The sequence below is a fragment of the Pomacea canaliculata genome, linkage group LG3 (assembly GCF_003073045.1).
Source record: "Pomacea canaliculata isolate SZHN2017 linkage group LG3, ASM307304v1, whole genome shotgun sequence".
Taxonomy (NCBI): domain Eukaryota; kingdom Metazoa; phylum Mollusca; class Gastropoda; order Architaenioglossa; family Ampullariidae; genus Pomacea; species Pomacea canaliculata.
The window spans coordinates 35,052,106-35,340,463 of record NC_037592.1 but is presented as its reverse complement, the minus strand read 5'-3'; the positions used below and the strand labels follow the sequence as shown (position 1 = coordinate 35,340,463).

General features: G+C 40.8%; 11 protein-coding genes and 1 long non-coding RNA gene across 30 annotated transcripts in view; 5 read left to right on the top strand and 7 right to left on the bottom strand.

The window, feature by feature from the left end:
• LOC112560084 (60S ribosomal protein L31-like) overlaps positions 1-1,155 on the bottom strand; it is a 2,659-nt gene extending 1,504 nt beyond the window's left edge. The window contains exons 1-3 of the mRNA XM_025231657.1: positions 1,098-1,155; positions 728-825; positions 55-180 (exon numbers count right to left, since the gene is read on the bottom strand). Of these exons, the coding sequence (XP_025087442.1) occupies positions 55-180; positions 728-825 (224 nt within the window). The 5' untranslated portion in view covers positions 1,098-1,155. The remainder of the gene's footprint in view (positions 1-54; positions 181-727; positions 826-1,097) is intronic.
• A 2,015-nt stretch (positions 1,156-3,170) lies between these two features.
• On the bottom strand, positions 3,171-4,999 carry LOC112560083 (CREB-binding protein-like). Its single transcript, XM_025231656.1, has 2 exons — positions 4,978-4,999; positions 3,171-4,708 (listed from the first exon to the last, which is right to left on the bottom strand). Exon 2 carries the CDS (start codon positions 4,654-4,656, stop codon positions 4,183-4,185), a length of 474 nt encoding a protein of 157 aa, XP_025087441.1. The 5' UTR covers positions 4,657-4,708; positions 4,978-4,999; the 3' UTR covers positions 3,171-4,182.
• An 8,956-nt stretch (positions 5,000-13,955) lies between these two features.
• Positions 13,956-16,673, top strand: LOC112559181. The gene is made up of 2 exons (XR_003098297.1): positions 13,956-14,244; positions 14,909-16,673. It is a non-coding gene; the product is annotated as an uncharacterized LOC112559181 (long non-coding RNA).
• Positions 16,304-26,617, bottom strand: LOC112559179 (sorting nexin-5-like). The gene is made up of 13 exons (XM_025230190.1): positions 26,519-26,617; positions 24,672-24,938; positions 24,402-24,532; positions 23,696-23,771; positions 23,111-23,194; positions 22,676-22,750; positions 21,942-21,972; positions 21,668-21,752; positions 21,156-21,195; positions 20,552-20,638; positions 19,858-19,947; positions 19,501-19,566; positions 16,304-19,250 (listed from the first exon to the last, which is right to left on the bottom strand). Exons 1-13 carry the CDS (start codon positions 26,525-26,527, stop codon positions 19,113-19,115), a joined length of 1,179 nt encoding a protein of 392 aa, XP_025085975.1. The 5' UTR covers positions 26,528-26,617; the 3' UTR covers positions 16,304-19,112.
• Positions 26,618-26,685: 68 nt separating this feature from the next.
• LOC112559178 (nuclear pore complex protein Nup98-Nup96-like) lies at positions 26,686-55,359 on the top strand. Of its 3 annotated transcripts, none has more exons than XM_025230187.1 (41): positions 26,686-26,930; positions 27,712-27,763; positions 29,814-29,876; positions 30,192-30,230; positions 30,410-30,559; positions 31,827-31,949; positions 32,343-32,441; positions 32,870-33,021; positions 33,176-33,320; positions 34,140-34,312; positions 34,539-34,661; positions 34,960-35,107; positions 35,783-35,818; positions 36,047-36,223; positions 36,392-36,455; positions 36,944-37,049; positions 37,227-37,373; positions 38,796-38,992; positions 39,379-39,483; positions 39,882-40,041; positions 40,321-40,531; positions 41,684-41,823; positions 42,072-42,185; positions 42,370-42,480; positions 42,607-42,772; positions 45,875-46,003; positions 46,551-46,718; positions 47,324-47,623; positions 47,967-48,112; positions 48,667-48,808; positions 49,026-49,124; positions 49,432-49,541; positions 49,965-50,147; positions 50,667-50,800; positions 51,100-51,396; positions 51,591-51,746; positions 52,205-52,334; positions 52,645-52,769; positions 52,935-53,074; positions 53,337-53,578; positions 53,868-55,359. In XM_025230187.1, exons 3-38 carry the CDS (start codon positions 29,837-29,839, stop codon positions 52,753-52,755), a joined length of 5,031 nt encoding a protein of 1,676 aa, XP_025085972.1. In that variant the 5' UTR covers positions 26,686-26,930; positions 27,712-27,763; positions 29,814-29,836; the 3' UTR covers positions 52,756-52,769; positions 52,935-53,074; positions 53,337-53,578; positions 53,868-55,359. The 3 variants fall into 3 exon arrangements, with proteins under 3 accessions (XP_025085972.1, XP_025085973.1, XP_025085974.1); XM_025230188.1 differs by lacking the exon at positions 26,686-26,930 and adding an exon at positions 26,953-27,125; XM_025230189.1 differs by lacking the exon at positions 26,686-26,930 and adding an exon at positions 27,168-27,226.
• An 11,314-nt stretch (positions 55,360-66,673) lies between these two features.
• Positions 66,674-160,481, top strand: LOC112560247 (cGMP-dependent 3',5'-cyclic phosphodiesterase-like). Of its 8 annotated transcripts, XM_025231944.1 has the most exons (34): positions 66,674-66,927; positions 68,839-70,375; positions 115,346-115,435; positions 119,142-119,227; positions 119,667-119,767; positions 122,358-122,413; positions 123,470-123,535; positions 126,090-126,177; positions 126,880-126,932; positions 129,078-129,152; positions 130,054-130,095; positions 130,567-130,635; positions 130,989-131,119; positions 131,555-131,666; positions 132,539-132,578; positions 135,719-135,782; positions 136,431-136,512; positions 141,242-141,302; positions 142,147-142,228; positions 142,550-142,584; positions 142,794-142,909; positions 144,287-144,364; positions 144,884-144,961; positions 146,440-146,565; positions 146,846-146,916; positions 147,169-147,291; positions 147,844-147,931; positions 148,185-148,232; positions 148,697-148,771; positions 149,260-149,359; positions 150,322-150,434; positions 150,730-150,875; positions 151,766-159,605; positions 159,844-160,481. In XM_025231944.1, exons 2-33 carry the CDS (start codon positions 70,343-70,345, stop codon positions 151,953-151,955), a joined length of 2,718 nt encoding a protein of 905 aa, XP_025087729.1. In that variant the 5' UTR covers positions 66,674-66,927; positions 68,839-70,342; the 3' UTR covers positions 151,956-159,605; positions 159,844-160,481. The 8 variants fall into 8 exon arrangements, with proteins under 8 accessions (XP_025087729.1, XP_025087724.1, XP_025087730.1 ...); XM_025231939.1 differs by lacking the exons at positions 66,674-66,927; positions 68,839-70,375 and adding an exon at positions 94,334-95,058; XM_025231945.1 differs by lacking the exons at positions 66,674-66,927; positions 68,839-70,375 and adding an exon at positions 100,730-102,593.
• A 1,370-nt stretch (positions 160,482-161,851) lies between these two features.
• On the bottom strand, positions 161,852-168,552 carry LOC112560249 (alpha-N-acetylgalactosaminidase-like). The gene is made up of 8 exons (XM_025231946.1): positions 168,437-168,552; positions 167,634-167,790; positions 165,961-166,135; positions 165,321-165,495; positions 164,698-164,792; positions 164,326-164,487; positions 163,661-163,858; positions 161,852-163,042 (listed from the first exon to the last, which is right to left on the bottom strand). Exons 2-8 carry the CDS (start codon positions 167,786-167,788, stop codon positions 162,785-162,787), a joined length of 1,218 nt encoding a protein of 405 aa, XP_025087731.1. The 5' UTR covers positions 167,789-167,790; positions 168,437-168,552; the 3' UTR covers positions 161,852-162,784.
• A 1,439-nt stretch (positions 168,553-169,991) lies between these two features.
• Positions 169,992-192,384, bottom strand: LOC112560250 (alpha-N-acetylgalactosaminidase-like). Its single transcript, XM_025231947.1, is given in 10 exon segments — positions 169,992-170,245; positions 170,811-171,009; positions 171,496-171,646; positions 171,648-171,655; positions 171,916-172,010; positions 172,578-172,631; positions 172,634-172,751; positions 174,133-174,307; positions 174,506-174,684; positions 191,753-192,384. Coding segments are annotated over 9 exon segments (1,068 nt in total). The 5' UTR covers positions 174,667-174,684; positions 191,753-192,384; the 3' UTR covers positions 169,992-170,138.
• Positions 178,104-197,914, bottom strand: LOC112560251 (galactoside 2-alpha-L-fucosyltransferase 2-like). 4 transcript variants are annotated; one of them, XM_025231949.1, is made up of 3 exons: positions 197,432-197,914; positions 181,942-182,040; positions 178,104-181,491 (listed from the first exon to the last, which is right to left on the bottom strand). In XM_025231949.1, the coding sequence occupies exon 3, from the start codon at positions 181,093-181,095 to the stop codon at positions 180,058-180,060; it is 1,038 nt and encodes a 345-aa protein (XP_025087734.1). In that variant the 5' UTR covers positions 181,096-181,491; positions 181,942-182,040; positions 197,432-197,914; the 3' UTR covers positions 178,104-180,057. The 4 variants fall into 4 exon arrangements, with proteins under 4 accessions (XP_025087734.1, XP_025087735.1, XP_025087733.1 ...); XM_025231950.1 differs by lacking the exon at positions 197,432-197,914 and adding an exon at positions 195,639-196,505; XM_025231948.1 differs by lacking the exon at positions 197,432-197,914 and adding an exon at positions 188,621-188,677.
• An 823-nt stretch (positions 197,915-198,737) lies between these two features.
• Positions 198,738-212,893, bottom strand: LOC112560145 (ATP-dependent DNA helicase Q5-like). Of its 4 annotated transcripts, none has more exons than XM_025231755.1 (13): positions 212,689-212,893; positions 211,410-212,062; positions 210,947-211,164; positions 210,151-210,313; positions 209,764-209,846; positions 208,864-209,079; positions 208,332-208,467; positions 206,915-207,025; positions 205,581-206,346; positions 205,228-205,297; positions 204,291-204,523; positions 203,398-203,637; positions 198,738-202,987 (listed from the first exon to the last, which is right to left on the bottom strand). In XM_025231755.1, exons 1-10 carry the CDS (start codon positions 212,804-212,806, stop codon positions 205,290-205,292), a joined length of 2,472 nt encoding a protein of 823 aa, XP_025087540.1. In that variant the 5' UTR covers positions 212,807-212,893; the 3' UTR covers positions 198,738-202,987; positions 203,398-203,637; positions 204,291-204,523; positions 205,228-205,289. The 4 variants fall into 4 exon arrangements, with proteins under 4 accessions (XP_025087540.1, XP_025087538.1, XP_025087539.1 ...); XM_025231753.1 differs by lacking the exon at positions 204,291-204,523 and having other exon boundaries at positions 198,738-201,149; positions 202,909-202,987; XM_025231754.1 differs by lacking the exon at positions 204,291-204,523 and having other exon boundaries at positions 198,738-201,149; positions 202,915-202,987.
• A 3,658-nt stretch (positions 212,894-216,551) lies between these two features.
• Positions 216,552-273,133, top strand: LOC112558841 (ankyrin repeat domain-containing protein 50-like). 3 transcript variants are annotated; one of them, XM_025229544.1, is made up of 7 exons: positions 228,334-228,485; positions 230,868-230,957; positions 231,426-232,219; positions 232,918-234,242; positions 235,131-236,792; positions 261,966-262,135; positions 263,432-273,133. In XM_025229544.1, exons 4-7 carry the CDS (start codon positions 233,436-233,438, stop codon positions 265,224-265,226), a joined length of 4,434 nt encoding a protein of 1,477 aa, XP_025085329.1. In that variant the 5' UTR covers positions 228,334-228,485; positions 230,868-230,957; positions 231,426-232,219; positions 232,918-233,435; the 3' UTR covers positions 265,227-273,133. The 3 variants fall into 3 exon arrangements, with proteins under 3 accessions (XP_025085330.1, XP_025085328.1, XP_025085329.1); XM_025229545.1 differs by lacking the exons at positions 228,334-228,485; positions 230,868-230,957 and adding an exon at positions 216,552-216,660; XM_025229543.1 differs by lacking the exon at positions 230,868-230,957 and having other exon boundaries at positions 228,333-228,485.
• Positions 273,134-276,078: 2,945 nt separating this feature from the next.
• Positions 276,079-281,003, top strand: LOC112558845 (heat shock protein HSP 90-alpha-like). 2 transcript variants are annotated; one of them, XM_025229553.1, is made up of 9 exons: positions 276,079-276,233; positions 276,370-276,892; positions 277,137-277,342; positions 278,407-278,634; positions 278,831-279,187; positions 279,303-279,450; positions 279,653-279,921; positions 280,140-280,472; positions 280,652-281,003. In XM_025229553.1, the coding sequence occupies exons 2-8, from the start codon at positions 276,370-276,372 to the stop codon at positions 280,470-280,472; spliced, it is 2,064 nt and encodes a 687-aa protein (XP_025085338.1). In that variant the 5' UTR covers positions 276,079-276,233; the 3' UTR covers positions 280,652-281,003. The 2 variants fall into 2 exon arrangements, with proteins under 2 accessions (XP_025085338.1, XP_025085337.1); XM_025229552.1 differs by having other exon boundaries at positions 278,404-278,634.
• Positions 281,004-288,358: the final 7,355 nt, after the last annotated feature.

Genomic DNA, 288,358 nt, shown 5'->3' with positions numbered 1-288,358 from the left:
TGTTTCACAATGGACATTAAAAAATATGTAAGTGTGGTAATAAGGACTACTCACCGGATACCTTGAGACCACAGATGTTTATTCAGTCGAATATCTATCCTCACATCTGGTGTACCCATCATCTTTTCTGCAAACTTGCGAATTTCTTTGATAGCACGAGGTGCCCTCTTCTTGAATCCACTGTCAAAAAAATCAAAATACAGTTTAAAAACCCTGAAATTTTTCTATTTGTGATGATGACGTACACTATACATTGTCTACACAACTACAAATGTCCAATTGCTAGGTATATTTTGTTCATTAGCCTTCTGGATTTGCATCAATTGCAATAGTTTAAGGCAATCACGTTTTCTCTGAGGAATATATCTACGCAGTTTCTTACTGATAAAATCTTTTTAATGTACAATACACCATCTAACCTTAAACATTCATTAGCTCTAGTTCTGCAGACCTTTCAAAAAAGTGGGGTAAGGAGCGAAGGGGATACATAAACACCTATGTCACAACCGTAAATTTCAGCAACAAACTATACATCCTAATAACATTCACAACAAAAGCCAACTGAGGAATGGAGTATTTACGTTGGCACTCAGCTGACTTGAGATAATAAATTCGATAATCAATAGCAAGATTAAGTATTTTAGATTGCAAAGCGATGCGTGTTTCGAATTTTAATAGATCTAGTTCTCAATCACCGAGAAGACTATTTGTTCTTGTTTGTACTTACATTCCATGGATGCGTTTGTGCAAATTTATAGTGCACTCTTTTGTTATCACCTCATTGGTGACAGCTTTCTTGTTTTCACGGCGTCTTGGAGGTGCCATCTAGATCAGATAAAATACTTTTTTTTTTCAGTAAATATTACCAACGTCATACGAATGTTACTAGCACCCGATGTTGCTGGTATATGGACACGAACCATAAATTGTCCACATTCGAGCCATCTAATAGTCTTCATCTTAAGTTATTTCTCTCTGATATCCGACCACAATATTAAAAATTGAATTTTGTAAAGAACTATTTTAAGTATTAAGCATTGATGTTTTTAAGTAACATAGATTATACACGATTTTAGTTGTCAAGCATGATACCTAACCCTTTTTAGCGGAAGTGGCTGTAGAGAAAGGAACTGGAAAGGATTGTGGGAGGGGAAGGATAAGTCAAAGGGACGTAACTCAAAAGTGGAATTATTTTTAGAAAATTACTAATCGCGTTCGAGAGGGCATGTCTAACTCATGGTCTTTTAAAAAAAAACTTGTTTGTTCATATTTTGAATGTTTATCTTTAGACTTAAGGCAATACTGTTCGGAAGCCCACTAGAAGTGTGAGAAAGGTAAAGTAAAATAATCGTAGTAGACCCTAAGTGCATGTATGTAAATTCTAGTTGCTCACCCAGGCTCTTATTATTTTATTGTTGTTGTAAATTTAAATACATTATCGGAATGAGAAAAAAAATGGCGAATGAGAGAAAAAGCAACATGCAAGAATACCTTAAATGAAGAAAAATACCGATTATATAACAGTGTTTATTAAACCATCTTGATAACAAGAGGATAAAAAGTTAAAATACATGTAACACATGGTAAAAGCACAATTTATACTAAGACTGCCTAATGTAAAGATAATGTCTAGAAAGTCTGGTTCCCAAATCAGAGAAAAGACTTCTGTTTCAGCACCATTGTAAAAGTAATTTTTCTTCAGATATATAGATTGCATCCAAATTTTTTAAAACTGAATTGTGCATAGGGTAAAATTCAGGGCTTCTGCTTACGCAAAAAAATTGCGTACAGTACGGATTAAAAGTTCGGACGACCCCTTCAATTTTCGTAACCAAGGCAAATGACAGGGGTTCCATTCAGAGTATTATGGGCGAAGAAAACAACAGGATTACTATGCATTGTTTTCTTAATCTAATCTGAAGCAAATAATCTACCATCTCAGACAAACATACAGAAAGTGGAAAGACCAGACTGCAATATTCTTAGTTGCCATTGCAACATAAATCAGCAAGCCAGCTGTAGTATCAACTGTCACTGAGTGTAATGTTTGTTGAAAAATTAATTATTCATGACATTGCATTTCCAAGTAAACAAAGTACAGGGTGGGACATAAGTTGTGCACCAAAGAAATATGTTAAGTGTGATGTGAAACAATGTAAAATCAGCAGGGTAAAATATCTTTTCCTTTCCTTGTGTATCACATTTTTGTGAACAGTGAAGTTAATAAACAAAACTGTCATTATTCACACGAAAACCCGCATTGGATGGATCCTACTAAAGAGCACTCATGTCCAAAAGTGGAAGTTGTGGTGCGGACTTTGGAGACATTGTTTTGGGCCCGTTCTTTTTCAACGAGACAAGGACCAGCGATGTGTACTTGAAAAATGGTACAAAATGATCTCATGCCACAGCTGGAGCGCATCGGTGAAGGAAAACCGCTTTGGTTTATGCATGATGGTGCCCCATTCATTATTTGACGATTGTATGAAATTGGGGTAATGGCAATTTTGAAATTGGATTGGGTGAGGAGGCACCGTAGAATGGGCAACCAAGGGTCCCCTGACTTGACCCCAATGGATTTTTATTTTTGGTGCCACCTCAAATAAATAATCTACTCTATACAAGAATTGCAGATGTCAACCATCTTCACCAGCAGATAATTCGTGGGTGCAATCACATAGATGGAAACAGCGACTTACTTGATAAAGTTTATGGAAATTTTGAACATCGACTGGAATTGTGCATCAACGTCAATGGCGAGCATTTTGAGCATTTTGATTGTACCAGAATGTACAACGTGTTTCTTAGTGCATTACTTAAGCTTGGTTTTAATAAAATAATGTTTATAATCAGAATTGTTTTAAAGGCTTTGGTGCGCAACTTATGGACCACACTGTATATAACAAGCATAGATGTTTCTAATTTACACATGAAAGGTTATTTAATGTTTTATGTGTTCAGTAGTCAAAGATAATGGACCTTTTGAATGTATACCACTTCACCTTCAATCAAGACAAGTGGCTTTCCAATAACAAATAGACTGATATAATATCTGAATAATTTGTTAGCAAAATCTATAACCAAAAACCATCACACCAGACTTCTGCTGCCAGTGTACATAAAATCCCACCATTTCATATTAAGTTGCACATATGATGCAGTTTTTAAAAAAAAAATAGTTCATTGAAAGTGCATTAGGCAGTATTCTAGTAGTAAAGTATGAAGGCAATGTTACTGAACACTTTATACTCTCATGTTTCTTTAAAAAATATATACTTAATATAGATATATGTGTGTGTTTTCTTTACACTTAATATACATACCCATGCAAACTTTTTCTGTTTATGCAAGAGCAGGATTTCTCAGATAATAATACTCAGATGAACTTCACAACCTTTAAAGAGCATCACCACCAACAATCTTCATTTATAGAGCATGCTGCATCTGATTACAAAGTCCCTAATTTTATGTGACACTATGCTGCTTGAGCTTTTACAGCACAAGCTGCTCGAATGTCTTTAATGTGATTACATAGTTCATCAGAAATTAAAAAAAAAAAGCCTTTTCAAACTACCTAAAAACAACAGAAAATAAAAATACAAAAAAAGGAAGACATTCAAAGGACAAAAAAGAGACATGGTAAGAATAACGAAAAAATTGAAAATAAACTATATTTAACGTGTTCGGCACCTCATATTTTCACAGATAATAACCTATCACAATCGTCGCAGACCTTTTCTAAAAAAATCCATGTCTCTCCATTGGTTAAACAGACTTTCCTCGGCAAAAGGCCAACATTGAATTTTATTTTGTTTTTGCATTCCTCTAATTTTCCTATGGTCATGCAGGAAATAGCAGACTACCGCACTGTTCTTTTACATAATCTTTAATTCTCATGGACTATTTTCCTCTTGTTCACAAATGAATGCCACTCGAAGTATATTGTTTGGCGTTGCAATAGATTGCTTCCCTTACTTTGTCGTCGCTGTCAAATATGTCCATCAACAAAATTAGATTCTTTACTTCGCTAGCAGCTGCCATTTCAAAGGAGCCAACAGTGAACGAAGGGTTTCACACGGTCTTACAGGCGAGAGTGAGCACCCATGGTGGGCGCCCGCTTTGTGGAACGCAGGACTGGTGTCACCTTACCTACCACACTTATTGATTGTTGTGTAGTGCAGATCACTGTGGTGAGGGCTGTGAGGTAGCATCAGCCTCTCCTCCCCCAATGCCATTGCTGACTATGTTGCTTGAAGTAACATCCGGCGAGGTCATGACAGCCATGCGACGGCGCAGCATCTGGGCCTGGTGCAAACACTGTTGAAGTTCCGGCTGGCGCAACTTGTGTTTTAGTTGTTGACAGAAGGGGACCATGCATTTATACTCTGTGCAGCGCTTGGCGTGATAGCAGCAAAGGGCTATCAGCTGTTTGCAGATGGGGCATCCACCATTTGCTTTGCGCCTGCAACTCTTTGTATGAGCAAGCACACGCTTCATCTTTGCACAGGAATGCAGATGGCAATTTGCGCCTCTGCACTGGTAAGTATGCTCCAACATCTGAATACACCTCTGGATGCATTTGCGATAATATTCTGAAGGGTTTTCCTGTTTGTCTGCACCTGAGTTATCATTGATGCCAAGTCCCAATTTTTCCATTTTGTGTTGATGGTTTTCTTTTTTTGTTACATGGAACACAAAGGTGGAAGTCCTGAAAAACAACCATAAGGACATATTAATTTATAAAAAAACAAACTTGTAAAATCTTTCTCCTGCATGAATAAAAGTTGATAAAGTTTAACAAAAAATTACACCTTTTAATTTAGAATTTGTAAAACCCTTTTTTAAAAATAAAAAAACATGGTAATAGGGAGGATAAGTAGAAACAAATGTCATACAAACATAACAGGAGCATTGCAAACACAATATGCGCATAGCAAACATAATATGAGCATAACACAACATAATTACGAGACATACCCATACAAGACATTTATCACACATGCACACCCACACCTTCTCTCCCATACATGTGAACCCTCTTATGGAAGAAGCGGTTTCGAAGGACTTGTCAAGCATGAAACTAATCCTTTTAGCGGAAGTGCCGAAGAGAAGAACTAGATAGGATTGTGGGAGGGGTAGATAAGTCAAAGGGACGCAACTCAAAAGTGGAAATATTTTTGCATAAACTGCAAATCGCGTTCTAGATGTGGGCATGTCTTACTCGTGGACTTTTAAAATAGGACTTGTTTGTTCATATTTTGAATGTTTATCTTAAGACTTGAAGGCAATACTGTTCTGAAGCTCACTCGAAGTGTGAGAGAGGGAAAGTAAAATAATCGTAGTAGACCCTAAGTGTATGTAAATTCTAGTTGTTCATCCAGACTCTTATTATTTTTATTGTTGTTGTAAATTTAAATACATTATCGGAATGAAAAAAAGTGGAGAATGAGAGAAAAAGCAACATGCAAGAAGACATTAAAGGAAGAAAAAGTACCGATTATACATCAGTGTTTATTAAACCATCACATGGTAAAAGCACAATTTATACTAAGACTACCTAATGTAAAGATAATGTCTGGAAGGTCTTTCTACATCACTGTCATCTTCACAATAAACTAACTTCTTTTTTTGTGTGCCCTTTTTTGCTGTTGTTGTTTCTGGTTCCCAAATCACAGAAAAGACTTGTGTTTCAGCACCATTGTAAAAGAAATTTTTCTTCAGATATATAGATTGCATCCCAAATTTTTTTTACAAGTGAATTGTGCATAGTAAAATTATAGTAATTGTAATTTTTATTACAATCAAGATGTTTATGAAATTCACATGAAAAGCAGAAAGTCAGATTCCAGTAAGTGAGAAACAAAAAGTAGGTCAACCAGGCATCATCTGTATCTGTACATATTCTGGTAGAGATGTAGGCATAACAGTAATTTTTTTTCTACAAATAGCAGATTATTGACTTCAATCTTTATTTTAAATAACAAAAGCCAAAAGCGACTGTACAACTGAACTTTAGATTGACAAAATTCTTGCATTAATAACTTCAAATTTTTTTCCTCAACTGCTATAACACAACAAATGACTTTGGCCTTTAAAGCTGTGTGGACTTGTAGAAGCTCTGAAAATGACTGCCAGGTTCATCCAAGCTGGTGGTCAAGTGTAAGCAAGGCAAATGACAGCAACAGCCTTTCTGCAGAGTTTAAGAGGGAGATTACTTATGCATGTGTTTTCTTTAATCTAATGTTTTTCTTATTGTTGTGCTGATATTTCAAAAGGATGCAACAAAACAAATACTTTGTGATTGAATATATTGTGCTTTTCACTAAGATAGGATTGTGAGCCATGGCACAACCAGATTGTTATAAAGTTATATTTGAATTAACTCTGCTGTCTTTTGCCCACCCCAACAAAGGTCACAGATGACTTGTGCTCAGATCTCATACATCCGTTGAATGTAGTTCTGTGTTTGGAAGAAGTCAGATAAACAATATTAACACCAGATGTCCGCTATTGTCTGCTGCAACAACAGCCGAACGCTCATCACCACCACACCATCATGTCCAGCTATGATCTATGGTTCTTAACTAGCTGAGCCGACGTCCATCCTTGCTCTGAGGTTCCGGTGCACCAGTTCAGCTATCAGATGCAGCGAAAACAGTTTGTTGTACAATGTGCATGCTGGAGAACTTGTCAGGAAGCGAGTGGACCCACGTTAAACACTTCTCCAGGTTCCTCCTTCTCTCCATTTCCTCCTCCGTGTAGACAGCAGGATCCGAACTGGAGCTGGCGCAGGAGGCGGAGGGGGTTGGGTTGATGGCCGACTGCTCGGAGTCGCACGTCGACGTCTTCTTGTCCGCCGAGTCTCCCGTCGAATGCGTGGTGGTGCTGGTTAAGGACGTGTGCTTCTTGCACGTCACCTCCGGCAGGAAGTAGGAGGGTGACGTCACCGTGGCGGCCTGTCGGTCACGAGCGGCAAAGGAGGTTGAGACACAGTCACCAAGGGTAGCGCGATGCACGTGCCTGCAGCTGCTGCTGACGCTGTCGCGCTGCGTCTTTCTGCGCAGCAAGAGACCTGCAGCCGGCGTGGAGGGTCTGGATGGTCTCTGAGGTATTCTCTTCATCGTCGCCATTTGGTTTCGTTTGTTGGAGCAGCTTTGACACGTTTAACCCCGCACTTATACTAATTACTGTTGAGAACGTAGAACTATCCTTTGGTGGAGTTTAGTTTGTCTCGTTCTTGATATATTCGACTTTTCACAACTTCTCTGAAGTTGCGTATATATTTTTTGTGGTCTGCATTCCACAGTTCACATTGCCAAGATGGAGATGTCTAACCGTTTCCAAAATTAAGCTCGCAGCCTTGATGCATCTGTTTTTCATTAGCTGGTATCAGAAAATACAGGCAGTGCAAAGACTGGGTGATGTGCCAATATCCAGTACACGCACTGATATCATGAACGAAACCAGTTTTTGGCGTCGGCTGATAGGCTCAGAGCAACCGCGAGACCACAAAAAAGTTATGTGCGAAAGATTTTTTTCCCATGCACGTCAGTCTAGGTTGTGACTAGCCTCAAACTCACATGACCACACTCTTGCCACACTCATATGTCAAACCAAACGCTTCTCCAGGGAGTCTGGTTGACAGTTGGGGCGTCACATAAATGGAAAGAACTGCACGCGATGTCCCCATGTGTCACGCGCACTCAAAGGCAGAGAAGAGGTTGATCTTAGACCAGAGGTTGTTCTCTTGGAGGTAAATAACACTTTGTCTATTGACGGATGCTGGTGGTCGTAGGGTGATGAAGTTGTGCACGCAGCTTTTCCAGCATTTTCTTGTTGAATATATGGTGAGGTTCAGGCAAAAAGTCGGACAACCAAAGGTCTGGACGATGTGTTTTGAAGAAGCTACAAAAGAATCTCTGCGGTGGACATGTAGCTTCCTTGAGAGAGAGAGAGAACATTACAGAAACAGTGTTATTCATCACGCAAAGATGCAAAATGTATTTGGATGATCATAATATTCATAAAAGTTCTCATGGATATAAATTTCATTCCGTCTAAAACGATATTGGCAAACAAGATGATTAACTAACAACTAAGGGAAGACGGACGAATCAATCGAGAAAAGGAGAACGCATTCTCTCTCTCAAACACACACACCAGGGAATATATATATATAAGTCCTTATCCCTTATCATAAAATTATAAACAATGTAAATATTTTTTTCTGTCGTGTGTATAGGCTATTGCTGCTAAACTACCGACAGCTTTCTGACATCTTTTACCTGTAAATGATGAATGTTTTAACGACGAGAAGGCGACGAGTTCAGAGAGAGGAGGGGTAGAGAGAAGATTAGCTTGTGTAGTTTAAATGAAAAGAAGGTTTGTGAAAGCACACATGTTGAGCAGATATACGGCCACATCAAACCATGAAACCCTCATTGATTAATAAATAAGAACACGAAGTCGTGTTTGAAGTGTATCGACATCTTGCAAGGCAGGCAATCTAACCTCTGTCCAAGATTAATTCAAAGTCTGAACCCAGGAAGCTGTCTAGCACGGAATGAAACTGTCAGGTCAAATGTAAATAAAGGCTGACACCTCTCGTTGGCTGGGACAGAGAGAGAGAGACAGGGGAAGGTCTATGGACGTGTAAGTGCAGCTTTGGGAGCCACAAAATCAGTTAAACTTTCACAGTTGATAAGCGCCATTATTCTGCTACTGACAGGTATGTGTAGTAAATGCTCAGCGGAAAGTGTATCAGCTGCTGGTAATCTTTATTCTAGTATTGCTAATACAAGGTATTGCGTGTGTGTGTTTTCTCCTTTTGCTTGTTTTCACAATCTATTTGTCAGTGGATGACTGAAAATTATCATTTTTTTCCTGCTTAGTCTCAGGACATATTTAAAAAATTTTGAAAGAGATGTCTGCATAAACGTTAATTTCTATCACCTACAAAAGTTTAGATGATATGCGATGTACAACAAATAAATATCAAACTGAATCTGAAAACACATGTACGAGTCTACAATAATATAGGAAAATTGTACTAACCATGAGGGAAATAAGAGCCTAGTACACCCAGAGCTGATCTTATCAGCGCCTCAATCTGCTCTAGATGCCACCCGGAATGAAATGTGGACACCTTGCTGAAGAAAATCAAGGTTCTCCTTTACGGGTACACCCTTTACCTGTGAATAAATAGATGGTTTTGCGTTCGGCGAAGGCGAATTCGTGCTGTGGGCCGTTCTGAGGCGTCAGTCAGCCCTTTACTTATCTGCTGTCACGAGGTCTACAGGTCTATGTTGAGCTTTGATGTCGCTCTTGCACCAACATTCTTTCAGAGCTTAGTGAGGCAGACAATCACTGGCAATGGTGGGGTGTAATGGTAAGAGTTAAATTAAAAGCACAGTGTTTCTATGTGGTGGCAGCATCTATGTCAAGCTCGGTTACTGAAAAGAATACAGACTTATCACTCGAGACAAAATTTAATTAAAACAAAATCAGAATGGTCACATAATGGACAGAGATTTTTATTTTTATTTTCTGTCAGTGCAAGACACAATGAAAGTGTCTGAGTGAATTTCTGAAGATGATACGCGTCGTAAATAAATAAAAATACCAAGTCACATACCTACAGAATCGCGGCCGTTATAACTATGTATATAAATATCGCGGTGGTGGAAATTCACAGGTGTGTGCGACAAAGACCCACCTGTTGAAGAGAGTAGAGGAAGAAAATGGCATGGTATCAGTCCCGTCTGCTTTGTTGTGGTGACGATCTCTGTAGTTATGTCTACACAAAAAGATGACTGCCAATCAACTCTAGCAAATCGTATTCGTTATCATATCTCAGCGGAAAATAATCAACAGCTTAATTCGGTCCAGATGACACGAGTTGTCTAAAAAGAAAAGGATCTTTAGAAGAAAGAGATTTTTTAAAAAATCAGCATGTGCTTAGAACATTATTATAAGAAAATAAAAATTAGTTATTTTGAAAAGTATATGATGATAAGGAGCAAAAAAAAAAAAAAAAAAAAAAAAAAAACCGACTTTGATGAAGAAAATGACGAAGTCGTCGCCACTAACGACGAATCCAGTCTAATCAGGCTTAGGGTCATAAGGTCACGATATACTGTAGATAAATGAAGGAAGTAGTATGCTACAATACAGCCAATCCTTTGACATAGTGGAAAGTGAGTCGTCAAATACTTTTGTGGGCTCTGTGGCGACACAAGATTACTCCACCACCTTCCAAAATTTAATGAGTTTATCTATCCCCCTTTGGGGACTTCTTGCCCAGGTTGAATTTCACGGCGTGTTACGCAAGGACCGACATAATTAATTTCTTAAAAATTGCTGTCTCACCTGTACAGCTGTTCAGCTGGCGTTACTAAAGTCGACTAATTACTGAGAGAAAGAATGAAACGAACGAAGGAAAGAATAAAACGAACGAAGGAACGAAAGAAAGTACAGCACTCTCCCTCCTACAACTTTGTCTCTCTTGGCGATAAAAGCTGGCATTTCATTATTGTGGACATAATCGCTTATTGATGACTTTACTTCAAGATAAACGAAAAATTGATTCCGACGATGATTAAACATTATTACCAACGGGTTGTTTGTGCCAAGTATTTATAATCACTGATCTTGACAGGACACATTGTCGAATATTTGACAATGTCTCTCAAATTTTTAAATAACGATCAGAGAAAAACTTTTCCAAACATAGGCCTTCCTTCGACAATATGTGTCTGTCAAAGAAGGCCCGTCACAAACAAAGGCCGGTTAATTTGGATTTTTTTGTTTTTTAGTACTGATAGAATTGAATTCATTTTAAAGGGGTTTTTTTTTAGGGAGGGGGGAGGGTAAAAGGATTCGCTTTTGGCAATTCTTCTCACCTTGATTTCTGTATCCTTCTGTGCATGGAACTGATGTTTATCGGGAAAAGGAGTCCAGAGGTTCATGCAGCGTGAGTACAAAACAACTGCGCATCCATTGCGCCACGGCAAGTGACGTCATTATCAACAAACAAACAAACAAACAAAAAAACACGCACACACACAAACTGTTCATGTTTATTTCTATGTATATATCACTTTGCTACAGAAACACACAATTTTGAATGTTTTAGTCTCTAAAACACGCACACACACACATTTCACTAACCCTGGAGAGTGCTTTTATGATACCGCAGTACTTGAACACAAACCTGAGTCTTGAAGGTATCATGACTACCCGGGGGCTGCACCCCACGTACGTACACTTGTGTCTGTAAGTCTACGTACCCGGAAACGGCAGCTCTCCTGACTGAAGGCATTACGGCATTGCACCCATTCGTCATGCTTAGCAGACAGGTCAGCACTCGAGTGCTTGGTTTCGGCTGTTGCTAAAGCCGACCTGGAGAAAAACTATATGACCGAAGGGAAGCTTCATGGCACGGGGAGAAGAAGCTGGTTTCTGGGTGCTGTGTAGTGGGCACTTAACAAAGGACCCTACGTGGGTACAAGGACGTGGAGCGACTGATCATAGGGGCAAGGTGCACGGTATACCCAGTTAGCCTCATGGCACTCTTCTGTATATCCTCTTGGTCCGGCCAAGTAAGTTGTTATATAACCCTCAAGCAAAAATTTTGCCAAACTAACTGGACATCGTAATGGCTTGTTTTTGTGGGAATCCGGGGGAAAAGAGTGGGTTAGGGGTGTTTGACGACAGGTACACGAATAGCTTCAATTGGAGGAAACAAAACAAAACAAAGCAAAACAAAGCAAAGCAAAACAAAAGAAACCTTTACCGAATTTCTGTAGCCCGATATGCTCTTTAGACTTCCAGACCATCTTTCTTTTAACTAACGGACCGTGATGGCCATTATAGTCTAGGAACATGCAGCATGCAGTTAAGAGAGGGTCGCTAGTATCAGAAAAAATAAACAAAAGACACTGGGAAAGTTATAGTAAAGTGTTGCAATTCCCGTTTAACAGATATACTGCTGTTTTCATTATTTTCGCTACGTGTTGATTACCTACATTTTTTCGGTAGTACCAAAAATAGCTATATCTATAGTCGGCTAGGTCAGCATATAACTATGCCGAGGGGTAATTCTTTAAATGAAAAATTTTCAATGACTTGGAGAGAACTTTGAAATAGTTTGTTTCATTAGTGGCACTGATTTATTTGTTTTGGCAGTTTATCGAGACGCGAGAACTGTGTTCTTTACCACCTCTCAAATAGCTAACATCAAAGACATTCCCATATACGCAGCGCCGTTGTATGACCTCGGGTGTAGCTTAAGTGGCATATACTACTTATCCTTGTCTTTATACATTGACTGCGTTTTATCCTGTCCGGAATTCCGTAAACAGGCGTCGACCTGTTTTGACACTCCTTTCTACTTATGTGGGGGTGGGGAAAGGTAAACTTACTGCTGACAGACTACAACATTCCTTTACCGAGACAATAGCCATGCTAGACGACGATGTATATTCGGTTACCTCCAACCTCAACCCCCCTCCGTTCCCACAAACCTCAAATATTATGTTAGTTTTCTCTCAAATATCAATATCCAGGTGGTTCCTAAAATGTGCAGGAACTGATCCCTCAAATGTCAGTATCTGTTCTCGTGTCGTTGCGCATGGTTACTCTCAAACCCTCGTTTCTTCTCATCTTCGTGGTGATAGTGGCTGGTTGGGGGACGGATCAAGGGTATCGGTCGTCTGCGAACAGAAGCACTGGCTGTGGTTAATCCTTCTAGGTAATTTCTTGGGATATCACTTTGTCTAACGTTTGAATTCAGATTGACTGAACAGTAGACTGAAAATGAAAGCTGTCATTAAAATCGTCAGAGTTCGTTTCCTACCATCAAGAGAATGATGAAAAGTGGAATGGACGGATTTTCGAGGTACAGTGAAGAAATACTGAAATACTTTACTGTAAAATGATCACCAGGATGAAGCACTGTACTGAAACTAATTCTACTGAAAGTTTAAAGTAGACTGAACAAAAGCCGCAATCACTTGAGGTTAACAGCGAAAGTGAGCTAGACAGATATTCAATACTTCACGATACTCCCAGTGTAAAGAATACTAGCGGGTAGGTGCACAGCAGGGTGCTAGAGGTTGCTTGACTGGTTGAGGTGTGGGGATTACAAATTGCACTTTGTATGAACACTGCTCTTTTTTTTTTTTTCTTGGTCCATAAGTCTGTTTCGTCTTGGAGTGAACAATACTCTGAGAGAACACTTCAGTTTGTAAGGACGGCACTTGATGTCATCATTGCTTGTGATCTGAGCCATTTAAATCTGACATCTTGAACTGTGAAAAAAGCAACACCAGGCTCCGAGCATTTATTGTCGTTTTACTCCACACGATTGTCATATCTTAATATCTCCCATGTATAGTTTCCTGTGTTGTTCTCTTTTGTAAAGATCGAGCATTGAGCTGATTACCCTGTGAGGGAATGTACTATATAACTGCATGTCTTTATTAGTATTATCTTCCTGCTGTGAACTTCTGAATCCTTTGTTGTCACCTCTGCCCTCATACAACCGAGATCAAGAGTCACATTCCACTGCATATCTATGGTGGCCAGCTACAAAAACATTTGGTCGTGTTTGCACGCATTAAAGTACCCGTGAATACTTAAAAAAAAGTTCAAATTTAGACTCATTTTTAATAGCCCACCCTATGACTTTAAAGCTTGGTATAAATCTCGTCTTTGACTACAGTCGGTAAGATTCTAAATGATCTCTTTAAGCTGGTTCTATTTGTTGACTCTAAAATAAACACACCTTATCCGACGAAAGTTGCTCTCGCCTTGTACGTATATAGGTCCTTCCGCCTGCTGGGCAGTTTTATACTACTGTATGATAATCAGGCGGTATATGACTGTTAGGGTGAAGCTGATTGTTGCTATTGTGAGGGAGGTAATTCATCACAAACCCCTCACCTCTGTTACAGATTTCTTTCCCTTGATGAGATCAGCGACTTTCGTCATGCAGGTAAACAAGTCCTCTCCGCTCGGGAAGTGTTATCACGCAACAGTTTGTACTGTGTTGCTAAGCTTCATGCAACGAATGTATCTCTTTCGTCATAAAGATGCATATAAATGAAACCAGACGACTGTTTCGTCAGTTGATCTTCAGCGAATTCGGCTGACTGACAGAGCTTCACGATCTTTTCACCTGTAGTAGCATCGACTCTCAAGCACCAACCAGCAATTTAATTGTATCATCATTCAAGCGCCAAGGTAAGCAAATGATTATTTTCTCACATTTTTTTTTATAAATAACGTGTGACCCTTGGCTTTGTCATGGCGCATTGACTATTTAAAATAGCGAACGTTCACAATTTTAATCACTCCACTACTCTGTCAATATCAACCTTTACCTTTTCATCTAGTGCCGTTTGAAAAAGTTAGCCTTTGAAAGCTTATTTTTTAAATTGTTTTTGGCTCATGACGTTATCGTTAAAATGAAAGTAAGGATACAACCCTAAACTTTGGGTAACAATAACTCATTTAAATAGAAGCAAAATATTTTAAATTAGCTGTTAAGTTGTATGTTATATGTTTATATGATACATGTTTAATCCTATGTACTTATAATTATATACATTTTAAAATTTATTCACAAAAATTACCTTTAAGTTTCTTTTCATGTTAGAAAAATTTGCATCTATTTGTCATCAACTGCTCCCAAGAACATTGACATAAGCAACCAGCTACATGAATTAGACTTTATATAGTAATGCAACAATGTTTAGCCACATCCAAGCTCTCACTGCCACTTTTCACAATACTTAGCCAATTAATCTTTCACTGTTTCTATATGGTGGGGGGAAATGGGTAAATTAATTGCTGTAATATGATTTATAGAAGGTAATAAGTTTAATCACATTTTTTAATCTTTTAGGTCTAATAACTGAACACATCCTTCACTTCTGTGATAGAAACTGCTGTTCTCACAGATCAGCCAGCCTCTATGGAAGACTCTAAACAAGCTCCACAGAACGAAAACGTTCTTCCTGACCACAGGCACAGCAAATGGATGCATTGGAGATTTTTTCAATATTCTTCAAAGCCTAATTTGGATAATGAGATGTCAATAGGTCAAGATCCTGCCAGTCCAGATTCTCTTGGCAACAGTCAAACCCAAGACAAGAAGCCATCATATGAATGCAGGAGATGGAAGAGAAACCGATGCAATAAAGCAGATTTGAAGCCAACTGAAGGTGAAGCAGCTTTAACTCAGTTGGGTAATGAAGATACCAAGGAAGCATATCCTGAGCTGTGGAAGTACAGGCAAGACTGGCATTGCCAGTGGCAACGGTTTCATCAAAAGATGTGCTCAAAGCAAAGATATCTCTTTGCAGAGTTTGACTTTCTGTAAAAATGTGATTATATCTTTATAACTCAGACATTAGAGATGGACATAACTATCTTGATGCTATCAGCTTGATTTTTTTACTTATTATACCATTAAGAAAGAAGACAATGTTGTAATCATTTTGAGTATCATAGGCAAAAGCAAACAAAGTTTCATAACAGAAATGCATGAAAAGAATGATCTTTGTCATTCAGAAAAAAAAAATTATGATGAAAGGCAAAAACTCCGGTTTCTTGCGTGCAGTTTCTCCGTGCAGCAAACATTTCCCGTTTGACCCAGCTGTTGTTAATATGTACCAAACACCATAGGCAGTTGGAAAGGAGATGACCACCACCATAGCAAAAATCTGACCCCAACTCCCCAGCATGAATTACTCCCCAATTCATGGAAGAATCATTTAAAGTCTTTGAGGCACATTTTTATATCGATAACCTAATTTCGCTGTTTACGTTCGTGTTTACGTGTAGTTTTTGTGATCATGCCAGAAGAAGAGTTGAATTTTTTTTTCATTGTGTTGCATTTATTTAATCCGTCAGTATTAAACAATACTAATGTGTGTCATCCACAATATATTCATGAGTACTATTTTAAAAATAACTAATGGCTTTTAAGACACACTGTAGTGCAGTTTAGTTCAGATGAGGTCTGCCTTAAAGGAACTGCTAACTTTAGTAACAAAAATTTGTCTACATAAATAGAAATTCTTTTAGCTGTAGAAATTCTGGTAAGAACATTAAAACAGATATTAACTATGACTTAAAAAAAGAAATCTTGGTTTTCTTGGCATTACTGTGTGCTTAAAACACCAACTCAGCTAGCAGGCATTTAACTTACAGCTGTTTGTGAGATTGCAAAGTTCAGTATTAAAAGGAAAAAGAGCACTAGACATGCAAACAAACAAATGAATCAGTCACACATGCAAGTGGTTCAAATAGTTTCATTGCAATAGTTACAAACAAAAGGCAGACCATTAATTTCACCATATGGAATGTTACAGCAGGTTATTTTCAATGATTGGCATTTATAATTGTGTAAGATTTATTTTTTTAGAAAGCAACATACCATCTCAAGGAAACATAGCCTTTCCCATTTCCTCATGCCTTTCTCTTCCTGACAGAGAGCAATCTTAAATATGGCAGAGGATGTTTGGAGGGACTTCATTTTGATAAATCTCATGTCTCCTTTTTTCTTATTGTTATTTAAAAAAACTTTTCTGGTGCAAATTTACATCATGGAAATTATTTAAATCTTATTAAATTTCAAATTGAAATAAATGCATTCTTTGATTGTATCATATCTATGATCTTTGGCATCCATGTGGACTTTATACATACTATTGCAATCTGCACCAATAATTAAGCATTAATATCTGTTACATTGATCTGGAAGAAATTGTTAGCTGATTTATACACTTAAGAATGAAAAACATTATAAGGCAAATGAATTTTTTTCTTGCACAAAACCATTTGTGATCAGAAAATGTAGCGTGATCAAGTCTGCAAAAGTTTGCAAAAATTTGTAATACAGCGAATTAAGGGGAAAAATTTGCTTTAGCGTGTAGCAGTTAAACATGACCTATGCTGCAAATAATAAGGCCACTCAATATGCATCAACATGTACACATATAATAAACCTATGCTAATGGTATACAAATATTTATAAAAAAGGCACTGTAACATCCACAAGGATACAGTGATGTCACCATCACTGTGTGCCTTCACATTCAGTATCACCATCACGGTCTTAATTTATTGCCAAAATCACAGCTGCATTACTGCCAGTTTTAAAAGTAACAACAAGAAGCTACAACAGAAACTGCAAAATGTTTGCCAGCTATTGTTTATGCTTCCTTTTAGACATGTTAGACACTTTAACCACTATAATACAGATCATCCTGAGCACCAGGAAACAGAAAAGACATTGACGTGATCATTTTGAGCATCACACTCTAAAATAACAAAAAATTTGTAAGCATTACCCGAAAAGAGCAATGGAATGATATTTCTCATAAAAATGCAAAAACTTGTTATCAAAGGTAAAAATTTGCTCCTCTGAGGCTTTCTTGGAACAGATTAAACAGTGAAAATTCTTAAATTGTCTTACAATAAGTAATTTTTATCGGAACTCTTCTAGCGCCTTGGGAACAGGCAAAAACACCACACAATCTTATATATACAATAAAGTGCACATAAAAGGTAGACATGCTACAATGATTAATATCTAACCAACAGATTGTGTGAGTGTGTGCATGCACATGTGCACACCTAGGTACATGCATTTACTTGGCATGTACAACATGGATTCAACATTTGTGACAAAAGCAAACAAGCTGAAACAGTCGTTGCCCAATGTTTTATGAAATACTGAAAAGATTTTTACCCATTAAAGAAGCAAAATACTTATGCATCTTTACAAGAACCTGAGTATGAACACAATGTATAGACATAACCACTGAGTATTTTGAAAGAGTTTAACTAACAATCATAAGTCTACATTATGAGGGCATCAAACTGCCCATGCACTGTAACAACATTTTTCACTTTTAGCATCGGCAGTCTTTTAGGAATGTCAGCTCTTTGAATCCATTCTATCACAAACTTGTATTACTGGACAGCTTGCAGATGATTTTTTTCCAGTTAACTACTAAAACAAGGCTGGTGTATACAAAGCTACCGGTTTAGTCACATTCATTGTTAACATTGTTAGATTAACAGCAGAGAACTTCGCAAGAGGCTAAGCACTGGTCTCGGCAGACAGACAGCAGTCCATCTATACAGTCCATGATTCTATTGACATTTCTAGCCTTTTAAAGACTAATCCATGTCAAAAACAAAATTAAGCTCAACGTTCCTGATGGCTCAACAAAACAAAACAGCACTGTCTCTAACCTGTAACACAAAAGAAGTGTATTTTTTCAAAAACTTTAGTAGACTGACCTAGATTTTAGTCTCTGGTTTCAAACCAAAAGATGAACTTCTAGCTCATGCTAATGGGGCATTGCATGAATAGTGAACCTACTTTTGAGACATTGTTTAGTTTATTCCTTGTTACTCCTCAAGGAGCATAGGGCCACAACAACACCTTGCCAGCGGACCTGATTTTAGGCAGCCCCTTCAGTTCGGCCTTTTTTGAGACATGGTGGGATTGGAAAATGTCATGATCTTTTTTTTTCAAACAACTAAGAACAGTGGTGTTAAAGGGTTTATGTCTTGTGAAAGTAACAATGTTATTCACTTGAAAAATGAGTACTGTATCTTGTAATGAACAAACTAATCATTTAAAAAATGTGTAGCATTCAGGTCAGTCTTTTAGAAGAGCATTTACAGAGTCAACAGGCTAGAGTGACGTATTATTACAATGTCCTACAGCAGCAGCACAACCTTTGATATAATTTTTTTCAGCTCTGTAAGCAGATCCTTTTACTTGTATGTTGTACTAGTTTTCTTTTTCCATGAAAGTTATTCAAAATAAACAAACAGATTCTTTTCAGAAGACAGTATATACATTCCTATCATTGTATCATCTTCACAATATGAAACATTTTAGGTAACATAAGTTAAGCTTCCGATGTATTTCAGCCGTCGTGACATAATTTATGTTTATGAGACATGCAAACTGTACAAGCTTAATTCTTGCAACCAGTCAAAAGGGTTGAATGATTATGATTAATGGAAATGAACAAAGGCAGAATTGTGGATGAATATAAAAAACTTATTTTATAAATGCTGGTTCACATTTCAATCTGAATAGTTTTCAAAGTTCTAATCAGAAGTGTGTAAGTATCCTGTGATGTCTTCATTTGCGCCTCTGCAAATAATGAAAGTCCATCTTGCATGGCAAGTACTCTCTGATGCATGAAGGTTCTCAACTGAACAGAATCCAAACAAGAACAGTTATGGACTGATGTGTAAATAATATAAACAACAAAGTTACTAATGCAAAATAATAAAGAAAAATTTGCATAAAATTTTTTATATCTGTATCTGCTCCTTTCTCTGTATTCATGCATGTGTGTGTGTGTGCATGCAACTGGTGAATTCAAGCATTTATTATCTATGTATACATATACATTTATTTAGAAAGTTATGGATCTGCATGTTTCATTTTATCTTTCCTACCTCTTTCCTTGCAGTTTCTGTACATTTTGTATACTCTGACTCTGCTGTCATTTTAGCATCTTCAGCCTGCGGAAATGACACAGATGCAATACAAAATAATTAAATATATATTTAAATTGAACAAGATCTTTAAATTAATATTTTATGTTAGGAAATATCCTACTGCAAGGGAGCATAAACAACTAAAGCCAAACTGTGATCTCCCTTGATGGCCAAGTCCCTTACTGTATTAGTCATCACCATCATTGCCTATAAGGCAGCATATCTTGTTAAATCTGTTACATAGCTGAAATATCAAGATATTTATTGCAAGAGGATGCATGCCATTTGAATATAAAGCAAGAGAAGTTCACTCACTGCTTGTCGTTTAAGTGGTTTAGCCTTTTCTAATGCTCGAGTTGCGTCCTCATAGTTTACAAGTAAACAAGTTCTTTGAAACAACATTTCCTGTTGAGAAAAAGAAAGTGTGAATGATAACATTTCCTATTAACAACAAGAAGGTGTTAATAATAAAAACATTTTGTACATGTATCAAAAATCATCATTCAATTTGGAACAGATTGATAGATGAATTTATAGAAAGACACAATAATCTATAGTGGTTATAGTAACTGCAGAGTGGGTTGCTTGGTCAAAGGTGTGAACAGCTGTTCTATCCTGCAGTACATGCACATATTTTCCTATCACATTCAGGCTCACTATTTGATTGCTTTTCTTATGAAAGCAACCACACATACCATCAATTATCTTAAATTTTCAGCATTTTTATTAATTTCCTGCAAAATTTAGTCCAGGCATGTTTTGGTGGATACACCCAAATAGGGAAACAAATGCCCATAGTAGATTATGCTTAGCATCATTTTCCAAGGATATTTATATCTGACTCTAGAGGGATAGAGCAGCTAAAGACAAGCCTTGCTTGCTGATGCCTGTTCTTTCTCTCTCAAAAGAGCTTGAAAGAACTACAAGAAATAAACAAACAATAATGATCTAAATTCAAATACTCCCCCATCCATCAAGATCTGAAATAATTGGTCTGGCACTTTCTTACTCTGACTGACTCCATGCTGCGGGCCAAGAGATCCAGCTCAAAGCCAAGAAGATTCTCATCATTTCTGCTTTGTACCTCCAGTCCCTTCTGTTAAAAAAAAACAAAAACTCATTGTCAAGAAGCAGAAAATGATTGTGAAATAGGAATTATTTTTCCCAAAGTAAATTTAGTTTTAGTAAGATTAGAATAAAGCTACATCAAGATTCTGAGCGACCAGACCAAAAGCGTCCCCTTTGTTACAGGGTAAGAGTTATCTTTCTTGGTAGCATCCTTGGCTACTGCAATGACTATGTCATGTTGACAGGGACAAGTCTGATAAAGGCAATTAATAGAAATTTCTCTGAGATAAAATAGCTTTTCGCTTTAAATATCTATAAACACAACAAAACAAAATCTTACAAAGGTTTACCTACTGACACTGACTAGCACCACCCAAAGTATAACCTCAAGCTTTAACATCATTTTGTACTCTGTCCATACACCAGCAGCCAAAAGTGTACAATAGCAGTCAGGAAAAATTGTCTCTCCTGTGCAAGAGCATAGTGAAATTTTCAAAAACTAACCCCTGTGTGACCTTAAAGATGATAAAATTAAAATTGTCTACCTGTGCACTTTCGATACCCTCAGCAAATCTGGAGAATATTCTGCACACACAAAATTTTATTTTTGAAAAGAACTTTTTTTCTTACAGAAGAAAAAAAGGTAAACAAGCATGATGAAGTTTGGGATATTTACTCACTGTTCAAAGGCATTCATCTTTGATAACTACTCATCCTAATATAAGCTTTAACAAAATGTTCTTAAAGCAAACATAGAATAAACAGTGTGGGAATCAGGATGGGTAAGGGTGGGATTTACAATTTAAAACTTTTTCCTAAATAAACCTTACCAATAATAATTGTGTGCTTCTAACAGATATTAAGAATGAAATAAAATATATGTTAACTTACTGAAAGAAAATTACAACATAGAAAATACAACTACAACAAATCCAACATATGCCCAATAATAATAATATGACTGACATGACATCAACAAATACATCAACTTTTAATTTTTAAAGCCACTTTGTATACTGAAGACCGCAAGCAAGGTTGGCTGTCCTACCAGACTGACCTGTTTACAGTGTTGGTTGATTCATTTTCAGAAGGTGACAAAGTACGAAGAGCATTTGCAAAATTTCGATTTGCTGCAGATAATCCTGCAATAATTTTCAAAAAATGTAATTTAAGTGATCTTTATGTCTGGTACATGTAATTTCATGTCATATACTTTGTGGTTTATTAAAAAAACTGTATTTAGAGCTATCCAAAACATCAAATTTATAATGTTTTCCAATACTTACATAACTCATTTAATTTTCCTACATTACAAAAGCACAGATACTTACGCCATTGGGCCTGTACCATTTTGTTAAAATTCTGGAAAAAAATAAAACGCTTATAAATTGAATGGTATGTAACAAATTTCGCAGTTCAGTGAGCGTACTAAGAAAGTGTCTGGTAGCTGAGAGAGTAGGATGAGAAAAAGAATTCATGTACATGTGCATATAAATATTCTGCACATGTACAATAATCCATATAAATGTATGCACATGTATGCAGTAGTACATGGAGGATTAAAATGAACCAGTTTCATTTCTTATTTAAATGTATGAACATGAACTGCTACCATTAAGCACACTCCAAGTAGTCATTTAACCATCATTTTGTACTTTAGCTCAGTGATGAAAGACTGAACTGTCAACTTCGGTAGGGCTGCTGACCAACAGCTAAACTTGTAGTTATTTTGAAAATTTTCTGCTCATGTCTATGTTTGCAGACAAAGAACTGCTTATCATAAGTGGAAGTTGATGAGTTATATACATTAAAAATGTATTACTTTATATGCTGTCACAATTGAGTAAATGGTGTGGATTTGGTTCTAAAGGCCAAAATATATCATGCTTCTTTTTCAAAAGTAAGACTTTAAAGGGTTTTATGGATTTGTGTCTGCACATATATAAATTTTTGCTTGATCACAGAGAGAATTAAATCACTAAGAAGGAAAACATTTTTTTGTACCAAATATAAAAATCATTTAACTCATGATTTTGCCCTTCAATTACAAGTCACTTAAATGTACCTGCGATGTTTCTTTGGCAGCCTTGTTATATTCTGTGCACCACTCCCTTTGTTTCCCAAAATATTCATCAATATCCTTTAACACACCAGAAAATCATGAAAAATACATTTTTATTAGAATTACTTTATTATTAGTGAAGTCATTAAAGCTATTGCAAAATGAAAAAACACTCCTGCATAAAAAATGTAATCAAAAGTAAATGGTCAATAGTCACAATAAATGACAGGTATTCTGAGCATAAAAGGAAACAATTACAATGCTTTTTTTTCAAAGGATGAAATAATGTTTTCCAAATTAAATTCTTGCTGAGAAGATTTGAGCTATATAGTATATTACAGATGCACACATGTACCAGCATATGCATGAATTAATGAATGCATGTCTACATCTAGAAACATAATCCATATTATATATCATGTCGTGCGTCTCACTTACTTTGTGCTGTCCTTTCCTAGCATTGTCTATTGCCAGTGACAGCTTTCCCACAATCCCTTTTGATATTTTAGTTCTAGTAGGTGCCTGGTTTGGAAAAAAGTCCATTGGTATAGGATAAAAATAAGCTACCAGTAAATCTAGCAACGTTTTCACATTTTAAAAAATCTGGCGAATCACTTATTTTGACCATCTTTGCATCTATTTCATAGACTAATATGGTGGAAGCCAAAAAGGTGGAATTCTTTGATTAGGTAAAGTAAAGTGATTCTCCTTTGCGTTTACAAAACTTCAGCATGCATCAAAGCTCTCCAAGTCAGAATAAGAAGTTAGAATCATGTAGTGGCTTTAGTATAGCTGTCTTGACCTGCTGACCTGATGTAATGGAAGCCTAAAATGTGAGTTTATCACCATACCAAAAAAAAAAAAAATAAATGCATATGAGAAGGAGATACACATAGCTTTTCTAACATTCACAACCAAGCAAACGCCATTTTCATATACCAGCACTATACCAAATACTTAGGGAAGTATTTTTCCCACTGCTACTATTAGTATTAGCCACAATGAAGACAGAAATCGACTTACATCTTTCTCTGACAAAAACCGCTCCAAGTTCACGTCTCTTCCAAGAACACAATGTGATAACATTGAAGAAAGGTACCTGAAAAGCATTAGTTATCAGCTGATAATATTGACAAGGATATAAAAACAATTATGATCACTGCTACTTCCAGTCCCTAGAATATGCTCAGTGTTACTTAAAGGTTTCAGATTAATACATTATATTACACACTATAACTCATTACATTATATACATTATATTGAAAGTTATGGAAAATATACATATCAGATAGCCCTCAACTTTGATTACACACAATTTTTTACTTGATGAATGTATGAAAGTGGTGTACATCTAGTAGAAACCATACTTCAATCTTTTAACTGTAATCTTTTCCTGAACTAGCAATAATGTGAGGTGCAATCTTCTCTTATGATGCTTGAGTTTGTGTTACCTAATTCTTCCCAGCTGTTGGCTAATGTCAGTCTTTTGAGCACAGCTAAGGTAGATCAGGCTAAGCAATGACATTTTGGAAGCTCTTCTGAATCTTGGAGTTGAAATATTTTTAACGTACAATTAGGTTTATCAGGATGTAACCCTATCGTAAGTCCAGGAGATTAAAGAAGCAATTTATACTGTTAGGAACTGAAAGAACATAAAGAACTCTTCACAAAGATCTTGATTACTGTGGGTATTCTGCCAATCATTAGCTATGTTAAGCTTTATACATACTTCTGAATAGCTTTACATTCCAAATCAAAATCATCTGGCTTCAAAATATTGCTGTCAGGACCAAGCTGTTTCTTTGATTTTGATTCTGCACTTTTTGGATCAAATTCTGGTTTGGTCGGAAGTGGAGGCACCTGAAAAGGTTTGTTTTAAATATTTCAAAAGTTACACATTTTTTCCAATTATCTCACATCTCTTACACACATCTTGCTTGCCCAGAAACATGTGCCATTAAAATGTTTAAAGAAAAGGGTTCGATTAAGAACTACTAACAATGAGGCCTTTGGTGTCATTGCCTGTTACAAGTTGATGATGCAGCCACTCTATGTCCTCAAATTGACGAGTCACCACCAAACCACCTTCTCTTTCTGTACGAGAGGACATGATGGTAAACTGTAAACTTGAGCCATCTTTGACAGCCTCTGTGACAGAAACACGAAAAACTGGCACTAAGCCAGTCTTCACTGTGACATTGTCTAAGAATTTCTGATCCAATTCGTCAGATTCACTGTCGTACGCCACTTCACTGGAATCCCCATCCTGTTAACAATGGCAAAAAAAAACAAAAAAACAAACAAAAAATAACAAATTCACTCATACAGCCACTGAGTTATGGTTACATCCTGTTACAAGCATTGTACTACACCACCATATATTATGATGGAGTGACTGCATAGGATAAAAAAAACTCTGCATATAGACTTTAAAAAATATATATAAATTGTACTTGATCATGCAACATACGTACAATTGGCCTGAGGAGAGATTAATGCATGTGGCTTAAAATGTCTTGAACACAGAAAGTTTAATATTCTTCTGTCTTATTTTCGAAAAACATTACTGTCAATCTTCTCTGCCCTTCACTACACTTCGACACCCCTCTTCTTTCTCAGCCTTACAATCTCACTTGTTTGTTCAGAAAGTATTACTTATATTGTCTTTTTGTTTGGTCTCATCTTGTTTGACTGTATGCATCTCAGTGTAGCTTTTCAAGCCTAATTGTTGGGCTGTTTGTCATGTCTTCTGAATGGTGTTTAGTTTATTCCTTGTTACTCTTCGAGAAACATAGGGCCGCAACTTAAGGGAGTGATGTACAATCCTGGATCATGTGGAAGCCAGTTGATTCAACCAAGACATAGCCAATATAGTTGATTTGACCACAGTCCTAAGTTAATTTGACCTGCATGGTGCCTATAGCCAATTTGACCTGAATTATCATCATCTATGTGATAATCTGGCCACAAAAATAAATGAATTTTGATGTACTCTCCATTCTTGTTTACTTAAATTATTTGGGTGTGTATGTGGAGAGAGAGAGAGACAATTGGATCCAAGTCAATATAAATCAGAATTTTCTTTGTATTATAATATTTAGCTTTTTTTTTTTTAATGCTTCACATTTTTAGCTTAAAAAGCATGGCCATATACCAAATGCTTTAATTCCTACTGCATAAATTAAACTATATAAGCAGTAAATATAATTATATTTTCCTTTCCTCATACATATGGGTATCAGTGCGCCACATTACTTCAAACAGGGTCTATTTATTCATTAGTACTGATCAGTACAACGGCTGACCTAGCTATATATATATATACGTACGTGACTAATTTGAAAAATAATTGTCGTTTCGTTTTGTTTACACAAAACAAGCAACAAACGTGTCATTACACTAAATCTAGTAACTGCTGTACTCAGTAGACGAATCGACTTCGGGTTGTGGATGAATCGATTATGGGTACATGTCGATCGTGGTCGAAGCTGTGACTGATTATATGTTCATTCTCAAGAGTGAGTGTTAATTCTTTCTATCTCTCTCTCACACACACACACTCTTTCGAAAGGAACCGAAATGCCAACTTTTTATACAAAACTGCAAGCTGCATAGGTTTGTCACTGGTGCTCCTCAAGATCAAATATCAAGAATAAAGCGGATGAGGGGGCGTGTACAAACGCCAAAAGCGCTAGTTCATTTTTGCCGTATTTAAAATTGCAAAAAATATGCAGGCTAGTGCAGGTTGGATACGATTGCTGCCTAAGACAAATAACAATTTATTAATTGGTTAAAACTTTCGTTTGAAAGAAGGAAATACGTATACAAGTATCAAAGTGTTTTTACCTGTGACATGTTTACAGTGGGATTCTCAAATTGTTTTCTTATCACTGTACAAAATTCTAATATTCTTATATTCTTAAATAGCTTCGAGATAGTGAGTGATTTTGCGAGAGGGAGCAGTTATTATTCAAAATACTGTGTGCCTAAATTAGAGCAACTAGTATTGTTTAAAAGTTGAGTGTTCATTATTTAAGATGCTTAAACTTAAAAATAAGTTTAGATACAGAATATTTATTTAAAAAAACTATTTTTGTTAACATGAAGTGATGATGTTTAATTTCGGGTAGTCTCCTTGAAATCTTCGTATTCAGTCGCCATTGCTGCGGAATAAAGCGGCGCGAAGCAGTTTCGCTCAGTGCGATCTGCCTTGTTTATTTTTGATGACTACGTCATGATACGTTACGATATAAATTCAGTAAGTGTTGTGCACAGCGATTTCCTTTACAAGTCACTTCGGCTTTCTGGATGTAACAGCAAATCAAAACATCATCAACCTCAAAAACTTTCAAGTTTCTGTTCATTGATCATTACCACTCGTGGCTTCTGACTGCAATTGTACCACTAGTTGAGCACGTTTGTCGAAATTTTACTGCACCCATATGATGATTTTGTAAGACATTTACTGTATTTGAAAAAGATTGATCACTTAAATTAGACGAGTTCGCTGCAAATTGAGGAACTTTTTTAAAAGTGTACTACAGATACTATAAGGTATGAAAGGAAACACGTTTTCTTGTGGAAACTTATACTTCAGTTATTGGGAAATTTTGATCAAGCAGATAATTCCTTACTCTTTTTTTCTTCTCTTTTGACGTTTAAAAATATCTCGAAATCTGACTAAATAAGATGCACAACAGTTTTGTACACATGACAAAGTAAATCAGCCAGTTAAGAGAAGCTTTATGAACTGAGTAAAATGTAAAATATCAGTTGTCAGTGTTTGCCACTACACTTTAATGGTTTTTTATCGCTATAATGTATCACACTAAGCATGATGATTAGATCAGATAAATCACATATGGTACAGGCATCAAAGCAGAAGTAGCATCTTTGCCTCTGATTCCTAATTTCTTGTATTACTACTCCTTGTCATGTATGTCTTATAATACTGATACAAGATATTTTCTTATTTTGTAAACATTGGTACTGTGTCAGTGTGTGCTAGTAAACTATTCTTGATACTTGTTACATTTCAGATATTCTTGATATTTGAGTGAAACTGATTGAAGGCAAAGGCAGTTGTAGTTTGTAAGTACAGTGAAACATTTTATTTACATGACTTAAGTATATAATCAGTGTTTATACTGTAACTGATAGGTGTAGAACTTTAAAGTTGCCAGGTCATTATTTAAAGTTTGGTCACTGTTCAGTAAAGAGCTCGAATAACTAAAGTATGTATAAAGCTTAGTCAGTCATCCCATGACCAGTGTGGCAATCCAAAATCATGCTTCACACAGTGTGCACAGGTAACGCATGCGCGTGCACAGCCACACACACACACTGAAAGAAGATATGGCAAGTACCTTTCATGTTTAAGTATATAAAACTTGTCCATTGTTGTTTCTGGAATGAGTTATTGAAGGAATATTACTTTTAATGTGCTTGTATATTTGACTTGACAAAGAAAATAGGTATTGCATTGCATAGCTACAAATACAAACTAAAGCTTATGCAGTGTATGTTAACATAAAATCATAATAGAATGTCTGTGCATGTGTAGCCTGTGATCCCTGCGCATGCGCACTGTGTGAAGCACAATTCCAATCACCACACCAGCACCTGTCATTGGGGGGAGCACGTAGATGTGGTAGCTGACAGAGCCCGCCACTCTTGTCTATCAGGCAAAAGTGCGTAAATCCTGTACAGGACGACCAGTCTCTATGACATTCGTAAGCCAGTTCTTTCTTTGTCCTTGAAGCACCTCCAAGGTGTCGTGCCAGGTAACATGGACAAAGAAGGTCAGCTTACATCGCTTAACTGTTGAAAGTAAAGGTTCCTGGTGTCCTATGAGTGTGGCAGTCTGGTTTCTTGCAAAGTAGTCTTTTATGTTCTTTGTGTGAGATCCAGAGCAGCCTCCTTAGGCACTTATTCTCGAATGCCTGGATTTTCCTTTCTGCTTTGTCAAGAAGAGTCCATGTCACAACCATAGAACAGGATCGGTAATACCATGGATTTGTACAGATTGTAGTTGGTAGTGAACCTTATTTTATGGCTATGCCAGATCCTATCTAGTCTAGCCATTGCCACTGTTGCTGTTGCAATCCTGATATGGATATCTTGTGTGGAGCTGCCATCCTTGGAGAGGGTGGCTCACAAGTACTTAAAGCTGCTTACTTCTTCGAGCTGTACCCTGTTCATATAAATCTCTGCTTTGCCTCTGCCGTTAATGATAACTTTGCTCTTTTCCATGCTAGTCTCCATTCCATATGCATTTGAACTGTCTGTCAGTCTGTTGGTGAGGTCTTGCAGTTCTTAGTACCTGCTAATAGATCTATGTCATCTGCAAAGCATAGGTTGCAGATCGGTCTTCCACCAATGGAAATGGAAGTATGATGGAAGTGGGGAGCTTCGAGCATGATTTTCTTGACGTACGCCTACTGTAGTGCGGAAATAAGCTTGTATTTTTGGTTATTCAGCAATACTTAACTGATTGAGCTATTATACAGCGCTTCGTGACTTGAACAAGGCCTTCTTCGATGTTGAATTTTCGCTTCACATGCCATAGCTCCTCGCACCAGACTCTCTCAAATGCCCTTTTAAAGTAGATGAAGTGGTAAAGGTCCCGCTGATGCTGAAGATGTTTTTCTATGAGAATGTGACAGTTGAAGATCTGCTTAACTGTGCTTCTACATGGTCTGAAGCCAGCCTGTTCTTCTGCTAGCAACTCCTGCGGTGGTTGTGATGTGGTTCTGTATGACCTTCAGCATGACTTTGCTTGGGTGGCTGATAAGGCTTATAGTTCTGTAGTTCTGGCACTGTTTGCTGTTTCCTTTCTTTGGGAGCAGTATGATTAGTGACTGCGACCATTCTTTGGGCCATTCCTTGTGCTCCCAGACTATTCCACCAGGTTCAGTGTGGCAAATTTTCCTCCAACTGTGGCCTTGAAGACTTATGCAACTTTTGGGTCTTGCAGCTTCTCCAAATCAAAGCAAATTCAGGGGTTGTTTGAGAATTGCTTTGCTTTCATGAGAGTATGCATTGTAAATTTCTGTGCATCATTTGTAGCAAGACTTGAAAGTGAAAGAGAGATGCAGTTAGATGTGAGGTGATGCTATAACCTATTATTTTACATTTTCAGCTATCTGTTCTACAGCATTCAAAATGTTTGGCCAAAAACTTGGTGGCTTCGGGACAGGGACATGTAAGTAAAATTGTCCTTATAATCAAATGTGCAAATGTATTACCCACCAACCCCCCCCCCCCCAAAAAAACCCCTAGTCTGCTAAAAGATCAGAATAGCCATAACACATTGTTACACATATTTGTTTCTCCACTAAAATATCAGAATTAGAGCAATAGCCTGATTTTTTGGAGAGAAAAAATGTTGAAAGGCTGCTTCTGTACACATAATCACTTCCTTCACTTCTCTCTCGGTGAAACTTGTTGAGTCAATTTTTGCATAAAATAATTGCTACCTACTAGGCTCTTGAAAGATTTTTCCATTGTTTTATTCCAGCTACATTTGGAACATCCACACCATTTGGAGGTGGACAATGTGAGCATATTTTCTACATTTTTTGTTGTTTTTACTGCACAACTAAAAGAGTCATGGATGAACTTTTCAAATATGCATATTTTGCATGAAAAATTCTTTATTTTCAAAGTATGTCAAGAGAGTGCCTCATATTGGAATACATTCATTCGTCATTTACGGATAAGTTTTTTTCCTTACAGCTTCAACAGGGTTTGGCACCACAGCATTTGGAGCACAAACACCTGCAGGCGGTGGTCTTTTTGGAACTGGTACAGCCAACACAACAGGAGGACTGTTTGGTCAGCAATCTACCAACACATTTGGTCAACAGCAGTCATCAGGAGGATTTAGTGAGCAGTTTTAAATCATTTGTGCCAGAATCTTTTGTAATAAATAGGGATTTTGGCAGATTTACGCTGAACATTTTTTTCACACGATAAAGAGAGGGAGATGTCATAAGGGAGATTTTAAAACGTTTTAAAGTTTTACTAATCAAGCAAAAATGTTCCATGCAAGATCACAATTTATTTGTACATGGTAGCATTCTGGTCTCACAGCTGACATGCTATGTTCATGCTGCTCTTCCGTAAGTCTGGTGGTGGATTAGGTTCGCCAAGACTAATAGCAGAGAACTTAGCAAGAGGCTAAGCATTGGTCTTGGCAGACAGTCATCTGTCCACCTATGCAGCTCCATGATCCCAGTACTTTTGAGTGCTCTTGTCCTTCACTGGTACATTGTTGTGTAAACAGATGAATGAGAAGGACAAACCACTTTCTATAGGGGATGTATAAAATAGCCACTTAAACTTCCAGAAAGGGAAGAGGCACTGTTGAACCTTCTTCACAATAGGTTGAGTGTTGATATCCCAGTGAAGTCTCCTGCCGAATGGTGCCCAGATACTGTAATGTGTCGAAAGTTTCCACCTCCTTGTGGAGGATGATAGTTTTAGGACAAAAACAGTCTCTTTGGATTTTGCTGACATTACGTTCTAAGATATTTGTGTACCAGGTGTGAAATTCATCTAAGGCTATGCTATAGTTGTCTACTGGCTCACTGAAAAGAGAAAGCAGAGTGATATAAAAAATTTTGATAAGATATTGACCTTTGTGGTACTGTGACAGCTTTTGGTATGCATGGTAAACAGAAGCAGATAAAACAGCCTTGGAGTGAGGTGGTCCATGTGAGTCAGAAGAAGTGTCATTGACAAGTACTCTCTGCTGTCTGTTAACCAGAAAGTGAATGATAATCATTACATCATCTGAACCTGATGCCCGATAGTTGCCAGTTGAATTTCTCTCCCCTTTTTTTTTCAGGCTAGACAATTACAAACCTTTTATATAGTGTAATTTTATGGTCGTCTTAAAGTTATGGGTGTGACTGCATGGTTGTGTACAGCTGATACTTTAGACAAATTGTATTTAAAACATATTACTGAACAAATCAGTGGCTAGTGATGCACAGAGATATAAAGACATGAAAGCATAAAAATGCTTTAGCAGGTTAAGTAAAAAAGCGGCCACAGGTTTTGGAGCTGGCATAGCGCTACTGTACATCATAGAGTTGTAATTAGGTGAAGAGTGACTTTTGCATATGTCCCTTTGTCTGTGTCTGGCTAGGTTTTGGAACTACCAGCAGTAACAGCACTACAGGTCTGTTTGGTCAGCAGAGCACGACAGGGGGATTATTTTCCACACCACAGAGTACTTCTGCCTTTGGTACCAAGCCACAGGGCTTTGGAGGTATCTATTTTGATAAGTTTTAGGATTAGTAATAATTTTTAAACATCTCTGCCATCTTTCACACCTTAGGTGTGGCACAAAAATTACATATAAGCCAGACAATTTCCTTGGATACAAAAATGTTCCTTTTTTAAAATAATATATAGTTTTGTCAGAACATTTTAATTTCACCAAAACCAGATAAAATAATGGAAAAGTCTTCCAGCTACATTATCATTCCGATTCTTAATGATTAATTTAAAAATGACTGTAAGATGAATTAAGGACAGAAAAAAAAGTTGTGTAAAAAAATAATGTGAGCATGAAATACAGATTTTGAGTGAGCTGTTCTTTGAATAGATGGAGGTACTGAGGGATGTTTTGATATGGAAGCATTATGTTTGACCTTTTCAGGCTTTGGAACTACACAGACAGCAAGCACAGGAGGCCTGTTTGGAAGTACACAGCCACCAGCTGCCAGCGCATCACTGTTTAGCCAGACTGGCACAGGATGTAAGTATTTTGAGCTCAATAAAGGTAACCAGAAATAATGGTTTTAAAGGCTTAAGATGTGTATCCTTTGATATGCAAGTAGAAAAGCAAGTACTTCATGTGCAAGAAAAAGTTACTATTTTCTTTTTCCATGGGAGTTTTGTCAATAATATATAAGCGTGCCGTGTTCCAATGTATTTATTTTTAGAAATGTTGAAATCTGGTTTTATCAAACTTTCTTTGATAGTTGTAGCATTATTGTTGCCTTTTGTATACCTATAATTATTTTTCTAGCATGCCATAGGATTATCTTAGTAGGAGAGACATTTTAGAATAAAAATGTAGAGCACACCCTACCTTCCTTCCTTGCTATGCTGACATTCTTACATTCTGACTTCTGATATTTCCAGTATTTTTCCAGCTTTTTCTTACTATGCTGACATTTTCAGTGTTTGGGGGAAATGCAGCAGGAGGCACTACCATTAAGTTCAATCCTCCCTCTGGCACCGACACCATGTCTAAGGGTGGTGTCAACACAAACATTAACACCCATCATCAGTGCATCACTGCAATGAAGGAGTATGAAACCAAAAGTCTGGAGGTAAGTTGACAGTCGTCTCTTGTCTGTTGGTGGTTTTGTAAGCCATAAATTTTGTTTTTTTACCTTGCCTTGCATTATTGAGATTGTGTGTTAGTTGAAATGATTATACAATGTACATCCACTTATTTGATTTGTTGATTATTTTATTTTTAAGGAGTTGCGCTTAGAGGACTATGCAGCAAATCGTAAAGGAAAGCAGCAAGGGACAGCCACTGGTTTCTTTGGTCAGAGTGCTCCAGGATCTCAGCCGACATCAACTGGATTCAATTTTGGTCAGCCTGCAGTGTCTGCTGGCTTTAGTAAGTTTGGTCCTGGACATCCCAGACTTGTAAAGAGGCTGATATGACCTGATAAAGAGCATGCTGCATAGGAAGCATGTTATAGGTGTTAAGTTTTATAAAGTCTTTAACAATTGCAAGTATGAACTATGTTCCTTATGAGAAGAAAGTTGTCTTTATGTATGTTTTCCTGTTGTTTGTTTTTAACAGTAAATTTTAGGCTGATGGTTTGCAAAAGTTGTGTGGCTATGGGGGTGTCATAATTAAGGTGACCAGACATCCCGATTTAGGTGGGACAGTCCCGCCTTTGACCGCTTGTTCTGGCAGGACAAAAAATCATCCAAAAAATTGATCAATGACCTGCTTGTATTTAAAAATCTGATTACCGTACATGGATTCACATCTGTGCCTTTAGTTTTGGGTTTTGCCTATCATCATTTGGTTAATAATTTCAAATTAGTTTTTTGCTTTTCAGAGGACAATACCCTCACCCCCACTTTTAGCTTTTTTTTTTCTTCTTCGTTTGCGCTCTTTGTCGGTGACAACATCATGATCAGCATGCGTCCTGCTTTCACTCCCGAAATGTCTTTTCACATTATCATAATAAAATTGTGCGAAGCAACAAATTTGATGCTGTGGAGGAAGAGGGAGGAACTAGAACTTATCTGTCAGTAAGATTTCCAGGAACTGTTTTATCAATAAAAGACTGCATATCATTTGTTATGGTGTGCAGCTTAAAAAGTAAAGAGTGGATTCCTAAAAATTATACTCTTGTTTTTACCATGTAAGGACTTTTGAAAGAGTTTTACTGAGATTTTTAGGAGAGAACTTTTTTTGCAGGTTTTGGGACCAGTACTGCCACTAGTGCAGGAGCGGGACTGTTTGGTACAAGCAGGCCTTTATTTGGGACCACTAACCCCACTACCAACCCCACTACGACCGCTCAGTCAGGATTTGCCTTTCGTCCTCCTTCACAGACATCTGTCTTTGGACAGCAGCCTGGAGGCAACAGGGTATTTTATTTACAGAAATGAAGAAATCGTAGAGAAAATGATGATGAATAATTAAGAAAATAATTTCTTTCATCATTCAAATCAAGTAAATGCTGAGCTGCTTGCTTGCATACTAGATTGTTTAAGCATATGTAACTTGGAAGAGGAAACTAATAAACATAAGCATGTGTAGACTACATTTAGACACAGTTGAACATGTTTTTGTTTTGTTTTTCCCCTATGTTAGCCCCTGTTTGGTTCAACTACAGCCACAACTCAGCCCTCACTATTTGGCAACACACCCTCCACAGGATTCGGTACCAGTACAGGGTTTGGGTCTACTGGCTTTGGCACCACAACCACGGCAGGTGTAAGTTATAGTTTTTTGTTTTTTTTTTTCTGAAGAATATTACTTTCTTTATTCCTCTTGAAGATGATGTAACTTATTTATCAGCCTCTATGAATGACTCATTTTGCTGCTGTGAAATATTTCTGTAGAGTTTTTTTGTGTCCACCCCCAGTTTTTGTGTGTCTTTCCAAAAAAAGAGAAAACTGTCTATTGAAAGAAATTCATAATGCTGCCTTTGGTATGTCCTTGAAAACCCTGCTCATTTTAGCAGAGCAGCAAGCGGGTTTTTTGTTTGCATTTATTTATTTTCAAATTAAAGGGTGGACTCCTTGGGAGCAAACCTCTTACTTTTGGCACAACAACTTCAACAGCGTCACCATTTGGCACAGGCACCAATCTGTTCAACAAGCCTGCTACAACCTCGGCGTTTTCTTTTGGTACCAGCACCAGCGGCACTGGCTTTGGCAGTAAGTTTGGCAGACATAGACTTGTGCACTGATTTATGATTTTCTGATTTAAGCAGTATAATTTTGTGTCCATTTTGTTCCAGATTCCTTGGCACAGATTCATCATAGCTAGGATTTTTTCCCCCCATGGCTAGTTTACATGCTCTGTACATGACATTTTATATCTGCAGTATACCTAAAATATAAGTAAATATCAATAAAGCTTTATTGTTGATGGCAAATTTTTTATAATTATGAGCGCTTGTAACTTGTGTGGTTGCTGTTTCATACTAGTAGGTACTCCACAGTTATTTTTTTGTCATACGCTGGCATTAATACTAAAGTCAACAAAATCATAACAAGTAACAAATTTCAAATAATCCATTTCTGGGCATGGCATAAATTGCATAGTTATGTTTCTAGATTACTTGCAATTCTGATTGGTGGTTATAGGAAAATCGATTACGTTTAAGGCAAGAGCAAGATTTCTTTAATCTAGATTGTACTGTAGTGTTATAGCCATAGGTTTTTGTATACATGTAGATTTTTTAGTACATCGGCATGATTCTTGGTGTCTTGCAGAATATTTTGTTCTAATATATACATATATAAATGGGTTTACAGTGTAAGTTATAAAAATGCCTGACACTAATGTTTTTTGGTTTTTTTTTTTCCTTTGTACTTACTAATCTACAGCCAGCACAGGGGCCTTTGGAACCAGTGGAGGCTTTGGTATGTATGCTATGTAATCTACTTGCATTCACTCTGTCTTTATACCTGGCTGCTATTTTATTTATTACTATATGTATTCCTATCTCTTTGTTATGGCAGATATAGGAGGGAGCAAAATGCCTCGAATTATTAATTTTTGTTTCCGCTTTTTTTTTCAAATAAATTTTTAAACTGGGCTGAGAAAGAGTCCAGAAAATACATTTTTGGAAATGATTATTTCTATTTTAGGCAACACAACAGGCAGTCTTTTTGGAAACAAGACCAGTGGCTTTGGACTAGGGAACACAGGTCTTAGTACTGGGACTGGCTTTACAAGTGGTCTTGGAACAGGGACAACTACTGGCTTGTTTGGCAACACCCAGGCCAAACCAGCTGGCTTCAACTTTAATACTGGTTCCACTGGTGGTAAATAATTCCTTTCAATAAGAATAAAATAAGCAAACAATGGCAACAAGGTCTAGACATTTTTGCCTCTGAGAGTGCAAGACAGGATTTGGGATGGTTAATGTGTGAATATTTCTTGCCTTCATGCTTAGATATTAAAAAAATTGTTTTCTGCTTTTTTGTCTGTAGCATTTTCTTTTGGAGGAAACCCAACAGGAAATCTTCTTGGGGGCAATGCATCAACTCTTGGAACGTAAGTTTTAAATAGAGCAACACCTTGTATTTTTGTGAAACTTCTTTCACCAGTTCTTTTCCCCTGTTCTGCCCTCAGCATAAAGCACCAATCCCCCCACCCCATTTGCCCTCCATCACTAGGTGGTTGTAATGAAATTTTTTCTGTTGAACCAGTGTGATTGTACATTGTATACAAAATACTGTATATCTTAGAGCATATCATTGCATGGTTTACAGGACAAACAATAATGAATCCTCTAGAAGCTATTACTTGCTGGTTAGGGGGGATAGTATCCATTTCAATAACACTTTAGTTGAAAGTTCTAACAATTTAGAATTCATGTGGCTTGCTAGGAAACATTCTAGAGACATATTTAACTTTTGTTTACCAGCAGGATTGATAGAAAAAATGATAGTATGGTCATGTAATCTTCTTACATGAGAAATTAGAAAATTTTTAATTTTCCTTTAGTTTGTACTGTTTTTGCTTATTCAATTTTATTGAAGGACCACTAGCACAACAAGCACTCCTAGCGTAGATTTGCAGCAGCAGTTGCTCACCATGGCCAGCTCTCCTTACGGTGATTCACCACTTTTTTGGAATCTGAAGCAGGTAAAATTTTAGTCCTGATTCATGAATATTCTGTTACTAGTCACAAGCTATATGGATATTCTTTAAACCAGGTAAACCATTCTACTGTGTTTCCTTGTCTACCAGAACAACGATCAAAATCTTTTGAAAGAAATGTAGCTGTCATAACATAGTCTGGCTGCTTTTTGTTGCTGGCAGAATTCTGGAAAGAAGGAAGAAGTTCTGAAACCAACAAATCCAGTTGCCCAAAAGTCTGTGCTTAATGCCAGTACTTACAAGGTCAGCCCACGTCCAGCAGCAAAGATAAAACCAAAATCTCTCCATGGCCTGCTAAGTGGCAACAAGGTAAAGCTCTGCATTAGTCATTTGTGCATGGTTCGATTTCTTTAGAAATCTTGGTTCATAGCTGAACAGTTTTGACAGCATGCAATTGCTCAGAGCATTACTCTGCTGATTTGAATGTTACTATTTGCTCTAGCTTATTGACTAGTTTGCTCATTGACAGTGCCACCAAGAGGTGTATTTTTATCAGCTGTGGCTTACAAAAAATTTAAGGCACTGTTGCCTTAGCTGCAAGTGCAGGATGGCAAAACAAGTTTTAAAGGTACTACTTGCGACAGGAACAAAACTATCAAATATGGATATTGACTCAATGCACATCATGCTGAAAATAAAACCTTATTCAAAAATAGGGCATAGTATAAAATTTCACAGCAAAGCACAAAATTTTAAAAAGCATGCATTTTGACAGTCAGTTGAACTGGTCATTGAAACGACCATGTAGGACAACAATTCATTAGCTTTCTAATCGATCAGCTTTTCTCCTTAAACCAGTTTAAAGTTTTTAGACAGGAAGCCGTTGAAGCATAGCACTTCCTAATGTGATTTTTCATCATCCTTCAAGAACAAAAAAAAAAATATATAAAGGGGATGTCATGAGACTGAGGCTATAAATGCTTTAAAGTTTGGCAGCTGAGCTGGAGGGGGTTGTTTCCTTAAATGTGCTTAAATCAAGAAGAGATCAAAGACTGATGCCTGAAGGAATGAACAGGTAGGTTGGAAGTATAGGTACATTAGAGACAGTCACTATGTCTTGTCAGTTAAAGAAAGGACAAAAGTGTATCATACAGTTATGACAGAAGTCAGTAATGTGAACTTAAAGTAGAATTTGTTAAAGTTGATATATAGCTTGATGTTTTCATAAGACTAATAACTTGTCCTTAGAAAAGTGGTAGAGAACAGACAATTTCTGCAACCCTACAATGTAAAAATATAGATGTGGCAGAATAATGTATCATCTACCCCTCTAGTTCACTAAAAGGTAAAAGCATAGAGTGAGCGGCCTTGGCTTTCAGAGTAGAGTATTTTGGCAAATTTACATTCGGCTATCCATTTTTTTTACCTTAAAACTATCAGTAACGAGCAAAATTTGTCAGGTCACCACAGTTATGTAGGATGAGATGCAGGTCTTTTTTGGAAAACTTCTAGAAGTTCATATAAGGCTGCTAAATCTGAGTGCATGTGTGAATGATCAACAGGTAGAAGCTGTCCTTTGTTGTTCCAGCCATACTTCTAAAAGCTTGCATGTGTCAATAAATTGTAATTGTGTAGAGGGTAATCTGTGTGACAAGTATGAATGTGCAATGTTGTGCTTTGTTGTTATATAACTAAAAGCTTCTTCCTGATTGCCCTCTGGGATAAAGTCAAACTATATTAAAAGCAAAGGAAGTTTTTAGCTAATGCTAATGTTAATGATTTGTTTTTCAGAGCCAACTTTTTGATGGTCTGGATGAGGAGGAAGATCTTGGGTTTGGTGGAGAGACATTTGTGCCACGGCACAACATCAAGAAACTCGTGTTAAAGAAGAATTTGGAAAGTAGTGCTTCCACCAGCCGGTCTTTGTCTCAGGCAAACGACCCATCCAGTCCACAGTTAACTGACCACAACCTGTCACTTGTCTCAAGGTATTCAGCTTATGTGTATCAGCGTAGTTCTAGTGTATGTGTGTCTTCTTGTTGTAGACATGTTAGTTTTGCGTAAGAAAGTGCATTTGACACAGAATTGGACAAGAGATAGTGCAAACGAGAGAGTCTGTGTGAGATTTAATCCTCCTGTTTCAATTGTAAGACATGCTGTTTCGTCATTTTTCCCCCCTGAGGTTTTTATTTTATATTAATATAAAATTCAGAATATAATCAATAGACCGTGAACTCATAGTTTCAGAATTTAATTAGTTGCAAGATTTGCAAGTAATCTGATTCAAGAATTCTACTGACATTTTGACATGTGTAAGTGTAAATCACGCTGCATTAAAAAAAAGCAGGATTGATAGTTTGGGGTCTGTCTACAGACAAATGGAGCGTCGACAGCAAGGTCAGGGAGATGATGTCCGACATAGGCTTCTCACTTCTAATGGTGTTCTGGCTTCAGGTGGAGGTGAAACACCACCACGGAAGTAGGTGGCTAAGTCTTTTTAGAGTAATTCTCATGACGAGGTTATTCATGTTCATCCCTGTCAGATTACTAATGGTTATGCTGCAGTAACAGTAAAACTACTTGGCGCTGCTTACCTGACAGAAAAACAAATCCTATGATTGCTGAAGGCTAGCAGATTCTCTCCTTCCATGTCCCATGCTGAAAGCTGACCTTAGATCTATACAGTCAGATTCATGTGTTCTTACCATATATCAATTTCTTAACTGGGCACATAAGTTGTATGGTGTGATCTTTTAATGGCACAATGAAATAAAAATCAGCAGTTGCATATGTTAAAGACGTCGATTGTTGGTGCTATATTTTGATCCTGGGATAAAATGGCATTAACTTCACATTTGGGGATACTTGGTGTTTCAGTCTAGGCTCCATGGATGATACCATCACTGCGCTCAACATGAGGAGAGAGATCCCTGCTTCACACAGGCAGGGAGACTTCTGTGAGGAGCAGGAAGAAGAGCAAGGAAACATCTCAAATCCCAATCTTACAAACAGTAATCTGGCAGATGAGTCACTAGATGTAAGCAAATAGCATTTTAAAAAAATTATTTGTTCAATTTATTTATATGAGGATCCACCTCCAAATCTTTGAAGTACATTTAAAGATATTTAAGGGTTTTTTTATCATGCTTAGTAATAATAACCATTCTTGCAAATGTGAACTCATTCAGTGCAGGGGAACAGCGACTTAGTGATTTGAAAATCATTCATTACCTGTCATTTTTATCTCTCTTCTCATCTCATCGCACTGTAGATGGAGCCAGGGAAGTTTGCTTTTCATTGCTTTCTGTGTGTTCAGCCACTTCCAGTGGAGAGACCACCTCATCCTGCTGGCATTGTCTTGACCAGGCCTGGCTATTACACAGACCCCTCCATGGACGAGCTGGCTACCATGGTTGATGAGAATGGAGATTGCCTGGTGGAAGATCTGACCATTGGCCGAGAGGGCTATGGCTCAGTCTTCTTTCCTGGGACCATCAATGTGGCTGGGATGAATTTGGATGAAATTGGTAATTTAGTAATTATAAAGTATGTTTATAGGTATATCTAGAGTTGCTGCTTGTTGCATTTCAGTCATATTGCTAAAACTGTAAAGACCAAAGAAAATGAGCTTCCTTGCTTTACTGTATGGAAATCTTAGGTCCCTAGAATATTTACTGAGCAACTGCATGGCAGAGTCTAGCTCAGCTTTGTTCAAGTTGGGGATGCATAAAAACACCTAAAATATTTGGGATTAACTATCTGTTAGCTAGCCAAGGTAAACATCCGTCCCCTTAAACATGTCCATCTTCAGTACAATTGGCAAGTACCTGTGTTTTGGATGTCAAGGAGCAGTTTATAGAAAATGTGGACATACGAAAATAACACGTTGAATTTTGTGCCCATGGTGCTTCACATCTGCAATGCTGTCAAAAATTTGCATGACTTTAGCATAGTTTAAGCTGCCTATCAGACTTTGCAGTTGTCATCTGGATGCTCTTAGCTACTTTTTGAATGTCAGCAGTTTATTGTATAGATCACACAGCTTTCGTTTGTTACGGCTCTATGCTCCTCGAGGAGTAACAAGGACTAAACTACAGCTTTCGTTTGATGAGGGAGAAAGTGCACTACAGCAAGTCTATATCTGTGCCTAGAAAAGTTGACATTTCGGGAAGGACAGACTAGCTTTTCCAAATTTTTTTGGGAACCCCGGATAACTGATAAGGCCTATAAAAAAATGCAGAGCTTCATCACATTTCTCACACAACATAGATGTTAGGGCAAAGAGCAGAAGAAAAGTGATATAACTCAGTGATGCCCATGCCTCCACTAATCCACGAAAGTGTCCTGCTTTCAGTTATCACTTTCCTTATTTACGGTTGTTTAGATTCCTCCTTTTTGTGGTCTCCCTTAAACATCCATGTTCCTTTGGCATTATCTTTACTCCCATCCTCAGACCTCCCTGACTGCTATGCCTGCGCTTTAAGGTGCATGACCCTCTGCTCTTACCCTCTCCCACCATCCATCCACCACATGCTCACCTTTCTCATACAAACCTCCACTTAATAAATTGAGTATGCTCCATTTCTGTTGATCTTAAATCTATTCCATATACTAGTGAAATATGTTATTTGTGCTTGTGTACAGAAAAACAAGAACTAATCTCTATACATTGTTTTCAGTGCATTTCCGCCGTAAGGAGATAGTGGTGTATCCTAATGACGACAATAAACCTCCGCTGGGTGAAGGCCTGAACTGCAAAGCAGAAGTTACCCTGGACTGCGTGTGGCCCTCTGACAAGACAACTCGCTCTCCCATCAAAGTGAGGCTCTGCTGTGTGGCTTAAAAATGCTTCCTTTGGGCTGTTATCAGCTTGTCCTGCATGTGTACTTGTAGAATTCATGTAGACAATTTTTTTTTTTTTTTGCCAGTCTTTGATGTATTGTCTCTGTCCTCAAAAAAAAAAAAAAAAAAAAAAAAAATCCGTCCGAAGATGTTTCTGAAATTGTCTTTTTGATAAGAGGTGTTCAAAAAACTCATTTTAAATACATGGGTTATCCTATGAAACAGAGTCCTGAGCGTTTGAACAGCATGAACTACCAAGAAAAGCTGGAAGAAATGACAACCAGGATGGGTGGCAAGTTTATTGACTACCGGCCTGAAACTGGTTCCTGGGTTTTTGAGGTGAAGAGTTATCTGCCTGTCTTTTTAAATTAAATTAAAAAAAAATTATTATTCTTATTTCTTTAGCTTTATTTTTCCCCTTTCTGACAAAGAGCAAATCTGGGTAGATTAGAACAAAATACTTCAGTGTGATCATTATGGTAGGTTAAGAACTCTGTGGCTTAGCTCTGGTTGAACATTGCAGGTCCCTCATTTTACCAAGTACGGTTTGGTGGAGGAAGATGAAGAAGAGCCACCTAGTGAGCAGGACAGGAAGCGACTAAAGATTCTTCAGCAGCAGCATGTGGCTGTGCAGGTGAGGATGCTGCAGAGTAGCTTTTGGGCAGGTGATGTTCCAGCAGTGTGTGAGGGCAGATGAGTGAGTGAAAGTAATGCTGGAAGAATAATATTCTGTACAAAACATAATGGTTTCTGTGAGCAGAAGCAAAAGATCCTACTCCAGCAGCATTTGAAGGCCAAAGGTATAGCGGTCACTGACTTGGATGATGATGCAGAGGTGGGAGCTGAAGTGTTGAGGGATGTCATGATGGGGGAACCAGCCTTGATGTCAGACATCACGCAGGAGCCTTTTCCGTCCGACATGTTTAGTATGTATTGACTTTTCTTGGTCTGACATGGATGTGGATTCTTGCTTTATGAGGACAAAAAGGGAACTGATTTAACTTGGCAGTGCCTCTACTAGTGAAAATTTGCACTGTTTTTGGAAATAGTGCTGCCATGTTGTAAACCTTAGTATTGAAAATGCCATAACATTCTGTGTACAGAAACAGTTAACAATTTAAGATGGTGTTTAATAAAGTACAACCCTTAATATTCACAGAGGTGACGGGCACAGAACTCTAGCCCCCTCTTTTCCCCCATCTTTAACTTATAATATTGCTGACCATATTTAAACCCAAAATAGTAAAACTAATTAGACAGTACACATGTATATTGTGCTGCAACAGTATGTTTAATAAATTAAAATTACAAGATCAGCAGTGTAGGTGAATACACGCTAGTACATGTGCGCAAGCACACACACACACAGACTGGTTAATCAAAGAGAATGATGTTCACAGTTCTATAGTGCACTGAAACTTTTTGCAACATTTAACTTTTATGATGAATTTTGATGTATTTTTAAGGCAAAAGAAGATAAAATAAATTAACGATATATATTTTTTCTGCATTTATAAAGATTAAACTTTATTAAAAATTCTTATATACATCGCCTTGTCCATAAGAACTGTCTGCAATTTTCTGCAGAAAACTGCAAAACTAACACACAAAAATTTGATCAATGATAGTAAATTAACAAATACATGTAATCAAATTCACAACTGCTAAGGATGGACCATACCACTAAAGGGTCTTTTACTATATAACAAATGACATGAATATTAGCATTAAGGACTGCAGAAAATAAACCAGTGACTAGTAGATATATCATGAATTGATATTTTGATATGTCGTGCATAACATTCTTTAAACCAAATTATTTGAATACTTAAAACATAGAAGGCTTGCTTGAGAACATGTATTTTTCACCAAAAATTCTTAGATAATAATGAATGGAGTTACAGATTACCTACATCAGTTGTGAAAGTTTATTTAAAATAAAATTATTCTGGTTTTGTGTGTGTGTGTTTATTATGTCTCTTGATATAGCTTTACCATTGTTTTAGTTTGTCTCTGTTGTATGAATTTGTGTCTGTGTTTTTGATTTCTTTTGTAAAGCGCATTAAGCCTTTTCTACAGAAGGGAAGTGTGCTATATAAAGTTTTAAATTATTAAAATATATAATTTAGCAAAAAGAGACATGTCCTATGATGAAGTATTCTTCTCTAAAGAATAGCAAGAATATATACCTATATTTACACAGCGCAGGGAATATTAATTTTGTGTCGTGATGGATGTAATCAGATTGCAGTCTACAACACTGTCAGAGTAGTATTGGATAGCTTTGGGCATGGCATTTGGGTTTCTGCCATGGCTAGTTTAAGGACTGTCATAGCATTATTGGATAGCTATAGCCATGATATTTGGGTTTCTGCAGTGGCTAGTTTAAGTGCTTGCTCTTTTAAGAAGAGGCTAGCGGCAAGGGTTTGGATGCTTAATAGACCACATGAGACTTACAGTCAGGAAAGAGGTGGCAGTGTTTTAAAATGGTTTTAATTATGATTGTATATTGTTTTTGTGACTTCTTAATCCTGTTGTTCTCATTTCTACATTTAGAAACCATTTCTCTTTTTTTTTTGCATTATTGTACCGTATGCTGTTAAATTTATAGCAGATTTACTTCTAAAAAGCTAAAAAATAATTTTGTCAGACCTTGCTAAATTTATGAACATGTGGGTCTTAATGAACTGTATTATTATTAATGTTAAATTATTATGTGCTTAAAGTTTACATTAATTTCAATTCATATGTGCCTAGTAGCATTAAAATGTCACTGAAATGCCTTTAAAGTCTCTTCTGAGATAAGCAGGTACTAATTTTCTATTTTACTGTCAGAAATGTAAGTGTTGTTACAATAACAATGTCACTTTTTTTAGAAATTAAAGTTTTAGGGGTAACACTGAGAATACTTTTCATAACCAGGTCAGAGATTTCAATCTTTAGAATAAATAAAAGACATTTTAGCTTTTTCAGAAGAAAATAGTGAAGCCATATGTTGGAGTGAAAGACATTGTTTAGAGCAAGATTTTTTTTTAAAAAACCCATGATTACAAACCTTCCCCACCCATACCCATCATCAAGGGGGGAAGTGCTGAGATTTACCACATATTGTACATTGCAAAAAGCTGTCAGTGGGAGATTTTCCCCAGCTTTGTACATTATAAATATGATTAGCTCAAGATCATGCTTAGCGGTTGTATATAAACATGATTCCTAGTGTATGCATTATTAATTGCTGTCTTTTGCTGCATTCCATCATATTTTACTGTAAATATATTTTTAATTATCCTTCTCGGATAATTTTTATAATGAATATGTGAATATTCAATTTGGAGGACCACCATTTACATAAAACCAAAAACAATCACTTACACATTTTACATGTAAGCAGTTGTGATACAGTATTTTGATATTTTTGTAAAAAATATATGATTAAAAAATGTATTTCTTTTAAATTGAAGGAAATGGGCTCTTTTGGAGTGTCATTCGTTAACCTTTTGGCTTACTATACTCTGGGATAGTTTGCAAATTTACTAATTGCCTTAGAATGTGTTGTCTTGTGATAAAGCCTTTGTGAAAAAATGCAATAAAAAAGCACCAACATAATTGTAATGTCTCTTGTTTTTACCACACTCCGTGACTTTTGTCCATTTTCTGTAATTGTCTCAGATCTTGGTGTAGCCTAATAGTGTATCCAGCTGCATTGAATCCAAATAAAACCAGATGACATATAGTGCTGGTACTACCCTACAGTATATGCATAGAAAAAAATATCTTTGTAAAACAATGAACAAAAACTCTGCACGTATGCGCACACACACACACACAGAAAGGCTCATCCATATCTGATTCAATAAATGGAAGAGCATTAGAGCAGGGTTCCGAAGATCACTGGCAGAACAAAATGAGGGTAAGGTAAATAGCAGCAATTTTTTTGTGCAGTAATGGTATTCTTAAAGTCTTTACATGGTCACTTAAATAGCCACATGCTGCTAGTATGAAATGTCATGGAGCCATAATTCTTGCAGCTGACACTCTGGAGGAGGGAAGTGGGCAGCAGGTGCCCTCAGCACTGAGGTTTGGTGTGTCTGCTCAGAACATGCAGCTGATGAAAGCCTCTTTCTTTGATGACGACAACAATGCTGATGGAGATAGTGGTAAGCTTCACACAGCATTTAAATACTATTTCCAGTAAGAACAATTTTGACATTCCCTCATGATGAAGAAAGGAGTGAAGAGCATGCTTTTCATTTTCAACATGTTAGCGCCAAGCTGGAGAAGAAACTATGTTGGATAATATGATTTGAAAAGGCGATCTATTTGCACCTTTGAAGTCCCTTGTGTTTTGCTTTTTAATGATTCTACCCTTGAGATGTTTAATAGGATAACAAAGTTCACCAGTAGCTTAGGGTTCCAGGAAATGTATGATCAAAGCATACTGAGACAATGCACTACAGAGAGAACTTATAAATACAAAATTGATACATAAAAGCAGAAAATAAATAATTATGAATAGTAAGGACTGATGGAATGATTGCTTTGGTATAGCCACAAAACAACATGTATGAAAAAGAAAAATCTGGTTGAACAAAGGATAATGTTTACACATCTACTATTGTTTTATTTTTTGGTATTTTGTCTTTGATTAGTATTTTCTATTCAGATTCCTGTTGAATTTGCTCAAATATTTATTGTTATTGACAGAAGGGCACTATGGGGAGAAGAGCACATGGTATAAAGCTGAGGGTCATTTGCTGAAGAGCGGAGAGAAAGCAGTCCCCTCATTATTCAGTTCATCGCTCAGCCTGAAACAGTCGCTCACTCCTCGCTCCTTATCTCCTGATCTGAAAGATCTGCAGAAGGATAGAAAGAGTAAGTCTATGCTAACAAAATAGTTGGTGTTTTATGTTGTAAACTAGCTGAATGCAGACATGCACAAATATTTCTTTCCTGAACACATGTGACAACAAAAAAGAACACCTAAATAGGTTTTTCCCTAAAACCATTACCATGCATTTGGTAAAACAGCCTGCCTCACATGTATGCCTATGAAGGTGTGACAACTGTTCTACAAGTCATGTGTCATCGTTCTGCAAGTTCAAGATTTACCACTAATATATGATCTTTTAATTTGGTTAGAATTCTTAACAAGGTCCTTTCAAGTCTTTGTGTCAACAAAATATTCTGACTGATTAATTTGTTGCAGGCTGTTTAAATTCACAGACAACTATTTTCAACAGAGGCTATTTCTTTTAAAATTGTATTATCCTTCAATAGGATTTGGTATTGACTCAGCCATAGCAATCAAGCTATGATCTAAATATCTGCATTTGACCACATTTACTTTAATGCTAATAATAAAATATGTGAAGCCAGAGGACAATAGATGAAAGTGTTTGTTAAAGATCATCTTGCAAGTGTTTAGGAATGAGATTGCAGTCTAGCAAAATCTAATGAATGATCACATTCACCTGCAGGCCTGTTTCAAGCAACGTTTGGGTATACCTCCTTTGGCCGCTCTCCACCTGCATCTTTCCATCCGCCACTGTTGGAACACAAGCTTCTTGCCAGTGGTATGACTGCCAGAGATGTCCCACATAAAATTGTTGGCCTCCGAATTGAGCACGAGGTCCCTCATGTGCAGGAGTCATTGATGTACGACAAACAAAAGTTGTCTATGGACTCGGCTTGCTTCATGGGTCGAAGTTTCCGTGTGGGATGGGGCCCAGGGTGGACTTTGATACATTCAGGTTTGCCCTGCATAACACAGGAAGAAGGTAGGTTGCTTGTAAACCCATAAAAATAGGAAATAATAGCATCTGATTTACTTTTTTGGGAAAAAAGGATTTAGTTTCCCTTTTACAAAGTAACAAACTGATATAGATCACTTTATACTGAAATGCAATTCTCATGTTTAGGGTGTGTACCGGTTTTAAAATTAAAAATATAACATTGTTATTAAGAAAAGTGGGGAAAGCTGTGAAAGTTCGGCCTTACTGCACTGTTTTGCATGCATTTGTATAAGTATGCAATCATAAACAAACAGTTGCACAAAACAGCAAGTTCAAAAATAAAAAAAGTCATTCTGAGTCTAACACCAACTGTTGCATCTCTGTGTAGAACTTGAGACTGGGACAAAAGCAGCATACACTCTGCTACCCACCACAGGCACAGGAAAGGGATATAGCAGAAGAAAAGCATGGACCATCTGTGTGGAGAAACTTGGTGTGGCAGACTATTTTCATCCATCAGACGACATTGTCAAGGTAAACACCAAGCATATTTGAAGGTTTACAAGAAAACAAATCTGTTTTGTCCTGTGATCTAGTATGTTGCACAAATTACTTTATGTAAGGTGTTTTAACCTTTACTATTTAAATCACAATGGGCTATATGCAGTACAATTTATATACCTTGTATCTTGTTTACAATAGTTAAAAAAAATACTGCAGTGAAAACAGCATAATTGAAAACTGAACTATTTAAGTGTTATAATTATTTCTTTAGCCAGTGGTAACCCTGTGGAATGGGATATTTAAACACAATTCAGCAAGAAGTGTGACCTAGGAACAGACTAAAATTGTTCCATTTGCATCTCTCAGTCCTCTTTGGCTAACATCTGTAAAACTGGCCAATATCTCTTAACTTTTCAGTGTAATGGGCATTATTAATTAAAACAGAAGCATTCTGGCTAAGAGAATTGAGCAACACTGGGTAAAATGAGCCATGCCCCAGATATAACCTGTGTTTGGTTGGGGTAGGGAAAGGGACATAAACATGTGTGACAAGCCAATAGAGAGCTGGTGTTCTTGCTCTACAGGAAAGCCATGAAGAGCTGCTGCAGACAGCACTGGCACATTCCAGGATAGACCAGGAGAATGGAGTCCCGGTCTTCATGCCTTTTCCCACCATAGACGCGTTGCACCAGTATGCCACACACAATGCTGCCAAAGCGCTTCAACGTATGTATTTCTATTGTTCAGATGCAGTCAGCTTGCACCCTTTTCTGTCATTTCCTGCTAATACTTTGGACACCAAGAAATAGATATTTCCTGTTTAATAGCTTGTTTTCCATTGTTGCATAGAAACACTTGAATAATCTGCAAATATCTTATTTACCTCAGTCCAGAGAAACACTCAAATGATGCTATCTGCAAATAACTTGTTTTTTTTGTACAGAGAAACATCCTGATGCCGAGATGCAGAGCCAGATGCAGCAGGTGTGGGAACTATGTGTATCTTTGTGGGGAAGTCCTCCTGAGTTGAAAGATGACATTGGTAAGTAAGAACTGTTGATGTCAATGAAACTGATCAGTCTCAATCTGTTTTATGCAGAGCATCGTGTATCCTCAGCCCATATTAAATTTAATCATTACTGAATAATTTTGATAATCCTATGTGTTCCTTTTTTTGTGATACTTCAGCCTCCAGAAGAAATCACACTTGATCTTCATGTGATTCTGTGTGCACACTTGCATTCAAAATGGCGACAGTTCTTTATGCATGTGCACACATGCATGTATGTTTATATATCTGCGATGAATGAAAGAACTACTGGGATTGTGATTTTTTTTTCCCCCGACAGAGCATGGAGGTTATGCAGAGTGTTTAGCAAGACGGGAAGCCTTCTCAAGATGGCTTTCCTCAGTTACAGATTCCAAAATTAAGGCAGAAGTAGCAGAATCATCTTACATGGTATATTGGAGATTATAATTGCTTGTTATTTTACTCTTTGTAGAAATACGAAGGTGAACATTGGCATGAAAAATTCTGGCTTTGTAACTTTTGACATAACTGGAATTCAATTTTCTGCTGATTTTGGAACCAAGGTCCGAAAATTGTTTTTAATTTTGCTTTCTGTTTACTTTGAGCTTACTTTATAGTCTACAAAGTCTTGAAGTGTAGGTCTAGGCAACTGTAAGAAGAAAACAAATTGGTCTTCAAAAATTTTGCCACAGAATGGGGAGGAGAAAGACTCAAATAACAGAAGTCTCAGATTATTTTTCTTTTACTATTGAAGTGATCTCTTTTATCAGTTGGTGCATGACTTTGACAGAAGTTCTCATGATTATGTCAACGCAGCTTCCTGCCATCTGTTTATTATTTTTAACATTACAGCAACCAGATGGTCACCTTCAAGCTATCATTGCACACTTGAGTGGTCGTCAGATTAGTGAGGCATGTCAGGTTGCTCAAAATGCTGGCGACGATCGACTGGCTTTGCTCCTGGCACAGGCGGCTGGCAGCTCAGTGGTGCGGCAGATGGTGATGGTGCAGCTGGCCAAGTGGGCAGAGATGAAGGTAAAAGCTGGGATTCTGATGCCAGTCTTTTGAGTATTCTAAATGTTTTGCATGTGGTTATCAGCCAGGAAAAGTTCTTTGTCCTGGCAATAGTTTTAATGGGGAGAGATCCAGCCTTTTATGTTCCAGAGCTGTGAGTCAAAAGCAGAGACTGACACACTGCATTTTGTTGTATTTAATAATTATAATCTGCACTTATAAGGTGTCTCTTTGGCAGGTGCTAAGCACACTCATTCAACCATGTGCACCATTCAGTAAACACAACAAATAATCTACCATTCAGATATTAAAAAACAATACTCAGGTATATCCTGTCAAACAATGAGACCTAACTAAGACATGTTATTAACTCATTTATTACTGGTGTATCGACGTAATTGAGCTAGCCAGTCGTGAAGATTCATATTTGTGGGTGCGGAATTTAAACTAGTATGTCAAAGGCTGCATAAGAAGATAAAGATTTTAAGATAACTTGTCACCTGTTGCTGCTGTTTTAAGGTATCTTATCTTGTTTTGCAGGTGACAGATTTTATTCGAGAGCAACGACAGCGTGTGTACTGTATTCTAGCAGGTGTTTTGTTTTGGGATGGGCCTTCTCCTATCAACACCTGTTATGGACTGGACTGGAAAAGAGCTCTGGCATTGCATCTGTGGTAAGTGGACTTTTCTAACAGTAATCATTGCAACTTCAGTTTGCGAAATACCTTGCTTTCTTGTGTGTAGTGTTCTTGGTATCTACTGCATGACTGAGGAAAATGTTTACTGTACTTGTTTTGAGGAATTTTTCCTTGTGTTGTGTGTCTATTTTCTATGCTGGTGTAGATTTAAATGCTAAATAACATCCGTATTTGCTGTCCTAGCCCATGACATGCATTAAATAACTCAGACTTTCACCACTGTCATTAACTTTAAATATTATCTCCCAAATCAGATTATAATCTTACCTTTGCAGGTATGTCTGCCAGCCGAATGCACCTATTTCAGAAGCCATGAAAAAGTATGACGGTGCCTTTAAAAGGTCAGGTGAGAGGAGTGCCTATGCAGCACCTCCTTTGCCTGCCTACCTTGAAGACTCGGGCAGTCTATTAGTCAGCAAAACTTCAGAATTCATGATGGAAGATGATGAAGAGGAGGAAGTGTATGACACTTGTTACCACCTTTTGAAACTTTTCTGTGAAAAGGGTTACCCCCTTAAACTCATCTTGAATCCCACCACCATCACAGCCAACAGCCTGGATCATCGACTGAGGTGCATTTGGTCTTCCTTTTTGTGGGTCTTATGTTTGTGGGTCTACAGAAGCAGATTGTCTGTTGTTTTTCTGTTGGACAAATTGTGGGGATTTTTTGCACTACTTAGTTGGGAAGTGTTAGTGCAAAAAATGGTGCTTTGTACTACTTGGTTGACAGCAGGCTTGGCCTAATGTTTGTGGTGCACTGTTTCAGCTGGCACCTCTTGGGTGTTCTCACAGCTCTGGGCTTTAGACATCTGTCCCCATGCCAAGAGGCATCACTGCACGTCAGCTATGCTGCACAGCTGGAGTCACTTGGTCTCTGGCACTGGAGTCTGTTTCCCTTACTTCACATCCAGGATACACAGCAGTGAGTCCTCGGGCAGGGTGGTGTTACTGCTGGGTAGGGTGGTGTTACTGCTGGGCAGGGTGGTGTTACTGCTGGGTAGGGTGGTGTTACTGCTGGGTATGGTGGTGGTATTACTGCTGGGCAGTGTGCAGGTATACAGTGATCATCCTTATGATAGATGCCAAACTTGACTACAGTTACTGTATGTTTGAATGCTTTTGTTGCACGTAACTGGTGATTTTCAAATTACTCTCTTATCCCTAATGAGTTCCTTCTGCTTCCTGCTTATAAAGAGGATGGAAATTGTATAACAGCGTGTCATCAGCTGTGTCCAAATAAAAATGGTACTTAATGATGAATTGTCATTATCAAGGTAAAAAATTTTGTTAAATTTTCTTTTTGCTTTTGACGGTTGGTATAGATCAGCAGTACAATTAAAGTTGATTTGTTTTTGTTTTTTTTTTTCACCCTCTAATCAGGCGAGAGCATGCCATTCAGGAAATTCTGTGCCGACATGTACAGCTCTCCTCCAAATCTGAATACCTAGAGGAAGAAAATTTTATACTGCAGGAGCTGCAAATCCCTCCCCAGTGGATTCACAGAGCCAAGGTATGTGAGTGGTCAGTCAGCAATCACATTATACCAGTGAAATGCCTTTGACATTAAATAGTTGCAGCTGTACATGAAGTCTTTGTGTTGTGCATTTAGTTTCAGTGGCATCTTGTTTATAACTAGATCAGTTTATTACTACATTCCAGGAAGAATTGTTATATGCAGTTTTTGTGTCCTTCTGTTACATACTGTGGGTCAGTATGATCAGTTGTCACCATTGCATTTACATGCCTTGTAGTCTTGGGCAGACACTGGTTTATCACGTGCTAGAAGGTTTTCCTGAAATATTTTTCTCTTCCTCCATCAGGCAATAAAAGCGAGATACTTGAAGCAGCACAGTGATGAAGCTCATCACTTGTTGCAAGCAGGCCGCTGGAACGAAGCGCATAAAGGTCATCGTCACTCATTTAGCAGCTAAGAGCATTGTGAATGGTGAGTTGACATAGTGCACTCAACTGCAAGCTAGCAACATTGGTTTTGTACAGTAATTAGCAAACACATAACAGCTGACTCCTGCAAGCTTTTATTCAAAGAAAGTATATTCTGGATCAAGAGGAAATCATATTTTTAAAGTTCTCATAAATGTTTTGTCTGCAGAAAAATATGAATACCTGATGTCTTTCTTGAGCGAACTTGCTTCACCCGAGCGAAGCATGACTGTTCTGAATTGGACCACCGCAGGGAAAGTGTTTCATGACTTTGTGAGAGTTTCACAACACATGGAGAGAATCAAGCAGGTTAAAGCAACATTTTGTTACATTTAAAAATATGCCGAGTGAATTCCATAGGCTCCATTAATTTGCTTCCCCCATCCACAAGAATAAAGGCTACTAGGTTTGCATACATATGAAGGTGGGGTGGGCAGTGTGCATGTGTGTGCCTGAGTAAATGAAGAGACTGACATACTTAAAACCAAACTACTTATAAGCAGGTGAAGCTGACAGACTTTGATAACTAAGTCATATTTATGCTGCTGTTATATGCTGTATGTTTGTATAGGAGGAGATAACCTCCTTTGAATTGGAAAGCCTGTTGCCAGACGTGAGAAGCCTGTGCAGTAGAATTCCACACCTTCCATGTGTAAGTGCTCTAGACCGGCACTGTCAGTCACTGATGGCCAGGCACTGTCTCACCATGCTGAGAAAGATCCTGGCTCTGCAGGTCAGCCTACGCGACGTAACTGCTGCCTCTTATGCTGATGCCCCTTTGTTTGGAGACGTCTCATTAACCTCCTCCACTGAGTAAGTGTCCTACCCCTTGATTCTTCTTTAGCATCATTTGTCACATCTCTTCCCTTTCTGCCGTGTGCTTTGCATCTGATGTCAGTACAAACAGTTCTTTGCTTGTTCTCTATGACACTGCTGAAAGCGGCAGAAGTAACTGGCTATGTTCATGTCAGTAAGATTATAGTTGAAAAATGTTTTAGTTGATTTTTTTATCTTTTAGGAATTTGTTTCATCAATTTTTGAATAGAACTCTGTTATCATTATATATGTGTGAAGCAAGGTTTACCCACACTGTGTTTTGCAGTCTCCTGGCCCACACGTTTTGAGTGTACTGCCACTGCCTGAAGACTATGCCTTAGAAGAGCTGAGAGAATTGATCAGGGGGCACATGATGGACATCGCAGATTGACAACAACTTGCGTTTTCAAATAACTGTGGTTTCACCCAAACAAGTTGTACAAAGCATTTGCAAATGAAGGTGTTTATTTTCTGAGCTGTCAGTGTTTCCTTTTGCAACCAGTTTGTGGAAAAGTAATATCATATCGTCAACTAGACATCAATAATGGCTCAGTCAAAAAACTTAAAACATTCTAAAACATGATGAACAGAATTCTGGAAAAGGAATCTATGTAGCCAGAAGCTCTGAATGTGTGAAGAGTTTTGTGACACTTTGGTGCAGATGATGTTATTAATTTAGGTCATAGAGGCCTTAAAGTGAGTGTTGGTGAACTCTGAAGCACAAACTTGATACTTGGATATCTTGGATCTTGGAGAACTGGGATCTTTCATAACTGTGTGAAAACATGGAATGTGTGCACAGGAGACATGTCCAGCGACGCCCCAGGTGTATTGGGAAATCCACTGGTTCACCAGTTTCAGGAGATTCAGTCTGTTAAAGATTTGTGAAGTGGGATTGTGTGTATGGTTCTCATGATTGTCTCATGGAACTTTCAGATTCACCAGGCAAATGGAAAAAGTGAGAATCTTGGCCTGAACAGTTTGTGTTGTTGAATGTAGATTAGGGAGTCAATGCTTCGTGAAAGAAGCTAGTTCACAATGCAACATGCAGAAAATGTTCTTTTGGGTTTTTTCAGATAGAAGAAACTGAATTATGCACTCTCAATCTGAGCAGACGAGAACCTGTGCTGGTCTGTTCTTGCACTAAGTTGTTAAGATGTAGGCCTGTGGCCCTGAAGAGCAATTATTAATAAGCCTATGTGGTATACAGTTTAGGAACAAACCTGCTGCACTTCTGTTGTATTCTGGGCAAGGAGATATGATCGGGGAGCTAGGTACTTCGTATTTGTATTTATATTAAATATTTCTTTCATATGCATGTGACCAATTGGGAGTAATTTTTGGAACTGTTTGGGATGAAGAAATTTATTGGTCATCATCTCTAAAGATTACTTGCCGTTGAGGCACACTGTACAAAAATGAACAGATTCCCCCTTTTTTTCAAATATTTTGTTTGCTAGCATTATGTTTACACATTTGCAGGCTTGTAAATCAGGAGTGAATCAGAGGTCACCAACAGCAAATAAATATTTTTTAAATATGATTGCCACAGCATCTTAATTTTGTGTGTGATGCTCTGCAGGCTGGTCTATAATGATTTATGATGACTGTGGCTCTGTTTTATAATCTAGATGGGAGATAATAGATATTTGCTGGTGAGAAAGGTTGATCAAGGAAGATGCTCATGTCACATACCTTGGATAACCTCTTTTATTGCCAAATGCATCTGACATGACACAGAATTAATTTTTATACTGAATAAATGGAGTGTATGGCTAGCACTTGTTTGTGGGTGTTGTATGGATGGGTTGGCATGTTTACTCATTGTGTATGGTTTGTGCATTTGTTTTGAGGGGCGAAATGGAGGTTATTTAAATTTTCTGGTAAATAATCAAAGGAGCTTTACCTGGTGCCATCCCCAATGTGTTGCTGTGGAGATGTAGAACAAACCAGAGCACATCCTACAGGAGTGTAGGCTCCTTCAGGAACATGCTGGCCGTGGATGCTTTGCAGATGACTGCCTGTCTATCTTGAAAGTTGGCCTCCAAGTGTGATTAAAAAATAAAAATAGGCGAACGAGAACAAGAATAATTGAAGGACATAATGATTTAGCATAAATTTTCGTTAAATTTTAAATGGATTTGCCCACCCAGTTTTAACAAAAGAATGAAATTATCATCTCACTCTACAGTGATACATTTTTCAATGAATGATCACTACCAGCACCTGACATTAAATGACATGATGTCAACTCACAGAATACACCCTCTTTTTAATAATAATTATTATTATCCTTTAAAACTACTGTTGCAAAAAAATTTCCTTTCTCAGCAAATGAGAGAAGTGTCTAAAAGAACATAAAAGATAATTATACAAGGGAAGGATAATCGTTCATGGAAAATACACATCAGGAATCGGGAGATGTGCATATAAAGTTCTATCAACTGGTGACTCAAAACTATCACCTTCAGTGTTAGAGCAATAATTAAAAATACATAGAGGCAACATTAGTCGTACCACCACAGGTGAGGTGGTTGGACAGGATGGCACATACTCCTAGATATGTTCATGTTTGTTATACATGACAGTGTGTGCTTTAAATTGTGTTTGTTACATTTTAAGATCTTGACACAAGAATTCCTTTACAGATAGCAGAACAACTTTAGGAGGGCATTGACATAGTATGGATGCCATGGCTTAACACCATGAAACTGGGAAAACATAACCCTAAACCCGAACTCTAACCTTGTTTTAATCCAACCCAGAATTCTAACTCCTTTAACTCACAGTTTGTGTTTTAATAAAGTGTCATGAGTCCTTGTAATGAAGGTTCTCTGTGAATGGAGTCTCGGAGCCCACCACATGAAAATTCTTGCTGGATGTACGCCTTCGTCTTACAAGCTTGATGTGTGCTACCATTGCTTCGGCCATACTTCTGGTCATTCAAAGCATATCCCAAGGATCTTGAAAGAAACTTTTCACTGTTGGAAGGATCCTATATCCTGGAACATGTTTTGTTGATTTTTTCATGCGTGACAGAGGGGAGAACATGTTACCGGGAGACAATCTTTGGAGAAGGGTTAACGGTTTGTGTAGTTTTTACTGAGACCAAGGAGTTTGTAACAGATATCTCGGTTGATGACGTCAACCAGAATGAACTCTTGACCCTGACACCCGGACTTTGGGGGTACCTCAGTATGACTTTAGCCAATACAAGTTTTAGAATATTTATTTAACCGCAAACATTTGATTGCGATGTTATCTCGTTTCATGAGAGTGCGAGCCACTGATGGCGCCACACAACGTTGACTCCTCGAGTAACCAAGTAGAACACGAGGTCTGGTTGTTTCCCTGTGGGACAAATGTCTTGAATCAACGATCTTTCCCACCCGACTTGCACCTTGCATTCTTATACACCGAGCTGCTAGTAGAAAGAAAAACAACAATGGGTCAGACGAAGAAGTGTTTGAACTTTTTGTAAGAGTGGTTTGCACGAGTATGTTATCAGCTTCTCTACAAAACATCTTGGTGTCGAGAAGCATCGGCGACGATCAGACCTCGGCCCTCAATTTCTGGAGGAGCCTACACTCCTGTAGGATGTGCTCAGCTGCTTGCTCTGTATCTCCACAGGAGCACATTGAGGATGGCGCCAGATGTGTCTTGTCTTGAGGCGGAAAAGTGTCACTGGTCTGATCTGGACATGTGATGGTAGGTGTCTGGTGGCTGGGGTGGTCTGTGCAAAGCTTGATGGTGGTCTTCATTTCTGTTAGGCTGACGTTGTTTTCATCCTGCTTGTCTTCAGCGCTAGTCTTGTCAGTCTGTCAGCCTTCTCATTGCCTTCAACACCACAGTGTGAGGGTATCCACTACAGTACCGTTTTAGACAACTATCAGTGCTGCTGCCAGCTTAGGTAGCCGGTTGTGTGTGTGTGCGTGTTATCCTTACAATCCTTTAAGTATCTTGCCGTCTTGTGACTATAGGCCATCACACACTTGAGACCAGAATCAGACCCGCGGTAAAATTGTACTCCTCCTTCCCCCGACCTCGTTTCCTTCCACCCCCATCCCCCAACCACTCCACCCGGAGCCAATATGCACTCGAGACTGCGAGTATGCTCAGCAGGCTGAAAAATTGTATCATTCGTTGGTGTGGAAAATAATGTTTTACCGCCAGCTTGCCAATCGAATTTGTTCCCCTTTCCCCTGTCACAAAATGAATGTTGCGCTAATATGAACAAAATGCATCGGATAATGTCAACCTTTCTCCATAAGCGGTTTCTCTTCTGGATGAGGGATATAACAGCAGGTTATAAGAATAATAAAACCCTTATCAGAAGTGCATTCCACACACGAGCAAGCAATTTGTTTTATTTTAAAATGTTTTAAAATCATGCTAGGATATGGTCAGCACAAAGTATAATCCCAGTTAACACCGAGTTTACCAACAGTTATCAAAGAGTCTGACAGCAGTTTAAAGAAGTATACATGCCACTGAAATGAGATGCTGCTTAACCGAAGCGCTAGTCTCTAACAAATGATCACGTGACAGTAACGAAGTGGGTGGCACCAGCGGACCTTTAATGGCTTTCATGATGTATGTAAGTCAGGGCAATGAACCACAGTCTTGCCCATACCTTACTGAATGGCAACATGCAAAAAAAACAAAAAAAAAAAACAAAAACAAAAAAAAAAAAAAAAAAACAACAACGAGGCTGACAGAACACGTGAGGAGAAAACAATGTCCTGGAACATTAATGTTCAGAGTGTGAGTGAAGGCAACTAACCGCGACACCTGACGGATCGAAGAAGCTTCGTGTATAGATTCTGCATCGCTCACCGCGACATGACAGCAGGTGAGCATCATTATCTGGACATCCTGGACAAAAACAAAATATTACTTTACTCTCACACAGATAGCTTTCCAAACCTCTGAATCCATAAATCTTTATTATTCCAACACACGTATATCATGGAATTCATTGCAACTACCACCATTACAGCTCTATGTATCTATGTCTTATGTCAACACACAAAAGACCCACAAAAGTTGTTTAATATTTGTTTCTCTGTGTACTTACACGCTGGTAAAAAGGTACTGGACCACGGAGAAATAAATTATGACCGGAAAGATAAAAGAAAACATCATCAGACAAGCAATTACATAATTAACAGATAGTGTAGAATCCAACAGTGGCGAAAAATTCAAAATCGTTGGTATTCAGTTTACTGATTATATGTTGATAATCACCATGTTGATTTCTATGTTTACCGAGAGCGATATAAAGACTTGCAGGATCTGTTTACATGTTTACAAATGTTGCGTGTGGACAGCATTTCGCACAGCCAAGTCAGCTCCCGCTCGCCCACCTCTTCTTGGCCGCACCCCTTTCAGTTCTCCCCACCACCACCAAAACCCACCACTACCACCACCACTATCACCGCCAACTCGCGCGGACTTGCGAGGAGTTTGACGTCAACTCCACGTGGCGATGGCGCGCGCGATCGGGAGGTGACCACATCCCTAGCGCCCCCTTGCGGTGCGGGGTCAGGCCGTGGGGGACTCGGGCGGCGTGAGATTACAAATCGTCGACGTCGCTGCATTGATCCGGGAAACGTCGAAGAGCAAGGACAGACCGGGTTGACGAGGACGGGTGTCGGTTCTGGGGTGGGGTGGGTGGCAGAAGGCTGGAGGTGGGGGATGTGGGAGGGTGGAGCTACGTCTGGGAGAAAAGGAAGACGTACCCCGGTTCTGTGTGGGCGGGGTGTTGGAGTGGGGAGAGGTGAGGGGGCTAGCGCGTGCTCGCTCTGGCACCGCCTGGTAATATTCCTGTGGTGTCGGGACAGCTATTTGCCGACGGAGATTGGAGAAAGTGAATTGATTTCATGGCCAGTGATGCCTTTTATGGATCACTCACCACTGTTAGCGGTCCTCGGCGTGCTTGACCTTGTCACCATCGGAATGTCTGGGGAACGAGGCAGCGGCAAGAGACGAGGACATCTTTGCGCCGCCGTCAGCAGGTGGCAATGCCAGACCCTGAACAAGATGTCTGCGCCAGTCAACTGAGGGCAACTAGACATGGTCATGTGGAAAACACTCCAGACGAAAAGGGATTTACGAATCGGCTGTTGGGATGTCCACTGTGTAGTTGAAATAAATCTTCTCCCTCTACTGGAGTCGCCACTTTTTCTCTCTACTGGCCGGGAGGTTTTCCCAGTCCATGCCACTTATTGGGAACACTTCCACCCTACACATACCCGCCACACATTTGTGCCCTATCCACCCGGAACATTTATGAATGATGGCTGGAACATTAATGTTTTGTACATTTACTCTCTGACTAAAAATTTCCCCCTGCGCACCCAGCATATGGATACCCGAAATACTGAGTAAGGCAAAGGTCGGGAGGTGGGGAAAGGAAAGGGCCTGAGTTCTGGTCTACATATTGTTATGTGATGTTTGTCCCTCTTCTTTATCCCTTTAGGAAATTTTCACAACGATGAACACTTAACATCCTAGGGGCCTCGATACCATCATAATGTACATATATCAGAAGAAAGAACCGAGCTTTCTTCAAATGATTGTTAGCCAAAGCGATGACGAGAATCTCGAGATTTCAACCTGCTGCAGCTCTTTTCAGTTTTATTCGTTGTCTATACGTTTCGCCAGTATAATCATCACACTATTATTTGTAACGAACAAGAAAGAAAAAGAGAGAGAAAAAAATCTTGAACACGTTTTGGAGAAGCGAACCGAGCAGTTTAACCAACATGAGGGAGAGATACTTTCAAACTGTTTTCTTTGCGTATAATTTTTGTACGACCAAAACAGATAAACATCTATATTCAATTCGCAGTAGAAATTGAAGCAGGGATGCATCCGTTTGAGCTACAAGATGCAGGCCTTACCCCTCACTCACCCCCATCTAGCAGGGTGCAGGCTGCAGCACGGAGCCGGGTGGCAGCTGATGGAGTGAGCGAAAGGTGGTGTTTGTTAAACAGTCCACTTTCCTGGGATCGAAGCCGAGTGCGTCAGTCAAACTGCTGAGCTCATATCAAACAAGGGCTGCAGGAAGGGAAGTCTCAGCGGTAAAAATCAGAATCGATGGAAGTGAAGAGTCAGAAAATTCACGCCAGAAATCGATCATCCGGGCACTCTGACGTCAACGGGCGTGGAGAAATGGAGGAGACGGAGGGGTTGGAAGAAAAGTGCCGGTTCTCGTGACTTACTTTTGTTATTATATTTTTCCACTTCCCATCACTTTCTCTCCCTCTCCCCTGCAGCTTAACATACGTCAGCAGGATTTTATTTTCCACTTCAATAATAAATTAATTTCAGGTTTCCGTTACCTCCAGTTCCCAGATCCCCAACCTCATTTATTGCAGTTTCAAAATACAGGAATTGTTTCGTCGAGAAATGTTTAGTATTGCTTAATATTAATACATTTTACAAAGATGGGATTTAAATTGCAATGTTTTCTCTGTAGTAATTTCTCATAAATTATTCATAAAATGTTGATGTATTGAATAATTTCTTTTTTTAATCTTCTTTAAAATAACTTCATTGTAATAAACTTTCCCGGTAATATTGTCGGCAGTGACAACATTTGCATGGAAACAATAATCAGAATTTGTTTCTCGTGAATTGACACATAATCATTTCAAATATTATCATAGTGTCGATGTAGACAGTGATTTTTTTTCTGCAGTAAACTTTTGATGGTTTTTAGTTTATTAAAAATTTTCTAATGAAAGTTTTGAAAACTGTTTGTGATGCTAATAACTCTAAACCACCCGATGGACATGAATGTGCCAACATAGACTTGGATGTGAAGAACTGAAAGAAAAAGATATAAAAAAAGATTTTTTCCCCCTTGAGGAGAAGCAGGTTTCAACGATCGTGAAGCAGCCGACAAAGGAGCTGGGACAGAGAAGAGGGAATGGATGGGAGATGAATAAAAGAATGAATGAAGAACTGGGCAGCAGGCCAAGAGTGGGTGAAGGCCTCTGTCGACTGTTTCCAAGCGCAGTGCAAAGACCGTCTCCTCCCCGGGTCGAGCTGTCATTTCTGCGACAGTGCCTTTGAAACAAGTTTGTCAGTCGTGCCGAGGGTTTAGTCTGGGCCATACAGAGCCAGCCAACCTCGGCATCACTCTCCACATCAGTCTTGACACTGCACTCCACGTCATGCTTACATCGCATGCAAATTTCGGCGCAAAAGCTTATTCTTCCACAGGAGTGCAGGGTGTAGATGGTACACAAAATCTTTCTTGAAACCTCTACTGCTTCTTTCTTCTTCTTCCTTTCTTCTCTTCTCCAATGTCTTTGTCTATGATGGCAGGATTCTTCCTGTCCATTGAGCTTCACTCAAGACCCCTTGACTACTTGAGGAATGACTTCATGCCAATGTATTTCCTTGAGTAATCAATCCTCCATTTTTCGCTGCAACACGGAAGAACGAGAAAAGTCGTTTATGCGAAGTCTCTGGCTGATGTCAGTAGAAACGAAATGCGGAGCTAGCGGGTGTGGGTCGATCTCCTCCATCAGTTCACCTTTCATCGTCTTCTCCCTACAGGGTCTTCGTGGATCGTGGTTGTGGACCGGACTATGGCGCCGTTAGAAGCAATATCTGGATGCCTGGAAGCCAATTTGCCGCCAAGAACATAAGACTTGCCAGTGAAGTCGAAATCTTGAAAATGGGGGATGAAGGTTCAAGTCCATGATCAGTTTTTTCTGGAGCCTTTCCCCGTGTCAACGTTCAAAAAACTGTTTTACTCTGGCAACGAACTAGAAACCAGCACAATATGAAACAAATTCTCTAACTGACATTGGAATCATTCATACTACTGATACTGATGTTCACTAACGTTTTAAGACCAAGAAGGACGAGGAAACGGAATAGGAATGCGGTTACATAACAGAGAACCAGTTACAATCGCTATTTGAGATTACTAACAAAGGAACAGGAGTTTTAGAAGCCGTAGTGTCCAGAGAAACCCCAGACAGTCGGCCATGGGAACAGGTGCCACATACAGAAAGACGTATGTTGAGAACCAAGACGAGATCCGAACTCAGGACCTCACACTGCAGTGGTGAATAGCTAGTGTTTACTAGTGTTCGATGGGGGACTGCACCTGTGCTAACTCTTCAGTTCACACAGAGAGAGAGAAAATGGTTGTTTGTATCCGCCAGCCGCAGAGGGCGCGCCAGTCTTCCACAGGGTCACGTGGACAAAGTTTCCCTTACCAGGGGACTGGAAGGCAGGGCGAGGCAAAGAAGGGAACCTGCTGCTGTTGAGATGCGAGATGGGGGAGACGTGATGGGGTGTGTGGCGGTGGAGATGAAAGGGGCGGCATGCGGAGCGACCCTGCCTGCAGGGGTGGCTGGATGTGGAGATCGATACAAGATATCCGGTGACCGCTTGGCGGCAGCTCCTCGCCGCGCGGTGGGTCGATAACCTTCGCAGCGGACAAGAGCTCGCCGTTGTGTGGTCACAGCGCCCTCCCGCTGCATGCCGGACCCTCGGGGAGTGCGGCGAGGACACGCACGACGGGCCGACAACAGCGACCTCACAGCTTGCCGCCGACATGGCCATGTGTTACACGGAGGGTGATTACGAGGCACCAACAAGGAATTAATTTCACTTTCTCTCCCTGTAAATACACCGTCCAGCAATCCCATTTCTCTCTCTCTCACAAGCCCTTCCGCCTCTCTACTCTAAACAACACCCTTCCTCCCAAAAAAACCTCAGTGTGTTAAGATGAACTGAGAGAAGGGACGAATGAAGGGTTTGGGGTAGGAGAAGACTGGTGGTTATGTACTACAACAGCATCAACACCATCGCTACAATAGGGGAATCCCTGCGATGGTCTGTGTGGATGTTTGTGTGCGTGTATACGTGTGTGATAATGTTTGTATGCATACATACGTACGTCTGTGTGTGTGCGTGTCTTATTTGCGCTTTTACACAAGTGTATTTCTCGTATATTTCTCGGCTGTCCCTACAGAAAGGGCAAGACCACATCACATCCTCCTGTCTCTGTGAGTTATGCACGCTGCCCAGTGTCCAGTGTCTTTCCGCCCTCAACACCGCCTCGAGTCATCGATTCACGAAGACTTTCATCGTATGCTGGCGGATGGTCGAGAACAAGCAGCTGATGACAGGTCGCGATCGACCTCAAGTAACCTTTCAGCTGCCACCTGCAGCAGCTCCATCAACAGCAGCCCCTCGTCTGTCGTGATAACGGCTTTAGTTCCTTGTGAACTGCTGTCTCTTACGCAGATACAGAAAAAGCAAGAAATCGCGAACGAATAAATGTATGAAGGAAGGAATAAAAGAAGGAAAGAAACAGGAAATAAATAGATGTAGAAACAAAATAAACAACGAAATCAGGAATATAACGAAAGAAAAAATATATTTTTCAGCATTTTACGAGCTTGACAGATGCCCTCTGCAGGCCACACATCTCTTTAAAAAAAAAAATAAAGCAAAAAGAGTGATTGCATAATTCTGTTTGTAAAGACAAACAAAGAAGTGGTCAAAGGTTAGAAGGTCAGCGTTTGATGTTGAAAACAATAGCCGTTGATATTTCCCTTAGAAAAAGAAAAAAACATAGGGGGTGCGAGAAATTAAGACTGACTTCCCTTTGTGATGTCATCAGGCTTCTGGCGAAGGAGACACGTTCGGCGTAGTTCTAAAAATAAAATTGTGTCGTCTGCTAAAACTTCTTCCGGGTAGGAGGCACTGCACTCAAAATCGAAATGCTGGTAGCAAATTTAAAACCGACTTCAGTTCAGTCAAGATCGAGAGTCCTAGTCCTGGAAAAAGAAAAAGAAAAAAAAAAAAAAGAGAACGGGAATATTCCAAATGGCTTACAGACTTACGGTCCCTGAATGGGAAGTAGACACCAGTTATCTCCCCCCTTACAACCGCGCGAGGACTTGGACGGAGGCAGACGGTGAGCCAGTGAACTGTATGAACTTTTGTCCACGTGCTGAAGCAAAGCAGTTGCTGTTCACGAGATGCTTGCACCGCCGCGGCTGTCACTGCAACACTGGTGGGTCACGTGGCTGTGTCCGTTACGCCAGCGCAGGCGAAGCAGGTTTAAAAAAAAAATATGGCCACCTCGCCGATTAATGCGATCAGCGCCAGGCGAGCTTCCGCGCACTGTATCCTATTGCCACCTTCTCGCTCCCCCTAATACTATTGATCTTTTGTTTGCTTCTTAGAAACCGTTTTTCCATCCAGGAGTTTTCTGTCCTTCTGCAGTTGTGCTCTCTCTGTGTGTGTGTGTGAGAGAGAGATTGCATCAGAGGGCAGGCAGGTAGGAGGATAAAATTACAAGTTGTTTATTTTTTTAAAAAATACAGTCCTTACAAGTTATTGACAAATAAGACATTGTTTGTCTGCTTGTCAGTCTTCTTCCTTGCGATGTCATCTCTCGTTGTGTGTATTATTCTATTTCTGCCAGGAAAATGTAGACGTTGAATAGACAGTAATCAGGTTTGGACCCATCATTTAGACAATTTGTCATAAGAAAGATGTGGTTGTTGTAGACTTTATTGAACATATACAAGGCATACTCCTGCCGATCTGATTATCGAATGGCGTGACATCTATGTTTTGCGTTTGTGCACGCGCGGCAAGTTATTAACGCGTGCACAAACTCTTAGATTTTTTTTTGTTTTGTCAACATCACGGTCACCAGAGAAATAATAATCTCTTTCGTTTTTGCGTATTATCAGCGGCTAAACTGACATACTGTTTGGGATCCGCCATTCTAGCATGAATACTTCATTTTGTAAACTGGAGAAGACGCGGACGAACACTTGCACGAGTTGTTGGGACAGAATTATTTATTGAAGACAAAGACAGTGCAGGCGAGCAGTTTACTGCATGCAGGCAGCGAACGTCATCGCAGAGGCAGGGTGTCGAGAAAATCTCGACAAAGCTCGTTATTTCTCGCAGGCGGGCTCGCCGGGCCCAACCGCTGGCTGGAGTGAGAGAGAGGACGACAGCAAAGGGCAAGCGGCCTGCTTCCAAGGACTTGGAGTCGTTGCGAGCCAGCGACCTGCGTTGTGTATTGTTCTTGCTGGTGGTCCCAGTGACATCACAGCCTTGTTCTCCCTTCCACTGCGTCACTACCTCCCCCTCCTGTCCACATCAATCCCCCCCCACCATTAGGTTTTTATTTATCGCGCTGAAAAACCCATTCAGCTGCTCAGCCTTCAGGCTTGTGGGGGTGTGAGATGATGTGGGAGGGTTTAGGAAATAATTGAGGCATTAACTGGAAAAGTCTGTCGATTGCTTTATTCCGAAAAGATCGGTGGTGGTGGTAGTGGGTGGTGGGGGATAACAGATGAAGAAAAGCACGCGATGAAAGCTAACCGAAGATTGTAACCACGCGGTGGCCGCCATAAAAATCCTCCGAAGTCAATCCAAGAAAAGTCCTTTCATTTACTGTAATAGTCATAATTTATCGGGTGGATGGGGTGTGTGGTTGATAGGCCTTTTCCTGCTGAATGACGAGCCGAATACAGGGAGGAGGGGGTCAGGGTAGGGGGAAGGGGTGGAGCAAGAACCTGCAGGCGCGAGCATGCCAAGCTGGCATTTGTTGGCATGTTATCACGAGCTCGATAATCGCTGGCATGCCGGACCCTGGCTGCTCGCGAATTAGAGAAAACGGCTGCAGACTCCGGCATCGCCTGTGTCTTGTGTCAGTCAAGCCTCGACATGTCTGCTCGACATTCCTTGACATCGGTGTTAACATCACTGCGATCATCGCCGCTGAGGATCTTGAATCGTGACACACCAAATGCATTGTTTACGTTTTGGGTTTTTTATCGTTTTGTTGTCTAGAATTTTTTTGCCCCTAACTTCAACACCATCTTCAGCGATTCTTTGTTTGTTATGTTTCTCGTGAGAGTTCTTCGGCCTTTCCCACAGCCTCCCCAAGCCCAGGTCCACCCCACCCCGACTTCTGACTATCGTGCGTTGCTATCACGTTCTACGAGCGGTTCGTCAGTGTACAGGGGGCTGCGGCAGTCGCACGAGCTAGATCGTATTACACGGCGACACGCACAGCTGTGACTGCTGCTGCTGGTGGTGGTGGTGCAGCAGTCTGCCGTAGCACCAGTGGCACGTGCGAGGGTGCTGTGACAGTGGTGCCAGCGTGCAAGGCTGCCCTCCCTCACTCTGTGTGTCTCCCGCTCTGACAAGCACGGATGTGTAGTTGTGCTGCGGCCCGTCCTGGTGGCTGACGACGTCGCGGGAGAGTTCGAGCGACGACATCGACGGCCACGAGGACGACAACAGCGGGACGGACATCACGAGCAGCTCCATCGACCCACGTACGTACAGTCCGGAGGTGTGTGTGTGTGTTTTGCTTCGCGTGTGTTGTAATGTAGGGAATAGCTGTAGTCAGCGCTAGGATGGTGTTGTGTGTGTGTGTGTGTGTGGGGGGACTAGGATGTGGGATGGTGTCACTTCACACAGTCGTTGTAACAGCTCTTGTTAGTTATGGTTGGTTAATGATCCATATCGGTAGAGTCAGAGGTCAGTTTGCGCGCGCATGTGTGTGTGGAGCAACCCTAGGTGGAATGAAAACAGCTGGTCTCTCTCTCGCGCACACACACACACGTGCGTACTGTTCACATACGCATCCCCCTCCCCTTCATATTCACGCGCGAGCGCTCAGCGAGAAAACGTTTTCACTCGTGTTGGGCAGTCCGCCAAGATGCTGGCCGAGTAGTAAGGTCGGTTTGCTGGGATTGTTATTGATCGCATAGGCCGTAGACGAGGAACGGAGGGGAGGAGTTGGTAGGGGGTGGGGTGGGCTTGGAATGGAGATGAACGCGCTGTATGTTGTCTGCTGTAAGCCTGACGGCCGCTGATCTTGCCTGCGCCTGGCATCAGCACGGATCTCGCATCGCACGCGCCAGCATCCGGACACCCACCCCCTCCACTCTGGCCAGCGTCATATGACATCTGACTCCCCCACCCACCCACACCCACACCCACACTTACCCCCACCGAACTGTTTTCGCACTTACTGGGGCTCATCATGGACTGCTGACACAGGATGAAATTAGGAGAGAAGGAAGGAGGGGTGGAGGATTCAGGGTTAGTATGTTCTGTGGAGCGCGTGACGTCACGTGGGAGATTTGTGGGTGAGACGTACTCGGTGTACCCTTGGATGCAAGTGTCACAGCTGGGCTTGTTTTAACGGCTAACAAGATCCGCGTCTGGTGCTCACCGAACGAACGCTGTCTCTGAAGAGAGGGAGCAGTGTTCAGAAATAAAAATATGATGTATGGAGGGAAGCAGAGTTCAGAAACAAAAATATGATGTATGGAGGGAAGCGCGAGCAAGAGACCTTCTGTAACACCAGTGCAAGCGTGTTTATTGACAATAACTCTGTTTACAGTTACCTGTGTACGCTCGTTCAGTTTGTTTGCTTGTCCATGTCTCACGATCGTACCGGAGCTCACTGTGTTCATGATATGCCATGAGTGAAACCACGAAGGTCATGCTGGCATTTCCACACTTTATTTTGGTCTGCTGTCTCACCCACCCACCAGTAGTGTTTACGGGTAGGTGTCACCTGTGAAATAATTCCACCGTCAATAAAATCGATTTCCTTTCATACCTGAGCTATTACAGGTGATGCTTTTTATTTTTTTTATTTATTTATTTTTTTTAGCGACAGCTGGATTCCTTTTAAACAGAAAATTTTCATCCGCATAAACATATTTTCATATCTTTCGGTAGAAGACGACCAAAAGAAATTTTCTATGATGAAAGAAATAAGTGAGCTGCTCATTGACATGACACAGTTGTGTCTTCAAGACATGAGGCTCATCTTGGTCGAAATCTCGCAGTTTCTCGCACAGCCCCGCGAGAATGTAAATCTCAGTGATCACGTGTCTTCGCCTTGTTCTTTGTTCTACATCGTTGTGACTATTTCGTGGATCTTGTTCAGTGAGCAGTGAGCTTGCCTTTTGGCTGAGATATTGAGCTATAAAATTAACTTATTGATATTATTATTTCTTTTATTATTTTGCTCACAGTTCTGACGACACATGGCCTATCAGTCGTCACTACAAGTGAACTTTGAACTTTCTCTCATCCCTGCAGACGTTTGTTGTCTTGTCGTTCTCTTATTTTCTGATATCGCGCGATTTTTCTCGAGAGATCAAATGACTAGTTTCCATTTTCAAAATGCCTGAAGTTGTCATTTTTTTTCCTCTTATTATTTTCAGACAACAAGAAGCTGACGTCACTAAGATTTTTTTGGTGAGGAGAGCTAAAACTGACATTGTCGAGTGAGCAGACGATCGATGTTAACATCAGAGACCGCGAGTCCGATGTCGTCGCTTTTTTTCTTCTGGTTAAACGCCACAAAACGATACCAGGATGCAATATCTTTTGGGTCTGTGAAAATGTGACCAACAGTTCTACAGAAAGTGCTTGTACCACTCGACTTGCGACCCCCTGGTCGTGACGTCACTGTCAAGGAGTCTTTGATGACGAGCGAAGGTTGGACCCATGAGCGAGGGTGTTCTTTCGGGCTGTAAATACCACAGAGCGCAGACTCAGACCACACGAACTTTCTTTGGTAGTTTTTAAAGATTTTATGGAACTGTTTGCAAGTTTACACAAGCGTAATGTTCCCATGGGAACCGAATCAGGAGTGAAGATCAAAGTCAGCTTTAAAAAAAAATCTTCTATGGTTGGTTTGGTCTTTGCGAGGCTTGCTTGGCATCTGATTTAGTAATGTGTGTGTCCCCGATTGTGTTGAGTTCATGTTTTGTGCACTGTGGAGATAGCGAGGAGCCAAAAGAGGACTAAATCCTTGTCTTCTTGCTGTTGTTGTTGTGTATACACACGGACTTGTTATAACTGGGTGATGCAGGATTTGTCAAAAGAAATTCCCCGACGCTTGAAAAGAAGCCACTGCAAGAGAGCAGCAGCAGCAGCAGCAGCAGCAGCAGCAGCAGCAGCAGCAACAACAACAACAACAACAACAACAACAACAACAACAACAACAGTAATAGCGGAAAAGAGCCGTGGCACCTGGAGTTGTACTTCAATTCTTGGCATGAAAAGATAATAGAGTTCCACAGCTATTCACCGACTGGAGTATTGCAAGACACAAATGCATTAGAGCCGGCCACATAGCCTCTTCGACGTGTTCTGTTGTGTTTTGGCACAGCTGCCGGGACAAACACACCCACCCCTTCACTCCAGCCCCCTTCTGTCTGCCGGCAGGGCAGTCAGCGCTGTTCTGATCGTCTCGCGCCTCTGTGCGGCGCCATCTTTCCTTGGAGTTTACACGGAGTCGGCATCAAGATTCGGTGGCACCCACCCGGAAAACGGGCAACACGGGTACCTACCACCATCCTTCCTCCTCCGCCTCCCCTCCTTCTACCCGCTCCAAGACGGTGGCCGCCGTCCAGCGAGCGGGGGGAGTAGGGGAGGGCGCGGTGTCGGGGCTGGCCCGTCGCCTGCGGTCCTGCTGCTGTCCGCATGCCCTGGCCACCCGCTTCTCCGACCTGCGGGCCACCGAGTCAGGCGAGCTCACCCAGGCGCTGGTAGGGGACAAGCCTGCAGGGGCCAGCACCAATGCCAGCGACAATGTCCGCGGCCACTGCGGCGCCTTTTCTGGTGACCAGGGTGACGACGGTGTCGCTGGTGGTGGTGACTGTGATGGTGTCATCGAGGGACTAGAAGGTTCCACAAACATCAAAGGAAAATATAGCCGCCATGGAGGAACGCCTGCGCCCTGCCCCTAGTCTGGTAAGATTTTCCTTCTCGTGTGTGTGTGTCAGTGTGTGTGTGTGTCAGTGTGTGTGTGTGAGTATGTGTGTAAGCGCGTATTTTTGTAAATATAGAAACGTCTTACTCGTATTTTTCCCTAATGGTGTTTTCAGGCCTATCAAGAAATCCCTGTTTTGTCTCTTAATCCCTGTTCATTCTTTGGCATAAAGCATGTCACCCGACGGTAGGGAAGAACCATTCGTTCCGCCTCGATTGCGGACCCCGAGCTGTCATGGGTATCATCGTCAGCACACCCGGTATTGCCGTTTATTCGTGCACGTGATGAAAAAGACAGTCGAGTCACTGTTAGTCCTGTCATGACACACACACGCACATACACACGTATACACACACACCCACACACACCCACATACACACTGTCATTCACGGTTTGTCAATCAAGTCCTGTTATGGCGTGACGTCACATAATCATCATAATCATCGATGATGAAAGAAAAAAGTATTTCGATGCATGGAGATAATGAAGCTGCCCATATGTTGCTACTAGCTGCGTATTGAGTGCTAAAAGATCCGTTGAGTGTTCACATGGAACATTGTGTGCGTGCGTGTGTGCGTGCGTGTGTGTGCGTGTGCGTGCGTGTGTGTGTGTGTTATAAATACTGTAACACTGAGTACAGACCATATGGAGCCCAACACCCCTGCAGTGCTCCTGTACTCTGTGTATCTGCTTGTCTGATACATTACTCTCTAACAGCCAAAACATATGAGACTACCTTTACCCCTTCTAAAAAATGTACAGCTATGTATTCCATTTTTCGAAATAAATCATTCAAAAAAAGAGAAAAAATTTAACCTGACGCACACAAAATCACAAAATCTCGAGCATAGCTTTGTTACATAAGCAACTCCATTTTCATACAGTTTGATTTTTTTCTTGCATAGGATTTATTATTTAGTGGCCAACCCTGAGTGACTAGACCTAAAAGACAATAACAATCAACACCCCAAAGTACATCTTTTTCACCCAACAGGCAGCGACGTGTGTGAAGGCAAGAATGGCGACAGTGAACAGTTGTTGCACGGACGTGTATAGGTGGATGGCTGTCTGTCTGCCAAGACCAACGCTTAGCCTCTTGCGAAGTGATCCCCTGTTAGTCTTGGCGAGCCGTAACAAAGAATGTGAATAAACCGGAAGCTTTGTCGTCTAAAGCCTCGTTTTAGCAGTTAACTGGAAAAAAAATAGTCTGCCAGCAGGCAGCAGTCCAGGGATATTAGTTCGTGATTGTTTATTATTATTATATCAGAAGGCCACCTGGGCTGGTCCAGGGGTGCTGGCTGACCACCGCTTGTCCGGGTTCATATCTTGTCTCGGGCACGCTGCTCTTTCTCTGCACGTGAAGTTGTTGACGGCGTAAAAACCAGTTTCTCCCCCTCACCTCACCTCACTCACTTCTCTCTCTCCTTGGCGTGAAAAGAAGGGATAAAATCCTATTTCCGTCAGTTGCAGCTGTTTTGGAGGTTTAGTGTGTGGAGGTGATAAGACTCCAGATGATCTGCTTGAATGCAAAATTGAGTCAAAAAAAAAAAAAAAAAGGAGCTCCTATATTTTCTTTTAAACTTTCTTTCGTCAGCCATGCTGACCGATTAATGATTGCGACAACAGGGATTATCTTTCACTCGATGCACATACGGAGCACACGCAGAACAAACAAACACACACACACACACACAGACATATTGATGAGGTAGACTAGACTAGATAGAGACATTGACTCAGGCGGTGGGGCGACATGTCCGGTGACCAACCAATCTTGTGATCTTTTCGAATTGTGACAACACTTGAACACAAAATAAAAAGAAACAAGAATGATCAGAGCCCTTTACCAACAAGACATGAGTAACATTCCACCAAAAGGCTGACCAAGAGCTGCGGGTACCTACTTGACTGAGGTACCCAGAGCTGACAGTACACAGTGCCTACAGAAGAGCGAGACAGGAGAGACAGGAAGTCACTAGAAAGGAAGAGGAGGCAAACTACATTAGACAGCGGCTCTGTCTCCTCCCGCTTCGTGGCAGGGCAAGCAGTGAGGCATCTCTGTGGCCTCCAGATCGATTCACGATGCCACCTCTTTTTTTTTTAGTCCGTGAGGTTGCATGTCCCCCGCTGCCTTCTCCCATCCCAACTCGCAGCCCCATCTTTGTCACGTGACTCTGCTAAACCGCAAAAAAGAAGGTGTTTCAGTCCGCTGATTGAGGAGAATTTTATAGAATCTGGTTTGGCCTGTGCGGTGAAAAGGACACAAGCGGGGGGAGAGAGAGAGAAAAATGGGGCGGGTGTGGGGGAAGAGAGAGAGATGGAAAAATGAGGTGCATGCGGGCGTTGCGGCATGTTTTAAAGACTATTTACAGCACTCGGCAAACATTGATGACTGTGGCTGTCGTTTTTATTCCCTCGCTGTTCGCGTGTTGCATTGACCTGCTGTGCCAAAATGTCACTTTACAGATTTTGAGAACGAGAGATGTGGAGCTAAAGGTCACATGGTGAAATTAGAAACCTGTAAATGGAGATCACAGCTACAATGCTAAAAATAGAGACATGTAGATGTAGGTCACATATACGATAATACTATACTAAAATACAGACCTGTGGCTGTAGACTAAAAGTAATGGCTGTGCCTGGTGACTGAAAATACGGTAGAACTAGAGATACGATCCCCGGAGACATAAGAGAAATCCAAACAAACAAACTGTCCTAAAAGTTTGGCGATGGTGTCTAAAAGTTTAGGTCGGAGACCTCATCGCGAAAGGCATTTTCACAATAAGCTAGACATTATTCATCATTCTTATTCATTATCAAAAATGCATAAAACGTGGAACTAATGAATGAATTTAGTAACACCAAGGATTAAGATTATGATAATATTAAAAGATGTGCACTGAAATGTTTATCTGGAGGTCTGAAATCACCACCATAACTTCAACAATTTAAGTGGGTGGGGTTGGGCGGGGCTTCTTCTTCCTCGTTCGAGTGGTGGCGCCTCATATCCGGGTGTAGGGCTGAGGTTTGTATGTCAAGCCTCTTGAGGTGGCTGTTGAGGTTGTAGTTTCCGGTTCTCAGGCGGAATATCAGGGTTTGTTTGTGATGTGGCAGTTACTGGAGGGCGTCTGTGTATTGCAGGATTTTGCGGTTTCGTTACAGAGCTGACTTTTCCTTTTGTTTGCAATTAGTGACGCTTGCCTCTTCTATAACAGACTTGACATGGACCTTTGCTGCTGCATTCTTTTGCCAGCTGATCTGCTTTCTCATTTCCTGCAATCCCTATGCGTGCTGGTATCCACTGCAGAAGAATCTTTGATTTTTGAGTCAGCTTGTTCAAGTGTTCGTCAGGGGCAGTGCCTTGTCGGTTTAGATAGAAGTGAGTGGTGGTGAGTTTGTGAGAGTGAGTCTGCGAAAAGGAATGACTTCTTTGGCTTGGCCTGATGTAGAGGAGTCTGTTAACCAATGAGGGCCAGGACTCTGCCTTGTACTTGGAGTGGAAGTAGGGGATGTGTTCTGAAACCCCTCTCAGTTAATGGATGGGAAAACAGTAACTCACGACCTTTGTAGCTGCGCCTCTGCAAGGGGTCTCAGATCCAGCAATTACTCGCGATCCACTCCCACCTCCCCCTAAAGCAAATATTATTAATAATAAGGGATCCTAGGGCTGATTAGTCGACAGAAAAGGTGACCAGAGCATTACTAAATTAATAGGACACACAGGCGCCCGCATGTATGGTCATGGCAGACACACAGGCACACACATACGCGTTCGTGTGGGCTCAGACACGCACGGATGAATAATACAGATGGAGGTGAATGATATACTGATTAACACAGCACACGATGTTACATGTTAAATCGATCAGCACGAAACACACCATTACATGCTAAACCTACACAGGGGAAAGAAGGGAGGTAACGGAAACAGAAGAGGGAAAGTGGTGGAGCGGGAAGGGGAGGGGAGAGGTTGTTAACGACGGAAGCGACACCTAGAGTGAGATCAATGAGTCAGTCACGTGCATGAGAGCCGATCAGGTGTGCGTGTTGATGAAGCAGTGTTCAAGGTTGCTTGCACTTCGCTTGTGGCGGCAGCTTTCTGATATGCGAATCGAGCCAACCGTTCTCACCGACAAGTAAAGTGCTTTCTCTCTCACTTCTTCCTCCCATCCTTGCAGTGCTCTCCCCTTACCCGCCAAATGTTCTCTCACGTTTTGATCGATGCTACCATAAACTTCATCTGAAGTGAAAGGCAGAGAATAGGATTTGAGGGAGGGAGGTGCCACATCTACAAATATTCCCCCCATTACCCACCTGTCCACATTTTCTCCAGACCTTGCCGTGAAGCATGCATTCTCACAAGATCGGCTGATTAATATTACAGCTTTCTGCAACTACAGCCACCCTTGGTTGCGGAGCACTGAGGCCATTATGTTGAATTATGTTGTCAATACATAACACAGGTCGAGTGCCAGGCGAGCGAGAGCTGGATAAGTTACTGTCGCGCGCTGCCACAGTCCACTCCGCCCTGTCGGATCTCTCAACCGCAGCACTCTCCACCTCCGCCAGTGTTTGCGCGCGGCTGACCCCACCAGCACCAGGAGAGCTAACAGAAAATGATTGGTCACGTGTCACGTTAAGATGACGTGAAAGACAAAACAACAGGACCGTTTGACCGTTTCTCAACTCTTTCATCAGTCTTCCTGAACTCAGGACTTTACTAACGATGATGATGAACAATGTGTAGTTTACGAATATTTGGGGTGAATCGAATAAATACCCGTGTGTGAAATTACAAGACTGTACAAGGCAGTTGTAACAACTAGCCGGGTGTAGTGGAAGCTTGTAAGGATGGGAGGACGACCAGCCATCCCGCCCTCTTTTCCATTTGGATGCTTAAAGATCGATTCTCCGGCTGGAACATTTGGAACTTCTCGTGGAGAGGGAATCCCGGGCTGGAGAATTGTGGGAACGAGTAATGCGTGAATGATGACGTAGTTGTGGAATGACGTAAGCGAGTGCCGAGTCATTTCCTTCCGGGAACAATTTGTGTTCTGAGCTATTTTAGGAGTTGAGAGTTTCCCCAACACGATCGTCTTCGTATTCTTCTCATTACAGTTGCGTGTGTGTTTTTTTTTTTTCTTTTTTATAGCCTTGTAGCGATGAGAGTTTTTATTGATGGAAGGATTTCCGCAGATAGGTGTGCCCTCCTTCTGTCTCTAGAAATCGATTGGCGTGAAATTTTGGCATTAATCATGGCAAGCCGTGTATGTCATTGTCTAATGAAAAATTGCTCATTGATTTGGGCGAGTCCTCCGTGCCAGGAGAATCTGCTAGAACTTTTTTTTTTTTGCTCCCTAGAAGGCAGCCCCTGCGTGATGTGCCATGACAGGGTGGCCGATGTTGGCGACCCATCCGACATACGACCTTCGCCCTCAATGCCAATCGCTGTTCTCTCCCTTGTCGACACTTTTCGTGAAATTCGTCGCTTGGTCATCATCGCCGCTTTGACAGGATCGTATCCTGGCCTTACCTATCGCTACAGATCAAGTGGAATGCAGTTTTTTCCCTTCTAATGACTAGGAACAAGACATTACATTCTTTAAACTGAGTGAGTACCCCGGTCTCCCTCCTTTGCATCCTCAAGATACAGGCCCATGAACACCCGTGAACGGCGGAGTCAGGCTCGTGGCGTTTCGTTGCAGTCGACATTCTTGATGGCAACGGTCTTGGAAATGTAAACATATAGAAGCACAAGCTTGATGCTTATGTTGTTGACCTTTTTTTTGTGTATACTGATATTTTGGGGCATATGGATCAAGAATGGAAGGAAAAAGGAGAGATGGCTCTAGGAAATGGCATTTGTCACTGAGCTTTATCCAGTCATTCAAAAAAAAAAAAAAGCATTCCGCCAACCCTGTTAGGCTCATTTCTTTCGAGAGGGCTGCCCTGATTCTCGATGGATGGTAGCACACTCAAAGTGACAGCAGTAACAGGCTTACTAACAGGGGGGATTACTGAGTTCAAGACAGCGTACTTTCTATTGGAGCAACGGTTAAACATCGGGTGTTGCCAACGGTTCTGCTACTTTCCCATCCCCATTACTCAGTGGCTCTGCTTTCTGTTTTTTTTTTCTTTTACTCTCTCCATCTGTCCTTCCACCTGGGGTGGTCCTTCTGTCTGTGATGTCGCTTGCTTCTTTTCTCCCTGCCCGCTTATCTCCCCTTTCACCACCCTCTCTCTGTCTTTCTCTCAAAGAATGCTCTCTCAAAATACCATGTTGTACATATTTGTTCTTGTGTAAAAAGCGCATGTTACAATTTTGTATTCGTAGAATTGTTTCATCTGGAGCCAGAAGAACTCCGAGACTGCAGAAAATAAACCTCGGCAGTAAACATGCTCGGGAGCAAGGCACCAAACGTAGCCTATGAACTTCTCGTAACGGAAACAAATATTCCTCCAGATTTAGTGCAGGTCGGGTAAACGTTGTGGATGTGATCGGAGGTCAAGTGCACGCGCCCACACGCGCACAAAGAAAGACAAGCATCGGCACACGCCGATTTATTAAGGAAAGTGTGCGCGCGCTCGTGTGTGTATGTGTGTGTGTGGAATTCTATTAATATCAGGCTGGTTGGTCATTGTTTATGGGCAAATAAAACTAGACGTGGATTGTATCCAGCTCCGGGAATTGCTAGATCACGTGACCTGAGTCAGAAATCCATTATTAATGCTCGTTTGTGGTTACTTGCAAGTCTGTATTAATGCCTCACTTTTCTCCAACACGCAAGGTTTTGAAAGAACTCGAACCAGGCCACAGACAACTGCCAATTGTCAACAACATGGGAAAGGAAGGAGGAAAAAAAAGAAAGATTGGGCCAAGATAGTTTGGATAGCATTTTTTTCTCGGAAAAAAAACTCAATACGTTTTGTATTGCATGTAGCTGAAGACTGCAAACCGAACGCCCGGGTGTTCAGAAGCTGTGGACAAGAAGGAAAAGGTGTTTGCGTGAGAAGGCGAGGGTATTGACAGAACACTTGGCAGCAATGATGCAACACCGCTGTAGTCGCGGCTTCAAAGGAAGCGGCGCTCGGCACCGAGGCACGCAATCGTGCCATGAAAGGTGCGCGACACGGAGCCATTAAGACGAGGGAGAAGAAGAGGCAAAGCACGAGGTGAGCCGCGGCCGGTGATGAGGAGCTACTGACAAAAATTAACCAATCACTTGATAAGCCTGTGCGGCGCGGCCCGCCGCGAAAGCATCGATACCGTTAAGTCTCGGGTGCGCAAACAAAGGCCCGCAAACACGAGCGAAGACACTACTGCGACAATCGAAGTTTTTTTTCCTCCTCTCGGGTTTTTTTTTTCCTTCTCTCTCTCTGTCATCCCCTTCCTTCCCACCCCCAGGCGGGTTGTTCAGCTGCACTTCGCTGTTTGATGGTTTGGAGTGCTTGTGAGCTTTACGTGTCTGCCAGCACCGTCCTGCAACACTCGCCAAGCTTAAGATGGTATTTTGAGAAGGAAACACTTTGGTGGCTGCTAGGGGGAGGAAGGTGGGTAGGGAGTTCGTTGAAAGTAAGAGGAAATGAAAGGGGAAGGGGGTACAAAAGAAAAGCGCACTTTACGGCTGCTGCTGGCAAAGAAGCATCAACGCGGCGGCAGAGGAAAGACTCGATAAAAAGGCTGGAAGTAATGGAAATAAATAGGTGATCGATGGCATCAGCGTCGTTGGCGTATTCGTCGCTTAACGGTAACTAACCGATGGCTGCGGGCCTTGAGCGTTTGATGTGGCAGGGCGGATCAGTTTCTTCAGTTAAATCGAGTTTGCAGATGACTGTCAGCGAGGCGATGGATGCTTTGATACTTAGATCGCAGTAAACTCCTCAGAACATGTCATCGACTTGGGTCTGAGATTTGTTGGTGTTTGCTCACAGCGATAATTGCAGAAGTGGAACTGTAGACAAGAGAGAAAGTGAGGGGGAGAGAAAGAGAGAGATACAGAACGAGAGAGAGAGAGAGATAATGTTTTACAGAGACACAACATTGAAACCTCATCTATAGCCAAGGAACAGTCCTATAAATAGGTGTCACATGCAGCGAAAACAACAACGTGCGCAAAACAAGATTCGAACTCAGGACCGCTGATTGTCACTGTATCACAAGGAAAAGAGAGAGAGGAGGGAGATAGAAGAGAGCGCGTGATAAAAGGAGGAAACAGAGTTATGATCTTTGCTTACTTTTTTTTTAAAAAACTTCTTTCCCAGAATGACAGCATTTGTCCGGCAATAAGATGATAAAAATAAGTTAGACCAGTAAGAGGACAGCTTACAGCGCCTCACGAAATAACCATTATTCCCTCTATCTTACACTGAATCGAAGGACGGTTGCCAACAGTCCGTTTCCACAACTCCGTGACGTCAATGGCAACTCTTTTTTTTTGAAGGAGACTTTCACTTGGGATACAAACCCCTTCCTCTCTTCTACCCCTCCACTCCCTGTCCCTCCCTGCTCTATCGTCGCGTATGAATTTGTGAAGAGAAAATTACAGCCATCAAAATTCACCCTCTCCTCCGCCCAGTATTGCAATATCCTCTGACTGCCTCGACATCGATTCGTGACGTCATGGTGCCCAGAAAGGCCGTTTATACTAGTCTCGCGAGATCTCGGGCTTCTGCTTGGTTTTTAACGTGAAGCTAAAGGGAAAAAAAAAGGTCGCTGACGGCGGTTTTCAGACATTTCTTTGAGGTAGCGGATGGGTGAAACCGTTAGGCCGAATTCCGATCACGTCATTTCAAGGGATAGACAGTTTGGGATTCCTTGCAGACACTGATGTCTCTAAGCTGCACTTTAGCAGTTCTTGCAGTCAACGGCAAGAAACGGTAATCAAAGCCGAGAAGTAAGGCACGAGGGTCAGATGGAGAAACTGCTCAAAGCACCACTCGACACTAGAGGAGAGGAGCTTATGAGAAGAATTAGCTAAAATGTTCACAAAATAGCAGGCTGTCAGCTGACTGCTGCGGGGCCATGACTCGTGCCGTGCAGCTGGCCCAGAGTCACGTGCTTTAGCTCTTGACGTCATCGTGTACGAGCTCTAGCGTGATACTTGTCTAAAAATAGATTATTTTTCCACTTGATCATCTTCCACCTGCAACTCGATTTGTGAACACTCCAGTGTGTATGAACAGGGCTGTAGGTGCCGTGTGTGGTGCGTGTAGGTGATGGTGATGTCAGACGGTGGCTGATGCACTCACCTCCTCGACAGACATGGCTAACCGTGAGCAATAAGTGTTAGGCTTAAATACCTGTAGTTTATTCTTAATGACCACTGTGGAGAAACACAACCATTCAAGTTAATCGCAGAAGCTGAACGACCTGTGTGGGAACTTTAACATAGTGGAATACAAGGAGATAAGGTTATAGTTCATCGCAACCAGCAATAAAGTAAGACCATGTCCATGCGGAAGGAAGTACGTGTAAAAATCGGAAAGATAAAATCTTTCATTCCTATTTACTGCTTGAGATTGACCGATTGCGAGAAAGAACCACATCCGCGTAATCGGCCGAAAGTCATTAATTAGGCTCTTCTCACGAAACAAAGTCTAGTTCCGTCCGTTAATAGGATGACAGGATGAGTGCAGCTACGTTTACTTACCGGTTCACACACTTTTATAACCTGTTTCTTAGTTCTGACACTTGCATCTGATCGCCAGGCTAGTCGAAGTGACCCACAGAGAATATCCAAGTCCCCATCGGGTATCGATCTCGGGTGGCCCAGCAAAGTGACCTACGATTGTCCCGAACTGTTCAGATGGACATTGAGTGTTTGTTACTAGCATTGCTTTTCTGAACCTTGTTTACTAAATCTTCTTAAATCGATGTTATGGTTTTTCATTTCTTTCACTTTTATTCATTCTTCTTTTTTTCTGTAATTGTACCTTGATATAGCAAATGCATCTTAGAACTCTCCTCCACGGCTTGCTAACTTCGTCAACGAAATTTAATGCAAAAGTGCCAGAGCCTATCGGTCGTAGAGAGTGAGTTGTAAGTGGTTCATCGGGTCTAAGGTGACGCCAGATCCTCTCAACCTCTCTTTCAACCGTTTTCCTGATAATCAGATACCAATTCAGAATCTAGCTCGAAGGACTGTGGCATATCATGAGAACATTCAGTATTGAAGAACTCATCCCTCACCTCAGTTTTCCTCAACTAGAGAGTTTTTGTTGACAGTGAGATTCAAGAGTGGCCATCAATCTGTAATGTTGAAATTTTATTGGAGAGCATTGTGCGTGAACCTCTTTATCACCCCACACCTCTCTCCTGGGTGTCATACTCCTCTACAACTTGCTTTGCAAATGACATCGATCTTGTGGCAAACAAAAACAAGGAAATTCAGAGCTCCAGAAGGCTGACAGGTCAAGAACATATGGGATGATGAGAGTGTCGTCAACACCAACAGGAACAGCAGCCTAGAGATGAGCATGAAGGGAGGACTCCTAGAGGAGGCTAACGGCTTTTAGTGCCTGGGGATCCACCTTGTCCAGCGATGACACAGATGGCTCTTCATCCATCCCATCCTGCTTTATGGGCGCTCGAACCGCAGACTCTGCTTGCTGATACAAAAAGAAAGAATCCAGACGTTGGAGAAGAAGTGCTTGAGGAAACTGCTCCCAATTTCCTGTCTGGAAGATAAAGCCATCGACAATGTACCGGCCACGGTCGCCTCCCTGGTGGGCCACCAAATCCTCCTCCTGACAACAGTAAGGCAGAGCAAAGCTTGTCTGAGTTAGCGATGTTACTCGCCACACCAGTCACCCTGAGGTCATCATTCAGGGTACCTTGGAGAGAGATTGACCCATGGTCGACAGGGGAAAGTGTCTGGTGAACATAAAGGGGTGGACAGATCTTATCATGCCGGATCTCAGCTTAGCGAAAGCTGCTTTGTAGAACTTGAACTACTTCGTCTCCAGGATGTCCACTCCACCTACTGACGACCTGTCCAGGTGAAGGAACTCACTTGATTGAAGGAACTCACGATGATATATTATTATTTACCTTGTATGTTTGGCAGATAATTTAGTTTTAAATATCTCAGTTTGTCTGAGAGGATGAAGAATAAAGTATCTTGTCTCGTGGATAAAAAAAGTTACTGGTCCGAATGAACCTCGAACCCACGATGTTTTGTAGAGCGTGTTAATCTCAGACATTATATTTAATGTATAATAGATGTGATATATTAAAGATATTACAGTTATGTCACATGATAGAATATAAAAATATATCAGTTACATCATAGATACACTTGGTATATGGCAGATATAATATATAACAAAATTTATCTGCCACAAAGCTTTGTTGAATAACAGCATGAACGAATATGAGGCCAATGGCACATTTTTGGGATAGTGTGCTGAATGTGGTTAGCTGACAAATAAACTACAATGCTGATCGCACTGGATGATAAATTGAGATAATATTTATTTATTTGTTTGTTTGGGAAGGCAGCAATCGATTTAAATAATATTCAGTGTAACTAGAGGGGAAAAAACCATACAGGCACGATGGTTCGGGCAGTCGACGAACAAGGAGAACCAGATGACAAGGAAATTGGAAAAAGTTAAAAGAAAGGTAAAAAAAAAAAAGGAAAAAAGCTTCCACTGCTCGGAGTTTCACCTCTGGAAAGGAAATCTTCCAAACAGCAATTCCATGTCGGAAGTGCGTGGGTCTCGTTACAGTAGCTGCAGGTTGACAGCCATAAATAAAGTCCAACACTTGGTGTCGCCTGCTTGAGTGGGGTGACGGGTGGGGTGACGGGTGGGGTGACGGGGTGGGGTGGGTAGGAGGTGGGAGGAGACAACTTTACCGCGTGGATGGCTTATTTTGATGTCGAACGTCCAAAAGACAGGAGAGAGAAGGAGATGAAATGGCTGTGGAAGGAGGGAAGATTGCTGGTCAACCCGGCTTGGTTTACGAGTATTACAGAATGGGAATGTGAGCGTGTTGTTATTTTTTTACACACGAACGAACGCACGAGTGTTGGTGCAGGGCCACAGTTTGAATTGATAGTGCTGAATACGATTATTTATTCGAAAATTTAAATGTCCAGTAGATCGAAGCTTTTGAAAGTAAGCTACCCCGAGTACCTGATATTATTGTCCACAATCCCTTTAGTATAGAGACAGTTACAAACCTACAAGCACCCCATGCACACAAAATGTCACAACTCTTAACAGCAGGAATGTACGTAGATAAGTTAATGTTGTGAAGATGACTGAAAGGTGGGATGGAGAGGTGAGGGCAGGTAGAGGTGGATGGGAAGGATTGGCTATATTTACTGTGATTTATGGGGATGACATCTTTAACTAAGCTCAACACGCTCATTAATAAAATGTTTTGCATTCTTTAGAGACTGTAATGAATCGAAATGTCACTCGGAGAAATAGCTCCTGGCCTCGGTTGCTTGCTGTTTCAAGACCTCCTGGGTATCTTCAGTTTACATACACAGGCTCGAGATGGGAGGGGTGTTCTTAGGGAGACAGGAATGCACAGTTTAGTGGTTAGTCCGCTTGGTTTGTGAGAAGAATCGCTTGTTCAGGAAGAATCCAGGTCTTCTCTCCATGTCTTAGTCATAGTGAACCACTTACATCTCGCTGCTGTGGGTGACTGTAAACTACGAGACTTTACTTACCTCCACCGCGTGCAGAATAGTTAAAGAGAAAGGACTTGGAGAATATAAATAAATAATGAAACAAAAAGTTGTATTGCGATGTTGTCAGCAGCAATGAATTTCTCGGACTTCTTCACGGTCTGGCCTGGCAAACATTGACTGCTTGTCTTGTCAGCCAGGAACGGGTGGAAAGGCAGTTTTCAGCTTTGTTAACGGGGATTGTAATGGATTGCAGCCAGCTCCCAACGTAAGCTTGTTTACTGGCTTGTTGCCATATGTAGGTGTAGTGACTCCTTGAAGTGATCCCAGGGTGAGGTACCTGATGATGCACGCACCTCACAGAACTCCTTACACGCACTGGTAGTACGTATAGATGCACTCAGGTACATGTACATTACAGACCCACCTCTTTATCTAGTCACCAGCTATCCAAATGTTGAGCAAGAGGCGAGGATGGTGATATAAAGAGATGTATGATCCATAACCAGGGTAACTTCAGTGGAGGAAATCCGTTCCGCCACCATGTGTGGGCGAGAAAGGGGTTTGGTGAGATAACGGGGTAGAGACTGTATATTGGAGGTATCCTGGTAGAAGGTATTTCATCGAAAAATATTCTTAGTGTAATAATTAAAATCTGCATTATTTCAACGGAAATCCGTTGGATGATTTGATGTCAAAAATAATTAAAAACCAAACTTGTTATATTAGTTTCAACTGACAACTATCATCCTTAGCCAACTCAGCACCAGAAGCTGTTCCTGGACCGACAACACAGAATATGATGAATATGTAATAGCAGAAATTCAGAACCAGGTCTTACAGAAGCTTATGTCATATTGACCTCGTCTCAATCATGACAGTCTGCAATCCCTCCCCCCAACTTCCCTTTGTACTTTATATTTTTTTCAAGCAAAATTTAACTGGTGTCCGGATAGGGATTTTAGCTTCTTTTAGTTGTAGCTCGCCCTCCAACCCAGCCTTGAGTGGATGGTGGGACTGGAGGGTGAGAGTGAATCTGTAAGAGGATCGATTGTTGCCCGGAAGAGAAGACGGAGGAGCGGGGAAGGCAACTCCCCGCGCGCTTTCCCCTGTCGTCCAAGCAAGACGTGGCGCCGCCATCGATTGGTGCGAGGACCACCTCGTGGCCTACAGAAGCAGATTTATGAGCTCGCGCCGTCCGACACTAGAAAAGCCTTTTTGATTCGCCCTTTATTTCTTTTTATTTTCCCCCCAAGGCGTCGAGAAGGGATAGTTCTAAACGAAAATTAGAATATCCGCCATTAAACTTGCAAAATTTATTTGTCACCAGATAGTAATTAGTTGCGTGGCTGGTTGGCTGGTTGGTTGGCTGGTTGGCTGGTTGGTTTGAAGAATGATAATTTTTCTAAAACAAGTTGAATTCTGCAGACCTGTAGTCTATGGGTAAATATGTTATTAATAGAAATGGTTATGGCTGTTAAGATTGCCAAGAGATGATGGCTCGTGATTGCGAGACATCAAGACAAGTGGTTTAGTTCTTCAGTGTTTCAATACTTATAACGTCTAGGACTTCTATATCTGTATTTGTATCTGACCTCCACTTCCGGCTTGCAAAAAAAAAAAAAAAAAAAAAAAAAAAAAAAAAAAAGAACATTTATTGCAGAAGCTGAACGACCTGTGTGGGAACTTTAATGTCGGGGAATACAAGGAGATAAGGTTATAGTTCATTGTAACCCAGCAATGAAGTAAGACTGGGTCTATGCGGAAGGAAGTACGTGTAAAAATCGGAAAGATAAAATCTTTCATTCCTATTTATTCTTTGAGATTGGGCGATTGCGAGAAAGAACTAGATCCGCGAAATCGGCCGAAAGTCATTAGGCTCTTCCTCGCTCTACTCTCTTCTTTCCTTCTTTGAGACAAGAAATTGAGGTCGCAATGTAGAGATAAAAGATACTCATTGAAGCAAAATAAGTGATAACCACGTTCAGTATTTATTGCCCCGTGAAAACAACATGAACTTCCAAAAATAGTGTAGATGATAAAACAACACACAGTGAATATATACAGTTATCAGTGAACGAGTTATCTCAGATCGTCGCCTCATAATGTGAAGGCATGTAGAATGCATTCTGCTTCCCTTGAACAATAAATAGTTTTTTTTTCAAATAACTTCAAAGTAAATCCTTAGGTTTTCCTGAAATCAGCATTTCAATAGGTCTTGACTGAGTCAAACCGAATTCGTTTCTCTCGCCACGCACCTCCTTTTCTTGCCGGAGCTGGTGATGTGATGGTAGGCTGGTGGAGATCAGTTAAATTATCAACAGCTTATTAAATTTTAACAGACCTTATTATAGTGGAATGCACTTTTATTCGCGGAACAACAAGGTGACACAGTAACATAGCTGGTTTTCTGTCAAAGCCGATGCTCAAATGGAGAAGAGCGCATAATGTCCTTGTCTCATATTTTACATTAGACCCTGCTACTCCAGTACAGACAGGAGGACCTAGGGAGCAAGCCCTTGTTAGAACACTCCCAAGAGACTTGACTGTCTTCATGGGATCAGTGTGCTTTGCAAGTCTCAAATAAAGGGTGTAGGTCTGTCTTAGCTAATGATCTGAAACCGTCGGGAAGACTGATGGCAAGGTCCTTTAGTACATTCTGTTGCTGGTGTACGACCAGTACTTCAGACGACTCAGAATGCTGCCTTCACTTGCTTTCATGAACTAGTAACTAGTGTTGAAGTGATCACAATTTGCAATCTACATCTTGAAACCAAAACTAATTGTCTTGATACAGTTACCCGTATTTAACTCTGTTGCTCCCAGCCAGGCTGCATCTGATTACAGCTATAAGCTGGTGAAATAACAGCTAGGGTTTCTCTAGACCTTTCAGTCCCAGCTAAAATAAAAAATAGTTTCTAACGAAAAACGCTTCGAGTTAGGCCTTTCTTTCCTTACGGTTCGGTTGATTTTTTTTTTTTAAATTCATTTTGTAACTGTCTCTGGGTATTGCCATTAAAACCTTTCCCTGATATTGAGTCCTATAATTGGAAAGATTTTTTTTCTTTTGGATTGTAGCCTGTACTTGGTGATCCAGTTTCCTTTATTGAGATATCCACTGACTTTTTTTTAAAAAAAGAATTCTGTCAGAAATTTCACATCCCAGAGGTGATCGATTGCCTCTTGCCGAGAATTCATTTCCATGCACAAACCCAAGCCCGCTGTCATCTTGTTGCTATGGTCATGGCGGTCCAGGGTGAGCAGTTTGCTGCCTGCCCACCTCGGAATGTTTCCCGGTCCTGGCGATGAGGCTGCCTCTTATCTTCAACATCTTTAACTATGGAGTTTTTCGTCGGGTCTAGCCATTTTTTCATCAAGTTAAATCTCCATCCTTCCTGGCTCTCCTGTACTTATTTCAATGCCATCCTACCTTCAGACTTTTGTATCTTGGAAGCGGAAGTCTCGCTGACTGACTGACATTATTAGTAATATATTACATGATAGGAAACTTAACATGTTAGTTCTCTTAACAACAACAACAACAACAACAACAACAACAACAACAACAACAACAACAGCAGCAGCAGCAGCAGCAGCAGCAACAACTGTCTAATGAGTTTTCAGTAATCTGTCATGTGTACTAAATAGGTCTTAGTTTGCAAGCACTCCAGATTGATCGTACTTTGCATGCGCAGTTGTTTGTTTGGATCCAAATGAGCCAATTAAAACTCTAAAAATTTCTGTGCTGTTGTTTTCCTCAGTCTATAAATTGAAGTGTGAGTAGTGGTAATTAAAAAAATCAGAAACCACTGTATATTTTTAAAACAGAGCCATGAGAAGCAAAACTGTTTAAAAGTCTGTAATGCTTTTAAAAGGAGACTTTAGTACACTGTAGATAACTCAACAGACATGGTAAGATCACACATACTTCCAAAGGAGTTCATCAGAGTGATGCTGATTGTCGCTTGTGCCTCCAGACTATCATGTTCGTGACCTTTCACCCTCAAGCAAGACTGACAGAGCTTGCAAAGCCAGCTTCCCTTGCAATTAGGAGAGAACATGCATGTAAACTGATACAGCTTGCCAAAAAAAGCTTCCTGACTGAAACAACCAATCATGTCTGTAGCTCAAAGAGTCTGTTTGTCAGTTGGTGACGCAGTATACATCTTACCTACTCCGGTTCGTTGCCATGCATGCAAAAATCATAAATATTGTTTTAGAATTCACATCTTTGAAAATATTCCCAACCAACAGCAGTAGCGATGGCGTTGTCTTCGATCAACAGGAGAGATGCAAATTGTCACCCTTCATGCATGAAATATGCCAAGATGGCGGTGCATATTTTTTGCCGAGGGCAGCAGCACGCGCGTCAACAGCGCTCCCAGAATAAAGCAGGCAGCGATCACGAGGTCAAAAATAATTAAGAAACAGCGCATTTTAGAACGGTTTGTTTTTTTTTTGTGTGGGGAAGGCTACCTCCCAGATAAAAGCTTTAATAGCGAAGCAAAGTGTAATAGAGGTAATAAAAAAGCGTGGAAATGGAGTCTGCTATGGAGGGCTGGCTTGGGGATGAGAATAAAAAAAAACTTGAAAGGTTTCGCTTAAAAAAAAAATGGCCACTTCTTGTGAAGCGTTCATAGGAATGTAACAAAATGAGGTGGGGGAGACAACCGCTCGTTCATGGCAGGCGTTGCCAAGTACGCTGAAGGTCTGTGGACCCCCATTTCCGGCTTGTTAAAGGGCCAGCACTTGTGACCAACACAATTTCCTAGCTGCAGAATGTCTAGGTCTTAGAGCTCATTAAAGTCCTCTTCCACTGCCATTAATCTCTCACGCATGGGCGCGTGGTGGGTGGATGGATGGGTGGATGGAATGGATTCTGGGAGGTAATATGCGTCGGGTCGTGCAGGAGCTTACGATCAGGTGCGTGAAACTTTTGTTAAACGAAGTGAGCTGGAAACGATCACCTTGGACCTTAAAAAGAGACCGTTAAACTGGTGTGTGGGAGTGGGTGGGTTGGTTGGTGGGTCGGTCATATCTGCTGTGCTTCGTTACAGTCACACACAATCTCTTCTTTTTCGCTATTTTTCTTCCTTTTGTGGACTAGAGACTCTTTCTCTTTCTTCCAGCTGTTTCCTCTTCCCGCTTCAAATCCTTTTTCTTCCATCTCTTTCTTCTGTTTTCTCGCGTCTTCCCTCACTCTTGTTCGTCTTCCCTCCCCCTCTTTCCTTCGTCTACTCTTTTTCCCACTCTCCTGCTCTATCATTTATATTCATTTATCTTTCCGCTATCATCCCTTCCTCCTTTTTCTCTACTACTCTATTCTTTCTACTCTCAACACCCATAGTACGCCACTTCCCCCCCTGTTCCTGCTTCCCTCCCTTTTTTCACTTCGTATCTATCTTTCTACAATTTTTCCCCTCCCCTTTCTTTGTCTCTTTTTTGTTTTCCTGTATTTCCTTCCCATCTTTCTATCTCTTCCTCCCCCTCTCTCTCCCTTCACTCGGTCCTCATTGGTGTGAGCGGTCTATATCTGAAGGAACTGTGCCGCAAGGGTCTCGTACAGAGCTCGCTGCACACAGATAATTGCGGAACAGTTCCCAGAAGAAAAGAAAAATTAAAAGTCTATCTCTTTTTTAATCAGTATTTGATTATTTTACTTTATTCTGTCGCAAATGTCCGCCTATCCGCTCTGGCTTTTCCCTGGAGCCGCGGGCAGCGCAGTGGTGGGAAGCAGGGACTCGCCAATTACCTGTGTAAGGAGCTACAACCCTTGGTGGCGCGCGACACACCCGACCATCGCCACCTTGAGACCACCCATAACAATGCACCCGGGCCATGATCTCCCTCTAAACTCTCTTCTTTTCTTCCTGTTCCTTTGTGCAACAATAAAGAGCAGTCGTTAAAAAATTAATGTGGTTGGACTGTAAGTAAGCAGCCATGTCTTGTCTTTCCTCGGAACTGAACTGCTTACCCTCCCCCAGCAAGTGCGATAAAACCTGTGGTGCACACGGCTCCCACTTCCACTGAAAAAGTCCTTCTGCCCAGAAATTGGTTTGGGATTGTGCATTCCAAGTGGATACTTTTTGCCCTGTGGACAACACACTTGAAGTGCTCAGTCTGGGCAAAGAGCTCTTGTGCCTGGCACCCCGTCAAAAAAGTCATCAAGGAGAGATTCTTGTTGGAGAATAACAACTAACAGCCCATGTCTGTAAAACAACAACAAAAACAAAAAAACAAAAAAACAACAACAACAAAAAACAAAACCCTGAGCAACCCAAATCATCTGAAATATGTCAATACTTTATGAATTTATTGTAGAAATAATGACAGTTTTGTGTGGGAACTAAAAACCTGTACACGTCCCTCCAATTAGCACTGCACTACAAACAAAGGGACGCGCCTACGAAACACACTGACATAAACATTGGTGACACTACATCCTTGAACCTGTCTGTAAGTGCAAGGAAATGCCGAGGGATGTCATCATGGCAAATCCTTTGACATAAATCTACATATATATGGCTTTGCTGTTTGGAGCGACAAAGTGCACAGTGTCGATTTATTTCGCCTACTCGTACCCGGGTAGTGGTTGGTATTTGGCATGAGGCTGTACTGTGTAGCCTACTGACTTCCATGTTGCCTCATTTGCCTACAATGCAATTTGTGATTGGTGTGTAGTTGCCTTCCATGGCTCACGGATCGAGTCACATGTGAAATGTGCTGTCACTGCACACAGGGGGAGCATGAACCTTGAGTTCACAGGGCATGAGTTCATGGGGGCAACATGGGGTCACGATGTAAAGAACCTGTGATACATGGCGTCACAGTTGTGCTGTGAAACAGAAGTGAATGTGGACCATGAGGGAGGAGCAGTGCCTGGTACAAGGCAGGCCCGGCACATAAAAGGGGGAAAAGCCGGAGAAATGGCGGCGCTATAGATCGTGATGTACCGCTGACATGCAGATCGATGCTGGTAAACAGTGCAAGCGGAAGAAGTCTACAGCCAAAGCAGAAAAGATGAAAGAAGGGGGACAAGAAATGGAAGAGAAAGAAAGAAAGAAAAAAACCCATGAAAGATAAAAATGAAAATCAGGAACAGGAAGAAGACGAAGAGCGTTGTCAACGAGGCAGGGGGAGATAATTTATGTCATCCGTCACCAGCAGCAGTTCTTCTAGGGCCAGTGGTTCATGGGAGCCACCCTGGACCAGTGCAACACACTGCAACAGTTGCTGGAAGGACAGAGACCAGCAGAAGACCAAGGAGTCTGCATTATTGTTCAGCTCAGTTCAGAACTTGTAATAGCGTCTTTCGTTTTAACACTTTTTTCCTAATTCGGACAAGGTATGCAAAACATTCATTAGCTGGTAAGCAGGCTGGCCAGAGAATTTAGCAACCGAAACCCCAAGTTAGTTTTTTTTGTTTGTTTTTATTTTTGTTTTTGTCTGAGCTTTGTGGCTCATCAGCGGGAGGTAGTATTTGTAGCCACACAAGCACGAGACACTTGGTTTCGCAAATTTAACTGAGTTTACATCGATCTCGCACCAACAGCTCCTTCACTCCGCCTGCTCGCTCATCGATTCTCCTCCCTACACGGGATGGCAGGCAAAGCGAGGTCGCCATGGATATCATTTGTACAGACTTCCAGGGATTCGGCCTGTGTGGGGTTTTTTTTTTTTTCTCAATGCATGTCTCTCCCTCAGTTTGTGAATATGTGTCTCTCTGTGTGTTTTCTCTCTATGCGTGTGTGTCTCTCCCTCTCTGTATGTATGTCTTTCTTTTTTTGGAGGATATATTTTATGACTCCTCCGTGTTGTCTGCTTTTAAGTTGTGTTTATGGTAATGTGGTAATGTGGTAATGCTGAGATGGATTCAGACCTCGATTTTCCTCTCTCCTTCCCACCCTCCTTTGCTTTCTTCTCAAAAGAGGAAAAGAGGGGAGTTTTTAATGTTGTAGCTACTACTTCATTTACAGATGTCTTGTCCCCCCCAACCCCTCCAGAAAAGGCACTGTCAGCACGCGACTGCGCATGCGCGAGGGAAGCAACCTATCATCTCACAGCGTTCAGAGGCGGCCCGATAGCACAGTGGATAACGCAATCGCTTGTCACCAAAAGAGGATCATAAAGTCTCCGGTTCAAATCTCGTCCCGTAGGGAAGAGGGTGAAAGTGAATGGCACCCTCTTTGTAAATGCGACACCTGACCGAAACACTGTTTATGAAATGAAGCAAGCAGCCAGCTCCCTTAAATAATGAAGCAGAGCTCTCTTCCTGCTCCCCTCCCTCTATATGTTGTCCCCTCCTCTCTCACTTCCTCACTTTTCTCTGCCTTCTGCCTGTCTAATCTTCATTTTCTCCTCATACTTTTCTCTCTCCCTAATAGAACTGTTTAACCCATCATATTTTTCTGCTGCAAATGTGAGCACCCTTGCAAATGTGCAAGCTCGTGTCACGCAGTCTTTGAAATTTATTTCTTGCAGCTGCGGCAGAAAATGTCTTCTTGAATATTACTAAGAGAGAGACCGAGAGAGCATCGATCTTTTGCCTCCTGACCCTGGGCCCCTTAGAGACTCTCTCGAACTGAAACCTCGTCCTATGATTGAATCACAAGCCGACCAGTCAGTGAGCAGTATTCAGCAGCTTCCGTCTGTGCCAGGGCTGACAAACACATCACTAAATGAAGCCTTTTGAAGACTAATCGGGATGGGGGAAGAGATGGGAAGGTCTGTTAAATACAGGACACGTTTGTCCCAATAAAAGGTATCCTTTTTTTGGTACTCTTCTCGATTTCTCTCTATTTCTTTCTCTCTCTCTTGCTCGATCTAAATTCTTGCTGTTCTTTCCTTGTCTGCTTGTCCGTTTGTCTCTCTCTCTTTCTGTCATCGTCTCTCCCCGCATACTCCCCCATTCCCCATCCCTGTTTTTTATACGCAGTCCAAAGATATTCAAAAGTGACCTGGAGGTCATCTACTGGACAAAGAAAGGCCACGTGCTGGCGCGCCTGCAACTTAATGCCAGCCATGTGCCAGTGTTCTGACAAATAAGAAGAAAAGCCCTCGGTAACAGCTGCTGTTTCCTTTTTGTACATCGAGTAACGGAATATAAACGTCAGGACAAATAGAAATAAAACAAAAGCAACAACAGACTGTCACTGCAACACACGCATATGACGAATCCTACTTTCGCAAATTATTTGGATTCTGTTTCGAAAGATCCATCTAGTTGACATTCGGTCTTTCCCCATCTCCCTCTTGTTAATATTTATTTACTTTCTAGGCTTATCCGATCTATCAATGAAACAACATTTTATAGTTTCATTCTTGTATCAGTGGATGGACCGTCGGAACTGAATTCATGTTAATGTGTGTGTTTGCGCGCGCGGGCAGCTCAGAAGATACAATTCCTGCAAAAAGCTTATGCCCGAAGACTTACGAAAGCCCAGTGGCCAGGAGACAAATGTTTGCAAGATCACAATTTTTAAAGAAGGTCTAACGCCCATGATGACTAATTATCATTGTCAGATTGCAATATCTCTTGATGCAGCTGGACTTCCCTCAAATAGAACATCACGAATTTCGACATTCTCCTATCTCAGTGTGCAGGTGTTCTTTCGGAAACTGGATATTGATATTTTTCTTTAATTGTCGTTCACCGTCGTTCCTTCTCGTTTTCCTCGAGGTATTATGTTATAGTGTTTTTGGTAAATAATTTGGATATATTTTCGTTTTCAGCATCTTTTGTAGCAGTGGGTAACTGAAAGAGATGATCTTCTGTTCTCTCTCTCTCACACACTGAGTGGATGGGTGGGACGCTGAGTGGGTGACTGTACATGTGTCCGTGTTTCTCTCCCCGGCGTTGAAATCTTGCTATCAGTTTTTAGTTTTACCAAACAGATATAGAGAGTGTAAAATGTAGATAAATCATTTATTGGGATTTTATCAGCTTTTTAATTTTACCAAACAGATAAGAAAGAATATAAAATGTAGATAAAGTATTCCGTCCTAAAAGGACTGGATCCCAGGCCATAGCCACTTATATGGAGATACATCTGCACTCTGTTGGCTTTTTTTTCAAGCAAAGGAAGCAGACATTGTACAGGCCATAAAAAAGACAGTCCACCACCCATTTAAGGCATCTATGCATCCTACAGAAATGTTTGTAGACAAGAGAAGATTACTGGTGTCCTGGAATATGTTTCTCTTTGAAAGGCGAGTCGCTTGGGTAAAGTCAGGAAATTAATATTGTTCTACATAATGGTTGACATCAAATTTTCTGGGTTATTATTGTTATTATTATTATTGGTAAGTGCAGAAGAGTAGACTCTTCTCAACAGTTATATCCTGGCCAAAGGAGTGCAGGAGTGCAAAGAGCAGGAGAATATGAGAGCAGTCTGGAGAAGAAGGGTGTTGCTGGGGACAGTGTCTTAATTCTGTTACCTGCACAAGATCATTCATCTGACACATTGTGACCACTCAGTCTCATCATACGAACACTTTAAACTGTATTGACACCATGATGTCGTTGCAAACAGGTCATTGGAAATATTTACTCGTATTTTCACAACTCTGTGTTTTCCTTCCACTTTCCGTCAACGTTCTAACGCACGCTTGGGCGAAGAGCCTGTGATGAAGAAACGTCTGTTATTTCTCTATGAACACACACAAACAAGCTGAGACTTGCGGGATTTCTCATTTCTGAAAGACTGTTTTAAAGTTTGTTAGAAGGTCGAAGGTTACATTCTTGTCTTGACTTGAAGTAACATCATTGCTGTTGTCGACTTCTGCTTTTTGACGAGTTTCTACCGGATTTGACCCCCACGTGGGTCAACCGCGCTTTTCAACTGGTTTCTTCATCAAGAAAACAGATGCAAAGAAAGATTGAAAGAAAATACACACAGAACTAATTTCTCCATTTCCCAGCCATGGCCTGGCGTGTGAAGTGAGGCCGCGTGCATGAAGATTCACCTGATCCGGTAATTAAGTCTTGTAGAAGTTGTGAAGATTCACCTGTCGTCTGCGTGACAAGCTTACAAACGTCTCTTCCCTTGTCTTGTTGTCTTTGTACACAAACAATATGTTTTTTTGTAAATATTTGTTAAATACTTTTGCAGCAAAACATCAGTCATCATGACTTTCGAATCTATCTGTGACTTCAATACTATCTGGATGTCGACTTAAAATAATAAATAAATGTGTTTACGACACGAGTGGTGCCCCGTGTGTCAGCTGCAGACTAATTGTTTACTGTACACACATTTTATCTGCGACATTTTGTCCCCCTTAACGGTGGGGCAGCATATATATATACCCTGCACGGAGATAAATTTTAGTGTTCTACTTTCATATTTACCGGTTTGTGAAGGAAGGATGAAGTGAGAAACGGTGTGCCGCCGCGACCCTGTCCCCCACGGTGACCCCTGCAGCCTCGACCTCGCCCAGCGCGAGGAAAACAGCGAGCGAGACGCGCGGCGGCGATGATTGGCAGTGTGAGTCGGGAGTGAGCGGGGCTCGGCGGGGCCCCCACCGAGTTATCGTAAAACACCTCACAGGTTGTGTGGACTCAAGCAAGACGCCTGCCAGTCTTAGTTGCTGGTTCAAGTGGCTTTCACACCAGCAAGGTTAGCTCGAGCAGGCTCCACATGTCTGGCGGGACACATGGACTCCGTCTAGACCTCAGTGAAGACTTGTTCACAGACTTTGTTTTGTTGTTTGTTGTCCAACTAGCAGACAGTTGAGTGATCGAGGTGTGCCATCACCGAGGGGCTACAACCGCGCCGCACCTGCCGTCCGGAAGTGGGGATTCGAAACGAAAGTTTAAATTATTATCTGCACAGCCGCCACATGTGAGCACCGGGTGGACTACCGCGCGGTGAGGGCCAAAGGTGGCTGAGACAAAGTGAACGTTCACCATGCTACCGGCCACATTCTTCTCCCACGGCTCTGACGTCATACAGGATAAAGATACACCTGGGAAGCACCGAGGAAAGTGTAAGCCCACCTCCAGCATACCTTCACTTGACCCCGTGAGTAAAACGAAAGGAAAAGGTTCTTTTGTGGTGTACGCGTGTCATTGTTTGCAGAGCCCGGCATACAGTTCGACTTTTCGATCACTGTCACCTGGTTGTCGCGCTTCGGAAGATCGCTGAACCAAAAAAAAAAAAAAAAAAATCGTTATAATATCGTGTACCGCGCGTGTTTATTATGTGTACTACCGTGTGTAGGAGGGAGCGAGCAAGGGATACTCGTGGTGAGGTCACGAAGCATTTTGTATGCAGTTGGTGAGGTCACGATTTATAGTCTATGCAGTTGTGTCACGATTTATAGTGTGTGCAGTTGATATTGTCACGAAGTATAGTGTGTGCAGTTGATATTGTCACGAAGTATAGTGTATACAGTTGTTTAGGTCACGAATCATAGTGTATAGTTATGTTTTAGAAGGAGGCGGTCGCTCTAAGGCAGAACATGGTATACGTGTGGAGTTTTCGCTAGACCCTACTTTAAACACATCCTTATTGGCATGGTGTATGCAGGTAGTACTAAAGGAGTGCCTCTCACCCGTATAGCTAAATGGTGGAAAGGTTCATGCAGGGAGTCTATGCACAATGAGTGCCCTTGTACCGGCAGTTGATTACAGGCCAAGATGCAGTCAGTTGAAATCCCCCGGACCTCCAAGAAAGAGTTTTGTCCTTATTCGCATATTTCCTGAAAGAAACATTCGTTCTCGAAGGTAGTCGTCTCTATGGGTCTCTCACATCTAGTGATCGTCTAAAGAACGGTAGGTAGGAATGGTAAAACATCTATAGTAGTACTCGCTTTTGTGCCCCTTCTGGGGGGAAAAGATACTAACTACCCCTATCCCCTTGCCCAACTAACCCTTTCAACAGAGCACAATGAAGTCGTGGCATTGCATACGTGGGACATGCAGTGAACTGACTACATCGCCTGGAGTGTAACACATAAGCTCATTAAGTGTTGAAAGTTTGGCCCAATGTTCCACAGGACATATGTAGACGAATGAAAAAACACTGAAGCTTATGTAGAAAGTGTAAAGGCCTTTTAAACAAACGGGACGACCGTTCAGCTGGCAACAGTTTTGTGTTAAAATACTCCACTTGGTTTGACTTTTGTTCGTAGTTTTCCGGTTAAAAAGAATCTTAAGTGGTCAACATAAATATTGAAATCGTAAGCCTTTGATGACCAGACGTTATCTTCGACCATGCAGTATATCATGTAATGAAATATTTAAAAAGATAAAATAGAAAGATAAAAGCTAATATCAAGAGAATCTGTTAAAATGTAGCTGTTATTATGAATGTACAGAGATAACTTCGAAGGTGGGGTGGATGGAATGGTGAGGGAGAGAGATGAATTTCTTTTCATTCAACCCTGAGATATTTCGTCTTTTGTCAGTCTCTCTTTCTGTCTCGTTCTCTCTAAGTCTTTCTTTGTCTGTTCTCTTTCACTCAGACAGACAAAACACATAAAGTAGCAAACGTTTTCATGAATAATGCAGAGGCATTGTCGAACCCACAAGCTTAAGGAGAAAAGGCGAAGCTGTTCTAAAGGGCAATATTTTCAATTAACTTTTTTTTTTTGAAACACAAGACCTGAAATTACGAAATAGGACAATTCAATTTCACGTTAAAATCTCCGTGTCTTAAATCCTTACACGCAACAAAGAGCGTAGGAGACCCGGATGTTCCAACAGACATGCTGACACGGGACAGGTTAATGAGCGGCGAGCGGCAAGTACCTGAGTCACGGCCAAACCTTAGGTTGCAGACCCAAAACTTCTCGCACACATTCTATAATTAATATTATTCTCGACGACAGCTTTAATGCGAGACTGTAGACACATAGACGGCACCCCGAGGGCTGAACGAGTCACCATGGTGCCGATTACGTCACGACTATGACGTAGGCGGATACCGATTGTCTATCGTGCACTCGCTTCCATCAAAAGATAAAGCGGAAAAGAAAAAAATGTCTGCAGAGGCCGAAGGCATTAAGGACAGGTAGATTTTGTTCCATGGCGATGGCTAACATTCTTGGTGGCATTTTATTTTTGCCTCTGCCAGGTAATTACCGTCTGCCTGGCGACAAATTACAACGTTTACGGCATAATTCGTTCGGACCGTTGATTTCGTAAACCGAATTTCTCTGCATTGCTTTTACCGTGGAAGGATAATGTTGCCGGATGACTGCCAGCGCAAGACGCATTAGCGGGCGAGAGGAATTAGTTCGCCAAAAGGTCTGGCGTGTCGACACCTTGCTTTCTTGTTCATTGTTGCTACCTTGTATTCGTCCCTTTCTTCTCTCTAACTCTTTAAATCGTCAAGCGAGAGCGATTTCACTCATCTCTGACTCGGAGGACTGAGATGAAAGAAAGACGGAAAAATAGAGAACGCATAAAATGTCTTTCAATCATTTTTTTCTGGTGATCAGCCAGTTTCAGTGGCCAGCTTTTCTAACTTTTTGTGGGGGAGAGAGGTGAAGGTAGATGTATTATGTAAGACATATTGTGCTATGCGATATAAAATGTAATACAGACGTGAGAATGAACGCTTGGTTCTGGAAGTATATTTCTGTGCTGGTTCACACTGCTAGGCAGTTCTAGTCCTATTGTATATTTATGTGCAGGGGAGGAAAGGAGGGGATAGGTCAGAACCTCCCCCCCCCTCACTCACATTTAGAAATATCTACAGGTGAATGCATAACTATGAGTCTTCCCATCAAGGCCAGATCATATATTCCAAGTCGTCGCCACAGGTTGTAAAAGTGTGTCACGACGGTTGAATACGCTGACTCAACTAGCGACGCACAATACGCTTGTGACGGGGCAACGCCGCCAGTGACGTCAGATCCCGCCTCCTGACGCGTGGGGGCGCCAGACGTGTGTGTGGGGGGGGGGAGGGGTCCAGACTGTACTTCGCCTACCTTTGAGGCCAGGCGTATCGAATGACAGAAAGATGGGGATTGGGCAACAAGAGAGTGACGCAAGCAGAGAGTTCTTCTCTCCCCTGCCGAGGCCGCCAGGTGGACCAACAACACCCGGAGGCGTGTTACCCTCTCGCGTTCAGTTTTAGCGAAACTCGACACAAGTTAAACTTTAAAATAAAGTGCATTTGTGACAAGTTATTTACAAGGATTGCAGTGGTTTACTGAGTTTATGTATTCGTTCTGCAGTCATTACCTCCGCCTCTTTCGCTGATACCGGCTTCCTCGTCGTCTTCGACGGTTGAGACAATAAGTTAGAGGCCCATTGACAAAGTCTGCTGTGTGGTGTAGACACCACTGGGATCCCAAAAGTCTTTTATTTCATCGATGTGTTTGCAGGCCATGTCTTTGCTCATAGTTTCTGTGGATCGGAGGTCCTACAGGAAGCAGGTCACTATCATTAGGGTCAAGCCTCAGGGGCACTCTGGGGACTCTCTTATATGGCTGAATTTTTACGAGGTAAAACGTGTGTACTTTGACATCTGTGGTGCCGGATAGTCATATATATGTATATCTTTTGTTTCGAACATAATGAAAATATCCATTTTTATATGCTAGGCTTCATATGGCAATGTGAATTAAGATTTAACTATTGAAACTGCAATGAATGTACCTTGCTGTATTCCGGCGATTTCCTCCCGAGCTTTTACTGTGTGTCGCCTGCTGCTTGCAAAGTCGACAGTAAGACGGTTGTAAAAATAAAATGGCGAAATGCATCCCACACAGACATGTAGACCAGACCTATCGTAGCTGAATAAGTCGAAGGAACCATTGTTGTTCTGTTGGTAATTGTTGTTGAAGTAGGCGACGACTAAGTAGTAGTGAAAGTAGCAGAGCTTTGAACTGCATGGGAATGACAGTTATTTTACCTGTCCCGTGCCGAATATATCACAATAAAATCAAAGTTATTTTTCCTGACGCCGTATCGAGCGTATTACAACGAGAAAGAAAGATTTATTTTAGTTGTGACAGTAAGAATATATTACATTCAACATAAAAGATTTATTGTAGGTGTAAACGTGTAAAATATTAAATGGAAGTGAAAGAGTTATTTTGGGTGTAACCGTACCAAGCATACCCAGATCTTGCAGTACTTTCAGGAAGCACTTTAGTCCCTTTCCATGTAACAGTAGTCATTACATTACTTACCGCAAATTTATTTATTAATGACGATAGAATTTTTTAAAAGCATCGAGGTATGAGTGTACAGAAGTAATTAACTTATATCTCCGTTAAATATTAGGGTTCTGTTTTCATTTCCTTTTTTCGTCCTCATGCTTAAATACACATCGTAAGTAACACACACAAACAATCTCCACAATGCCACCTCTCTCCTGTCTGTGTGCCGACCTCTCTTGACCAAGTCACGGTTTGACAGGTTCCCCGGTTGTGTGATCTTCCCTCTAATTGGATAAACAGCCGCGGCGTCACGCACAATTGACCTTTCAAGCCCCGCGGGACTCCTCGAGCGTGAATGGACTTGCAGCTGATTGGCTGTAACCACACAGCACGTTCTGTCGCAAGAGGGCGCCAGGACTGGCAGCACGTGATCAGCGTCATCTCATCCTGACTTCCGGTGCTGGCCTTGCAGTATGCGGACTGCACTTCATCCTCCTCCGTGTGTGACTCGTCGTGACTGCCAGCTCGCAGTGTTTAGATGTTGTTTATGACAACAGTCGGCGCGAGACACGCGACGCACGTGCAGGTCTTTGGACTGCATGCACTCGAGATAATTTCCTGTCAGAAACAAATGTTGGGGTTTACTTTTGCTTGGTTAGTTATGTTTCTTCTGTATTTTATTTATAAGAGAAACTTTCGCACAACAAGTGCAGTGCTGATCTTGCACTTCACAGTCCGCTTCAACAGAACATTTTCCTACTTTGTTTGTGGATCTGGACCTTAATGTGCAGGTTCAGAAACATGGCTTAGTGGTGGGAGAAATTATCGAACTGTTTATCTAAGACTACTTCATCTAAGGAGATAAAAACTTCGACATCTTTATTGAGCAAAGGTTTGTTTCAAGGAGGAAATTATACACAAAACAACATCCACAATATTTATAATAAGCACTACAGAGGGAGGAGAGAGAGAGAGGAGAGAACACATGGACCTGAAAAATGAATGCAGAAATTCAAAGTAAAAGCATGTTGACTAATGGGGGGGTTGGTGTGTGTAGCGTGGTGTGTACTTGAATGTGCGTGTACTGACAGCTGACCGTCCCGTGTGGGTTTCCACTAACATAGACAAGCAAGTAAGAAGACATTACTCTGTGATTTTGTTTATCTCTTTTTTTTTTTTTAAAGGGTTTTAGACGATGTCCCTAGCCTCGTTTCCGAACTTCAAAAAAAAATGCTTTGGGGAAAACTTTACGCGAAGAGCTGCAAGATGTCCTGGGTTGTAGAAACTCTTTGCTCAGAAGAGTCTTTGTTTAATTAAGTTCTCCATCCGATGTTGTTGCCGGGTTAATGCGCACTGTTAGTGTTCTGATTGGTTGTCTACGCTGTCTACAGGCTGTCCCTCACTGTCATTGGCTACTGTTGTGGGTTGTGGCCATACTGCACCCGCAGGAGCCCCTCTTAAGACCATTTTGTTGATCTCCACGTGGGAACCTTTCCACTGGCAGCAAACATTTAGCGAATGGGCTGGGAATAGTTGGAGTTGTTGTTTTTTTTAAGGTGGCAGTGCAGTTCCCTGATAAAGTCTATTTTTCAAATGTATTCATCGCGTGTTCAGTCACCTGCTTTTCTTCCCCCTTCCCAGAGAGAATCACTCGTCAGTGTTTTCTCCCGTTGCAAACAGCCTGTATTGACGAGTCCAGTTGTCGGAATATCGATGAAGTCACTGCCGCCTGCACCCTTCCCTTCCCATTCCACTCCCACCCCTATCCTGGAAGCCCAGAGAAGCGAAGGATGGAGGGGCGCCGCTCGCAGGCCGACCAACCGACCGACCGACCGACCGACCGACCGACCGCTGCCGCCGGCGGATCTTGGTGACCCGTGCACGCAACGCTGAGCGTCGTCAGTCGATAAACTTCCTCTCAGCCTCCCTCATCCACATCCCGGAGTCCGTTGCGAGTGGTTCCGATGGGTCTCGGAGAGGCGGCAGTCGGAGTCTGTCTTTCGTCGTCGTCATCTTCATCGCAGGTCTTCTTCTTCCACCATCTCTCGGGGTGGAAAGGAGTGGGGTGTAGAGGAGTCTTGTCGTAAAGCCAAGCTCCCGTTTCTTTTTGATATTATTCATCCACCTCTTCGCCGGTCTGCTTTGCTGACGCACGCGCAAGTCGTGGACCCCTTGGGCCAAGTTCTTGCGGGCTTCTGACGTGGGGGTTGGTTGGTGCGTGCGTGTGTGTCACGAGCGCGCGCGAGAGAGAGGGCGAGCTGGCTGCTAGGTTCTCCCTGGGCGTCGTAAAAAGACTGGCGGGGCTTTGAGCGCCATCCCAAACAGGACGTTAATTGTGCGAAGGCCGCGGATGAGCTGTCGGAGAGGCGGCGCTGGCAAGCGCGCACACGCACGCGCACACACACACTCACACACCACTCACACATTCACACACGCGCGCTGCACGGCCTGGCGACGAGCGACATGTTGCGTGCAGCGTGACGCAGTCGGCCGTGAACTGTGGACGGAGGTTTATGTGTGAACGGGAGTTGAACAGTTTCGCGGCGGGCGAGGTTCACTTGTGAATGGGAGTAAACAGTTCGATGTGGACTAAGTTCATGTATGTAAAGGAATATAAACAGTTCGCCGAGGACGTCTCCCCATCCCCCAGAAAAAGGAGAAAACATTTCCTAACTTGCTTCAGGCTTTCCCACCTCGGACGAGGTTGCGGCTGTCGTATCCGTGAGATGGTTTAGCGGTCCAGCTTGCATTTAAAGTCTGAGGGATTTGAAATCCAGCTTGACGAGTTGCACGCGCAGACTGTTAGGAGGAGTTGTTCGTGTGAAGTGTAATTTTCTTGTTGAATTCAACGGCAGCAGGTGCGCACTCAAGCTGCTTTTTGGTAAGACTGTTATCACCAGTCACATCTTCAACATCCACAGAGCTTCGATGCACGTGCTGGTCTGCTCCCTGCATCCATCCCACTACCTCCGCTCAAGCATACGTCATCAAATTAGGTGTAGGCTGATCGATTACACTTAAGAGGATCTTCAGTGTCCACTCTGACGTAAGCGGCGCCAGTCCACTGGAAGTAGGTAGGTGTCGCCACAAAAGTACATTCGTGACGACACTCGGCATCAGCCCTGTACACCCCGTCCCGACCTTCTCTGCACTTCCGTGCTGCTGCTGCTGCTGCTGTGTCAGTGGTGCATGTGTCAGGGAATGTGTCACGAAGGAGCTGCATCGATAAAGTGGAGAGAGCGAGAGATACACCGCTCAGCCAAGGATATCGGGAGCGATACATCCACTAACCGTCGGTGCTGCGCTTGATGGCCACGAGCTTTCTCTGGCTGCTGTACACCGACATCGACTTGGCCACGGGTACACCTCGGGAACATCTTGTGTCGTGTTCACAGCCTGTTGATCATCTGTAGCCGTCGCCATGGATATCGCGATGGTGTCGGTAAGTAAACATTTTAATCCACTAACATCTTGCTCTCAAGAATAATTTTTAAAAATGGTTGGAGTTGTTCTTTCGGCCGTCGTCAGCGCCTTCATATTGATCGCCATCTTTACTTTTTTCTTTCTACCCTGGATGTGACCGACAGACCTCAAGGGTACAGACAAGGTTGCGGCCGGCGGGCCGACTTCCAGAGTACCACCTCACTGCATTTCTTAGTTTACCAGAACACCGTCTGACCGAGTGCACAAGAAATAACCTCTGACCCCTGCTGCAAGAAGACCGAAGTTGGTCGTCCTATTCACTTCACGCTCATGCATATAAAATGACTTCCCTTGTGGCATCTGGGCTCTGTGATTAAATATTTAACTCCTGCTGAAACCGTCTTTGAAAATCTGATGCCGAGAGTAGGATATCATCCCTCGGCGTGAGAGGTAGCGGCGTACAACGATGCCACATCTGCTTAGAACCCCGGAAGTCGGGGGTCAGGATGATAACGCTCAGCTGAATGATAAGCCTGTGTAAGTATGCGCCTCATACCACTGACCAGCAAGACTGACAGAGACAACAGTGCTGAGGCAACAGAGTACGACTTCAACTGAATGTTACAGTTAGACATAGATGCGCTTTCAGAAACAGTGCTCGGGCAAACACCGTGCCTTCCATTTTTAAGCAGATCTGGAAGATGCAGGACCGAATGAACGGTTAAAAGCTCTTCTTAACGGACAAATATCGGCTAACTTTTGACCGAGTTTAGCAATATTTTCTATGATGGTGACAGAAAAGCTGTCTTTACCAAATTTAGTCAAAAGTTTATCCATATTTATCCGGTTAAGAATGATCTGGAAGAAGAACAAGAATTATTGTTTTACGCCGAGCCAGCAACTAAAGTTTTATGACAGCAAAATAGTAAACAGGTGCCACGTGCAGAGAAAGAAGAACATGCCCGAGACGAGATCTGAACCTGTCACAACCAGTCCTGACTGTATTGGCGACAGGTTCTAACCGCTGCTCCACCGGGCCGAATTTTTTTATCATTTCACGCAGAAAGGTCAGTGTTAGGTCAACATTTCTAAGACTGATCAAGGAGGCGCACCTGGGCCTGGAGTGTGGTCCATGTGTGACTGTTGCTAGGTCCAGGAAACACGGGTACCACCCTGCTTGCCATCGCCAGCACGGCCGGCTGTAATCACGCTCCGATTAGCGTCCACGCGAGACTTTAGCCAGGCTGAGTGCAGTGTGTAGACAAGTCTCATTAAAAATGTAAAACACCAGTAATTGCCAACGGCGCTGACAGGGTCAGTGTTGAAGAGGGTCTGACTACCTGCCTAGCCTTATCAGCCGCTTGAGGAGGAGTGCAGCGCTGGGTTCAAGACTGCGCAGAACTCGGTCGGGTTGGTGGTGGTGGAGGCGTTGGTGGAGGTGGTGGTGTGGTGGTGGAGGAGGAGGCGGAGGATGACATACTACTGGTAATGAGTGGAGAAGCATTTGCGTTTGTCAACATCCATCTTAGATTTTGACCCCTTCTGAAGTATGTTCGTAACTGAGTACCCGACCTCCACGCTACTCAGCACTACAGCCTGTTAACACGCCATCAATCATCAATTTTCATCTCGATGTGGACTTTATGATGATCTATTGCCCAGTGCTAGCTAGAGATTGTATTTTTTGTCGTTGAAAAAAAAAACCCCAAAGTCTAAAGAGTGAACTCTTTCTTTTTGACAGTCTTTTCCTTCTTTTCCCAGATCGAAAATAAATGTATGAAACCTTCTCACCTGCTTACTGACACGGACTAATTAAGTTCACTGTCTTTTCTCTCATCTGTCTTCTTCGTTGGCATTCTCATTCAAACTGTCTAAGGAATCAATGTTTTAAGTTCACAGCCAGTCTGCATTTGTAGAGAATAAACATTTGAACACAATGCGCAAAACTAGCATTTGTTCAAACTGTAGTCTCCGGGTTTTGTTGTTATTTATCCTAGGCAATATCTTAGAATAGAAGAAAGAAGCAATAATACGGGTCTGCATTGCAGGCTTCATGTTTATTTTATTCCAGACTATTGTTCTCTCCGAGCAACAGATTCTGGGAGATGAAAGTAGGGAGGGAAGAGTGGAACTGGTCCACAAGAGCAGCATTTATATTCACGCCTATTAGCCTGGCAGCTGTGGCCAGACAGTACCACGACGTGGGCCTACCGCCATTATTTATTTAATCAACTCACGCTGAGCGAAATCGATGGCGAACCGAATGTTTGGCCATAAAGCGTGGTCGTTATGACGGTGTGACGCGCTCTCTTTGGCCGGAAATGACCTAGAGCTGACCGACCGACCGACCTCAGTCCGGTCAGAGGCGTGACCTTAGTCGCACAAACAGCTTCCCCTCCCAACTCCCACTCCCAGTACTGAAATCCCACTACACCTTCTAGACATTGTCCACTTAGATTGCAGACCTGTTGAGGGTTGAGTGAATACTACTCTTTAAACAAAATTAAAAATGTCCAGTCCATAATGAGTCCACACTTTCCATACTGAGAATCAGCTTAAAAACATCCACTCAGAGAACTCGACAGTAGGCGGCTACAATAATTTCCTTTCGCGAAAAGTTTCCAAAGTTAGTCCCTTGGCTGCGTCCATTATTGCATTATCACTTTTTTATTTAGAGGATTTCTAATTTATTTTCAGTGCATTTTAACTAGATTTTTTTCTCCCAAAATGCTCCACGCCTCTGCGTGCGCTGAGTGCTAGAGGACACGCCTACCTGTCGGAGTGGGTGTGTGGTTAGAGTCCCCCCTTCCCACGGCGGGCGGTTACCCTGTGTTGGATGACCCAGCGGTTGGCAGCGCTTAACATGTCAAAGAGAGCGAGTTAATTTTCTCCTATTTTTTCACCCTTTGTTTCTATTTTTATTTTTTGTTGTTGTGTGGATTGGTTTTCCGTTCTAAATTAAGGAGAAGTTACCACTGCCAACAGCTGAGGCCGTATTCATGAAGTGGGAGTAAGTTGTTCCGGGTAAATCAAGGGCAAGTGTTTTGTCTCCGTAGCTAGGAAGCGGGGTGCAGACTCCCCGGATGCTTCCCTAAGTCCGAGACCGTAGTTATTGAGCAAGAGGAAAGATTGCCTAGAATAAAGTAACATGAAGTAATACCCGCGAGGTCTGGACAGTCCGTGGTAACTATGGAGAAGAGAGTTGTGTCCTTGATTCCCTCAGTTTTTACCCGGGGGACGACTTACTTCGCTCCACGAATAAGGCTTCAGATCCCTTCATCCATCTAGGGATCCGTCTATTCACCCCTTACATCTGTCTGTCTATCGTAAAAGTGTAGGAAGCGAAAGCACAGTGCATGCGACTTTTTTTTTTAACCAAAGGAATATGTCTCCTAACCAAAGTCGACTAATCGTTCTTTCTTTTTCTGAGATTTTCTGTTTCTTCGGCATCTGTGAAAACTATTTCCTTAAAAAAAGATTTCTTTGTGTCTTTATGTCAAATCTGTCGTGCAGGTGTGAGGCGCCGAGAGCTGGTCGAGAACTTTCCTTTCTTGTGAGCACACCGCCCACCTTGTTCCATACCCGACGCCATTTGCAGAGCACGACTTCCATACTCTTGGCAGTTCTTGCTGAATGGCTCGAGTAACACTAGCTTCACAGCCTTTTTTTTTTTTCATTATGTGAGTTAGGTTTGTGAGGTTCTTTTTGTCAAGAATTTGACCCCCAGAGTCTTGGAAACATGCGAGGACAAAGTTGCCGTCTTTGAACGGTCGCTGGCTTGAAGAATGGCAATTGATTTCGGTGGATAATACAGAGCTCTTTTACACCTGTCCTTTGATCTCGTAGGCTTTGCAAAAATGTTTGCACTTAGCTTAGCACATTCTTCATTTGACACGCGCTCTGTTCAGGGTAACCAGCAAGCCTACCCGTATCAGCTGAGTGTTTTCCGCATGTTCTTTAAAGTAGGCTTGTACGGGTAGCACAAGAGGGTTGTAATGTTAGCAGCAGCAGTAAACGCCATTACAGAAGCTGAGGAAAACAGAAACTTGTATTTAGCTGTTTATATGTAAGTGAATGAACATGCTGTCTTGAACGTTTGTTTTACCAGCCTACAGAGGATGTATCCGCACCCGTTTCCCCACCCCACCCTGGCCTTTTCCTCGCCCCTACAAGCACTTGGTTCACCTGCCTTGAAAGTTCTGTCAGTGTGGTCTGCAGAGGTTACTGCAGCTCTCGGTGGTAGGGAGGGTGGAGAAGAGGGTTGGACAATCTGGGTACAGCTTCTGTCTGTTTGTATAATGATTGATTAGTGTCACGTGGGAGTGGCTCCACATGGGGGTGATTTCGTTGTTTTCAGCTGCTCGGAGGGATGATGGTGCTGGTGCAGGTCCCGCACCGTGGAAGTTCACAATTTCTGTTCTGTGTTGTTCATCTGTTCGTGCGGAGGTTCCGGCAAGTCCAGCAGGATATTCGCAGAAGACTTGCTGCCTCGTGGTGCATCTCTTTCAAACAAGTTGTTTAGCACCTGTACCTCTGTATCATCATCGTCGTCGTTATTATTACTGCTTTTGTTTATTACTGATTTTTGTGATTGGCACTTCTTGTACGTGTACAAAATTGTTCATCCTTACCAAACCGCCACCCTACACGCGTACCCATCGACCCCGGTGGGTTTGCCCAAGCTGAAGTATTGCACAGTTAACGATCGGTCGTCAGACTGGGCTGTGGACATAATTGTCCTCCATTTCCGCTTCCTGTTGGGCGCCCACAGTTATCCCCCCAACAGACAAGTCCCGGGTCATCACAGTGCTGATTGCCACCACAGCGTTTGGCGCGACATCAATCTCTCTCTCAGCTTTTTTGCCGATCAGTAAACGATTGTTGTCGGAGGAATTCCTTTCATCCCTACTTGTGCCGCGAAGTACGGATTTCATATTTTCCCATTGCTGATCATTTCGCCATTCCTTCTGTAATCCCGTGCTTCAGCCTTAAAAGATTTAAAAAAAAATAATGTGTTACTTGGTCTTCGTGATGCCTGAAAAGATTAGCTAAAGGGAAGAGAAGGAGAGAGAGCATTGGTGAATCACACAAAATCGATGAAATAGATAAGACGCAAGAAGACAGGATTACAGCATGAAATGGAGGTATTCCACCCTGCGTTACAACTAAGGATAGCTTTGTCAGGGATATTAATGGAGCAAATTCAGGATGAATATCCATTCCATCTAAATCAGTCTTTATTTGTGTGTGTGTCATGGACAGGCACACGTACCACTCGCATGCACACGCCTACACTTAGTACAGACGATCCTGAGCATCGGGTCTTGTAGGGACGACCTCCGAGTCTGCTGCTTTCTATTGATTCCACAGCTCCGTCGAGCAGTTTCGGTAAGATTACATCGATATTCTGAAACAGAGCAGAGGGGGTTGAAAGGGCTGGCAATCGAACGCAAGTCAACCATATTTTGCAGATGACCTCGAAGAAACGTCTTCCCTCGTTTGGAAGAGCAGACCCTCGGTGATGGACTTCGTGATTTTGCATGAATTTGAGTTTTCCCCACCATTAAAGCATTCCATGGATTTAAACAGAGTGGCATAGGGAGAATCTATATCTGTCTTTAGGTGAGTGAGTGGCAAGGGGTTGGGGATGGAGAGGCAGGAAGGAGATCATTTGTCATTTATTTACTGATTCACAAACCGCCGTCCGCCGTGCGAGCCGAGAGCCGTGATCTTACCAAACTACTTCATCCGCCATCTTTGACCTTTCCGATGTCGCTGTGTTGTCTGGTGAATGACGTGGGTGCTGAATGGTCAGGATACAGTATCCTGTTTGTAAATATCGTGTTTGAAGCAGTATCGCAACGGCTGCTGAACTTACTGTCCTGAACGATTTTGAAAATATTTATCTGTTACTGGCGAGAACGCCTTCAATGTACATTGCACTCCTTCATAGGTTATTAACTATAAATTTAAAAAAATTAAAAATTAAAAAGCCAGTTCATATCTATTTTGTATGGTGCACTGAGGGTGCTCCGTTTTAGCTCTGTATAAATAAAAAAAATCAACATGTCATTGCTCCTTGTGTGTATTAAGTGGACCATTGCCTGCTGATGAAGACTTTACTTCAATGAAGTAGAGAGCCGAACATTGAACTTCCCGGAATGAGAATTACCCTGCACTCGACACTGGTTCATCATCATTAGCGAAACTCAATCGCAGGCTTGGGTGAGGGACCTTCTGTTAATTCCACTCGAGCTGCTATGTAAACGGCCCGCCCTTGAACGCCCTCCATCCCCATCCATCATTGTTAGCTCACCGGAAGCAGTCAGCATCGGGGTTGGAGTGGCTCACCCACCTGAGGCAGGATCATCTACAAGCCCTGCATAAACTGTGAGCTCTCGGGACTCCCCATGAAGAACCAGCTAGCTCCTTTCACTGTACCCAGGTAGACATGTCCTCTCATTGCACACAGGTACCCTTCTGTTTGTCTAACTGCAAAGAAGTACCCTGCTGTTTGTCCTCTAAACGCTCAACAGTACCCTGTTATCTATCCTCTAACTACACAAAAGTACCCTGCTATCTATCCTCTAGGTCCACAGAGGAACCATGATGGCTTCTAACTGCGTCACTTGCTCCTCTGTCAGTCGTTTCATCAATGGACACGTGTAGCTACACGTTTGTCTTCGTAATTTGAATGGATTCGTGCGTGCGTGTTCGTGTCTGCGTGCGCACAACCTATTCAATGGAGATGATTATCTCACCAGAAAGACGATTCCACTTGCAGCAGACCATGGAGGCTCTCGACTGTAGGGTGCACACTAAAGATCTTATCAGACTGAAGAGCAATACAAATGTCAATGGCCAGGCAGCTGATCGACAGGAAGGTGAAAAAAAAAAGGTCTTCACTGTGTAGTCCGGCGACTTTGTGTTTACTGGGACACACAGCTCTGAAGCCCTTAATCAACTGGACAAACATTGGACGAAAATGTGTCCAAGTCTGGCAAAGTTTTTATTTAACTGTCGTAATCCAGTATTCGATCGTCCATATCTGTCCTCAGCTTCACTCTTGCTACACAGAAGCGACATACACTTTTTTGTGTGTCTGTGAAAATTGAAGACAAATATTTATCTGCAAGCTATTTCAGTGAAAAGTTTTCAATTTTGTTGGGTTTTTAAAAATATTTTAATGGAAGTGGCTGTTAAAAGCGGTTGATTTCTACGTTGCGTGGTTGCAGTTTGTGTGTAGCAGGTACCCGCGTTACTTTTATTCGTCTGGCTGTTACATGAACGGAACTGGGAGAAAACATTGCTGTTTGTTATTTGTTTTTCGAATTGGATTCTGTGACAGTGTGATAACAAAGTTGAGTGGCCTCGGGCATGTGTCCAAGAACCAGCTTGCGAATTTAACTCTCTCAGGCCTTAAACCTATTTAGATAATCAGTTTTATAGAAAGGCAGTGCACGGCACAATTTAATTTAAAAAAAAAAACTAACATTAAAATAAGATAAAACAAGATCTTTCTTCCCCACCACATTTTTTTCTTACATGCTTGTGCACCGCGTGTAAATGGCACAGGAGAGTTTGTGAAAAAAAAAAAGTTTTTAAATTTTGCTTGTTTAGAACAGTTTTAGAAACATGTTGTGCAGCGAACGTAGTTGTGGCGCGAGGGGAAAGTTGCACGAGGTCAAAGTGGAAGAAAACAAAGGCAAACATTGCTTTATGTTCATTGACCTTAGGGCATCTTTGGCATTCTACAGCTTGGGGAGCAAGACTAGTGGTTTCTCCCTGCTGCTGTCACCTACACTGCCTTTACCTTCCCCAGTTAATTTAGTAAACCTGTTTGGCTCTTGTTTACCGCATGTTTGGCTCTTGTTTACCGCATGTTTGCTGTTTGATTCTCCGTTCTAAAATTTTCTGTCCGTTTTCGGGTTTTTTTTTTTTTCAACATGGCTGTCAACGCTGTTTTGCAGTCTTGACTGAACATCATACAATTCTCTTAACTGTTCAGATGATTGTTTGTGAATTATATTCTCGCTATCTGTTTTATTTTCATCGCAAACTTCGAGTCCGTTTGTTGTTTGGAGGCAGAAAATATTTGGCCGCTTGCTTTGGAATTTGAAGACGGTGACTAGTGTCGCTTTAAAACCTCATCGTGGATTGTTGTTGGTAATGGTACATACAATGTTTATCACAATTACAGTGAGTTGGCACGAACCTTCTTTTGTAAATTAGGTCGGTGTGTGTTGGTAGGAAACATTTGCCGAGCCTCAGGCAGTATCTGCGTTTCTGGCATCATGACGGTGTATCACGAGTACGAAATTAAAATAAAACCAATTGCTGGTCAGTCTGTTGCTAAAGTAATGTCCATTCACACACACTGGGCGCACGCATGCAGACACGCACACATGCACATCACTCGCGCACGCGCGCACACGTATTCGCCACAAACACGCGCGCATGCGCACCCACACTCGCAATAAAGTATTAATTCAATTCACGCGCGCGCGTACATACACAGAGAGATTGATAGAATAACGACTCTGATTCATTGGCATTCCCTGCAGCAGAGACTTTTCTGCGCTCGCAGGTGATTTCGTGTCCCATTGTGTCTCTGTCTCGCTTTGCAACCCTATTGACGCACGTCTCTGTCTCGTCATAGTGAGTGGCGATCACTTGACATCACCGGGACTTGGGGGTCACCCAGCAGGCAGACGAAGAGTGGCACTAAATCATCTCGTCCACGAACAATGTGCAGACAAGTAGTCTTCTCTTCAGTTGATGTTAACAGCTCTAGAACGTTCTCCTCAACGTCAATGATTGTGAGGGTGTGCGGGAGGATTGGGATGTGGGGGGAGGGATAGTTGAAGTCGCTTATTTAATCATTTTATTGCAGTTGGGAACCACATTTTGTGATGAAACATCAGCATCATGCAAACAGTTTGGTTTTGCAAGCCTAGAGAAAGTGTGTGTGTGTGTGGGAGAGAGAGACCATTTGCAAGACGGTGAGTTTATAATTATGTTCATCACCCTTCAGTCCCATCCTTCTATCCCAGTGATTTCCTAGCTACCCTCATGGTAGGCTTACATTCCATGTAAAAGATGCAGCACTCTAGCCCCGCCGCTCTGCGTGAACCGGACGAAAGAATAACGAACCCTTGTGCTCTCAGTTGTCTAACCTGCGCCTGTTTGTGTCTAAAGGATCTTTGTTCCACTAGAATTTCCACAATAGAAATGTCAAACTACGAGGTAATGTAACGCCCCTCCCTTTCCCCAATTTCCTCTCCTCTGCGTCCTTAGGGAGGTGCAGCTGTCATCTGACCTCCGATAGTAGCCCAAGGGAACTCTGCAGGAGGCCGTACCTATGATCGGCCAGACGAAAGAGAGACCTTGCTGGACTATCTACCGAACTGCAAAGTGTTTGCCTAGATGAACCTGTTTTTCCTTCTGTCAGAATACATACCTTCCAGCAGGTTTTTACTGTCGCTCCGTGCAGTTGTTTTGCGTTAGGGGTGAGCAACGGGATCCACATCGCTGGCATCCAAGGAGTGAGGTCACCGTGTTGTTATTTGGAGTGCTCTCTTACTCGAGCCGTGTAAATCCATTTACACTAATTACTTCCATCCAACATTAGGTTAATTAATACATTTACACCAAACAAGATTAACTTTTTCATTTCTGTTTTAATGTAGGACATAGGCTTGAATTTGATGTAAGTTGCGGACCTTTGAAGAAAACAAGCTGACATAACTAGTTTTGGCGAAAGCTAAGAACAGGATGATTACAGTTACAATTACATGTTCCCTACATATTTTCCGCTACATTTCAGTATCTAAAGTCCTTCGGGACTTCCGTTGTTTCGAGGATGTTCGTGTGTGTTTAGGCCAGGCATAACATTCTGCAGCACAAATACTGAATCTGTGGGACATGATGTTTTGGAAATTGCGTTTAGAGATGATGAGGTGGCTACTTGTGGGTGTGTGTTTAATGCAGCACACGGCTGAATGGACATCTTGGTCAAGCGCATCCAACTCGTTCCCAAGTGACGAAATGCCATATACATGTATAAGGGTTTTGTGTTAAAAATTGACAATAATTTGCTTTGGCTGGCGGATGACCTGCTTTCGGTGAGAGGTTTATGACAATATCGCCGGCAACGATTGTGAGAATGAGAGGTCAACACCTGAGACTGCAGGACATTCCCACAGTTTGCGTGTGCAAATCAACTGCCTTGCACACACATTGCAGTTGCTACACAGCATGGGGGTTTAGAAGAGGCCGGGATGAGATCCAGGACACAACCAATATATTGTTTGTCGTGTGGGTCAAGCAGGCTTTCCCTGTGCACAGCTTATTTAATTAGAAACACATTGCAGTAGTCTGTACATTTAGCTAAGAATAGTTTCAGTTTCTGTTAGGATTCGAAAACCTAATGTCGATCAATTCTTTTAGAAACGGACTGGCGTTGCTTTCTGGAAGTAATTGCGGTGTGCACGTGTATGCGACACTTGTATCACGCATTCAAGACACTTTCCTCAAATCCTAGAGACATTAAAAATATCGATCAAGATCCGGAGATTCGTCAAAACCCAGAACCATAGCATGATGACAATGTTGAAATTCTATGAGAGAGTGGACATCGCATCGATGAGTAATGTGGTTATGACTTCAAAGTCGGCTAGCTAATATATTGTGAATAGCAACGACACAGTTTTTGATCGTGTCTTCTCGTCTGTAGTTAGTCATTCTGCGCAATTTTTAATTGACACTTATTAGCTGCTCGATTTTGTTATTGGCGTGACATCATGCTGCGAGAGTTGGGGGCTGGGCGATCCCACCCGAATCGATCATCACACACGTCAGCTCGACCATAAGTGATATAGATGTTTAGACCACATCCAGAGCCGTTTTGACCACTGGTAAGCAAAAAATGCAAGTTGCATGCTCAAGTTAATTATCAATAAAGCGAGATGGATATCATGACACACAGACATGTCACTTTTTATTCAATTTCATCAATAAAGCGAGATGGACATCATTACACATAGACACGTCCTTGTTGTTCGTGGTCGAGTGGACGCGTGACGTGGTCGCAGAGTAGCGTCCCTGGAAAATGGAGGGCGCTGTGTGGTGTGCAGACGGTTGGTGTCGATGCCTCCAGTGGCGCGGTGCATTCGAATCAAGCATTCGACACCGGAGAGAATGGCGATAATTTTAACCCACACAATCATCGCTGCATTATATTATGTTAGAAATCGTTTCGTTTTAATTTAAAACAGTAGAATGCATTCAAAAATTCGGGCGATTGGTAACAGTGAGGAAAGGAAGCCGTCGGGTACAGACGTCCAGGTAGCTGCTTGTTTATTGGTACGAAAATATGGACAGGGTTATTCAAAATGATGTTAGCACTTAAAGGGTAGAACCATTTATTCACAAAACAGACGTCATGTGTGCTGGACGGTCTCGGCCTGTTCGCTATCATGTTCAGCGAGCAACAGTACCATTTAAAGTCCTGACACATTCCAGGGAATAGATGAAATGCAGACCATAGTAGTGACAACATAGTTTTGACAAACCCAGTCTTAAATCTTCCGGATATTCTTTACCTGTTTTTAGAATTGCTTTTATGGATGTGTTTGTATGAAAGTATTTACAGTCTGAAGTTCAGAGTATATGTTCCTTTTTACTCATAGGGGTAAAAATAACAATAATTGGTTTTTAAAAAATTGTCCCTTAAATTGTGGATAATATGTGTATATTGTTGACCACATTCATTTAAGCAGCAACATGTCACTCAGTCTGCATTCACAGATTTGCAAGGCACATAGAAGCACTCACCACACACTGACATAAGTTCTTAAGGACACCATGACATATACCCTGAAACCAGGGGTAAAATTTAATCCTATTCCGGACCCTAAACCTATCCCTTTCCAGTCTATAAAGAGTGTCATAATGTTGTATACCATATCTGTTTACTAAAGCTGTACCAAGATATATATATATATCATATTGATGACTTTACTGTCATCAGTTTTGTTGGTGTTGGGAGGGTAATGTATCAAGTAAGCTTTATTGCTTAGATTTTGTGTTTTGTTCTATAATTAACATATCATTTGACATAATTGACTTGTGTTGTACATCAGTTTAAGAATAACGTGTGTCTACATGCTCACTTACCTACAAACTTGCTTCATACTTGTACCCACCCTATCCACTTTTTAAAATACATATACATATGCACCTTCCTACACATGTGACATGCAGATTTGTACTTGCAATTTTTAAAACTGCTTTATACATGGATAAATTCCTGTCTTCTGGGTGCACAGCACTGGTTCATCATCACTGGATATCTTGCAAAGCCAGCAGTTTACATTAGGATGCAAACCAAAGTAAAGATATTTCATAGGAAGAACTGATCACTTTTGCAAATTATATACTTTGTTAGCAGAAATTAGCCATATATTGCAGTTGCCACCTCTCTTTTGTGTTTGTTCTGTTCTTATATTTATGGGTATTTTCTGGCATAGAATTCATCAACATAGCTGTAACTGGTCTTTTAAAAGCCTCATACCTCCTTAATTATTCTTCGCTATAGAAGATTTTTTGTTGTTGTTCTTATGGCCCATTGCCCCAAACCATTCTTGATTGCAATGCATGATCCCACCATTCATTTAACAAAATAAAAGCATGCATTCAAGCAAGTTATTTCATATTCATATATATATATAAACATTACATCCAGGATGGTCTTTCTTATTTCTGTTTCAGGATGTCTTCATGCCAATTTTAGATGCAACAAATTTGACAGAGCTGCGAAACGCTGCTTGTGATACACTGAAGCATTGTCTTCCAAATGTGGTAAGTTGAGAGATGAGAAAGGGCAAATCACTTACCTGCTCAGAGTGATGGGAGGCAAAGGGTATTTCTTATGGCAGATGCTTACAAACATGTCTGCATAGGCTATCATCCTATCATGTTCATTTAATTAACTGGAGAAGAACAAATGCATTTATGTTTTGGACAATTATACTGTTGGTGTAGTAAGAGAAAACTTTAGAAGAGAACTAAGTATATAAATGTTACTTTTATTGTACTACTTTTAGGGTGCCAATCATGCCTACTATGACCATTAACATAAGCATTACGACATGAGTAGACAACATCAGTATTTAGCATTCAGTAAGTCAGTCCATTTACTGACCATCCAACCAACCTATAGGCTGTAATACCTTGTCTGGTGTGGTCATGACAGGGTTGAGAGGTTAAGGTGAATATAACAATGAAGACATTTGCAGCTCATTACAGTTTTAGGATTGACATAGTATTGCTTGAAGTTTTGCCACATTGGTAATTTTTTATCAGTTTGAGGTCCTGGGTCAGATCTTGTCTTGGGCATGCTGTTCTTTCTCTGCATGTTTACAGGCTGGCTGCTTTGCTGTCATATAGACTTAGTCACTGGCTTTGCATAAAACACCAATTTCCCTTCTTTTCAGCTTGAGCAGAATAGTCTGCAAAACACTTGTTTTCACAGGTTGTTATTATATGATTCTTGACTACGTTAAATGTTGAAGGCCTGCACAGAATGGATATGCTGCTAATCATATTTCAGAGCCAAGGAACTCAAATGTTTAGTTTGAAAGGGTTTGGAAATATGGATATTGTTTTCCCATTACCTAAAAGAAAAAAAACCTGCAATGAAACACATTGTTTTCCTTGGCTTTTTCTCTTTTTAATAAGAGAAGAATAAGAATATTTTATATTTATTACTGGATAAATGATGTTAACTTACAATTTTGGATACTTTTAAAAATCATTTTCTTGATGTAGGCAAATATAATTTTAGACATTTGCAACTTGACAGAAAAATGTGTAGGCACTTCATTCCTAAGACAAGACAGCATTTGCCAGAGAAAGCAGCAGCAGCAGCAGTGTGTTCAGTATTAACTAGTATCCTGTGGTGGTCATGCTGTCCCTATGCAACAACTAATGTTGGTCACAGCAATAGGAAAGTACCAGGCTAATGGCTCAAATTAAAGGTGACTTACGAATGTCAGTTTAATCTGCTACTTACTGGGACCAGTTAGACCAGTTACAAAGAGGGAAATGTCACATAGCCTACTCAAAATGTTAGCAAATGACATGGAGCATTTGTTTAAGGAAGGTTTCTGCATGTTGATGTTAAATTTGATGTTAAAAAGGGGTAAGGTGATAGAAACCACATTTTTCTTTCAGCCAGCATTTTGTGAAGGGCAATGCCCATCTCTTCTTCTCCTTCCCCAAACCCTTTATGAAGTCAGCTACCCATTCCCATGGGTCCATTTTAAGGGGAATGGGTGGGTGGGACCATGCCTCTATGTTTGTAACACCAGTACTCTAACCAATCGGCTATACACTTTCTGTTGGACATGCATACAAATGGCTGCAGAAGCATTACAGAGAAAGAGGTGGCATCATTGTTTTACAGTTCACAATAGATGAATCCGTCAGAAGGAAACAGAGCAGATCCAATAGCAGAAAGGCAAAGTTGGCATAACTGACAGAAAGTAACATGACTGAAAGCATAGAAACAATAGCCAAAGCTCAGGTCTTCACATACAAAATTAAATGAGAGGAATGATCCAGGCTGCAAATATTCCTGTCCACATCACGCCAAGTCATAGAACGGATCTAAAAGTACACTTTTCTTGAACTGTACAAGTTTCTTGAGTCCTTAACCCCCCAACCATCTCACGTGACTATTTTCCTGATGTCATCCATGCTGTTTTCCTAATATTATGTTTGACTGTCCTTGTTCACAGTTTCTTCAGCGTTGTATGCTTTGCTACTTTTCAGAAAATGTCATTCCCATGGTCACCTTTTTTGATGCATTTTTCATATCCAAGAACAAAAATATTTTTGCAGCAGATATATCTGAATTAGAAGCTACAGATTTAGATTCTTTTGAAATCAGCTCGGTTGACCATCCTCCAGTCTCACAAAGCTCTTATTGGGTGTTCCTGGAGAAAACAAATACCCTTAAATTTTCTACCTGACAGGTAGAAGAGATGCTGAACAATAAAATCATCAAGCCCTCTGAGTCTTAAATGGAGTTCTCCTCAGACCTGTAGTCTTTGTTAAGAATGGTACAAATTAGTTTTGCTGTTGACTATAGGATGCTAAATGCATTAACAAAGCCATTAAACTCCCCTCTTCTACATCTAGGTGATGCACTCAACATGCTGAAGTCAACCTCATGCTTTTCTGTGATAGATCTCATGTTGGGTTTCTGGCAAATAAAGATGTATCCTAACTCAAGGATAACACAGCAATCATCTGTCACAGAAGTGTTTTCTCCTTTAAAAAGTTGCCTTTTGGCTTGCACAGTGCTCCCCTCCAGTTCTAGTCTGTTGTGGAAAGTGCCATAAGAAGCATTAACTTCTAAGTGTGTGCTAATCTAGTCAAGATGTATTCTCCTTACTGTTTGTGCATGGGTGAGCCATCCACCACTGTCCTGATCACTGTGAAAACAATCTTAAAACCAGACCTTTTTCTGCTCTTTGAGGCCTGCTACCATTACATGCTTAAAAAAATATTTTTTAGACCAGCATCAGTTATTATGTGTGTTTTTTCTTTTTATTAAAGCACTTTGAGCCCACCTTTAATGGTGGGGAAAAGTTCTATACGAATGAACATTTTTTTTTTAATCTTGTTTTGTGGGGAAGAAGGTAATTGTTCCTGGCAGTGGTGAATGGCAAGAGCATCTGAATCCTTAAAAGATACAAACAAGCTCAAAAAGCACATTCTCCTTATTGAAAAAGTGTTACCCTTACACTTAATATCACCGTGTCTGCTAAATGTAGCTATCATGCTTCCAAAACTTCCCTTTCCAAATTTTTTTACTTTTTGGTTGATAGTCTCATTAATCCATCCCAGTAGTTCACTTTGAAAAAAAAATGTTTGTGTGTGTGTTTAAGTGTGTATTTGGGCATGATCACTGCAGCTGGTTTAATAGTTTTAATTTATGAATACCTGACCATTGCCCTGAAACAGTTACATGTCTGTTAGGAACCACTCATTCTTTCATGCAGATTTCGATGTAGATGCAGACAAAAAGTTGAGACTGTTCATTTGTTGAGAAAGTCTGAATAGAGAGACAGTATCACAGTTAATGTGACTATCATAGTTAGTGAGACAATATCCTTGGTTAGGGAGACGGTGTCACAGTTAGTGAGACAGCATCATAATGCTCCTCACAGGAGACACCAGTTAGAAGCAAATACAGTTTCTTGGGCTAGGAAATAATATATGAAGTACATTAAAATATTGGTATAACATGGAGTGAAACAATGTAGGTGTATACTTTTTAATATTTTTTTCATATCATGAAGTTAATATTAATCTGTATAATTCTGTTAAATTGATAACTTGATTCAATCTGCATGGTAATGTGCCATCATCAAAGTTTTGGAGTTGTCACTTACATCACAGACATGCTTATTGTGTTTAGCATTTAGCCTTAGTACATGAAGTATGCAACTCGTGGCTGTGTTCTTCATTAAAAAAAATTTGCTTTTGTTGTGAACAGGAGCGCGCCCATGTGTTCTTGACCAATCCCGAAAACCAACAGGTAGAAGCAGATGGAATAATTTTGCCAAAGCGTGGCTTTGCATGGTGAGTTGAGAGCACAGAGTGAGTGTTCACTGAGACTGAGTGGGATTAGAATTGTGTTTGATCAAGGCTTTGTGTTCAGCCTACAACATGAGCTCAGCATATTTAACCTTCATTGCAAGTAGCTAACTGATCCCAGCTGAAAGCCAGTCTGTTTTGGTGAGGAACGTTAACAAAAAAACTGTTATTCTTCTCATGCACACATGAATGGTTACAGTATGGTGCAACATTTTAAGCTGGATGGTTTGGGCTTCTCTAGCACACGTGAGCTCAGCAACACTATGGTTTGGGCTGCTGAAATTTGGGTGCACTCTGAAGTGCTGTCTAGTGGTTGTATCTTGGTGATCTGCTGTTGCTTTTTAAATTTCATGATGTATAAGCAGAAGACATGCACATTTGGTAAACTCAGCTCTGTTGATTGGTGTGTTTGCTTTGCCCACAGGGATGCTTTTCGCCAAAAGTCAAGACAGCTTTGTTCTGTTCCCTTTGATCCAGACCCCTTCATAGATCTTCTAGCTCTGCACTCAACAGATGTTCAGAAAGGTGAGGATCTTGCCATCCTAAAATTCTTGTGACTCCCACAATTTTGAACAGAACACCATTATGTACTCACTAAGACTGAAACACCGTCTTGTTTGGTTAAATTTGTGTTATTTTCTATGTTATCAAGAAAACAAAAAAAGAAAAAAAATTACTGAATTTGATCCCAACTTTCTTGGCTTTTCTGTAGATTTATACAAAATATTGTTATACCTGATCTCAAAATTGTGAGGGTTTTTTCTAACGCTCTTCATTTCTTGCTCCTCATTACACATGGACTAAAACATCCAATTGCCCACCTCTGAACACCAAGTTGGAGTTTCTTCAGGACTTGAGCCTACATGGGTAACCTGATTTATTTGGGAAGGCAAAAGCCAGTGGAAGGACTCCACATTCCATTTTCTGTCACTTAGGTAGGTGAACCAGTTACAGTTCAGTACATCCCCTCCACCCATGACCAAGAAAATGATGGTGCTGATGAGGAGGAAACGGATTATTCATTTCTGCTTCAAATCTGTGCTTTGTGATTACACGAGGTGATCACTGACCAGTGGCACACACCGCGTTCTGTGCTGCCCAACTGGCAGGTATTAAAGGAGATTGAATTGCAGTCCATGTAGTATTATTTGTCTCAGAGTTACTGACCCTGTGGCATATCTGGGGTCACAGACATGGCTAATCTCAAGGGGTAAGCTACCTGGTATTTAATGACAGCAACAGTGGGAGGAGAGCAGTTCATGCTCTTTCTTATGTTTTTTTAAAGGGAATTCAGTATGGCTCTTAAAATAAGAAATGAATGGAGTGGTGTTGGTGATGAGGCTGACCTAATGGATTTGACTAATAAGAGAGGGTGGCTGGGGGAGGTATACTGTGGGACCCAGTTTACTTGCCACCCATAAGCAACATCCTGACCCTCAGCTGCTGCCATCTTCTGCCGAGGATATACAGTTGTGGGGTTTCCTTCATATTCTCTCACACTGGCCTGCCACAACCCAGCTGCTCTCTTATTTCTTATATCATTTTCCTGAGATATATGCACACAAAAACAGACATAATTCTTAGTTGAGGCCAGGGGAGCACTCTATATTCAACCCAGCCACTTGACACACACACAGAACACTTAACTGAGGCCAGGGGAGCACTCTAGAGTTTGCAGATCTGATAGTTTAGCGCTTGACATGAACATCAGTTGTGATTGCCAGAGCAAGCAAATAATGAACTGACTGGAAGGAGATGCTCAGCCATGTAAAGATTATTGCAAGCAAGGAAGTGGCATCAGAATTAATCACAAAGAATGTGGCGAGGATTTGTCTTCACATGCAAATCATATAAATAGAGGCAGAGAAAGAGAATGTGTATCTCTCCTCACATCCACACTGTTGGTTTGATCCATATCAAAGTTAACAGGAATATTCATTTCAATTATGATAAGGTTGTCTGTTTGTTGGGTGTGGATTTGCTCCAGAGTAATTTTTTTAAATGTTTATTTCCTATGATCTAAGATGCTGCTGCTGGCTCCAGATGAAATAATACTTCACAAAAGAAATTAGGATATGTGCTTTTTATTCAGAGCAAACATGGACTGTGGTAATATGAGAGAATATTCTATGAGACCTAAAGACAGTGAGCTGTGGGTCCAGCAGGGAGGAAGGGAGCAATTAACAGCAGAGAGAGGGAAAGAGGCAGCAGGGAAATAGAGAGAAGGGGGATAAGCAAGCAAGTGACAAAGAGAGAGAGAGATGAATAGGGAGCAAGCAAGACAGGACACCACCATTTTTATCATTTCATTCAAAACATCAAGCCCCTTTGCCAAACAATATGGGTTGCCTTGGTCATGAACACGTAGGCATTGAGCCCTTGCCAGTCCTCTCATCGAAGAAAGCCTTTGCCCATTGATGTGTATTAGCTGTAAGGGTTCACTCCCTTAGCCTTTATCTTCCCGAAGATTACCCAAAAGGCAGTGGGAACAGTTGCTCTTGGCAGTGACATCTGTTGCTTCCTTCCACCGTGTCAGCTGAGAACACGGAGAGCATGTTTGACCCCATGGTACAAAGGCAGAAAATGAACGCATCATCTACCCCATGGCTTCTCAAGCTACCGTAACTAGAGATTGGGATTTAAGCATGAGAAAACAAGCCAAGATTTTGTCTACTGTTTACAGTTCCTCCTTCCCACTCCCACTTTCTGCTAGACATCCAGTCACACAGCAAGATCTATTGTAGCTGATGTAACTGTATGCATTACAATTTGCTGGGTTTTGTTTTAAACAGATGCTGAGAGGTAACATTTTACTGAGTACAATAATTTCAAATGCTAATCAAATTATCAGATTTTTTTTTGTTTCATAGGAGGAAGCAATGGTTGTTTTTCTCAATACATTCCCCACCTTCCACTAAAAAACATATTTGTGATTTGCCATCAAGACATGATGGAAAGCTGCAGATGGACAGGCAAAGAGAAAACATTCACTCTCTATTCTCTCTCCCTTCCCTCAACACCTGACACTTATGTGCACTCGCACACACACACACACAAGCATGTATACAAGTACACATAAAAAATATTCAGTCATGACATGAATATTTCTTTGCAGTTCTTCTAGCACCAGTTCCAGCCAGAAGAAAAGACTCAAACATAGGCATTATTGTGGTAAGTTTCCTTCACTTCTTTGATGTGTTTGTCTATTTACAACTAAGTGTGAACATAGATACAAGTGTATCACAAAGACACCTGCATGTGGGTTGTAGGGGGAAAGAGGTGTTGGGAAAGTTAAAATTCTATGTATTTTTGTTGTGAGCAGAGGGTGCCTGTCTACCAGAGTTAGTCTTTGTTTCTAAATGCAAGGTTTCCTGCGCTCATTATCCACACTCTTTCTGCATGCTATCTTGCTCCCCTCGTTATATCACTTTATTTTTTTAGCATTCCTATGAAGCTTCATCATCCGCAGATGATGCATTGTTATTTTTCCTCATCCTTATCTCCTTGTTTTCTAGTCTCCATGTCACTTTCTTTGCTTCCCCCTCCCCCTCCCATAAAAAAAGAGCAGAGCTGACAGCAAGTGTATGTTGAAAGGTGTAATCAGCTTTTTCGAAAAACATTAATTGGATCAGCTGTTTGCCCTATTTTCACCTAATGAACTGTGAAACACGATAACTTTATTGCTGATAGTGAAAATTTTAAAATCTAGAGTTGAAACTAGCTACAAATATACACATACAAAATATATGTCATTATACACATACAAATATATGTCATTAGACTGTTCTAAATTAAATACCTGTTTGAAAAGCAGAGTTTGCTTTGTAGCTTCTTGGGTGCCTTAAGTCATGTCATATCTTATTGTTACAGCAAGTTAACATAAGACCAATGTGTTCAGTTTGCTAGCTGTTGTGGGTGGGGTAGTAGAGAAAGGTGGAGAGAAAGGTGGGGTTTTTTCCTTTACCTAAAGTAATAGATCTGATTAAACAAAATTGCTGAGCAACTTTAAACCTTTTGAATAAAAGTTTTACATGCAAAAAATGCTGTTGCTTTCTAGATTAGATTAGAAAGGTGCTTATTACTTCTCTCTGTCTTAAATTATTTTTGTCCAGTATAGCTTCCATTTAGACTGATAGCACTGGGTTATCCATACTGGAATAATGGAATAGTCATTATACATTATATTGTGGTGCCTATAAAGTAGAAAGAAACAATTCTTTATTTCAGGCAAGTGTAACATCAGTTGATCTCACAGCATCAGAAGACAAATATATGGAACTTTTATTGAAACAGGTAAGACATGTAAAACATCTTTCCAAAAAATTCAAACATCTTTGCTTTGATTCTCACTTTCATCACTTTCTGAAACTTCTGTAATTTAGTGGAACCTCACCCGAACCCCAGCAGGGCTGAGTTGGTGTGCACACATGCATGACAGAAAGTTCTGGGGGTGGGGAATGAGTGCATGGGTGGCCCGTGTTCATATGTATATGCTTTAGTATCCACATTAAGAACATGTGACATTCTCTTTTGCATAAGGACCATACTACACATCTTTATTGTCTTGCTTCTGTCCACAGCAGAAAATTTTCCTCTTGGAAGTCCTCATAAGTAATAAACTAAACAAAATACAGGTAGTCCTCGACTTACGACGTTGATCCGTTCTTACGCGGCGTCGTAAACCGAATTTCAACGTAAGTCGGATCCTACGTTCATACAGTACTGTACCATAATAACAGTACAGTACTTCAAACACTTAGCCTGACCTAAACACCTATCCGAACACAGTACCCTACATGATTATCAATAAACATAAGTACAGTAAAATATTGTGCAGTACAGTACGTTTAATAATGATTTTGGTCCAAAGCACCAATAATCTTTCCATCTCAATAATAAGCCCACTACGTTGCTTTGTTATCAATATGGCTTTCATAGGAGCAGATCCTTTCACATGTTCAATTATGCGATCTTTATCCTTGATAATCGTAGCGACAGTCGAGCGTCGTATAAAGCGTTGTAACCACGAAACGACTTAACTCGAGACCATCGTAACCCGAGGACTACCTGTATAGTCACACCTCACACCTATACTCACACTTACCCCCCAACCACCCCAGCAATGATTATCTCTCTCTCTTCTGTACAGTGGCTAAATACCAATAATGACAATCATTTTTCTGCTGCCTTTGTTGACTTTGCTAAAGCTTTTGATGTTATAGAATATAGATTATATAACTTTGCACTAAATATAAACTAAGTACTGGGAGAACCAAACTCCTTGCCTCCTTTCTCGATAACTGAACTCGGAGATTCGCTGTAAACATCCAAAAGTCTGATCCTGTTGGTTAAATTTGATGTTCCTCAAGGAACATATTAGGACCTTTTCTTTTCTCCATATACGTAAATGGTCTTCCTCTCTACATATCCCAATCATCTTTCCAGATGACATCACAATACACACATACCAATAACTTATCATGCCACTTGCTTTCTTCCTACAGCTGAACGCTGACAAGCTTCAGGCTTGGACCGAATCAAACCACATCACTCAGCCCCCAGAAAACTGAAATTATGCTTCTAACAACTAGGCGGAAAAGACAAAGCCTAGCCAACCCATTTCCAAGTATCCATATCGACACAACCAATAATAGAAGTAAAGTATCACAAACTCATGGATGTTACAATCGACAATAACTTATCATGGTCCCAACACATCTCTGCCACAAACAAAAGTATTTCCAAGAAAGTATACCAGCTGTCAGAATTAAACATTTCCTAAACCCTCGCACAAGAAAACTCTTATACAACCCACACTCAGTCAACCCTTTATGCCTCGACCCTCTGGGACTCTGCTAGTGGAGCTTCCATGAAACGTCTAGCAAGTGTTCTGAGGCGAGCAATTAAAGTAGTTTTACTAAAATCAAAAATACAGCCAAATGACTTTACATCTCTGGGAGTTCTTCTTCTGACAGACTAAAATTCAACAAAAGCTTCTTCGTTTATAAAATACAGATGGGTAAACTGTCCCCCAGATTCTCTTTGCTATTTTCCTCCAATAATGTTTGACTTCTCTAAAACTTAATATTTCCATTCCTAGAATAGACCTTTTTAAACTGAGTCTGAAATACTCAGGGAGCGTGCTGTGGAATAGCCTCCTCCATCTTAAACAATTGAACTCCCTGAACTGCTTTCAACTCCAATTGCTAAAATACATATGCTAGAATGTAGGAAAATTTGATGAGGCCTCCTCCAAAAAAGATTCTGAATCCATAAAACATTACTTTCCAACTCCAGGACCCTTGTAAATATCTGTTTTAACTTTCTTTTGTGCATAATTACCTTCCACTCGTTTGATATGTTATTACAAGTTATTCTTTTGCCATTGATTTCCCATTAATTGCTTGATGTTTCATCTCACCAATGATAGTACATCAGCGTGCTCTGTGTGTTTGAGAGAGGGGATGGTGTGACTTATTTCTGGTTGAGGCTCAGAACATTTTGAATGACCCTTGTTTCAGCTTTTTTTAAATGTGTCTATTGATCTATTTGTAGAGGAACATCCAGGTGTTCATCAGCACAAATAGTTTTACATGTTAATAACTCCTGATAAATTTGAGGGTTTGGTGACTGAAATCTATCATTGTGCTCATCAAAATAAAAAATTTATTGTTTCAAAGCAGAATCAAGAGTACTGGCACATCCCAATACTTGCAGTGCAATCGCAGCAGCTATCTATATTATTCTACACTCTTAACAGTCTGTCATTGCTATTTCAGTAGACCAAGCTAATGGTGTAGACTTTTTAAAAAAAATTCAGCACAGAGATATTTCTTTTTCGTTGCAGATATCAGTATCATATGAATCAATGAAGCTTTTTATGTCTGAACCTGCAACAGAGAACTCCCAGTTAGAATCTTTAATTGCTTTGTGTGGTGAGTATAACACCAACAATGTGTCACTTCGTCTGCTGAGCAAACCAACAACAGTGTATTAGCCACAGATATTCCTGTACATCATAAAGGCAAATGATTACTAAATTTTTAATTTGTAAAATTTGATAGTGGCTTTTAGTTTCTATTTCCAGTTTACTAAGATTACAACATAAATTGTTATTAAGCTGTTGTGTGTTCTTTGATATAAATTCTTATTGTGGTTTCATTTTCTACTAGAGGTAGTGTGACAAATTCAAGAAGAAAAAATGTTATGTACCACTCAGGACAGAAAATGAGACTCCATTCACCATCAATTTCATAATCTTGAAGCAGAAAACTGGGTTAAGAGCTGTCTCGCATGCCCTGCAGTCCATCTTTTCCTGTTAAAGATGCTATTCTTTAATACTATGCACACTGAAGTTACTTGCCAAACCCATGATGTTTATTTGCCAACACAGATGTTTACATTTTATAGTGCTTGAGTTCTGTGCTTCAAGACTAAATGCTTATACATATTTATACAAGTTACATATTTAATCCATCTTGCTTTATATCTATGCTCTGCCTCTTTCTTTCCACTGCTCTTATAATCTCCCTAGGCTTTGTACATTTGGTTTGCCTTATGCATATGCTATTTAGCATTTCAATGAATGTTTGTAGAATAATATCATTTTAACCTAACATTCAATCTGTGTGTTGCAGCTGATTTACATGATCAAGATGCTGCTCAACTAGAACTTAAAGTTATCAAATATGTAAGTTTATTAGAAGGTGGAAAAATTTTGAGCCCCCACTGAAAAATCTATTGATGATTTATTTCAGGGATAAGCTGTGGATATTAAATGTTTATTATTGTCGTTTTGCTGCTAGTTTGATTTGTTTTTGGCCAACATTTTAAATCTGGTTTTCTTGCTGTCTTTGCCATTTTTACTGGACTCTGTGCTAACGTGTGTGTGTATATGTATGTGTCAAAAGCATGAAGATGACCAAAATAATGCTGTGGAAAGAGTATGTATACTGCAATATCAGTTTTGCATTGTTTCCATGTTTGTCTTGTGGCATTGCAGCAACAACTTTCTGTGCTATTGTAATAACAATAAAATCTACATGCTGTTGTGTTATAATGGTTTTCTTTAAAGACACTGACCATCTTTCATTGGTGGATTGGCAAATAAAGATCTTGCATTTTATTTTATAAAAAAATTACAAATATTTAGGATGTGGAATGCAGTTAGACTTGCTATGAAACTTGCATGAGTATTGAAATCTCATGGCAATGTTGTAAATCATAAAGTTGGATTAACCCTCTTCACCTAAGGAAGTTTTTTTTTTTTTGGTTAACTATGCAACAAGTGTTACCTTGAAGGACAGATAAAACAGGTTCCTATCTTGGGTTCTTTTTTGTTCGTTGTTGATGTGTGTGTGATCTTCAACATTGCGAAAGTAATATTAGTGTCTTAATGTAAAGGATGTGCCACAGTAGCTGTTTTGGGTTAGACAAGTAAGAGATTTTACTTTTGTTTAAAGTTTATTCCTTTGGAACTTTGGAAAGTTTTTAAAAAATCCAGAAATGTTCAGATTCTAACGATAGTTTTAGAGGAACTGATATGAGAGCCACTGAGAAACCTTTTACGTTTTGTCAACTTCATCTTGGGATGGTAGGGTGGGGCTGCTTGTTCTGATCCTTAGATGTCTGCCTCTAGGTTCAGTCTTCATTTGCCAGATGCCAACTGAGTGGCTAAAAGCTTATAAATGTTAGGTTGTTAGCTAGCACAAATCACGAAAGTTATAACAATAAAAATTTATTCATATTCAAGGTGCTAAAAAAGGTAACTACCTGTGGTAACAAGTAACTTTACAGTAGTAGTTTGAAGAAAGTAATTATAATGTAATGAAACACATGCTTACAGAAATGTTGTCTTAACATATCTGTAAATGGAAGGGTCAAGTTTTCTGTTGGCTGTTTTATTGAGATGATAGTTGTTGGAGTTGTCTTTTGCAGACAAACACATTGAAGTGCATCCATTAGTTAATCTTGAGAAAGTGAAAGATTAATTATAGAAATAAACGCTGTCTAAAGTTATCAGTTGTTTGGCATCAGACTTTTGGGGATCTAAAGGAGTGCTAAATTTTCGCAACACCAGAGCATGCAAATCATGTGCTGAGGGGACTTGGATGTGGAGAAATGCCAGAGCTTAAAAGGAAGGGTCACCAGAACCACTGAGTTTTCATGAAAGCTGTACCCAGACACTGTAGTGTTAGACTTTGGATCTTGTCCAAAATGGTGGTCTAGGAAACTGGTGATAGTAGGAACTGAAGTAAGTTGATTCCTGGGGGCTTGAATGGATGGGTGGGAGTTTTCTTAATTTTACTTCTGAGTGCAGAGTTACTTTGTGAAACAGTAGGACAAGAATGGAGGTTCTCAGAATATCAGGGAAATAAGTTCACAAGGTGTTAAATAACAATTTCTTATTTCATTCTAATCACAGGCAGATATTTATAATATTTTCTTGTTGAGCTTGCTGGTAGATGAATTTTTGGATAAAGTAATGCTGTTCACAAACTGATGTATCTTTATACTTATCCTAAACTAATGTGCAGGTGTTTCATCATGATCTCAGGAGTTGTGGATCTAATATACTTAATTATCTTTGACTATCCACAGAAGAACAACCAGTAGGTTTTTCCTTAAAAAATAAATATTGGATTTAGAAACTATTCTTATTTTTCTATTCATTTATGTTCTATTTATTTCCTAGTTGGTCTTGTGTCATTTTGTCCTACGATCTGATTTTTAGATAAGACAAAAAAAAAGAAAAGAAAGAAAAAAGGGTCTTAATGCAGAGAAGTTAATCAGCTCCTCTTTCTGTTCATTAATTGCAAATGTTCTTTTTTTGCAGCTTCGTGAGCACACATGTTCTGAGAGTGGATTTCTTCTGCTAGTGGTTCCAGAGACTTTGGAGCTGATTTCTCAGGTATTAATCATGTGTGACAAAGAAAGTATAACTGTACCTGTGTGTGTGTGTGTGTGTGTGTGAGAGAGAGAGATCTTTAATAATTACAAACCAGCCGCTGGCTCTTTGCTTAGCAGTTACTGTACAGAACCAAGTTTGAACATGGTAGTGCTGCTTCCTGGGGTGAAGTGGGGGAGATCCACTTTAAAGTAAGGAGCCAGATCTAGTGTGGCATGACATGACACAGATGAATAGAGGAGAGATGTGAATGGGGACTATCACTGTACATTTTGTATTAGGCAAAAATGAGTTTTTTTCAACTTTCCAGATCTTACCTTTTTTTTTTTCATTCCTCATTTTTTTTTTCCTTTCCTTCCTACCTCCCAATTTTTGTTTTCTCACATGAAGTACCCACTCCAAAACACACACACACAAAATCTGATGCACTCACTCTTCTGTGTGTATGTATTTATATAGTTCTGAGGCTGTAGCTTAAAATTTGAAGAAATATTACCGGAAAGGTAGCCATGGACCAGAAGCAATGCAAGATCTTCTTAAATAAAAACTAACATGGACGTCAGAGCTCAGCAGATAATCTAAAGATTTTGGCTTGTATTCAAAGTGAAGCTGTGACTTTAGGAAAGGTCAGCCATGGACCAGAGACAATAAACCTTAGAGAGGTAGCCCTCCAGATCATAATTATGGCGGCAGGGGCTGTAGTACCAGGGAGACAGAGGCTGCAGCTGGAGGTATAGCAACCTCAGGGGCAGGCAGATACCTCTGGCTGATGTGGATACAGCCCTCACTTTTGCTTTTATGGTGATAGTACTAGAACTGTGCCTAATAGAAAATACAAAGAGCCTTAGCAAGCACAAGGACATTGGTGTGTTATTAAACAGAAGTTCTCTTTTCGTATTTCTAGGTTGTGGGAAGCACAATCCTGCCTGAAGAAGTTCGCTTTCCTGTGAGTTATAGGAAAAAGATAGTTTTAACATGTGTCTTTGATGTTGTTTAACAACCCTTTACTAGGATTCCCACCATAGTGACCCATACTTAATTAGATTTTAAAATCATAAGATGTACTTTTTTTGGGCAAGAATAAAAATTTAATCAAACCCTGTTTACAAGGCCAGTAATGAATGGCTTCACAGAGTGAAAATTTCAATTACATTACATGTTCTGTGTTATCATTGTTTGTGCTATTCTATTTCTATAGAGAATCTTGAGATAATGTTTGTCCTGTCCTAATTTTCACATTTTATGTCTCTTGTATTGCAACTATTGTAAAGCACATTGAGCTCTCTACCCACAGAGGAAATTAGCAATGCAGGTTCTCTTCAATAATAATCAAAAGCATTTAAAATATGATGGCACAACTGGCTGTTCAGAGCTATTCAGTGTTTGAAAAGTAAATCCCTTGTGATAATGTCTTCAGGGACTGTGGAGCTGTTTTGCACAAGCACTTGAAACCAAGCAGCCTATGTTCCTGGAGCACATACCCCAGGTGAGAGAGTGTGAGATCTTTATTCGTTTTTAGTCTGCCTTGGTTCTTACTATTTAATATTGTCCTCAGTCTCCAGAAGATAGCTTTATTTGGTTACCTTATTATTTATCTTTTAAATTGAGGAATATGAAAGTTCTCTTTTTTTCATATCTACTTATTTATTTATTCTAAATGTAGCCCCATTCAGTCTCAAAATAATCACAATGAAGAAGTAAGTCTCGAAATTCTCATTATGTGTCATGTTTCTTTAAGTAGTATTTATGACATCTTTGTTGTTGTAAACTTAAATCTCTGCTTTCGGTAACATTAAAAAATAGAATTAAAGTGGCTTTAAAATTTTGTATTTGTTAAAGGATCGGAGAGCAGAAGTGGAGAAAATTGTGGAAAAACCTGTCCATTCCTTTCTTTGTGTGCCTGTGGCCTGCAAGGACAGTCATGAGCTTATTGCTTTGGCCTGCCTGGTTAACAAATCTAATGGTCAAAGGTTAGTGGGATTAAGAAAATCTTAGTAAAAAAAAAGGGGGGGGTAGGCATACTGTTTACATGTATACATATCTTTTATTGTGGAAGTTCTCTCTGATTTCCATTCTTTTGTACACTTGAGTTGGACAATTCACATTATCAGACTTTTAGGGTAGCCAAGTGGTTAGAGCATTAGCGTCCAAGGTTAAATAACCATGTGTACTTCACCTGGTTGCCAGGTGTTAAATAGATACTTGACCCCTTGTAAGTTTGGGGAAAGAAAGGCACCACTCTTACAGAAAGAAAGGCTGCCCCAAGAAGGCGTTTTGCTTCTTAACAACTAAAAGATTTATCTTTACCTTTAAACTTTAAACTGTTGTCCCAGACAAGATTTTGAAGGACTCGGCAATTAAATTAAATGTGCTGTTTCTGCTTACTGCTGTATGATCTGTGGCAGATTTGGTGATGATGACATTCAAATAGTGCGGCAGTGCTTTAAGTACACAGCTACTGTGCTTACCAGCACTCTGGCTTTTCAAAATGAGCGGAAACTAAAAAATCAAACGCAAGTATGTCACTAGGGCTTTACATGCTAGTGTTTTTCTTTGAAATTTGTACTTGCATTGCTTTCTCAGTTTTCTGCTTAATTCCTGCTTGTCTTTAGCATTTATGAAATCATTCACTCAGTTTGGTTGTAAGCTTTCCAGGACATTAGAGATGGTGCAATGCCACTTTGGTTAATGGTTTTTGAAGTCTCCATCTGAATACCTCAAAGAACTGTGTTACACAGCCGGTGAAGGATAGAGTCAAGTTTGTGTATCTGTTATTTACAGTAGAGGCCCGCAAAATGTCCAACAGTTAAATTTACCTACTTAAAATTTACACCAATGTGAATTCTACATATACGAGAAGATAGACACATGAGACACAGAAGTTTTGCATGTTGGTTGGTAAAATCTTATATCGCTCAGCAGCTTTTATGCTGTTGGTCTATATCATTTGTGTCATTAACTCTTCCCTTACGTTTAGCACTTACGAATGTGAACATCTTCATAGCTCTATAGTTCAGTTGCGTCAATAGCTCAGTTATGTTGATACATCATTGAACGAGTTAAAAAAGGGTTAGGATCATATTTTGTAGCTATTATATTTATAGTTGTATCTATGTAAGGGGAATTGTAGATCCAATTAAAAGTTGTATGCTACAAAAGTACAAAATAAAGGGTTCTCTGTTGTTTTTAAAACATGTTTTATTGATTTAACATTGTTTTTTCTAGGTTGTATATCCTTTCTTTGGATGAATGCTTCAGTTAGATATCCAGATTAATGCATAAGCTATCACAGATTGTTTACTTTATTGACTATAATAGAAATTGCATGATTGGTAAACAAAATGGAGCCATTTACTATGTGTACTTGTGTGCTGTTTATAATTTTTCAGGCTCTGCTGCACGTTGCACGCAAGCTCTTCACACGACTGGGTGAGTTCATATATGATGATATTCAGACAGCAGACTCCCTCACTTCCATCAGTAATATCACCAGGTGTCTCCATAGCTTTCAATTTATGTTAAAGCCTTTTGAGAAGGACAAGAAGCTCCTTCACAGCCTCTTTTCAAATAAAGAAAGTCATGGTACCAATAACTCATCTGTCAAGCAACTAGACAGGACTGGGGGAGAATATCTTGGAGAGAATTGGAATGTGGATCCCGATAAATTTTTCAAATCTTCGGCAAGTTCACATGCAGCCACAGTTTCTGAAAAAAATATTTCCTGTAGCTCAGAAAATATTGGACTTGTTAAAAAGAGCTCTGTAGAAGTTTTGGGATCCATCAGCTTTGCTGAAAGCATTCATAAAGAGCTGCAGGCACAGTCTACAGGTACAGATGAGCATTTAAAAGTGCATAAAGGGGATACAAGTGATTTTTTACCAGAAACAAAGTCATCTTACCATATGACGAAGTTAGGCAGGACATGGAGTGCAAAAGAAATATCCAGCATGGAAAGTAGCAGCACAAGCTTAGGTATGGAGGTTCTGGATCATCAGTACCATAAAAGCAACTTTGCTAGAAGGTACAGCCAGACCAGAGCCAGAAGAGATAGCATTCATGCAGCTGGTAGAAAGCCAGTTGATGTAAGGGCTCTAAGACAATGTGCTTTGGAACTTACGCAACATAAAAATGTTACTGTAGAGTCAGTTTTATACATGTTTGATCCACATATTACAGACATTTTACACACCATGCAAGACGCGATCCCCACACAAGAAGAGATACGCGAAGAATACAAAGAATCCACTGCTGAGAAGCTATCGCTGTTAAGTGGAAATAGTATCTTCAACCAGGAAGATCAAGAAGGAAACACCACGATGTCTCAGAGGGTTATAGAAGAAACACCAATGGGAAAAGAGGAAGGAGAGAAGGAGATTCTGTTGTCAGAAGCTAAGAAAGACATTATTCAGCAAAGCAGCTCTTTAGTGTCTCAGGCCTCAACTGATGAGGCTGAGGTGTGCTCTAAGACTGTACCTGCTATTTGTTTGGCATCTGTTTGTGAAAGATTGCAGGCAGAGGAAAAGACTGCATCACAAACTGATGTATTACCTCACGAAATAAAAAAATGTGACAGTTTTATCCAAGAGCATAGACAATTTTCAGTTCTGGACAGCATGGGCAGTGGTGGCAGTCTGACCTTGCAGGATTTAATAGACCTACAACCTCCAAGTGCTGAGTATTCAGATGAACGCTTCCTATGTATGTTTACAGTTGGAGTTTGATTCATGGGCATGTTTAATATTAAAAAATTTTTGTTATTATTTATATTGAAGATCATACAGAATGCAAAAGCATATCTTACTCTTGTTTTTTAAAAGATCTGTTACATTAATGAATGCCTCAAACTCAAAATTGCAAAATGAAAAAACAATGATTTTAAATAAATTTCATAGAAATACCTATTCAGAAGCTGCCACAGCCAAGGTGCAAGGACTAGCAAACAATGACAGAAAATGTCAGTTGAAAGTGGAAGTGTAGGGACCATTGCTGCGCTGCTTGTTGAATGCATAAAATCTTGATTTTATTTCACAACTAATGCATATATTTAATGAGTCAAAGAGAAGACAATAATTGTAGCATACTACTAAAATCTCTGTCACATACGTTTGGGATTTTGCACAGAAACGATAGACTATAGAAGAATAGGTTTCAAAGTAAAATGCATGGCCTTAGCACCCAAGTATCATCTTGCCCCACAACACACTAATGTCACATCAAAACCCCTCATCTTCCACTGCTGTGCTGTCATTATGCTCTTAGTGACATGAAATTAGACCATTGTTACTGTCAGCACTGTCAGTTTCCACATATTAAAATCCAAGTCTAATATGAACTGCAAAATTTAAGATCTCATTAAACTAATGTGAAAATTAATTAATTAGCTATGAAAATGGTGAACATTTTTAGTTCATCCTCTTAAAGTATTAGCGTTTAATCTTTGTGTTGAAAGATTACTAAATTTATTCATAAAGAGGACAAAGAGTAGCATATCCTAAACCTGCATCTAAAAATATCTCCGTACATTGTAGCTGTAGAAAAAAAAAAACAACAAAAAAGCAAAAGAAACTGGCAGGAAAAGAATGCAGCATATCTATAAATGTCGCAAAATTAAACAAGATGAACATTGCTCTACATGGAGAACGCTTTACCCATAAATTCAGCTTATAAATCTGTCACTTCCTGTTTATTCCCATGGAAGTTTAGTAAAGCTTTGTGCTAGTGTATAGTCAGACACATACACTGTAGCATCTGACCACAGTCAATTGTTACAGGAGTTGATTAGTAAGCTTTGTGCAAGCATCTAATTAGACATGTAACATCTTGTAGCATTTGATCACAGTGAATTGCTACAGGAATTGATTAGTAGGAGTCTGTTAAATCATCTGCTTGTTCAGCTGTGTTTGGTTAATTTCTAAAAATTCTTGTTTATTTAATTTGGCTTCAGATTGATAACAGACTTTGTCTTTACTTGCTAAAACTGGTACATGTAGGAACTTTATTATGTGAACACTGACAGATGAAATCTTATCTCATCACTAGCCAGCTGAAGTACACCACTTTCTTGTGTTCAAGTAGGATTCCATGCCATGCATTGATTGCAGGTGCCAATTGATTACTTTGCAACTTTCATGAACTATTACATGTAGAATTCTGTTCTTAGATTTATTTCACCAATCTATCAATAGCTACAAAAAAACACAAAGCATTCAGTATGGTCTTTAAAATTCTTTTAGTAAAAGAACGTTATCCCCAGGCTACAAGTTTAGCCAGTCCATGGTTTAATTGAAAGTGTTCAACTTTCCGATTGAGTGTTCATCTCTGAACATTTACTTTTGTTTGTTGAATTAAAAAGAAGAGATTTTTGTGTAGATGCTGACATGGAATGTTGTATTTTCCCAGTCCTGCTAGTTTTTAACTTTGTTTTTGAAAGTCACTGTCTTTACAATTTATCTCTAAATACCTGTCAGAAGATATAATAAAGCAAATTCATATAGATATTGATGTCCTTTTTTGGCCATTTTCAAGATGTTGATGCTGACTGATGCAGTTTGTTTTGTGATTACATTCAGATGATCTGACAAAGTTGTTGAGGGAGATTATGCAAGAAGCTAGAAACCTGACTGATGCTGAAAGGTGAGTTTGTGGTGAAATAAATCCCCTTGGGCTTTCTATCTAGACAGCACCATGTCTGTTTTGTTTTGCATCACCCTTTGAGTCATCTTGTGTTGATATCTCAGTTTTATATGATTCTAAACTATTAATGATGTATCATTATTAGTTATCATTAATCATTAAAGTATATTTATTAATCTTGGGAATTATATGTATAGTAGGCATCTGTAGGTGTGGTGGCTTGCATGCTTTGTCGATCCACAGAGCTATGTCAGCAGGAGCCTTGCACCAAACAGGTCTGTCAGGGGAGAGGCCAGACTAAAATGTTGCACCCTGGCCTTCCATGTCGGGGAGGGGGGGGGGGGTTTGCTTTGGGCTGACAACCCACTCATATTAAAAAAAAAAAGATGTTACAGAAACCGCAACAGTGTGGCCCTATGCTCCTCAGGGAGTAACAAGAACTAAACTGTGTGTAATGGAGATTTTCCAGTCTAAAGATTAATCTTTTGGATTCTTTTCACATAAATCCTTGCAAGAATGATGTTTTAGCTTTTTGTTTTTATCTCAGTCTTTTGGTTACAGCTTTTCTCTATTTTTTTCCATCCCTACTTTTGTTTGTTCATAGCATGGTGGTGAGTACAGTTTATCCACCTAGTCTTGTGTGTGCAGATGTTCCGTGTTTCTTCTCGATCAGGACTCTGATGAGCTTGTTGCCACAGTATTTGATGGAATTTCTACCAACAACAAGGAGGTACCTTGCTGTCCCTCTTTTATCTGCCTTCCTTTTGTCATTGGCTACAATTTATTAATGTATTTGATGCCTTTTCATAATATTGGCCGTTGACTTGCAATATTAATTTGTACAATTGAAGATCTTGCTTTTAGAGTTTTTTAAAATTCATGCATGATTTATGTTGATACCAAAAGATTACACTGATTTTCATGGGGGCCTGCTTTCTTGTGAGGGTGGTCTCACTCTCCTGTCACTCTTGCTGCTTTACCTTTCCTCAAACCTCTAGGTACACAATCCCAACAGGTAGGTCAGCTGGAGATTGCTCACTGCACCACACCTATGTTAAACAGGTGTGCCTGGGCATTTTGGACATTTGCACTCTAATTACTTGGCTATCTACTTTCCTAAGTTATGCTATTAGCAGCTGGTGAGATATTAATACAGTGAGCTATATAAACTAAAGTCGAAAATAGCAGCATAAAATTAAATGCCTTTTACAAGTAAGGAGAAAACATGTAAAATTTAAGATATGGGTTTTTTTTCCCCTCATTTGTGTCTTGATATCAATCCAGCATGTATATTGAGCAGCATTGTAGATCAGCATGCAGTAATCTTTCATTTTATGGTTTGCTCTTATGTTTCTCTGAGCTTCTTAGTTTGCTTCATAGCTTCCACCCAGAGCCCTGTCTCTTTCATTCATATAAGAACCAACAAAAGGTGCAGTTAAGCAAATTGTCTAGTAGGGCTGACTTAATAGCACACAGATTTGGTAGACTGTTTTAATAAAGCTAAAAGTGTTTCTATTAATATCATTACCTGCTTACTGTCTTGATCTGTCAATCGGTCTCCTTTTTTTGTCTTTCTTCCACTTTCACTCACCATTTCCTTTCGTGTACCTGCTCCTTTTTCTGTGACCTTATAATGCCCTCTGTCTTTAATTCATGCATGTGTATGTGTGAGAGAGATGCCAAGTGAAAGATACATGTGTATATGTGTGTGTGTGTTGATGTGTCTTCTTTGTGCATATCAGGTGTATGTATACATACATGGGCTTCATTTTGCATACACTGTTGTTAGGTAGTGTACAGTTGGTTTTTTTAAAATATTTATTCTTTAATTCCATAAAAATCCCACAATGCCTGCAGATTCAAATTAGTCGAAAATTGTAGTATACATGTATTGACAGAGAGCTGCTTGTGTAAATTTAAGATCACGAGCTGAAGGTCTGTTGGTAGAAACTTCACATTGGTCCTGCTTTTAACACTAAATTTCACAGAACAGTGAAATTAACAGTTATTAACATCTCATTTCCTCGATTTTTGCCTGCAGTCAGAAAGAGAAGTAGCCATTAAAGTTTTCAATTGCAAAACTTGTTTCAGTGGATTTTACGGAATGGGGTAAGCAGTGACTGATTGATGTACTCCACAAGTTCACATTTAATTTCTCTTCTGTGTGCACATACTTTCTCTTTTGCAGTGCTGTTTTTTTTGTGCCTACACATTAGCAAGATGCTGTGTTGCAGTCTTCCCTGCGCAAAGCTTTCAGTCTATTTTTCCGCTGCAATGTTCAGTATCGTCTATTAAAAGTATAATGTATCATCTGGCTGTGGTCTTCTAAATCAACTGTTGTATAAAAGAAGTTTACCTGAGCTTTACAGCGACTTCATTAATTTACACAAAAATATCTCAAGATGTCAGACATAATGTTGTTGAGAAAGTGGTAAGGCTCTCCTTTCTTTCACTGTTCGATTTAGATTTTATTTATACATGGGTCAGTTTGGAGTTGCAGCATTTGGAACCATTCATTCTGGTATGAAGGAACAATTATTGTACAGATGGCATTGCCTGCGCTGTGGAAGACATCATGTGTGGGAGATTCTTTTTTTTTTTAAAAAAAAACCTTTTTCGCTTCAGATCTAATCTGTTGGAAGTTTAATAAATAAGATAACTTATTTGCCATATGACATTGCACAAAAGACATGTCTCATCGATGGCCGCCATATTTTTGACAGTCACTAACCACACACTTGCAGTGAACACTACATGCAGTACTATATATATGTTCTTATATAAATAAAGGTGAAATTCACCCAGTATATATGCTCATACACACTTTCTCACACATTTACACCCCCACATTTCTGTTTCACCACCATGCTATAGACAACCTACCTTTCAGTTCAACCACCAATTTCATGTATAAGCATCCCAAAACAAATGAAGCGGCCCGATGGCGCAACGGTTAGCGCTGTTAGTGCCTGTCACCAATACAGTGAAGGTTGGCTGCCCTGAGTTCATTTCTCGTCTCGGGCACGCTGATCTTTCTCTGCACGTGGCATCTGTTTACAGGGCTGGCTGCTTGCCGTGATATAGCCTTAGTTGCTGACACGGCGTAAAACACCAACCCCCCCCCCCCCAAAACAAATGTGAGCATGAATACAAAGACAAACACTTGCTCACATACTTTCAGTAATCACACTGCATACAAATTCAAGAAGATACATTAAGCAGTCAATTCTAATTCATGCCATAGACATTTCAGAGAGGCTACTGCCTTGGCACAGAAACTGCTTCTCAGAATATTCTTGCCTGGATGTATCTGTACATGACCCCAAAGGGCATGGAGTGAAAGGGACTACTGACTTGTTGGCCACAATTGTATGTGTACATGCCCTTCATAAACTGTACTGGGCAGAGATTGTGGCTGCAAAGGGCAGGTCACAGCCAGTAGTTCTGTTAGCCGAATGCCCCACCTGGTTGAGTTGGACTTTCCGTTTCTGGGTGGTACTGCCTTACAAGATGGTGACTGAGAATGTCACCACTTATTAAAACTGGACCAGACAAACCCTCCTGAAGATGAACTTCTCCAGCAGGCATTAGAAGTAGAGTTGTTTTTAGGCTTTTTTGATGAGAGATACCACATTGTTGTCACAGAGGAATTGATTCCAGATGGTGGTTCACTTGCTCTATGGGCATTTTATTGGTCAGAGGTTCCACTGAGTTTCTGTTTCTATGGAAGTCAACTGCCATTTCTCTAGTCTTAGAAATGTTGAGCTGCAGACTGTTGGCATTGCACCATACTAGCTGGTGATTCACAACCTGTTGATATACAGACTCATCGTCATTTGTTATGAGACCCTCAGCCATAGTGTCTATGAACCCAGCATGTTGGGGAGTTGAAATGCACATGAAAATAGTACAGAACTGATGTAATGGTATTTTTAAAAATTGGCATTAGAAGATTGATTTGATAATTGTTAAAATTCTTTGATCATTGTGAAGAGGCCATCATGAAACCTTCACCAGTTTTTGAAGGAAGATTATGTTAGCAGGAGGAAATGGCATACATGTTAAGTGCATGCTGTGTATGTGTCATGGTTGGTGCATTTAATAAACAAAGCCCCTTTAAAGATGAAATAAGACATAAACTTTTTAGTGCATTAATTTTTAATGAAAAGAGTTTGTAGCTTTCAGCAAGAAGAAATATGAAGTTTTAGTTACTTCTTAAACCTATATTTTCACAAGATTTCACAGCATGACTGTGTCCAGGTGTGAAATAAAATCTCTCTGTACTGTACATCTCACCTGTTTAACTTTTCAGCCATAAATGTGCTTTTCACCTCTGTCACTTTCTTTACCCTGTCTACCGCACCATGGTGCAGAGTTTTGTTCAGAGAAAGTAATGAAAATGGAAGACAAAAATCACTGAACAATACCCCCCCTTTTTTTTCTCTTTAGTCTTATTTTCAGTTTTAGTATTCTTCTAGTTCTATAACAAGACCACTTACTAGGGTAGTACACACTTTTTTTCTTTCTTTTAATTTTGGAGGAATATATAGATTTTTTGAAGTGGCTGCTCATTAGCAGTCATGGTACCTGTTGGTGGTAGCCTATTTTGCATTTATTGGTGCTATTGAATTATTGTTGCTTTATATTGTAGTCATTCGCTCCAACAGCTGTGGTCAATCAGTTATCTTTATAGGCCAGATTACAAAGGGAGCTCTTTGTTAAGAAAATATTTTTTTTCTGAATTGAATAGGGGAAGATTGTGGCACATGAAGACCAGTTAATAAATGTACCAGTATTCTGCATGGTTATATTCATATTTTATGTCAAACAGCATAAAAACATGGAAAACTTGACTCTGTTAGTGCTGTAGAATTTTTTAGGGTCATTGTAGAGACATCTGTAGTGAAAAGAAACTGTCTTTGGGCTACAAACTTGGTATCTTTTTTTTATTATTATATTATTTTTTTTTTTTTGAAGATTGTCAATCAGTATAGACTCAAAGATGTCGTTAATCCTGGTGCCTAGCATGCGCTCTTGCCTGCCCTTACCTTAAATTTTCACATCATTTAATTATGATTAACCCACCTAATAAAACTGCACACTAATCTTCCATCTCCCAACACTTTGTTGTTTTGACTTTGAATGTAGCGCTAGTCTTTCATCCATTTTTAGTGGCTTTTGTAAAAGTTTAAAAGAGTTATGCTTCTAACATTTCTTGGTTCATATAATCTATTCTGGTACATTTGTGTTGTCAGACACTCCAGAATGTCTGAAAAGGCTGCCTTGCAGGTTTAATAGTTTGTTTTTGTTTTTGTTTTTTTAATTCAGTCTGTTGTTTTTCATTTCCATCCAGCTATTAATTTCCACCAGTGAAAGTAATCCAGCAAGAATCTTCAGACATGGGATTTTATAAGGAGCAATGGGACGTCCATAAAGAAAAAATGTTTTTTCTGTTGCAGGCACAAGCAGAGATAAGGCTGCCTAAAACACAGGGAATTGCAGGCCATGTGGCTACAACAGGTAAAAATAAGTAAATGCATTAGCATGTTCAATATTTGAAGCACATAGATGTATAAATGAATGTGTAGATATGTATATAAAGATATAACAGGGCCTTAACCTTTTGGTCATAGTAGAGGAAGGTGTTAAAGACAACACTTAGTCTTGTCTCAGGACCCAATTTTTTGTTAATGGCCATGCCCATCTCTAAACCCTCTCTGCCTTTCCTTCCCCAACCCTATCAGGCATCAGGTAATCCATTCAACAGCTGGATCAACAGGAGGAAATAATTTATTTAACAAAGGTATTGAACCAGCTAGTGTGCACATCTTTAGCCACACTTCTTCTCTTATAAGGATGATGTGACACAGTCATTAATTCTGGAACCAAAGAAGTCTGAGTTATCACAAAGTAGGCCAAAAAATGTGGGGACCAAGAGGCAAAATAAATACACTTCTCACTGGGAGTGCAGTCAACATCCTTCACGCACACAGAGATATCAAAAATCTGCACATATGGGGAAAATAAAGTGATGAAACACACAAGGCCCATAGATGAGAAAATGTGAAGACTGCATGGGCATTGATCAGAAACAAGTTATCATAGCAGAGAAATGGAGACAATCCAATGAAGTGAAAAACGACTTTGGACAAGATGGCTGATGGCTGACAAGATGGCTGAGATGAGTAGAGACTGTTACTGGAATAAGTGGCAACAAGAACAATTGAAAACAAGTGTACATTGCAACAAAAAGCACAATGCAACAGGAGACACCAAAATTGACACAGATCCAGCCATTTAGGCAAAAGTGTTTGTCATTAGTATATATCTTATGCGTGAACTTTGTGAATATTTCTTGTTTCAGGTACTCTACTCAACATCAAAGATGCTTATTCTCATCCTTTGTTTTATCGTGGCATTGATGACTCTACAGGCTTTAGAACAAGGTGCAAAAAAATTACCAAAATCTAGTTCCCTCGTAATTTATTTTGATTAGTATTTTCAATTACATGATTGCATTTCATTTTTTCCTGTTATACTAGTTATTAACAGATAACACATCATAATTATACTTTAATTCCAATTTTAATTGATAGTACAAGCATTGGTTGTTTTTATATATATATAAAGGCTGCATAAAATTTCCTTCTATTCACTTTGTCTAATTTCATGTAAAGTTGTTAGTTTTTTGGTGACATAATGTATTTTGTGACAGCATCTTTTAAATGGTCCCACACACTGACTGTAAAGGTATTTATAACTTTCAGAAACATTTTGTGCTTTCCAATCAAAGATGAAGAAGGTATGTAAATATCGAGCATTGTAGCTTTTTAAATCTATTTTTTCATAGACTGAGACTGTAGGTCATCTGAACCACAGGCATTATTTCGTTGTTATTACTATGATGTGTTAAGAAACTGAGAAACAAATCATATTTAATAAGTATCTATATGTGATTTTCCATTTTCTCATCATATCTGTAGCTGATGTAGTTTCATGCATTGGTTACAGGTGTTGTTCTTGGTGTGGCACAGCTGTGCAACAAAAAGACAGGAACATATTTCACCACTTTTGATGAGGACATAGCTTCAGCATTTGCTGTGTATTGCTGCATCAGTATCAGTCATGTATGTAGCCATTTCTTTGAAAGCTAATGTCAAGTGCTTTCTTCCTTGCTAATGGACATATGGGATGGTGGGAAATATTGAGCTTATTTGTAGCAACATCTTTAAGGGATCAGAATTATAAGATTGATAATAGATTTTTCCTTTTTCTGTAATATTAACTGTGTCCTGTATCAGTATTCATTTTTACCATTCCTCAAGTTTTCCTTACCCATTTTATCCCTATAAAAACCATTTTATAAGTTCCAGCAGTTAGAATGGGTAGTCTAGCAAGTAATGTCACCCATCAGCTAAAAGTCAAGACTTGTGGCTTCCCCATAGATCCAGGTGGATGATCCATTATTTTCTTCTAGACATGTCTCCTTCAGGAGAATCATAATTTATCGTGCATGTCAGTGCAGCCGCAAGACTTTTAAGAATGTGTCTCTTGAATAAAGTTTTTGATTCTGTCCCATAACGGAGGTGTGGACCAGTTAGTGCTGAGGCTGCACCCCAAAAAAGCTGACTGCACAGTTAGTCACTAAGTGCTTCTTGCATTATTGCTAGAGTGTTGATTCAGTTTCCTGGCTGATTTCAAAATTTAAAGAAACTTCTTGTGACGGTCTCAACTTACCCTTTGCTTTCCTGTGAGCATTTTATGATCGTATAAAATGTGCTGTAATCAATTTTTAAGGATAAATATAAATTTTTAAATGACTACATACAGCTCATCCAATGACCCTTTTTGAAAAAAAATTGTTTTGAAGATTAGAGTGTCAGTGTAGGTTTAGTAACTGCAATGAAATGAAGCAGCAGGGATTCATAACTGATTCTACAGGCATTTGAAGTAATTTGCTATTTGATACTGAGTTATATTAATTTACAGGATAATGCCTAATAAATGTTTTCAAGTATGTGGAAGACACACTGGTTGATTAGGATAGCCTAAGTTAATCTAAGCCTAAGTTGATAAATATGTATGATTTATCTAGCTTGTAAGTATTGTACACTTCTAAAGGGTTTTTCCTACAGTTTATAGGCTAGAAATTATTGAAGCCTTTATTATATTACATAATGAATCTACACACTATGTGTGCACACATTTTGTTTATGAAGGAGAAAGTTCTCGCTCTTGTAGTTTTTGTAATTATTTGTCCTATGGCTGGAGTTGGTGTAACATTACATGAGTCTCTTGTGGTCTACAGTGATTAGTGTTCTTGAAACCAGTTTTAATCTTGTCCTAATCATTATAAATGTTCTTCTCCTCTCAGCAGTTTCCTTGATGTTTTCACAGTTGATATTTCCAGAGAGAATGCCAAACCAAAGTTTTTAGTCAACTTTCTACTCATCTGGTCTAAACCTGCTATGCTATATCGTTTTTGCTATGAAAATTATTTACAGTCACTGATGTACAAAAAGGTGATCGATATTCAGTACCGAAACAGTCTGGCCAATGAGCTGATGATGTTTCATATGAAGGTAAAGGTCATAAATGGTGTTGAAGCCTTGGCCTTATGTCAGCATGACTGCATTAGATCTGATTTTGTTTGCCATAGCACTGGTGCACCTTTTGTATGTCTGTGTGGGGAGAATAGTTCTGCGACTTTTTTCCCTCACTGTAGCTTGTGTGCAATTGCAGTTTTCTTGAAGATTAATTTAGTTTTCTTTTATACTCTTTCTAGCTGATTTCTGCCATCTCCTGAAATGCCATGAAGATGGCAAAATATCGTGTGACTAAAGTATACAGCCAGGTACCAGAGGAAGAGGAAGATACCTGCAGAAAGCAAACCCTAGTATGTAGAATATGAATGCTATAGAAACATCAAACCTGTCATATCAGAACCTGCAATTTTTCTCCAGCACAAAGTGATGACGGGAGAAGGCAGAAATCTGTTTGCTCAGAACATAGTGACAGTCAAGCTTTGTAGTGTAGTTAGTGTCTTGCTTATTTTGTTTGACTTATTTTTTATTATCTGTGTTTACATCTGCTTTTTCCAGTGTCTCATATACAAGAAGCTACGAGATACTCAGCATCGAAATAAATTAGCAAATGAGCTCATGATATTTCACATGCAGGTCAGTAGACAAAAGTTACCTCCCATCCATCCCTAACCCTGTAAACCCAGTTCAACACCTTTTGTGTATGCTGAGCCTCTGCTCTTTAACAACAAAACTTGCTTCAGCTTCTGCAGTTTGTTGAAATTCAAATGTATTGCTGCATTACTGTCTTAAGAGAAAAATAATGTTCATTGCAAAGAGAAACCATTTCATTTTACATTGTTGATTTTGGATTTTGCATTGAAAAAGGATTAGACGAGTTTCCTTTCTTTTATATGGATGAGCACTGGAAGCGTTGGATACTTTAAAAAGAGCTTGCTATAAATGTCTGTGATATGGAGATGTCCTGCATACAGCCTGATTGAAGACAAGGCTGACATTTTGTCTGTGCAGTTCTTTCATCACCCTTGTGCAGTGTTCTTGCAAGTGTGGTAACAGCCAAGAGGGTTGAGTGCAAATATGACCCATGTCTGTACTCTAATCTAGCCATATATTATTTGATATTTTTATCACTAACTGAGAATCTTGCTATTGTAAAAATGATGCAGGGCATCACACAGAAGAGAATCAGCATTGAAGAATTCATACTGCCTCTCAGTAGTTCTTTGTGCCTTGCCTGTAGCATGCAACTTACTAACTATGCTGTGAAAATTGTTTTCATAAATATAATGAACAAAATAGTCTGGCATATAAAGTGGATTTAACTAAAAAGCAGTAAGTCTGATAAACAACATTTGAAAAGCATCCTGTGTCTCCTGGTGAATAGCTGATGAACTAATGGCTGTTTTGGGACAAATAACTGTTGCTCTTATCAAAAGTTTGTTTGCATATGCATGTCCTTTCTTTTGATTGTATCCAGTTTACTTTCTTGTGATTCAGTGTTTATAGTTATTCAGCTTTTGCATTCATTTAAGTTGTTTCCATTACAGTAGAAAAACATATTTTGTTAGCTGATAAGAAAAAACTATAAATGTTTCTGCTAAACACTAAAAACAGGTTTTCCAAATCTCAGGTGCAAACATTTAGCTTTGTATGTAACTTGATCAACAGTAGCTTATAGACATTTAGCAGTATAATTTAAAGCTGGGCTTTAAGCTGAGGAAAAATAGATTATTTTATTTCATGTGCACATTTTTGGTTTTCGTATGGTGAACTACATCTGGAATTATCTTTAATCTCTTCCTTGGCATGATGTAGTGAAATTGCTTAAACTTGTGCATGCCATTTTATTTCTCATATTACATAGAATTCAATGAAAATTTAGAACTTTTTTTTTTCTTTGTAGAATCACAGTTCCCTAGCCACTTCTATTTTCAAAAAGATTTTACGTTCTAAGTATAACTTAGTATTTATATATTTGTTATGAAACCATGAAAACTGGTGAATTGAGTAGGAAGTTCTTTCTGTGCATGTGTGCAGTACTTTGATACAAATATTTTTCTTATGGAGTTAAACATTTATGAGCATTCACAACAGCTTATTTTCCATATTCACAGCAAATCCCAACAGAAGAGGTGACAGAGTTGGCAGGGAAAAAGATTCCAAACATCAAGAAGATTAATCCAGTCTTTGACCAATTTGTCTACCCTCCTCGGTCCTTGGCTGAGACACAGACTCCTCTAGTGAGCATTCTTTTCTTAGTGTTCTTAGTTCATAGTCACAAAATGACCATTCTTTATCTCCCCTTCTCCCCAGAAAAAGCAACAGCAAACATAAATGAACATAAATGAAATTGTGTTTGTTCAGTGCTCAGTACCTCATATCTTTTATTAGTCAAACTGATTTTTTGAAAACTCTTGAAAAGCCATTATGAATTTTGTTGAAGGACAGTTTCTGTATTGTGTGTCATTTTGATGCCATCTGTTCTTCTGTGTGATTTTATTCTGCTGTTGCATGTTTCAGGCCTGCATGTCTATGTTTGATGACCTTGGGCTTAGTACAAGATGGAGACTGAAACGAGATACTTTGGCAAGGTAAAGGCATCGTCTGTGATGAGGTGCCTGCTTTTCTCAAAACACAAGCCTGCTTACGTAAGAATGTTGTTTAAATTTTTCTTTGGCTGCAGTTGCTAAAACTCTTGATGTCTGGAAGTCTCATCTATCTAGCACCAAGCAGACTGGTATGTTCATACAGTGGCAGTAATGGTTTTTGAGGGAGTTGCCTTCTTTGCCGGTCAGGGTCATTTTGGCTGTTCAATTAAGTTACTGTTTTTTACAACTGGACAGGTTTTTGCTCATGGTAAAGAAGGGCTATCGCAACCCCCCTTACCACAACTGGATGCATGCTTTTGCTGTGGGTCACTTTGGCTACCTGTGCATCAAAAACCTCAAACTGGATGATTTACTAGAGTAAGTAACACTGAGGCGTAGATGAGGAAGTTACTGCTTTCAATATCCCATTTCTTTGCTTATTTTCACATTTCTTTTAGCTCACCAGGGATCACATCCAAATTCAGTGCAGATTTGTGGAGAAAGCTGCTTGAGAGAAGTATGAATAGGTGTAGGATACATCTTAAAAATAAAAGCTAGTGAAGATTGCACATCATCCACAATTATTAATTTCAGTATGTTTCTTTTCTTGTAGCTTAGTAAAACTTCATTGACTTCAACTTTTGTAAAGAATAAAACTGTCCCAGATTATAATACATTCCATATGATGACTTCTTACGATTGGGAGCTTTTTGTTGTCAGATTAATAGCACTCTGGGGAGAAACTTGTTATTTTCCAAAAAGTTGAAGAAAACAGCATTTGAAACTAAATATTTCAAGTTTCAGCGAGAAACGTGTTTTAGACACGAAAGAATTTGACATCAATGTTATACTTTATTGAGTAGTCTTGAGGTCATATATATTTTAGAGATGGAGCCATGGTGTATATATTGTTATATTGCAATCTTTCAGTGACATCGAGTTGCTGGCTTTTTTTGTGTCATGTTTGTGTCATGACATTGACCACAGAGGGACCACAAACTCTTTCCAAGTGAAATCTGTAAGTGCTGGATCCTTCTTTGTTTTTTTTTTTTAACCAGTAGTGAGGAGTATTAGATTATTGCAGCCAATAGAAAGTTCAGTGTTTGTTGGCATCTCAGTATTTTTGTAGGCTTTTCACCTTTTTAGCATTTGTGCTTGTTTCCAAGCTATCTGATCTCAGACTTTTTTTTTGGGAGGCGGGAGAGATTTTTGGGTCATACATTTAATTGTATAATGCTAAGTTTAATGATTTCCTTTTTTATCTTTACCAGCAATCAGTACTTGCTGCACTTTATAGTTCAGAGGGATCTGTAATGGAGGTAGGTTTGTGTGTTGTTGAATGTTCTTTGCTTAGAGATTTGAACTTATTGTAGGGTGGCATGGACCTGCCAGAATAAGAATGAGAATTTTTTCTGTTAATTATGTAGAATTAAAATATGCTGGTATGTTTCTGATTTATTTTTATGTGGGATTCAAGTGTTACAAGAAAAATGACGTTTTGGACTCATTAACAAGCATGATCAATATTTTTTAGAGGGGTAGGTAAGGGTGGTGGCAATTGTGCATAATTGGTTTGTTACTGATAATAAAGTATAGTAAATCATTAACTAATAAAGTAGTGCTAGGATCCTAAGTTGTTTTTTGTTTATTGTTTTTTTTTTTTGTAAACTACTGTGAGTCATTAGGAAATAGCATCATTAGTGATTATTATTATTCATAATTATTAGATGTGTGTTTCAAAAACAGCACAAATCAGCATTTAAAAACATTAATTATATTGCAGAGACATCACTTGGCTCAGAGTATGTGCATTTTGAACACTGAGGGAAGCAACATTTTTGAGAATCTTACAAGCAAGGTATTGTTTAATGTTAGGAAGGAGGAAAAAAATCACTTTTTTTCAATAGCTCTCTTGTCAGTTTGAGCAATGCGAAGGCTATACAAAAATCAGTAATCTGCACCAATATGGGATTCAGAAAAGAAGAAATGAATACTGCTTTGCTAAAAGCAATAGTCATGTTCGTGTTTGCTTTCTTTAAAGATTTACTGCCTTAATGAAAGAAATAGTCATGCTTGGGTTTTATTTATTTAAAGGTTTAGTGCACTAATGAAAGCAGTAGACATATATTGTTGTTATCTTCAAAAGTGTGTAGCTGTAATAAAAAAATATTTCTCTAAGCTACTGTGGAATGGATCTAACAGTATGTATGCCTGTTTATACAGAAAGTGTATATTTCAATACCAGACTGTTTTGTAAAGTTGATGGATGGACCTCTTGGTGCACAGTTTGCTGCTGTCATGTGTCAGTGACTTTTCTGAGTAACTTACTATTGTGTGATTTGATAGGAGTACCAGCAAGTGCTGGACTTGATGAGAGACATCATTCTGGCTACAGATCTGGCTCATCATCTGCGCATATATGATTCTCTTCAAACTATGGCAACCAGTAAGATGAAAACAATAGATTTTTAAATATTTTTCAACATTTAAATTTAAACATAAACTTCCTTTTGCTCCTTTGAATTTTGTATGTTTCTTGCAGCATGCAACAAACTGTTCCTTTATTAAGTTCAGTGAGGAAATAATACTAAGGAAGAGACTCAGTCAAAGAAAGTACAGAATATTCTATACTTCTGGCTTGACAAGATGTGATGGTAGTCTTACATTTAAGATCTATCTTAAAAAAAAGAATTGCGCTAATTAATATGATTTAACAAACATCAAGAGTACTTAGTACTAGCAGAGTATCTAGCAATATATGAAAATAATTTATCCGATGAAAACTCATGCAGGTGAGATTTTTGTCTTATCAACTTTAGATGCATCACTTGATATGAGTGAGGAATCTTTTTCAGTTTGGTAATTGACATGCATGGTAGTGTAGCAAAATAGTGAAACACTTGTTACAACAAAAAGCAATTCACATATGATGAAGTAGTACTGCTGATATATGGTCTTAGAGCTTGGGTCCCCAAGGAGCTTAATAATCTTAATTTTGTTGAGCCTGTTGTGTACTTTCGATGTTGTGTTGTTTCCATAAAGGAAAGGAATATTCCTGCAGAATTTGGTTGTGGTCAAATAGTCATAGCCATAAAAAAACAAAAATTGTCACACTGCTTTATTTCTTCTTGTCCTTTTGACTGATAGTTTGCAGCTGTTGTTTAGATAATGCAGAATCTTGTTATAATGTTTTTATGATCATAGTGTGTGGCTTTTTTTTTTTTTTTTTTTTTTTTTTGGTAAGCACTTTGAGCCATTGGAGAACAGTTCTTTATTATTATTGTTGTTGTCATTATTAATTATTACTATTATTATTAATGTTTATTAGATATCTACAGGGATACTGTTGACATGTTTCCTTGGACTTTTGGCCATGGCTTTAACAAGCACTTGTGTATTTATCAACAGGAGGATACAATAAGAATGATCCCAAGTGTCATAACCTGCTGTTGTGTTTGCTGATGACTGCTTCCGACTTGTCTGACCAGACCAAAAGCTGGAACAACACCAAGCACATAGCTGTAACCTTCATACTTCATGTTTCTTATCCACAAACTTCATTCTTCACAGATGTCATTACTGTTAGAATCTATTACCACAGTTCTGTATATCCAGTAGAAAGTAATGTAAGAGCTCCAGAAAGGGGAGTCAATAGGGAAAATTTTTCATTTTTAAATGACATGAAATGATACCATGCAACAAATAAGTCGCAAGAGAACATATTTATTTGCAGTAAGTTGTGTGTGTCTTGTAGGACGAAGGTAATAGAATGATATGAACAGGGTAACGCAAATATGAATATGTTTGTGTTTGCAGGTACTTATTTATCAAGAGTTTTTCTCCCAGGGAGACCTTGAAAAGGCATTGGGTGAAAGCCCTATTGAAATGATGGACAGGGAAAGAGCCTGTGTCCCTGACCTGCAAATATCTTTCTTGGACAACATAGCCATTCCGGTTTATAGGTGTGTGGAGTGCAGTACCTAGTAGCATCTGTATTACACCAAAGACAAGCAGAGGATTGTACATGCACACTTGCCTATTCTATGTTTGGCTGCATGTGTGTGTAACAATGTTGACACAGGCTCCCACATGCATTGTCAAAATAAACTCAAATGCAGCCCTAGGATGTGTAATCTTAATTGTGGTGATTGCTTGCTTTCTCATCTGCTACTGCTAGTGAGATCACCAAACAGACTTTAATGACTGGAGAGTGCCTGGATCTGTCAGCTGACTTTGTTCTTAACTTGGCTGCTGCATGGGAAAGGCAAGGCTGCTCTTGGGTGTGCTTTTGGTCTCCTAGTGCTATCTCAAGCTGTTCTGTAGCTTGTAACCCTTGTTTTTTTGTACCCACCAGTGAGGGGAGGGTGATAGGGTGAGTGCTTGTATCTTGGGTGTCTTGGAAAATAGGACTGGGACACTCACCTAGTAGGACATTGAGTGTGGCCCTCCTCTGGCTAAATGCCATTCATTCCATTCACCCTGGACCACTTTAAGAGCTGTTAGGCATTGCTGACTGATCAGATCTAGAGTAGCACCTAAGCCTGCTTCTACTATTTGTGCATGCATGCCAAGTTGTCCACACATTAAATATGCACATTTTCATGTCATGGTGGGTATGAATGTGTCTTCATTTGCACTTTAATAATAATATAATAATGGCTATTTATAATACGCAGCACCATGACCAAGCTAGATCGCATTCACTGCGCAGACCAGCAATGATAAATGAACAGATAACTGAACTTATGTTTGCAAAATGTTTTGCATGTTTAATTGTGATAAATACAAAATGTTAGTCTCATAGAAAGTATCTAAAAGTACATTTTGTCTTGATTTCTTTGGATGTTTCCAGAGTGTTAGCAGAGGTTTTCCCTGAAGCTCAGTGCATAGCAGACTGTGTCCATGAAAATAGACAGCACTGGGTGCATAAGGCCCAGCTTCTGAAGATGCATAACAGCTCAGCCCAGACTATGAGTGTGCAGGAAATCATCGCTTTGGGAGAGGAAGAGGAGGAGGTGGGCTCCCATCATGAGAATAGCTGATGATGACAGGGGAACAGCTGTCTTGCAGCTATGGAAGCAGGCAGTCGTCTTTCTTGCTTACAGAAGATGTTATGCAGGCCAGGAGCATGTTCTGCTGAGACTTCATTGTTCACAGAAGTCATACATGCGCTTGGATCGTCTCCCTTTACCCCGCATGGTGATGGACACTCAGCTGATTCAGGGACCAGCCACAGGACAAAGTGGATGCATGAGTGATATTCATAAGCTGTTTTTGACTTTCTTACAGGACCAGACAGTTTCTTACATTTCTAGAACAGTGTATTTCCCCCAAGACTCGTTTCTGTGTATCTCGCGTTTGTTTTGACCGTTTTTCTGCATTTCCTAGCCCGTCTATGTTTACTAGACTATTTCCACACATCGGACAGTGAGGCTTTTAGAATCACTTGACTGCTTTAAGTTGCTTCCAGGAAGCCAAGAAGAAAAGTGATTTTACAAATGTATGTTTGACTAATCTTTCATTGTGTTGGTGTTAGTCATTTCAAAGCAGCTGCAACTTATTTTTAGATAACTGTGTTACTTTCATGCTTTTCTCATAATACTTGCTCACATCCTGCCATCAGTACTTCGAAGCCATTATTATGATGATGGCCACTTTCTAATTGTTGTTAATGTTTACTTTTTGCCTAATGGCTTAAATCTAGTGGGCTATTTTAATTATTTTTGTTTAAATTATTAAATTTGTTTAATGCACAAATAGATTACTGACATAACTGATTACTTGTGATAGCCCCACCCTTCTTTAAAGTTTGAAAATGTTCACGCAAGAACTGCTAAAATGAAAATGTGTGCAATGCAGATTATATTTCCTAGCAGTGTGAAGAGAATGCTTATCAAAGCAGCTGTGTCCCCATGGGATCATGTTGAAATCTTACAGCTAGAGGCAGGCAGTGGATGGCATGCCCTTAACTCTTTACAGTTCAGAGTTTCTTGCTCATCCACTGACTGCATGGGATTTATTTTGAAACTATATGTTATTTAGTGAACTGTAAAGAGTTAATGTCCATTGCTGTATCTGATCTCTGAGCTGGCAGAAGATTCAGACTTAGTTTACTATATTCTTGATCTCCTGAACACCTACTCCTGCTGAGCTAGTAGATGAGTGGTTTGTTTAACAGCCTCAGCTGATGTATGTACAGACTGAATGATGGGGGTTAGGGAGAGGCTTGTGCAGGTAGGGGAGTGTGTGCAGGTAGGGGAGTGTGAGTGAGTGGGAATTGTGAGTTGGGAAAGGGGAAGGGATACTGTGTTTGTTTCTCACTGCCACATGCTTCATCTTTTGGATTCATGTTGCAGAAAGGTGTATTTTATTTCACATTTATCCTTTTTTTTTCAGTTTGTCATCATCTTTATGAGAAGTTTTTCCTAGAAGAATTTGTTGAGACAGTTTTGATGGGACTTTCCTATCATTCATAGTTCTAATTGTAAAGAAAAGCAATGAATGAAAGTTGAACTTTTAGGTGGAAGAGGAGGAAGGGAGTTTACTTTGACTTTTCACAGAAGGGCATTTCACCAAATGGACAGCTTGCTGAATGGAGACTTCCATGATTTCATCTTGTGTGTTTTACTGCATGACATTATATTCCTTTAATATCCTTTGTTCATACATTTGTGTGTTTATATGAAAGATATGCAAAGAAAAAAATTATGTGTGCACATGCATGCACACACACACTCTTTCTCACACATGCACACACACACACAGAATAAAGGAAATATGGAAAGGCATTGTACCCTTTGCCATTTATACGTAAATTCCACGAGAAAATACAACTCAGTATTGATACTGCTTGTCCAGGCTGCTTCAATGCACCATGTAATAAGTGACTTTTTTAATTTACAGGGTCTTTTAAAAAAATTTTATATTTGATTTAATTTTTAATTCCTTATCAAGGTTAGGAAAATCCAGTTAACTTGTCCTGGGTACTGTACTCAGTCATTGCAGTGGTTTATTCTTTCTCTGACTTAAGCCTACAGAAGAGCAGAAAGTTTCCAAAAAGGCATTCAAGCACAGCTTCATTGTTTTCAATGTCCCATGTATATGATGACCAAAAATATAAAACATAATGTACCATTCAGTAAAACATTAGCAATGAGTTTCCTACATCATTTTATAAAACAGTTATTTCCGAGTTTTAAAAAAAGGTTTTAGTGTCTATTACCCTACCGTTTTTTAGATTTCAATATTTCCACATTATTGATGTAGACTGACACAAAAAAGATCAGAGGAGATGGCTAGATATATAGATTTGAGCCCCATCTTAGCAGTAGAAGTACCTATGGCTTTGTCTAGCATCACTAGGATATACAGTCTCACTCATTTTCTTGGAGCAAAAGTGACTATATAAATCTACAGTCCTGAATGTTTTCTCACAGCAGCTAGAAAAAATTTTCTCCCTTATTTGTGTCTTGCATTGTAATCATGACTTCACTTATTATACATTATTTTAAAGCTTTCAGATAACATCAGCAGTGACAGTATTTTGCATTTACAATCTTCTGGAAACTGTTAAGTTGTGCCTTTTCTATGCAGAACTGAATGATTATTTTCTAGTATGCCTTTATATGTAATTTACATTTGTTTATCACTTTGACATTCAATACTTTTAGTAAGCATGCCGCAAAGTTGAGACTAATTTAGGTCTGCTTTAGTCATGCACTGGCCATTTGGGTTCAGAAAACTCTCCAACAAACAAAGATAGCAGTGTTATTGCAGACCATGTCTATATTTGGAAGTGTTGAAAACAAACATGCACCCATATTATCGCCTTGTGATTTAAACAGTTTTCAGCATACTTTGTGTTAAGACTCACTCAGTCTTTTCCTTAGTGGTAATGAATGTCCCCCAACAGCTAAGAGATTGACTGTGTGCTTTGCAGGCAATTGTGTTTATATAAATGGCAGATATTTAAAGAAACAAATTCATGAAATCCATTTGTACATTTTCCTCTTTTTACTTAGTCATTTTGATTGTTAATTGGTCATTTTTAATTTATTCTTTTATTTGTTTCATTATTTCCTTCCCCTTTATCTGTGAAGTCCACCAGCACCTACATCAACACATACAAACCAGCACATACATACACCAAGGTAGATGGTTATTTCACTGCCAGTGTTATATTTTTTACTGTTAGAGTTAAATGGCTTTTGGTCAAAGATGGCTTTCTAGCCACTGTCCTTTATCATGCTAAAGGAATTAACGTGTTGTTAATTATGCACGTGATTCTAACACCTTGTGTCATCCATTCATATGAATGGCAAATTCTTTTCGGTCCTGAGCCACACGTATCTATAGTTACACCATTTAGGGAGGCTTTCTTTAGCAGAATGTCTGCTGATTAATGTTTTATTTCCTTTTATTTTTGTGACAGTTTCTTAAGTTGACAAATTTTCCAGTAATTTTTGTTTCAACTTTGCATTGTAAATATATGTTCCCGAAAACTAGCCAAAGCTCAACCAATTCTATGTGGTATTATAACTATTTGTACTTTTATTTTAGAAGTTTTCATTTTTTTTCAAGACATTAATTTTTTTTGACAGCCTCTGACACATAAGCATCAGCTAGTCACAGCTGGCTAGAGACTTTTCTAAGTTTCGGATGTTACATAAAGATGTTATGTTGCTATATAACTGTGATAATTTTCTTCTCATTTAAATGTGATGAAACTTGATCTACAAATTCAGAGTATTTTGACATAGGCTCAGCAAATCATCATATGGTTGTATTTTCACAATGACATTACAATTTTCTTCTTCTCTGGTCCAGTTTGTACACTTAAGTCCTGTCATACAGAACGTGCATATCAGGAAGTGGCCAGCTATAGCAGTAAACATATTTACAATATCCACTGACAAGCATGTTCATTTACTCTTAAACTGTGAAGTGGCTATGATGACTTGACTTCTGATGGGTGTGTGTTTAATTGTTTTAATTGTCCATCAGGTGTTGGGATAATTTATATGTTGATTTTTTTTTGTAATATCTTGACATTAGGTTTAAGCAATCATCAATAGGTTTCTGGTATGGTAATCATATTTCAGGTGCTGTTGGCTTTTTGTCAATAATTGTATCTCAGTCTGGGTTTTTGGCATATTCTTATTTTTCTCAAACAACATTACCTCAGTGTGTGTCAGTACTGATTATCTCTGCTTCTCTAAACTGTAAATAGTATTACTACCACATCAACATGCTCCACACTATAGGAAGGAGATGATTTGATTCCCAAACAAATTGCTAAAAATAAGAACAATACTGAAAACATGAAGAGTAAAAATAATTTTTAAGTAACAGATTTATAACGCTGCTTCTTATTTTGTGTATTGGTTATCATTTTTCAAGATAATTTAAGAGGTGATGCTGTGGGGTGTTTTTTTCTCTCTTTTTGTTACTAACTTGCTTACCACTTGTCTGTGATATTTAAGTTAAAAAGAATTTGGCCAACAGAGTTGTATTATACTTGCAAATGGTATACGGATGAAACAAACTAGCAACACATTTTGATAAGTTCAGATGTGTAGGACTTTTGTGTTGATGGTTCTCAGAAATGTGTTTTAATTGGAGAACTGAAAAAAGCTGTCCCAGATCATACAGATTTAAGAGCTTACTATATTTCAAACTATTCATGTAAAAGAAAAACATTTAAAGACATGGCCTCGTCTGCAGGAAGCCCTAATTGGACTATTATTATGACAGCGTGTGAAAATTCTGATCCAGGGTCCCCTGTTGCAGCACTGTATCGTATGATAGCCAGCTATTGGGGACCCCTGTATCCAAATTTTCTCACACTATTGTGACTTTTGTCCAATCAAGGCTTCCTGCGTATGAGGCTTGGGCTTCGAATTATTTTGTTTTGAGAAACATATTCCCTTGTCTTGAAGATTAGAGGAAATTTGTAATTTTATCAATTTCTTAGTTTTAAATTAACTTAAGAACTTAAAATTTTATATTCCTTTTTCATAATTTTCATTTTTACTATCATGTTTGCGCTGATTTTACACAGAAAATATCACTTTTTGCAAGTATCTGTTTGCATTCATTCTTTGCATGTCTGTAGATGCATCAGTGCATGCAGCTTCACATGCACCGATCTATTGTTGATGCACTCTGTTCCTGACAGTTTATGCTCCAGGTGTTAAACACCATTTTGCCAGGTGCATGCAGGATACATATATATAGATGCTGCATTGAGGCAAATAAAGAGCATGCCACAGAGTAATTTTTAACTTATACTTGCATATTTAGTAAGCTATCATAAACATTTTTAGATGCAAAAACAGACCAGACCACTGCCTTGAAAGATGACCTTTAATATTTTATAAAAATTTGCTTTACTCATGAACTAAACACCTACCCAGTCTTGAGTGGAAAAAAAATTGTAGCCAACACTTAATTGGCATAATAAAGATTTGGGTGTTTGTAATTCTTTTTTGAAAATCTGTGTGTTGGGGGTTTCTGATGAAACAGAATTCATTCTCATGAAAACATGGGACTCCCTTATGAAAATGCATATTTTGATTATTGTTGGCTTACATCATCAGAGGCCAGTGTTTATTTGGTCATGTATTTTATCACTTCTTTACATGTCAGTGTAGATAGAAATCATAATTATGTTATATTTGACATTTCACTTAAATAATTGACACTTAAGAAGCTTATTGTTTAGATAAAACTTGCAAATTCTTTTGTGCAATAGTAATGCAGCTATATATAAATGTACATACAGTAAAAGCAAGTTAAATGCATTTTATCACTCGTTGTTGGCCATGCTGTACAGACTAAAGCCAGTCTTTCTACTGTGTGTGTGTGTGCATGTATGTGTAAGCTTGTGCCTGTATTGACAAGTTTAGGCACAAGTGTAGAAATGTGAAAACCTACAGCAGTCCATAGATAGCAAAGTGTACTTCAAACTTCTAGCTTTGCTTGTAATTGTCTTCGAGTTAAAATCGTTTTGCTGGAGAGTTAACATTCATTAGGCATTTTATTAAACAAAATGACTATAATGATATTACTTACATTGTTCTAATTTTAAATCTGTTACTAAAGTGTTGATATTGACAGAGGTGCAATTTGTGATCCATGAGTACACTAGAATGCAAACTTGTGCAACTAAATTCTACATGCATGTTCTGTCTCTGTCACAAGCCTGTGCGTATGCACATACAAGCCTGTAATGTTTTAACACCATTTTAACTACACATACCAGACTGCCTATTCATTTTATTACTTTTATTTGCAGATGATGCATGCTCAACTTTAAGCTCCAAGCACAGATACTGAAGTACTTTCTGGCAGTCCATTCATTTTAACCCAAGAAGAAATCAGAAAGCATCATTGAGGGCATATAAATAGAAATAATAATTCCAAAAATAAGTTATCCACTACAGTTCCCCCTACCTTCAGTTTTCGAAATGAGACTGCAGTCATGTCTCCTTGTGTGGAATAGGCTATTTTTGTAATTCAGGTCTCATCTAGATTTTCTGTTCCTCTAAATAGATAAGAATGTCCCTTGTAATCCTTTAATCCCTCTTTCACTGTTATTAGAGTAATAGAGGAAGCTGTGTAGACTTCTGCTTGTCCTAGCAACCAGAACATAATCACCATATTCTATCATGTTCACAGTTGTTAGAATCATCGCACAAATATCAACGAAACCACTTTTGTCCCCCTTTTGACTTCCAAACATGCTTATGCTATAAATGCAACATTCTGTTATGGTGAGTTTTGCTATTTTTTTTTAAATGTATGTAGAACGAAGAACTTGTTTTCTAACAGACAATCCACATCTTTTCCGACTGGTGTGCACACCACATACAAAAATAATGTTTGTTTTTATTCAGTGCTCTGTTTATTAAAAATTCTCAAATTTATATGGCATTTTGTGCTTTTGTTAAACAGGTGAGGTCAACATCACAAGCATTTAGCATTTGAAATCTGTGTTGTGCAGAACGAGAGTATAACATTGCTCTCCCATTTTGTCACATTTGTGCACACACTGTGTGAACATTCGCTCCTTTTTCTTACCTCTTGTCTATCCAACATTTTATCACTCTTTTGCCTCATATTCTAAAATTGTATGCAGCATAAATCTTGTGTACAATGTGTTTTTTAAAAATACATCCATTAACCTTGTTCATCTATCACTTCTTTTAGGAAACATTTTAAACTGAAAATCATGTCTTTCCTAACATCAGTTTGCTAAAAGAGCACCTTTAGTTGTAAGTTTTGGCATTGTCAGGTGTTTCAAGTTCAAAACATATTTTAATTTAATAAGTCAACTAATCAATTTGCAAGAGTTTTCTACCTTCGAATGACTTCCATTGATTGTATTCACTTATCATTCTTTTTAGTCCATGTCATAAAAGCAGATCAGAGTATAAATATTTTCTACTGTTTTAGTAAATGCAAGCTTTTTTGGTTAAGTATACTTTATCTGACCTTCAGCGCAAATAAAACTTTTTTTTCTACAGTGCAGTGCCTACTATGCTTTCAGGAGACTTATTTGTTGTTAACACCATGTCAGCAACAATGGCAATCAAGCAAACTTTACAAACTGACAGAGGCAGGGCTGGCATAAAGCTCTTTCGTGCACCCTAGGTGAAAGACAAATACTTCGCCTCACCTCTCCCCAAAAGGTGAATCATTTATCCAAAAAAAAAAATATGAGAAGCATTTTATGTTTAGGCTTTACTCTATTTTCTTAACTGAAAATTTAAACAATAAACCCAGGCTTACATATTACCAGTAATGATTGTTGTAGTCTGTATCAGAACTCATCAGATTTACATTTGCAAGCACACAAAAAAATACAAAAGGAAATATTATTAAAGAGACAAATCCTGTTGATAATATATATATTTTTTCTATTCCTAGATTCACCTGCATGACAAGCTCCAGAGAACTCAGACCAATGCTGTTTGCATTGTATTCCATAATCCAGTGGTGTAGGAACCAGGCAAGAGGCAAGAATGTGAACTTTGTTTACTGTCAGTATGGAGTTTGCCCCTCATCCTCCCTTCTTCCTATGCCACTGTAAACGGAAAGCTGACCATGCCACACTGCTTCTGTGCGATCTCCCAGTTCAGGTTCATCAAGATCGCCATGCTTTGCTATTGTGTTGTTCATGGCCTTGCCCCAATCTGAGCTTGCAGGTCAGTTCACTCAGCCTACACCCATTGAACCAAAAATAATAATAACTTTAATAATTAAATAATCACGATCACAAGTCACAACAGTGAGAACAAAACCATAGGGCATCAAATCTCCATCCCTAGTATCATCACCGCTGTACAGAGCCCTAAAAAGAGAACAGGTTTGTGACAGTGGATTAAATTGCTCTGAAATTTGACAAGGAAAATAGATACAGACTCTACCTTAATGCTTGTTTTTTAAATGCTTTAGTACTCTTAATAACTGAGAATGCAATCATGGCATACCCTCTGGTTCAAAGTTCGTATGTGACAAGAATATTGAGCATAATACAGTTCTGATAACCAAAAAAAAAAAAAAAAAAAAAGTGCAGAAAGCTTGTCAGTGTTATTGTCCCTGAACTCAGCTTCATTTTCCATGGATAAAGTGCAAAACTTCTTCTGACATAGGAAAGAAGAGAGAAAGGTGAAGCTGGCATGTTGTCCCATCCATCCTAAAGGTCCAGCCGACCAGCCCCTTCCCTATCCACCGCTGCCCCTCCCTCGCACCCCATCCTCCATTTCCTCCTGGTTAGCTGGTCACTTCGAACTGTAGTCCTGTTTGCCTCCAGTAGAGTATAGTACCTCAACCACACCACACCTGTCACTTCAAATGTGGCACCTTAATGCACTCAGATTGTAACACTTTCCTGTGATACGTGTACTGAGAAAGTTGGGTAGTGAAGTCATCTAACAAGTAGAAGAAAAGCATCCTGCTAATGATTTAAAATAATATTTTTCCTTTATATTATTGATTGTTTAAAAAAAAAACCAGCAGGCCACTCTTGTGCCCCTCCCCCATCTGTGAGCCCTAAAGGCGACTGCATGATTCACCTTATGGTAGAGCCAGCCCTGCATGGAGGTGCACATAGAAGGGACAAAAGCCCAATGACAGAAAAATTAGGCTTTCGGTTAAAGTTTAAAACTTCAAGTACAAACTTATAAACGAGTCTATAACCATTGATTGTATTGTAACAAGGGGTACAAAGAATTTTGGGAATAAAACAGGTGTCGGACCATCTGAAGTGCGGAGCGGTAAGCAAAAGATGCCTGACACCAAGTGCAAACTGGAGTGGGTTCACCTGTGTCCTATTTGATTGGCATAAGACTATCTTCTCCTGTTTGGCAGGATGGCGAAGAGGAAGGCAATCATAAAGGCAGATGGCATGAAACTTATTCTAGTCCAGTGTCCCAATGATACTGTTACTGGGACTGAATGTAGGCCGTGATGGTAGACATACATGACTTAGAAATTGAAGCCATTGAAAGCAGGATGCCGAGTAGGTGGAGAAAGTCACTCTTACACTGATGCACAATGAGTAGGATAGTTTTCACTGTGTACTTGAAGAGCATTCAGCTTCAGCATGGCCACTACCGCCACTGCCAAAGCAGTGAGCTTGGCACTTCAAAGAGCTAGCCTCATGGCCATAATGCCGACTGTTAAAGCAATGGAGAAGTACTGAACAGTGAAACCTCTTTTCACCCAATACTGGATCACAATGCAGCCAGTTCAGTTACCCAGCGAGAGGTTTGGTGCTCACTTTTGAATGAGAAGCCTAGCCTTTGAGGCCATATGTTTAGGGGAGATAATGTGATGTTCACCACTGAGCAGCTACATGTTTTCTCTCATTCACTCTTTTTCTCTCTCTTTCTCCCAGAGGTAACACAAGAAATAATAAGTAAACTCTTCAAAATCTCTTTTTCAGCATTTTTTTATATGGTAAGGAAAATAACATTTTGTACACTGTTGCCCTTTGGAATATGGCATAAAATGGGCTTTCCATGACTATAAACATCTGAAAAAATGGCTTTCAAACAATAATAAGTACATTAAAACTTGTGGTTTAAGCACTTTGCTAAACAATTAAACACCCTCACAAGGTACTCTGAATGAATGAGGCATTTTTGCATAGCTAGCACTGCTAATTCGCAGTTTGTCTTCCCATCAGCAAACTCTCTCCATAAACTCTTCAGTGCAAGTGCAACACCAAATTTTCATACATACCATAAACAATTACACATTAAGTGATGAACATCTACCAGATTGTTAGGACTATTCAAGGCTAATGAAAAACAATACATCTAACACTTTGGCAGATACCTTGTGTCATGGGGGAACTGTGAGATCTGACAGCAAGTTGTTTCAAAATACTTTGCAATTTTCCCAACACATAATGGTCCTTTAGTAAACAATCTCCTGCTAGAGAGTCGTGACAGGAATATTTAGAATTGTTAGCAGGTTTTTTCACAAGTTCTTATAGAAGAACAGCTTAATTGTAATTTTGCTACATTTAAAAACTACCCATGTTACTATATACATATCCCATAACAAAACTATAAATGATACCACTGACTCCCCAAAGGGAAATATTTTCAAACTGAGTGTCGATGCGGTCATTTGCAAGAAAAAGCACATGAAAGTACACCTAACTTTTTCTTCAGGCACCAAGTACCAAACATACACACTTTTTTTTTTTTTTTTTTTTTTGTTACGCAGGATTACAAAAACATGTGGAAATCATTTCTTTTGGAATGTTACTGAAGACTTACAAAATCCAAACAAAAAGTATGTATTTTTATTAAGCCATACAGTTTCCTTCATCTTCTCGACAAAACAGCTACTCTCCCTAAACAGGAATAGCCACAGCCATGAAGACACCAGACGGATTCACGCTAACTCGGAATGTGGTGTTTGGTTTCAATATTCCTACAGGTGTTCCATCAAATGCCTCTGTTACATTGTAAATAGATGAAAAAGAAGCAGCAAAGTTGCTCAGGCTGAGGTCAAGAAAAGCTGGTCCACCTGCAGCGCTGAAGTTGACAACAGCAAATGCAAAGCTGCCCTGTGGCACAATGGGACGGGACCAAAATTCAATGTTGCCAGCCTGGACATAGGGGAAAAAAAAACCCAACCAAATCAATTCACTACCTTCAAAAAATCAAAGCCATTTTGACAAAGCTTCTGCTATAAAAAAAAAATGAAGAAGTTCCAAATAACAGCAATGAAACAACCTAGTTGAGTTAATTAATTCTCTCTGGCAATTGAAATTCTTTCTCTCTTCACACTGAAACCTAAATAGGGTTTTATTTAATTTTAAGAAAACATTTTACAGTTGTACGTATAACACACTACTAATCACAACTATTCATACTAAACTTCATTTCATAGTTTAATAATTTCATAGCAATGTTTGGAGCTCTACGAAAACCAAAAGATATATCATAAAGAAAACAAATTCCAATTCCTTACTTTGATAAGTCATAATAAGAGCATGTATCTGCAGTTACACGAGAGATTTATTGCAATTCAAATATAAAAATGTGAAAAATGCTGGTTAGTCAATATCACCTTTATCGCCCTTTAATTTTCTGTCTTTTTGTTGCTCTCCGAGTCAAAGTATATGCAGAGTGTGTGTGTGTGAACACAAACACACCTGAATGTGCCTGAATGTGCACATTTTTTAAAATTTGTAAACTCTAACAAAAATTAAGAATTTGCTTACCTTGTAAAGACGCTGGCCCTGAATTCCCAGAGGGTCTTGGTTGATTGCAATAATGCGTTTATTTAACAGAAGTTCCCGTGATTCTGGACGGATGTTGCGGAGGTCATTGGACATGTACAGTGGGGCAGCCATGATTGCCCACATGGCCATCTGAACACGTTGCTGGTCATAACTCAGTCCATAATCACCAATGACCAGCTATAGAAACAAAACAATTTGCATAACAAAAAGTGACAAACAGTTGATAAACAAGTATGTGTACAAGTGATATCAAGACCTCAAAAATAGGTTGTTTTTATGTTGCTTGCCTGCACTTGTTTTTTTGGGGGGACTAACAGAATGTGAATGAACAGAATTGCAAATTCTTGTGCTGTCAAAGAATAAGTGAGGTGACTATTCATGACAAGAACTGTAAAGAGCGTAAAAACTGTGAAACATACGTGGATTAAAGATTTATGCAGAAGATTAGAAATCTCAAAACATAGGATAAATGGTTTAAACCTGATTAAATAAGCACTTCCCACTATAGCATTAGCATTATAGCAAACTTTCCTAATTAAGAATCACAATAATATATTAATTACTGTCATAAAATAAATGGAATATTGTTTTAATTTACATTAGGCCAATCAATGGTAAACATTCATCCAAATTTACTGAATTACCATATCTGGGTCATTAAAATGACCTGGTCCTGCTGCTGCTGACAGATTTCCATTATCCTGGGCAAACCACTCAATTATGTTTGACACACTTTCCCATGAATCATCGATGTCTAAATAGTTCCGCCACAGGTTGCAGTACTTGGCAATCAGCTGGTAGTCTGGCTGCACAGTCAAAATTTTAACCACTTTTTTAATCCAAACTGGTTTGCTAAACTTGGAACAGACCAACCCTCCCATTCACACACTTAAAAACTTGATTTGAATTTGTCTAAGATTCTGCTGAAGGTTCTTACAAAAAAAAAAAAGTGACTTGTTTACAAAGTCTTCATATGTATTGTCTCTATGGTATATCTAAAAAAAAAAAATACACACAGTTTGCTTGTTTCCCACAATATAGGCTGGCCAGCTGCAGGAGTAGAGTATGGGACGACCAGTCTTGTTAAGAAAGAAGCCCATGGTTGGGTAACCTAAAATGAGGATGCTTCCTTTAGTTACATTTTTAAAAAAAATGCAACTGAATATTCAATAGAAAAGAATTCAGAGGCAGGTCCTAGATCATAATCACTTTAGCTCAAGTACTTTTCAAGGCTTCTTCGTTCATTACTCTTTCACATCATCTCTGTATTCTCTTCACTTTTCACATGAGAGTATGCAAAGATGTGGATAACGAGACAGTGTGGAAGAATGATGCATTTGGCATGTTCTTTTATGCATACAAAAAAGCCAATACATTGAATGGATAAAAGAACTTAAGATTTATGTTTGACATAAAAAAATGTTTAAAAAAAATCCTGATATTTGTTGAGCCCTTTATGGATAGTCTAAACATGCCAGCCCTGATAAGGCAAGCTTTGATTATGGCCCCTTCCCTATCAGCCTCAAAAGACTATTTTTGTTAATTTTTTTTATGGCAATGGAAGATACAGTCTCAGTAAGATTTTTAAACAAGTTCTATAAAATTTGTGTTAAACCTACAAGTGGTGAGAATACTGTACCGATAGCAAAGTCATCAAGGGAGGAGTAACAACCATCCAGCTTCAATGAGTCGATGCCCCACTCAGCAAAAGTCTGGGCATCCATTTCCATGTAGAATTTGCTGCCTGGGTATCCAGCACATGTGTCATAACCCATGTCACTATAGATACCCAACTTAAGGCCTCTTTCATGCATCTGAAAAACACATTTCTTCTTGCTTAAGATTCTGATAAACTGAATTCAATGAAAGTCCAGAGAAGTGGAAAATTACCTCCTTTATAAAACTTTTTTCTGAGGTCAATGGCAAAAGTCCCTGATTAACTCTTCGATGAATTTCTCCTCTCTCCTCCAAACTGCTTCCTAACAAGTTGGATGGAATGTGATCCCATCGTCTTTGAGTGAATAAGACTATACTTGAGGTTGAACATGGAATACATCTTTGATAAACAATTATTTTGGTCTAACAATAACTGAATGGCACAAACTAAAAGCATACATTTGTCAAAACCTACAAAAATGCAAATAGCTGTACCTCGCACAGCATTCCTGTATAGCAAACTACAAGGCTGCTGCTTACTCAAGAAACCAGCAAACATTAAAAGAAAGTCTGTAAAATTTATGTTTTCACTAAGGCTTGGTCATAAAAGATAAGGCTCTTACAAAATCAGCCAAAGCTTTCATGCCACTAGGGAAGCGAACTTTGTCCCCCACCAGGCGACCCTGCTCATCACGCTGTTTCTCTGGCCAGCAGTCATCAATGTTTACATAAACATAACCTGCATCACGATAACCATCAAGTACCATCCTTTCTGCCATGGCCTTGTACAGGTTCTCGCTGAAATTAAAAAACCCAAAATAATCGTATATTTTGATGTGCTGTAAGCAGAAGGCATGACTTAGGGTGTGATCTTAAACATGCACTTTGTGATATTTATACTTTTAAATTAAGATTCTGGTAATATATATTGAACATGGGTATTTTACTGAAAAATATTGACCACTATCGCATCAATGGCAAGTGACCAAAGGTCCCATCAGCTTTGCTTCAAAAGCCAAAGCCAAAATACTTAAGAACTATACATGGCGAGCTCTTACACATAATATAAATTTACCAAGCATGCAGAGAAAGGGGTAGGCCGATTTCACCATCTGACAATTCGACTAAGACCAAAGCCAATAGTGAATTCAATTACAACCCTAAGTCAATTCTACCACATCATCATCTATGCAATAGCAGCCATAAAATAAGTGAATTTTGATGTACTCTTCTTTATCATTACTGGTTGACCTGTGCATAAATATATGTTTTGTAAAACACTATATTTAAGTGTAGCTTCCATTTTTCCATTTGTATGTAATGCAATGTGCCTAGAATTTTTTTAAAGGTTTGCACAACACACTCGGTCAGAAAACAGCCAGAGGTGTTCCTTCACAAATCATAATGATACATCATCTAATCAAAATAAGCAAGTCTCCACAAACACCATATGCAGCTAATATGACCATTTGAAATGCTGTGTAGTCACAGATATGCTATGTAGTTTTACAAACCATGTTGCACTCAACAGGCCTATTTTGAGGCCATGAGCAATAATATGGTTGCACCATTCCAACTGCTCTGCCATTGCATATTAAACTAAGCAAATGTGTTTCTTCTCGCTCATACATAGGTATTCCTGGGCCACATTGCTTCCAACACCATCCACTTCTCATTTGATAACAATGGAGGCTGATCTTTTCATGTGACCAATTCGTATTGAAAAATGTAGTTTTATTTTGTTTACTTAAAACGAGCAACAAATTTCATTACCCTGAATAGCAACTTCTGTATTTGGAGTTTGAATCGACTGAGACCAGTTGTCAAAATGACAGAGTTGTGTTCGAATAGATTATGGACTGTACAAAAATCAACTAGGGGTCATTGTCAAATTGTCTTAATGAAACTGAAATGGTCGATACATGTTAGCTAAAAAGTAGATTTCAATTCTTAAATATCTCAGCAAACAAACTGATCTTCACTTGGTAGAAGCAAAAGAGTGATCACAGTGGCTATATATGATAAAGTCTATGGAGTACTTTTCACCTTAATGCACTTTGTTGTTAAATGATAAGTTTGCTGTTCACAAAGTTGTGAACGACATGCAGCTTAAATTCAAGCTCCAGATGCAACCTAGATTTCCTCTGTCCCTTCTATTTTAATGTATACCTATAGTGAAGGAAACACAAGCATAAATTTTAAAAAATATGATTTAGTGGCTGTTGTGAATGCATATAGGCATATTCAGAGCCATTTAAAGCAACAAAATGACCTTTTAAAGATATGACTATTTTACCTAACACACTCTGTTGGAGCATTTTGGCAATCAAGTTGGCAACGATATCTTTGCCATGAGAGCCATCCCATGGGAGGGGTGAGTCCCAGTCCATTGTCCAAAGCATGCCCAAAAGATATGATTGCCACCAGACACAGCAATACTGATAGTCCCATGTCTGTGGAGAAAGAAATAAAAACGTTGCAACTAATAAACAACTTGCTAATAAATATAGTATACATAACGCATTTATTCACTATCTCCTTCAGTTTTTATTTGAAATGTACAATAAGTTGTATATCATATTAAGCTGATCTCAAACATCTGGCGGGATTGGGGGCGTATTCGTTGTACGCGTGCATGGTCTGATCGAGGTCCACAGGACTGGTCAAGGATCGATAGGCGTATTTGAAATACTAGGACGAAGATATGGGAAACAGTAAAAAGCAAACAGGAATAGCTTAATTATATTCATGATTTAACACCGCTCTCCTTTAATTGTTCCAAGTTTAGGTTTACCGATCTCAAGTCAAATGCAGCTCGTATGCTCATGCAGCTTCCTTTAGCTATTAACATTATTAATAACAATACATTAATGGCCTTTCGTAGAATATTTTCCTCATCTTAGTCCAAACAAATTAATCATCTTAAAAATTAAATAGTAAATGCTGGCGATATTGTTCTTGGCATTCGATTCCTTGACAAAAAACAAAATCAATTGTTAAATAAACTCATGTAGGTAGGAACTGAAAGCGAGATCTTTGTTTTCAAATAAGTGCTAGAAAACTAAGTGCTTTTAAACTACTTGCTCATGTTCAGCTCACCTGATATGCGAGATAGCAGACAATGAAATAAACTTTCCGATACGCAGCTTCCCTATCGTAACTAAGTTTAGGTCAGCAGATCTCGTGACATTGTCATGTGACACATGGGGGGGGGGACATTCCTTATTTTGGACTTGATTTTTTACAGCAGAAATTTTGCTTCTATTTCTGAAATAGTCATAAAACGTACCTAAAAATAACTTTATTATTTTTATTACTTTATAATTTATGTATCTTTTTAAGCTTTAGATCTTATGAAACTCTATTGAATAATTAGTACTCCCTCTGGCATGCCTCGCCAACTAATGATCACGTGACGTAGAATTAAGTCTGCCTTGCCCCACCCCTTCTTCGGTTTTTTTCACGGACGTATAAAATTTATATATATCCCTGCAGTGGCTCTCATATAGTACACACATGTACGTGGTCAATGTGATAATCTAAGCGACTAACAGTAAATTTTATATTTCAAACATAAACGTACACCATAACAAGCAATATTTTATTAATTTCACTAAAAAAAGAGCTAGATGTGTAAATATAGGTGCGGCTTATCATGGTCGACAGGTCGAGCGTTAATTTATAACAGAGACAGGAGGAGGGAAATACACAATGTTTTGTATATTTATAATACACAATGCAGTTAAAAAAAAAAAATCAGTCTTCGCATACTACAACATACCACGACCGCATTTTAAAAACTGGGAGAAAATCGGGCTCAATGTATTTTATACACAAACACAAACACAGATATCAACAACATAGGCTTGCTTAATGTCTGCGAACACATTTAATACAAACCACAAAAACAAAGACAAATGCTTTTATAAAGAAAAATGATGAAATCAGTTATTTGTAAGATTTGTTCTGGATAAGACAAGATAATATGTTTCATAATGATATCAACGATTTGAAATGTTGGACATATTTGTGCATTTATAGCCATTATTTTTATTACAGGGAATTGGAAAGTATTGTGTGAGGAAGGGTTTTTCTGTTGTGTTATTTTAGTATGCAAGTATTTTCGTTTTAATATGAGCTTGAGCTCAAGATTACAGCAACCTCACTGTAGTGTATGTGTGTTAGCAAATTTCACAAGTTTGCCTGTTTTCCCCTAGTAGATGCTAGATTATCACTATATCATCAGTAATGCTATAATTTTTTTTTATTCTTGTTAGTATTTTTTTTATTCTTCTTATTTGTAATTATTTCTTCTTATTTATAATAATTTACCTGGGATGGAGTTAAGTTCTGGTTCTGTTCTTAATAACTATAAAGACTTGTGGATCTAAGCTAAATGAAAAGTTTAACTGCAAAATGTGAAACATAGATGGCTCTCTATATACAAAAATTTTAATTAACAATACTTTAAAATGCTATAATGAATGGCATCCTAATCACATAAGCTTATGCTGCCTTTAAAACATCATATTTTTACAAGGTCTCTAAAGATGCAAAAAGTACATCATATATAAAATGATATTAAAGATTATATACTAACTTCACAATAAAACTTTTTAAGAGCAAAAGGCATTAGCTGACTGCCATTTTCTAAACTGGAACTGCGACAGCCATGAAGACACCAGATGGGTTCACACTAATTCTGAATTCGCTTTTAGGCTTTAAAACTCCAAGCGTTATTCCATCAAATGCTTCTGTAACATTGTAACCAGTTGAGAAAGCGATGGCAAAACTGGACAGGCTAATGTTTATAAGTGCTGGTCCACCTCCAGAGCTGTAGTTGACAACAGCAAATGCAAAACTGCCCTGTGGCAGAATGGGACGGGACCAAAACTCTAAGTTGCCAGTCTGCAAGCAAACCAAAGTGGGGTGGAGGGAAAAAAAGAGCATTGTGTTAAAAATACTGACATAAAAAAATTCTGACAACATTAATAGGAAGCAAAGATTTAATATTGAAAGTATAAAAATTATAGTATAAACTGTACTCTTCATCCTTAAAATATTTCTATTGTTTCTTTGTTTATCTTTAATAAACAGTTTTAGTTTTATTCATAAATTTGTTATCATGTAAATGCAAAGCTTTTAGCAGCCTGGTGATATGAAGTTTATTTCTGTCAGACTGAGACATGGGCTTGAAACATATGAGCCCCTTCAACTTATTAAAATAAGGATCTGACATAACAAGAGCATGAATTTGCAGATACATGATAGATTCATTATGATAATTTAAATACAATTTGAAAAATTCTGGTTAGTCAATATCACCTTTATCGCCCTTTAATTTTCTGTCTTTTTGTTGCTCTCCAACTCGAAGTAAATACAGTGTGTGTGTGAACACAAACACACCTGTGTGCCTGAATGTACACATTTTTTAAAATTTGTAAACTCTAACAAAAATTAAGAATTTGCATACCTTGTAAAGACGCTGGCCCTGAATTCCCAGAGGGATCTTGGTTGATTGCAATAATACGTTTATTTAATAGAAGTTCCCGTGATTCTGGATGGATGTTGCGGAGGTCATTGGACATGTACAGTGGGGCAGCCATGATTGCCCAAATGGCCATCTGAACACGTTGCTGGTCGTAACTCAGTCCATAATCACCAATGATAAGCTAATGAAAAGTGGTGACAGATTTGTTATAAACTAGCCAAGATGACCTAAAAGAGGAATTGACACAGGGCTTCTGCTTACGCAAAAAAAGCATTAAAAGTTCGGGAGGACAGTTTTCGTCAATGGGCAAAGAATTTAGCCTTAGCAGAAGCCCTGTGACAGTTGCATATTTTCACATGTCCTTTCACGATCCGAAATGTATGCTAAAACAAGCAGCTAATGATGCTTAAAAATCTCAAAAGAATTCCTGTAATGTTCTTTATCATATTTTTTAAATGTTACAGAAGAATGAGACCATCTTATACTCTTAGTAATTTCATGATTTTTATTATTCTAAACATTAATGAAAAAACACAAGATTATCTGATAATGAAATGATAACAGAAAAAAAAATGAGGATAATAATGATGTCTTACAAAACAGAAAATCATTAATCTGCACTACAATAGGTAAAATAATGGAAAATATAGGGAAATGTATATTTTACCATATCTGGGTCATTAAAACCGCCAGGACCAGCCACAGCAGTAAAATTCCCTTCATCCTTAGCAAACCATTCAATGATCGTAGTCACCTTATTCCATGAATCATCTATATCAAGATAGTTGCGCCACAAATTGCAATATTCTGCAATTTGTGTATGAAGGCTGCACATTTAACAAAGGCATCACTAGTTCTTACGTTCACATGGTAAAACTGTTTATAACCTACCAAGTGCTATTATTTTATTCTAATATATAGGTAAAATAATAAAAGCATGATTATTTGAAAAACAGTGCTTTATATATACCTTATATGTATACTGTCATGAACAGTAGCTGCAGTTTTGTTAACATACCATGTTAGACCTATAGAGGCACTTACAGGCAACAATATCACATACTAACCAAACAGAAAAATGACATACAATTTGCCCATTTCCAACAATGTAGGCGGGCCAGCTGCAGGAATAAAGTATGGGGCGGCCAGTCTTGTTTAGAAAGAAGCCCATGGCTGGATAAGCTGGAACAAAATTATTTTCAGGGCATAAAAACACTGAACCCAGCCAAGACGGAAAATAATGGCATTTGTGTTTGTGTTCTTTTTTTACTCTCTGTTTTACATGTCCAACATAAATAGGGGCTGCATCATAAACATTGTTCTCTTCACATATTGCATGATCAAGAAATTCAAGATCTTACACCTTTCTTTATGCTTTCCAGTAATTCAAGAATTTTTTTATTGTTTTAAGTTTGCATATTCAAATCTTGAATATTTTAAACTATACTGAAAGTTACTTGGGAAAATGACTGTTCAAACTATTCATATCCTCCAGCAGCTTTTGCACTCATCTTAAAAATAAAGTTGCTTTAAGTGGACACAAAGCAAAACAAACAAGCAAGCTAACTTCATTTTCTACTATCAATTCTTTCACAACATTTTACAGCAAAAGTGAAGACAACATATAACTCTGCTGACATTTTTTTTTCTGGTAGAGGGGAATCTAAATATAAATATTCTGCTGAAAACATTTTCAGAAATATTATATTATTAGATATCATATTATTAAATAGCAATGGAATCCTGTACCAACAGCAAAGTCATCAAGGGAAGAGTAACAGCCATCCAGCTTCAAGGAGTCGATCCCCACTCTGCAAAGGTCTGGGAATCTATCTCCAAGAAAAACTTGCTGCCAGGATACCCAGCACATGTCTCATAGCCAACATCAGCATAGATGCCCAGCTTTAGTCCTCGGGCATGCATCTGAAAGAAAAAAGTATTCATCAAAGAAAACCTCTCTTGTTTTCAATTTTATAAAACTGTCTATTATCTGAACCTTGTTGCAGTCCTATGCTCCTCAAGGAGTAACAAGGACTAAACTATTATCTGAACTTGCTCCTTGTGACAATGGGTAAATGTCCTGCAGTGGACAGTAATCACTTTCTTAACAGACCAGTCATGCTCTAGCAGACAAGTGAGAAACTAGTGAACACTGAAGGTCAAAGCCGTGCCTTTGTGTGTAGCAATCAGAATTGCAAGACATGCTCACGGGATCTGTAGGACTGTCTCACATGGACAGTTGACAGTGGGCAAGAGTCCCAGGCAGTACTTGTGTGAGAACAGTCAGCAGTGTCCAGTGCATAGGTGGAAAGCTCTGGTTTTTTTCTGCTGGAAGCCTTCCGTGATTTACTGCACAACTCTTAGTGCTGCCATTGGACTGATGTCGGATACTAGTTTGACTCTGCTTTCCCATGCTGCTCAGGTCTGCAGACCCTCTGGCAGCGGAGGGCGTTGGACTAACCCTGCCTGGTAAGACATCATAATAAGATGTTAGTTTGACAATAATGGTGATTACCACACTATGTCCGGAGATATTGCTATACCTTTGTGTTGATGCTGACAGCTGTGTGCAGTGGCTCACTCTATCAAGGATGCAACTGTTCATCTTGTGGCACATCAAACGCTGACATTATCAGGGAAGATCGAGATAATAAAGTGTCAGCATGCAGAGTGAGAACAGGGTACAGAGAACAAGTAGTATGGAATAGAAAATAGCTTTGCACAGCGCCGTCATTTTGCCCTGGGTGGAAAGATCTTTCTTGAAGGGAGTGTCCATTCAGGCTGACAGAGCCACCTTTATCATCAGGATCTTACTGAATCTCAGAAACTTCGGTGGAAAAAAAAAAAATCTACAAAAATGTTGGTTGGTTGAAAGGATAGATGGTTGGAAATGGAAAGGACCTTTGTGTTTCACACAGTACATAGAACTGATGAGGAGACTTGCACTGCGAGAGGTGGAAACTTCTTAACAACTGCTTGGACAGCTTTACCATGAAAGCATGCTGAATATACACACCACTGCAATCAAGAAGAACATTTTATTAATAACAATAACAAGAACCATGATTAAAAAGAATGGATCACTCTGGAACTTTAAAAATTTGGTTAATTTCCCATTTTTTCAAGGTAAATATTACACACAAATACCGCTCACATCTGGGATGCAGCAGTTCAGTAACATAATTTTTGAAAACAAAGCGTAACAACCCTTTAGCTGAATAATAATCAGTGTATCTATCCAAACAAAAACTGGGCACTAAACTTCTTCTAATTAATTCTAATGTCACAAAGTCAGAGGACTTACAAAATCCGCTAAAGCTTTCATGCCACTAGGAAAGCGAACAGGGTCTGGTACCAAGCGACCTTCATCATCACGTTGTTTTGCTGACCAGCAGTCATCGATGTTGACATAAATATAACCAGCCTCACGGTAGCCATCTTCTACCATCCTTTGTGCCATGTCCATGTACAGATTTTCACTACAAGAAAACAGGCAAGTACCTTTTTCCTTTTTTTGACAGAACTTGTATGATCCATGAAGAGACCAAACTTAAACAAATTTTACTTTATAGCACCTTGTTTTGCTATTGTTTAGACATTATTCCTGTGATTAACCTATATAGACATTTAAGAAAATATATTCTTCTTCAGTAAAAAAAGGTGTTGACGATCATTACCTAATGCATTCGGTCGGTGCAGACTGGCAATCAGCAGAGCATCTAAATCTTTGAATCGACAGCCATCCCATGGGAGGAGTACGAGCAAGTCCATTGTTCAAAGCACGCACGAAGGTGAGTGTTGCTGCTAGACACACTAAGATGATTGTCAGCTCCATCATCTTCCTCTCTCATGTAGTCTGTTGACAGTGACCACACAATACGTTACCACACGTTTATAGCTGTAAGGTATCACACACATTCTATTTTAATGCCACATTTTAGTCTTCTTAGTGTGTGTGTGTGTGGATTTTATATGTGTGTACAATGTCTGTATGTGGTGTATGCAAAACTGAAAGTATCAGAATATGTGAGTGCACAGCATAAGAAAATTCAATAAGATAAATTAAATAAAGACAATTAAACATTTCAAACCATTCAACATGCAATTATCAGTTTTTGGAGGAGCAGTATGCTCTGTTCTGCATGACTGAGGTAGAAATTTAATGCACAATGTGACCGATTGTTAAGGAGCTACATTCAGTGCATGCAGCTGAGCGTAGACCTGTAAACGTTTACTTTTCACACCTCCGTCAACGTGAGAGCTCTCACATCATGACACAACACTGTCATCTACCTTGACATCGTCCCTTACCCGGCCCGACTGCCCAAATGTGAAGTGCACTTAAAAAAAAAAAAAAAAATTAGCCTAGGTTAATTTGATCAAAATTTAAAGAGAACTACAGCGTTAGAAGTCGGCAATCCTGTAACATTATAAACAGATAAAGTAAAAAGATAGCACATAATTGATATCTGGTGGAGTCGTTAGAGAGCGTCAGGGGCGGCTGCCTTCGAAGGAAAAGCTGGTTTAAAAGTTTTATTATGAGGGAATTCAAACAGCTTCACTTTATACAATAAATTCGGTAAGTGAACGCCACTATGTACTCAATTCTATTATCACTATAGGTTTTTTCTGTAGTCAACCAGCCAGGGCTTTTGGTACTTTACCGGCCCGCCGCATAGCTTAGAATTTTTGAGACCGGCCAGCAGACAAGAAAACATTGCCCACCCCTGATCAAGCTGATTAAACGCAGGTCATTTATCTCAAATGCTATTGTATGAAATGACCTCATGCTGTTGAGCTTGCTGTCAGCACCGCGATTATTTCTAACACGACGATAACCTTTTCCACCCATCAGTTGTAAAGGCAACTGAGTGGCTAACAAAGTGCTTTCGCCTCAATCACCGACTATTCTGTACTCTGCATGCGCTAAACAATTCACAAAATGCTCTAGTTTTCATTAAATGTAGTGATATTATGTATAGTATGCATAAATCGCCTGTACTGGCATTTTACTGTTCTGACTGCCTGTGTGAGTGTATGACGACTGAGGCCATAAATTTAATACAGAGGTATTGAAAAATACGGTTGGCATAGTGTTTGTACATGGAGACCGGTTCGTACCCGCCACACAGCAAACAGCAGGCTGTGTAAATGTCTGAATGTCCATCAAATGAATGGGGGGAAACGAGGTCATTCCAATAGCCTCTGAAAATAAATGTAAATGTTTACCATCCTCTCCTACTTTCACTTTCTCTCTTCAATTCCCACAACGTCGGGAGTCTCGGCACATCATTGTCTCCCGAACTGACATCACAACAGTTACTGAGTTACATCGTCTAGCTTCAGCCACCCGTTCTATCAGTTTTTGTCACAAAAAAAAAAAAGCCAAAAAGCGCAGGTCTGCATTGATGTTGTCCAGACTAGTTTAGTGCAACCCTTAGCTTGGCAATCTCCTTCACCACCTACTGGACAAGATTCAATGGGCTCAGAATAATGCCGTTCACGTTATCTTCCGTTGAAAAAAAAGGGGTGGCCATTTGACATTCTTCATGTGCTAGAGTCAGTTCGAATTGATTATAAAATCGCTATTCTTTGCTGTCGATGTTTCAAAGCCTCGCCCAGTCTACCTGTCTGAGCTTTTGGTGCTCGACCAACTGGTTGGGTCTGTGCGATCTAGTACTGCTGACCGTCATCGTTGTACCACGCATCAGACAAGAGAAATTCGACGCACGCTCCTTCTCTGGAATTCTCTGCCTCCTTCTCCTGAATCCTTGTCTATGTTTGATGCTTTCAAGTCCAGGCTGGACCTTTCATTATCCAGCAACTCTCCGTTCATTCTTCAATTTCCCGTCTGCGTCCATACTTCGATCATGGTCGCCATAGTGTTGTACATAAGCGATGCTCTTGCGTGTTTTCCTCCTTGTCCGGTAAACCGTCAGTTCATCTGGTGCACGTGCATCGAGCTCACCTCCACACGCACAAAACTGCATTCTACAAAATCTATTATTTGTCTTCTCAGCCAGCATTGTACCCGACCTTGCATACATCTACCCCGCACTTTCCATCGACATTCTTGGCAACTGCTGGCCGGCCCTCCCTTTCAACATCATTCCGTTGAATTGATTTGTACTCTACATTGTGATGGAGTGTGTAGTCCTCGCTTGACAGCCTTTGACGGCCTACATTAATTTTATACCGGTCGTCTGCAAGGCTAGGTTTTTATTCTAGCTGTCCCACGTAGCTTCCCAAGTGTCACACAGGGTCACAACGAGTCGGTCACATGGACACATGCAAGCAGGGTCTTTGTGACCGCCAGCCAGCCGTTAGTTTTTAGTCTAAACTAAAAGAATTATTATTGTCCAAAGGTTCTTTTTTCAAACGTCGCACTCCTCTACAAATTAGAAAAATTTAGAGTTCAAATTTGCCACCGTTGTCCATTCATAAGGAAACTAAGTTTATTGCTTCCGTATGTAAGAAGCTGTGTCCTTACCCCTTATATTAATTTTTTTTTTCTGAATCCCAGCTCTCTACTCTTCACAGTACAAGGCTATGCATACGGAATACAATTTATAGTGTCACAATATGTCACAATCGGTGCAGCAGGCAAATTATAAGTTGGCAGTTTCGCAGATATTGTTTTGACTGCGAGACCTTGCATCTATACTTTAATGATGTGGTGTTTTTCTGTATTGTTTAGCCGTTATATAGCTTCAGCTGCTGGCTCGGCGTAAAATACCAATCAAAACAAAATTTATTTTCTGTCCAAGATAGTCCGGGAGAGAAATATTTCGTTTGCTTACAATCCCTACACACATACAAACATAATATAAGTATATATATATATTCACACATGCAAACATATCGGACAAATACTTACACACACACCTACAGCCTGTCACACATACACATGAACCTTCTAAGAAGGATGCCAGTTAATATGGTAGACCTACGAGTCCTTGTGCTTTTTATTCAGGGTGGTGATGGCTGCTGGCATGAAGGATTTCTGGAAGGCAGTTTTCAACGCACGTGACACTCGGTAGCGCCTGCCTGAAGGCAACAGCTGAAAGTTGGGATGGAGAGGGTGACGTCTGTCACTTGCACACACCCGGAGCGATACCCCGCATTCCCTTGTGCCAACTCTGCTTTAAAGTGGAAACTCTGACCGTTCAAACTTAATATACATTGCCACCCTTCGCAATACCAGTCCACCTCTTCAATAAACTTTACCATGAAAGCATGCTGAATATACACACCACATAATCAAAGAGAATACCGTTTTGACAGAACATTTTATTAGTACGATAACAAGATTAAAAGATGATTGAAAAGAACGAATCACCGTGAAACGTTTTAAATTTGACTAATTTCCCCTTTCTCTCAAGATAAATAGCAAGTACAAATACCGCTCACACCTGGATGCAGCAGTTCAGTAACAATAAAATAATTTATAAAAACAAACCGTAACAGCTCTTTAACTAAATAATAACCAGTGTGTCATGTGCATGTGCTCTAACAATAAGGTTGCTGTATGGATTTATTGTTGTCATGTCCATATCTCAAACACCTGTCTCAATACCAACCAGTGGATCCATTCGCTGCAGTCACTTTGTAAACAAACTTGAAAGTTTGGGACTTTGTTTATCAGTATTGTTTCTGGTTATATTATCTTTGAAACTTCCTGCACCTAACTATTTGGATAGCAGACATTTATGATTGGGACTAACGTTGCATTTTCCTTTCTCTGTGTTTTGTGAAGTTTCTTTTGGTGATTTTCCTGCACTTGAAGCTCCGAGTGAAAGGCAAGTGTGTTACAAATGAAATGTTGGTATGTCATGTGTGAGTACATATCAACACAAGGAGAATAACATTAATGTAAAATGTGGGCATCAGTACGTGGACTGATGATGGACGGATGATGATGACGATGATAACATCACTATAACTTAGTCCTTACTGTAGCATTGGAACAACACTGATAGCATATTTATCTAGGTATTGACAATTATTAAATAACAGCTTTCATAATATTTTATTCGTCAGTGTTTTAAAGAGAAGAAATGTGATTCAGCTTCCTGCAACTAATAAAAATGCTTCCACAGTATCACCAAACAATAATTTTCTCTTTCCAAACATGTTGTGACACCATCACCAAAAATTCCTTTCTGATTCCAATCTTGCTAAGTTTTAGAGTACAAAATTCTTATAACATCCTACTTTCTTTCTCCGTTTTGTAATAAACATTGTTAGTCTCGTGTCGTTGAAAGTGGGAGGTGTTGTGCCACTTTACTTTCAACCTCCAGATGTAAAATAAACAGCGAGAACTAGTGCATCAAACACACTTTCAGGCGCTCAGTCACTCAGATTGCCATTCAAAAGGAAGAGTTTAGTGATTTGATGTCACTTAAAGCTCCGACCCTGATGTGTGTGTGTGGTCAGACTGACAGACTAAGTACTGTACATCTTTTGGAATGTTGTATGTTCTGGCGGACACAACAATTGTTAAAGGCAGACTCACAGCAACTTAGTAGCGGTCTCTAGCAAGGCACGAACATGTTGTTACACAGCTTCACGAACTCATAATAAAACACATTGAAGCCCCTTCGACCCTCAGGGGAAAGGACATGAAAATATTAAAGAAACTCTGGTCTGAATGCAGACTTCAGCACCAAATGTTTGTTTTCACAAAGTATAGTCAGAGTAGCTATCTCTCCCTATAGCTACCCTCCCAGATCAAACCCAGTACTGTATATCTTAATTTATCCCAGAGACCTCCTCTCTGTGTCCCTCATCACACTTCTTTTCTGACGCCACCTGGAATTCTTTGCCTCTCTTTTCACGAAATGTGTGTGGCAAAAGGTTCGAAGCTTTAAAAAAAGGCCTCAAAACCAACCTGTTTCGGAAACATCAAAATACAGCGAACTCTTTCGCTCTTTTCTTGATTCTTTATCTACGTCTATACACTTCACTCGTGTTTGCCTCGGTTTTCTCCGTTTGTTGTTGCTGGTGTTTCTTTGTTGAATGGCTGATTGTTTGCAGTCTTTCATGTTCAGGGCATTGACCTCCCCTCCACACGAGGAAATGTACCGTGTAATAATAATAATTTATCCAACCCGGTTAACATCACCAATGTTATAACCCTGGTGACCACGCTGCTCAGTATATGTAACAACACAACCAACAGATGTAGCGACATATCCACAAAGAATAAAACCAGCCCAGAATAGCATTTCTACAATCGTATAGGAATCCAGTGTGGGGGGTAATGATCATCCGGGTGTGTAATGTCAATCAAGGTGGCGTTCCGCAGTTTGGGGTCAAACGCCACGTAGTACACGACGTTTCCACCCGCAAGATAGCCCCCCCACCATCCGAAGGTACCCACTGTCATGATGACGTGATCGCAGGCGGCCAGCATGGCCAAGTGCACCGAGGGTGAAGCGCTCGGCGCCAGCACCACGTCGGTGTGATTGAAGTTGCTTTGGCACCAGTGAACAGAGTCGCTGACGATGACAAAGACGACATTTTTGTGTCGATCACGCATGTAGGTCATGGCCTGCAGGATGTATTCTAGGGGGGCCATCGGGTAGCCCCTCGTCAGAAGAAACTCCCTGTCCCCTCGTCTGACGTGCACCCCGACTTTGATCTTTCCTTGGTGGTCCCTCGTGCACTGCTGCAACAAGCGCGCGGCGGTGTCGTTCACGCTGTCGACGAAAGTAAACTCCTTGCGCACCTCGTCCTTGATGAAGTCGAAGTACTTCCAAGATTGAAAGTACTGCAGAAGCAGCACATTAGTCTCGGGAAGCTTCTCAAATTTTGGATCGTATGTCGCGTAGTGGTCCTCGTACACAATCGGGTAGGTCTTGCACTCGATGGTGCTCAAGTAGCTCAGACCGCTGAACGTCTGCGACATCCTCGCGTCTGGGGGAAAGTACGGCTGCCTGTTGTTGCGGCGCGCGATGCCGAGGAGAGAGGCGTACTGGAACAGGAGGTTCCCCAGCTGCCCAGACGCCGGAATGCAGATGTTGTAGCTGACAGATGGGGTGGTGACATTCACAAAGAGGGTGGCCACCTTGGTGATCTCGCTCCGCAAGATGTTCTCGCCGGCTGTTGCCGTCATTTCCATGACTCGCTGTGGCTCGTGGTGGTGGACGTGAGACATCAGCGAGAACATCTGCAGGAAGTAGAACCCCATAAAGAACAAACACACAATACCAGTCGAGGAGATGGATTTCCGTTGTATTCTCCTCCACCACGCCAGCTTCGCCATGTTGTTGATATTGGAGAAGCAGTGTCCAAGCAGCTGTTTATGTTTGGGAATATTCTGTTCTCAGGCAGCTGCTGTATCAGGTTACCTCCTGCTGTTGGGAAGTTATCTACTTAACTGAGACAGCTGTTTCCTCTCTCTATATCTCTATATATCTACAAGAGATCTGAAGTAATCAAACATTTATTGTATTCAGGCAGATGCACTATTCAAGTGGCACTATTCATGCGGTTGCTGACATCGCTTGTGGAGGACGAAGGACGGACGACGGACGGTCTTTCTTCTGAAGCTGTGTCCCTGCCATTCGCGGTCATCGATGTTTTAGGGCGAGCTCTATTTGTTGTCACTAGCCACAGAACGCAGTGTCAGGGCATTTCCAAGATACCAACCAGTAAATATCTGCAGAAAATGTGAAAAACCATTAAAACCAAAACAGGATGACAGTCCAAGAACATCACATGACTATTTTGTAGGGTCTCGGTACAGCAGGTTGTTTTTTTTTTAACTCTTCGATTTATCATCTACTTCTAAGGGAAAATGGAAAACGGTTAAGAAGCTCTACAAACGATTTTTTAGAGGAAAATTGGTAAAATCATAACTTGACCATAATCATGTTTATTAAACTACTACTTAGCATTTAAGGGACTGTTCATGGTTTTACTACACTATTATTAAGATGACTTATGACATCTGACACTTCAATGTTTTAGAATATTGTTTAACAAATTATTGTAGATAAGACTAGGACAGACCGAAATTTTCCCAGAAAATGTCTTATCGTTTAAACTCTGACGGAGAAAAAGAAAAATTAAAAAAAAAAAATACAGTGAAAGAATGAACGTTACTTACCTTTGAAAAATAAGGCTACTGACTTCACTGGCAACCATGCGTTGCCCTGTTCACCAGCCTAATCTTCCATAACTGACAAACGTACCCTTGTCTCAGCACCTGTTGAAAGCATCAGGATTACTAAAACTTCAACAATCCGTGTTACATGCAGCCTAGAAAAATACATCCCTACCACACATTTGAGAATTACGAACGCAATTGTCAGACCAGCTTCTACTCTACTGTCTGCTCGTATTTCGCTTGAAACCCAGGTGGGCAGGACTTTAAACCTACTTTATTTTCACGTAAAACTGATTAAATGTGCAGGTGTGCCTTAATGTTAAAGGTCTGGTGGGTGATGTTTTTTTTTCTAATGACTGGATAAAGTTCAGTGCACGGGTAGCATTTCCCTCAGATCGAGGTGGATACCTTACTTTCGGACTTGGGACGCACACCTTCAAAGGTCACAATGAACAAAGAGTCCAATCGTGACGTCACGTTTGCATACGGTTACGCAATCAACGTATAGTACCCGTCCTTATTGGTTTAGGCTTGACAATGTAAAGGTATCCATGTAGAATCACGATGTCCGTGTTATTTATCTCTTTCTGTCCATGTACTGCTTTCTGGCAGTGTGTATTGAGAGGTGGGGGAGAGGTATCTACCAGATTTTTATTTTTATTTTATTTACTTTGATTTTTATTTGAGGAAATAGTATTTTGGTCTAAGCATTACCCCTTAATTAGGAAAAAGAAATCTTCCCTACCAGACCTTTAAAAGGAAAAGTGCAGGACTCCGCCTACCATCCACTTGCTACATCTGTGACAACAAATTGCAGGACAAAGCAATATAGAAAGTACACAAAGAGAGAAGTTGGAGAGGTAAGAGCGAGCGCGTCACATGGCGGCCTCTCCTCCGTTGCCGAGCATGAGCTTCCACGTTAGGGTGAGTGAATGGGAATTACTGTCTTAGGAAACGGGTGGCACATGCGGAGATCTAAACCCAGGGTAGCTAATCACCACTGGACTGGTGACAAAAACTTACTGTGGCATCACTAAATCCCACTGTCGAGTTACGAAAAGATATAATGAGTACATTACACTGATGTCAAATATGAATGAGCTTGATTTACATCAAGCGTCAGATGGAAAGTTGACAATAAAATCACTTGAGGAGTTAGTGACTAAAACCAACTAGGGCGAAGCCGGGTGCCCAGGTTATTACAGAACATGCACGCTAAACTAAACTGAACACTTCTGAACACATTTTGGCACATACTTTAGCATGCCTGAATCTGCTCTAGAGTGTTGAAATATGTGCAAGTTAGTACATAGCACAGGGCTAAATTAAAGCATTTCCTAAAAAAGTTCGAAATCCATTGGTCTGGCTTCACTTGCTGACAGCACCTTCAAGGTGTGCAGCTCGAACACTGTGACGCCAGCAAAATATTTATCACTCACGATGCAGTCACAAGGCTGCGATCGATTGTAATCAATAAATGCAGCAGAGAGTTAATTGTTTCGGACAAAAACATCTGCGACAGACACGGAGCTAACCTGCCAGCCTGCTGGAAAACCGGGTCGACAGCGACCTCTCGATTGTCTCCACCTTGACAAACTCTGCTTGACAAATTTTTAAAAGTACTTCTTTGATCACAATTTATGACAATTTAATCATTATTATCGGCAAGAAAACTTAGGAGAAGAAATCCGGTGACTAAATTCGCTGTTAAGAAATCCCCCCTCCTTTAAAAAAAAAAAAAAAACCAACAAAAAAACAAAAACAAAAAATACACAGCGACTAGCCGCACTAAAACGAAATTACTGCATTATACAATTGCTTATCCCCATAAAACTAATTTATCTATTTGGGAACACCTTTCGACCCATCTGCAACTAACAGTGGGTAGAGCTATGCAAATGGCGCTTTATACAGATGACGTCATGATTTAGCCGCGCAAGGGCTTCTGGGAATGCAATGCGGACAAATATATTCCCCACATGCACTACACCAGCGTTTGCAGCGAATGCGTTGCTGTGCAGTTTATTGTTTATTGCTTATTTACAATACTTTTCTGTCATATGCCCCTGGATGAATTGATAGGTTGACCATCAGTTTAACACCAAAAATTCTTTTCAGTCTGTTTTTTGGAAAAAATACTCCTACATTTCTGTCTTTGACCAATACATGTGGTACATTAGCATTTCACTTGCTTTTAAATACATAAGCTACTCTGAAAATTTAACAAACAGAATCCGACAAAAACCATTTGGGAGGCAACACAACTGAGGCTTAGGGGGATAGTTCTACTGAGAAGCATGAACTTTTTCAGTCTTTCATTAAAGAGTTCTATATGAATTCGTGCCTTGGCTACCCTCCTTGTATCCATCTCCTGTTCTGCAGACAGGCTAGCTCGCTTACCTAGAAATGCAGGGATTTTTATAGTAGCCTGTCTTGACAAAAGCAAATCCTACACTTTAAACCCTTTGTCCACAAGCAAAACTCTTATTCAATGTGTTGTAGAATGCCACATTTCTCAAATATATCAACATCACTAACACTTCTCTCATACAGATCTGAGACAAAACATGCAGCACCTTTCATCAGTCCTTTCATTGTGGTGTGGTGCTTGTAAGAGGAATACACATTGCCTTGTAATAATCCTGGGTGTCTGACAAAAGAATTCTGTGCAGTCTACAGAGCATCTGACATTTTCAAACTGTCTAAACACACTTGGCAAAGATGGGAATAGGCCTTAAACAGAACAACGTGCAGTGTTTGTCTGCAAATAATCCCATGATGCGCTGCTGCGTGACGTCACACTCTATTTTTAGTAACTCCAGAAAGCGCTATTGAGTTACATCAGTGGTTCTCAAAGTTTTTCGGACCGCGGACCACTTGACTTAAGTAAAAGCTATGGCGGACCACCAAGGCCTAAAAATCAGTCTGTACTATGAATTTCAAATTTAAATTGCTTCATTTGTTTCATTTTAATTCAAAACTAAATGTCCTTTTGTGACAGTAGTCTAGTAATAAGTTGACATCAAACTACCTCGTTCTTTGTAATTAAAATGTTAATGCGAGGAATACATCCCTTTAAACATCACTTTGCTGACATATGACGACTGTCAGCCGCGGACCACCTGACTTATGCCCGCGGACCACACTTTGAGAACCACTGAGTTACATAACAACAAGACTCAGGTCAAATTTAAACCAGTCTTTTCAGAGATCCGCACCATTACAAAGTTTTTTGTTTAAAGATGAACAATTTAACAATTTTAAAAGTAATATTAGGAAATCAATTAATTACTTGACTTATTCAGGTAGAAAAGTCCAAAAGTGAAAAAAATCGTTTTCTCGAACGTTCTTGGGATGTTAGATGTCACTTAGCTGGTAGCTGGCATCTCTCTCGTACACAACAGTGTAAAGTCTGCATGCGAATGAGAGTCAGGCGGCGACCAGACAGGACATTCTGCTCTCTGACGTAAAATTCAGTGACGTTAAGTGGCTACTGCGTAATAGAATGGAAAATCGTCATCTGTTGCGACAGACGGTTTGCTCTGCTGGGGAAAAAAACCAAACTTGTCGTTAGTGCATGAGTGTCCACAGATGGGATGGACGCGTTCAAACATGCGGCGTCAGTTTACAACTGGAAAGAAAAAGTTCCCATCATCGTTGCAGAAAGAAAAATGATGTTGCTGACGAGTTTGGCAATACGCAAGCCATGCTGTGGACGATTCTAAAAACCGGGCATAATAAATGACCCTTTAACCTTTTTCGAGGAAGCCATCTTGTGGAAAAAAAAAATTTGAGTCCGTGTGGTAATTACCCATGCCTTATTGTAAGTAAAATTATGTAAAATCTACATACAAAGGACACTCAGGAACAGTCCCGACTTCTTGCTGCGGTTTTTAGGGTTAATGACAATCATCAGGTGGAACGAAGAAGGCTCAGTCTGGGAACCCGCACAAAAGGTCAGTGATCGTAAAAAATGAAAGAAGAGTGTTTAAGAATTCATTACACGGACTGAAGGCTTTGTTTAGGTTGGAACAAACAAATACTGTCATAAAGGTGTAGTTCATCCCCTTCGCTCTTGTTTTCTATCCAATATATACTGATGTGGCGGCCCTGTGCAGGTGCACACACGTGTTTTATGCTCTTATAACCTTTCAAGTTATTTCTTAGGTAGATATGGAATACTTTCGTCCGCTGTTTGCTGACGGTTCGTCCCGGATATAAAACAAAGAAGTACGACGGAGTTGGGGTGGATGTGAAGTGAGAATTATTCAATCTGTTTCAGTAGTCATGAAAAAGATGACCCCGAAAATGAACAAAAGTCTGTTGTTTGAATGGCAAGGTAAGACTAGATGACCGTTACTGAGCGAAACTCTTCAACATTTGTATTGCAACTATCTTCCTTGCCAGTGCTTGCTTCTTTCTCGTCATCTATCGTTGACTAAAATTGCCAGCTCTGAAACTGCTGTCTTAGAGGTCGACATACCCGTTGGTGACTTGGAGGGTTCGCAAAAGGTGAGGCAGACGGGCACCGCCCTCACAGAAAGCTAACAGAGATAAAGTTAGGGCTCTAATATATACTTCACTCCATGAATTAAATACAAACACTGCGACACACCTGCTTACAACCCAGCGCGGTTAAAGTACCGGAACTGATAAAGTACCCAGTCACCTGGGTTGTGCATCCTGTCACCTGAGCTTTACGACTTAATGACTGAGTAAAGGTCAGTGCTTGATACTGCTTTCCCCAAATGTGAACCAATACCCTCCTTTTGTTCGCAAGATACACGCCCACATACATTACTCTTCGCAGAAAGAGATCCAAATCGTGGGGTCAGTTTTGTACACAGGTGCACCTTACTGTCACGTGATCTCACTCAGCTCGCTTATTGGCTGAAGCCGTCACAACGTAAGCATTTCCATTACAATGCTGACGTCAGTGTTGTTCACTTTTTCTGTGTACAGTAACGTTTGTAGGTATGTATCTGGAGAACTAAAGTGGGGTAGATGTGGGGCGAAAGTATTTTGAACCGAGCTTTATCCAATCACTATGAAAAATGTGAATGTTTTCTGGACCTTAGAAGTTCCGAGTTAGAAGTTGTACTAGGGTTAGTCCAAGTGCTATACGTAGCAAATCACTGACCAAATAAAAAATATTTCTAAAGGATGAACAAATATCTAAAAAACAAAGTTTCTATTAGATCAACAACCCTTGTCCCTAGAAGATTGTGAAAAAAAAACCCCATTTTTTTCTGAGCGCCATCTCAGGTTCACCATGGAAAGATCTAGTTTCAGATGGCGCTAACAACGACAGCGCATTTGACACGTTAGACCTTATTGCGTCTGTGATATATAATGCTGAAAAGTGCAAGGATGTGGCGAATACTAATCTAATACTAATTAAACAACAACAATGAATATCATTCAACAGCAACTTGTGCAGGCGGCTTATGAATAATCAGTGGAACCATCTGGCACGACTCGTGTTCACTACACAGCTTGTGGGTCACTAGAGCGTGTAACAACAAAGAAACATCATCGTCATCTGTCTGATTAGTGGAATAATAATAATAAAATCAATAATCATCCTCATCGTAATTTCTTTCATCCAATGTTCCCCTTATAATCCTGTCTCCCTCTGTTTACCCCCGTCTGTAGGCGACGATAAGTATAATCCACTCCTGCTCTTCACGAAAGATATCCCCGGCAAGAACCCCCGATACTGTCCTGTCCAAGCCTTTCAGACCTGGATGTGTCATTTTTATTGCGCATCCCTAAACTTTGAATAATATAATGTTGCTCGTGACCCACCTTTACCTAGAAGCCGGATGCTATCCAAGCTGTACAGACCTTGGTGTGACATTTTTATTGCACATCGCTTATCTTTGAATAATATAATCTTGCTCCTAACACACCGTGTGCTTCAAACATGGGCTGCACAGGTGGAAAATGCATGTGCACTGAAATAGTCTACACTGGAAATATACACAACAGCTACAGTGTTCTGTCCTTTTGTACATACCGCATTGTGGGCTTAGATGTGGGGCGACTTACATAATGTGGCTTGCGCCATTTTCAGTTTGTTGTTGATGTTATAATTATGTCTAAAGCTTTTGGGTAAGCATCTAAATATACAAACTATAATATATAATATTATTACCGTCACTGTATTTTAAACAGAAATTTTCAGTGTTGCTAAAAGCAGCTCTCCTTTTCTTGTCTTTTTTTTTCGCACCCTGTGACACCTGTCTAAAAGGGTGGGCTGCTTTGTTCCATTGCTGGCTCGGCGTAAAATACCTATTCATCTCCCCACCACCCTAATTCTCTCACTCACTGTGTATGTGTGTGCACGTGCGCTCTCACAATATTCAGTGTATATATATACGCGTATCCATATTCATTTATAAAAGACTAGAAAAATACGTGTATATATATGCAAAAAGTATTAAAAACACAGAAAACAAGCTTTACAATCTCCGTCATTTGCTCGCTCACACAGCTTCTCATACTCAACAAGGGAAGTGACTTCCCGTTAGTCACAGATACAGATGGACATATCGCGAAATGTTTGTAGAAATCAAGATATATCGCTTTTACACACAAACTTTGAGGAGCTCTCCTCGCCCACTCCTAACTTCACATGATCTGACATACTTTAGAATAAATAAACAAACAAACAAACCGCAAAGTCCGCAGATGTGCCTCACATCTCGACAAGTTCTTTCTCCTGTGTTCTGTCTAAGGTGACCAGACGTTTCGGGAGCGAAAGCGGGACACGTGCCGAAGATGGTGTCGTCACCGACAAAAAACGCCGAAAAAAGTGGGGTTGGGGGCGTATCAGCGTACGGTATTCAGATTTTTAAAGACAACCGGGACATTTGATGGACTTCCAGAAAGCCAGTAAGCGGGACATTGGGCGTCCTGCCCGATATTCAGGCGGGACACGAGGTCAAAAGCGGGACTGTCCCGCCTAATGCGGGACGTCTGGTCACCTTAGTTCTGTCGCACCACGAAGTTCTATCAATGGACTGCTTGCAGATGATTTTCATGCTAGAACGAGGCTGGTGAGCACAGAGCTTCCAGTTTACTTACATTCGCCGAGACTAACAGCGGAGAACTTGACAAGAGGCTATAAGCGTTGGTCTCGGCAGACAGACATCAATACACCTGTACACGTCCGTTACGCCCCTGTACCTCCAGCCCCCCCCACACACACACACACCCCTGTAGGACAAACATGGCGTCAAACCAACAGTCGTGCTCACATCTGTGAGGGCGGCTCGACACACCTTCAGCCATGACAGTGAACAATAACAAGAAAAAAAAAAGCGAAAAAAAAAACCAACTCAACGAGGTGGGAGAGATTTCTTCTCAAAACAAGTGTCAAGGCCGAAGGTTTACAATTGAAGTTTAAGATAAAACTCGTTCTTGTTGATCCCTGAGGAAAACAAAGCTGTGTATATGAAGGTGGGAGGAGAGAGAGATACTTACACGACCGGGGGTCAGACAAACAGATCGACGGGTGGAAACAGCGAGAAAAAGGAAAGAAACGAAGCGATACACGGAGGTATATAACTGTAAACGAGAAAACAAGATCTTCATTTATGAGATTAAATGAACAAGAAGGTGCGTGTCACTGATAAGTCCCGGGTGTCTGACCTCCACTGTTATTTCTACTGCTATACGACTGGCAAACTAGACGGGTACGTGGGGTCGGGGTGGAATGAAGTGGGAATGACAGGTGGGGAAAAGGACGGGAGGTCATAGGTCACATAAAATATGCCATCAAATCGATGCAGTGTAGTTTATCGCCGCAGCAGACGGTGCACCGTTCTTAATAAACACTTAAACGGAGAACGTTGGTGTTCGTCACGTGTGTCTTGTGGAGCGCGTCACTGTCAGGCTGTTTCCCAGGACACACGTCACTGGACTGCGCATGCGCTGACACGCCTCGCTGGTTTTGCTCCCATTCGATCTGCGGGATGGGGTCGGGTTCTGCGTCTGACCGTGACCTCTTGGCGTCGGCCTTAGCGACACACGAGAACTATTTGTCACAACACGGAGCCATGTATTGACTGTCACAAATAGTTGAGGGTTGCGTGCGTGCGTGTGTGTGTGTGTGTGTGTGCGTGTGTGTGCGTGTGTGCAATGCGTGTGTGTGTGGGTTATAAGTGTGAGAGGAGCTCAACTGTAAATATTTCTCGTTTTACTAGACGTTTTGGACATTAATTCTTTCTCTCTCTCTCTTTTTCTCTTTAATGAGTAGATTAGATCCCTCGGATACTTAGATAACTTGTCACAGAGAGAATTGGAATATTTACCTATATCGCTACCACACGTTGAAATTACTGCCAAACCAAAGACGTCTGTTTGAAATTCTGTTTACATTACTGGTGCATCACCTGTTTACACTTTCCACACTGTACATAAAGACAGGTGGTGTACGAGACCGTCTTGCTGAATCAATACAACGAAAAAAAAACTCCCACCAAACTGCACACATGCACTTCGAAAGTAAAATGAGTCATGAACCTGTGTGTATCAGACATCTGAGAGCTAGGGGTGGAGACGAATTTTCATTTAGAGATTACCGGAAGCTGCTTTAACATGGTTTCAAAGAGAGAGAGAGATGTAGCTTCCCGTAAGAAACTTCGTGGACAATGGTGGCTAAAGGAGGCACTTGAGTGAACAGTAATACAGTAATAGAAGTCAGTACATACACACTTATGCTTACTGTGATTGGCGAACAAGTTGTATTTATTGTCCAGAGAGGACGGAAGGTGCCGAGGGGTGAAAGAGGGGGCCACACCATCCTCTTGCTGGGTGGACTTCAGTCATGTCTTCCGATGGCGCACTAGTCCTTGGTATGAAAGGGAAGGAGCCGTGCGGGGGAGCTCTTCGGGTACTCCCTGTGCCCTCATAGTGCGAAATCACCTCTCGGTGGAACCACTTTCCAAACTAAACCGACCAACCAACCCAACCAGTAAAGAGGAGTCAACAGAGAGAAGCTCAAAACACAAGTCGCACCAACGTCAGTGAAGATCACCGCCATCTCGACCAGCAACTCGGTTGATCACGTGGCCTCTGTCTTTAGGGGTTGTACCACTACTAACCAGACTTCAAATTCAACAAAAGTATGCTCATCTTTAAAACACTAACAGACAAATTGTCCCCTAGAGTTTCTAGAATCTTATCTTCACAAAGTGTGGGCGAGTATATGATAGGTTTCCGGTTACCCTGTTACACACAGATGTCATTCCTTTAACAGGGTTACACATAGGGTTCCTATTGATTACAGGAGGGTTGTACACTACAGTACAAAGTCTTTCTAAACAATCAGTGTATAATAATTGATGGTGCTGACAAGCTTAGCCGTGTACAGACATGCAAGGGCAGGCTACTGAATATATATTGGGAGGTCAGAATGTTTCCCATCAAGTTTCTACAGAATGTTGAACTAGGAGGAATGGAACATAATTATAATTAAACCCCACAAATACTCAGACTCTGTGGGCTGACGAATGAGTTTTCTCTCTCACTCTCTCTCACTTTCATAGAGTACCCGCATGTCTGCTAAACTTCAAGACAGAGATCCCCAGCATCAGCAACACCAGGCGGTTTGGATCACATTCAACATAACTTTGCTTGGTCTGTCTCACCACAGGCTGCTAGCTCACTACTTTAGTCTACACATTACATTGGGTTCTCTACATATTGTATTATATTCTTTATATATTACATCCCTATAGCACTCCCAAACATGTACAGCCGGGCCATGATGGCTAGAAAAGTGCAATTTGAAAATATGGCTTACGGTATGATCTCCGCATTGAGCTTACACCTTCTGTTTCGAAACCGTCGTCTTAGCCACGAGGGTTGTATTCAGCCACAGGGGTTGTATTCATCCACAGGTGTTGTATCCAGCCACATGGGTTGTATCCAGCCACAGGTTGTGTAGACTGTATCCAGCCACTATGACTGCTGCGCCTGGGTCAGCAGTTGAACTATGGAAGTCCTCACACTACTAAATATTTCTGTCCTGTCCGCTCCACCCACCATTGTGTCGGCCGCTGCCTAGAAGCAGCTCAGGTAATTGTTACGGGTGCATAGATACACGCAAATTCCCCGCATATACACGCGGTACAGCGTCACGGTCGATACGGCGTCCCTGGTTTTCGCCTTGTGGCGCACGACTGCGCATGTCCGGAACTAGCGCATGCAGAGACAGGCGGAGGGAAGACAAACACCCTCTTTCCCCCTCACAACCCACTTCTCGCCTCTCCATCGCCGCAGCTCGCAGGCAACCGTTACAACTCTTCCGCTGCACTCCTCTAAGCTGTGCAAAACCTTTATTTTCCTCGAGAAATAATTATCTTCATCTCATCCACCTCGTGCTGAATGGTCCCTGGTGGGGTTGTTTTTTTGTTTTTTTTTTTTTTTTTTTTTCTCTGGATGGAGAAAAGGATCAATGACGCCATCAAACGTCTTAAGCATGCTCGACGAAGGTGTCGTCACTTTTATTGCTCGTATCGTATCACGAGACAACAACAACAACACACAACATTAACGGTCCCACCAACTGCGTCACTTTTCATGTGATGTTTGAAGGGAGCGTTGGACGGTAAGGTTGAAGATGAAAGATAAACACACACACAGTCAGTCATTTTAAAGGGGTGGATTTCAAGATCACAGACTTCACGCAAGCCCTCTATCGTTGAGAGAAAGTGTGCGCGCGTGCACTCATGGAAATAACGTGGACTGTTCGTGCTGCTTGTCGACGTGAAGAGCTTATGCCCTATATCGGGGTGAGGGGTCAAATATGTGAAGTAGGACGTTTGGAAGTTTGAACCGAGAAGAAGACTGTCGTGTCACTGCTGATAACCCGTTATATATGTAATAGAGAGAAATCATGGTCTCAAACACATGAAGTTCAAAAACGGAAAATACGATGTCGGTGGCTTAAACGTACTTTCCCCCTCACCACCCCGACACGGAGCACTTTACAGCATCATTCCGGACAATGTGACGAGCATCATACATATATTGGGCCGCGATGACAACAAAACAGATAATGTACAGATGTACAGCAGCGGCTAACCACGGACCTACATTACAATGAAGGTCCCTGCCTTGACAGTTGTCATGGGGACATCCACATCCACCCTGAGTGCACGAGCGGTAAGGAGGTCACACCTGAAGCACCTACTTGATTATAGCTCGCAGGTAAAAATGTGATTGCGGACGTTTGAACCACTAGGTGTCCTGTGTCTACCGAGTATTAGAGTGTGTGCGACATTTGGAGTGCGCTCTGAGAGTGGGGTGGTTGATGGAGAAGCTTTCAGTGACTGGGGAAGCGGACGGCCAAGTGGTTAGAGCGCTGGCGTCCGAAGTAATATCGACAGGTTCGTGACACCGGAGCAGGAATTCACTTTGTAATATTATATGAAAACCTAAAACATTTTTTTTAGCTTCACATGCAGGTTCTATATCCACCTTTTTGGAGAATTATTCATGCATGTGACCGTCGCCCCAGGTGTCGGCTTGTTCACTTAATTACGGCTTTGATGTCGGCCTAGTGCTAGGTGTGGAGGACTTGGCTTCGTAAAAATTAGGTGTGCCAGAAGTGGGGGCAAGTACTTGCCAGTGAAGAGAGTTTCGCTTCCTGATCTACACCTCTATAAAGATGTGAAGAAATGACACAGTCAGTAAACACTGTCAATGTCTACAATTATTTATTTGCTCTTCTTTGAATCATTACAGTTCTCCACTATTAGTATTTCAGAATTTCATCAACTAAAAATCTCCGACAGTCGATAGGTCGATTTAATCGGTATTCTGACGAAAAAAAACTGTCAAAGCCACATATAGTTAACCCCTTTCAACCTCAGTTTTAGCTGCCCAACAATGTTTCTCGTGAATTTTCTAAACAGAGAAAAAGAAAATGCTGTGACACATGTCACGTGAAAGTGTCTTTAGTTTCAGCCAAGCGTGATTCTTTGTGGATATGTCGATATAAACATTGCTTGTTGTTGCATGTCACAGCTTGTCTTTGTTACAGTCTATCATTTAAAGGGGTGGGTGGAGATAGTGTCTCGTACCCCAACCTTGCTGGCGCAGGTATGTTAATAGAGAAACTGTTCGGGGCTGGAACGATGAACGGGGCAAAGTAGGGGTTAGGTGCAAGAGAAAGGAGGGTGATTGTTACTTGAACGGGGTGGCTCGCTTGAGTATCTTTTTGGCTACTTTAACGATTGAAAGACGGGGAGATTTATGTTATCGTCGCTATTATCATGATCATCACCCAGGTATCGTTCGCTAGTGACTCAGATTCCACCGAACAGCTATCATCACCATGGCATCGACGTCTCTTGAACGAGCGGCTGTTGTGTCCCGATGGGAAGTGAACAGCTGGCCGGCGATAAGTATTTACGCCTTCTAGAATCTTTAATTTTTTTTCTTAAGAATTATTGACAGGCAGTCCTTCATATTCACTCGTTCTACACGTGCGACCCGACCTTTGCTCAACGTGGGGACGCGGACACAAAACTTTCTCACCCAAAACACTCGTCTCCTCTCTTAATATCAGTTTCATTCTCTTCGTTTTCATTTCCTGCTTCTCTTTAATCTGATTAGTTCTATTAACTTGCGCGATGTGACACTATCAAGCTTACATTTTATTAAATTATTTTATTAATTTTGTTACAATTATATACCTATACCCGGTCTCACGTTCGCACTTGCTTCAGTTTGGGATTTAGAAGGTTCCTTTTCTCCGAAGCGAAATAGAACAGACTCTAAACATCAGTAATCTGCATCCTGCTGATAGCAAGGACCGTACATAAGCCCGGAAGAGTTTTAAGTAACAAAGTCATTCGAAACCTAAATTACAGAAAGTTTGTAGCGCATGTAGGCCGCACTCCGTCATCCATGACTTGCCCCACCACCTGAAATATCCTAGAATCTACATCAGTCCAATGTTACTGATGTTCGGCACCATCATCATCATCATCGTCGTCGCCGCCATAGTCGTCGTCATCATCATGCTTATGAGATCTGCTACCACAGTTATATGCATGTGGAACTTCTTGGCTTTCTTGCCACCAACTCTTGGATCTCTGCTGTTCTTTGGAATGGGCTAAAAATAAATGGACATGTTCTTGAAGTTTTACATTTTTTCCCTCTTCCTCTACATCCCTGAACTGTACATGCAGTGCAATAATCAGGATATTTACAAGCCTGATTTTTAAGTAGCCCTGTCAGTTTAGACAGGTTTCAGAGTCGTGGGCTGCTTTGTGTTGTCGACAGCACTTAACGCAAGATAAAACCCACCTGCCATTAGTTTCAACCCCTCTTTACATGCAACATCCGCCTTTGGGGTTTCAACCCGTTTACCCTTAGAAAACAGACATGGAGGAGATCAGTCCACAGAGAGGCGGAGACCGCTGCCATGACATGGTCCCAACTGGAAAGGGAGGCCCAGAACGGGTCCTGATGGCGGGTACGTGTGGCTGCGCCCTATGCTCCACTGAGGGCGAACAGGAAGAAGAAGACCCTTAAAGAAAAGCGAGCTGACGTAGAACAAGGATTCTGAAATGTTCCTAAAATGTGAATCCACGAGTAAAATCACAGCTCTCGTTATGTATACTCTAATGTATGTAAGCCCGTCGAAAGATGTGTTGAAAACAAAACAGTGTATTTACCTTTGGATGTAATTTGATCGGTAAGAGATTGGTCTGTCATTGTACCACGAACTTGTATTACTGGACTGCTGGCAGACCAATATTTTCCAGTTAACTACTACAACGAGGCGTGAGACTACAAAGCTTCCGGTTAATCACATTCTTTGTTACGGTCGCCGAGACTAACAGCGGAGAACTTCGCAAGAGAGCTAAGCGTTGGTCGTGGCAGACAGACAGCAGTCCACCTGTAAACATCCTTGACTGTACTGAACACACTACAAAGGGACGACCGTTGGTACATGAGCGTTCAACCCACTTGAGACCAGCGACGAGCGCTCTCACAAAGGAATCAGGCGAAACACTGCGGGACAGAGGAGAGAGGAGAGCAAACATTCTGTGTACGAGGAAGTTAGAAATACTTGTTACAAAGAGATTTGAGTTTGATGTAGCTGTTCATGCTAAGTATGAATGTACTTGTACTAAGTATGAAGCGAGTGATCATTGTTATGTGCAGATACACGAGAAACGGAAACAAGTGAACGGGAAACAATTTTAAAAAATTCTAATCAGTCGTATATTGACAACCCATGCCCTCACCAAAAAAAAAATCAGACTTGTTGGTAGATGAAGTACTTGGCCTGCTGGACATGTGGACAGATAAGTTTGTAGAGGTCTTGCTGAGGACCACGTGTATAACTTATAGGCTAATACCTACATTAAGCATGACAAACTCATTGCCGACTGGTGTATGGAGGTCAGAGCTGTGGCTAGTCTGTGACGCACAGAAACACTTTGTGGTTTTAAAAATTACAATTCATATTTCAGACAGGGTGGGGGAAGCGCATACAGAGTCGGATTCTAGTTTCCGGATGACTGAGGACTGCAGCTAATGGGACAACAGCAACATCCTACAGGTGAATCCTTCACGTCACAGTCGACCTAGTTTGTGATCCAGTGAAACATTGATTTGACCTCGAATCTCAAATACGCCAGGTAAAAATTCCGTTCTTCGAAGGTTCGATCGAGGACGAAGCACAAACTGTTACGAGTTCGGGATTCAATACATTGTTATGAACCAAGCCTTGCTATTTGAAAATATCACATCGGGAATAGGTGGGGGAGCATAGTCACGCCCACTTTGTTTGAAAAGGGTGGGGACCAGGGCAAAGGGGGATTTGGGTACAGAAGGGTATTTCTCGAGAGGCTGCTGTGCTCGTGACTGTCGGCAGTTGAAGTACCCTCCAAGTGAACACCCGCAAGATAAAGGGCAGCAACGGTTTGTACATACTTATATAATACCCTAAAAACACACAGATCTTCGTCTTGTCCTCCATGTAACCAACGAAAGATGTTACCATGCTAATTTGGGAAGTCCCCCTCTCTCCCTCACACCCCTAATCTCTAACACATACTGAAATGCCTACTTTCTAAACTAGAAATCGTACATTTTAGGTTTTCCTTTGCCCTAGTTGAATTCTGCAAATGTTTTAACTTAGTTAATGTCGCTGTGTTCATATTCAATGGTCTGTAGATAGGTGTTCAGTACAATTCTCCCAGTTAATGTTGATGTTCTGATGTAAGATAATCTGTTTGCTGTTGTATATCTTACATAACTGTACTATTGAAAGTTAATTGTATTTTTATTGACCACACTCCGGTTAATGATGTTAATGGTAGTTGCTGTTGTTAACGTTCCCATGAAATGGACTCACGCCTACTCAATAAATGTTCACACAGACACACGTCGCTTTGAAAAAAAAAGGAATAATTGACATTTTCAAAAAGGTTAAAAGAGAAAAGAAAATCTGTCTCACCTCTGAATTTGTTTGCTTCCTGATCGAAGAGCTTAAGAAATCGCCATACCAACCCCCGAGATACTGACGAATGGTTCAACGGGAAAGCTGTAGTGGAGTTGTGGCTTTATCGTGCAGCAGTTGAGGAATAAATTGTTTTCACGGTGTAACTGAGACCAGCCCACCCACTGCCAGTTGTCTACCTCTGTAATGGCTCCTTGTACAGCGTCCTCTCCACCGTTATTCAGCTTATGTTTTTACACCAAGTTATGAAGCATAGACTAACAAAAGCTTTGTGGGTAATCGTACAATACCCGGACGGGGTATAGAGGCTTAATCGTATCAGGTGTACACGGTGTACTAGTTTTTATCGGTCGTTTGATAAGGACTTTATATTTTTAAAAACAAACCCATGATATGCCCATGGGGTGGAGTAAGGTGATAGTCATGGTTTAGGGGTTAATCGTAGGTTCAGAAAAAGGTTCTCACGCACACGCTCCCACACACACACACTGTATCCACAAGTCTAGCTGGCTATATCCTTATTAACTAAGCAGACACCCGAGGGATGAGAGCAGCCGTGTCCGAGACTTGAGGAACTGTAGTTCCCGTGCTACCCTCTCTCTTCACCTGCTGAAAGAGGTGTGTGTATTGGCAGGTTGGGGAAGAAAACAGCGAGATGGACACCTGCCTCACAAATATCACTCCGCAATTATCTCCAACTGCCGAACTTGTCTATTCTTGACCACGTTCAGACACGTACACTACATCGACATGAAATAACTCGGAAACTTTTCAAGTTTATAGTTATACCTTCTATAGCCTCTGAGCAGTGTGAATACATGTTTTCTAAATTAAATCAAGTGGTTCGATCAAGGGTCTTTCTCCATGCTCGAAAGCAGCCAAAGGTTTTGATCATTTGACCCTGGTCATGTGACACCAGAAGCACGAGACACTGATAACGTCCTGTAACCCAGTTTGTGTGAATCCTTCTACGACTAAACCGTGGAGTAGATTTAAGTATTTGTTACCTGCAGTACAGTTTTTCAAATAAATTGTGCACGCTGCCAGCAACTTCTGGTTACATCTCTTTCAACCCATATGGCATTCTATAAAACTTCTATAGCGCTTTATCAACACATTTTGTTGTGCGTTCGTGTCTGCATGAGCATGAAGGTGCACTTGATGTGGTGTGCTCGCGCACCTGAATGTAAGTGCTTCAAGTCCAGATGATGCTGGTCTGGGGCGCTATAGAACCTTGATTGTAAAGTTAGTATCTGACAATCATTCTCACACAGTACTGTAACAGCTTAAAAAAAACCCCACAAAATGCAAAAGTATTTCTTCCTCCTCTTTTCCCATGATGCAATACTCAAGGGAAAGAAGCACAGGGTGGTGCCACTTGCTTTCAAGATGTTTTGACCAGAAGGATGCTATTAAAAGATGTCTGTCAGGTCTTAGAAACCACACAAAATCTCGCGCAACATTTTTAACCCTCTAAAATTATTGCCTACGTTAATTTAAATCAGTTCAGTCAGTGAGTTCAAACATAATGAAGGGCCAAAATCAATTAGCACTGAGACAAAACAGCTGAATGCAAATATGAGGGAAAATTGTTACAAAAGGGATTGAGGTGGCTAGGGTAGTTCGAATCCACTTGGCACATTGAGTGCAAATGATTTTCAATGAGTGATTCTGTGGATACAGAGCATCATCGACATGGTGGGTGGCCTCCCAAACTTATGCAGAGAATAAGGTCTTATGTGAAATGCATCAAGAATTTCGACAATTCTGCTTCCAACATGTGTGGATTTGCATTTTTAAAAAAAAGGGCTTTATAAGACAAAATTGTAAGGATTAGTAAAATCATGTCCTAATATTTTCTACTACAGCAATTCTCTCAAAATGCCAAGGTCTGTAGTTAGTTTACACAGGGCTTCTGCTAAGGCTAAATTCTTTGGGGTCCCAGGGACCCCTTCTTCAGATTTTTAAGGGGTCCCAGTTCTTCGCCCACATTTGAAGGGGACCCCATTGACAAAAATTGAAGGGGTCCTACAAACTTTTAATGCGTACTGTACGCAATTTTTTGTTAAGCAGAAGCCCTGGTTTATATGTCCATCATGAATCTGTGAAAACGGGAATGATAGCCATATGTAGTTACACACACTGTTGAACTGTTGGCTTCATTCAATAACAAATGGTGTTGGCATGTGGATGAATATTTCGAATCCATCTTCCTCACAAAGTGAATGTAAGTAAAGGTAGCAATTTCTGTTAACAAACAACAGCAACAAACTGGAACATGTACAGACACTTGGCCATATACTGAAACAATTGCAATAAAAATTCCTTATGGCTGCTGAACATTATCTTTCATTCATGTCTATGAAGGCAAATTTTAATGATGCTGCCCTGTCTGCACACAGATCACTTAAGAAACCTTTCAGACCAAGTGCAAAAGATAAAAAGAAACAAAGTTCTCATCCAAACAAATTGAATATTTGTGTCATTTGGTGACAGAAAAAGGATCACCAAGTAAATTAAACAAACAGTAATGCCAAATAATTTTCAATACTTGTATCTCAATAATCATGTATAAATTCTAAAAAAATTAGTCTTTTAACCTGAGGAGCAAAACAAACAACCAAATGTGAATACAAATTGTTCAATGAATTACAAATTACTATTACCCTGGTCAACAGCAATTCCAATCATAATAATGGAAAATGACTAGATCAAACTTAAACAACACAAGTGTCTATTAATACTACATATTATTGGTAGATAAAAAGAAGCCTTAGAATCAACAAAGTTTTTGATATGTTGTACTGAGATAAATGTATTATCAAACTGGATTTTTTTAAAGCAAACAATTGCAACCTTTGATTTACACACAATATGACAGTGAAAACACTTCCTTGCACTTCTGATGCGACAAATTTGAAGCACAAAGACAAACTATGGTAAACGAGAAGGAAAGAGGAATTGCATCAGTAAGAGTTGCAGAGCCAATAGCACCAAACGCAATGATGCAGTGGATGTAACAATAGGAAGGACAAAAAAGGGAAGAAGGAAAGAAAGAAAACAAGAAAAATCACAGAAAATGTTTGAGGTTTACACAACAAATATTTTTGTGCAAAACTTTCAACTGCCATTCTCTCTACTCATCCTGAGTTCAATATCTTTAAGGGCAGACAAACGATACTCCATAAAGCCTGAGATACACGTAAATAAAATTAAACTCACAACATCTCCTTAGCAGCATATGCAATCTGTCTTGTGCAAAGATTTGTCTTCACAAAGCCCTGTTGTCAAGTCTATTCACACCTTATGTAGTATCCCTCAGACTTTCACAAGTTATGGAGTCCATCACATGCTTGCAATTGTCTTTATAATACAGTGGATTGTATTTTTTCTTTGGAAGTAGAAGTATCATAACAACTGCATGGCAACTTTTTTAAACGTTGAACTGTACCAGGCTGCCATGCTGTGTGGCACCTCTTATAACACAACCGTTACATGCCCTATGTGGTTACAGGTCAAAGAAAAAAATCACAGTCATTTGGAAGCCTCAGCACAATCACATTTTGAAGGTGTCTTCACACCTGCAGCCTTTCATCTCTCTCACAGACTTCAAGGGGATGCAGTCAAGCTCGCAAGCCTCTTAGAACATCATGGGATAACACTTTCTTGTGCTCTTCCATGAATTCTCGTACAAGTCGCTTGGCTTCTTCCTTACCTGTGGACAAAGTAAAAATCTGCATTTGTTATTGGCTGAAGACAAACCATGCACCTTGGACAAATCATTCAAGGGAGCTACAAGGATTTTAGATCATTTTAGATGACACTACACATATTCAAGCATCATACCTGAAAACAGAGCAGTCTAAATCTTCTCTTTGCCAATGTCCCATACTATTAGTAAACTCTTTCTGAAGGTTTATTCCCTAAGTTTTAACAGCAACATTCTACAAGTAAAACTGAACAGTGTATACTCCTAAGAAGACAAAGATGTTCAATTAATTTCTGTGTAAAACGTGCAATTATATGGCTACTTTTAACTTAGGAAATGTCTTAGACGACAGCTTAATTCACACTAGGAAACCATCGTGCCTTTAGCTCAAGCCAGCACAGCTTCACTGACAGACTAGCCAAAGCAAAGAACTTTATAGGAAAGGAGCTGGTGATTCAGTCTCTCTTGTCTCTTAATAAAAGCCTTTGCAAAAAATAACTATTTCGAACAACTTTACACATTTTTCACTATTTTTGGGCATTTATAGAATAACTACTATAAAACACACTTGACACATTTTTGTTGCTACAAACAAGCAAGCAAGCAAGCAGAAAGAGACCTAGCTAAATTAGTAGTACAAATGAATCCAGATGACAAAATCCTATGAAGGTAAGTTTCATATCTCCATGTCACTTCTTCCTTCCCTCCCTCACTTTCTCACTCTCTAGCTCTCTCTCACATACACACACTTATTCACTAAACCAAGAAATGAGCAGCTGGTGGACACTTGGTACATTAACTCCACACAGTGTCAGTGTACTACAGCTCTACATTGTCATTGTCATTGTCATTTTTTTATTTTTTATTTTTGTGTGTTTTGTTTTGAAGAGATAAGTCAGAACAGGAAACGAGCAGAATTATTTACTTGGAGTAAAAAAAAAAGTTGTCAAAACACTGCTTGCAAAGGACAAAAATATCCCTTTTATAAACTTTGGCAGAAAAAAACAAACAGAGTTGACTGTTGTTTTGTGGTATATTTGATTTAGTCTGTTTTTTTTTGTTCTGCTTGTACATTTGTTGTTTAAGGGAAGGTTTAAAAGTTTTGACTGTAATCAGCAACAGGACCAGTGCAACATGCAAGCACAAAAATATTACCAGCTAATACAGTAAAACCTTTCTATTAAGACTTGCTAAAATCCACCAAAATCACGTCTTAACTGAGAGGGGTCTTGTTAGGGAGACTGACCAGTTGGCTTTCATTTAATGAACCCCAACTTCAAACAAATGTACAGGTGCAAGCAAAAATGTTTTGCACATCAGGGAATGAGTAATTACAGTAATGTTTCTTTCCTGATCAACAGGAAGAAAAATAAGAGGAGGAATTACCAGGTAGTCCACAAGATCTATGTGTGTGTGTTTTAACAATTAGTCATTTTACCTGAAAGTAAAAATTTCTTACTTTTTGGATTGTTACTAAGAGGACGTAATATGAGATTTTGCTGTACTAACAGTATTTTAAATTCAACAAATTTTACTGCAAGTTAACCATCCTAAGACACAAACACTTCAAACACTCTGTTTACAACAATACCGCTGACATGACAAATATTTCTGCATTGCTGCAAAGCTGTCTACAGTTGACTGTGACTAGGATACTGAGCAAGGTTGACTGTTGAGAGGATTTTACCAGCACAAGCGCAGAAAGCCACACAACTACATCATGCACTGCACAGCACAAATGCAAAATCAAGAAGATACTACATACAATTACCAGATGTAGGCAGTCCTTTGGTCATCTCCATCACATTATGTGATATTGACCGAGCAACACTTTTGAACAGTTCCTGCAATCCGATTTGTACACATGCACTTAGAAGAGATTTTTTCAAATCAATTTTACTTGATATTAGTACATCACTCTTGTATCGCAACTAAAAAGAAATACTTGCAATAAATTTATTCACTGGTTTATGAAAGAACCAGTTGTACTTCGAGTGAGAAATATGCACAGATTTCTGTACAGTCTTCTCACACATGTACTGATTAATCTGAACTTCATCATTTACTTTTATCATTGCTAGTTTGACTGATACAAAAATTCTCTAATCTCAAAAGCCATCTTGCCAGCCAGCCTGCTTAGTTGCTTCATGACACAACCTAGACAGCTTTCCAAACAGACCTCAATTGGATCATTGATTGAAATATGATTTTATAAAAAAATAAAAAGCGCATTAGCAGAAATGTTGGCAATTACCTTGTTTGCAAAACATCCAGCCTTGTAATGAGGTGTTAAATACTTGACTACAAGATCTGCCACTCCTTTTTTGTCCTGATCAGCATTTTCTGTTGCCAGCTTCTCTTTTTTGACATTATCATCCTTTACCTTTGTCTGGTTATTGGAAGTGGATGAAATGCTGGCTGTGTCAGAGGCTGATGACTCAGCTTTAGATCTCTTTGTTGAAGCTGACTGTTTACCAACTTCTTCCCACCCAGGCTGAAAAAAGACAGACTACTCGAGAACATATATTCAGAGACAGATAAATCATCACATTGTTTTCATAAATTAATGAGACTGAGAGATAAGATGCTGAATGTACATTTGTTGACAAATAAAGTTTGTGACGGATACATTCCTATATCAATGTTACATGCTACTGCTTTTACAAACACTGACTTGTTCATATGTTTGTACCCAAAACATAAAAAAGAAAACAGATGACAGTATTATGTACCAAAATGCACATGGAAGCTGGGGGAATGAGAAGAAAATATGTGTGTGTGTGTGAGAGAGAGAGAGAATTTGATGACTTGTTTATTTAAAAAACAAAACAGAGAAAAATTGTCTGTAAGGGTATGAATGAGAAAGTTATCGCTGAAGAAATAAATGCATTGTTAATACTGAAACTACATATGTTCCCTTATTAACATTGTGGGATTCTAAATGCTACAGTCAGTCAGTCATCCATTGACTGGTACCTGTCGCTGGAGGGAGCACATGGATAGATGCAGCAGCTGATAGGGCTCACCCCTCTTGCCTATTTTGGGCGATAGTGAGCAGGTCCTGAACAGGACAACCATTTCAGTCTTTGATGTTCATAAGCCTGTTCTTTTTCTAGCCACCCCAACATCAACTATTCTCCAAAGTACCTTGAAGGATAGTCTTCGGAAAGGTGCTGTGATGGGTCACATGGCCATAGAAGACCAGCTTGACTGTTGCAAGTAGCGGTTCCTGGTGTCTTACGAGTGTGGCAACCTTATTACGTACAAAATAGTTGGTTCTATGCTCTCTGTATGAGATCTGGAGCAGCCTCCTAAGGCACATGTTCTTGAATGTCTGGATTCTACTTCCGTTTCAGTGAGCAGAGTCCACGTGGTCACATCTGCAAAGCAGGATCAGTAGTACCAGGAATTTGTACAGATTGTACATTATAATGAAACTGATCTTATAGCTATAAGATCAAGTTTCTCTGTTTTGTTCTTATCTATGCCAGATCCTATCTAGCTTGACCATGGTCGCTGTTGCTGTCACAATCCTAATGTGAATATCTGATGTAGAGCTGCAGTCCTTGAGGAGGTAGGCTCCCAAGTACTTGAAGCTGCTTACCTCTTTGAACTGTACCCTGTTCATATACATCTCTGCTTTGCTGGTGACATTGGTTATAACTTTGCTCTTTCCATGCTGGTCTCCATTCCACACCTGTTTGAACCGTCTGTCAGTTGTGTTGGTAAAAATCTTGCAGATTTTTTTTAGTGCCTGCTAACAAATCTCTGCAAAGCACAAGTTGCAGATCGGCCTTCCACCAAATGAAATGGAAGTGTGATTGAGGATGGTTTCGCACATGATGTTCTCAAAGAAGATATTAAACAGCACCGGTGATAGGGTATCCCTGACGTATGACTACTGTGGTGCAAAAGTAAGCTCCTACGTGGTTATCCAGCAGTACTACACTCACTGAGCTATTACATAGTGCTTTGACTTGAATGAGGCATCACACTTTAGAATGATATTCAGAAGTTTCTTTAAACACGACCAAAACAACTAAAAGTACAACTATTAAATAACTGTAGAAAATGTCCAGCCTACCTGAGGACATCTCTTTCGAGGATCCCTGGTTGGCTTGTGTTTGTGATTTGAAGTTTCTGTATCTACGTTCCTAAAATTTAAAAAAAGAGAAAGAGGAACAGATGTTGAGTCATATAACATTTTCTTTTTTTTTTTAAATATTAATTTTCTTATGTTTAAATCATTCTACATGCCCACAGCTCTGTCTCATAGGTTGCTATTAGTCCACCCTCCTCACCTCCCATCAGTTCTCATTTGAAAGTTTGGAGACCAAGTCCCTTGTCTTTGACTTTTATGATTCAAAGGAAACCATTAACAAATAACAACACTGTAGACTTACACACTAGAGGAGCAGAAAAATCCTGAAACCTCACCTGGAGCTATGAGAAGAGTGACGAACATGTTCTTTTTTCCTCTCTCGCTTATGTTCCACACAATGTTCTGAAATCCTAGAAACTGTTTTATTTTCAGACTCTTGTTCTTCTGATTTGTAGTCCTCTCTTTCCCAGAAATAACAATCTTTGGTACACCTGGCTTTGCTGATGGTGCTATTTGGGAACTGTTCTCATTTGCAGGTGTTGTTTGAGAACTCTCCTTATTAGCACCTTGTTGTAGAGCTTTCACACTGTCCGCATTTTCCTGTATGTTTTCAGGCAAAGACATCTCTGCCTGATCTTGCTCCGTGACAAACCCAGAATCATTTACTTGAAGAAAAGAACTACTTGTTCTAGTTGTTTCATCACCTGAGTCATATCCAAACACTCTTTTCAGTGACAGAGAAGATTCTGAGGATGACTCATCTTCATCTGCCAAACTGGACGCAACATCTTTAGTGCCTTCCCCACACTCATGTCTGTGCAAACCAGAAACATGATACAGTGACTCCCTTGCTTCCGAGTAAAAACAAGGGTGTGGCATCTTTTCTGATGACAGCTTCTTGACATCTCTCACTAGTTTTGTAATGGAGACTTTGTACATGTTTGCTTGCTTGGCAGAAAGAAAAATCTCATGCTCCAGGTCCAAGGCACAGCAACGAGATTCACAATCTGCTGTTCTAACTTGCTCCAAGTCATGCTGAAATGCTTCTACAAAGTTTTCATACAAAGCCTTCTCAAGCATTTCAAAGCAGTGCTCACGTGTCTGAAATGATAGAATAATACAAAGGAACTGAAAAACAAATGCATTTCAACTTACAGAGATGCTTCTTAGTTTTTATTTTATAAAAAGTACATAAATAAAGAGATATGAAAAAAGAATTATCCAAATCACTTGGGATTTAAAGACCATGGAAACAGAAAAATGATGCAAATTAGACTGGTGTGGGCACATCTCAATATCAACAGCATTTGAGTACTGAAGAGGGTAAAGTAAAAAAGCACATGATAAAAGAAATGTGCAGACCATATCCAAGAGTAGACAGGTTTATCATTCAACAGCTCCTAGAGTGTCAGAAAACCAAGTGGCAAGTGATGGTAATAGGATCACTATGGTAGTTCCACATCCAATCAAGGAAGTGATGATTATAATATAAACAGATGCAATTGCACTATCTGTACTTTGATGAATTTTAAATATCTACAAATCTATATTATAACAATGATTTCAAGCTGATAAGGGTGAAAAAACTATATCTTTTCTACCATTAAAACAAATATGCTGCTCAAAATGACCTAAACAAAAGCAAGACAATTACTGAAGTGTATTTCACCTTCACTGCTAATCTAGGCACTCTTTCGCTTGCAGCATCTCGGAGAGGACACCACGGGGATGGAGGTTCAAAAACTTCTTCTTTCTTCTCGGGAGTAACATCTGTCTTTGCCTAAGAAGTGAATGAATGACGTGGTTCACAACAAATAGAGTGAAATGATTCTTTAAAGACGTGTCTTCATTTGAGTTTTTTTCATGTTTTAGTCTACAGCATGCTTCTAAATAGCTACTGTGCCATACTATTAATATTTTAAGTTCCCGCAAGTTCCATTTGAGAAAAGGATGATGTTTTACTGAGAAATTATGTTTCCCTAATATTTTACTAATTATGTGAAGGAATTCATAGAATGTAATTAAATTAATCTCTTTTCCTCAATATACGAGCATCAACAGTAAACTGCAACATTGTCTTTATTATCCGTTTAGTATTATCCAGTTTTGATTCCCATTCCAAATTGGGCAGTCTGATGGCACAACGATTAGCGTCTGTCACCAATACAAAGAGGGTTAGCTGTCCTGGATTCAGCTCTCGTCTTTGGCATGCTGTTCTTCTTCTGAATATGGTATCTGTTTACAGGGCTGGCTGCCTTGCTGCCTTAGTTGATGGCTCGGCATAAAAATTCCCTCCCCCTCCAAAGACAGTTCAGTGGACACCATGTTAGGAGTTTTTTTTAAATTTATGAAGCAGCCAGTATCAGTTTATTTTATGTGTTTAAATGAAAGGTAAAAAACAAAATATTTTATGCATCTATAAATACGAGGCTAAGTGATTAATAGCCCAGTGGAGATATTATTTTCCACTTTTATTTACATATAACGAACCTAATACTGGTAACAGGAATAGTACTCTGAGCTATAACTTTTGCATTGATATAGTCTTATGAGCAGTGACTCAATCCATGCTTGGTTTTTTTTTTCTTCTTTTGTTGCAGTCCTGTATTTTCATATGTAGAAAATTAAAAATAAAAAAAAAAAGGCAGATTGCATTGGGATTTAAGTCTTGCATTGAGTCTTGCATTTTAGCAATTTTTTTTTTAGTTTCACAGTTTGAAAACTATCCAGAAATGTTCACTTAAAATTTTATCTTTCTTTAATAATGTACTTGTTTCTAGCTAGCTATGATGCATTATAAAAAAAAAAAATATTGTACAGCATCTGATGAAACCACTGAGAATATAGGAATTACCTCTGCTATTCAAATCAAGTCTTGATTTTAATTTCAATATTTTAAACTTTATAATACTTTTTCTCTCAGTCTCCTTAGCTTTATGTAGAAAACCAACTTTATTTTCTTTCACTGTTTGGCAAGTAATGGGACTACAGTAATGTCATTTTTCACCAAACTTTATAAAACAAGGGAGGCTAAGCAGTTAAAAAAAAAGTATTCAAAAGAAAGAAATTTTACTGTCTTCACTAACCCCTTTGCGAAGCTTAAATTGGTTATTGATAAGTTTTTGTCGATCATCTTTACTCCTTTTTTCCATACGTTGTTGTCTTTGGTAATCTCCTTCACCTTCTTCATCATCATCTGCATCTTTGTATTCATCCCATTCTCTAGAAGAGTTTAAGAGCATAAAATTAAAAATTACTCTGATAACATTAAAAATTACCCAATTTTATTTAAAAGTGTTTTCCAAAATCATAATGATTTGACACATTTAGTAAAACTAATCATCCCTTAAAAATATTGGGACTGATGACTATCAAGGAAAAATTACTATCTGGATGCACACATCAACTAAGCACATACAAATAAATCTGCTGTGACTTCTTTCTCAAGCCAGATTTTAAATGAACTTTGGGGTCTATATGTACAGACTTTGACCTGCACAAAATCTATATCTGCACATAAAACTAAATGCATAAAAGTATTTCCATAAAAAGGACAATTTTTCAAATCTTTTACAGAAATTATTGGTATCAGTGAGCTACATCAGCATTCAAACTCACCGCTTAACACCTCTTCTTCCTCCTCCGTACATGTCTGAATCATCATTAAACATCATTCCACTGCCTTTAACCCCCTTGCGTGTTGTTCCACATTTATCAGCTTGAAGATTGCGCATCTCCAATTCAACCTTTTTAGGATCACGACAGACATCGCATGCCCTGTTGCATGATGGCTTCTCGTCCCCAAAAAATGAGGCAATGCTCCAGTGGCGACATCTAGGCAAATTAAATGATTCATATTTATCGGATAACTGCTTAAGCTCAGCAACCCAGAATATCTAGGGAAATTTGCTTGGGTTGCAGAATGTTTGACAAAAATTAGTATTTTGGATAAAAACAACTTTCTGTTTTGAGCACAAATATCTTGCACTAATAACATCTACAAAACAGGAATTCGTCTTATGTTTCTGGAAGGGGGGAATTCGTGTTTTATGCCATGCCAGCAACTGAGGCTATATTACGGCAGGCAGCCAGCCCTGTAAACAGATGCCACGTGCAGAGAAAGAACAGCGTGCCCGAGACGAGAAATGAACTCTAGGCAGCCAACCTTCACTGTATTGGTGACAGGCGCTAACCGTTGTGCCACTGGACCGCTCTATGTTTCTGGGGAGATTATTTGCATTATAACATGAACTTAAATAAGTGGCCGTCACCTCTTACAGAAAACATATTCATGGTAAGTAAGAAAAAAAAATAGAGTAAATATGATGAATAACAGGCATATACAACACAACTGAAAACAGTTTATTCTAAAACAGAACCCTGATACCTAGTAAGAAATTGGAGAACTGATTGGGTTTTTCATTAAAATTTAAGACAAGATGGAAAACAGGTGCACAATAAATATAATGTGCTAATGAATATATCTAACAGATAAAATAAACTTTCAAAAAAGCTTACTTTAGACTTTCGCAAAACATAATCAGAGCACCAAAACTCTCTTGGGCAGCTTTTGCCTGGATTTTTGCTGCTTCTGCATTTTTCTGCCATAAGAAATACTTTTCAATCCACTTGTAGCATATTCCAAGATGGTAGTTATGGTAACTTGAAAAAAATGTATCTTGCACATAACAATCTGAGAATAAATATCCTGGAATAAGCTATCACTCTTAACACTATTAAGCTCATCACACTGATGTTATCTTGCGAAGACTAGACAATTTAGAAGGCATAAGTGTAATGTATAATTTCGTGTAACTAAAAATAGTAAACATTACATCTGGTATCTAAATGTCCTTTTATGTAATTTATTATTTCCTTCCAATAAAAATGAGCTGAATATCTCACTTTTGGTCTTTTTGACTCTGCATTTAGTAGAAAAGACACAGCACTTTTTTCTTGCCGAGAATAATAAAGGCGACAGTATGATGGAAGGCCATCACGTCCAGCTCTTCCTGACTCCTGATAGTAGCCAGCCATAGATTTTGGTAAAGTCCAATGAGCCACAAACCTTTAAAAACAAAAACAGACTTAAACATTTAAAATATCTTGGCCTGTGCTGTCCTCATTTGTTAAAGCAAATTTTTTTATGAGTATTTGTTTGCTTTTGTCAGAACTCATTTTTCACTTGTAGCAAAACATCTTAGCTGCTGATTAGTTAATGCTCAAATCTTATTTTCTTGCATTATGAGTTTTTAGGCTTTTTTCTTGTGCTTAATGTTTGCATCCTTGAATTTACTTTCTCTTACAGCCCAAAGATTAAATAAACAGAGATGACTGGTTTTTATCAATAATATCTAAAGGGATAAACCATTTGAGCAATCCAGAAAATAACCAATGTATAAAACCATTTTTTTCCCCCATTGTACAACTCAGTTCAAAGCATTGTTCAGTAACAGCAAAGCAGGGAAGCCTAGAAAATTGTATGCTAAAATAAGTTCTGAGTTTCATTACAGCAATTGTCCTTTAATCCTAGTACAAGATTTTGAATTATCTACTAAGTGCAAAAGGTGTGAGTTGTCTATAGGATTCTTCTATGCAGGCTATGCCATGATAATCAACCTTAATATGAAGGATATAAAGACTATGCCAATAAGATGCCTAGCTGGCTCCCTGCTTTTTTTATTTGGCTTCCATTTCTAACCTCACATTTGCCTTGTCTACACCCATGCCAAAGCTGATGGTTGCTGCAATGACAGGAACTCTGCCTTCCATCCAATCCTCTTGTACTTCTGTCCTTTCACTGGCCTTGAGAGCTGCATGGTAAGCTTTGCAAGGAATACCCTTACGTGTGAGCCGTGCAGCAATCTCATGGCAGCCATCTCTTGTTCGGCAATAGACAATGCCACAGCCATGGTTAGCCTTCAGAGCACAAAAAGAGAAAAAAAAAATACTGTTAAGATTAAAATCATGCTAATTTAAAGGCCATCTAGACCAAGAATAGTGCTTTTTAAAAGTACTTTATAATGTTTTAATCTTCCTGTTTCTTGTTATCCTCAAGAATAAACGCAGGCACATTCAATTTCACATCACACTCTTCAAAAGTGCAACTACTTAAATTAGTCCATACTCTGTAAATAAGCAAAAAATTCTAAACAGCCAATTACCCAACAGTCATCTTCAGTTTCTGGAATTCCTGACAGTGATTTGATGGCAAATCTGGCAAGATCATCATAAGGGTCAGTAAGAACTTCCTTCAGACAAACTTCATAATAAAGATTTGAACGAAAGCTTGATGTTTTAAATGTCTGCACTGGCTCTTTCATGTGCAGCTGTTTGTAAATGTCTTTGACAACCTGAGCTGTGGCCGTAGCTGTCAATGCAATGCAGGGCACACCAGGCATTTTTGGTCTCAACCAGCCAAGCTTCAAATAATCTGGACGAAAATCGTGACCCCACTGTGAAACACAATGTGCCTCATCTACCACAAAATAAGCTAGAAGTTTACGCCCAGACAAAACCTCCAACAAATCTTTGAAGAAGTCTGTGGCAGCTTGTTCAGGAGTAATGTAAAGGAGTTTTATTTTGGGTGAGTTTGACTTGAGATCTCCAACAACTCTTCGGCGTTCTTCGGCAGACATTTTAGAGTTAATGGTTTCTGCTTTTATACCAATATCTGATAAGTGTTCAAGCTGGTCATGCATAAGAGCTATAAGAGGGGAAACTACTAGTGTGATGCCACTATGGACAACAGCTGGTAACTGGTAGCAAAGGGACTTGCCAGCCCCTGTTGGCATTGAAACAAACACGTCATCCTTCCCTGAAACAAAAATAAAATATTTCTTTTTTATCTAAAGAATTCATAATTCTTTATAAAATGCTAGATGTTGAATAAACAGTTTAAATGTAATATCTTGTGACAATGTAAATGAAACAGAAGCATCATTTGCACATGAAATTTTCTCTGTAAAGATTTATTATGAAAATGAGTAATTATTTCATAATCAAAGCACAAAATGGGGGCTTTGAGCGTATATGTTCCCCTCAACTCACCCATAAACAGATAAAATAAAAAATTGAAGTGTGGCACGCTGGTCTGTCAAATAATACATCTCAGTACTATATGCTGATAATGTCTGATCTACCTAGTATTCTAAGCATTTCATTTCTATTTATTTAAGAGGTTGGCATGGGACGTAAAGTTTGGAAAACGTGTATGACACGTACATATCTTTGCGTGCACACCCCCATATCAGCACATGTACGCTTGTATTTGCTTCGGCATTGTCTCTAAGGGTTGATTATAATACCATCTGCACATCTCATAAATCTTTTTCTTCCCCTCCCTTGCATCATTCAAGTTCGATACCTCGATCGTCTTATTCAGTTATTGCGAAGTCTGCAAAAAAAAAAAAAAAAGAAGTCAAACTGAAAACAGCAACATACTCTTAACAACTGCTTCCACAGCTTGCCTCTGCAGAGAAGACTTGAAGTCTCTGTGTCCAAAGATGCTGTTCAAAGAGCGAACCGTTTTCTCCGTCAAGTCGGACGAAAAGTCATCCATGGTAAAACTTGCAACAAATTTGTCAACACATGAATGTCGGACTCCGCTCGTGAGTTCGCGCAGTTTTCGAGAATAGAGAGTGGCGGTACGAGTAGCTTCCCTTGCCGCCGTGGCAGACGACCGCTGATCGTTTCGGTGCAGACGACAGCAAATGATCCTGCTCTCAAATTACCTACAGCATGTTTGAGGACGTATCAACACAATGTATATAAAACACATATACATATCTTATTTCTCCGAATCTTTTGACTGGAGCGATGGAAAACCAGGCATGAGAAAGAAAAAGTAAGGCCAACTCATGGACGTGATACAAGTTCGTGAATGGAACAGAAGAACTTGCTTATTTTTCTTTTCATTTTTGTTTTAGGGTCAACTGGACAAGTTCAGTTTCAATGGCGGTAAATTAAGCCTGTCGCATGTATTTACCACAATGATCTTTCCATTTCTCATTATAGATATATATTTTACTATATAAAAAGAATTTTTTACAGTTTAATCGAATATCTGTAGCCATTATAGTAATCAGCTGGTGTGATTGCATAAGCGTTAATACCTTCCTTTATGCATAAATATACAAAAGAGCTGAGACCAAAGGTAAAAAAATTAAATGCTAGCAACTAGATCGACGTACCATTTTTTGCAGACTATTGTATTTTAATAGTTCTAAGGACGGTTGTATAATCTATAGGCCTGAGTTGCCCTGAGCAACATGGGGAACTCATTGGCAAGCATCTTAAATTGCCTTCATAGTTAAAGCGGTGTTCAGACCTGTGGATGCTGCTTTGCCCCTGGGGCCGCGGTAGTGAAGCGGTGACAAAGATGCCATAGGATAAAGTAACATATAAAGTAATATCCGCGGGGTCTGGACATCGCTTCATAACCGCAGAGACAAATGACTTGCCTTTGAGTTGCCCATATGTTTTCCCGGGGTTTCATAACTACAGCCCCATGTCGTTGTGATTGAAAATGGATAAGATTAAGAATTAACATATTGAACAATCTGAACATTCTTGGGCGATTTTCGTAGATTGGAAACCCTGGTGAAAGATAACCCACAAAACTTCTTCATGACCGGCATGCTTCCTGTCACATTAGAACTGACGTGTTGCTAGACATTCTATGTAAGGGTTGACGACCTCAACACGCACTCCTCTGTATCTCAATAGGATTGGCAATCGATGACCTGCTTGGCCAGCGGCATAGACTGTCGCCGCACAAGGAAGGCTTATAACCCGCTGCGGCCTGGCAACCGATTCAGGGGAAAATCCCATGGGAATGTAGCAAAATAGTAAACCATCATTAGAGCCCAGCTAGCAAGATTGCTGCTAAGGAAGGTAGGACTTCTAGTGACCGGCATGCTTCAAGGACGCACAACCGTAACGAAGTGCAGCGTATGTGAGATTTAGAAATGAGAATGGAAAGAGCAGGGTGAGTAACAAAAGGCTTCGAGAGGCAGTGTTAGTAGCATTTTATTTCCTCTGCCTGACAAAGTCACTTTATTCAATCTAGCTGCGACATTTTCCAAGAATTGAAAATGTAATTGTCATGAATGTTCAACGCTTCAGAATATTATCTAGAGGACTGAGTGAGCGCGTGTACATTATCTTTTGCATCTGAGAAGTGTATTGCATGTCACAGGTTCGCAATAATACAACGTCCCATCATAGTTAACAGGTAAAGTGCAATATCTGTGATAGTAGAGTGCGATATAATAAAGATAATAATAATAATAGATACAAAGCAGCAACTCTCGAAATGAACTGCAGAGACGTGAGATCAAAAGGAAGTCGCATCAAGTGGAATAATGAAGAATAGGTACTGATGATCTATGTGATCTCTCAGACGGCGATTAGCTTGCCATAGACCCTGACGTCTGACCATGCCAAATCAATTTCGGTGAAACTCCTGTACCTGCCAGACAGCTGAACCATATCCGCTATAGCTGACCGAGCATGGCTGAGATAAATAGCACAGTTGGCCTCTGTTCTACCGCAAGCCGAGAAGACATTCCGTGTTAAGGCTTTTGTCCCCTCGTGGGTGCTAGACAGACTTCTTACTCTCATCCCACCCACCCCCCATCCCCGCAACTCCACACCAGCGTGTCCTGCTGCCACTTGTTGCCTTTCATCTTTTCACTTCACAAGCATCAATCGTCGGCTGCAGGCACTTGTACCATTGTTAACTTTATTTCAGCTCCCACGTCACACCTACGGTTACAGCTGTTTCTAAACTACTTTCTAATAGCTTATTTCCAGGTTTCACGTCTCCAGACGAGGAAGAGATTTAATTAATAATGACATAGAACTGTATACAGAAGGGAATTATGTTCGAGGCAAATATGTTTATAGAAGGACATGACACATGAGACAAACAAGTAACAGCAAACAAAGGGAGTGATAAAAGAAATTACACTGAAAATGTAATCTTTTACAACCACTCATACCAATATTAAATAAAGCATTTCCTTCTGTACTAAATTAAAAAAGTAACCAGTGACTACACGCAAATGCGCATGGGTCTCTACACAAGCTTTTACAAGAAGCATCGTTTATAAAGAATTGTTATTGATTGTTTTACGTGCGTGTGTGTGCTAGAGAAAGAGATGGAGGGAGAGAAAGTGAGAGAATTACATCTCAGCTTCTATAACTACTAGGACTGACCGACTTAAATTCATTACGGTAAGCCTACCTCACCCCCGTCCCTCTTAAAAAATCTCTGGTATGCATTTCGGTACGCACCTGTGTGAAATAAACCACTTTCTAGCATATCCGGGTCAGCACTGCATCATGAATAATTTTAGAAAGCTATGCAGCCAGCACCTAATGCTCTTAATATAAATGATCAGTTAGAGGGAGATAAGCTTTCGCAGAGGGGCTTTGGCATTTTAATCGAAAGATTCTGAGTTACAGCGTAATACAGTGTGGTCCTATTGTTGCTAAGCTAGTCAGCTAGTATTTTGATTTTTTTTTTCACTCTCAGGATATAAGGACAATGCTGCTCAAAACAAAACCATCGTCATATACTAGCAACCATGTGATGTGTTTGTGGATCATGTCTTCTATTTCGCAATGTTTTCTTGCTTAGATTTTTGTACGTGACATAATTTTATTTCTTGTGAGGACATGCTTACGCTCTTAGAACAACCACAACAACAAACCCCCAAAAGTAAGAAAAGAACCCATGTAAGCCTTGTTTCATTCATCCTCGTTTATTCATTCTTCCCTTGAATGGTATCGGTTTGCACAAGACGACCAGTCCATTCCTTCACTTTCGTAAGTCAGTTCGTTCTCCGGCCACCGCGGCGTTGACCACCTGAATTTGTCAAAAGCCTTTTTAAAGTCTATGCAGTTGTGCTAAAGATCTATTTTTCAACTATGCTCCTACCTGGTCTGAAGCCATCCTGTTCTTCTGCTAGCAGTTCCTCCATTTCTACAGTCCTCCAGTTTCGTTTGGATGTTTGGCGCTCGGCGCCCTACGCTTTTATGCATTTCAGATTGACCCCTTATCTTTGTGCAAAGACCTGGATAGCTGATCTACTGTTTGACGTGTGTTAGGGCATTTCACATGTCCATCTGATCAAATGGTCAAAAACTACTGACAGACATAGACACAACTTCTTTACGTTTTTATTCGTTAGCTGTTTCTGTTGTTCGTTTTTACGCAGAATCCTAATGCATCTAATTTGTAATTTCTAATACGCTTGTTTGTGCTGAAAAAAGTGTTCAAAGCGTGACTTTGATTCCAGAAACCTGCTGTTTGGCCAGTCCGGACATCATAGGCTGCATCTTCAGAACACCACCACCGTGTTACAGCAGTTACAATTTTCATTATTTCAAGAAAACAGTATAAGGGAGGTAAGATAATGACAGGAAGCTAGCACTACTGTTAGCTTTGCTTAGAGTGTTTCTGTGTTTAATGTTTTACTTATTAAGGGGTATATGATTTGTCGTCAAATTTAAAATTTCCATCCACCAGACAGTTTCTAGACAACGTCTGTGGTGAGAGCTTGATGAAGAGCACGAGATGAGAAGGATAACAAAACTGTGTTCAGGTGGTGGCGAAGTGCAAATCTCGTTTTCGTCTTCAAGTCAGATTCGCGTGCAGACAGCACTACAGATCGTCTAATCGGTGCTCAGCACGCCGTCTGGGATGGTCCGGTGTCGCACCGGTTAGTTCCTGTCACCAGTACAATGAGGACTGGCTATCCTAGGTTGAGATCTCGTCTCGGGTACAGTGTGACATCTGTTTACACGGCTGGCTACTTTGCTGGGATATAGCTTTAGTTGCTGGCTTGGAGTGAATCATGGCGTCTGAGGAAAGCTGAGGCCGGGCACACTAACCGGATGTCCACATAGGAACACTAAAATACTTGACGTTATGTCCTCGACCCATAAGATCATAGCTGTATGCTCATTAACCTTACAACCTATTGGGATTTCTCTATACTGTCACCGATCTAGCTCTTTTTCTGTTTTCTCTCTCTTTGTGGAAAGGAAATGTGGACATATTAAGAATGCCGAGCAGGCAATCCGAGGGTGATTGCAGGCGTGTGCTTGTTGAATGAGTGCAAGCATCACTTTGACAAACTAAATCTTTATCATCATTATATCTCCATTCTGATGCTTATTTATGGCATTAGAAAACCTAAAGAGACTAGCTGATTTTTTTAAAATCCCAAAGAAATTAAACTTTGTTTAGATAAATTTGATCTTAGCTGTGACTTTAAAATACTTGAGACTGCAGAATCAGATGCTTTGCATACCTATGAAAAGTCAAAAAGTGTGCAAAGATTTCACATTGCTATTTTAAAGCTGCACAGGAAGATGACCGAAGCCGTCATCAGTTGTACAACAGTATCCAGCAGACTACTCTCCATACGCGTCTCAGCTAAGCCCCACATTGTCCAAGTATAAGCTCCAACTTCCACGTATGGAGACAACGAAGTGGAAAAATTTTTCCAATAACTAGAAAAGGTTGTGAAGGCAGTTCCAAAAAAGAAGGACATCCTCGTTGTACGCGGTAGCTGGAACGCCAAGGTCGGCCCAGACGACTACCAGCTATGGACAGGAACGGTGGGCAAATTTGGCCTTGCTGAAACCAGTGACAGGGGTATCAGACAGAATTTGCACAGAGTTTCACTTTAGCCAACACCTTACACTCAGACAAGAGATCAAGGCCACAATTGGAGGAAAATTTGCCGCGCTGAATATGGTGGAATGTGATGTAGACACCCTCGCTGAAAACATCAAAGAGGTGCTACTGTCAATAGCCATGAGGCTCTCGGGCCACATAGGAATAGGAAACAGCCATGGGTCACGAATGACTTCATAGATCTCTGTGACCAAAGGAGGGCACTGAAGAGCAAAAAGAAAAGTCAACCCGAAGCAGCTACCAGTTACAAAGAGGTGAACTGAGCCATCTAAAAAAGAGATGAAGGGAGCTAGCAAGAACTAGATCGAGAGCCAATCCCGGGACACAGATGATGGAATGGCCCGAGGTGACAGCAAAAAGGCTTACCAACTACTAAGGACCCTGACTAAGACAGATCAGCACAAGCCTTCAGTCATCGAAGACAGCAATGGCCATCTTCTCACACAAAGCAATGTTGTACTCAACAGATGGACTGAGTACTGCAAGGATCTGTATAACTTCCAGATGCTTAAGCAGGGTTGGGGGCAAAAGTCCTGACTGTCCTGTGCCAAAGAGTCTGGGAACGTAAGGAATGGCCCAAAGAATGGACGCAGTCACCAATCATAAAAAGGAAACAGCAAGCAGTCCCAGAACTGCAGAACTATAAGCCTTATAAGACACCCAATCAAAGTCATGCTGAAGGTCATACAGAGCCGCAAAAATCACTGAAAAGAGCAAAGTTCTGATTAATGGCAGCGGCAAAGCAGAGATCTATATGAACGGGGTACAGCTGGAAGAGGTAAGCAGCTTCAAGTACTTGGGAGCCATCCTTTCCAAGGACGGCAGCTCCACGCCAGATATCCGCATCAGGATCGCGACAGCAATGTCGGCAATGGCTAGACTAGATAGGATCTGTCATAGCCATAAGATAAGGTTCACTACCAAGTACAAGCTGTCCAAATCCCTGGTAGTACCGATCCTGCTCTACGGATGCGACACATGCACTCTGCTCGCTGAAGCGGAAAGTAGAATTCAGGAATTCCAGAACACTAGCCTGAGGAGGCTGCTCCGGATCTCATGCAAAAAAACATATAACCAACGATTTTGTACGAAACAGGATTGCCATACTCGTAGGACACCAGGATCGAACGTCCACTTTCAACAGTCAAGCGACGTAAGATGTTCTTCTTCGGTCATGTGACCCGCCACGACACCTTGTCGAAAACTATCCTCCAAGTCATCTTGAATGGTAGTCGACACGTGGTGGCCAAAGAAAGAACTGGCTTACAAATGTCAAAGACTGGACTGGTCGTCCTGTACAGGACCTGCTCACTTTCGCCTGATAGACAAAAGTGGCGGCCCTGTCAGCTGCCGCGTCTGTCCATGTGCTCCCCCAACGAGAGGTCAAGGGACTGACTGACTGAGACAGATCAGCTGTCCTTTTGCAGCCAGCCACAGCTTGCGGTAATAGTTTATCAGCACCGACTGGACCTCATGCGAGCTGATAGTGTCACGATTTTTCCCCTTGACTGTATGCATTTACCCCGCGGCCAGTTCCTCGTTTTGAGCAAGAAGCACTTCATTCATGAACCAGACACCGTCTCTCCATTGATAACATGTGTGCATTGTGCATACCACAGCTTGATTCCCTTTCATTCAGTCTGAAGTGAGAACACCCATCAACCCATTGAGCAAAGCGCCGGGCACGCAACGAACGTCGAAACCACAAAATAAAAATATACACCGAATGACGCAAAGCTCTGTAGGAATGAATGAATTCCTTTAATGTTTCGCCCACACTGGAGTAGACATGCAGACGATATGTAAGGTGATATAAGGTATATCATAATATTGCTGTGGGCACGTACGCCATGTAGGCGTTCAAATAGTGTCGCCTGCTTTCTGTGCAGCTGAAAATGGTCAGATAATGGCTAATGCGTGTCAGATTCCGTGCCTACTGTCAGTCCCTGCTTTGATGGAAGTGTGAACTGTGTGGGTGTACTAGAGTGTGCGCACGTGTGTTGATATTGTGTTTTTGTCTGTCACTCATGCACGGTCAAGACACCGCCCTGTGTCGTCATTTCTCTACCCCCTCCCCCATCCTTTCTTTACCGGGCAGCATACCTGTCCTCAACCTTTCTCCTTCCTGCCGCTCCTTTGATCTCGCCTGACCTTAGGTGCCATATTCTCCTTGTAGCAAGTGCCACTCCCTCAGTTACGTGCCATCCGCGAGCCCTAGCTTAGCTTTGATTATGTAACTGCGACCAGGATACTGACAGGTAGGGTCGTGTGACACAGCTATATGAAGTGACTTCTGTCGTGCCCTTCTAACGCACCCAAGTCTCTCTGGTGTCTTTTTCTCGGTCATGCAATTCCCTAAGGCCACCGCAGACTGAAGTGTAATCGGATTCCACACGTTACTGTTCACCATCTGGCCACTTCTGTGCCCTTCCCTCTTTCTCACCTAAGAGGTTCAACTGAAGATCAGTGGCAGGGGTGTAATTGAACCTCTTTGCCCCTCTCCAGATTGCTGGCGTTGGGCAGTTAGTTACAGATCGGAGTGTCTCCAGGTACACAGTGACCTAATGCTGACTGGAATCTAAACGTGTCTTAAATTTTTTTTTTACTCGTCCTCGCCTTTTTACCTTGAACGTACATTTCGGTGTTTCTTAATCCTAAATTCGCACTCTTTAGAAATATTTCGAGTATGGTGAGGGTTGGGGCTAATTTCTAGTATGGTTATAAAAATAGTGACGGGAACACCACTGAGTAGAACAAATGTATTGTGAAGCGAGAGTACACAGGAGGTAATCGTAGGTCACGTTGCTTTCCTAATCCATGCTGATCAGTGGCTCAGGTGTTGCTAATATAAAAAGGGTCTACGAAACAGTTCACTTAATCCCGAATGTTCTAATAAGCTTGCGTCCAACTGTATTTAAAAATGTTCGAAATAAATGTTAATATTTAACCGAAAACAAGGATTTTCGCATAAAGCACCAACATTATTATCATCCAACTTACTGGTCCACACAACTGTTAGGGTAGGAAAGAAAGAGGAAGACTGTGTGTGTGGAGAGAGGGTGGAGGGGTCGAGAAGAACAGAGGCTTTCTTTTTTTCACAATGTTCCTGAAGGTTAAGCAACGAATAAACAAAAGTAACATTTGCAAGTGATCGTTGATGAAACGACGACATCACTGAATAATATTTTGGACAAAAGTCAGATTATTCGGTGCATAATGTAATGCAGGGGTTTTGCTGAAATGAAAAGCAGGCGGAAGCCGGGAACACAATCAACGTTTCATATTTTTTTCTTAGAAATTCCCCCCCCCTCCCTTTCACCATCTCGGGGATAATGTGTTACAATAGTGTTGCAGGTGGAGGCGGATATAATTTAATGCTTCTCAAAACTTGTTTAAGCTCTGCCTTTGAGAAGGGACAATCCGAGTGGGTGGCAATTTGCACCTAAAAGTTTTTCATGAAAATGCCTCGCAAGTTTGGTGCGGTGATATGAAATAAGCCTTTCCTAGGCATGACAATAAATTTAAAAAAAAGTAGAAGAAAAAAACCCACATAAACCTTCAAAACATGCTGTTTGATATGTATAAAAAGACATTACACAGGGATAAAGAACGGACTGAGTTACACTTGCAATAAACCTTTGTGTACCGTGTGAGTGACGTGTGAACCTTCTTTACCTCACTGCAGTATGGCGCCGACCTTTCTGTGTGATTTCCCTATGCAATGATTAGTTCTATACTACACAATGATTGTCACTGTAAAGATAATATCTGTACATTGTGTAGTGAACATTTCTGTATCATGAGATTTTCCTATCACCTTATGTTTCGCAAATAAACGAAAGACACGCAAAAAGGCGACATTTTCTCGCTGGTTACCTTTTACCTCCCTTGTTCATATAATAAATCCATTCCTGATGTCAGTACCACAGCTTCTGTTTTCAGTCCGCTGTTGGGTGTACAGTAAATGATTGTTATGGTGGGTGTGTAGTTCAGCACATCGCAGGCGCCATGGCGTAAGTACAGTTACTTGCTGCACTAACGCTCCAACGCTCCAGGGCGGTGGAAGTTAAAAACAAAAACCGTCGAAAATGTGAACTACTACTGGGCCCCCATTAGGTCATTATCTAACATTACGTTCTGAAACCTTAACCCGGTGGCTGGCCGCCGACAGACAACTCGCCTCTGTATCGTCACGTACTGTGGTGATTTATCGCCTATGTATATTTTATCCTTTTTCAACTTCTTTTACTACATATTCACGGATTACGCCGTGTCCATCACAACAACATTTTCATTAAACAAAATCTTAAAATACAAAAGCAGACGGATCAGAAAGGGTATCGTAAAGTGGGAGGGGAGACAAAACGTAGGTATCATTACAAAAGAAAAGTTACAAACATCACCAAGAACACAAAAAATTACTACAAAGTTAGTCCCTGATTCCCTTCCCACTGTGGATAATATGTCCGTTTAGGAAAGCAGCGCATACGGATCTGACTACACTTCATGCTATATATAATAAGTACAGTTATATAGTGTTCTTCTCCAGCATCAGCCGGACTCAAAGTGCTTTAAAGTAATAAGAGTACACGTAGAGAGGAGATCAGTGCTCAGCACAGCATGAATCTGTATACAGGCCCGCGAGATGCACAGGAATATCAAGTCACAGTCCAATGAAGCAACAAAACATGAAGATGGAGGTGGCCATGTGACACAACAACACACAATACGGCGATAGCTAGTTTCAGGAAAAAAAGCAGTAAGATCAAGCCAGGTGAAGATCAGCGTGTAGAATACGATGTTTAAAAAAATCATCTTCAACCCCAGTCAGCAAAAGGGAGATCACCTCAATCAATTACGGCAGATTATAGGTTTAAATAGAATCGTTTGATGTTTAACCGTTCATCAAGGCGTCCAAAGCAAAGAAGTTGAAGCAGAACTGAAGCATTACATCATGTCAAAAAGTGTTTACAAAGCACTATTTGAATGCACGGCATTAGTAGAATGGTACAAATCATTGACCGTTTAAGTGGCCAGAAATGGAGACTGTTAGTCAACGCAAATTTCTTTCTCATCTGTCCATCCAAAAAGGAAAAACTCAGAAAGCCATAGACAATCTAGTACACAGATGAATTAAAGGAAGATGTAGATATACAAGCTAGTGATGATAAAACCAGAACATATCAAAGACAAAACAGAAAAACAGCGAGAGCTTCCCATTCAGCCTGTTGAGCGAGGGTAAAATCCATCTGTTATTTGTCACATTTGTCAGTTATTTCTCGTTAAGTGAGCCAAAGAGATGGCTTGACATTTGTTAGGTCACGGTGTTCTTTAAAAACAGTTATGCGCTGAGACAGATGCACGGCCGGTTCCGTCGAGTATCAAATATTGTAAGATTAAATGCGAATGTGCTATTATCACGTTTTGGCTACTATTCAAAGCCTAAGTTTTTTTATTTGAAATCTCGTGTATTTTATTTTCGTCTCACAAACTTGGTCATCATCCAAGGAAATCTGCAAAAGTGCGTAGGTTGACAATAAACCCTGGTTCTGGTCATGGCTCAGCTCCGTTGGCTGCTGGGCCGTGCCAGTAGCTTTTTGCAGGTCAGCAAACTAGCCAGGAAGCAAACTACAGCCTGCACTTGCATGTGGACGTCAACTCCTTCAGCCAACGTACAATAACCAGGCTACCCACGCGTGTGTGCTCGCGTATTCATGACAAACCGGCGAACGGCATAGCTGTGCTACTGGTATGACTGCGTTCGTATTCATAGCACTTGTGCACCAAGTGCTTGGCATGTCGGTGTAAATAACTGTCGCCGGGCTCGCGTCCACCCGCTTCTGTGACACAAAGTGCATAATTGATGACCTCCGCGCTGACAGAGATAAACGCCCCCCTCAGTTTCACAACCGCCGCTATCCAGTCATCACTTCAAATGCCAGCTGGAGCTGTGCGGGTTGACACTGTCAGCAGACTTCCTGAGCCAAGTGGATCCGCAAAAAGTTGCAAGATCAATGTGTGAGGGTCATCAGCCTGTCATACTGGTATATATCATGTACATATACACTCACATATATACATGTATTGCTTTATAAATTGGGTTACTGTTTTCAAAAATAGTAAATGCTAAAAATACGAGTCTATAGACATAACAATGTATACGCTAAGTGTTTTGAGCAATAATTTTCATTCACTGGAAATGTGGCGCTAAGGGAACCATTCCAGTCTTTCCAGAAAGACTTGTGATAAAGAACACATAATTTAAAATTTTTTTTTAAAAGAAAGAATTAAATATCCATCGTAGGTGTGACGCTCAGAATTGTACATTTTATCTTTGATCACAGTTCTAGAGAAATCCACAATGACATTGACTGCCTAAAGACTAAATAGCGTCGATCTAATAGCAATTCCCAGTTATTGTTTAGTTTGTTTGTTTGTTTGTTTTTTGTAAAAGTTTCTATTTAACATACAGTGCCAACACAAATGTTTGATTGCGCCAACGGTATGTTCATGTGTGACACGCGCGCACGCACGCAGAGTGAACTTATGAAGATATCGGCGAAAAACAGAAAGGCAAATGTACGGAAATTTGTTCTTATCTGTGTTCATGTCGGAATAGTTTTGCATCGTTTTCTTTCTCTCTCACGATGTACTGCATTTTAGTGTCTGAATCTATACATCCACGGTTCCATACCCGTATGACCCAGAAGTTGCCCTCTTGACCGTTACAGAGTAGTGGCAACGATTGAGGGGAAATCAGCACATTTTTTTTTTTTTAACACACACACACAGATGGACCAGAGAAAATTGGGGTCTTCCAATGACCGAAAGATTAAGGTGTGTGTGTAAAATTATTGTCAGCAAGCTCACATTTCTTTTCTTCTTGCCCTTCCTTTTTTCCCTTAAAGTGATAAGGATAGTAAAAGCTGTTCCTTCTTCCACCATCATCCTTTTTCTTGTCGCCGAATCGTGTGGGAATGTTATGTTTGGCAGTTGGAGAACGTCTGTTTGCCGGAAACACGAGGTAACGATCGACAGATGAGAAACAGGTCCACGCCATATTTGACGGCGAATGCTGGAGGGTTGGCCCAGGGAGCGTGAGTGTTTGTGTTTTCTTCCTGCCCTCACGGAGATGGGCGAGCATGGTTGCCTCGAGCAGTGTGACTGATGGGTTGCCTGGAAATCATTTCAGGTAGACGTAAGTGCTTAGGCGGAAGTCCGCGGGTCGTGGCGTGTGTAAACCGTGACTGTGATTATCTACATGTCTGTATCAGGTTCTGCACTCTTGCCCGATTTGTCATGGACAGAATTTATCAGAACGGGATATGTAGCAGGTGCACGAATGTGCGAGGAAGAATAATGAATCCTTCATCCACTCCCAAATCCCGCCATAAACAAGGCACTAACGTCTGTAGTTTATGTCTTTTTGTTTGTTGCCGAAATCTTCACACATACACATTTTATAAAGAAGTCTCTGTAAGCTTCTCTCTTTCCCTACCTCTCTCTTTCATTCTGTCCCCTATTCCCCCTCTTCCGTCGTTGATCCGCACTTTCTGCCTACTTTGTTAATTTTGTTGCCAATAATTTTGTTTAGTATTTAGGCCACCACAAGAAAGCCACACCCGAAAGATTTTTTTGGAGAAGCGTTTATCCTTCGACGTGAAGAGAACTAGGCCGTCACGTTATAACGCTCATGTCAAGGCTACAGACTGTGGGAGAACCGCGAGCGTATGTTAATGAGGCGTATCTATGTTCCATCATGACCTCATGGGTTTGACATGTTTATGTGAACAGGCGAGAATAATGATGTTTTAATGTCTCTAACTCGTGAACCAGGGTGGGGAATGGGTAGAGGGGAGGAATAATAGTTCAGATCATGGGAATTAGTACACTATAATAAATGTAATCCAGTCACTTCATACACACACACAAAGTACTTGAGTGGTGATGGTGGTGGTGATGGCGTTGCCTACTCGTGGTAACAATAATCAAATATGTGAAATTGGATTTGGGCTATTTCTTACAGAAAATTTTAAAATCGTGATCTTATGTTATATTTCCTACCGAAGAGCAGGAGGAGCTAACGACTTACTATACTTATGTATATGTAATTATTAATATGCAATGCCCCTGTTTCGGCCGTTTTAGCAAATTAGTAAGCAAAAGAACATACGCCAGAAAACTTTTACTGTTTGGCATTTAAATTTTTTCCCCACAATATTCTTTAGCAGTGCAGCTGTATTGGAAAGCAGAACAAAGTCACTTCTAATGTATATTGCACAGGTTTGGCAGACATATTTATATTTGTGCAGAGGGGGAATAAAATATACAGTAAATGTTTATTCTGCATTATTATTAGTATTTGCTTGTTGTGGATTAGGCCTTTTCTTCATCTTTGACACAATGCATAAAAACACACGAAAGAACAAATGCAGTGCACTTCTGATCTTATTGCTCGGTACAATCATGTTCTTTACGCCGTAAATATAATTAGTACAATGTAATAGATGCCCAAGTTAAATGGGGAGTAAGCTCGATCTTTCGCATGAAGTCAACAGCAGACATATTTGCTGGTGCTGGATGATTTAGCAGGTCCTGTGAAATATCATCGCAGGGCGTTGTGACAAAGCCGCCATAACCTTTTGTCAATGTGGCCAAGTCGCTATTGTAGTGCACCGGTATTGACACAGTCTGTCAATTAGCGCGGGAGTGATTGCACTTGGCAAACAAAAGTTGTTAAGACCCGTCACCTGTAAGTTTACTTGAGTTAAGGGGATGGGGGAGTGGGCACCCGGTAATGTAAGTGGTAAAACACTCGCTTGTCACAGTTGTAGTGAGAGCGAAAAAGTCTTGGTTCGATCTCGGGTCGGTATGTGATACCTGTTGGCAGGGTCAGCAGTCGGAGTTTTTTTCCCTGAAACTCCATCATTACTTTCTCCTCATAGTGCGAAATCGCCTCAAGATACACCTGAACTTGCTTTCTTAGCCAAAAATCCCACCTATCCAACATTTACTATGTTGTTGTGGTCTATTATCAGCTGAGACAAAAATAAATAACTCTAGGCCATCAGCCTAAAAAAAAAAAAAACAAACATGTGTAGCTTATGTCGTTGATCCTTAAATTTGCAACTTTATTGGAGCCCATGCTGTGGCGAGGACCCGAGGAACCAAGAGACAGGGGGATGATGCCACTCCATGCTCACAGTGACAGTAAATGTACTAACAGACGGCTTTGATTAGTTGACTGCAGAGCAGTAAGTTGCGCCTAACGGGTTCTCTATGCCAATGTGAGGTCCAGCTGATGTCTCACCCACATAAGGACAAATAACAGCCTGAGGAGTGTAGCGACACGCCTAAATTGGCTTGGCAGGTATTCTCATTACACTCGAACAGCTGTCCAGTCGCTCTCCCAAGTGCTTGGGTTACCGCAGGGTAGAAACGCTCCATCCTACTTCCGTCAGCGTGAATCTATCACCTTGTCGCAAGCCCACGCCTCTTGACATACGGACCACTGAGGTACACACAGCACATACAGCGTCTACAAACTCCTGGTGGAAACAATGACCGTAAATATAGCTGTAACCATTGAAGAGACAGACTATGTATAAGTCGATGCTATTTATTTAACGACTCCATCTTATACTGTTTATATCCCTTTATACCTTTATCCATTGATTTATTTTCCACTCATGTACTTCATCTTTATGTTGTTAAGTCTCTCACCGTCCACTGTTATCGTTACTGGTCTACGCAGAGAGTGCGATCTGTCTTGGTAGTGGTGTTCTGCGTTACAAGTACGTATTATTATGAATATGAATACAGCCTCGCGCGCGCACGCACAAACGTTATTTTGGTGCAAAGTTTACGAAGGAAAAACATTCCACATTACTGTATATGTGAATTATTTCCAACTGCGGCTTCATCATTTCATCACTTTCAAAACTATTAGATGTACTTGTTGTTTATCACACTGTCTCGATAACCACATATCACGCGATAACCTTAACAGCGATAACGCAAAGGTGGCATTCGTCTGGTCGTGTCCATCAACTGCTTGCCTTTGCCTTTGAACCCAGGCAGGCCGAAGAATTTAGTATAATGTAGGGAAGCAGGGCAGAAACTCCTTATAACGTGTTCGGGCCAACTGCGACCCATAAGCTTTCAAGCCAGCATCTGTGACCTGGCAAGATTATCTTTCGATAATCTCCAGACACGCGTTACAGAGTCGCCTGTTTTGTAACCTATTTGCCGTTACATGAATCGCGCGTGTGCCTGGGAGTCTCGTGCGGTGACCTAGGAAACTCGACCAATCGTTTTTCTTGTTGGCCCCATAGGCACCGCCTCCCCTAGCGGGATCTCCTCTGCCTTTGTCGTCTGCGCCAGATGTAAAAATAGTTCGAGCATGGGAACATGCGAAGGCAGCAGCGCGGTGTAGGTCAGTGCCGAGTGTGTTTGGGTGGTTGTCGGGAGTATCGTCTGGTTTTTCACAGAGAAGGGTAATGGACATGGGACACTTCGGTCATAGCAGGTAAGCCTTCATCGCGAACGGTTATTTCATCAGCTGACGCTTTTGTAAAACTTTTCAGACGAGCATGCGTACTCCACTCTCAGCATTTTATGTTAATAACTGGGTTGCTGGCGAGAAGCGACCACCCTGCACTCTCCACCGATCTGCTTTCATCTGGAGAGGAGAGGCGTGAGGGTGCTAGGCGAGGGAGGAACAGGACTGGGTGACATGGTGGAGATTCAGAGGCTGCGCTGCCTTGAATTCTTCTGGGTAGCAGTTACCACTCCATCAAAAGAACGCGCTGCCCTGAGTCTGGAATTTTTTTGCAAGGTTGCAGCTGTGCCCTAAATAGCTTCCCGTTTTTTGTTTTGTTAGAGCCCACAGTCATGACTGATGAGAAGTAAGTGGTAGAATTGGATCAGAAAAGGTCGGAAAACACACCACACATAAACATACCAAATCAACTACACACAATCCATCAATACCACCACATCAAAACACATATTCCGTTATCACCACCACCCCAAAACACAGTGACACACTCACACTACATGCGCAGTGACACAAAACATGCCTAGAGCAACAATGATGGATTATAGGTGTTAAAACTAAGTGAAAGGGCAACTTTTAGTGTCCTATGGTGTGAGTGTGAGTTGGTACACATACCATTCAGTTACTGGTAGTTGACATGAGCTTTCTGCAGATCTCTTCATATAGATTTCATTTCATGTATATGTTCATGGGACAGCAATGCAAATCTTGCTATGAGATTTTTTTTTCATGCTATTGCACAACAGTGTTATTATCAAAGCATTAATGATCCTATGAGCTATGCATGCAAATCACCCTTCATGTTAGTAATAACCATAATACACATCATAATGATACAGTGTGATAAAACTAAATTTTTACTGTTATTCTTGTGCAGAATACAAATATCATAACAGTAAAGAGGATGAAACATATTTATGAGTTTATCTATTGGATTACTAATAGGATGCATTTGTTTCATTTAGCAATAAATGTTATTACTGATTTTCAAAGGCATGATTTTTTTGATGATTAATTAGCCTTTTGCACTGGAACTACACATTTTTGTGTGTTCTTTTATTAGCTCCAAAAATGTTGATATCTAAATCCCTTCTGGAAACATGTCAGCAAGAAGATTGATTGTGGCATCTTTGAATATCCATTGGTATGCTCAGCATGCATGAATAGGGTTAGGGTTAGGGGAGATGGCATACTACAGGGTTATATGACTCAGTTGCTCTGTACTAAATGCCTCTTGTTTTGACTGTCAGTTTGTAGTGTAGCTACAAGTGACGGCCAGCTGACAATGAGAAGGGAGGTAATTAGTAGTATGTAGGGCATAAATAAGGCTGAAGTGTTAGTGTATATAATCCCAGTGTTGTGACAAGCTTATGGTAGAATGTGCTTAAAATTATGAAGACATCACAAAGTTTAATGCAGAGCTATAGTTTTTTTTTAAGCACATGAAATTACAGGATCACAACTCAGCATTGTGTGTGTAAAAAGGAATCAAACAGAAAATCCTACACTTTTTGTGAGCACCCTGAAGACACATAGATTATATTTGAACCTCTTGGTTATGTTGTGTCCTTGCTAGTTTGTAAACAAGCATGCAGATGTATAAACATAAATGCATGCTTTCTTTCTCTCTCTGACACCCCCCCCTTTTATAAGTTATGCAGCACAAACTAGATAGAGCATGACAGAATCTGCTACTTAAATATGGCTAACATTTTAGGTATCGAGGTCTTTCTTGCATAAAGAGTGATTTATACTCCTGAAAGATACTAAGAAAATGAAGGTTTCAAGAAAAATTGGTAGAATGATGCTCACTCCTTATATAAGAAAATACTTGCTAATGACCCATTCTACCCACATAACATTTTTACTTTATCGCTAATGCCTTTTTATTCTGTTATCACAATACCTTATTCTTCTTCTAAATTGCTAACATCATTCCTTACTCTAATCTTTGTTTTCTCTATGCTTGTGTCTGATGACTTTCTTCGTGTCCATTTCTCTCATCTCTTCCTTCATTTCTTTTAATGCTTGTTATAGATCCTATATTGTTCTATAGTGTGTATGTCTAAGGTGAACAAGAGAAGGTCTCTAGTTAAAACTAGATAATACTAGCTAAAAGATTTTAAAGTCTTTGTTCATTCAAATTGGCCATCAATGCATAAACTTCATCGTGTTTTCTCAAATATGCCAGCAGAACATGTTGAACGGGTAGTCCAAAATAATAGGAACTTCATTTGCAAAATAACTCATTGGTGTCACATTTACTTGTGACATTTTATGAAGAAAAACTCGTCATTTTTATTTCTCTTTTATTTTCCCATGATAAAACGCTACCGGTCGCAACCATCACAGCGACAGTTCCCAAGGTGTGTTGTCTCTCAGTCCATGACCTTGAAGGCAGTATAGCCCCCAAGACCGGCCGCTACTGCATCGACATGTAAGGTGAGCGTACTAACTCGTTTAATGATGCTGGCGTGACAAAAGACTCGTGTATCATACATAGCACGACCATCAACATCAGACAAAGCGGGGATCCAGCAGGTTCTGGTAAAAACCGAAAAATGCCTGACGCAGCAACAAGGGCGGCAGCAGCAGGAGTAGCACGGCAGCATCGCTGTCAGTATCGGCAGCAGCGACAGGGCCGCGCGGCTCGGCAGCAGTGCCGGGTCTGGCTAGCGCGGGGCTATTGATCACTATTGATTTTCCTTGTTGCCTTCGCTGTGCTCTCCTGCGCTGTCTTGCTCCCTCATCGTCTCTGTATTATGTATTGGTCTCCTCGCGCCCACCGCTCCCTCCCTCGCCTACAACGTAGGCACTTTTCTCACCCCACCACTTGCTGATCTTGTGGCTGCTGCCGGCTGCCAGAGCTGAATGGAATGCCTGATCATATGACTTCCGCTTTGCTTTCAGGCTCAAAGCTGTGGTCGGGTGCGCGTGTGCGCTGCATGGACTTTCGAGATGATGGACAAAAAGGTAGTCTGCATCAGCAACCAGCGGCCGGCGTCAGCTTAATGGCACAAGGCTTACGTTGAGAATTGGCCGAGGTACGTTCGGAACACGAGGACGATAATCAGCTGTGGACGAGCTTTGTGACCTGATTCAGCCGATGCCATTGTGAAGTGTTCAGACCGAAGCTCGATCTACATCATGTGCGCGTGTGTATCGTGCATGTCATTTTCGTCGTCGCTGTGAAGAGACGAAGCCTTGAGAGCAGCAGTTTTGACAGCAGTCAAAGGTCGAGAACCGGACTGTATAATTAACCAGTTACTCTTTTGAGACCAACAGTTTCTCCATCTTGTCCTCTGGAAGAATGGATGCTGAAGTGTTCTCACTTCACTGCCGCCATTTTACTGAACTGAAAGCTGCTTCTTGAAGCACGCATTATTAAATGTTTTAAAGCTCTGGAGGGAGAGAGAGAGTACAGAATGGGTCGGCAAGACACGTCATGCCGAGAAGACGGGTCGTCGCAGTGACAGCGTGATCAGAAGCATCAGGCTGCAAGTGCTGGGGTGTCGGAGGTAACCACCATTCATGCTGAATTCATTCACTGCTGGATTAGACAGCTATTTAGAAAAGAATAAAAACAACAACGTGATAGCAGTTCAGGGAGGTGGTATATGCACACTGACAATCCTCGTGACTGCTGGGAAGATGACTTGAGCACGCAACATCCGCAGACCACCGCGAGCATTCCCAGCTACCGGGTAAGAATAAGGAATTTTCAATTCTCTTTAAGTTCCCAGATTATCCATTTGAACTGATAGCTTTAAAATCTCTTGCTATAATAAGATTCTGAAGTGATTCACAGCAGGTTTTTCATAATGTATCATCAGACCATCAAAATCAATAGTTCGTGCGCTAGAGGTCGGGATTTTTTTTTCCTAACCGCTAGTCGCTGGATCCACGCGGTAATATTTCTAGTGATATTGTCTAACATATGGGTTAGACACAGCGACTGGAATTTCATCTGAGTGATTAAAAAGCTTGGTTAGGAAATAAGCTCCACTTAAAATGGCAGTGAAGTGCCGGCAGCAGATGAAGGTTGCGTTTCTATTTGTCAGAACACTGACGCTCACAATGGATGGAGAAAATACAGGGACACATCTACTATTTATTGAACAGTAACTTTATCCCATCCACACCAAGCCCATCTTTTGTCATACCTTTCTATTATTGATCTTAATCAATACTAAAACTGAATCGAAATGAATTAATATAGTTGATAAGAATGTAAAATTAGACACTAAGCTCTAAATGAAATGAACATATTTACTCAAAAACATTATGTTAAATTACAAATTTAATTATTAGCAATGAGAATATGTTGAAATTCAAACTAATGATCGCAAATTTCGCATTGACGGTGTCAAGGTTGAAACATATTCCATTTATTTATCAACAGGTAGAAGACAAAAGGACACGCGTTGGTTCCCCTTGGAGACAAAGTAGTGATGAGATGTTATTCTATAAACTAAAAGACTGTGCTCCACATGGCTGTACACCGTTGTGATTGACCTACATGGCTTAGAAGCAGAGTTTTCTGGCCTGTTACAAGTCAATACTCTGTCCGTTACACCCAGGCACGTGCTGCCTCCAACGCTACAAGCGCGCTTGCTTCTTCTGCCAGCAGGTATCGCTGTGGCTTATCGGCATTTCAGAACAGAACCTAAGTCTTGATTAATGGAATGTGTGCGAAGATCTAATTTCCTTAGTTACTGGAATTAGTTTGAAGTGGAGGTGTTGGATCACTTGCCCTAAATGCCACTATTACGTCAGTCCTAATTATAGTATCAGGATGAGTCGTGGGAACAAAGCCTGCGGAGCTTGCTGTGTGCGCACAAACGCTTGCTTACGTTGGTGAGCCAGTCAAGGTGCCAGGGCTGTGTTCCCTTGAATAGTCAGCACATCGTCCAGTCAAAAATGGCTGACAGTCTTCTGAAGAGGAAGCGGTTCTTTTGCCGCGAGTGGGCTTTCAGTAAGGTGCAGCATTGCCTGGAGACGCGACCCGCTTCGAAGACGTGCGGCGCCTTGATCATGGGCGGACCGGGCTGCGGCAAGACCGCCCTGTGCTGCGAGCTCGCCTGGCCGACGGTGGCACAGGGTAAGCAAGCAAGCCTGCACTCCCGTCTGCTGGCCTACCACTTCTGCCAGGCACACGACGTCGACACACTGTCCCTGGTCACCTTCATCCGCGGCGTCGTGGAGCAGACGGCGCGGTCGGACCTCATCCCGGGCTACAAAGAGAAGGTGCAGGAAGCGGCCATCCAGCGGCTGCTGGAACCAGCGGAATGCGAAAGGAACCCAGACGAAGCATTCAAGCAGGCCTTCCTGCATCCTCTGCAGGCGCTGACTCCTCCCGGCCACACCCTAATGGTACTAGTAGACTCCATCGACGAGTCGTATCTGCAGTCCATCAACGAGCGCGCCACGTGCAGCCGAACCATCGCTGAACTGCTGGCCGCGCACCATGCGCTCTTCCCAAACTGGCTGCTGCTGGTGTGCTCTTCCCGCAAGCAGAGCAAATCGGTCACGCGCATGTTCACAGGTTTCCGCAAGATCAGCCTCGACGACCTGCGCAAATCACACATCGTGCGCGACGTGCAGCAGTACATCCTCTGCCGCCTGGACCAAGAGGAAGGGTTGCGGCAGCATCTCAGTCGCGACACAGCCGAGATGCTGAATCAGCTACACATCAAGAGCAACGGCTGCTTCCTGTACCTGGAGAAGGCAAGCAGACGTTTGCAGGGTTGTTTGGGCTGACTGAGTGACGAGAGAGAGAGAGAGCGTCTGTACGTCGTATTTATTTTTTAGGGTCATCCTTCCAGCGAGCTAAGCAACTGGTAGAGTTAACAAAATAATGTTTAGACTTTTTAATGACTTTTTTATTACAAGCATGTCAGTTTATTGATCTATGTGCAACACCGATCAGTTAAAAAGTTATTTACTTATGCAGTTATAGGGTGAGCTAATGGAATGGTAGCTGTTGAAAAATCTACCGTGGAATAGCATGAACTTTAGTGTGATTGTTGGGCGAGATGTCCTCGCTATATTGTCCACGTTAAAGTTTGGGCCATAGAATCGAGGTAGCTGCTACACTGGGATTTTGCAGCTGCTGGCGTCCTTAATGGCACCATGGGGATACAAATTAAGGAAAATCGTGTTACCCTTTCCAGATATAAAAATTAAGAACTACCAAAATAAACAAAGAAAAAATTGAGAGAGTAGTTGTCTCAAATGCACAAATGACCTCTCTGGTCCAGTATGACAGGCGGAAAACGTGTAAAAAATAAGAATCCCTTTGAACTATAAAGGGATATAAATGGGAAACTTCCCTTTGCTCATTGCAAAGCCATTTTAATTAAATTGCCCTTAAGCGTTTTCCGGCAGAATAATTATGGTCGTAAATAATGTATTAAAATATCAGACTATGCTGTGATCAAAATCTGCTCCTTTAACTAAATGCCATATATAATTTTTGATACCTTTTCACAGATTTTTTTAATGGCTCTCTCTCTCTTTATATGTGTGTGTGCGCTCGCTAAAAGGAATAATCGAAAGGAATATTTGGATATGGCGAGTTCCTCCAAAATCCACTTCTGTTTGTATATGGCACAGGTGCTTGATGGGGTGGCGGAGAATTTCATTATGCTCAGAGAGATTCGAGAAATCCCGGGCACACTGAATGGTCTGTATCTCTGGTTGTGTCAGCGGCTGTTCGTGCGCAAACAGTTCACCAAAATTCAGCCCATCTTGAATGTACTGCTGGCCGCCAGCAGGCCTCTGACTGCCGACACCATCTACAAGTGCTTGCTGACGCGGTCTCCCGCCTTGCATACAGACGAGTTCGAACGCAAAATGAAGCTTATGTCGAAGATTCTCATCGAAGGGAAGAACAGCGAGAAAATTCTGTTCCACCACAGCTTCGCGGAGTGGTTGTTGGACGTGAAGCACTGCACGCAGAAATACCTGTGCGCCACCGAAGACGGTCATGGCATGCTGGCCATGCACGCCACGAGCGCTGCGCGCGGACTGAACGCAGTTGGTGTGCAGGAAATGGCGCTGCACCTCACACGGGCCAACCTGCAGCCGCCGCTGGAGCAGCATCACCTGGTGCAGTGGCTTGTCCTCTCGGGCGCCAACGTAGAAGACAGCCTCCTCCGCTCACTGCCCAAGGATTCGAAAGTGCTGAAGCTCCTGATCGACGCCGGGGCGCGCATGCCTACGCTGGATATCAGCACCGAGAGCCTGGCGGCAGAAGAGGAGCGCGCGGAGGAGGCTAAGAACAAAGAGGAAGCGGAAGTGCCCGTGGACCAAGTAGACACCAATGGCCGCACCCTCCTGCATACCTCCGCGCACCAGGGAAAGCAGAGCGCAGTGATGACGCTGTTGGGGAGGGGGGCTGATGTGGAGGCCGTGGACAAAACTGGACAGACAGCCTTGAACCTGGCCGCCAGACAGGGTCACGCGCCTGTCGTGTCCGCGCTTCTGAAGGCTGGAGCCGCCGTTGACCACGCAGATAACGATGGGTGGACAGCTTTGCGGTCAGCCGCATGGGGTGGTCACACGGAAGTGGTGTCTGTGCTGCTAGCGGCCGGCGCCCGTGTGGATCACGCGGACAGCGACCAGCGCACAGCTTTGCGGGCTGCAGCCTGGGGTGGGCACGAGGACATTGTGCTGCAGCTGCTGCGTCATGGAGCCGACGTCAACAAGGCGGACAACGAAGGTCGCACGGCACTGATCGCTGCTGCCTACATGGGACACGTGGAGATCGTCGAACACCTCCTGAACTACCAAGCAGACATTAACCACCAGGACTGCGACGGTCGCACGGCTTTGTCCGTCGCTGCGCTGTGCATTCCGGCCAGCGAGGGCCACGAGAAAGTGGTTAGCCTCTTGCTGGACCGTGGCGCCGCCGTGGACCACCAGGATCGCGACGGCATGACGCCGCTGCTGGTGGCAGCGTACGAAGGCCATACGGACGTATGCGAGTTGCTGCTGGAGTGGGAAGCTGACGTAGACCACGCTGATCACAGTAACCGCACTCCTCTGTGGGCGGCCGCCTCCTCCGGACACTCCAAGTTGGTTGGGCAGCTGCTGTTCTGGGGCGCCGCCGTCGACCACATCGATAGCGAAGGACGTACTGTGCTCAGCGTCGCTGCAGCCCAAGGGTCAGTGGAAGTGGTCAGGCAGCTACTGGAGAGAGGCTTGGACGAGATGCACCGAGACAACTCTGGCTGGACACCGCTACACATGGCAGCTTACGAGGGACATAGAGAGGTATATTGCCTTTTTCTTCTCCCACCTCTTGTCCTATTGTTACTTTATTCTCAGACTACTATTCTAGTTTTTTATGCACCCCCTCCCCCCAAAAAACAGTCGTGTCTGTGTGTGTGTGTGCGCGTGCGCGCGCGTGCACACACGTCCATGCGTAGGCTTAAGCACGTTCATCGCTGGTCTCACAGGCCCTTGGAAGATGGTATCGATTTTCTGTTTAAGACAGGCTATCATATTTTCTTTTGTTGTCAGCCTGAACTTCAGAATTTACCGCGTAACTTGATTTGTTTAAGGACATTATTAAAAGCATTAATATGTAACCACTTTCGTTGGATGCTTTGGACAAATTAAGTACATTGGGAACGTTCGGCAAATAATGCTGATCTTGCGTTTTAGGTGTGATTCCCTTGAATGTTCAATCTGATAGGATGATACAACAGGACATTGTTTAAACTATCATTTTTTTTATTTTTATGAATACATATATAGTTAATAGATATAGATAACCTTATATCGCAGCTAACCAAAGATTTTATAACTCAAATGAGAAAAGGAGTTTTGTCGTGAAACCGCGGAGAGGGATAAAACATAACTATAAAGCACGAGTTGAAAGCATAAGGCATGTCTGTGTCAAGTAAATGCGCTTTATCACGTGCAGCGGCAAATAAACAGGTGTGACATACAGCGTGGATTAAAGCGCGAAACTGTCATACCAATGAGGGTCGGCGGTTCAGTCAAAGGTTTCACCTTTCCGTGGCGTCGCGGACCAACAGCCAACTTAGCTACCGACAAAAGTATGCCTCCGGCTGAGACCTTTGACCCTGTGCAGGTGGGGAGCTTAATAACTCATAACGTGGCTTATCGTCGTAGCTTAACGACTTAACGGCCGCCACTTCACACCACTTGATCCCTACTGTTTGCCGTGTCCTTCCTTTGGAGGGATGAACCTGCTACATGTGTAGTACGTTCGCAGATACTTAGGTCTCGCTTCCTTTGCCTACCTTCCTTTCCACCTATTTGTGCGTTTGCGTGTACATGTACATCTGTATGATTTTTGCCCGTCCTCATTTTGCTCTTCCTTCCCCTTTCAGTCTCACTTTTTGTTTGCGCACTAAAGCGTTCTCTTCCTCACCTACCTGACGCACGCGCGCGCGTGCATACACACACATATCTACATTCGTTCACTGTGGCAGACAAAACTCCTCGTTGTAGTTGCTTGGCTGACGTTACAGTAAATACAGTTTCAGGCAGCCTGTGACATTTACCGTCTTATTCGGCTCGAGGATCTAGTTACGAGACATTTTTCCCCCCTAAGCTTCAATTTACGGAGATGTGTGCGGGCGTGTGTCATTCTAGAGGAATGATTGAATGGCCAGTATGTAGTCATTCGACAGGAATCTAGCGCTGGACATCTAAACGTGATTACTGTCAGCGTCCTCTTCAAGTCATGTGATCAGTGTTCGCGCTTACTTTGCTGGACTAATCTACAAATCGGTTAATATCGCTCATCTCAGGACCTGACGTTTCGGCAACCATCGGCTACATGCCAGGGTCGCGACCCCACGCTGGCGCCTGTATTCGGTTACTGACAAGACGTTATTCGTGATTAACTGTCTCTTGTCACTAACAGCATCAGAATTTACTAACAAAACAGTGCGAAAATGCGACAGCCATTTTTACCTCACAAAAATGCGCATGCCCGAGATATTGGGAAATGGAATCAAGCTGACGGAGCTGGGCTTCGCTACCTTTTGTCAATGATTAATCTTCTGTCTCTTTCATTGACATTTTTGTACAAGACTTTTGGGGTCGTGGTTAGCGAAAGTATATATATATTTACCCCAGGTCATCTTTGTCACCGGTTTGTAACTACAGCTTCAGCGGGAAAACAATACCTGTGGGGCTGTGGAGTTACCTCGATAACTTCGGAAACGAGACGTTTGCTTAATAATTACGGGTCCTGACTTGTATTTCCCCCGCCACCTGCTCCTCACATATGCTATGAAGCGAAAGGCGTTGCTTCTGTTGTAAGTGGACTGGGCTGGTCGTCAAGTAGGTCTGAAACCTTTGGCGTATTCTTTTCATTCTTCGCGTATCTACCAGCAACTGATGCGGTAGAAACGAACCTCTGTGGAACATCTGCAAGCTGTTGTGTGCGTTCCGGCCAGATGCTACTATAGCTCGCTCCCGCTAGAAGATGCGCGATCTCGCGTGTTGGTGTGAACACTAGCATGTGCACCATCAGCTTCTGTGCAGGCACTTCCTCTCGAGGTTGAGCACAAATGCGGCCTGGAGGTATTTCATGTAAACACTGATGCAGCTTGGCTTTCTGAGCCGTTTGAGGGTTCCCTACTGCTACCTACCCCACCCACCCCCGCCACTCTTCCGCCATTTCGTGCTATGTGAAGAGGTTAAGTGAGCTGTTAATTTTTTTTTCTTGCTGCGTTCGAGATGAAACATATCGCTTGATAATCACGAGAGATATTTAATTGTTTAACGTTTATTACGATATTGTTGCTTTCAAAGTGCTTTTAAAGAAAAAAATCCGGAAACAGGTGATAATGTGTTTTAGAATAAAAATACTTGTGTGCTCCATAAATAGCATGACGATGAAGTGTGAAGGGCATACGTACCCGCATGCATTACAAGTTGGTGTGAGAGGCCATACATATATATACATATTGACCTTGCCAGTTTTGAGCGGTTGTGGAATTCAGATCACCAGGGGTCAGTAAATATATCGTTCAATAGTTGTAATATATTTATATGTTTGAGTGTCTTCGCGGGAATGCTACATAAAAGCATTTTGAATTTGTATGTGGCAGAGCCTCATCTCGGAATGAAATAAGCGGCTGCATGAGAGAGATCAGGGTTATGCGTTCGAAGTGGTGATTTGCAAAGTTTGTTTAGAAGAGTTGTGGCTACTAGAAGTGTTCCCAGAGAAGTCGTTTGAACGTAATTTCATAAAAGACATGCTCGGACAAACCAGGAAAAGTTTTAAAAGGAGAAAACTACCCGGCGAGCACACCTGTGAATTCAATTAGGAAGTTCACATCCCCGGATTGTTCTAGCAGTCGTGCTTGGTGGTCTTTTTCTTTCCGTCACAGTAACCACCTTCGACATGGAAAGAGCTTAAATTAGCAGTTCAGCCGAAAGGCTGCGTTTAACGTACGTAAGAGTAATAGTCTGTAACGATGCTGCACGAGCTTTGCATCTATTTTCCCATGCATTAACTCGATGTGAGGGTCCCTTTCGTCCGTAAAGTGCAACCGATCCCAGATGTCCAAGACGCAATTAACAGGTTCTCATTTGAGTTTGCTCGCTGAATATTTGCTTGAAGCGCATTTCCCAAGACGAAAAAGGGAGTATAACTCTTGGACTCGGGAGACATTGCAAGTGTCTTGTTTATGCCACGTCAAAACGTCTCGCAGAACACGTTTTCTGTTGACACCGTCCCCTGATCCATCGTCGTTGCAGTTGTTGTTGATAAAGGGACTTGATGAACCTGAACTGGAAAAGGGGGTATGCCATGTAGGGGGTGTATACAGGGAGAATCACCTGTGCTGATTTAAGGAACGAAAGGTTGTCATTAGACAATCATCAGATGCCTCGAGATCGAGTTATACCCCCCAAAAAAGCCGCCGTCGACGAATTTAAATGGTAGCCACGCGTGTGCATGTGAGTGTGTGTGGGTGTGAGCACGTTTGTTTATATGTGTTTATGATTTTAGACAATTAAATGTCCGACAGTAGACATTGGGTTTTAGAAAGTTGGTATTTTTGATGTCACATATTACACTTTCAGTAATGGAGCTTAAATAGCTTATCCAACATTTGTCCGTGTCGAATCGTAGATTCGCTTATGTATTCACCGGTCCTAGGGGTCCTTTGTTGGTTGCCGCTGATGGGGAGACAAGACAGCCAGACATGGTGCAGTGGAAGGGGAAGAGCCCACGTGCGCTGTAGACTCCACGGAGCTGCGGAGTCTTACAAAAACAACCTCTCCGACAATATGGAATTCTAGTCTCGGTTTGTGTCTAGCTCACAAAGGGAAAAATCATGGTAACATAGTTCCTTAGACCGTCACACGCCATCCCCTCCGATTTTCCGAGCATTTTTATGATGATCGAGGTCTCCCGTGCTACATCGCTTAGATATTTTATGAATCGCAATATCTTCCGATTTATGAGATAGCACTAAGCACTGCATTTCCTTTCTAGCCTGAATGAAAGCGAGCTAGAGTTTTTATTATTTATTTTGGCGTGGGGGTTTTGTGTGTGCGTGGAAGGGGGTGGGGTGAGGCAACTATTTCATGCAACGTAGTCGTTTACAATTCTCTCGACCTGATCAAAGAGAAGGATGCTTTATAGCCATTTCGGTGGAGGCAGTTATATATATATTTGGGGGTAAATAGAAGCAGCCAGTCGTAATGTTAACATTTTGATCACATGACATTTACAACCTCTGTTAGGAACGTTATGCCAATTTTACATGCGAATGTGTTCTTTCAAGACGGTTCAACTTAAAGATTTGCTGGTCGAGTCAGCAATGCAAACTTTGTGGAACCAAAGCAAAATATTTTGAGGGAACAAAACTAAACCAGTGAATAACATCTGAAGTATTACTCAAACCAACTGTCATAGACAAACTTGTAAATATCGCGTGAGACTTATACTGTAGTTGGATGTAGAAGGCTTAATTGGAAATATCTGTAACCAGCATTAGTCTGTTCGCTTAACAGTGTCGCAGATAGTAGTTTTAAGTTGAAAGCTGATTAAGCTACATCTACATGGCTATTATTAATCTCGAAAACTTTGTAGCCAACGTTGCTAGCTGCAATTTCCTACATCGTACCATACTCCTGCTGATATCGGATATTGTGCCATTCATCCACACACACATACCCGCGTGTAGGGCAGAAAGTGCTGTTCGCGTGCTCGCCAGTGTCTGTATGCATACGCTCGTCTGTGTTGACAGATTTCTGTAGAAGAGTGGGAAGATGGCTGAAAGCTATAGGCGCGGTTCCTTTAGCTCTGCAGGAGCTGATTAGCAAGAATAGCTCATGAGAGCCGTTCGGGTGCCAGGGTGTCCGGGCTGTGTTTGCGCACAGGGTTTGAGCAGACGTGCAAAAAGCCATCGATATTTTTCATTCCCCTTCTTTCTTTATCGTCGCAGAGGAGGGATGTAATGGATTCAAACAACCAGTCCCTTGCTATAAATTGGGGCTTTGAGATCCGGAACTGTCTTTGCTTGTGCATGTAGCTCCTCACCCCCTTTTCCTCGATCATTCCAGAATCCTGAGTTTGATATTTTTGTATGTTGAAATAACAAATCGTTACTTTGCCATTTCTTTCTTTCCGTATTTTGTGTCTTTTTGTTTTGTTGTTTATGATTGTTTTTGTCAGTATGTCTATCTGCTTTTTTCTGCCTTCCTTCCATTTTCTCACACAAATAAAACACATTTCACACGCTCGCACGCGGCTGATTTATAGAAAGATCGAGATAAGAAGTTTGCAGTTGTTTATCGTTTGGAAGAGATTCTTTTTCATTTCTTCTTAGCTTATAAGAATGGCACGTATTGACAGCACCTGAAGTAGCAGAATAATTTACTTGTTTATCAGGTTACATTTCGTATAATCTTTATAGTAATGAAATTATCTGAGCACTGCATACATAAAATTACCCTGATCGCACTGCAGTTTCATAGGAAGACGATAAAGGGTCGCAGCATGCATAATGCCGTGTTACGCATGCGCTCCCAGATATTGACCAAATGAAGATTTCTTGCACACTGTATTCCCCTATTCTCAGTACACGAGAAGGAGCATCATCTTGTGACATCTACAGTCTGGCGACTTCGACACTATTTTTTTCAAGGTTCAAACTGCATGAACCATAAGCAATTCGGTCAGTTTCAACTTAACGTTGATGGTTAAACTAACAATGTTTTACGCTTCAGGCAAAGAAGATGAACGATAGTATAGAATTTTTTTTATATGCTGGGAAAGATACACGAAAAGAAAACGCAAAAAACTCACGTGCTTGTTTATAATTTAAAGAAAATCTTATGCGTTATAGGCTGTTTTGTGTTTGACGCTGTCTGAGGATGCATCACGAGCTAGTTCAGCCAGATGCCATTTATAGCGAAAAAAATATGTGTACCGAAGGCGAGATCTGAACCTGAATACTCACGATCCCACACTCTTTATGGACTAATAAGCGATTTACAATTATCAAGTGTAGCAATGTTTGCCTACATTTTCATGACTGTCGACTGTACTCGCACAGTTGAACGTCTAACCCTTTTTACTTTTGCTTCATGTCGAGGATTGAAGATGTCAATCTGCAGAAAGACTTGCCGCAGTTACCATCGCTGTTTTGTGCTTGATGTCCTTATTGGCTTCTAACTATAGAGTTTACAGTCACTCTTTTGCCTTATTTTAAGGTGAAAAAGGTCGATCACATCGCCATAACAGGAAACTTATTTACATCACTCTCTATGTTCTTTCTTTTCCTCCCCATCACTTTCACCCACTGAAATGGGTCTTCGTGTCATGCATGCGTGCAAACATCTGCAACCAAATTAGAGTTGTCATCAGTCCTTCGTGTGAAATGCATTCTTTTGTTTATACACTCGGGATGGGAGTTGTGTAGTACAGGAGCAACGCATCGTTTAGCGCGGGTATGTTTTCACCGTCCGAGTACACGACGCCTCCTCGCTTATGCCGTTATTAGTTCCAGTAGACGACCTGGTGGTCCCAACACCGTTGTGCATGATGCTGCTATAGCAAACGCCTGATGACGATTAGCAGAGTCAGTGCACTGAGAACCAAGGTCAAGGTAAGTGCGTCACCCCGCCTCCAAGCCCCCCCCCACACACACACACCAAGGTACCCTGCAAATTGGTCGCTCAGAACTTAGACCACTTCAAGTGGCCCGCTACTCGCACGCATGCATGATGCAATATTGCATTTTTTTCAATTGTAATACATTTACATTGCAAATATATTTTGTTAGACTGTCTTTTCCAGCAATCATTGTCCACACTTGTTCATTCTTTATCTATATCTGTTATTAGAGCTTTTTTTCCAAGCGTTTGGTTTCATACATACTAGAGTGTGGGGGTTTCTTCTTCTCTCCTCTTTTAAGCTTTCATGCAGAGGAAGTGTGTGTGTGTGCGTTCGCGCACGCCTGCCAGGTGCTTTCGAATGTGAGAGAAAAGGAAGAGATAGTGGGGAAGATCTTAAAAGGGACAAGCAGTTGGTACATCAAATCGCAAAGCGTGTCCGGTGGAGACTTCCCGAGATTAGCGTTACCGACGTGATTTATTGTGATTACATGTGCAGCTGGTCTAAAATTAGAGTTTGCAGGTGGCGCTTTCTTTCCAACACTGTTTGACCACGCTGAAATGGCCTCTTTTTCCTGGGTTAATGCTCCGGACATCTGGGACCGTGAATCTGCGTACTTGTGACCTTGTTCCTACACCTTTTTCTGTGCTTGTAGAGGTGTTTGCCATAGGCTTAAAGACCACACCAAATTACCATACTACAACTACTACGTTCTCATTAACTCACAAAATATACGCATTATTTGGGAAGTAATTCAAGCTGAGGTCATTTGCATTTGGCAACAGCACAACAACATTCCCCACACTTGCAATTTCGACAGCCTACATTTTTCACGTGTGTCAGATGCACTTGTTCAGCCATAATGTAGGGTAAAGCGATTGTGATTCGCTGCATACAAAACCTTGTTTTATAAAAAAAAATATAATAGGCTAGCTGTGTTTTTTTGAATTTCGCAAAAACGTTTTCTTTTTGTAAATTTTAGTTTAAAGCGTTACTTAGCGCTAAAAAATCTACAGAGTGCGATATGCTTTTTATGATTGATCTTATATATATATAGATAGTGCGTATATGTACGTTTGTTCGTTCACGTGTGTCCCCCTTGAATGCATGTTTCTGTTAATATTTGAAACACTGAAATAAGAAATAAAAATAAGAAATCAGAATCAAATTGCAAATAACAACAACAACAAAAAAAAAAGAAAAAAAAAAAAAAGACCCTGGAAAGTGCGCGAACCTTTTCTATAGCAAAGCACAGCATTAATAGCAGCTCATACAGGGGCCTTAATAGTCAGTGGTGACTCAGCCCTTGCACGTAAGAGCGTACAGTGGTGATAATGAAGTGATTTGTGTTCGCCCTGACCAGACATTGCCGGAGCATCCCCCGGAGCCCCTTCAGCGTTTGGTGCATGTATTACGGAGTAAGATTATCAGAGGTTCGCAAAACGGCGTTTATACTAGTACAGAAATACGAAGACTGCGAAGATATAGACAAGGACTCGAAGCAAGAAAGATTAATCGTAGCGTGAATCACTGTATAACACGAAGCTTTATAGTATTTTATTGTATTTTATTATAGATATAGACAGAAATAGATATGTCGGCTCAAAGCAAAATGCAGAAACTAAGTACATCTCTCTGACAGCAGCCGCTGACGGCAGGTGATGGTGACAGAGATCTGAGTCTGTCAGTGGACATAAAAAAAATTGTAAGAATCAAGTGTTTTATGGGGAGGTCACATCAGGAAAATGTTTGTGCTAGCTCCTTGCTAAAAGCCATCTGAATGTATTTAGGCATTGAGAATGTGCCTTTAAACTGATATATATATATTTTTGAGTAGAGAGGGGTTCGTTCCGATGTCAATGGTAACTTTAGAAGAGTTGCAGCCAGCAGAATAAAGTTGTTAGAGAAGAGGCACTATGTTTTACTTTGGGCTGCACTTCTATTACTCTGGCACGGTGTTCAGAAACGAAGCGAGTTCTTTGTCCAAAACTCTTCGTGTGATCAATTCAACTGATAAACTTCTTCGAAGACTCGATTACACAGTAGGCCTCTCTTTCCTCTCCCGAAACGGTGGATAGAGAGCAGTTGCGTGGATCTCTTCTACTAGGATTCACGAATTTTTAAAAAAAAAAATCATAATTTGAGATGCAGGACCTAAAAGACGGCCAAACGCAAATCAGCATATTTAAAAAAATTAAAATATGTCATTGTACCTAGAACATCAGTTTCCATGAAGCCAAATTCAAGCATGCACAACAAATTTATGGCCTCTGTCGCTAGAAATGAATGTTCTGGAAACTCGGAGCTTCTAACAGCTTTTGGGTTAATTTATTAATTTTCGTTAAAGCTGTAAGCCGCGAATTAATTACTTTAATTACGGTGGTCGTTAACAAGGATTGAAAATGCAGCGATCCGGTTCAAGATACCAGAAGAGAGAGTAATTGTTGCAACAGATGGAGCCTAGATGGCGCCTTTAGACCGACGGGTACGACATGGTGATTAGGTATCAGTGTTAGTGACAGAGTGCCAGTACATGTGCCAATGATTGCTGACATTCCGTGTGCTGCTGCGCTCGGTTGTGCTCGAGTCTGGAAACCCATTAGACGGATTGAGCAGAAGCCACTAGCAGGGGAACTATACTGCAGCTTACTGCAGGAAAGGGGCATTAAGGACAGCAACAGTGACCTCTGTTCACTCGTAAAAGAGCTACTCTCTGCTTGAATAATGAACGAAATTCTTCGTTTTCAAATATAGGCTTTCCTGTCAGTATTGTATTGTTGCTGTTGTTTTCTTCTTAGATTATAAAAGATCCCATAGCTTTTTCTGATTTAGTTTTGACCTGATCACCATTTATGATCTCATTTTAATGCGTTCTTATGCGTTGAATAAGTTTTCTGCACAGACACTTCCTAGCACCCATATGCCCCATCTCCGCCTTCCCTTTGTTTGTCTAACTATAAACAGGCGGGAGGTTCTTGTTCCCAGATGATTGCGATTACTGTCTCGAACTTTTGAAAATCTTCGCTGCTGCTGCTACATTTAATAAAATGCTAATCCGCAGTTTTTCGCTGTTTGGTTGTGATCGCTTTTACAGCTAGAAAATATTAACAGGCAAGGATTTCTGTACGCTCAAAACTTCACACACACAAAGAGGGGGGGGAGGGTCGAAAGTACGATGGAAAGCAACAGCACAGGGTTCTTCCCCCTCTCTCTCTTCCCCCAACTCCCTCCCGGTAGCAGAAGCCAAGCCAGTGCCAAAACACCAGCGCCAGGAACACCTATCTGCAAAGGCTGGATATAAAAAGTTTTCCACCGTGATTGCCTACAAGGAGGCAAGCAGTAAAGGAATTCAGAGCCTGTACAAGCAGATCACGATACCGGTAAATAAAGATGTGCAGAAAGACATGTTGACAGAAAATCTGTGTTGAGTGGTGATACAAGAGCTTCTGGAAATGCGTTTCCACCTGACGTCGTTATTCACTTCAGGTGTTCTATTATAAGACTGTCTAGCCATCACTAAGTTTATTTCTGTACACTTACGTAAGTGTCTGAATTTAGAGAAAGCAAGATTAAGTGCAGCTCATATATTAGTGGTTCGACTTAGTTATTAATAAGAAGTGCCTGAGGTATGCGGCGGTTTTGGTGTCCGGTAATACAGTGCACTGAACAGAAACCCAGTATCATAGTTGTCTTGTATACATCAATACGACTAAAATGCAAAGTATGTGAGGGTGATTTTTGCCTTTTAATTCGTACGTACCAGAATGTGTCTTCTGCTATCTTTGTCTTTTCAAACATGATATAAATTTCGTGCTCGTCATGGCTGAAATAAGGTATGATGATGTTCAATTTTCTTTTATAAATGGCATTAAGGCGTTCGGTGGTGGTATTTCCAGTGTTGTCCATAGGAATGGGAATCCCATGGGAATCCCATGGGAAACGTCCCATGGGATGGGATGGGATGGGATGGGATGGGATGGGATGGGACAGCACACATTTGTATTTCCCATGGTAGTCGATACTTGATATTGCAAAATAAATTTACTGTTATTTCATTCATCAAGGATTTAAATGAATCATCTATTGTATGTGAATTTATAGAACAAAGCCGAAAAGTTTTCAATAGGATTGTTAATACCATGGGAATCCCATGGGAAACGTCCCGTGGGACGGGATGGGACAGGCATAAATTGCCATGGGACGGGATGGGATGGGATAGAAAAATATGTCCCATGGACAACCCTGGGTATTTCATAACGAAAAGGCAAATAAATACATGTATCTGTGTTTATGTCTGACGTTTTGGAGCAGTCAAAATGTACTGTTATTTAAAATGTTAAGATAAGATGCCTAATGCAATTTGTTTATAAACTTGCGGAGATTGGCAAAATATCTTCTGTGGCCTAGATCTCATTCACTTTGCAAAATTGTTTTATGTGAGGCTGAAAGTGTTACGAGAAAGCATTTCGTGTTCTCTAGCAATCTCTGGCAGTACTTGGAAATACCTGATACGTTAAAATTGACCCACACCTATATCAGGAGTAAGCTTTACTCACATCCTTTCATGAGTTTCTGGGTCTCTGTATTTTCTTTTAATCTCCTAGTTGGAAAAAAACAACAGCAACAACAACAGTGAAGCATAGCGTACCAGAAGTGTTCAGTAGTGCAACCGATTGCCTCGGTACCGCCGTACCTTTTTGTACCGCTGCACCGGTTACCGCGTGCATGGCACGGATGCTGCACCGGCCCCACAACAATACAGGCACAGACAACAGTGAGGCTGTCAAAACATCTCCCCTTTCTCTCCCTTCTCGAGTGGGCTGTTGTATGCGAGTGCTCGATCGGTCTGACGGGTCGCGATGGAACGCTCTTCCTCGGTACACCACACGTACAGCCCGCACAGCTGCCGCCCCCTACCGGTGGTCTCAGCCAGAAAGCTCGCGCGGCCACCGCGATGTTCTTGCTCACGAGAGTCCTGCGGTTTTTGTTTTTTTTTAAATCTTTCTTGCACGTTCCCCGGCTTCTTGGCCGTGCATGCATTCCTCTGCCACGTTTGCTTCCTCGCTCTCCTCTCAGACGCGCGATTTTTGTTGACTGGAGGGTAAAATACGAATGTCGAGCAGAAAAATAGACTGTTAGTATGTAAATGTCTGCTTACTTTTCATCTTTACTGATTGGCATTAGTAAATGGGGGGGGGGGAGGAGGGTAGAGGCACGCACGCACATCCGTTATATTTTGCCATATGAAACAATCCTAATTAGTTTTTCCCGTGAAACGATGTGTTGTCATGACCTAGGACCTGTCCCTCTCTGTATAAGCTTTTCGTTTTTAACTGTTATGATTTTGCGGACAGGAAATTATAAATCACTCCATGGCACCTAGTACAGTGCCGGCTGACAGTGCGAAGATGGTGGTGGAATGGAAGGTGATAAACCAAGCACATCTTTAAGCACCAGTCGAGATAGGGTCGGATTTGTTTAAATCCTCCTGCCAGAACTGTATGTGAGGATACAGGCTTTCCTGTCATTCATTTAGCCCACGACGAGACTTGTTTCTCGAATCGTCTTCGTCCTCTTGATAATACAATCGATCTAGACTGGTAACTAAGTTTGTGGAGAATCGTATTGAGGACATCCATCAATCGATTAACGTACTTTAGCACCAGATGCTACTAATTCAATAACTTACGCGATTAAGTTTTGGATTACGATAGCTTCTCTTCCAAAGCAGGAAAGAAAAGTATGAATATTTTATTTTTTGCTAGCTTCTTATCGTCCTGTCTCGAAGAAAGGCGTGATAAACTTGTTGACCTACCGCAGTCGCTGTCAGCCAACTCACCCTTCTGGATCCATTTTCTTAGTAAGTTAACTAAAGATCCACAGTTTGCTTTAGCCGAAGACCACCGGCGCTCCGATTGTTGCGTTTGCTGAGATCACTCATGACTGTAATATTGACAACACCTCCTCGACTGGAAACTGCGGGTCACAGTTCACATCTCTGACGACCCGGAAGGATTCTCCACGATGTCCTTGCCACTCAGAAGGGTGGGGTGGGCTTTACTAGCAATGTTTATTAATAACTCTTATCACACTGGGCGAGATCTAGCCAGTCCTGTTCGAAGATGCTATGCTATTCGCGGGAAAGCTTTCCCCATGCAGAAAGGGTGACTGAAAGCAAAAATCACATGAACGGAAACGAGGCGTAATGCCAGAGGATGCAGCGAACACACGAGAATTGCCAGTACGAGGAAACACCCAGTTTGGGATTCGAGTGAGAGGATGTTGAAATTGGGTATTTTATATTAATTCTTGATTTGACATGGGCTTGGTGTAATTTTTCTGGTGACCATATATTGGCTCTTTTTTTATTATTTGACAAGTATCCGCTGCTAACATTAATAAAGGTTAAATGCGAACTGGGGCATTTGCTAAAGGAGCAACGTTGTCTGTTTCGTGCTTATTTCACCAACTGGATGGTTGCTCCGCAGAGACGACATTCAGTAAATGCTGTTCGTAAGTGCTGTTCTACTCCATGGTTGATTGATTTTTTAACGCCGTGTCAGCAGCAGAAATCAAAGGCAAGTAGGACTATCTGTTTAAAAAGCACAGGTAGGCGATTGCAACAAATGGAGGCTAGAAGATGCCGAAAATGCTAAAATGATTCATCGTATTCAAGTCATGCCTGCTTGTGTGAAGGTCACAGAAAACTAATGATTTGGGGGCAGGACTCTAGATTAGAACTTTGGCCAGCGTGCTGTCCAAACTTGTTTGCCTGTACAAGGGAACCTTAGGCCACGTCGGAGATTTTGCGAGGTTAATAACAGTCTTAACCAGCTCTCTGTCACATACTTGGCTTGTATTATCTCCCGGCTACTTACACTAGCATCGTCATGTCCAGAGCCGTACGACAGAACGAGTTCGGTGGCCAACAAGCGAAGCATGTCTTCAGGAAGTGGACCGTGCCAGCACGTGGTGCTAGTCACATGGCCTGGCTGGCCTGCCACTCAGGTGATCAAATCACCGTGACTCCGGGGGAGGTGGTGCGCGAGCGGAAGCAACGGCAGTGTCTGGTCGATAGAAGTGGTTGTGGCAGCAACTTTGGGGTCAGCAAGGCCAAGAGGTTTGGGAAATCGTTCAGTGACTGTGACTGCACACACCGCCAGTTATTACTATAATGTATTGATGATACATATCGGGTTGCCCAAAGTGTGGAAGAATCGGGATGTGGAGCAAAGACTTGTTTTCACACCAAAAAAATATTTCCCTTTCAGGTTACTGTCCTTTTTTTAAGAGCACGCAATGTTGACTAGTTTTTCCCCCGCATGTGTGATCGAGTCAAGTGAACAATTAAGTGCTCTTTAGCTCACGCTGTTATTAGTTCGTTTCGTGTAATGCATTATCATTTGACGAGCATTTCTCTCATCAAATCAGATAAGCGCATGTTAAAAGTGGCAAGCATTGAGGCTCAGATGAACTAAAACAGCAGACCAAGTGCAGTCTTATTCAGTTGTCTCACTAATCTTTAAAATTATGACAACGTTTTCAGGTTCTGACCGAACAACGAAAAACTGAAAGAACGACTATCAGATATCGTTAATGTTTAAATGGGCTAGCTTGCATGTGGAATGTCAAGCGATTGCTGGCGGTTGATATCGTATAGTTAGGCTCTGTAATGAATGATTTTCGCCAACGGCTTTCGCGCGCTTTCTCTCGCCTGCAGGATCAGAATCGGTGAGCGGTGAGTCACGGCGGTGACAAAAACGTGCAGCAGGACGTGGGGAAACAAACGGCTGATGAGTAATACGTTTGTGTGTGACATCTCGGCGCCGCGCTGCCTGAGCCTGGTGGGGCTTGCATTGTGTAGCACGTGCTGCAAAGGGCTCGTGTTGTGGTAGGGGAGGAGGGCCCATCAGGACAGGAGTGCAGCTTGTTAAATGTTGCTTGATGGAAACTCCTGTAGACTGACGTGACTGCACGCACTTTGGTCAGAAACAGATGCTTAATTAATGAGTAGAGGTTAACATTAAACAGAGCTAGATATAAACTTACAAGAACTGCAATTATGGTGGGCACTGCTTCCAAGGAAGTGTTCGTATCAACAATTTTTTTCAGCGGAAGGAAACACTAGCAGAGAAAGTTACTGGGTCAGTTCGTTAATTTGTGGTGTGTGTAGTCAAGAAAGGTCGGATTCAGTTGCTTTTGTGACGTCGGTAGGCGGAACCGTTTTCTCCTCTCCCACGCACCATCTTTCTCCATCAACACGTCCAGGAAATTAGTCGTTAAGTGGGTTTCGCATGTTACAACTTCGAAGTTCCCTATCCAGTTATCAGTTTTATCACTTAAAAATCTCGTTTCCTGCAGGTAATGAGGAGATCATGTTTGCACATTTTCAGCTATCGGTTAATCAATCAGTCCGTCAGCCATTAAGTGCCCTCATGTAGCAAGATGATAAACTATAAACTGTTTTAAAAAAAATATTTAAAAAAAGAGGCAAGGTGCACACATGTATGTACGTTAGGGATTGTATGTAGAGTGATGTCCGGCTTTGTTAGAACAGTTTTTAAGTATCATTTTAATTTTGAATTATATTCCGTTGATTAAATTATATTTCACACTGCTGAGCAAACGTTCCAATCAGCAGTAAGACGACCCTACTGATTTTCGGTTTGCAGCAAGATTATACTCGGGTCGAAACAAGATTATTTTCGGACTCAGGATTGTACTCGGTTCGAGGTAAGTAACGCTCACCAGCGACCCTGTGAGATAAGATATACGTTGGACTACTCTTGTTAGTCTTTACATACCATGATCCCATGTAATATTCACCTGTCACGCAGCCGATGCAGTGATCACATGCAATAATCCGTTTTGTTCTTTGATCTTAATCCAAACACTCGTTTGTTTAATTGCAAATAACTGCATACTTACGTGGAGCTGTTGGAGTGCCGGTCAGACATCATCTGCCCTTTATCTGTCAACTGTCAACAGTATTCAGACTGCATTCAGACACCAATTACAAGGCATAGCTATCGCTGTGGTTGCTAGTTATTTGCCTCTTCGTCGAATCTCGTGGCGCTTCCCGAGGAAAATCCAATTTTCCAAGTCCAGGTTTGGGTAATACAGCCAAATTCAGACAGTCACAGGGAGCGAAAAAATTTAACTGACTTGATAGCAACACGATTATAGTAATGAAAGAGAAACACTGGGACTCCGCTTGCGCAACACGTGCCTGGCTGTATTTGACGAGCTCGAGGAAACCTGAAGACTCTGGTTCAGGCTTCGTCTTTGTGAGGCTGCCTTTGATGTCTGCGCGTCAATAGATTTTCCTGTTTGCACGCCTGTATGGAGTGGTCGGCTGCTTGCACGTGCATGACAGAATTAAACGAAAGAAGATCATTATTCGGGATGGAAGGCGACGCCAGTTGTTGTTCTGAAGGAAGGGTTGACTGGCAGATTAGTTGATAAAGTGCAACAAGTTCGACAGACTGGTTGATAATCTGACTGGCAGGACTGGTTGATTGTTGATTCAGATGTGTTGACATTGCAACAGACTGAGCGGTTAGCACATGCTAAATATCTGAGAGATATAGCTTTTAGATGTGCTATGAATTAACATGCTGATGTTAGTGATTGCAATGATGCTTGTTTCCTTGCACAAAACGAGAGTAAAATTAAACAGAAGAGAAGTGGGATGAAAGTATTAATTGCATTAAAGAGATGCATAAAAATAGAATGTAGCTATTGAATAATGACACTTTTCAGACTTCATTAAAACTGGGCTGTTCTTTCAGACAAGTACTGTACTGTGAAAATTAAGACAAGTGGTTAGATATACTATTAATACTTTTTCAGCGTTGTTTCGGATTTGAAATTTTTTGTGACATGAAAGGGTATAGATGTCAGCGATGCAGTCAGCAAGCTGGTTGTTGTCTGTCCTTGATAAACTGGAAGCCATTTAAATCTTAAATTGTAAATACAAAGCTGCAGTGTACAAGTGAAACAGTGTCTGAACACGAAGCACCCGCAAATATTGCTGACTCAAGTACTAAAGCAAGAAGCTCATGAACGCAGCAGGGCTGTACTTCAGAGCACTGATAACGTTATTACCGACGATTCTCTTAGAAACACTGGCAGCATTCCTCTGTCTAGTGCCGATGAATAGGCATTTTTTTATTTGCTCGCACAGCAGGAATGCCAGTGGTGCCTGTACTGTTGGCAGGGAAAAAAAAAAAAATGATTTTTAGGTTGCAGAATTGCACGGTGTAGAAGCTTGTTCCCTCGAAGTTCAAGGTTATTGAAGAGACAAGATGTAAGCGGCCTAGCCATCCCATTGCTTCTTATTTGCAGATTAACGATAATGCTTGTTCCTCGTCAGTTTAGTTTGAAAGCAGACAAGTGCTTCACGAATCCAGCCAGCGTGATCGGATTTGTGGTGTATCTGTTGATGAAAGTAGCATAAACTATATTTGTCGTCTCAGACATGAAATAACGGTGTCTTGATAATCACAGCTTTTTTTTCAATCATCACCTTTACAAAAACATTCCAGCTGATAGCGGTCGCTTCTGTGTGGAGCGCTAAACTGTTTCGCTCTTTCGGAAAAGGATTTACATTCGCATCGAGTACTTCCGGTGTGTGCCACGTCATCTAAAATGTAAACATTCCAGTTACTTGCACAGATCAATCAGCAGGTTTGAATCCTGTCCAAGCCTTTCGCCTCAAGCGTATCAGGTATCGCGCGGAGCGATATCTGATTACATTCTGAATGAACGTGCATCCACTTCGCGGCGGCTGCCTTGGCAGCACTTGTTTGCACAGCGACCGCCAGTGTTCCACTTCATGGATCCGTAGCGCGGTGGTGAGGTGATCACAACCACAACCATTTTGTCCAACGGCTGCTGTCCTTTTCGTCATTCTTCATTTATTCATAATCCATAATTGCTTGCGGATAACACCAAAGACTGATGTCTATTTTCCACATTAGTACGTCTGTTGCACGCCCTGCGCAATTTAATATAAATCTATAAGGAGATAAATGCATTATGGGGTAGGAATTAAAATTGTTCTGCAAGGCGGTGTGAAGGTGAAACACGTCTCCTAATACAAGGTTGGTCAAATGTACGTTAACGCTTAAATAGTTGAAGACATTTATTTATTAACAAAGTATGTACAGGACGGTCTCAACACAAACAGCGAGCAACAGTACCATTTCATGGGTAATAGATAATACCTCAGTCCGTATTAGTGTTAACCTAACGAGAATCGATTAACCGAGCGTATTGTCAACGTATTGTCAACGTATTGTATTTCTATGTTGTGTAAAGGACATGCTGGCGTTGGTGACGGTGACCTAGTTCGAGCGTCCTCTGAGAAGGTTGGCTTCGCTGGAACTCCGGCAGCAGTCTTTTCGTTAATTTAATCTGTCTGTGGGCCAGGGCACTTCAGTCGATACTTCAGTCGACTTGCCGACTGATTTATCTCAGGGGATTTTTTTCCTCATGCGGCTTAGATGGGTTCGTTTACCCTCCCGCATTGACTGATACTAGTGGTGGTGGTGGTAGCCGAGGCGAGATGAGTTCAAACAAAGGTTTGATAGCCAGATTATGTGTCTTCTTGATCGGATATTGTGTTTTCTGTGTCTGTCGGCTTGTACCTGAGAGCAAAGACATTAGGAACCAACCCGAGGGTCTACTGATGGTGTATTGTTTGTGCGAGACGTGTGCCTTTCGTGCTACGGTGCAGAACGTTAGCGCGTGCAGCACGGTCGTTTGGTACGGACGTTGAGACACGAGGGAGGTCGGTTTTTTTCTTGTCAATGCTAAGGTTTGAATTTCCTGTATGCTATCTCTCCCCCACTGGAAGGATCTTTACAGATTAAGCTGAGGACAACGTGTGGAGTGAAAACGTCTAAAGAAACGCACACTCGCACACACGAGACACAGGTGTTGCTGTGTTACAGCAGCATCGGGGTAATCGTTCTTCTTCAGCTCCCTCCCGTGACTCAATTCTCCAGCACCGCCATATCCATGTTGTTGGGGTTTTTTTTTGTTTTTTTTTTTTTTGTTTTTGTTTTTTTTTTTGGTTTTTTTGTTTTTTACGTCCAGAAAATTTCTCCCTCGACGTTAAAATAAACCAGAATTGTTTGTTGTTCTTTCTTCTGTGCTGATTATTAAATCAAGGAGAGAAATTAACAATGCCTTGACCTGTTTACATGCCTGTGCCGCCTTATAAGGGCATAGAATGACTGGACAATGATGGTATGCGAGATCATCTTCACGCTGTAAACATTGGAAGCAGAAATATACGAGTAGCTGCCTATTGTATATTTGCTCGGGACAGTCAAGAGAAAAAGCTCTATCATTTCTGTCTTACCCAGGGCATTGGCAATAGCACCAAATGAAATCCTTCCTCTCAAGGAAAGAAAAAGACCCAAAGAAGTTGACAATCCTTCGTGAGGCACAGTATACGCCATCTCAGAGTTCCATTGAGAGGACTGCATCCATAAGTTTTCGCCGAATCCACTTATCCAGTTGCCCCAATTCTAAGATGTAGCTTCCTGTGTCGTGTCTGCGACAGTGTCTTCACATGAAGCAACATCTTCCCAGATCCAAAAGTGGAGAGAAATAAATCACACATGCGGCGCACATGAATCGCGCTACAAATAACATTGACGGTATCCACGTGTGGAGTATAACAACAAATCTCCCAGCTGGGTACACAGAACCAAACGCTTTTACTTCACACACCCCACACACACATGCACACACACACTCTCTCTCTACTACTTTGTAGCCTTCCAGTTTACTCGAAGATTATAAAAAAATATTGTTAAGTCAGAAAAAAATAAGGCAAGGTAAGTATAGCTTCATATCTGCGAAAGAAAGAGCGAACGAAATTATTCGGGGAAAGAAACAGGGAGAGAAAGGGAAGTCGTCCTCATCAAGAGGGTTTTTATGTTCATAGTCCCTGTCTTTGGGCTTGTGGAAAGAAGTAAGTTTTCTAGATAGGGTTAGAGTGCTCGAAATGAACTTTAGCGTACTTTTTATAACGAACGCTCTTTTCATAACACTCCGGCTTCATCCTGGAATCGTTCCTGTTTCAACATGCTCCTGTCAGCTGAGTGTACTACTACCGTTAACACGTTCTCACCCTACTGATCCCTGCTGACTTTTGAGACTTACCCCCCATCTCATGACTTAGTTCAGGTCAGAGTGACCGCCCAGCCGCCTGACAGGTGTGAAAAACGTCCCTGCTGAGAAGCCCTACAGTCACCTTTGAGGTGCGGATGTAGACGGGCCTGTTAAGGAGTGTTCATGGTCCTGTTTTGTACCCGTAGTTCGACATTTTATGGATGCGTGACCTTCTCAATTTATTTTTCTTTGGTTGCTTCAGTTAAAATGGGGATTATCAAGCATCTTGTTTATGGGGATGGTGAATTAGTCGGCACGAGCGCGCGCAAGGATTCTTCTCGGTTACGCACACCTCTCTGCGTCCTTGGAAGGAAAGCATATTTCACATTGCTGGTTTATAGACCCACATATTTTTATGATTGATTTGACTTATTAGAAAAAAAAAACAAACTCTTAGAGCAGTTTTTATCACCAATATGCAGAGCATGAAAAATATACTTCGGCGTTTGTCTTTGAGAAGGAAAAGCGGACGATTTAACAAGAGTGCTTTGTTGAAAGCTGGCACACAGCGCTGATCTCGCCTGCCTTGCTCCGTCCATTTTCGAGAGCAGGTGCTAATGAGGAAGCCCGCATTTTTGCCAGGCTCAAGGTCTCGCTGGTAAGTGTGTGCGGCTAGCGGTGAAGGGATCTGCTCGGAAGAAAGGACGGCGTCTGAGAATGCGCACCTACCGCCTGGGGGCCTCACGCAGTGCACGTGCGAACGACGACCCGCCACAGATAAGACGGCCCTCCGCGGCTGTTTGCATTCCTGCTCGCGCCGGACATGCAATTTACGCTGCCTTGACGTCACCGCGGTGTGTGCCAAGCTAATTACGACTGCAGCGAAACATGTTCTGGCTTTAGAAGTCAACTGTTAGAAGTCTAGTCGCCTCGGTTTTCAAGCCACTTCTCTTGCGTAGAATTCGGAAGAAAGTTGAGCTAACCCCGAAAGTTGTATAGCTTCCTTTTGCGACTACGCTGCAGCTAAACAGGATGAGCTGTCGTCCAAGTTGTAATTCTCTGCATGCGTGTGTATGTGCGAGAGAGCAAGCGCGAGGGTGTAAGCTTTTTACCTTCAGTAAACTGTTTTCGTCTAGTGTATGTGCCCACATCGTAAGACGCTTTTTTTGGCAAGGGGAGGGATAAACAATTATTTTTTCAGATATCATTCCACTTTATCTTGTATTCACCGTGGGATTTTTGTTGTGCGCCACAATAACAGTATATTATAATTCTGTGTAATTTTTTTTTTATCACAGTAACGTGCATTTTACACAGTAAACCATTAAAAAACTGTCGGACAAGGCCAACACCGCTGTCTTCTCACGCATGCTGATCTCAAGTCCACTCCTGTAGTGACCAGTCGAGCGTGGTAAAAAGCCACAGGCACCGTCCTAATTGGTGGGGTCGGCCGTACAACCACCCGGGCCCTAGGCCTCGCTCAGTTGGGCTTAGGAGCGTTTGTTATCTCGATGCCGTTGGGCATCTGTCTAAGGAGTCCATCGATTCCGCAGCGAATTAATTGGATGTCTTCGACTTTCGAGAAAGGTAGCCAAGTTGAATTCTCTCACACCCATTGGTGTATGCACTCCTCTTACTGCATCTCATCTCCTCTAACCTTTCATAACCCGCCTTCCTTCCTGTCTTCGTCTCTTGAGGGAAGTCAGACGAAAAGAGAAATGCTAGATATTAACTATCTTTCAACATGAACTGAGCGGGGTTGTGGTAGCAAGCAAAGGTTTATGACTGAAAAACACAACGAAGGTGCTGCCGCGTGCACCTATTTAATGATCGAGAGGAGTTGGGATATATTAATTTTGTGGTCATTTTCATTGGTTCTCGCTTGTTCTTTGCTATATCAGAAATCACTAATCAATGGTTTTTAATCTCTTGCCTATGTTATCAGTCTACTACAGGGCAACGTGTCTGGTTTGCTTTATCGCCATTCATTTACGTTCGTTAAAACCCTCAACTTCATTTCACGGAGCGTAGTACATTCCGACGCTACGATCTCAGTATATGTATATGCTGTTTAAATCGTGAGGTATTGACGTCCTACCCTTCCCCACGCACAACTTTTTTTCTTGTTACAAGATCAAAGGTTATATTTTTGTGAAACCTTGGACAGCCCATTGTTAAAAAAAAAGAACAATCTCAGACCCAGAGCTGTAATTCTGTGCTTGAAGGTTGCAGCTGTATGCTACAAGAACTCACTGTGCTGATTTATAGCCTTCACGAACAGCAGTCTATCCCCTGTCGTTTTTCCTCTTTCTCTCTCTCTCGTGTGTGTGTGTGCCCCGCGCATGCGTGTGCGCAAGAGAGAGAGAGTCACAGAGATTACAGAGATTGAACGAGCAATCTTAGTGGTTAAAGTGCTCTTAATCCACATGAACTTCCTTGGTGAGGTCACGATTGTGTGCGCTGAAATTTTAAGAAAAAAAGTTGCGACTCGTCTACGAATTACGCGCCAGTCTTTATCATCTCGACAAACAAAACGAGTGTCACGTGGTCAGTCTCCTTTGACGAACAGTTTATGCTATCACATCATTTTCATGCATATTGTGACAGCGCACCTGTTTGCCAGCACTGACAAGTTGTAGCTGTTATTTACGTCAACTGAAATGTTTGACTCACTGAATGAGCTGGTGTTTAGTCCCCAAATCACTGCTTTCTTCGTCGTGCCGATTAGGAACTTAGCATTGGTCTTTATGTCACCGTTAGATTGCCTTTTTTTTTTTTATTGAAGGAAGAGGAGGGCGAGGAGGTACAAAAAGAAAATAGTTACTGTGAGGATTATTTCGATGTCGCTTACTTCGCTTTACTTGCTATTACATTCTAAAATAGAAGAGTGCGATTAACCATGTGGAGAACAGTAGACACTGGTAAAATTCTTAGACGTTTCGGTTAACTTTGATGGTTTAATCTCTTTCTGTTCTTTTGAAGATGTCCTCGTCCTCGCACCATGCATCAGTTCAATAGTAGCAATCTTCGAACATCTGTCAAGGTTCCGCCAACAGCATCGTGTTCGAACTGGGCGTGTTGAACCTTTCCGACAACTTTCCACTTCGGCTGTTTCAGCCTTTCCATGGCTGTGCCTAGGTTGCCTCTTGTTATCCTGCTGGCTTCACTCCGATTGTGCGAGACCACACATGCGTAGACACCCGCGGCTGGGTCTGTCAGAACCACGAGAAGCCTTAGGAAATTATTCAAATGGCGAGCAGTTTTCTTAAATCGTATTAGAGTCTAAATGAAAAAAAAAGGATGAAAGATTTTTTACTCTGCCAAAATGAAAGACATAGAAGTGCAGAAATTGTGCTGCGATTGAAGAGCTCACAGCTGAACTTCGTAAGACCGCCATTAAAACTCTGCCGTCGTGGCTTGTGCTATTTTTTTTTTCTTCGGGATTATACATTTCCACATGCATAGAGAGCAAAATCATGTGTGCACATCAAGTAACCTTACCATACAGCAGCCAGTCTTTTTTCTTCTTCTTCTCCTCCTCCTCCAGTGTTAGCATGGCTAAAAGTAGGCACCTCAAGCACGTGAACAGAAAACGTTTTCGTTTCTATCCCGTGCAGACTCCAGTGCAGTGATGTGCATGAAAGAGCTCTGCTTCCATAAAAATTCTGTTGTTCTAACAAAGAGCTGAGAGAGCGAGATTAAATGCACCTCTCTAGGGTTCCAGCTGCCCTTTAAGTGGCTGTTAAGTCGTGTTGAAAACACGATTCGGCAGGTGCATGGTGTCCCTTGCGTTTCCTCAGAAACAAGGTCGTGACACCATCGCACATCATTTGCAGCTTTGTGACATCCATGGGAAAGAGTCATTATCTTTCTCCCCGTACCTACCCTCGCCTTCACTGTAGATGTTTGTTGTTTCTCACTTGACATTATACAAGTCTAACTGATAACTTTTATTCCCGGCTTACAGGTTGGAAAATGATCGCTTGAACCAATACAAATGATTGGCCTGTTTTGCGTTCGTTTTACTTTATTTTAATTGTAGGTTAATCAAACACCAGCACATTCAACCAAGGAAACCATCCATAAGTCCTGCCAAGCTCACATGAATTGATGACTAGCAGCAGTTCTGCTTATCTGAGAAAATATTATCGTTGAATAGATAAGGGACAAAGATGACAAAGATACACTGGAAGATGTTTTGTTGCCATTGTCGATAACGGTACACGGGGAGCTCCAGACGAGCCAAAATCAACATTTAGAAGATGTTGGCAAGGTTCGCGTAGGGGTCGCTTTATCATGCCGCTTGGAGATGAGCGAAGGAAGTCATAAAGATGTGCTCCGAAAAACCATCACACGTGTGAAAGAGACCGGCATTTAAAACTTGTTTTCTCAGGCTCAGATTAGCATTTCTTTTGAAGCTATGAATCACCTCGGGAAACGCCAATCGCATATAAATAAAGACGTGAAAATAGAATCATTTTAATTTGTGTCCTTTGGTCAAATTCAGATGGCACCGCGGGCGAGTGTGTTTTATAAGGGTTGATGTCGATAAGTTGTGTTTTCTTTGTCAGGTTTTTAAATTTGTTGTGGTAAGAGAGAAGTGGTATGTGTGAAGGCACAAACACAAGACACGAGTTCACTCAGAAAGATATGCAAAGTATCCTGTCATTCAGAGCAATGAAGCGAAAAGGAGACGCTGTTATAAAAGTATTATTTTAAAACTCTGTTATCGTTAAAATCATTAAAAGTATACTTTTTTTTCACGGAAATTACCTCGTTTTGGGGTTCTTTTATACATCTTTAAAAAGCACATTGATGCTGAATATTGAGCATGTAATCATAAAAGATTTTTGCTGATACGCCAAGCGTGGCTTTGACTGTACAAAACTCTCAGCTTCCCTGTTTGTAGTTCTTAATGTGCCTACTTTGTCATATTAGATAAACTAGTAATTTTGTTAACTACATCTTGGATGCTGCTGTTATCTAACAACACGATGTGAAACGGAGGGGAACGTGTGCAGTCATGGAGAAAGCCAAACAGATATTCATTTGTTTAGACAGTTTAAATTATCAGGAATTATTCTCTCTCTCTCTCACACACACTATCTCTCTCATTGCACTAGTTTACTACAAGCCTGACCAATCACATGTAATATTTCATTGCGTTGATGAGCGTCAAGACCTTTTTGCTGTGTTGACAGATCTGCCAGCTGCTGGTGGAGCAGGGCGCAAAGGTCAACGAAGTGGACAACGACGGGCGGCACCCGCTGATACACGCGGCACAGGAGGGGCATCTGTCCGTCGTGCAGTACCTCATAGACCGGGGATCCCGTCTCGATCACAGGAGCCACGACGGCAAGACTGCTTTCAGGTGAGATGGGTGGAGGTGTTTTCAGGTGACCTGGAGGAAGGTGTACGTAAGTATCGTAGGATTGGATGTACTTACATGGTACAAATCGAATGCCGAGAAGATGTTTAGGATTTGGATTTGACATCGCGCTAGACTCCTAACCAACCCGTAGCCGTTTTGCTTCTATAGGAACAAGTGACAAGAGGGACGTGACAAGTTGGTTGAATTGTCTGTTGCGAGCGTAAACTTGCCAACATTAGAGATCTTGGTATAGTGACTCATCCAGCACAACTTTGTAGAGGTTCGTGGCGGCCTGCTTTTAAAGGGCAACGCGAGTGCTCAGTCAAAGCTTCCAACGAAAGTTCAGATCTGTAGGTCTGTATTTTAAAATCAGCCATGCTATTTTCTGGGGAGAAGAATCGCTTCTTGAACATGACAACCTGAGTAATTTTTCTTCATTTGACTCGAAGACATGTCTAGATTTTCTGAACAGAGCCACATTCGCTGCTACAAATACTACTTTCCCGCAACTGAGTTCTCCAGTATATGAGAGTAATTTTTTTCTGCTTTCCAAGTGGCAAGTGAAAATTCCGATGTTTGAAAGCTTATATCTTAAAAATTAAGCATAAATCTATACTCACATTTTGGAATTATTATTTTTAAATGAACTTTAACTAGATCGTGAAGAAACAAATGTTGCAATCGACATGCACAACTATCACCTTACCACTAACTCTGAACAGAGGATTTCGACATTATACGAAGCTGTTGTGGTGATGACACCAGATGGTGTTCTGGACTGTGGGTTGCGACCTAGTAGTGACAAGCTGTGACAAGCTGTTTTGACTCAGTCCTGATGCCACATGCACACGTCTCGGACCTTGTTTCGAACGATAGGCAACGAGAAGCGAGAGTGATCGACATGCCAATTTGCATGTCTCGATTACACCAGCGAAGATCATCGGCATCCCGTGTTATTGGGATTAGTAAGAATATTAACGAGACAATTAGCTAGACGTGTTTCATTGATTTTCATCATTGCTTGTAAATAATAAGTTCACGACAAGTTATTAATAACATCTGAGGCACTAAACTGCCTTGTGTACTGTTTACTTGGGACGTACTCTGTGTGGTGAAACTAAAGTTATAGTCTTCATCATTCATCTCTTTAGTGTTAGCATATCACGTACACATTATTTTATCGTGATTTTGTACTTCTCATTTTGATTAACATTTGTAATTGTAATCGATTCTATTAAATTTAGCCAATTACTGTTATTTTAGATAAATATGTAACCACAATGGTGTTGTTCACAGGGTCGCCTGTTCGGAAGGTCACCGGGAAGTCGCCGAGTATTTGATCGCGCAGGGTTCGGATCTTAACTACCGGGATGCGGACGGTCGCTCCACCCTGTACGTGCTGGCCCTGGAGAACCACCAGGACACTGCGACCTTCCTGCTTAGCCGCGGCGCTCACGTGGAGGCTGCTGACCTGGAAGGACGGACCCCCTTGCACGTGGCGGCCTGGCAGGGTCACTTCGATATGGTTCAGCTGCTTCTCAATCACCAAGCCAACGTCAACGCTGTGGACAACGATCGCCGCACTGCCTTGCAGTCCGCCGCCTGGCAGGGTCACGACCGCGTAGTGAACCTCTTGTTGGAAAGAGGAGCCGAGGTCGACCACATGTGCAACCAGGGCGCCACGGCGCTATGCATCGCGGCCCAGGAGGGCCACGAGGAAGTGGTTCGAGTCCTCCTGCGACAACAGGCTAACCCGAACCACGCCGACCAGTTTGGCAGGACTCCTGTGCGTGTGGCCTTAAAGTCTGGCCATCTGTCTGTGGTGAGAATACTTGAGGACTTCGGAGCCACGCCAGTGTCCTACACAAAGAGTAGAAGCTCATCGTCCAACTCATCCACGGACATGCGTCCACCCAACCCCACTCCTAACAGTTCCTCTGTCACCTCACCCGGCACCACCGGCGCAGTTGGTGGCGGATCAGCCGCAGGTAATGGAGGGGCAAGTGTTAACTCTACACAAGCCGCTGGTACTACCTTAGTCGTGCATAGCTCCCCCTCCGACTCGCCTGAGTCCACCTTCGACCGCCGGAAGTCGTACCAGTCCAACAATTCTTCCAAGTCCTCTAGTAACATGACCACATCCACCAATCAGAGCACGCAGAGCCAGCCACAGCAAGCCAAGGGAGGAGAGGGCGAGTGCCTGACCTTCACTCAGCAGCTGCAGCAGTGCTCCATGGGCAAGAACCGATCCAGGCCCATCAGTCGAGTGTTGTCCCCTGTCAGCGAGCCGCAGAGCCCTGTTCAGTCGCCACCCGTGTCGCCCGTAGTGGAGATAATCAAGATACCTAGTATGAGCATCAGCAACGTGGCAGGCAGCGGGGTATCCAAAACTGTAGAGGGCTGTGGTGGGGGGATTGGCGGAGTGACAGTCACCAGTAGCGGGAGAGTGTGCGTGGATTTGGGGGGCGGGAAGGAGGTGATCGGCGGGCGACCCATCTCGTCACCCAACCTGGAGCGCAATCTCAATATGCTGGCCCCGTCCCCAGTCAAGTGCGCCTCCTCCAAGCCCGAAAAAATCTCGGCCACTATCAACATCATCACCAACCCCAACGCTGACATGCTACCCACACCGGAGGAACCGGTGTGGCAGATGCACCCGGTCCCAAACCTCAAGACATCTCGCCCGCCCCCACCCCCACCCACGAACTATTCTGCGATTAGTCCCACCACCGCCCCCGCCCTGCCTCCACGAATACCGCTGACCGACTCTCCGACCAAGATTGTCATGGGCAGCGCCGGCCATACTTCAGTTCCTATAGAAAGCCGCTCGCCGGAACTGCGGCGCAAACGGAACGGCATTGTCACCAATCCAAAGGTCACTAAGAGCCCAGGGGTTAACAATGGGCACTACAACAAGCTGTCTGCCGCCGACAAGAAGAATGGGGCGGCCAAAGGCAGTGTCGGGAACGGAGGCAGCAAAGGCTTTTCCAACATTCAGCCCAACCCTCCCGGCAACGGCCGCGACAGTAGTGGAAAGGCCGTCAGGCCCACAGGGTTACCGGGACCTTTAAAGAAGGAGGCGCCAATGTAAGAAGACGAGTCACTGTGGCTGCTGATCATCTTTCCGAGTGCTTGGTTTTTAATTTTGTCACGTGGTGCGGGGCCAGTGTTTGTGTGAGAGAGAAAGAGGAACTTGGACGAATTAGCTCCAGCATTTCACCCATTGTTTATTATTATTTTCCTAATCGTCTGCAACTCCCTAGCCTAAAGAAGTGATCAGTTTTTTTCGGCTGTTATTGCCTGCAGGTGATTTGTATTACAATCATGTTTGCAGATATCGCAAGTACATAAACTCTTTCTTCTCTTTTTTGCTTCGGGGATGCAGGTTCTACTGATGGTAGGCGGGGCACAAGACTCGCGCTGTTGTCTGACCCGTGAATAGAACCAAGCATCGCGTGAAAAGACTGGGAACAAAAGAAAAAGTTTACCAAACGCTTTTACTTACAATATTCCAGACAGTTAACTAAACCTTTTACCAGCTTATGTTTTTGTGAAGCGGCACCTCGCTGTCCCAGTCCACTGCAATTTTTCCAGTTGTTCTGTATAAAAAGGCAAAGCTTTTATTTGTCACACTTCTTTCAAGCAATACAAAGACTTTTATTTGTCACATTTGTTTTGAGCAAAATAAGAACCATGCTTCATTGTGGGCAGTAAGTGGATTTGCTCATTACCTCTTTTTTTCAGGAGTTGGTTGTTAGTTTGTTTGTTTTATTTCCAAAGTCGTGAGGCAAAGGTTGAGGAACACATTGTAAACAGGACCTATAAAATAAATGATAGGACCTTCTGCTCTCCCCTCTCTCGACAGAAAGAAAAGAAAGGATAATAGTTGTAGCTTTTAATAAGGGTTATCCATCGTATTTGTGGGCCATAGTCATCACTATGATCAAATCTTGTTTGAGAGACACAGCGTTACAGACGCGACACTCATTATTTGCAGACAAAATCTGTGCAGAAGCATCTTCCTCTATGTCTGCTTCCCTCGAACGTCCTCCAGAGCGACCAATATACAAATTACCTTTTGAAAGTTGTCGAAACAAGACACTCTTTTTTATTGTTTGACGAGTGATCGGAACATACAAAACATTCTCTGTGTGTGTGTGTGCGCGCGAGCGCGCAACGTTTGTCGGGTAGATCGGTTTTTAACGCTCGGCAAATTTATGGAACACAAATTTTGTGCGACTATCATCGGAACTCATGAAACATCGGTATCTGAGGCCATTACCAGGAAACTCGTGGTTTGCAACAAAAACAGAATACAGAACAAAGTTTACTTTTGTGAAAGAACCTGTACATTTTAAACTCCAAGATCCTATTGCATGTCTTCTTTTGTCCCATTTTTCTGGCGCAGGTTACCTTCCCAGGATCTCAGTCACGGAAACCAGAGAAAAGGTAGTCACAATAGTCACAAGTTCTTGGGTTGAGCCGAAAGAGAGAGAAATGTAGGAAGATATTTATGATGGGACTCCTTCTAAAGCCCTCGTAATGGAACTTTGCAGTGTACTCCTCCCCAGCTTGCTCTGAAGTGACTAGCCAGAAGGCATAACACTGTGGTTTGTGCAGGTTAATTTGCTGCACCTAATTTAAAGTTTTTACATTTCATTTTTGAGAGGCTTCGATGTAGATTACGTTAGACGCTAGCTACACCACGCGTTGACAGACACAACTGTGTGCCATTAAAGAAGTTTTATTTCTTTGTTGCTGAAGGTATGTGACCGACTGACGAAGAAATGAAAGATGTCTGTTTTTCGCCACATTTTTAGATATCGACGAGTTGATATTTTTTCACAAGAAGAAAGCATAATTGTTAGCCGATTCTAAAGGATGTGTAAGATTTTTTATATTACATTTTTTAGATTGCTTCAGTTTTGACTTTGAGACTTGTTAATAGCTCTTTTGTTTGGAAGCGATCATGCGTGTGAAACAGAATTTTATTGCATGTTCACTCATATAAGTAAAGCATTGTATAATTTCCTGTGAATTTTGTGAGTGCAGGAAAGCCAGATACAAGACAGTGGTATGTTTCTGCTCTACCAGTCGATTTTGCTACCGTGTTATCACGAGCTAGTCTGTATTTGCATAAGATGGTTTTGCTTTGGGTCGATTTTGCTTTGTGGTCATGTTTGCAGATTAGCTTCGTTTTCTAACCACCTTGTCCACTGTAACTTAAAGTTTTTTAGTGGACTTTGGAAAAGCAGTACCCCTGGCTGACGTTGTCATTGTTTACATGGACTTTTCATCGAACTAAAGACAACTCTTGAGAACTGTTGATGGTCTGGGTCACTGTTTAGTTTTTACATGATAAAGAATTATGTAGTCATTAAGTCCCGCAGAGTCAGCGTAGAAGGAACTAGTAGCAGTTGCGGTGGTAAAGAAACTCTTGTGCTTTGCAGAGTTTCTCGCTACATCGCTTAGATTTTCGTAGAAATATAACTTTGGGCATGACTCTGTTGCAGCCATTGACATCAAACACAGGTGTTACATGCTAGAGCGTATTGTTAATATCTGTTAATGTTTCTTTTGTTCTAAATTGTGTCGTGTGGATACTTATGTGTGGTCAGAAGATCAGATGCAGTAGAGGTACCTTTGTGGTTGAACTATGACACCTTTGCGCGTGTGTTCGTGTGTGTGCGTGGTAATATGTTCAGCTGTGTAGTGAACTTTAACCAGCTGGCATGAATATTGAGAATCTGCAGCGTTTCTTACTAAACTCTTTAAATTGTTGACTAATGTGTAGCTATCAGTTTTCTCCCTAAAATTTGAGATAGTACAAAAGCATATGTGCCGTGAACCCCTTCATCCTTGCTTACACGGACTGCAGTACAAGGGTATTGGCTAAAGCCGCCTAGAGCTTGTCAAAATGCATTAAAATGTGATGTAAAATTTCAAATAAAGCTTGTTGAGAAGTTATTTAAAGAGAACCGATATGGACAAGGTCGCATATTATATAATCCGAATATCAAGACTTGCTGGCGCAGTTTTACGAACAACAAATTGGTTAAGTTACCCATTTCATTCAAAGTACATGTATGTTCCAGAAGCATAAAACCAGAAAATTGCGTACATACTGTTATCATGCAGATCTTATTAGCTTTCCCGTGATCTACACAAAATCTGTCTTTGAAGTGGGAGAGGATAAACTCCAAGAATTAAAAATAAAAATCAACTGTTAAGCCTTTTAAGACACTGTTATTCAAGAATGTGTCCCGTTTTCTTGGGGGCATCCTGAGCACTTTGAAGAACACCGCCGTGACTTGTGTCCGCTATAAGGTGCAAACTTTCTTTTACCTTTTTTTTTTGTCGGTTGAAAATTAACGTCAGCATTCCACTAAGAGAAAACGGTACAAGCCATGGGGTAGGTGCTGAAAGGCGAAGGTCACACAAAGACGAAAGATCTTCCTTTCGGCCCAAACCGTGATGTAACTGGCTTTGCAAGGGCACTTTTCCTGCTAGCCCTGTTTCGTGTGTAGGATTTTATATATATTTGGCTCGAGACCAAAGTCTGCAATATTACATAAAGATAACGGTGTCTAATAGTTCCAACAGTCACCGACAAGGGTCTTTTTAAGTCTAGTAAAATGCTACACGGAACTTGACCTTAACAAGTTTCAATTCTACAGTATCCTTCGGAAACTTTGTTGAGGGTGTTGACATGAGGCAGAGTAGGAAAAGAGAATGTGAAATTCCGACGATCGGTGTACAGGTGATAACGACTACACGCTGGGTAATGTCATTACGTTTGGCCACCAGGACTAACAGCATCATGCTGTTGACATGGATTCGAATAAAGAGGCTGCGTCTGTTCAGGATAACAGAAACATTGATTTTAATATAGTTACGTGGCCGTTATTTTGTATGTAATCATTGCAAATCTTATTTAATTATTTTTACCGAGGCATCGAAATAACTTCCATTTCAGAACAGCATTGTCTCTTGCCTTTGTTTGGAGCAAGTGTCCACTCTCCCCTGCCGCCAGCAGCGAGCAGCCCTCTTCTTGTCCCCACCCACTCTCCAGTCCTCACCATCACCCCCACCCTGTTCGGAGACCGTTCTCAAATTTCCAATGAGCTTGTCACGCACAGGTCAGGCTGACCCAAACCATCTGTTTCTGCAGACGCCAGAAGACGGGTTCATTGCTGTCAGAATTTTTTTTTTTTAGTTCTTTCCTTTTTTGAAAAAAAAAGGCTTGGGTCACGTCGGTGCATGCTCTGTGCTTTGTTCTTGCACAGAGATGCTAGTTGTTTTCGGCTTACGGTGATACGATAACAACACTGTGTGCTGTTTCGTATACTTTCCACACTGAAAAATGTCATTTAAAATTTGTTTTTGTTTTGTGTAGCCGGTGGTACGCCTCTGATCCAAAATGCAAATCTTTTATTGAATCAAACTTGACAAATACCGTCGAACTGCATTACCACCTGGTGTGTTAACAATCACCACAATTATTATCTTGTCTTTTTATCTCCTAGACATAGCTACCCTATGAAAGCATCTTCAGTAGCTCTACATTTCAAGACTTGGCGTTTTTTGGCCCAATGATCATTTTCATCGCTGCCCTTGACGTTATTGTCGTCACGAGCATCATCACCCCTGCTGAGAAAGACGAGAACAAAGCCCGCACTACTTCCGTCTGGTGTGGACTGCGAGATGCGTTCATGTTAGCCAAGCCGCTTGTGTCGCTCACGCGCTCTATTAGGGGCTAGAAAGAAGAATGCATGCGTTGAGACCCGGATGTCGCTCTTTCGTGTAAGACGCATAATCACCCCAAACGTCAGCATCATGGGTGTCGAGGTATCCATGGTAACTTGAGATCGTTACCCGCTGGGTAAAGACGCAGGCCAGGGATTTGCGACAAGGCATTTGGGACTCTTTCCGTGATTCCCAGTCTGCACATCTGTCATAGAAACAGCGGGCTAGGGGCCGTGATGCATCATCGCTAACAGTTTTGATTAGATCATCTTTTTCCATAGCAACGAAGGCCTCTTGTGTGACTAGGCAGCGTCGAGCGTTGTCGAGGTGGGCTGTCTGATCAGCATCATGCAGTGTGTGGCGCATTTCTGTACGCATTTATTTATGGATCGAACTTTGTTGGTCGATACTACGGTAGTCTGCAGGCAACGGCCGGTCAAACTGAGCTGGAATCAGGTGCGTTTAGCGCTTAATTTAATGAATACATTTCCAGGTGCCTATAGCAAAGAGGAATTTCTGACTGGCCTCACTTCGCTGGATACATTACTTAAATGTAACCAATACCCTTGACCTATACCAGACTGTTAAAGTCTACCCGCTTTGGCTTTTGGGAAAAGGTAAGGGGAGGGGGTGTATATGTCAAGCAAGCAACTGTATCCCGGCAAAGCAGCCGTCAGAGAAACAGAAAATGCCCGTAACGAGATCTGAACCTCGGGGTATCACTGTATTGGTAAGTGCGCCACCGGACCACGCTTGCCGTTTGAAAAATATTGACGCCCTGAGAGATTCTCGAGTGCATGCTTGCAACAGGGGAGGACGGGTCGTGCATTGCCTTTGCCGGCTTCTTCCTCGAACATGCAAAAGAATCACAGATTCATATAAAAACATATTAACAATCAAGACGAATAATGCGCCATGGCAATCACTCTGTCCACCAAGTTGTCTTTCAGCAGTACCAGCCCGGATTGTTGTGCCCAACCGATGGCAGAATTAGGTCTCAGCGGTACACCCCAAACTGTTATTAAATAACTCGTGCGGATCATACAAAAGAGGTGTACTTAAAAACAATGAATGCAATGTTGTTGAAAGAATTTACCAAACTTCCAGCTTTGTGCGGTGTTCTATGGCATTTTACTGGCAGACAGCTTGAATGCAGCTGTATGATGCAAGGGAGAGAACTGCTGGTAATGAGAGGGGGTGGGGAAGGACGCGAGCAGCAGCGGGTCTCAATAGGTTCTCGGAAAGTTTTGCAAATTAGGGTCACTGGTAGTCCTTCATCGGAAGAGAATATAAAAATGGTTTTGAAATGCAGCTATTACAGATGCTGGTCAATTTGTTTTGCTCAATAGAGATATGGAAAAAAGACATACAGGTTTTACAGGCTGTGAACAAGTACATCAAGGGCAATAAGCAATACAGTCATTGTGCAGAATTACAACACATTGGATCCATCACAAGCCAAGTACAACAACTCTGTTGAATTAGATTACAAAATTTCCTGTGTCTGGTGTTTTCGTTAAGATGCTTTTAATGTTGTCTTCGAACTGAGCGGAAATAACCATTTAATCAACTGACAATCTGAGAAAAGTTTTGAGGTTGATGGTCTCTCATACCCAGCCTCACAGGTCTAGCTAAAATTTATGCTGGACTAGATCAGATGGTATATAGGAAAGGTAGTTTGTTGGAATGCTACATATTCTCCCATTTATATCAAATTCAGTTCCACCTTTTAAAAAATGAAACATTATCTCTGGCTGTATGCAGTCTTTTTGTGAGCAACATGATGTTAATTGCATTAGGGCTGCTGTATAGCTGTAAAAGATGGTTTTTCCAAATAAAATGCTTTCACTACAATGTTGCAGCAACAGCAGTACAACCATGATCATACATATAAATAGCCAGGTCCAGATGCACCATGTGCCCCACCTTCATGCCCTCAAATGTACAGGGGAAAGAGATGAGAAACCCAAATACAATTCAAAGCTTGAGGTTCAAAGTATAAGCAAAGTTTGGCTGCCAGTGGTTTAATGCTTTACGGAGATGTTTACAAATCTTTGACAAGTCAGTGGCTTTGTTAAATTTTATCCTAAATTGTGTGGTTGGTGATGTAATAGATGATTGTTATGTTACTACCAGTCTTTGTAGTCCCTACTGTACAGTCTTGCAAAGGGAAAGCTTATCAAGACTGGTGAGCTGTGATCACCCTTTTCTCGAAATGTCATTTGAAGACCTCATTTTAAATGCTAATGCATGTAGAATTTGTTTTCACTTGTTCCTTAAAGATATTAATTCTGTTTGTGACTGGAGATCTCCAGTTAATTTTAAATGATTCCCCTTTAAGATTTAGCATAATAAACTGTGAATTTCATATGTCCAAGTTGAGGTAAGCACATTGCTTGTTAAGTTTGTTTCCATGTATTGATAGAATAATGAAGGAACAAATTGCTACCTCTTGTTATATGGTCTGTTGCAGAATTTTCTTATTTAGTAAAAATTCTACACTTGTAATGTTTACCACTCTAGAGAAGAAAATGCTTAGTTATGTGTGAACTTTTAAATAATTGAGCATGCTTATTCTTTGATAGAATTTCCGCTGCCCTTTCACTTTTACTATTTGCGTTTAAAAAAAGCCATTTCTCCTATAATTGTGTTATAAACCAGCCTGGTGGCTTCATAATTTGTCTGGCTGTGCAAAATATATATTGTTTTATATCAAAGTTTCATGTCTGAAATCTTTCTAAGTTTTCTGAGGGTAAATTTTAAGAGATTGAATTAACAGAAGCCCTGAAGAGATTTTGTAGCTTAATGTTATCACTTAGTTTATTAACTGTTGCAGGCCAACTCTGAATTCAGGTTACATGATGTCATTATTGTCAAGTGTGTGCAAGTTGTTAGTAATGGAAATGACACAACCACTGTGAGGATGATTGGTTGCATTCTTTTTCGTTCACTTGCTAAACCCAAAGTTCATTTGCTCCTACCCTTGTCACTCTTTATTTTGTCATTGTGTATATACTTTGTACTTCCACAGAACAAATATCTCTTATTCTGATCTCGAGGCAGAGTAACTTTCTTTGATGTGCAATGTACAGACTGGAGTCCAATGAAGGCTCATTAGTTCTTTTATGCGAGTTGTCACAGTTGCTTTTTCTTTTCTTTTCAAAGGTTGGGTGGATCACACCAATGGTGTGAATATGCGCCCCATGTTGCTTTGTTTGGAAAATGTATGGAAATAAAGCATTACAAAATGTTCTTTTTATCTGGAGTTTCTTGTCAAGTATTTTGTGCTTTCAACTGTATAACTGACTAAATTATTCCTAGTTGAAGAATGTTGTTTTTTCAACAAAATGGCAAAAACCCCATCAATGTAAGTACAAAATATGCAATTTAAACAAGAAAACCTTGCATCTACTGCTTTTGAGGTGTAAAGGATTAAAGGTGTTTCAGATTTTGTGGTCCAAGAAAACAGTGACACCTGGGGACAACCACATTACTCAGGGGACATGACACCATAGGCCATCTTGCTGCCAAGTACATTTTTCCCACAATAAAAAAAAAAACAAACAGATGCCAACAGGTACTAATTCTTTAAAAAATAATGTGAAATGAAACATTTACAAAGAAGATAATGCTATCACAAGATTTTTTTTGTTGTTGGGAAGGACTTATAATAAAACCTGAACCTTCAATCTCACAAATAGTGCAGTGTCAGCTGATTGCAAACTTAAAATGGCATTAATATGTGCTAAACACATAAAAATCATATTTTTGTTCCTTTTTCAGCTTTCATCTTACATCCATAAAATTATTTTCCGAAACAAATGCTAATACTAAAAGTTCCTTATTTACTTGTGCAACCATTTAAGCACAGAGGCTTTTAACCACTTTATAATAAACTCTTCACATCAAAATTATGCTAGGCAGTATATATTGATGTTGGATTGAGGAGAGGGAAAAGAACCCTTCTTGAACAACATAGCCAGTCTTATTATATATATAAAATTATATCTTGATTTAGACATACAACTTTTATAAGACAACCACAGGCATACACACTACTCTCTCTCTCAGACACAAAATATGCATGTGTGCTTGCTCGGTCACGCACACACACAAACATGCCCTGCGGGGCCTGAGGCATAGGGCATGTGCAGGGCCCTCGATGCCATGATTACCACAGTTTTAATCAAAAGCGTGGGGCCCTAGCATGCAGATGCCCCTATGCACGGCCCTGCTTCTCAAATATTCAATTTATTGTTTCAGTTTATTAAAAAATTAAGATATTCATAGGGAAAACATATTTCAGATGAATGCCTAGTGCTCTCAAATTTGTTGAAACTTTTAGAAATGATCTTCCAATATTTTAATTTTAAAGATCAACCATTTTTTTTTCCTCAGTTATATTTGACCACTCATCAAAGTGCATGGTTATGTTTATGCACACATTGCATTTAAAGCTAAACTAATTATGCACTAACATTGCACATCAAAAAAAAAAAATTTGTAAGTGAAAATAGTTTACAGTACAGTTCAAGCAAATTTTGAAATGTATATGCACACAGAGTACAAATCTAAGTGTATATGCAAGTGGAAGATGGCATCATGTTCATTTCTAAGAGGCAGCAGTCCATCCATAATAAAACAGTTCAATTTAGTTTTATTTTTTAGATCTTAGTGCGTTGCTGAGACCCCAAAAGCTGATCATGACTCATTAATTTTCGTTGTTGCTTGAGTGGGAAAAAGTGCTTTTACCTAAAAGTAATTTCACATGACTGAGTTGGAGAAAAGCTATAATATGTAACTATCATCTTTCAAAATATTAGAAACAGAACAAGTTTGAATAAGAACTGAGAGTGGGTTGGTATACATGATTTTAATGAAAAGGAAAAAAAAGTTAGGACCAAGTACAAAGCCCTAGGGAGTAAATAGAAGCTCATGTAGACATGTGACCATCTACTATATATAAGACTGAGTCCTATGACCAAAACGAATTGAGGGACCAGAGATACTATAAAGAGTATTTAACCTATGATCGAATGAGGTTGGTGTGATCAGTTAATTGTGTCAACAGCAGCAGAAAGATCTCACATGTTAACAAGGTATCATTGGTCAATTTACACATGGCAGTTTCAGTGCTGTGGATACCCAGACTGATAAAGAAATCAATTTTTTGCTAGGACAGTATAGCTGCTTCAGAACTACCTTTTTTTCAGTACCTTCAATAGAAATGGCAAGTTCGAAACTAGACAATAATTGTTATGAGTAGCGTAGGCTTTTTTTATCGGCTTCAATGAAGTGGTTTCGAACTCAGGTATGCCAAATGACTAGCTGTCTAGGGGTATGTTATCAACCTTTCACATTTGCCCGGTTGTAGCGAAAATCGGGATGGCTCGCCACAATTACTACTAATGGCATCATAGTATGTCATAGATCTTTTGGTGGGTTTGCGGCAGCTATCAGTGTTAAATGCCAGTCTGTATTTGTCTTAGACCTGACAAAGTTCTCCTCTATCTTGCATGTTTTCATTGTACTCTGACAGCTCGTTAGCAAATAAGTTAATTCCACATCAATTCTCACAGATTACCGAAACCTTTCTGTTATTAGCGTTGAAACTCGGCTGTAAGTCGGGAGGGGAAGGAGTAGGGGTAGGTATACCCGGACTGCCCGATCATTCAATGTCACTGGCTAAATGCGAGCTTGAATACTTATTTTTCTACGTGCATAAATAGTTATAAAAACTGATAAGTTACAAATGTGTTTAGGTTTTTTTAATCGACATAATAATTAAAATAAAAGATAAAAACTAACGACACCAAAACAAGCTAACGGGAAAACCCAAGACCGACTACCACGTCTCATCCTCGCACGTCTACTCACAGACACGTGAGTGGAACGGTATCGCGCAGTGACGCTGTTACTGTAGTAACAAGTAGAGAACATACTAGAATGATCGCGAACCGGAACTGGAAATCAAGAAACTGTTACACGTGATAGGGAAAGCCCGTTTCATGGCGTCACTTCCTGTTCTAGAAACCACGAGAACGACCATACATCTTATTTATCACTACGCGCAAAGAAATAGAACCAAACGTGAGGTTCTTAAAAATGGTTTTTTACTATACTACGTTGTGATTTTTTAACTAAAACAAATTAAATATTTATTTTAATATTTGCTTGTCGATTTTTGTTCCTTGAAGTGGCACATAAAAGAAAATCATGCGCTTGTAGGTCAGACTATAAATTTAGTCCGCGTCAGACCGTTGATAGTTGTTGAGAAAGTGTCAAGCTGACAAAGAGTCGAGGCAACGCTTATTTGACATTTGAGACTTTCTGAGCACGTGTATCTGCGAAGGTGAGATTTGTAATGCTGCGTTGCAACTGACTTATCATATATGATACAAATTATCGCATTTTTCAGGGTATAATGTAAGGAGAAGATTCGTTTTGTATTTATCATAAGTATATATTTGGCATTTTGATTATTTCAGATGCCCGAGCTGACTGAACAAACCATGGCCGAGGAAGGAGAGGTGGAGACCTTCGCATTCCAGGCCGAGATTGCTCAGTTGATGAGCCTTATCATCAACACATTTTATTCAAACAAAGAAATTTTCTTGCGTGAGCTGATCTCCAACGCATCCGATGCCTTGGACAAAATCAGGTACGAAAGCCTTACCGATCCAAGCAAACTGGACTCTGGCAAGGAGTTGCACATCCGCATCATACCGGACAAAGAAAGGAAGACGCTGACCATTGAAGATACAGGTATTGGAATGACGAAAGCAGACCTGGTCAATAATCTGGGCACTATTGCCAAGTCGGGAACCAAGGCCTTCATGGAAGCTCTTCAAGCTGGGGCCGACATTTCTATGATCGGACAGTTTGGTGTTGGTTTCTATTCTGCATACCTGGTAGCAGATCGAGTTACTGTCGAGTCCAAGCACAATGACGACGATCAGTATTTATGGGAATCGTCAGCAGGAGGCTCATTCACAGTCTCAACAGGCTCAGGTAATCATTCTCGCTTCGTTATACCAATTTTCATTGCGCTTGAGTAGGCACAGTAGGTGTCAAACATGTTGATTCAGAGACAAACATTAACGAAAAGATTGTGGCAGATTCACACTCTATAAAGCGCTTAACGTTGGATCCCGCTTAATAAAGCACGTGTACTGTAAGCTCTTTGTGAGGGAGTAGAATAAAAGGTTAATTGAGGTAAAGCATAAATTGTTATCAGAAATGTTTGAATTCGCAGGCAGCAAATTGGGACGTGGCACTCGAATCACCCTGTATCTGAAGGAAGACCAACAAGAGTATCTCGAAGAACGACGAATCAAAGAGGTCATTAAGAAGCACTCCCAGTTTATTGGGTATCCCATCAAGCTGTTGGTGGAGAAAGAACGGGACAAGGAAATTGAAGATGAAGAGGAAGAGAAAGAACCAGAAGCTGAGGCTGAAAAAGTAAGCATACATAGTTTGAAAGATCCCCTTTGGTCACTCTATTTTTTTTTATTTTTTTTTTATTTATTTTTTTTAAATCAGCAGGTGGGGTAAAAATTGTCAACATTTCATTTCTAGGCACAGTATGGTTGCACATCAGACATCCAACTGTGTTTCCATACATTGTATTGTTCATTCATTGAAGACAGCTAGGCTAGAGGCAGTTTGACCAACTGGTACTCATGCTTTCTCCCAAAGAATTATTAAAAAAAAATAACTAAAAAGAGGTAGAAGAATAATTCAAACTGATGATAGTTCAAAATGTGTAGAAAAAGAACAATCTACCTGAAACTTGCTCGAGAACATACTTTTATTGTAATCCAGAATTGGGTAAATGAAGTGAAGTCTTTCAGGCACCTGTTTACACAGGTTATGGCATCTAACAAGAAGTTAGACTTCTAGGAACTAGAGTTCTTTATTTTAAAACCAAGAAGAAATGCACGCACATTGTTCTTGTCCATAGAAATTCACAAATGATGCCAGAATTCTGAAAATCCAAGGAACTTATTGTATATAGTCTCAGCATTTTTGTAGTGGAAAAGAATGGGTACTCTCCCTTTAAAAGGGAAGTAACTACGGAAACGCCCAAACAATTAAAAAAAAACAAACTAAGTAAAGCACTGTAAATATCTAATCATTAAATAATCTATTGGTTTTACACCAGGTGATGGTGCACGGAAACTGTTAACGCTAACTACCAGATCTAAGAAGAGTTAAGGAAATTTTTCGAGATTTGCCTTCTCCTTTTTCATCAAAGTAATAGTTTCAGATTTCATTAATTTCTCAACTGAAAAGAATTTACTGAATTGTTAGCAGGCAAAATAAAATTTTGTGTGTGTGCAAATTTTATGGAAAGTTAGATCGTTAATGAAAGTACACCTAAATAAAATAGCAGCTCATTTGGATACCTAATTTTAATTACTATTGTTGTGGCAAATTGTGCTTTTTTGATTTGGACATGCATTTAGCAGATTTCAAGTTATATATTTGAAGTAACCTTTGCCCTTAAATTTTTTTATCAGCAGGATGGGGAACAACCTAAAATCGAAGATCTTGATGAAGATGAAGAAGAGGACAAAGATGACAAGAAGAAGAAGAAAAAGAAGACTGTAAAGGAAAAGTACCAAGAGGAGGAGGAGCTGAACAAGACTAAACCTCTGTGGACCCGAAATCCTGATGACATCAGCGCTGAGGAGTATGCAGAATTCTACAAATCTCTGACAAACGATTGGGAAGATCATTTGGCAGTGAAGGTATATTCTGTTTGAGAACATAGTTAAATTATTCCCCCCATTTTATTTAGAGAAACGTCTTTTTGGCAAACTGTAGTTCTAGGATCTGTTGATAAATTAGTGCCAGACATTGCACTGTTATTATGTACTTGTGGTTAAGCCAAGTTTGTTCCACTTGTGTTCAGTGAAAGTAAAATGAGTGATATTTTTTCCACAGCATTTCTCAGTGGAGGGACAGCTGGAGTTCCGCGCTCTTCTATTTGTTCCACGGCGTGCACCTTTTGATCTTTTTGAGAATAAAAAGAAAAAGAACAACATTAAGTTGTACGTGCGACGTGTGTTTATCATGGACAATTGTGAAGATCTCATTCCTGAATACCTCAACTTTGTGAAGGGTGTTGTAGATTCAGAAGATCTGCCACTGAACATCTCTCGTGAAATGCTTCAGCAGTCCAAAATTCTGAAAGTTATCAGGAAGAACCTTGTCAAAAAGTGCATGGAGCTGTTTGAAAATATTAAAGAAGACAAAGACAACTACAAGAAATTCTATGAACAGTTCAGCAAAAATTTGAAGGTAAATAATATTTCCTTTTTTTAATGAAACTGATTCCACAAATTAAGGCAGTGTTTGCATTAATTAATGTGCAGATGAAAACCATATGCTTATAAATTTTTGGATTTGTTTCCAGCTGGGCATTCATGAAGACAGCACCAACAGAAAGAAGTTGGCTGATTTTCTGCGGTACCATTCATCACAGTCTGGTGATGAAATGGTTTCGTTGAAGGATTACGTCTCCCGTATGAAGGAAAATCAGAAGTGCATATACTACATTACAGGTAATCATGTTTTTGGAGGCTTTAGATCTTTCCTGGGCCCATTACAAAGGGTTAAGTCCAACAATCTGCTGCGATATTGGTTTGCCCTAAGTGTATGCATCTAATATTTAGGACATGATAGTTTTATACCTTAAATTTAAGCTTAACACAATGAAAACCATAAAATGAGTAATTCCTCACCTTGTATAAATTCCCTTTTCAGGTGAATCCCGTGATGCTGTGCAAAACTCTGCCTTCGTTGAAAGAGTGAAGAAACGAGGCTTTGAGGTGCTCTACATGGTGGACCCAATTGATGAATACTGTGTACAGCAGCTGAAAGAGTATGAAGGCAAAAATCTAGTCTGTGTTACTAAGGAAGGACTTGAGCTTCCTGAAGATGAGGAAGAGAAGAAAAGGTTTGAAGAAGCTAAGGCAGAGTATGAAGGCTTGTGCAAGACCATGAAAGAGATTCTTGACAAGAAGGTAGAAAAGGTAAGAATATTTGGTAACTACATTTATTGTGATCTACTAATTTGTTTCAGTTCAGGTGTCCCAGGTGGTGGTGTTTTTTTTTTTTTTTTTCCTGCATAAATATGTACTGTACAGCTTTTGTCTTATTATGACTTTGTAGGTAAAGTTAGACTAGGTTCCCAAGTTAAGGCTAAAGGGGAATTGGGGAACATATGCTAACTTGTCTATTTCATTTCCAGGTAGTTGTATCTAACCGCCTTGTGTCTTCACCATGCTGCATAGTAACATCAGCATATGGATGGTCAGCTAACATGGAGCGCATCATGAAGGCGCAGGCATTGCGTGATACATCAACAATGGGCTACATGGCAGCAAAGAAGCACTTCGAGATTAATCCAGACCACCCAATTATCAAGAGTCTGAAGGTCAAGTGTGATGCTGATAAAAATGACAAGGCTGTGAAGGACTTGTGCCTTTTGCTGTTTGAAACAGCTCTTCTATCCTCTGGCTTTTCTCTTGAGGATCCCACATCTCATGCCAATCGAATCCACAGGATGGTCAAACTGGATTAGGCAAGTTTGTTTTTTTTAATAGAGATTCCAGGGTAGATACAAAAAAAAAAATTTTCAGTTAAGCAACATCAGTACATATTACTGCTATAAAGTTTGGGCAAGACAGTATCACATCATTCTGACAAAAATGGCAAGATACATATAGCATGAACCTTTTTTTTTTTTCTTCTCTTTCCCAGGAATCGACGAAGAGGACATTACAGAAGAGCCTGCTGAACAAGCTGTTGCAGAGGATGTTCCCCCACTAGAAGGTGATGAAGATGATGCATCACGCATGGAAGAGGTTGACTAGGCAACAAATGTGACTTCGAAGAGACTACTGGCTACACCCATTGAGTTATAGGTTTATCTGCAATTCCTTGGGGAAGTTGACATTCAAGACATTCATGGGGTGTGCTAGAAACTCATTCCTTGGAGACATTCGGAATCTGTGCATGTTCAATTTTTTTTTTATTTTCATTGTGAACTTTATGTTTGTGATATTTCAAGGACTGAAATACTTTCAAAAAATAAAGTGAAAATAAAATAAAATTGGTTGAGTGAGAGAGTATGTTGATGCATGAATCTTTACTCTTGTTTAAAAATGATGATGAAAGGGCTCTTGACAAGGTTGCTTGGGCAGTTTTTGACTGATAGTAGGGAAGTGGGAACATAACTTCTGATCATGTCTATCCAGTAATAAACAAATAGTAGTTTCCACATTCACCTTCACAAAAATAAAAGGAAAAAAAACTAAGAGCTGTAAAGGACTGGTCGATTTAAGAAATGTAACTATTTCTCTTAATATTGCTTTCTTAGATAACCATAGCCAGTCCAAACACTTGGGTTTGAAAGAAATAATTTGGGGGTGAACTTGATATGAATTGTCAACTTAAAGGACGAGGTTTTATCTTTACAACAGCACCCTGAGGGCCTTGTACTTCACTCATTCAAGACAGATCCAGCAGACAGCCCTGAGAACGGGTCTATGTATAGTGTCCCCACAGAGGATCTTTGCAGTGGCTGCAAGTTTTAACTCAAAATGAATTTTTCGTGTTATGCGCTTGCGTAAAACGCATTCACACTATTTGATAACAAATGCGAGGGATTAAGTCAAGCTTTGGATATAGCGACAGGGGAGGCCATTTTCAAGAGCAGGAAGCTAAATAGAGTATGACCCTTGCATTCCGTGCCTACTGCAAAAAGGATGTAGTTTGTACAGAGTGGTACAGAAAGCGTTAATGAGACGTGGGTCTTTGTCCGTCTGAGCCTGATGCACTTCTTGATTTCTGGAAAATTTCAGTTTTAATGATACCTCCATGATCTTATGTTTATTCCACAATTACTGATGAGACTTGTAAGGAGTATTATTACTACCTCATGCGCATCATTTCAGTTTTTTTTTTCTATATGCTTCAAACTGAAAGCTGCTCCCGAAAACTGTATCCAGCAATTTGATAAGAGCGAGAGAGTTGTTACATTTTCCCTCTTCTGGAAGATTTCTTGTGATAGTATAAGAAATACTCCTCAACTAGCAATAGTCTCCGAGTCCTGCCTGTGATCGATGATACACAAGCAGTAAAGTCTGAATGCAGCACATTCATAGATAATTTTCCATCGCTGACTCCCCACCATCTATATACTTAAGTGTGTCTCAAAGAAATGGAAACGACTTCCCCCCCGCTGCTCTCCCCACCAACTTATCGATTGCTTTACCACCAAGGAGGGGGCCGGCGGGTGGTTGGAAGAGGAGGGACGGGGAAGGTCCGCCGCCGTCGACCTAGACACTGTAGTCAAGAGCGCGTGAAATCAATGAAACTCTGTAAAGGACTTGGCGCCAATAATGTCGACCCGAGGTCGCCTGCTGCTGTGTTCTACCTTTGAATGGAAGCGATTGATCTGACTGACAGTCGAAGAAGAGGATGACAGCTCACGGAGTCGTGGTGTTGCCGTTTCAGCCTCTCCTTTTCGACAACCATTCAAATAAAGGTTTTTGATCTCCGATGGCTATGGATGCCATGGACATGGACCATTAATTGACGCCTCTGGCAAATCCAAACGAACTCAACTGTATTCAGAACATGCAGGTTCACTTGATGCGATAAAAGCTGAAAACCCGGCGGAAACAGTTTTTTTTTTTTTTCAGAGGATGGGGAAGCCAAATGCTTTTGTTGTTTATCTTATTTAGTTAATTTTACTGTTTTAGCAAGACCGTTGGTCAGGAAACATCGTCATGCCGAACAGTGGAAAGCATGTCTGCCCAATTCAGTGTGTTTCTTCTTCTTCTTCGTCGATATCAAATGGAAACGCCTGCCCCTGCACAATGATGCTGTGCCGCCACGCAAGGTCTCACAGGCTGCCGTGTAGCTTCCTCAATACTGGCGTCTCAGTCAAATGCGTGCCTGAGTCTTTCGTGCATGGGACGCATTCTTGCAGTAGATGTGCTTGTGTGTCTGACTGCCTGTCTGGGCACGCAACTGGTCTGTCTGGGCGATTCGGAGCTTGGTGTAAAAGGTGGTGATTGAGACGGTTGTGGCCTGTCCTCAGCCTGAAAATAATGTCCTGCCTCAGCTCTGTGTAAGCAGGTAGTATGGGGTCGTTTCGGTTGAAACGTGGGTGCTGCTGCAGCCACTTGTGTGCTGTTTGGGCCTTGATGCATGGATTTGACTTCGCTGGTAGGTGGTGGACCCTGTCTTGCTGCTCTTTTTGGATCCTTCCTTGGCAAAGAGTGTCTGCGGCTTCGTTGCCAAAATCCCACAGTGGGAGGAATCCACTGTAAGACGACTGTGCAGTCTCCGCATAAGGAGGAGAGAGCAGTGGACAGGTCGTTCAGTTCGTTTCTTGTCTCTGGCAGTCTGTAAGGCCTGCAGAACAGACAGTGCGTCCGTAAAGAAGACGACGTTGTTGGAGGTGTCTGGACTGTTTTCAACGTGGGTGCACCGGTCTGAAATGGCAACTGCTTCAGCCTTGAAGTGGTGGAGTAGAGGCCGGTGCGAGAGAAAGACGGTCTTTCTTCCTCCTGGGTACCTGATGTAAATTCGCGGCGCCACCATTTTTCACGGAATTTCGGCTGACCCGTCAGTGAACACGTGAGTCCATTGATCTTGTGGGAAGTTGTTGTGGAATACTCCATAGTACAGGACTTCTTCACAGCGTCTAAGGGAGTCTTTCTTGCTGACACCAGGGATGCTGCAGTGAATCAGGGGGAAAGCAGTTTCATTCCATGCTGGTTTGTCCGGCACAGGGGGATCTCTCTGAGGTCGGTTCCAAGATGTCTCGGTGTTTTCGTTCAAGGATCCTAGCCTGGTGGATGAAACTTCCCCTTTTCAACCTTCCCTCGTCGCGGCCAGTCTGTTTCTCATGGGTGATTTGGACAGTCTCTTGAACTTGGCGCTTGGACGAGCACTTCGTGTGTCGACGTCGGTACCTCAAGTGATTCCACACCCTGTGATTGTCTCCAGTTCTGTTGTATGGGCGTAGACCTCCATGGCCTCCAGTGATGAAGTCTGGCTGCTTGGTTCTGAACCTGCTGACTTCTCAAAGTTGGATTTGCTGCTGTGCCCCATGCTGTCATGCCATACTCTAGGACTGGTTCTGACCCTTCCGGTGTACAGCTTCTTGAGGATCTGTCATCCGTGCCCCAGTTCGTGCCAGCCAACTTTCTTTCATAATTGCAATCGCACCCTTGGCTCTGGCTTCGACTTCTTGGTCTGAGGCTTCCATGTAAGTCTCTTAATCGAAGCCGTTACCCCAAGGTAGGTAAGGGTTGTCCTCTCAGTGGGCAGAGATCTGTCCATTCGAACTTCAGAGTGGCCTTCTGTTCCTAGTGGACAGACTATAAGATAGTGTAGGTGGTCTTTTTGGGGTTGACTTGGACAAGCCACCTTTTTCGTCCAGTCCTGCAGGACATTAAGCGCCTCTTGGAGTCGTAGTTGGCAGTTGTCAGGGTTCTTCTGTGCACAAAGGACCCAGGTCATCTGCAATAGATGGCTCCTTGGACATTTCGGGAGTCCTTGATGATGTCGTTTATGAAAACAAGGAACAGGGTAGGACTGAGTACTCCCCCTGAGGAACTCCTTCTCTCAGCGTCTTCTTTCGGCTGTATGTTCCACCAACGTGGACTCTGGCCTTTCTCTATTTTTCAGGTATTGAGAGATCACTGGTACATACAGCCGGTTACGCCACACTTCTGGAGTTTCAGACCTCAGTCCATCTTTCCAACAAAGAACCTTGTCGAAGGCCTTTTTCCATGTCTATCACACCTCAGCGTGTGCTTCTTGTCCTGGTAACCATCTTCGATCTTTGGGCGATGTATGCAACCTTTCTTTCAGTTGAGAGAGATGTTGTCGAAGCGTGCTTTTCTGGTGTAAGGATGTTGTTCTTTTCCAAGTGCCATGATAATCTGGTGTTGATGAGGCGCTCCCATTGACTTGCCCACGCAACTGGTGAGGCTTATGGGTCTGTAACTGTCCACCTTCGCTCGGTCTTTGGCCTTTCTTGTGGACGGGCACCATGTTGCCTCTCGCGAGATTTGTGGGACATGGCCGCTGTTCCAGCTGTTGTTGAAGAGGTCGAGGAGTTTGGTCTTGGCTCGTGGCCCAGGTGTTTGCAGCATTTCATTGGTGACCTTATCTGGTCCAGGGGATTTTTCTTCTTGACTTAGGGTCTTGACTGCTTCTTCAAACTCTTTCATGTTGAATGGTTTGTTCATATAGTCTTGCCGGGTGTTTTCGCTGCTGAATTCTCTTTCTTTCTTCATGAACTTTGCTGTTTCTTTTCTTCTGTGTACTAGTGATGTTGCTGACTCTTCATAGCTGTCATGAAAGCGTTTGACATCGCTGCTTTTCTGAACGTTTACTCAGTGTGTATGAGTATCAGTTAGTGAATTCGAAATGGAATGGTCTGTCAGCAGACTTCTACAATAGCGGTGCGATACCGCACTCAGGCCTCCCGGTGTCTTCAGCATGCGCACCGGTTCAGTGTTTCGAAGATGCTAAAAGTTTCAATTGGTAAGACACGGACACTTGTACCCTGTCGTTCATGCTCTTACATGTTTAAGTTGTCTCAACACTGTCTCGTAGGGACCAAACAGCCTTTTGTGTGATCCGCACTTGTCCTTTTTTCCTTTCTTTTATTACAGGGCTTCTGCTTTACGCAAAAATAGAATTGCGTACAAACGCATATAACGTCCGGAAAGCCGTCGAGCCAGTATTACTTTGCTAGGTCTCAATTCGCGCGAGTAGCATCAATCGATCCTACTCCAACATTTTGGCGCTGACGGAAGAACAGGGCACCCCTTACCAATGTTCTGAAGAGGATCCCTTGGACCCCGATACGTGATATATTATCGGGCCGACTTCTGATGAGCCACGATGTCATCATGAACGACGCTCAAACCCGCCAGTTTAACTGATTTACGCCCAGGCATCGTGGGCCGATATTAGCTGCTAGCATTCCAAGTCTCGGTATCACGTACACGCTGTGAACAGAAACATAGAATGATTATCACGTTCGTCATCTCATGGCGCAGATATAATCTCTCAATGTCTATCTATACACATCTGATAGCAACTCTCCCCGATGGACTTAATAACATTCAAGAGTTGATAAATGACTTGGCCAAAACAAAGGGTCAGGAGCGGTTGCACGTCGTATACCTCAGGTGTCTCCTGGCATCACTCTGCAGGCGGCGAGCTAGTATGCACTACATACGAGATTATACATCTCCTGCGAACATACTCGTTTAAAATTTTATTTATTCTTTTCCATACAATGCACCCAGCTCGCTATTGAGATTAGAATGACCTCCTAACCTGGTGCATTGCATCACACGTCACACTCATAGCTAACATCTCTTAACTAGACTACGTCAATGTGTAAGTAAGTGGTCGAGAGAAACAGATAAAAAAAAAAAATAACACACAGTAGCACAAGACTCTAAGACAGACAACCTACCTCTGTCCCTGGCACTAAAACGTCCCGTCTCCCTCGGTCGATCAGCCCATCATACACAGGTACAAAGAGGGCATCCAACCTAGAGTCAGAAAGGTTAGTTTACTCTGGTCGTCTGATGAGGTTTGTCTCCAGGAGAACCGATGCAGGAGACGCTCCCGATCTAGCGCTGGCCAATAGGGACCGCTATGCAAGCAGGTGTCGGCTTTCCACTTCACTAGTTCGAGACCGCATCTTGAAAGTTCATAGACGAAGTTGAAACCTTGCGACAGTTTCCGCGCATTTTTTTTGTTATATCTGTGGTCTCCGAATGCGCACGAGAAGGCCCATAACCTGTCTAACTCTGCCACCCCCATTTGGAACGTGGGGTCAAAGCGTAGGCTCCTCGACGCCTAGGTGTTGCCGGTGAACCTCATGTGGGTCCCCCCCGCGGTCTCATGCCTGGCTGGTCCAATCCACATCCTTACCACCACTACGCGTGAGTAGACAATTATTGAATGAAGAAACTTGAGACCAACAAAAAGCCGTCTGAAGAATGCGGAACGCGCCGATACCACTTTATGTGTCTACAAGTCAGATTCCCTTCTCACTCGTCTCTGACACACTTTTGCTCGCCTGACCACGCTCTGACACACTCAAGCACCTCACGAGAATCACGGAGAGAGAAAATATATCTGAAATGTAAGCCCAGACATGCTTTACTGGCATCAAATTCAGAAGCCTGGGTTCAAATTGTCCACCCCTAATGAGGTCACGATCCCTATTCCCCTCCACTCTGGGAACAAGGTCCAGGCATTGAGCTCTATTGATGCTAGTCGCCCGCACTGTCAATCCCTCATATAGAACTGCATTTTTCGCTACAGTTCTCGTGCTCTACGATCTATATGTAACAGATTGTACCCATTACTGGCATTCAAGACAAAGGGCCATTTGTACTTGTTGAACAGTTGACAAGAATGTATACAGTTATATATGGGTTTCCACGTGGTCCATTTCAGAAACGTCCATCTTTAGCGTTGGAACCCGGATTAGGATCAGCCCTGAAAGCACACCCAGCTCGTGCACCGGAAGGCGCTATCTGAACGCGACACGCACAACGTTTTGCAACTGCTTGGGGCGATAATTGAAAAATGAAGCAGGTTTGATAGTCGGCCTTCAGGCCAATGGCGGCATGAAGTGAATCAAAGAGGAGATTTGGATCTCTCGTCCACCGTGCGGCACGTGATGAATGCTGATCCCCGTTGTCCTCCTTTTGGGCAGCCGTCGCCTGAGTGCCTCCGACAGAGAGGTCATCTGAATCGTTGCTAGGAGCAACAGGAACCTCCTGCACTTGCTAAGTTGCGGCTGACAGTGCCAGTGATGGCAGTAGCGATTGCTTGCTTGTCTGTGTTGCTCTTGTTCATCGAACTACTTATCTAGTAACCTTTCTTGCCGAATAATGATAATAATAATGAAGATTCTTAGTCTAACCAGGACTGCTGCAAGCCCAAGTGTGCTTTGTTGCTAGGAAGTTTATTTAGTCCCAGCGAGGTTAGCTGCCTCAAGTGTGTCTGACTGCTATGTTTACTGCCAAGAAATCAGACGAGCGGAAGTTTTAGCTGCCAAAAAAAGTCAGTTTAGATGGATTTGCCGCCAAGAACTCAATTTAGCAGAATTTACTTCCCAGAAATAAGTTTAAGCAGGATTTACTGTCGAGAAATCAGTCAACCAAAAGGGCCTGCGCTGCGGTCGGGCCTGAGATAAGACTGCCCTCCGGGATAATTTACACCTGGCTCACGTGATTTAAAGGGTGTTAAAAGAATTTTTGAAAAGAAACTTGCTCTCGTGTTTTTTTGTAGACAGCCTGCGTTAAATTAAGCTGAAATGTGCAAGTCAGCAAAATACTATTCGCCTTGCCCTGCAAATCACCTGCGGAGGTTCTATAGTCTGCTTAGTATGCTTTATTGGGAGTAGAA

Coding starts and splice junctions, on each gene's coding strand:
- LOC112560083 (XM_025231656.1), bottom strand. CDS start 4,656: ATGGAAAAATTGGGACTTGGCATCAATGATAACTCAGGTGCAGACAAA.
- LOC112559179 (XM_025230190.1), bottom strand. Junction 24,533..24,671: donor ATGACACCAAAGGCCTCATT/GTTAGTAGTTCT, acceptor AAACCTTTTCAG/GTGCCTCCACTTCCGACCAA. Junction 20,639..21,155: donor AGGGTATCGAAAGTGCACAG/GTAGACAATTTT, acceptor TTTTTTTAACAG/AAGGGACTGGAGGTACAAAG.
- LOC112559178 (XM_025230187.1), top strand. CDS start 29,837: ATGTTTGGCCAAAAACTTGGTGGCTTCGGGACAGGGACAT. Junction 33,022..33,175: donor ATGAAACCAAAAGTCTGGAG/GTAAGTTGACAG, acceptor TTTATTTTTAAG/GAGTTGCGCTTAGAGGACTA. Junction 38,993..39,378: donor AACCTGTCACTTGTCTCAAG/GTATTCAGCTTA, acceptor GTCTGTCTACAG/ACAAATGGAGCGTCGACAGC.
- LOC112560247 (XM_025231938.1), top strand. CDS start 132,665: ATGTTAAAGCCTTTTGAGAAGGACAAGAAGCTCCTTCACAGCCTCTTT. Junction 144,962..146,439: donor TCATGATATTTCACATGCAG/GTCAGTAGACAA, acceptor CCATATTCACAG/CAAATCCCAACAGAAGAGGT. Junction 150,876..151,765: donor ATAGCCATTCCGGTTTATAG/GTGTGTGGAGTG, acceptor GGATGTTTCCAG/AGTGTTAGCAGAGGTTTTCC.
- LOC112560249 (XM_025231946.1), bottom strand. CDS start 167,788: ATGGGACTATCAGTATTGCTGTGTCTGGTGGCAATCATATCTTTTGGG. Junction 165,496..165,960: donor TGAAAGCTTTGGCTGATTTT/GTAAGAGCCTTA, acceptor TGTGTTTTTCAG/ATGCATGAAAGAGGCCTTAA. Junction 164,793..165,320: donor CCTTGATGACTTTGCTATCG/GTACAGTATTCT, acceptor TCCTCATTTTAG/GTTACCCAACCATGGGCTTC.
- LOC112560251 (XM_025231949.1), bottom strand. CDS start 181,095: ATGGCGAAGCTGGCGTGGTGGAGGAGAATACAACGGAAATCCATCTCC.
- LOC112560145 (XM_025231755.1), bottom strand. CDS start 212,806: ATGGATGACTTTTCGTCCGACTTGACGGAGAAAACGGTTCGCTCTTTG. Junction 208,468..208,863: donor GGAAGAAGAGGTGTTAAGCG/GTGAGTTTGAAT, acceptor AAACTCTTCTAG/AGAATGGGATGAATACAAAG. Junction 206,347..206,914: donor TGCCTAGATTAGCAGTGAAG/GTGAAATACACT, acceptor CTATCATTTCAG/ACACGTGAGCACTGCTTTGA.
- LOC112558841 (XM_025229545.1), top strand. CDS start 233,436: ATGGCTGACAGTCTTCTGAAGAGGAAGCGGTTCTTTTGCCGCGAGTGG. Junction 234,243..235,130: donor GCTTCCTGTACCTGGAGAAG/GCAAGCAGACGT, acceptor TATATGGCACAG/GTGCTTGATGGGGTGGCGGA. Junction 236,793..261,965: donor CTTACGAGGGACATAGAGAG/GTATATTGCCTT, acceptor CTGTGTTGACAG/ATCTGCCAGCTGCTGGTGGA.
- LOC112558845 (XM_025229552.1), top strand. CDS start 276,370: ATGCCCGAGCTGACTGAACAAACCATGGCCGAGGAAGGAGAGGTGGAG. Junction 279,188..279,302: donor AGTTCAGCAAAAATTTGAAG/GTAAATAATATT, acceptor ATTTGTTTCCAG/CTGGGCATTCATGAAGACAG. Junction 279,451..279,652: donor GTGCATATACTACATTACAG/GTAATCATGTTT, acceptor TTCCCTTTTCAG/GTGAATCCCGTGATGCTGTG.